A 288,358-nucleotide genomic window follows, 5' to 3' on the forward strand; every position below is an offset into this window, starting at 1 on the left:
CTTGTGACACTCCTCAAAAGCCAAAACTTAAGGTCAGCCTTATTTTTGCTCTTTCTGAAGCAAAAATATTTCTTGACTTGAGTGAGGCTGCTTCTAAGACTAAAGATTACAGAGTTTGTGACAAAACCCAGATACCTGTGGCTAATGGTGCCAGAAGGAGTTTTTGGGATTGAAACATATTCTAAATTTTGTCTTTCTTCAGTGTTCTGAACTTATTATTTAAAATTCCCATTTAGTATAAGCCTTCAGAAAGACTCAGTCTCCAGTAGATACCTAATGTAAGAGATCCAGGCAAACACTGAACATTTACTAACTCCCATTTTCCCTCAGAGTAAGGGCTGAGGTTTTGAAAATCTGTATGCTTCAGGGTACAAATGGCATGTGCTAGATGCAGACATATTTAGAAAAAAAAATGACCTTAATAAATAGCCTGATTGCCTAATCAGCTTTTTACAAACAAGACAAGGGAATGAGGGAGAACTATTTTGCCACTCTCTAAAACTTTGGTGCACCTAAAGCTTGAGTACAGTGTGGGTCTGGGTTCTCTCTAGGTCAAATTAGGATGTGGGATATATGGAGGGCTAATAAAATTATCTAGTGGGTAAAGTAGCAGCTTTACAATGACAGCATAAAAAAGCTGAAACTTAACAATTTAGAGAAAAGGCTGAGGTGACGGTATGATGAAAGCTAATAAACATAAAGGTGGAGGGTAAAGCAAACAAAATTGTTAATCACTCCATGCCATGCTATTAGAACTAGAAATACTCTAGAAAGCTACTAGATCCATTCAAAACAGGTTAAAAAGTGGCCAGGTTCAGGTGCTCTCCCTTAGCAGCACTCCTACAGCTGCCTTTGGAGATGGTCCATCAGCAGGGCGTTTCCCATACCCCCTCACCTTCTCTTGCCTAGTTTTGTTTTATGTAGGCTGGAGGACAGGACAACAGGGAAACAGAAACAGAAGTCAGTCTCTCACAGCTACATTACTCCATGCAATAAATTTAAAAATGAAAAAGACAAAAAAAAAACATTATGTCTTTTTTTTTCTCGTTTGGGTTGCAACAGAAGCCAAGCCATTCAATCTTCAGGCAATAAAATTAATTTATTGGAGCTGCCATTCTGTTCCTTACCAAACATTTGAAGGAGACTTCAAATGAGAAGCAGATCTGATAGGATAATGAAGCTATATAGGATATCAGATAGGATAATCTTAGTCCCGATAATCACAGAATAAATCTGAATGGCTTTTCTTCTAGCCCACTCACAGTAAGGCAAGTCAGTAATCTATCAGGAATTTCAGTGTAGTCCTTTGTATTTGATTGTCACAAATACACGTGTATTTCTTTGGATTTTGGTGGTACTAGTATGTAGAAATTATTTTAAAATGTAATTTGCATACATGAGAAAGGTGAGCATACAGGTATGCTTGAAAAAAGAAAAACAGAACAGCATAGGGAAGAAGTTCAAACACAATTCAGCATTTTCAGCATTCTGTAATTTTAGTATGTTGGCAAATATTGTTAGATGAAGAAATTATTTGTATTCATTAAGATTTTTATTTATTGAAATGTAAAAGGCACTCAGTATTTTGGAATGCATGCCTGTTTCAAAAAATCTTACCAAAGAGAACCCATTTGTACGTGCTTTAGTACTTACTGCATTACTTCAGCTGTCATCTACCTGATATGTGGCACTCATTTGCATAAACTAATTTCTAAATAAAAAGTAGGTGCAAATGGGGAAGAATAAATCGATGTATCTGAACAACGTGTATTGTTCTCAAGAATACCCTTATTACTAGTATTTTTGAAGTGTCACAAATGCTTGGTAGAATTAAGGCAGCTATCCATTAATGATTCTCCATTGTTCAGGATACACCTGTTTGTGGTGTAGATGGGGATGACTCCTATGTGGTAATGATCTTCAATGCATGGAATTCCGATCTCAGAACTTGGAATAATGTTAACATTAAAAATGACTGTTCAAAGACAAAGGCCCTGTTATTCTGGTTCCTGAACACTGCAGAAAGGATCCTATGCAGGCAACAGGTACAGCCCCACTACATGTATAACTTTAAACTGAGTTATAACACCATATGCTCAGCAACTAACAAGACACGTAACTCAATGGACAACTGTTCACATGAGCATTTAAACATCAGCATTCATATTGCTACAGTTTGTAAAACAACCTGGTATTTTAAATTAAGCCATCTGTGACTAAAAACATTCTGTGTGAGCCTACATGCAGAAAAATTCAGTTCACTACTATCACAAACAAGGACAGTTTAAATACAGTCATAGACTAATATGAGATGAAACTATTATTTTGTATTTTAGGTAGATATAAGATGTGCAAAACTTTTGGATCATGTTATGCAAAGAGAGTTCTACAAAGTAGCTATAGAGATACCTATTAGGAAATACAAGATATCTCACAAAAGCAGGGTGCTTCTTTGTGTAAACACGCACTGATTGGGATAATGGCTGTGTGCTCAATTTAAAGTCTCAAAGACCTGTGGAAGAAAATTAAGTAAGAAAAGTTTACTGGCCAGGTACACTTGCTTTGTCTTCCTTGAACTTAAAAGGAACTGCTGTGTATTACATACTGTGCTTGTTTGTACAGAAGTCTACTGGTGCAATTTCCAAGAAAATAAATACCTTATTAAAATACCACAGCTTTCTTCTCCTGACTCTCTACCACCACTATCATGCTGGAAGAAGAATGAAACTGTTCTCCTACCAAATTGCACATATGATAATGATCTCAAATTTACTAGCTACGATTAGACATATTTTTCCTATACAGTTGGATGCTGTTGTTTTAAAACTCTTGATGAACTTCTGCTTCAGGGTATCTGCATTTCCCTGCTGAATTACAGATTTTCATTGTATAACTTGCATCTTAACTTCAAATCCACTGCAATCTGTTTGGATGAAAAGGCCTAAATGAGTAATAGCTATTAAAATTTCCAGACCAAAACAAAAACAAAATCCACATCAAGGCAGAGCTAAGGTTGAAAAGGAGACTCAGTTACTTAAGGTATAAAGCATAATGGCATATTGTATAAAGCATATATTATCGCAAAAGTAAACATTCCAAAACCCCCAGGAAACTCAGGATTAAAGATGAAAACTTAAAAGGAATCCAAACAGCTTGTATTATTGAAATGCAATATGAAAGCCTCCAACACAAACTTAGATCAGCCCTGCAGCAGCACTACATTGTAAGCCGGAAATTATGATTAATGCATTCAGTATCTGAGGCCTGAAATTTGCCTAATGTGTATTTCAAAGGCAATTTTTCATTTTGTTCCTTTGTATGCAACAAGTGACTATGACAAGCAATAGAAGGTGAGCAGGAGAAAAATAATGGTGTATAACCATGTTATGAGTTCCACTGCAGAGCTGCTCAATAGTTGACTATTTAGAAATATAAAATGTCCATCATGAGTGTGAAGCCATAAGCAAAATACTGTTGTACCATGCATAAATGTTTCATTACTGTGAAAGAAGCCATTTCCGGCTGGACCAGTAAACCTCAATCAGGAAAGGCTCCATTAAATTTAATAACTTGTTGAAAGATAAACAAGTGGGATTTCAATTCTTAAAATTAAGCACAGATATTAAAATATGAGAAACAAACTTCTTACACTACATAGGTTACCTATCTCATCTGTGCAGACAGAACTTTTCCACAGAACAATAAGAAAAAGAGTAAGAGAAGATAAACGTTTGCCAAAAATATCAAGGCCCAAAACGCACATTTAGTTTCAAAATTCTTTTATTGTAGTTGGATAGTAGAGATAAATATCTAAGAGCAAAATCCAGTAAGTCACATTTATTTTCCTCTGGAACAATTCTGCAAACTGGTTTTATGATAAAGAACAAAAAGTTGCACTACATTTTGGAACATTTTGTTCTTTAAAACTGGTCAGACAGGTGGGAAATATTAAAGTACTACAAATTAAATGAATCATTTTCCACTTCAGCTTCATTTCCCAAACTGAACAAGTCCAAGCAAAAGAAACGATGGTATTTTCTGCTTTGGAGATACATATCAACTGGTAATGCACTTCAAGCTATATTAATTTGATTAAAAAGTTTATCCTTAATAACCTGAGACATCAATCCATGTATAGCTTCTATGGTGGTCTTGCAGCTGAAAAACAAGCATAAATTCAATGTTGGACAAAAACTGAACTGAACTGTCATTTTATTTGAAGATATCCAGCTGTTTTGGAAGTTCAGGGTGCCCATAACCCCATGAATCTTAAAAACTGTCCAGAAAGGAACAGTCACATACAGCAATTTAGCCATTGTTGCCAATACCTTTTTGTTACTTAAAAAGCAAACTAACTATACACACAAAGACCAATTCCAGAAAACTCTTGTCTTGCAATTTTTGACATTTACATTCAAAATACATTAACAATAGCAAGTGGGCTCTGTGGTCATCTGAACAACAACAACAAAAAATCCTTAAGGGAATGGAGCTAGCAGCTGGTATTATCAATACCTGCAGGCTCTCACTGCTCTCTACCTCATCTCCTCTGCCCAAGCCCAAGACAGTGGTGTACAGTAACCACGGTTTCTCTGAGAAACTTTACATGGAACATTAAAGAAAAGTTTATAGAATAAATCAGTTATTGGTCAACATATGAAATGTGCAAAACCTTCAAAGAGCTGAGAGGATTCCTATTGATCCAAGTTTTCCCCAATGTCTGCCGTAGGGCAATGTAGTGTCAAACTAACAAATAAAAACAGACTGTACAAATGCAAAAGATTAATCAGGACTGAAGGCATGGAGAATAGGGACAAATTACAATTAGACAGATAAAGGAATCCTAGGGAAAGCAAGCTGACTTAGAGCACAATTTGGCTAATGCATATGTCCCCTTAGAAAATGGCTTAGAGATGTGCATGGACAGTAACAGAACTTATACAGGCCAGTGTAAGCACCTTTATGCTAATGCTTTACAGCACTGTTCTTCCCAAAGCAGGTATGTCTAACAATCCTTTAGTGATCTTTGCAGCCTTATTTCTTCAGAGTAATTTAGGTGACACTAAATGAATTGTCCTGCATAGGCAGAACACAATCCTGAAATAATTGTGTCTGCACAGGCCTTCTACTGTCTTTTCTCTTAGGAAAGATCACTAATTGAAGAAAAATGTAACACAGAGTGTTAGACTCTGTTTTGGGAACTATGGTAGCTTCTGTTGCACAGGAAAGCAGAATTTTTGACAAAAACAATTCCTTTCAATCCCTTACAATTTATAAACTAACTACTGATGAAGACTAAATAAAAACAGAAAAAAAAATACCTAGAACTGCTGCAACAAATAATAGAGGAGCATGATCAGAGAAGGAGCTATTTCTTAGAGCAACTGTATTCATGTGAGAGTAAGGGGATAATAAAATGCAGTCAGTATCATGGGACTCCAAACAGCAATGCAAACTTATCAGCAACTCCATCCTCCTCATGTCTTTAAAGCATTACTATTCTATTTCCCTACAGGAACTGGGAGGTATCACTTAACCTGGCTGCTATGAGCTAGCAACAGCATTAACTCCACTGCAAATGTATTCTGCAATTGAAATAGGCTAAATGAGTATAAATTGTTATAAAGTCAACCACCCTCCAACTCAATCGTGTTTGACAGAAAACTTGTAAGAGCTGTTAACTTTTCAGAAAAATAAACAAAGGTGTGTCAAGGTAGAGAATACCAGGAAACTTCTGTTATCAAGATAAAGTGATGGGGAAGAGGGACAGAAAGCCTCAAAATCTGAAAACATGCAAATGCAAACATCCCTGATTTTGTTCAATTTCTGCACTCTGTTCCAAGGGATTCTGCAGAATTGTTTCCTTATTAAATGTAATTACTACATCTCACTCAGAGCACTCCTGTGGTGTGTGCAGTTGAGTTCTGCCTTCTCCACAGATGGACCTGAGTTTATACCACTATATACAGTGCAGTATTTCTTGGTTTTCAAAGTCTGAAATTTGCCAAATACTTGAACAACCCAGCTGTATGAGCTGTTGGATACTATTAACCTCTGTTAAAAGATTTTACTTGGAAAAATGGTGACACTAACATGATATAGTCTAAGCACATATATAATTATTCAGACTCTTGGGAAAGAGATATGAGTATTACTGAGAAGGAATAGGTTTAATAGAGGCAAGATTTTCTTTAACCTTCAAAAAAAACTGGTGACTTCTGGAGTCTTTAATTTCTGTCTGTAACCTAATTCTTATTTCTAATTGTCTCAGGTGACAATTACAGGCATGAGAAAAGTTTAAAACCAAATAATACTTTTTAGATGAAGAACACATGGATGTGTTATCTTACCTGTCTCTTGTTGCTTTTGCAAGTTTGTCTTCTGACTTCTTGTCGTGAGTCTCTAAGCCCAGCATGAAACTGCCCCTTCCAAGTTGAGCTTCTGACTGTTCTAATTTTTCAGACAAATCAAAGACTTGGCCAGTGGTATAGTCAGCATTCTTAGGAGAAAGAAAGTAATAAATATTTCAAATTTAAGCTATAAATTCAAGCATTTATACAGAAAATAAACCAAATCTGAGAAACAGTTTTAAAAGTATAGTCCTGCGTATTTGAATCTATATCTGATATTGAAGTGATATAGAACATGAGTGGTGGTTAAGAGAAGAGAAGCTGAACATCTGACAAATGCTCAATCCCTAAAGCCTGAATTGGGTTTATTACTTTCAATCCATGCCCTAAGTTAAGTAGGAGTAAGTAAAACTCAGTTGGCTCTGACCAAGAGAAAAAAAAAATGGCTTCTGCAGAAGGAAGGTTTTGATGCTCAGTTCTTACACTGAAGGTCTACCTGCACTGTTTCTGTTGTAACCTAGTTTTAATAGTTCCATTATTTATTTATTTTTTCTTAAGTGTTTACTTATTAAACACTGTTATTCGTTGCAGTGCTCTACAGATACAAGGTTAAAAAGTATTTAAGACAAAATCCAAGTGTACAGAGAGAACTCAGTAAAATTAAATGTGTTATTGCCACCTTCTACTTTTACAGAGCAGATATGAGGAACATTTCAGTATTTATGATTAGGAAAACCTTTCCTTCTTGTTTTATCAGACAGATTCTTAATGTGGTGTCTGTATCTATCAGTGTTCTATTAAGCATTTTACAGCAGAGAACCTGGCTTTCAGACTCATGAATGAATCAGTGCACACAACTGTGGTACTTACAGTGAGCAAACTAGAAGAACTGAGAGTGTTCACCCAGTACTTGTTCCACAACAGCTCAAGCAATTTACGATCCAAAGATGATTTAAAATACGAGACTTCTAAAGCATAATACCTTTAAAAACAAACATGCAAACAAAATAAGTGTCCATTTAAACATGTCTTTCTTGACTGTCACATCCAAAGTACACGCAACTCAAAAAATCCTTATCAATAGCAAATATCTTCAAAAATTCAAAGCACTTAAGGTCACTGCCAGTTCCAATTCTCTGTACGATCTTCCAGAAGTAATTTATATATAGATTTAATACATAATCCCCACACAAGCTGCTGAGTTCTGTTAAACGAGATTGCAAGATTTTAAAAAAATATTCTCTTAACAACCTATTCCATGCTTGGGTTCCTCAATACTGTAATAATTTACAGATGATTGCAGTTTTGCGTGTATCAGTTCTAATTTCTTGAGGAATGCTTGGTAGCAGTAAATGTTACAAACAGGCAAACAATCTTACATTCTACAGTACCTATTTTGAAAGCCAGGCTTTAGTGGTGTTACAAATTAACACTCTCAGTATTGCAAGATAAGGAGCTGCACAACACTTGCCCCTACTAAGAAGGGCAGTGGGATCACAGCCTCCCCAGTGCTACTGATTAATCAACATCTGACCCTTTCCTCCCTGCCCCAACAAGGCATCACTACTTAAAAGTGTTCAGAAATCAGCTGCTAAAGCTTTTAACCAGGCTCCTCTTTATCTTTGCAGAGTTCTCCCTTAAAATGTCTCCTGATAAATGCCAGTAACTCTTTTTTCACAAAAACGAAAGTGCTAAAGCAACAGTGAACTTCAAGATTTGAAACACTACAAGAAATTTACTTTTCCATACTGAATCACTAACTTAAACACACACAAATAAAGTTTTCTTGTTACTTACTGTTTACAGTGTACACCAAAGTCTTCTATTTTATTGAGTGGAATAGTCTGGTATTCAGAGGGACCTTCATCTGGAGGTTTATAGCCCTAAAAATTTAAGAAATGGCAAAAATGACACAGTAATTCTGAGGCTTTTCAAAATGCCTAAACTTACAAAGCTTCTAGTTTATGCAATTCTATTTTTTCTTTTTTTTTTTTTTTTTTTTTTTTTTTTTGTCTAGAGAAAATGACATTTCCCCTGGTAGTCTGAAATTTGGAATTTTCTTGGATCTCAGGTTTACATTTGGCTTTACTAGCTCTACTAGTCATTACATTTATCAAAAGCAAATTAGTGGTCATAGCTGAGTTTTTTCAAATGGCAAGCTATGATTAGGTAATTTTTTAGATCAAAGAAAGGGCAAGCTTCTTCTCAGACAGCATTTCTCTACCTGTTCTTGGAAATTTTGAGGGAAGATTTGAGAAGAGGGAAGAAACATCCATGGATATGCCTTAGAGATATCTAAAACTTTCAGTTACTTGTTTAGTCAAGATGGTGCTGTTCACAGCTACTGACTAAGCAAGAACTGCCTGCAGTCCACTGTGAGAGCTCCCTAAAAATATGCTTCTCATGTGCATTTTCCAGATATGATTTGGTTTTCAGGTACAGGATTCTTCTCCTTGTTCAATTTATGAAGTGATTTTGCTCAGAGAAGTGAATATTCTCCTGAATCACAAACTGTTCTAAGATAACTTATGTTTTTGTCAACACAAAAATAATACCTGGATCTCTCACAATCATTTATGTTAATTACAAAATTTAATTTTTATTAAGCAATTAATTTTGGTAATTGTTTTACTGGACGGCTGTCTGAAGTTCTTAATGAGTCACTCATAATTGGGTATTTAAAAGATATACCTGAACTTCATTGGACTGAAATTAAATAGCACAGCCAGAACTATATGAGAGGATGCATCTGGAGACCCAGACCTCCAATACTCTTAGTTTCTTAGTTTTAAGCCTAACCCATATTGTTTACTTAACTTTTTTGTACATTAGTTTGTGAAGATTCATAATATTTATTTGAAAAAGTTAAGTAGGTAGTTTTGAACCTTCCTTTTCTAAAATGAAACGCAAATTACAACATATGAAACATCCTATTAACATTTGGTTTTAGGTCTAAAAAATAAACAAAGAAGAACTAACATAAAACAATTTTGATGCACACTACCTATAACTATATCCATTAAAAAACAGCTATAGGGAGCTACATAATTTTGGGACAGCTCCACAATCTGGACAGTGTAATTGATTTAACACTGCCAAAACTCTATGAAAACCAAACCTGAAGTCAACCTATATAAATGTAATCCAATATCCAAAGGCATGCAGTAACCAATGTATGGGCACATCTTCCTTTGGAATGAACATTCAGTACAGCACAGCAGACCAATCATTTAAATCATTTAAAGACAGTTCAGAATTCACACACTAGATAATTTTAGATAATTTTAACTATTTACCTTAGGATATGTCCTAAAAGCTCCAAGATTTACTTTTCCTGCAGATATTGTTCTTGTTGGATCAATCTGTAGAAATACAGGTAATACTCAGTACATATATTTTATTATTTATTACAGGCTTAAATTAAGTTTATTGTAATTTTATTTCAGTAATTCATGCAAATTGTATTAGTTCTGTCATAAACAGTACTTTTCCTGTTGGTATGAGACTCTCTAAAAAGATGTATCAATAGACTTCAGTGAATTATTTTTTCAAACTAACTTTCCTTATTACCTAGATACTTAAAAACCCCTTATGCTTAAGAACTATAGCATAACTGAAAAAATTAAGTGAAAATGGTCTAGGCAAACAACACTACTGGTTTGGCCAGTATGTGGCCAGCAAAGCAGGAGTGGCACCAGTTTAAAGTGTGGATCTAACACCTCCATCATACAAAGTACACACTCCTAAAATGCTAACAGACAGAAATCCAAAAATTATTCTCCTCAACACGATTTGCTGTGCAGGGTTATCACCCACCAGCCAGTACTTACAACTACTGCTACGAAGGGTTCCTGAAATTGCTGGTTAAGCATCTGGGTACTGACGTCGATCCCCGAGAGCCAGCAGCCGTAGCCGGGGTGACTGTGGTACCAGCCGATGGCATTTTCCAGGCGTCCGACCTAAGAAAAAGTGGGGAAGGGAAACAGCCCCAGCGTCCAGCTCCATTCCCAAAGCACCGCCTGCCCTCCAGCGGCACTTCCAGCACACTGCAAGGCGCGGCAGGACACACAGGAATTTCCACGCGTGATGAAACACTCCCTACAAACCCTACAATGAGTGGTACTGGCATCCTCTGCTACAGCTGCTGCCACAGAACAAAGGCCTTCAAGGAGCCTGGAGCTCCTTCTTCAGTGACAGCTGGAGCACAGAAGAGGTTCCACACAGCTGGATGGTGAGCTGCAGCTGCTCAGCAGGGCTGAGAAATTTCTTAGTGATATAACACAAGTATATATAACCTCATATGATGTAGGGAACATCAGTAGAGAATTAATTATTTAGTGTGGTAACATATCTCACAGGCATATACTATGAGATTAGTGGTAGGTTTAAAAAATTACTTCAAAGGTATGCTTTCAAACACCAGAAGTGACAGAAATTATTGCCTGGAGACAGGTTTAAAAGCCAAAAAGATCAGTTTTGGACAACTTTTTCTCAGATAAAACCTCAAAATAGGAGTTTCCAAATAATACACCTGGCTATCTCTAAAAATACTGGAAGAGAAAGGAGCAAAGCAAAAAAAACCCAGGAGAATAAACACCCATTGAACCTTATTTTTGTAGTCCTCTCTAAGGAACTGTTTACTGGCTGCTCCATTAATGATGAGACAAAACACACGAACTGCCTACTTTATTTTTTAACCCGTGAAGAATATTTATATTTTCTTTACAACTTGCATGAGAGACATCAACAAAACACTAAAGAACGTGTGTTATTTTTCAAAGCTAAATGATACATTTGAAGTACATTAAGGCCAGATCCTGTCCATGGAGAATCAACTAACTGGAACGGCAGCATCTGTAAAGCACTTCTATAGGGGGAGATATTAACTAGCACCTAATGATAAAAGGAGCTATTCCAGGAACAAGCCCTTGCCAAAATCAAATATGAAACAGCCAGCATGAAAACTCTGCCAGAGCACCAGGAAAGTAGAGTTATTTTGTTTGCACACAAGTTCATTTTCAAAATTGTGAAACCAACTACAGACAAAACTGAACAACATAAACAATGGGAAAATAAACATTTCCTATCACATAAGAACTCCTACAGAAACCTGGACTGTTTTAAACATAAGACAAGCTGTTTATAATTTTATGCTATATACTTACCACTTTGAAATTCAGTATTTCTACCTAAGAATGGGATTCTATGAATATATCTTTATTTAAAGATAGTATGACTGTATCTTTAGGCAAAGACATCTCTTCGAGTTACCTACTTTTTGCAACAAGAGTTCCAGAACATAATTATTTCTGCATTATGTTTACTCTTTGCTGATGTTATGATTCAGCCTAATGCACATCCATTGCAATATCTTCAATTCTGTGTAAGGCTACGAACATAAGCCCAACTCTCCAAAAGAACCCAAATACTCCACTGTTATATCCACTTAGTATGTAAGGGGCTTCTAATTTTAGCTGGTTTCAAAATCAGTGGGTCAACTGGGTATCAAAACTCTTTCAGCTTGGAGAGCTGAAGTTATTTCAACTCTTATTTCTAGTATAGAATTGTCCTGTATTGGAAGAAGCACATCAGCAAGTGCTCTGATGTTCTGTGCTGGTTTCTGTATCAGCCACAGAGCAGAGCTGTATTTCTGTTATCTTACTGCACATGAGAACTTCACTGTATAGTCAGCTTTAATATGACATGGCTCTCTGAATAGAAAGTGACAAAAACGGGAAACAGACAAGCGAGTCTGTTTATGTAAATTTCCAAATGATAAATATGAATAATTAAATTGCACTGAAACTGACTTATTCCTTCACTGACATATTCTTCACAAATACGTTTTTTTTTAATGGAAAAGAGCAGCATACTATACACTAAGACCTCAGAAGAAGGTAAGAATAAATGTCATAATTCTGATCTATAAATACTAAGTAGTCCAATGCACACATATATTTAATTCTACATACTGTTTTGAGAAAGAAGTATCAGTTATTTTAGAAACACACTATGTCAAACAGCCAGCAGCCTCAGCCATAAAACACTTCCTCAGCAATGAAAATAATTTACAAAGGGAAGGAGAATGAACTATTTTTCAACGAATCATTAAGTTGGAAAAGACCTCCAAGATCATCGTGTCCAACCTTTGATGACCTACAGTAAGTCAGAGAAACAGGTATGTGAAAATGTTTACAGGCCCCAGCGTTCCGTGCTGCTGGCAGTTCTTACTGTCATGTTTGAGGAGAGACAGGACAATCGGGCAGGCACTTCATCACTGGGGGAGGGAGGAAGCCTGCAAACCCCCAGGTACGTTCCTGAAGCTCACCAGACGCACAGGATCTCCACGGGGTGGGGGGTCAGACACCCCCTGCCACCTCTCCTTACCTGCTTGGCGTTCTCGATGTAGGCAGCCATGTACTCGTAGGCGGCGGCCTGCGCGTTGACGCGGGTCTCGGTGCCCTCCACGGGCAGGGCGAAGCTATCCATGATGATCATGGTCTCCCCGTCCACCTTGCCCAGCATGAGCCCCATCACCTCCAGATTGCCGCCGGACCTGGCGTGCATCACCATCTTCAGCAGCGCCAGCGCAGAGATCTTGCAGTACTTGAAGTAATGGTGGCTGCAACAACGCCGAGGCCGCGGAAGGGAAGGCAGAGCCATCACAGCAGGCCGCTCCTCGCCGCCCAAACCGCCCGCCCGCCCGCTCTGCCGCCCCGCTCCCACTCACTCCTTGGTCCAGGGCTTGGCCGCCAGGATCTCCTGCTGCTGCTTGCGGTCGTACTTGTAGATCTCGTCGATGCTCTGCGCCTCCTGCATGTTGTTCGCCAGCTCCCACGTCTTCTGCGCCATCCCGCTCCCGGAGGCGCCGCTCCCCGCCGCCGCCATCGTCCCGCTCTCGCTCCCGGCCGCGGCCCCGGCCCCGCACCGCCGCACCGGGCCGCCGGCGGAACCAAGCGCGGGGCGGGGGTAGGGACGGAGGGTGGTACGGTCCGCGCAGGCCCGGGCGGGCGGCGCTGCGCCCCCAGCGGCCGCGCTCGGCTCTGCACGCTCGCCCCGTGAAAGCGGCACCGCAAAAACCCGACCCCGAGCGGACCGAGGCCTTTCTCAGCATTTATCCATTTATTTATTGACTTATGCTTTTTAAATTACTGTGACCAGTTCGGGGCAACTCAGTAGGAGAGAGACACGGAACATCTGGAGCGGGTCCAGCGGAGGGTAAACAAAGATGTTTAAGGGACGAGAGCATCTTTTTCGTGAGGAAAGGCTGAGGGAGCTGGGCCTGTTCAGCCTCGAGAAAGAGACGACTGAGAAGCGGCCTTATCAATGTATATAAGTATCGAAAGTGGAAGACGTCAAGAGGATGGAGCCGGGCTCTGCTGGGAGGTGCCAAGCAATAGGACAAGAGGCAAGAAAACTGATGCATAGGAAATTCCCCCTGAAGATGAGGAAGAACTGCTTTCCTGTGCAGGTGACCGGCCATTGGAACAGATTGCCCAGAAAGGTTGTGGAGTCTCCCTCACTGGAGATACTCAAGAACCGTCTGGATGCAATCCTGTCCCATGTGCTCTAGGGTGACCCTGATTGAGCGGGGAGGTTGGACCGGGTGACCCGCTGCAAACCTTTCTAACCTGCCCTACTCCGGGAAGCCCGCCGGCCCCCGCCTCCCCTCCCGCTCCCTTTCCCCGCCCGGGAGGAGGCGGCAGCCGGGTCGCGCCGCCCTCCGGGGCAGCGGGGGGCGCTGCGCGGCGCCGCCCGCCGGGTTCCGGGGCGACAGTAACGCGCGGGGCGCGGACGGGGCCGTGGCTGCCGGTACCGGTGAGCGGGCGGCGGGGGCGGCGCGGCGCCCGGGGACTCTCCTCGCAGCCCCGCCGGGCGGTTCCATCGCCAGCATCGCTCACAGCCCGGAGCGGGCGGCGGCGGGAGTGAGGGGGGTTCGCTGAGCAGCGGGACGGGCTCCGGAGCGGGACGGGGCGGGGGCGCGCCCGGGGCGTACCGCTGGGTCTGGGGGTCCCCGTGGGGGCGGCGGGGCTCGGCTCGGCGGGGCTGGGCTCGGCTGGGCTGGTCCCGGCCCTCCGGTGGGGCCGCTTGTTGTGCGGCCGTTGCCTGACAACGGCGCCGCGATCCGGAAAGGGGCCGAGCCCCGAGTGTCGCATCCCCGCCCCGCAGCTGCTCCCTGGGGCGTTGGAGCCTCCGGGAGTGCCCCAGAGGTGCTGCCGAGGAGAGAAGGAGGCGAGCGCTGCAGGCCGGGGGAGAGGCGCTTGCCCGAGCTGTCGCTCTTGGAGAAATAAACCTGATCTCCTGTGTCTGAAAGTTTTTCGAAATTAGTGTCTTTTGGATCAAATTACGTACTCTGAAAAATAGGTAAGCCCTGTAGTGGAGGGAAGGTAACTCGCGAAACTTGTTGCTTGGTTGTTCAGAGGATAGATTGCCTTCTCAGTTGCAAAAAAGTCGCATTGCTTTAGTCAAGAGTTTATTATTTGTGAGCGGCCAGACCTTTGAATCTGTGATTTTTCAGGAATAAAATTTAAAGAAAAGTACAGGGAGCGCATCTCTGGCATCAGTAGCTTATTCTAAGTGCCATTCACAAGGGTACAGAAGCAGTCAGTATTAATTCCTTAGGAAGTTTGGGTTAAACTTTGAACAATGTTTCTTAGTGACACAATTAGTGGCCCTATAAATTGTAAGTACAATTACTAAACGTGGCACATAGTTGCTCTTTCAAAGCATTTCCCTCCTTGCCACCCGTGCTGCAATTCACGTGGATAGGAGTTGCCATTTTGCCAGTGCTCCTGCTGATATTTCAATATTATGGTGGCATAGAAGAGATTAAATCTGCTTGCACATGCTGATTTTAAATTTTGTGCATTTTCCTGAACAATTAGGAGGGGAAGGGAAAGATTAAAATGGGATACAGTAAACACTGCTTTAAAGTAGTTACACAATATGTAGGTAAATACAGTACATACAATATATATGCACACAGATGCTTTGGATACCTTGAATAAAGAGACGTACATTGTTAACTCTCTTTCGGCATAGATCCAATAAAAATCTCATGTTCAAACGTGACTTATTGTTCTTGAATATCTGCATGCTTTCTATTGCTTGGTTTGTTTGCTTAAGTTGAAGTCTACCTAGGTGACTCTAATTACTCAGAGTTGCTTTTGTGAAAACTCTGAATAAGGAAAAAAGGCTATGAAAATCTAAAATCTTCTTGAAAGAAAAAGTATGTAAAAATGTTTTTATGGGACATTTTCAGACAGTACTTGAATATATAGCAGCAGTATGTTTAATGGAATTTGACTTTGAATAATGCACTATTTTGGGAATACAAATTACCCAAGATTTAAAGTTGCAAGAGCTAAAGAAAGGCTGATAGCTACATCCTGTCAAAATTTTTTTAGAAATACCATTTACAAAATACTCTGTTTTCCAAAAAGCTAGAAAAATATGCTTACACCTTATAATTTTGAGGGCATAGGGATAGGTTTTTAAGTGTTTACAGCATATTCTGACTTTCCCTCTGTGCTCTGTACATGCCCATGGAGTGATATTTCCCAGCTTGGTTTTGAATCTGCTAGTTTAACTAGTAATTGCAAGGATCTAGAAATGCACAAAAAGAATTCAAATGCATTGCTGAACTGAAAAGAAATGATTTTGTTCTGAATTGGTACTATAGTGTCAGGCTTTGCCTCAGTGTCTATGGGAAGCCAGTGTGAAGTTGACAGTTCGCTGTGAGTTCGGTGCTGTCACCTCCAAGATAGTTCACTGCACACTTGGGGGCTGTGGTAGCCCTCGTCTCAGATAGAAATGTGTTCTTTCTTTATTTTTATTGTGATTAGTCATGATCTCTTCACATGGTACAGTAGGTGATAAAATTGATTAATATTCAGTAGGGTATTTACTTACTTGCTGGTATATTTTTGGAACTTAACAGTGTATGCGTCACATTGAAGTTGTCACTCTTTTGCTTAGAATAACTAAGAAATTTTTTCTTTTTTGGTATAATATATTCTTTTTGCTTAGCTCATAAAGTTTGCACTCATGCATATTTTAAGAAGATCAACACAAGTAGAAGGAAGTTAAGACATAAAATGTCTAGATATTTATGAGAAGAATTTGGCTACACTTCCAGGCAATTGTGCTGTATTAAAGGTATGCTGAATCAACAGTGCTGTAGCATTAGTCAGCATAGTACTCTCCAGGGCCTGGACTTGCCAGCTTTCTTCACACCAGTCAAATGCCCTGTGTAGATAAACTATAACTGTTTTGTCTTTGATTTTTAACTTACTATATTGCTCTTTTGAGCAATATGCTAGGAGTGAAGCATGCTGCAATATTAATTGTATTCCTCACGCTAGTTGGAAAATACACTAAAAGACTCCTTTCCTTATGCCAGCTCTCAGAATAAGTTTGGTACCATTCCCATACAGTGATTTGGAAACAGTGCTGGAGTTTACAAATGCTGTTGTAAATAGAGATAGGAAATGTAGATGTTACTGTCAGCAAGCTTTTGGAAAGGCTTCTCTCAGTGCCTCCTACGTGTGGTAATTTTCCTCTTGATGACTGTGTAGCATTGGGTAGGTGATGAGACCATCTTCTCTTAGTATGAGAAGTTGTTTTACCCCTTCAGAACAGTTTTATCATTATTGTTATGTAACCTAATAGGCTAAATAAAATTTACCATGCCTGGGAACTTATCCTCTTTCAGATTTCTTTTATCCTTTATCAGTGTGCAAAACTAATGAGATTAAAGATTTAGGACAAATCAGATGGGGGAGATTTATTTTTGGCATTGATTGTCCTGTATTACCTCTAGGAATTGTAAATGGGTTGGCCTAGTTCTGCCTCCTTTGTAACAATATTATAATTTTATATTATGAATCAAAAAAGAGAAAAAGTTTAAAGGATTACATTCTGAGGAATACATCAAGAAAATGTATTCTGTAAATTAAGTTAGCATGCAGTTACTTCACTTTATCTTACAGAATTTGTGCATTTTTTATTTCCATTTTGCTTCTACTGAGAATTTATCTCAGTCTCTCTGGATACATTATTTTTATATTTACCCGTGTGCTACCTTATTATCTTTGAGGTGGTGGCTTGGTTTTTTTTTTGTTGCTGTTGTTTTTAAGTTCGTCAATCCTCTTCCTGAAACTGTTTTCTAATATACCCTTATCACTGGCCTCTTGTTTACTTCATACAACTTTATAAAGATACTGAATTAGCCTGAAAGAAACCTGCTGTATTAATTTAGATACTGGATGTTATGGGATTTCTCATGAGCCTGCATTAGCAATCCTCTTGCTTAAGCTGCATGGAGTGATTTGAGGGTCATAATTTTCTTAGTTTTGTGCTTCTTTTAAGCATGGAATATAACTTGAGGATTTTTTTTTTTTTATCAGTAAGCTTGATTTTGTAAAACTCCTTCTCCAGTGGAGTTGGTGAAACTGCTGGGTGGAGATTAGGATGAGTAGGCTTGTATGCAGTCATTCTTTCTGATTTCGTCTTTCTTTTTCTATAAGTAGTTGGTATGCTTTGCAGTATTTTTAGTTCTGATAGGACTATTCTAACTCAACTTCAGTACAGTTCCATTGACATGAACTTGATTGACTTTAGTTTTTATTATGAGGTTATTGAAAGCATCAATATACACTAAATTCCACAAACCAGGTGCTAAAATTTCTGCTTGGAAGGACTTCCAGTTAAATAGGCAAGGTGCACACCTAATGGAAGAGAGGTAATTACCTCTTCCTCAGTACATGTTTTCTTACAGATCAGTGTCTGATTCTCAATCAATGCTTCCTCACATCCCTGATTTTAGGATTATTGCAGACTTGTAGTTATTCTTATTGCCTCTGCTATTTTAGTGGTACAGGAGGTGGTACTGTTGGCTCCAATTCCAGAAACACTATGCATGTATTTTGTGAGGTTTTTTTTTTTTAATTTATGTTCTGTTTTGAGTAAGCTTGATTGTTTTTAAGACTTCTCATGATTGTAAGTTAAGCATGGAATTAATAGTGTGATTTGGTCCTTATTTTAGACTGTCCAGGTATTTTTCACTTTTTGTACTTTTTTTCTAATGATTCCTTCATCCTGTTTATTTTCTGTGTTTTCTAATTTTGATTTTATAGTTCACTAGGAGTAAGCTTGTGCTAGTGTGTAGTGAAGGGTCACTGGTAGACTTGCAGTTAAAACAAACAACCCCCAAACACTTCAACCGTGTTAGGAAAAAAGATGAGATAAGTATCTCCAGTGTTGTAATCTGAAATCTTTGAATTTTCTCTCTGGTGAAGCATCAAGTAGTCTCCTCCAAGGGTGGGTTTCCCAAGTCATTTGTTTTGTTGACACAGCAAATATCTTAAGACTTGTAGTTCTGAGGGAGAAATTTGACTGTTTTTAACTGCTGTCTTAAGCAAGAGCAATTGAGCTTTACATTCTTTGAGGTTCTAATGTAAATGCCATGTTCTACATCTTTTCTGTAACCTAGAAATGATGGCGGATGATTTAGAAAAATTTATTGAAGACCAGAAGGCCAAGTTGGCACAAGATAAGGCAGAACTTGAAAATGATCCACCTTACATGGAAATGAGGGTAAGAGTATTGAAAAGGTTTTCTGAATTTAAATACTTCTGTTGCCAAAGTCTTGATTGAAGCTTGTTTTTACTGTGCTCTTAAAATAGTATTTGTTGTTAAAGAATATATTAAAGATTTATCTATTCAAAGTGATTTCGAACTTGAGTGCTTCATATCTTTTTGTAGATTTTTAAAAACCTGTTTGCCTCTAGGCATACACAGTAAGATTTGTGTTTTGCAAATGAGAAAAGTTTTGTACATGGTTTTTATTACTCCTTTACCCCTCCTTAGGGAAGCTGATCAGCAGGGATCTCTCCTCTGCCCACTCCAGAGCTTGGTTGTTGGAGTGGGAATGGAAGATATAAATATCTTCAAAATTTCTGTTCCATAAAAGGCAAATGACAATAAAAATCTGTTCTTATCACAGCTTTCCTATGAGTAATTTTAATGTGTTAATCCAGCATTACTTTCAATCTGTCTGTTCTCCAGTGCTAATAATTATATCACTAATGTTGTTCTTTTATGTGATATTTCCTCTACTTTGTGATGCAGTAAGGCATTTTGTTCTCTTTTCAGAATAAGGAATCAGAGAAGCTTTCTGAAACTAGCAAGATGTTAATCTCCATGGCTAAAGAAAATATACCTCCAAATAGTCAACAGAACTACACTTTAGGTACAGTATATTTTTTTATTATGTCTTCTAGATTTAAGTAGCATTTAATTACCTTTGACAATTTTTGGAAGGGTATTACTGCTTTGTATCATTAATCATTAGGATGATCATTGTAATTCAAGTGCATAATAATTCTTCAGTCTTCCAAAAGTCTTGGCATTATATGAAATTTTTTTTGTAGTTAGGATTTCTTTTTTTATTTTTTGGCAAGAAAATATGCCTAAAGCAGTCTCTTTCTTCTTGCAAGCTAGTGCCATTAAAAATACCCCAGATGAACAAAAAAAAAAAAAAAAAGAACAACCCAAAAAAACTTGCTTGCCAGTCCTTGATAGGTGATGTGTCCTTTCCTGTTGTATTTGGGTGGAGCAAAATCTTTGAAAGTCCATTTTTCATCTGGAGTTTACTGCAAAAGAGTGCATTCCAGGGAAGCAGGGCCTCTTTCTTTCAGCCTCTTAAGAGTCCTAGTCCAACTTGGCTAAGATGCACACAGTTAAACTAATTTTTCTTTTAAATAGTGTCTTTCAGGCAGTTCCTATTGCTTTTGTAATTTTGTTACAATGTAGTTATTCATTGTGCAGGGAAAGAACAAGTACTTAATTTTGATTGAAATCTTAACCAGGTGAAATGGTTAGATTTATTTTGGTTATTTGATTTATTATTGGCTACCAGCCTAATATGTTTTCTTTATATATTGTCCTTTTTCTTCTTTTCTCTGTGTTCTTTGTGACATTTGATTGGAAATGTGTGAGTGTTCTTTTCTTAATTTTTCTTACTTGTCCTTCCATCTCCCTTCTGTAGGCACTACTGTTTTTTCTAGCTACACTTGCATAGCTCAGGTTTGTCCTGAGAGCTTTAGAGCTTTTCTGTGTCCTATTTCTGGTTGATAATTAACTCTTTTCTTTCACTTGTAGACACTTTGGGTTAGTACCTCATTAATTTTCATACTGTGCCTACTGTAATTCTGGTGTAATTCTGCAGCTTCCAGTGGGATGGAGCTTGAGCTTGTGAATCTGTGGGTCTGAACTGGTCTCAGCTGCATAAGTAAAGACATGGTTTTTATAGGGATGTTGTATAAATAGAACTTCCAGCCATCAGCAAGGCAAGCTCCTCAAAGACCTTTAGAGGAGAACTTCATTTAAAGTACTTTAAATGATAATTGAATATTCCTTGCCTCCAAAAGTGATAATGGATAAACTTGGTGAGAGGGCAGCACTTGAATAAATATCTATCACATACTTTTGGCAGTTTTATTTGGTCCAGCAGGTTACTGCTGGTGTTGATAATTATTTTCTTGACTGAGGAAACATAGGATACAGAAAACAGAACACAAGAGGTAGTATCCCACTGGCTGTGGCAGACCATTACCAAACAGTTAAGCTTTATTAATATTAAAATAGTTTTATTTCTTGTTGGAGAGCTGTAATTGCATGTCATGTTGTGTTTGTTACTGTAAATTTGACCTAACTGTTGACACCTGCATATGCTAACACAATGATGAGGGCATTCAGGTGATCTTAAATGAAAAGAAAAAGTAGGGGTTGCCATGGTGTGGTTTAACCCCAGCTGGCAACTGAGCACAGTCACTCACTCACTCTGCACCAGCGGGGTGGAGGCACAGAACTGAAAGAGTGAAAGTGAAAAAACTGATGGGCTGAAATAAAAACTGTTTAATAATTGAAAAAAGAAAGTAATGAAAACGAAAATAACAAAGAGGAAGAAGTAAAACTCAAGAAGGACAAGTGATGCAAATGTAAAGCAATTGCTCACCACCAACTGGTGCCTACGTCCTTGAGCAGCAGATCTCACCAACGTCCCTCCTAGTCTTGCTGCTGAGCATGATGCCATATGGAATGGAATACCCCTATGCTCTGGGGTCAGCTGTCCCAGCCATGTCCCCTCTCAACTCCTTGTGGATCACCAGCCCCCTTGCTGGTGGATGGGGTGAGAAGCAGGAAGTGTGAGTGAGCAGTGACTGAAATATCCCTGTGTTAACAACACTGCTTCCAGCACAAATCCAAAACACAGCCCCATACCAGCTACTATGAGGAAAATTAACTACCCCAGCCAAGCCCAGCACTTTTCATAATAGTCATTTAGGTGCTGAAATGGATGGTTGCTGATATTACTGGCTTGCTCTGCTTTAAAGCACTGTAATTTCCTGTGGATTAAATCAGATGGGACTTGTTCCTTGGTAGCTGCTAAGTATATTCTACAGTTCTAACAATAATGTTGAGGTTCAGACTGAATAAAGTTGCAGTTATTTCTCAACATTACATACGTGGAAATGTTTATGTAAAATTGCATTTAAAATCTTAGCATTTAAAAACAATCATTGTCAGTGTGATTATTTGGGGTTAATGGAATGTGAAATGGCAAATAGATACAACAAATACAAATACAAAAGTAAAATAAAACAGTTAAAAAGAAGGTATATATCTTATTCTGTCAGAAGAATTCAGACAAAGTTTGTATGAAATTAGGTTGAATGTATATTAACTGGAGTGATTTTGCTCTGCTAGGCTCTATAAGAGTAAGTTTTTGAAATTGTTTGTTTTCAAATATCCCCCAGATCACTACGCATAATTTTTATCTGAGTGCTTTTCTGGTCGGAAAAAAAAAGTTCTTTCTAACAAAATTAATTTTAAACCACATTCTGTTTGAACACTTCACATATTTGAATCAAAGCACTGGATTCACACTCCTTGTCTCCTTGTTTTTTGGTACTGAATTTCAGTGGCATCTGTGAAATTACTGAATTAATCTTTTCTCCAACTTATTAGTTGCTTTTTATCTTTTTCTTGGTTTTCTAGAACTAATTCAATGGTAATTAGGCATAAAACAAAAGGCAAGAGCAAGTAGCTGAAACAAACTACTTCTGTATTCTATTCTGCTTTATAACCTCGTTTCTGAAGTTTGAAATGCTACATTTTTTTTAAATGGAACTCACCTTATGTGCAAAATTAGGACAAAAGGAACTTGCAGGTTGGAGAAGTTGTTCCCGTACAGATTTTGGTTAATGGTTGGACTCTGCAGGCTGTTTCAGAATAGCACAGAAAATATTTAATCCAGTATTGGGTTCTTTGGTTCTGTATATCAGGCTGACTCCTGTTTGCCACTTTTTCCCTATTACACTGTTGTCCTGGTTCACGAGGCTAGAACAAGTCAGAATGTATCTTGAGCCAGGCCAAACAAACTACCCTACAATATATTAGGACTGATCTAAGAATAAGTATTGAATTCCCTCTCTTCCCTTTTACTCCTTGCTACTATTTTTGCATAGATCATGAGATGTAGAAATGCTTTTAGAGAAACGATATTAAATAATAATAGTATACACACTCACTCCCAGTTGTAATCCTTGTCATTAGTTGTGTGATTTTGTGGAATTCACTACTCTGTGGAGAGTGGTAAAAGTGACTGCAGAGATGGGCTTCTGGGGTAGAGGATGTTTCTTATAAAGTACTTTGAAATGTATTTTGGGAACAGCAAACCGCTTGCATAGCATTATATTTTACTATATTTTAAGAGTGCAGCTATGAGACCTGAGCTGTTATGAGTAATCTCAGAAAAGTACTTATGTGTTTTGGGTCTACTATGATTAAAAACACTGAGGTGGAAAGAAAAATATGGTCAGATTCCCTCTAGTTGTGTAGGAGCAAACAAATTTTTCACATGCTAAACAAATAGCTTGTTGCTTTCATTTGGGAAGTATGTTTTCTATTGTGTGGTAAACACAGCTTAAAATATCAGGATAATTTATAAGCTCACATGTCAAAGGAGATTTCTTTGGAAACATACATTGACAAAAGAAATATGTACAATATTCAAATAAATTCAGCTTATGTTGCTTTTTTTTTTGTAATGGGAAGAAAAAGTCAAAGGATGACAGGAGAACTATCCAAATACCAGCCTATTTTTCTATGCTTTTCACTCAACTACTCATACAGAGAAGGTGTTTTTTTTCAGCTGTCATGTAATTACTGGTTGTATGGTTAATTTTTTTTTTATTGCTTGTGTCTAATAAAAATCCAGACATAGCTTTTGCTTTGTATTGATGCAGAATAGTAAATAATGATATTTAATGACATTAAACTTCCAGGTGACTATGGCTTGAGTTTGCCTCTTGGAGAAGAATACGAACGAAAAAAGCATAAGCTCAAAGAGGAACTTCGACAGGATTACAGGCGGTATCTTTCTCAGGTAAAGTGTCTTGTCTGGTTGCTGGACTTTAGTGAGTCTCTTAAAATTATTCTCTCATTTAATTGAATGAAAATATCTGTAGAAAAGTTTTTAAGGAGGCATTCATTATGAGCAATGGCTAATTTTGAAGACTTGAGTGAAAGTAATTTCAAAACATTTTGTTTATGTATTTTAGGCTTCTACAGATCTCGTTGCCGTGTGATGACTACATATTATTTAGTACACTTCTTTCTGAATATTTTATTTATTTGTTTTTGCTTCTTTTTTTTTTTTTTTTTTTGTTAAGAATTTAAAAGCTGTTACTTCCTGAAGTACTTATGTATTCTATGGTCTGTAATTGGGGTAAGAATATCCCTGTACATAATGTGACTCCACTTGACAGCTTCTTTTCAATTTTAGAAAGGAATACCTTTGATGTTTTGCTTAACGTGATTTACTAAATGTCACAATAAATTTAAATTTGAAATTATATGTATGAAATGTCATCATCTTGGGAATATTCTGTAGCTGCTCTGCATGAATCAGAAAAAAATAAGGAACCAAATAATTTCTGTTTTATGAAAATACTATTTACCAGTGTCTTTAGTTCTTAAAATGAGTGAATGGATTTGCTTTAAGAAAGGAAGTATCTATTGTTAAGTCAAATTTTTTTGACTCAAAGACTCCTTTTGAATAGTATCTTTTCCCTGATTTTTAGGGAATTTCACAGGCAAAAAGAAAGGTAGGGTGCCTTTAATATTATTTTCTTTTCTTTCAAATTAGTTGCTTTTTGCTTTGTTTGAAAACTTTATGCTCCTGGAATTCAAAAAATCATTACATTTATTTGTGCTCTGTGCATTTATGCATGCTGTGGTGATCAGTTGTGACTAACAGCATTGCTTGCTTTGTGCACAATGATTACTTACATATATTATTTTCCATTCATAAGTTTTTAAAACACTTGTTGATTTACTTTTCCCTATGCAGTTGCCATTGTTGCTGTCTAATGCTGGCTCTACAGTAGTTTTTATTTTATTAGACATTTGCTTCAGGGATTATCAGTTATGTAGATAGTAAGAGTTCAGGATTTTCTTTCTTGGTATACATATTTAATAAAGCTAGAATAAAATAGTAACTTATATAAATATAAAATATATCATTGCAACCAGAGTCAGAGCTTTTTTCTTTTCTGTCTCCACTCATCAGTGGTGCTTAGGGAAGCAGTAAAGGCAGTTATTTAGCACTTACTGGCCAGAATGCAAGAATACAAACAAGCATTATGAGGAAAAAATAACACTTCTGGTGTTATTTTTACAAGCTTTGTTTAACTAATTTTAATGCTTTAAATATTTTTATACTTTTGTGTATCTATAATTTTGAAATTTAATGCTGTCCATCCAAATTGTTCAGATTGAGCAACATCAGTAAAGGACCAGGAGGTAATGCGGTTGAAACACAGTCTGCTGGTTTTTTCTGGGGTTTTGAATAACATGCATATGATACAAATTGTCTGTATTAGCATGCACTAGATTTCTTAAATAGCATCAGCAGAATCAACAGATAAACTGTCTTTTTAACCTCTAACCAAAATCAACCTTATGTAATTTTTGTTTCTTGATTAATTTAAAACTCCAAAAATAATTTTGATTATTTTCAAAGTCAGAATATAATTTTACAACTTCATGTTTCATAATTATCACCAAAGCACCCAAATAATATAATTTTTACATCAACTTCTAATGTTTCATTCTCATCTAGACTTCAAGGTTTACAAGGCCTTTTTATTTGTGTGTTTAGTAGTACATGTTAGCTATATTAAGCTGGTAAGGACTGAGGAAGAACTAAGATAGTAATCTCTAATTTCTTTTTCCCACCTAAAGAAAACTGGTGAAACTTTTTAGCAGTTCTCATAGTGATATTTTTTGTGAATAACTTGCTTAGTCTTGCTTGTGTAGAAAAATGCAGCTTCCTTACCAGGTTCTGATTTTGGAAAAGATGTTTGTAAATTCAGAGGTAATCTCTAGATACATCTTCAAAATGCATGCAAAGAATTACTTAATAATGAGAATTACAATTTATTTACTTTTTCTAATAGAGATAACTTGGTTTTTCATATGAATCTAGTTGTCTTGGTGCTTGAATATCTTTGCATGATATTATATTCCTTAAATCTTTTAATATCTAGTTTGAAATATCATTTATAATGATGTAGGTTTGTACTGGAGCAGGTAGAGCTCTTAGTTCTTGACATTCCTCTAAGCATTTAGGCCACATTGCATCATAGATAACCAAAGGAAACAATGCTTGTGAAATACTGTATTTCACCATTCAGCCCATGACATACAAATAAATGATCTTTTTATTAATAAGATTTATGAAACATATGATTGACTGGAAATTGCTGGGTATGCTTTTAATAAAGGAGTGATGTATGACAAACCCTCTAGACCTGGACTCCTAACAGCCTGCACCAGCACTGGTATTTGGTTTGAAGAGCAGGTACTTTGACTTGCTGCACAGCCCAGGTCCCAAGCTGTGCCCCAGGGATCCATGTGGAGCAACAACCACTGGTTTTGATGGGAAGCCAACTACTGGTTTTGATGGGAAGCTCTGCTCTGAAAGTGGCTGATGGCCCATAAAGAATGACAACATTTGGTGGTGGGTCATTATCCTGGAAAATTTGGGCACTGCTGGTGTGGGAAACACTGTTGAGATAGAGGGGTGCTACTGTTAGCATGAATTCCATCTGTTGAAATAAGAGGTAGACATATGTTTTCTGCTGTTAGAAAAAGCAATTTTTCATCTTGAGTAAGAAAGTATCGTGGAAGATTCCTTTTAGGTTTGTACAGACACTTGTGTTTGTGCTACAGAAGAATTGACTGGGGTTTCTTTGAATAAAAATAGTTTCTTTTTTTAATATGGAGACTAACTTACATAATACTGGAAATAGTTTAACATGGAAGAAATGACACTTTCAAACTCAAGCTTAAAACTTGATAAAGACATTTACTTCCTGCATTCCTTGACTTCACTTCATTTATGTGTTCCAAGAACATCCTACATTTTCAGAATGTAAAGATTGTCTCAGTCTTTATTTCATCAAATTGCTGAAATTACTTGAGAAAATATAATACCTAACACCTCTTTAATGAGTAAAATTTGGTATTTTAAAGTGTATTGAATGGTTTTAAATTTTTTTTAATGTAGAAAAATTATCTGACTACTGATGAAGTAGATCCATATACTCAGGGATTATCTCTTCCTATTGATGAGCGAAGATCTGCCAAGGTAAATATATGAAGGAAATTAATTAAATTGGGTATAACTTGAAAATGTACCTGGGTGTTGAAACTATTACAGAAAAAATATTTCCACTTAAGTTTTTTGTTGTTGTTGGGTTTTTTCTTTTTTTTTTTCCTTACACAAATGAATGTTTTTGGAGGTGATAACTAGTAATAATTCTCAGAAAAGTGTTTTCCTTCCATTTCTTCTTAAATTTTTAATCCTAGGTTACCTGTATTCTTAAGTTTTAGATATTTGGTTTTTATTATGTAGATATAATTCTATACTGATACTAGTTTGAGGTTTGCTACCTCTGAGCCACACTTTTAGAGCACTGATCTGTTCAAAAACTCTAGTGGTTGTGCTTGTTTTGTTCAGCAATCACTATTGATCTGATCGCCTGCCCTCATGCTGCTGGCGTTATAGTCCTAGTTTCTTTCTTATGTTTGCTTTTAAATTGATCATGAAGTTGATTCAGCAGAAACATTGTAATTTAGCAACAATTTATCAGTATTTTTTCTGACAAATACTACTGTTTGGTTCTTAAGATTGGTCATAGAACAGCAGAGGTTCAATGCAATAAGATAACCTAACCTGTGTGGCTGGAGGAGGACCAGACATTTGCACTCTTGGAGGTTTTGTTTGGTTTTTGTTTTTGTTTTTAAACTTTTTTGCCTTCAAGTTGTATTGTTGATCTGTGTTTGGGGCTATGCTGTCACTGGTGCAAGACTTCTGCTGTGGCATGGGTTGGTCTTGCCCTTGTGCTTAAACTTTCTGCCCCTCTTGTGCTCTTGTTTTGGCTGTAGGAAGAGCCAGGTGAGAACTCAAAGTGAAAATTGCTTTTATGAAAAAGCCCTAAACTCCATGTTATACAAGTGTTAAAAGGAGGCAGCAAGAATGAAACACCCAGGAAGGGGGAAAGGACTTCTCAGGGGCAGCATGCACATGTACTGAGTTTATGTTAGCTTCAGGTTCTCATGAACTTTGTATTAACTCTTGCAAGTATGTGTGCTGAAACAGTGAAAAATAAAGTATTTTCGATTAATTTTATGGAAATGAAAGGTGTATTTGTAATAGAAATATGTCTTATCATTGATGGGTTTTATATCATATCAGCTCTGGGCAGGTGTGTTGTATCTTTTTTAGCCATCTATTTGCTGCTCTTGCAGAACCTAAAAGCTGCCAGGAGATGTCACACTGTGCCCTGTTAATCAGTTGGCCTGTGGGCAGAATATCGAGAGGTTAACATTTGCATTTTGGTTTGCTTTATTAGGTCAAATGTGCAGTCACATAGCATATTGAATTTTCTGCTGAGTGTTTTGCCATGTGTTAAAGACAGTGCAACGTTCATGGCTGTCTGCTTCCTTTATATTGTCACTGTTAGAAAACCTATAGAAAACTTTTTTTTCCCTTGGAAAAAAACCCCAAAAATGAAACAATTTTGGAGAGGATTAGTCTAATCTGCAAAAATTTTAGTAATCTGGTATTTATGTTATGATTGAGATATAAATTATTTTTGTTTGAAATTTGTTCATGAGAAAGTAAATTTATGTGTGATGCTCAGATTTTGTAAATACTTTTGCTTTTTTATAGGGAAATGCCACAATGGAAAAGAGCCTAATTCATAATACTGTAGTATAATTCTCTTTTTTCCTTTATATCATTGTTGGAACGAGGTAGATTAAGAGATACCCCATGCTCTAAACGGGAACTAATATCAAGAAATAATACAAATTAGAGTTTGCTTTATCTGGAGACTTTTGTATTTCATATTATATTATCAGGCTGTTGATGTACAATTCATGTATATTTTTAGATCTGAGAAAGCTGATTATAAATGTTAACATGTTGCAAAAGCAGCTAGGACAACAAGCATAGGTCTTGCATTCTTTGCACTTTTGACTGTTTGCAGTCAGTTTAATTGCTTGTTTGAATTTGATAGTTCAAATTGTAATTGATACATCTTGTCTACACTTGTATTTGTTATCCTGTTTTAACTGTGAGGGGGGCAAGTCACAACTAACCTTAACACAAAGAAAGAAATTGTATGTTTGAAAATCAGCTGTAAATACAATCAGAATTAGAAGGTGATTCCTAGTTGTTGGAGTGAGGCTTTGGTAAATTTTGGAATAGGCTTAGCAGGAGGAAACCTACTTGGTTTTAAAGCTGGACCTTGATACACAGTTGTGTCTCTAAGGATTAGAATTCATGCCAAAGAAGCTGATTTATACTTCCAGATTTCAGATTAAGAGAAAATGAATTAAAACCTAAAAGTAATTCAAGCCTTTCTTGTACATCACAAAGAATGTGAAAGGGGGGGGAGGTTGCAAACACACAGTTTGCATTTATTCATTTAGTACTGCAATTCTATGAAGTTAAAAGCTGCTAAAAATGCAAAATTATGATGCCTTTGTCAATGCCTATTTTAGGAGAGATTACGGCTTGAAAGAAACAAGGAATACAATCAATATCTCAGGGATAAAGAAGAATGGAATGAAAGGCTAAGGAAATTAGGGAAGAAAAACAGAGAGGTAATACAATTTTATAGTCTTATCATTGACTCAGACGTACAAAGTAAGACAAAACCCACAAATAATGTTATTTTTATTAATGCATTAAGCAAGTCCTGGTTACAACTCACATAGTGCAGTTCCTGATTCCTGCTTCCATCTGTCTGTCTGGTAGGATTGTTTTGTGTGTCTGAAGCAAATCCTGCATTGTTCTTGATGATAAAAGTGATATCCAAAAAAGCTATCTATTTGAACAAAATATTGAACTCCACACAGTGTTCCTTAGCTTTTGTTTGTGGATGCCTTTTTCCTCTGTCATGTAGAAGGCCAGGCAAGTGTAGCAGCCATACAGAATATGGAGCTGTACATTTGTGAATAAAAATCAAGAAGCCATTACTGCTGAAAGTGTACTAGACATAGTCTAATCCAGTTCTGAGGCCTTGGATTTGTATGGCAGTAAGCAGCTAGGAACACACACACACACACCCCTCTGTTGGAAGGGGGAGAGAATCAGAAGATTGAAAGTGAGAAATAGTGTAGGTTGAGTTAAAGACAGTTTAATAGGTAAATTAAAAGCTGCTCACACAAGCAAAGCAAATCAAGGAATTCATTCACTTCCTCTGGGCAGGTGTTCAGCCATCCTCAGAAAAGTTGGGCTCTGCCATATGTAACTGTGACTTGTCAAGGCAAATGCCATACTCAGAATGTTCCCCTTCTTTCATGTTGAGCATGACCCCCATGAGTGGAATATCCTTGGTCAGCTGGAATAATCTATCCTGGTTGTGTCCCTTCCCAACTTCCCGTGTACCTGAAGCCTCCTTGCTGGTGGAGCAGTGTAAGAAGCAGAAAAGCCCTTGACACTAGTGCTATTCAGTAGGAATTAAATTATCCTTGTCTTGTCAACACTGTTTTCACCACAAATCTAAAACATAGCATAATACAAGCTACTATGAAGAAATTTGTGCAAACCAAAACTAGTGCAATAGCTAGTGGGATTTTTAGGTCTGATTAGCATTGTTGTGAGACTCTTTGTTTTAGTAATCTGGAAGCAATATATTAATCTGTAAAATCTTCTTAACTTTAAAATTTTGTCTAGAATAGGTAAATTTCGTTTTTAAAATATTTTTGCCTGAGTTTAGTGATGGACTGTAATAATTTGGGACTCTCATCTAGTGAACGTTTTTATAAGATTTAGAAGAAAAGTTTAAGAAGTCCTTCTGTAGCCCTGTTCTTTTGAGAGTTTTAAAGTTCTTCTAAAAGTTTTCTATGTCTTCTGATGTTTACATGTTTCTACTGAATCTTCTCACACTGTTCATGTAAATAATTATTGTTTTGCATTCTTCTTTGTGGGTGGAGAAAATTGATAGACTGTTAGTTTGACCAGTGTGGTTGGAGAGGTGGCAATTTCACCCTCCAATCCACTGTCACTTTTGGGTTGCTATATATTGCAGAATCAGAAAATAAAGTTCTCTCTTTTAGTTCTTTTTCTTCCCTCTTTTACATAACATGTGTCTGTGAGTTATTTCGTGTTGTAGTGTGACAGTCCTTCCACTTCTTTTTAATATGAAAATTATAAGGTGTACAGTATTGTGAAAGCTAGGTCATTCTATAAAAGACCTTGTATTTGTATCCAAAACAGCTGGAAGTTTATTGTCTTCCTTACAACAGTTGGCAAGTGCAAATCCCCCTGTATTTGTAATTTCTGTCTTGAAGAATGTTTCTTGTCTATCTCTAGAAAGATTGTTTTCTTATGAGAAACATCTTTTCCTTCAAGTGCACTGGAGTTTCATATAGTTGAAAACTGTTTTAATTTGTGAAGGCAGCATTCAGGCTTCCTTCAGGCTGCCTTTCTAAAAGGTAGCATTCAGGCTTCCTTCAAATGTTGGAACTCAATATCTCATTCTTACTTCCTTCTTCAAGGTTTGAAGTGCTACACAGAAATGATTTTACTGTCAGAAAAGAAGAAACGGAAAAAAAAAAAATTGGTCAGGATTTGTTTGGGTTATGCCATCTCTGAGGGGTATTTAACTTGGAGTGAGAGTCAAGTTATATATGTGATGTCCAAAATTTGATCCAACAGTTTAGATAGTCATAGGATAAATCCTGCTCTGAGAAGTGTTTTCTTGACAGTTTACATTAGGTTGGTCTGACTTTATTTGGTGGAGTTTTGAAAGGATGGAGAATCCACAGTCCTCTGGGCAGCCCATTCCACTGCTTTAACTGCTTGATCCGAACTTCTGTGCCTCTGTATCCCATTGTAATTTTTCTTTGCTGCAACTGTGGCTGTTGGTTCTTTGAAAACCATGAATACTGGTGTCTCTGTAACCACACAGGGACTGCAATTGCTAGTTCCTCCTGCCCTGTACACACTCTCCTTAAACTTTTTCCAGGCTTAATAAGCCCAGCTCTGTCAGCTTCTCCTTGAATAGCTCAAATACCTCAACCATCTCAGTAGCCACACTCTGCACTTTCTCCAGTTCATCAGTATCTCTGGGGAGAGGAGGCAGAGACTGGGCACGCTACACCAGAACCTAAATGCTAGATAAATACTGAGCAGAGAAGGATCACTTGCCTTGACCTGTGCAGATGCTGCTGCCCAGGGTGTGGTTAGCAGTCATCGCTGCAAGCGTGCTCTGCTGCCTCAGTGTTCAGCTCCTTGCCCATGACTAACCCAGGCCTTTTTCTGCAGAGCGTCTCTCTAGGTGCTCAGTGCCCAGCCTGTCCTGGTGCATGGCACTGTTCTGTCTCAGATGCAGAGGTTTGCCATTGCATTTATTGATTTTTATGAGCCTTTTGTCAGCATGTTTCTCCAGTCTGTCAAGACCCTTCTGAGTGGCAGCCATACCCTCTAGTGTATTGATCCTTCTTCCCAGTTTGGTGTTATTTACATCCTTAATTTGTTTTTCATTACATATTATAAAGTATGAGTTACTGTTGTCTTTATTCTATACTGGAAAGATTAGATCAAAGATTAGTACACAGAAATACTACAGGATTTATGCAAAGCCATTGTTTTTGTAAGGACTGTGTATTGAACACTAGTCCAGAGTGTCGTAGGGTCGTTTTTTATCTACTTAACTATCTTTTCTCATAATGACATTTCCTGAGGAGTAGAGAAATAGATTAAGAAATGCTCAGGTTAAAAGGTTGTACTCGTAGGTAAGAAGTATTACAGACTTGCCTGTATCTGGGTAGAATGAAGATACCTAGTCTCTTGATGAAGTAAATTTTGAAGTGTTTTTTTGATTCTTTGCACCTCAAAAATGGAAGGTCAGATTGAAGTTCATAAAGGATCTGTCCAGTATTGATACTCATTCTTCTGAAAGACATTAGATAAAAGGAAGACTACATTTTTTTCCTCCAAGAAAAATGAATAAGAGCCTAGCTTTTAAGCACTTCTTGAATCTAGTATTTTCTTTGCTCACCTCTTGCCTTTCTTCTTGTTTTGGGTTTATTTGAAGAAATACAAAACTAAGGTTTTACTCAATGTGATTTCTTTATATTCAACTCTCAATATTGTTTCCATTAAACAGAATGAGATGCACAGGAATAAAACACCTATTGCTGTTACCAGGCTCCAGCCAGAATTACATACAGAAGTCCAGCCTTGTAACACAGGTGCAGAACCTCCCAAGAAGGATGCTTTTACTTCCACAGAAGGTTGTGAAGAGCTGCTAAATAAGAGATGGCTGGAGGAAGACAGGTACCACAGGTTAGGTGATGAGGTTGAATTGAGAAGTCGACTATTAAATAAAAGATTTGATGAGGATTTGGATGGTCCCAATCAAAGACATCATGGATTTGCTAGCCAATCTGTAATTCCTACTAGGAATCATCGCAGAATTGATGAAGATGGTGATTTTGGTAGAAGATACTACAGAGTGGACTATGATCCTGAGACAAATGCAGAAATGGACCCTAGATTTAGATCTGAAAGCACCTATGACAGAAAAACTCCCCGGGGTTTTTATGCTGAAAGGTATTCTTGATTCTGTTTTCTCCTTTATTTCTGTAGTGCTTGTTGATGGCCATGGTTTACTCACTTTAAATATTAGGGAAGATTCCTGTGTGAGAGCAGGATTGTTGTACTTACTTTTGTACTTACAAAAAGGACCTTTGCAATAATCTATAGAAAAAGTATTGAAGAATTGGATCAATCCCTAAGACTATACATATATTAAGAGGCATTTTATATATCATTGCAAACCAAGGATATTAGAGAAACTACCCCAGAAGCAGCAGTCCACAGTTTGTTTTTATGAAGTGTGGTTTGCCAGAAAACATATTTGAAAGCAAACCCCTGCACTGAGAACCCAATGTTACCTCTGTTTTCTTAGTCTGTAGTAGTTACAACAAGTCAGTTTTCAGTTCAGATTCCAAAATCGGTTTGAGCTTCAATTTTTGGTACGTGTGACTATGCGTAAAAAATGTAAAAGTCAATTTTTTAAAAACTCTCTGTTTTACTCCATGTCTTGCTAAATTACAGGCTTTAAACATCTGTGTAATTGAACCAAATCCTGATGGTTGTAATAGGTGCTAATCTCTGTGAAAACTACACATTTATGAAAGCCCAAACCAAACAAAAGCAGGTGTCTTATATAAATCATTCAGGGAGAAAACTGATATGTACTGTTCAGTATTAAATAGTCTTTACTGTGTTAACTGATACATCAGTTGGGTTACTTTGACATAAATTGTTAATCTTTCTCTTCTAGCTTACTCATTTAAAAGAAGAAAAAAGTAAAGCCTTCTCAGTCATTCAGGGTTTGGCACTCTGGCCACCTTTAGGTATTCCATTGCAAGAACTGGTTGCTTTCAAAACCAGATGGCTTGTTTTCTGAAACAGCACCAAATTTGAAATTTGTTCATACAGCTAAATAAAGCAATAAAGTTTATTGTAAATAAATTTTCAAATTATATTTTAAAAGTGTTAATTTGTTCCCTTTCCAGGTCTTGGGAACATGAGTGTTGTAGTTATTTTTATTTGTGTTAAGCCTGTTGCCAGAATTATTTTCCTGCACTTGCTTCAATGAAGGAGCCACCAGTGTTCTTCCTTTGCAAGGCAAAATAAACACTTTTTCTTTTTGCTAGAATTAACACTTCTAGGAAAAAAAAGGCAAATTTTACCACTCTCAACAGTGTTGAATATTACTATTACGTTTTGTTGTTAGTTGCTGGTGGATGGGTTAAATGGTCTTTTGAGTCATTGTTTACAGGGATAATTTTCTGGATAGTATGTAAGTTAATAACTGAGGGGAGGGGAAAGGCTCCTCTACTAGAAAAGCAATTTCTGAATTCAATGAACTCATATTTCATTTCAAATGCCAAGAGAGTTAGAATAATTTTTCTCCAAAAATAGCTCTTGATATTCTTTCTCAGGCTTTAAAAAAAGTAATCATAAAGGAAGTAAGTCAGTGGAAAAAATGAAATGTCTGGAAGTATTTGGGAGAGGGAGACTCTAGTAAATGTATTATTGCTAATTTTCAGACTGTGTTCTGGTGTGCTTCTAAAAAAAGTGTATTTATTCATACAATGTTTCTGAAAAAGAGTAGCAAATGGAAACAGTGGTTAAATAGATGAGAGGAACAAGATTGTCTGTTTTCTGCTGAGATTCAGAAAAAAGACTGCAAAATTCAAAATTCGTTCCATTCTGTAGTGTATTATTGGTGGAAATGAGCAGATGAGCTTTTGGGATAGAGCGGACTTGTCCTATAGTTTTTCAGAAAGAAAAATAATTAGAAGCTTAACTTGGTGTCTTAACAAAGACAATCAAAATTTTTTGAAACTAACAGCACTGTTTAATTCTCTGTGTTAGTTAATACTCAGAAGGATGTGTCCTCTTTTTATTAGGTAGCTGTTTGCCACTGTCTAATGCAGTTGGACAGAGTCTATTATTTAAATGAAAGTAACCATTTAATAATGCTTTGGGGTTTACTTTGTTTCACAAAGAATTTATAGAGAACTATATAAATAAAATATCAACAAGTATGGTGTTTGAACCAGCAGTAGATATCATGTTGAATATTACTAGATTAGTTTTTAGTTATTCCAGAAATCATGTACGGTGCTTATAAATATCTGTGACTAATATATTACCAGGCAATCCATGAGATACTTGGAGAGACCTCTGAAACTGCTTTATCTCCAGTTTTCTTTTAAAAGAGAATAGAGAAGACAGTCTTATCTTTGCTATAGGCAGACTTGGTGCATCTTCTTTTAAGAAGCTGCTGGACCATTACCTAAATTCCCTGGACTTAATTTTATACAGAAGATTGTTTGGGTTTTTTGGTGTATATTTTCTACTAATGTATTTTTATTCAGTATATTTTCTACTTATGAATTTTTATTTCAGTATTTCTTTATTAAATGTGATTTTTAATCTAGTATTTTTTTCTCCTTTGAAAAAGAGCTCCACTTAACCTCCTATGAAGTAAATTCGGTCTCTTCAAGGAGGAACTTAGGTGACACTCATCTTCTGAAGAGTTAGCATTTTTTTTTCTGCATTTCAGGCAAAGTCAACTTTTCCCAAACACACTTGATTCATGATAGAAACTAAATTCAAAAGGAGGCATATTTTTATTTGCTCTACTGAAGTTCTCAGGTTTTTATATGGGGTTTATTAGTTTGGAGAGGCAGATGTTCATAACAGGACTTTTTAGAAGAGCTTCTGTTTTGATGGAGGCACAAGGTCTGTGGCATATTTCAACAAACAGAAATGGTGACCGGGAAGTGAGAAGAATTGGAAAATGTTTTAAGTTCTTAGAAGTGGAATGCTTTAATCCATCCCTAGCTGTCAGGTCTGTCCTGTAAACAGGAGACAGCAGCTTCTTGATTGAATTGGGCCAACATGGCCTGCTGTGCTAAGCTGGCTACAAAAAAAGTTTGCCTCTTAAATTCCAAGGTTTTTTTTTTTGTTTTTTTTTTTTTTCTTCTTCCTTCCTACATCTTTTCATTACACTGGAGACTTGTCTTTCTATTTCCTGGCTGTGTTTCAGTCTTATGTGACCAGCCTTGTAAGGAGTAGATTGATTGTTGTCATAAAGATCAACTTGATCATGAAAGATCATATTAAGCCAAGAGGGTAAATGTTCTTTCATTTTGTTCTGGTGGGTTGTTAAGATGCCAGATTAATGTTTAATAATCTGCTTGCATCCTTTTGCCTTTTATTATTGGCTTCTATTTAAATTAGAGATTGGCAGAGCTGTGGTTCTTTTTACATAAAAGAATGAGGTTTTTCCCCCATGTTTACCTAGGTTTTGGGTTTCTTTTTGTTTGCTTAATAGGAAGTCCATGGCTGTGTCCAGCTCTGGAAAAAGTATAACTTTGATAGCATTTGCTGGGTACTTTGTTTTTCATTGAATACCTATTTTTGCCCTATTTTGTCGTGTTAATTTGAAGTCTTCATTATAGAGCTGTTATTTTGCAAGTATGGAGAAGTTTATAAATTCTACTTCCCCAGATCTTTTCAGGAACAGCTCTTTTGTGTCTATACCATATTTGGCAACTCTGAAGTTACTTGAAGTTTCAATCATATGATTTCACTTCTTATGTAGATGACTCTAATTTTAACTCCTGAATTTTTGTATTCACGGTGTTGCCAGTCTTTTGCCACGAACAAAAGTCACCTCACTGTTTTAAAGTCTATCACGTGTGTAGTGAAGTGTAGATTGTCATTGAAGAAGCTTTTCATATCTGAAATGGCTGTTCCACCAGACCTACCCTATAGCTGTGTGCCAAAACCTGTTGAAGATTTCATTGGCTCCTGGGGATTAAGAGCAGCAAGATCTGTTTCAATTAATGCAGTGTGAGTGTCAAAAGCCCAAAACACTCACAAAACACTTAACCAGGCTCATTAGAGAAGGGCTGCAGGAAAGTAGGCTTGGGAATTCACATTCCAGACAGAGAGCTGCCCTGACAGTGCTAGCAAAGTGAATTATTTCTAGAATATTTTGTTATATTTTCAGAACTGGTTCTGCTGTCCAATGTGCATTCAGGCAACAAATGCATTTGCACAAAACTGCTGAACCTTCCATTTCAGATTGGCTGTTTCTAGGCAAGCATAGCTGAGTATTTTTTATTTCTTTAAGGCCCTATCTGAATGGAATGGTAAGAGATGTACCTGCAGATTATGAAGATGAATTAAAGGACAGAGCACGTGTGCGGCCGTTCTCAAGAACTGGAGATTCTAGGTGTGGTATACCATGTACTTTTCTGATAATTGCACTGCAAAATCATGGTGAGACAAAAATGTTGACTTCAAGTCCCAAAACATTGTCTGAAATGCCTGATACTTTTTCCTGCAGCTAGAATATAGTTTAACAAGAAAAACATGTTTCCTCTGAAATTGGCCACTGAAGCTTGCATGCCAATTTTCTTTTTGAATTAAAAGAGCACCTATTCTCCAAGTGATGCCTTTTATTGAGTCAAATACTGTGGAATCCTGTTTTGATAGTAGCTTTAAAATTCCTTTTCTTCCTCTTGTCTTGGTTTTGCACATCCTGAAATGATCTAAGTGGGTGAGGCAGAAGCAGAACACTTGTAAAGTCCTTACATAAACTCTTGACTGGCACCATTCAGTCTGTCAAGCATGGGTGAAGTGCTCAACTGAGTCAGTTTTTCTGATGGCTTCAGAAACCACAGGCAAATGGGAATTATGAGAAAGCCTTTTTGCCAGGCAGTTTCTTCTTTTGCTTGGGATATTTCTTTGGATTGTAGGAAAACTGTCACAAATGTGTCACATAGTGATGCAAGTGAGTCTGTTGTGGTTCCCACAGACTGTGTAAGAAATTCTTGAGTTTGATCACTCCATTTTCTTTTTTGTCTTTGCCAGAAATCAGATACAGATTAGTTCTTCAGCTAGTGAAAAGGCCAAGTCTGCAGGTGAAAGGTGGTATGCAACAGGCCTTGTTCTTGGTATGTATAAAAACCTCGCTAATAACGCTGAGTTAGACTTTCTTTGCATAGGTTATTTCTCCATGTGAATAGTTAAAAACTAGAAAAATGAGCATTTGTTTTTCCTTTTTCTAGTTGTCTCCAAGACTGGTAAATAATAGTTATTTACAAAGAGAAACTAAAGCAAAACATATTCCTTTTCACCCTTTATGTAACTTACTAATTAATTTTTGACTTACTAATTAATTTTGAAGAGCCCAAGCTCCTTCTTAGATTTCATTAACATTTTAAGGCCTAGATAAGTGATTAAATTATTTTTACAAAATGAAGTATGGGAGAAATCTTAACCTCTGTATTGGTAAAGACACTGTTTTACAGTGAATTTTAATTGCAGAAATATGAAAAATGGTACTGTGACAAATGATTCTGGTTATCTCTCCTCTAGCTAGAAAGTTTAACAGGAAACACTAGTATGGAGTGTAATAGAGAGAAATACTGGTGAAGACATAGCATTCTTAGCTGAATTCAGGAAACTATAAGGCAGGAATAAAAGAACTCCAGTAGTTCTTTGGATGGGAGCTTTTGAAGGCAAGCTAGCTTTGAATTATGGCAAAATAGATTAACAGTTGTCAGAATAATTTCTGTTAATTTTATCATTTGAGTTTTGTAATTGTTTAGAGGCAGCATTAAACCAGTGGCGTCATAGGGGTCACTCTGGTCTGCCCAGTCATCTCGTTTGAAGTAACTTGAGGACACAGAGGTGTAAATTTGTACTCCTATCAGTCCTGGTTAGAAGAGTATTGTAAGCTATGTTGTGTAAAGATTAAGTAAATTAAAACTGGAATTTTTTGAAAATGGGAAGTTATTTCAGACTCCCCGAAAGTCACAAGCCATGAGGTTATCTTGCACGTTCTGGTCACTTTGTAGTCCCAGCACAACAGTTAAATAAAAATAAATCAGTCAGTCATGCATTGGGTTTTGTTGCTGTTGCTTATTTGGCTTTTGTTTTAGTTTCTTTCCAGCTTCCTTCTCTTTATTATTCAGGTCTGCTTCACCAGAAATCCAGTCAGTTTGTGTACAGAGTATGTTAAGAGTCTTTGTGTCTAATAGGCATAAAATACAGAAGGTGCTGCTGATGTTTTCTGGGGTTTGTTTTTAAAAATAATAGAGGACCTCTGCACTTATTGTGGGGGAAGTTTTTTGTGTTCCTTAAAATCTATTTGAGCTGTTATCACTGTTTCCTTTTACATACACACATCTGTCGGTACTTTGCTAGTTCTTAGTAGTCATGGGAGCCGTCCTAGAAGTGGAGCAATTTACTTTCCTCCCCATGGGTTTGACTCCCTTCAGTTTTAATGTTCAGTTTTATGCAGAGCAGTGCCTCTTAATTTTGGAGTGCTGTAGTGTATCTTCCTTAGGTGAACATTAGATTAAAAAAAAAAAAAAAAGTTACTTTTTTTAGTCACTGTTGTACCAAATAGCTTTGAAATTTATAGTTTCTTGACTATACAAAACCAGGCAAACTAGGAAATAATAATGAACATGTTAGTAGTTTTGATCATCATACTCCAAAAAAAATTGTCTATTAAAACTAGATACCTTTTTTGTTTTAGTCAGTAGAGATACAGTGCTTGTATAGTCTGCTGTGTTTCAGTTTCTAAATTGACTGAAAGGCAATGTTTTTGTCCAGTGCCTTTTGTGTACTTTGTGGAACATTTACACAAATGTGTGGTCATTTCCATTAGGTGGTCAGGACCGAGAACTTCTTCAAAGGAGAAAGGAGAAATACAGGCAAGAACTAATGGAACAGATGGCTGAGCAACAGCGGAATAAGAGACGGTAATGGAAAGTTACTATCTTCTTAAAAGATAATGGCTGAAATTTAAAGGCATTCCATTAATTCAGTGTGGTAAGAAGCAATTTCATAACTAAGGGATTCCAGGCAGCTGAGTAATACTGCATTTAATGAAACTAATTGTCATGAGAGCTTTAGTTTTTAATGAACATATTCACAAGCTTTCAGTGGAATGAAGAAAACCCAGATACTTTTTCATTTTTACAACTGATTTTTTAGTTTCTTATGGGTAAAGAAGCTTTAACTAAAGTTATCTTTTTTTGCTGGTACAGGATTTCCTAAGTAGTTGGCAAAGTTGAAAATGATTTTGGTTTTGCCCTCCAATTTTGGAAAGTGACCTTTCATTTTTAAAGCATTTGATCATCTGGCTTATGCAGAATAAAATATTCATTTCTTCTTTACCTATTAGTCACTATCTACTGAATTATAGTCTGGATACATAAAAACACACAGCAATATTAGAGAAAGATTAAGGAATTAAAAATTGGCTCCTATTTGACAGTCTCATTGTGATAAAAATTGTATATGCAACACAAGCCTGAGCCCAGAAATTTCAAAACCGTATTTATTGCTGCACTTTTAAATCATTCATTTCAATGTCTTTGATATTAACTTCTTAAATGTGAATAAAAACAAATTTTTTAGGAATGTTCTGAAAAGTTGTAGTAAAAAAGAGTTGTGGTGGTTTCTCCTTTTATGGTAGTTGGATTTTTACTAGGTGAAATGGGTGATAGCCAGATACTTCTTCAGAGTTCTCTGTATTTACAAATATTATATAATTTCTTTCCCTGATTCTAGAAGAATTCAAGCAGAATCATTGTCTTCTGTTATCCTGTGCTTTCAGAGTTCTTTTAACTAGAGTTGTGAATTTGTTCTTTGAAAGAATTAATATAGTTGTTATTGCTTTCTGATTAGATTCTTTTTTTTACAAAAACAAAACAGTGAGAAGGAACTTGAGCTCTCAGTTGCTGCCTCTGGAGCTCGAGACCCAGAAAAGAAGGTAAGAAATTTGGATTTTCTTTCATCTATATAGCCTATTCTTTGTTTTCTCACATGCACACTGTGGTTGCTCAGTCACAAAACTCTGTGGAGTTTCTATAAAATGATAAATGTTGGGCTATTTAATAGGGCATCAGTGTACAACAAAATGGAAGCCCAGGATGATGAGGCTGTGTCACGGTTTAACCCCAGCCAGCAGCCAAGCCTCATGAGCAGCTGCTTGCTCACTTCCCCACCAGTGGGATCAGGGAAGGAAAGAATAGGAAGGGTAAAAGCTGGAAAACTCAAGGGTTGAAATGAAGACAGTTTAAGATGGAAAGCAAAAGCTGCACACACCAGCAAAACAAAACAAGGAATTCAGAGCTACCCATGGACAGGCAGGTGTTCAGCCATCACACATCTTGGGAAGACAAACAACATCCCTCCAAACATCCTCCCTTTCCTCCTTCTTCCCCCCACTTTTTGCACTGAGTATAATGTCCTATGGTCTGGAAGTCCTGGTCAGTTGAGGATGCCTTTTTCAGCTGTGTCTCCTCCCAGCCCGCCAGCCACACCCAGGCCCCTCACCAGCATGGCAGCAGAAAAAGCAGAAAAGGCCTTGTCTCTGTGTAAGCCCTGCTCAGCAATAACAAAAACATCTCTATATTATCAACCCTGTGTTCAGCACAAATAAAAACACAGCCCCACACCAGACACTGTGGAGAAAATCAACTCTTCCCTAGCCAAAAACAGCACAGGTTGTGAGTCATTAAACATACTTTAAACATCAGAGGAAAATATTTTCATGGAAATTATTGAGCATTTTATTTTGCTGTGTCCAAATAGAAATTTGTATCAACAGTGGCTATCATGGAAAGAATTACTTAGTGTCCAGTGATAGCCTCTTCAATGCACACAGTAGTAACCTTTCTTTGGGAATGCAAAGTATGCTGCAGAAAGCTTTCTCTCAATTTAAAAAAAAAAAAAAAAGGTTGTTTTACAGATGAGTTGTTCTCATTATAACAGTTTTTAATTTAAAATTTGTAATTTTTTTTAAGTGATCAGTATAGTGTTTAGGATTACAGGCATTTTTATAGGATTTTGTAAAATGCAAGTTATTTGGTATTGTGTTGTGTGTAAGACTTAATGCAGAGTTACTACTGTCTCCACTTCCTTAGTAAGGTGATGATTACATTAAGAATTTTGATTAGCATGCATCCAGGAGTAGGTTGTCAGCACTAGTAACATTTTTAGGAGACTGGTAGTCTTTCAGAGACTGACAGAATTTGTGTGATTTCCATGTACTTGCTATGTGCCCAAAGCCATTGCAGGTTGGTTATGGTGGAGATGTGCTGTTTAGGATGTAGGGTGGTAACTTTCAAGCAAGAATAGACTGGTTATTAAGTTAACTGGTTACTGGTTTAAATCATCACCAGTGCTGTTTTGGGGGAATGCTTTGACACAGATTGAAAGTTGTGTCATTTCTTGAGGGTTCAGTAGAGGGTAAAGAAGTCATCTTTGCTAGAAAATGAAAGTGGATAGCTAGCTGTAAGATGCTATTAGTCAGAACCTTGTGGGTCCCTTCCAACTCTGAATATTCTGTGATACCATTTCTTTCTTTCCGTGAAACTTGGGAGACAGGAGACTGAGAATGCACACAGACAAGCAATGAAGTGGAATCAAAATTCTTACTCCTAAATGGGGAGGAAAAACACCTATCTGGTTGCATGTTCCTGCCTTCCTTCCATGAAGTGTCTGTCATGCCTGTTTGGTCCCTGCTTCAAACTCATTCAGCTCAGTTATCTGGCAAAAATCTGAATCTTTTTTCTGCTTTATTTGGTATAGAAGGGTCAGCTGGCTGATCAGGGATTCACATGGTGAAAGGGAGAGGAATAGAGGGTATAGCGGGAGGCAGGCAGGGGAGGAGGCAGAGCTGAGCAGAGGATGCTGGCTCTTCCGGCTCAGCAGGCTGCAAGGTCAGTGTAAACAGTTCTGTGTAATCAAAGCTGACTGTGCAGAAGCATGCTGTGCTGCAGCACTCAATATACCATACACATCTCAGTCAGAGTCTGCAAAGTGCCTGTTGTAGGAACAAAATTCTATCTAGAGGAAGTAGATGACATGCACAGTGTTTTTAAAAGCACTAATTTATCTGAAAGCCTTCAATTAAGTTGAATTGCTACATTCATTAAACATCAGTCACTGTTAGCTTTAAATTGCCTCTCAGGGAGTGATTCTAATTAGGTGCATTTCTTGATTAATTACAGGTTGGTTAAATAGCAATGCCTGATTAAGAATCTATAAATGTAGACTGTTGTATATGCTGCTTGTTTAAACTGAAACAATCCCCAGGATGAACTGAGTACTGAAGTCACATCTGAAATCAGCTGTAGAGCTGAAATCCTGGGGAATTTTGGGAATGGTTTCAGATTAAAGTTGTTAGTGAGAAGGGCTGTTTTGAATGTTCTGCAGCTCAAGACACTGGATTTGAAAAGACAAATTTATAAAATTCAATTGCTTTAGCTAGTATCTGTTACCTTATTCTGTGTTCACATCTAGAAATTTGAAGTTAAATGCTACAAGCAAATATGCATGTCTAGTAGATTTTGAGAATTTTTATCTAAATGCTGTAGTCCTTGATTGGTGAGTACTAACTGCCTTATATATACTGTCTTGCAGCTAAATGATGAGGAGGTAAAGATTTAATACTTTGTTGAAATATTTCCATATTGTAGGGTATATGGTTTTCTGGTAGATATTTAATATGTAGCTAGTTTCGAGTATTACTTTCTCTGAATGCATGTTAGTTGAAGAACTTCAATATTAGGACCAATAAATTCAGAACAAAATCTCTTTGACTTATACAGTGTATGATATTTTTCCATTCTTCTATTATATTGTCTTATTTAAACAAACATTAGAATAGTTATGCAGAGCAGTTGCTGTAAGGGCTTTCTTGGTGTCATGGGATAGTTCTGAAACTGACTTGCATGCCTTCACATTATTTGCATGTTGCTTTTGACTTTCTTCTGAGGCTGACAGTTATCAATAAACATTTGCTCTTCTGTTTTAAAAAGAACTCCCCCCAAAACTTGTAATTTTTGTTGTTGAAAAAATTAATAAGATAAAAGGAATTTAAAAAATAAAATAATGGTATTGCAAGGAAATGTTTATTGGAAGAAGTCTCAGTGTGTATTTGATTTTAGTTTTTACTGATTACGAGTTATTTGAATCTTGTGGAGGGGAGGGATTTCAGAAACTTTTCTATGCATAATATGAGAATAGTGTCACTGTGGAAAATTGGCAGCTGTAGATAAACTGTTCTACAGACACCTCTGGAAATGTTCTTTTTTCTGGGCATTAACTAGATTTATATACTTCCTGAAACTAATGATAAGATTGCTTTTTGTAAATCTCTGATAAACTTCCTGGATTTCCTAGTAATACTGGATTCCTAGTAGATCATTGGGAGGAAAAAATTCAGTTACTAGAAATTTGAACATTTGAAATTTGAAAGTTGGGATCCAGTGAAGTGTTCAACCCAATGTAAATGGAGGTTCAGAATATTTCCTAGTAATAAGGTAACTGTTCTGTTTTGTTTTTTTCCCTCTCTCTTACTTCTTTTATTTTTTGTTCCTTCAGCCAAATAGATTGAAGCAGTTTGGCTTCACAGCAAGAGCTTTTGAAGAGAAGGTACCTCCTGAAAGGCCCAGAGTGGCTTTCCAAACTCCAATGCCAGCCCGTTCAGCCTCTCCAGTGAATGAAGACTCTCAGAGTGATAAAGACTTTCAGAGGGGTCTAGTCAGCAGTCTTGGGGAAATGGTAGCTCCCAGGTGCTTCACCATCATGTTCATTTTACATGTTAAATAAGATTGTTGTTTAGCATGTTATTACTGCTGAGGTAGAGCTTGGTAGTACTGTTGATCCTCCTCCAAGGAACTGATGAAGGTAGAAATAATATTTTGACAATTTCCTCGTAGTTTATTTGAAAGTATCCATGGAGGCTGGATTATCTCTGAAGGCAGCTCTCTCACAGTGGGTGTTTGTGTAGGATGAGGGTTGAGCTGTAGAAATTATGTTCATGTCTGTAATATAGAGTCATGTTGTGAGAATGCTTGGGCACTTGCCCTGCAGAGTCCATGTTTTCAGAAGGCAGGCATGGCACCAGTTTGGCCTCTATTAATTAAGCAGTCTCCTAGGGCTGAGCTCAGAAATACACTGTAGGCAAGGACAGCTTCCACTAGGTGCTGTGATTGTGACTAAACTGTTCAGGGAGAGAAGGAGCTTCAGGCATGTGGCTGAAGCTGTGCTGTTCACCCTTTGACCAGATCTTGCCTTGTTTTCTTTACTGACATAGCCAGGAAGTACCATTAATTGAGCCACTTAAAGAAGGTGTGCTTGCTTTATGTTCTTTAGATCTCTGGAATAGTCTGGGCTCACGCACTACTCCCTCAGGGAAGGTTTATTCCCTACTGAGACTTATTGCATCTTGTTCCTGCATGCCACTAATGAGGTCTTCAGCTGAACTAAGTCTAGAATTTTTCCACAATCAATTCTCTTTCTATCCCCATCCCTGCTTCATTTTATTTCCCTCCCTCTCCTTCTCTCCTCCCCCCTCTTCTTTTGATGATATCTTTTCAGTTGTACAACAAACCAAGGAATTGTGTCCCTTTTTTCTTTAAGGCTTGCACCGTTGCCACCACCTCCACCACCAGTTTTGACAGACAACTATAAAACACCTTATGATGATGCTTATTACTTTTATGGGGCTAGGAATCCCTTGGATCCTGCTCTTGCATACTGTAAGTTGATGATATTAGGTGGCTTGGTTGTTAAGAGTCATTTATATGACTGCTTTTAATCTAGTTAAATGATGAATAATGTAGAACTTGTAACAGCAAATTAAACCCATTTTTAAGATGTGTATTGAATGAAAAGGGCTTTTTTTCAGTACTGTTTTTGAATGAAGTAATTTTCTCCAGCAACCAAAAGGGCTGTGACTTCCAGAAATCTTGTTCATCACTTGAACAAGCTCTAGCCTCAGATTCTTTGCTGTTACTCTTCCCAGATAATTTTCTTTATTATTTTGCTAATTAAAACATTATTTCCTAAAATCACTTAAAATAATTAATTACATGTTTACGTGTTGTTACAGATATAATTATCAATATTTTAAAGATATTTATTAATACATTAAATATATTAAAATAATGTATGAAGTGGTCTGCTTTTCTATTTTAAGAACTCCTTTTTTGCCTGTCCTTTGCTTCATGCTGATTTCATGATTGAAACTATTGTGATGTGTGTAGGGAGGGACTAGATTATGTGGTGTTTGTTTTTGTCTTTTTTATTTTTTTTTTCTTTAGAGAAAAAAAACAGAAATACTTAATTTTTTTGTGCTATCTTCATAGAAAAGGTAAAATAAAGGAGAAAAAAAACTTAGAAAAATAACTCTTTGACTAGTTGATATGAAAGACATTAGGAAAGAATGGGGATGTGTCACCGTTAAGCGAGTAATTTAATTTTGTTATTTGATGTAGAATATGTTAATGAGGTAATTTGTAAAATCTAAAGGGATTTAGTTGAATTTAAGAAATAGATTTATACCTTGGCATTGTATTTCTTGCTTTAGAGGGCATCATGAGTTAGCTGAGTTTGTTATAGAAGCTGAGAGTTCTGTTTGTTCTATACTCACAGAGTTTGAGTAGTGAACTCTGTTCTTTTAGATAATGACAAATATTTATATCTGAGCATTCAAAATTTAAAATATGTTTTGTTTTGTTTTTTTACTGTGCAGATGGTACAGGAATGATGGGAATGCAACCCACACTGAGTCTGGATCCTCCATTAGGCCAAGCTCCAGCAGAGCAGCCCATGTAAATATTAGCTATAGTCATATTATTTGTGTGTATTTCTCTGTATTGATACTTTTTTTTTGTGTTGGTAATATTTTGCTGAGAACAGATATGCCTTTCAAATAAAATGTGATAAAGACCACTCTTCAAACTTCTAATTGAGGATTTCTATCTAGACAATAAAAAATAATTCCGTGAACTGCTATTCATATGGACCTAAGAAAATGTTTGGGATTATAAACTGCCAGGCTATGAGAAACAACAGCTCTTAAATACTTCAGGAAGGGATTTTTAAAATTTTTTACCTCACTCTGGACCCTGTGATGTTTTCCTTTTATATGTGTGATTTTTCAATTTAGAAGTAACACTGGACAGAGGAATTCAGGAGACAGACAAAGAAGCATAGGAGTGTATTCTGAAGAAAAAACAAAGCCTTCCAAAGAGGCAACATTATCTTATCAGCAAGAATTACAGCAGCAGGTACTGAGTGCTAAACCTTCTAACTCTTCATTCTTTTATTTTTTGACATATAATGGTTTTAACTATAGTACTCTTTCAGGCAGTTTTATGTAGCTTACAAATAAAAAGCTTTTTAACTCTCCTTTCTTCCATCACTTCCTTCCTCTGACCCTGCTTTAGTTCATTTTCACTGTCCACATTCAGGTGGACAGTAAGCTCTTCAAATTTTATGGCAGAGGTGGAGAGAATGTTAAGAATGTCACAGCAAACAGATTAGTTCCAGGCATGTAGCTTTATATAATTGTTTTCATAAACATAAGAACCTGCATCTTAAAAGGAATGGCTTGTATTGCTCTGATATTCCATTATTGCTAGAATTATTAGGAACAGTCTAATTTCTGTAATTTCTTCATGATCATTTGGACACTAATTCAAAGGTTTGGCCTCATGTTTATTTCCAGTTTGTTTGTAGGTGGTGTCTTACTTCTTTTTCGCTTCTCTTTTGATAGACTAGGCAATTTTTTGTGTCTCCTGTTCCAGTAGACATCTGAGTCCTATACTCACTTTAGTGGCTTTTTCCTGCTGCACCTTGTGGGAGCTTATAGTTATAAAATGTATTTGACCATTATGAAACATTTTACTTTTGCAGAAATTTTCCTAGAACCCAGTTCTGGGGCACTTAATATTTTCTTATCTTACTTTTTATATATTTCCTTGGTAGAGGTAAATAATACCTATAAAAATTAGTTCTAATTATATTTGTGCATAAGGAATAAAGGAAAGGCTGCCAACCAAGGTCAAATAAAGAATATAATAACCATTTAGGAATAGTGTCAGATACTGTACATGTGGTTTTCTGAAGGCGTTTTCTCACTATAGTTGTAAGTATTACCTTGCTATATGAGAGGCTGCACAATATGACATAAAAGTCTAATATACATAGCATGATACAATCTTTTGTAGTTGTTATGGTTGAAAGCAATTAGGATAGTCTTCTTTTTGCTACAGATAAACCTGACTGATGATTTTTGTAAACAGTTGAAGGAGCTAGATGGGTCTTTGTTGACTCATTATATCTCTTATGGAATTGTGATTACTTGATAAAGGGAAATTACAGAAACATAGAGCGGCCTAGGTTGGAAGGGAGCTTGAAAATCATCTAGTTCCAATCTCACTGCCATGGACACATTCCACTAGACCAGACTGTGTGACGCCTCATCCAGCCTGACCTTGAACACTTCACAACTTCTCTGGGCAACCTGTTCCGATGTCTCACCACCCTCATAGTGTTTTATCTAATTATATTTATCTAATGAAATGTTTTTCTAATGCACATGAGAAAAAAACTTAAGAAAAATACATTAATATATTTCAAATACATAAATGGTTAGTGTTTTAAAAACTTTGAGTAAAAAATGAACTTTTTAACAGCTGTTCACTTTATAAATTCTACAAATTAGGAGACTTAATTACATAAATGATTTAAAGAAAAAGAAGAACAAAGCATATGAACATTCCCGAGTTACATACATAGATCATAGTGAATTACTACAGAAAACTATTTTATGAATGATTATAGAATTGTGTAACATTCTGTTAGGCATTTACTATTTAGAGTCATCTCCAGTCTAAGTTTTGGTTAAACAAAACATACCAGATTGAGAGAAGCAAGTGTGGTAATACTGTAGAATTTTGCCTTTTTAATTTTCAGCCAGTATAAACATCTCTATCAAAGATCCAAAGATATGGAACTTTTGATCTATTGCAAATGTCACATGTGGACATTTCTGGAACTTGGAAGTATTATAATGTGTAGGATGTTTCTCTGATTATGCACAACTGGCCAAGCACAACACAACGCAATGCACTGTCTGCAGTGTAGACAGTGAACTCTTTGGATTTTCTTGCTGTAGATGAGGCAAATAGATAATGAGAGCATTCAGTTTGCTCTGTTAACTTTTTATTCAACTTCCACTTAATGTGATATTATTGTGGAACTAACTTTGGCTGGTTTGTTTTTAGATAAGAGAAAGAGAAGAGCGACGCAGACAAGAGCGAGAGGAGAAGGAGAAGTTAGAAGCAGAAATGAAGAATTACAATCCCTGGGGAAGAGGTGGTGGTGGTGCTCCTCTCAAAGATGCAGAAGGAAATCTGATAAGTATGTTTGTGAAAATTATGGGTTGTCTTTTCAAGACTGATGTTTTCTTGCTCTCGTAAGGGCTCTATTCAGCCATATTATTCTTTGTTTTGTAACACTGGTAGCCTTTGACAAATAAGACTTGTTTCAAAGAGATGCACTCTAGGAATAATTGAGTTATTATTTTGATTTCTGTAGAATCATTCAAAGAGTACAATCCAAACAAAATGGGAAACACAGGATATGTCAACTATAAGTGAAGACAATGCAGTTGTAAAGGGAGAAGGAGGAAAACAAACTGTCAGAATCATCTGCAATACAAATATGCTAAAGTCTGTTGTGAAGATTTTTATTTAAACATGTCCTAGGAACAGATTTTTAGTTTTTTTTTCTTTTTAAAAATGATTTCTTAGGTTTAGAAATCTCTATTTGCGATATGAAAAATGGAAATGTGTTTATATAAATATACAAAGCTAAGTGGAATATTTATATTTCCCAAAGTAACATTGCTGGTAAATGGTTATATAAAGAGCACTCAGCAGTGATGTTTTATAAGGCTTGCTTTTTTCCAAGTGCTCTTTAATACAAGATGGGAGTAGTGAGCTGGAAGATAGTTATGATGCAGGTTGTTCATCTACCCTTCCAGTAAATCATTAAATATTTACTGGATAACAGTTTATATACAAAAGTAGTTAGTTTTAGTTTTATGACACTTGAGCAACATATGTCAAAATTAATAGTATATTTTGAGGGTAGTGAGTAAAGTTTAAATGCTTTTTAAAGATTTTGTGGCCAAATTAAAATATAGAAGCTTGTATTAAGGATCCAAGCTTGTGTTTATCCTTAGGGCAGGTAGAGGTGTTCATACTGCCTGACTTCAGGCACTGCGTTGATGTGTTTGGCTTCTTCCTCTAGGCTTCGACAGTGGTGTGACTGGAAATGTAAAGGTCTCATACTGGCCTGAGCTCTGCACATAACTGCTGAGAAGTTTGTCTCTGTCTGTAAATGAGAAACCAAGAGAAAGAAGCTTCTTACCCCGTTTTCCTGAATTAAATATGTAAAATACTTTTCCCACTGTAGCTTGGCAGCATGATGGATAAGCTGTGAGTCGAGTGTCACAAAACAGGACATGCTTTATGACATGTCTTTTTTATGTGGTGTGACTTGTCTTTTTATCCTCTTAAAAATGTCTGTAATAGCTTTTGAGACTCTGATATATACAAAGGTTGCTTTAGAGAGAGGCATGGAATTTAAAGCTCTCAGAATGTGTACTTTAATGACTACAGTAATTCATAATTATCAGAAACATTATTTCAAAAGGTAATCTGAAAACTGTGCTGTAGTTTTTTGTTTTGAAATCATCCTTCTAAGTGTAGTATGGTAACACTTCAAAATGAGCTGAAATTAACGTCTTTGATCAGGCACCATGTAAATTTTGATGAAAATGTTGCATAATGTTGCTTTGCTTACATATTGAAATCTGCACCTGGATATTACTGAAGACATTAAGACCAAAATATGCTTCAGTCCTTCAATTGCACTTATTTCCCTCAACAGTAATTAGAGAGATTCAGCACTTGAAATATCAATACTAAACTCAAAAGTATTTTACAGCTTTAAGGAGATAGAAGAAAGGGTGGTTTCTAAATACCTGCTTGTCAACACAGACTTGTCAATCAATTTTGTCTTTGAGTTCTTTATCTTTCCAATTAATAGCATTTTGAGGCAGGGGAGAAGGGAGGTTTGTTTTTTGTCAGGAAAAATCATTCCTAACAATAGAAAAGTAAGAAAATAAATCTTTTAATCTGTTAGTTAATAGTACCTAATTATTACAATCTCACCCTTAGCCTCTGTATTCTTGTCTTTCCCCGAGTTTTTTTGTTCCCATGGCTGATATGCTCGGGAAAAGTGGAATCTGGTCAAAACCCCCTGTATTTTGGAGAATCTACAATGAATATGCCTTTATGAGATTAAGACATTATAAACAGTTATTTCCCCTTCCCTTTAGCGGACTTGACTGTCATGCACAAGCGAAATGAAGAGGCATATCATAATCCAGAGGCAAGACTATATGAAGATAAGAGGGCTATTGTTGACCTAAATTTGGCCTCCTCAAGACCTGAGAACTCAGAAGCATCTACAAATAAAATAGCAGGTTTTTAAGAATACTGTATTACTCCTCTAACTATCCATAAGTCTTAGTGATCAAAATTCCATAGTTCTTTACTTCTTTCTGGTGATCTATGATAGTGTTAGTGCTCTCTACCTGTGAAGTCAGTATCATGTTTCTTTCCCAAATTTCTTCATTGCTGTTACTGTGTAATCTTAAAATCTTACTTGTCTTGCCAGTAATGATAACTAAAGCTGTTTTAGCCCTGAAGAGTCAGGATCAGTATATTAGTTTCCAGATTTGGTGTTTTTTAATCAAATCTTTGTACATGTTTGTCTTATTTTTAAATGACACAGTAAAATACAGCTGTGTAATAGGTGAGACTGGAATAAAAGGAGGTCTTCAGGTGTATGATGTTAGAGGTTAAGATGAAATTGGTACAGTAACTAGGTTAACAAGTTCTAAAAGGTTACAGGTAAATTGGAGCCCTGTGCACTGCCTCCAAGTTCTAGGGATTTTGATTTATTTTCATATTTTGAAACAAATGCATCTTTATCGTCTTATGTTTTTTGAGACATCTAAATGAGAGCACTGTGTTTCTCCAGACCAGTCCCTAGTTTAGCATGGGCAAAGGCCAGGATTGACGATGGTCTTCTCAACTCAGCTTAGATGCTACTTTTCTTTATCTTTTTGAATTGTTGTACTTCTTAATAACGAATAACATGGTATTTGGGGCGTGAATCTATGTTGCACAATTCCAGTTCAGGATCCTTACCACTGACTTTTGTTCCTCCTGTCCCACCTTTCTCTCTTTATCCTCAACAGATGGTATATTTAACCATTTAGTAACAAGTGAAACAGGAAGGCTGATAAAGTAATAATGTAAAACAGCCAAGAGCCCCCAGTTAGATCCCTTATTTTGGGACTGGGAGGTAGTGCAGATCAGTGATGGGAACTTTATAGCCGTGCACCTTGAATTCGATCAGCCATGTAGTAGAGTGGCTTTGTGTATGTTTTGGTGGGTTTGGTTACTTGGGTTTGTGGTTTTTTTTTTTTTTGGTGGGTTTTTTTTTTTTTTTTGTTTTGTTTTGTTTTGGGTTTTTTTTGTTTTTGTTTTTGTTTTTTTTTTTTGTTTTTGTTTTTCTGTTTTTTTTGGCACGCTGCCCTTTTAAAAGAGGAACTTGCAGGATAGTAGGTGGTACACAGCAGGCATTTTCCTTGATACTTTCCATAGTAACTTGTCTGTCTTGTACTCATGCCAAACAGCATATAGAATTTATTCTGCTTTTTTTATATGGAAGTAGCTCCATCATGAAAGAGCCACATGTAAATTTAGTTATATTTTGGAAGGATTCAAGCGTTGCTTCCATGTAAGGAAAAATAATCTCAAAGTTTGGTATGCAAACACATGTCCCTAAGGCTAGGCTGTAGCAGTAAACATGTGCATTCCTATGGGAATACTTTAATGTGTTATTTATGTTTTCATCTGACTTGGGTGTTACCATATAGGGAAATGTAATGTTCGTCTCAGCTCAGTGGCGCTATTGCTCTTGCACATCTTTGTGGCACTATCCTTCAGAGCAGACATGATACGAGTGAAGAACATGCTGTATGAGTTGGAAAGTTAACACAACTTACTCTACTTTTCCTTTACTTCTTTCTTTGTCCTCTGCTTCTTGTAGGGATAGTGTTCTGCAAAACCTGCTCTGTGTGGTATCTGAATTAATCCTCCTATCTAGAGCTTTGGGGTTGGTATGGTTATGTCATGGTCGTAACTCAGGGCTAGAGTAAATCTGACACTTCAAACTTCATACTGGCAGAATTCAAATTTCTGACTGCTTAGAATTTTATTTGCCAGTCTGGGGCTTTGCTTTTTGTAGCATCCTTTGCTATTTTGTGTAAATATTTGTTCTGTTAGGATGCTGTGTTGAATTTCAAGCAGTAAAGTTACAAGGTGTAAAGTATTTGCTATTCTAATTAATTTGCAGGTAATGTTCTTAGAAATAATCTGCAGATTGAACAGTAGAATGGATGACTTTAGTGGGTGTTATTTTGTAGAAATGCAGCTCACTTGGATGGTATTAAACAGTTAAAACCTGGCAATTATTCCAGGCAGAAAATGTAAGAACTTTCAAGCCCAGCTATAGCCTTGAGTTACGACTGCCATAAGCTTCCTTTTGAAACAAGTGTCTTGGATTCCCCCTTCCTCACTCTGGCTTCCTGTCTTAAGTTTGTTTTTTATCTGTAACCTTTCCCCTCCCTTAGGTATTACATTTGCACAGGCCTCTCCTTTTGCTCGAGGTAATGTGTTTGGTGAACCTCCATCTCCAGAGCAGCTTAAGCGACAGGAGTCCTACAAGAACTTCCTGCGTCTACAGGTGAATGCTCATGCCAGATATCATCCAGTGAAATAAATTGTAAAAAGACAGTTTACACTCAGAGTCAATCATCAGTGCCCACCAAAGACCTTACTTGTGTTATCACAGCTAGGTCTCCACACAAGCGGTGTACTTGTTCTAAAAGCTACGTACTATAGAGTTTCTTGGATTTTGGCTTACATAGTATCATCACTTAGACAAGCATTTCTTAATAGTTGGCTTCTTTAATCTAGGCTCTTATTTTTTTTTTTTTAAGTACAGCTCTCTAAATATGGTATTGAGTTCTGAAAGTGTGCATAGAGTACAGGTTTGCATACATAAATGACTAGAGAAACCAAGATGTTTGCCCTTGGAGGTCTATGTGACAAAAATGCATGTGTAGCAAAATGAAATTGTGATCAGTCACAGTGTAGTTATTTATTGATGGGTGTATAAAACCTGTTTTTTCTTCAACCAGCTTATGTCTTCTGTCCGTAATACTTCACATTTAATCTTATGCTGCACGGATTAAATATCAGTGCAGTTAAATACCATTATCAAGGAAATAATAGATGATAATTTAAGAGACTGCTAAAGTCATACAGTAGTTTGATGTGGATCTCTTGAAAAGAAAAGTTCAAGGTTTTTTTTCCATGCATAGGGCTGCTAAATAGACTAAAGAATGGGCAGAACTTTTGCTTCAGTAAGTCAGCACTTTCTGTAATAATACTGCAATTGTGGAATGGATAATTACCATATCTTTTTGGTTTCCCATCCTCCATTATGTAACCAGTGAATAAAAGTGTTACTCCAGCACATCTTGAACAGAGCAAGTGTTAGGAAACACTCTGGTTTGATTAGTAGTGTTTTTAAGTAGTTTTCCTGTAGGGGGGTGGCTCCAATGGCCAAAAAGAAATAGTAAAATAGAATCTTATTTTAAGGGAATTCTGAAGCTGAAATGTAGGACAGGCTCTAGGATTCTTTCAGTTGCACCATATAGCTTTTGATTTTGCAAGTAGGTACTGCAAAAGTCATGGTGGTAAATGTTGTTGATCAGATTATTACTGGCTATTGACAGTTGAACACTTTTTTGTTTTTAAGATTGAAGAAAAGAGACGTAGGCAAGAAGCAGAGCGAGAGAAACTTAGAATGGAAGAAGAAAAAGAGGAAAAACGACTCGCAGAGCAGAGGATGAGAATTCAAAAAGCATATGAAGAGGAACTAGAGGAGAGAAGGAGAAAAGACGAGGAGGTGTAGTATTTTGATGCTTTGACTTCTTTCCATCCTAAACTAACCCTTTGTAGTATTTGTTGTCTAGAAGGTAAGCTGAGAAGTGTCCTGTGAGTTGATCTTTGCTTTTAAATGGGTCTGAATTAGGCAGAGGAGAAGTGGAAGATAGTCAGCATTAACGAGCTCATTCTTCTCACTCTTCATGCTATACTACAAACCTGAAGTATTGTTAATTCTTTCAAGAAAAAACCTGTAGTTTTATAAATGACAGTTGTGTTCTCCTTTCTAAAAGAAATTGGTGATGAGGCCAATAAAAAACTTTAGCAAATTGGTGAATTAAAAAAACATCATCCCAGTTTTTGTCTTAAATCTAGCTCTCATAGAATTATTTGAAAAATGTAACTATGCAGGAATATTTTGTAAAGAGTTTTTGAATTGGCAAGGAGATATCTTTGAGATAAGAATACTGCTTGTTTTGGATGAATGCCGATCTAGTAAATACTTTTCATGGAGGTAAATTCAAACCTAAATCAATACCCATGAATTTAATTCATACCCCAAATTTTTATTTCTTGGGTTTGCATTTTTTAATAAATTTGCATTATTTAGAATATAATAAATAATTGTAGGAAGAGGCCACAAGGCCATCAGAGAAGGAAATTTTGGAAATGACTCCTACAGTTTAGCCTTAGCTGATAGCAGATCTGGGGTCACAAACTGGTGTTTATAGAAGTTATTAGGAATTCTGTTTAATGATGTTAGCAAATCCAGGGCTGCTGCTGTTTGATATTTGCATGAGATATATTTTAATTTGGGTATTTAAAGTCAGACTAATGAAATATGCTTTTTTATTTCATACTAATCACTTTGATGTGTAATTTTAACTTCTCAAAGAGAAAGAAAACAAATTTTTAATTGAGCCTTTTTTTATGTATTAATTATGTTACAGCGAAGATTGAAAAATAAAGAATTAATTCAATTAGATGAAGAAAGGAAAAAAGAGGCAGAAAAACAAGGAAAAGAAAAAGAAGAAAAGCAAGAGGAACAATTGAGACAGTATTTTGAGAAAGAAAAGATGGAAGAGGAAAAGAAGATGGTATGTTAAGTGACTTTTCTTAGAAAACTTTAAAAAATAACTGGATTTTAAGAAAATCACATGATTTCATAGACCTCTACCTGCAGTGTTGTTCCCCTCTCAGTTTATCAAACTGCAGTATACTTAATGCACAGAGAACAGAAAAAATGGAAAAATCAGACATACTGCAGTAGAAACTTATCTTGTTGATCAAATTTGCATTAAAATATAGTAAGAGCAAGATGAATAATCTGCACTCAATAGTTGATTTTTATATCTGCTATGAAATACTGTGAACTGCATTTGCTGAGGTGTAAATATAAATAAAATTGTTTATTAGAGGACTAGTAGGACTGTTCATCTTAAACAGTGGTGGTTTCGGTAATTTTATTATTTTCCTTTGACCTGGATGATGTAAGAAATCCATCACATAGATTTTGTCCATCAGAATCCTAAGTAAATTATAAAACTCCCTCTCTTATAAAATTTGTACTAAATTTCTGTAATTTCTCTAAAATGACAGATACAAAGGAAGTGTCTAGAGGAAAAAAGATATATAACTGAAATATTAAAAAAAAGTATTAAAATTTCTAGAGGTAGGAAAAAAGTATTAAAGTTTCTCTAGGTAGAAAACAAAAATCACATTAAATAATTTTTGCAGTTGTTTTATGCACTTAGGAACATTTCTTTCTGTCAGAGGGAAAACACTAACAAAACTTTGCCTGTCCAAAATAACACTTTATTCAAAAGCTATAGGGATGTAGTTTCAGCCTTGGTTTCCTCCCTGCAGTTGTCACGACAATCTTCACCCGTCATTCCCGCTCTGAAGAACAAATCAGTAAGAAAAGAAGAAAGGATTCCCTCTGCTGAGAGCCATCTGTCTTACTATGCACAAGTATGATTGTTACACCAAACTTCTACTGGTTTATTTAAGAAAGTACTGTGTATGAAATCATGCCAGGTTTTTCAAGTTTGCCAGTTATTACTGGAATGCCATGGATAACAAGACAGTCTTTACATTAATCAGTCTTGGAGCTCTGAAATTTAAGGTTAAATTATATTTCAAGTATTGAAGAATTTTTTTTGGCGGTGTGTTATTTTTTTTTCTGCATGTGCATTTTCTGTAGGAATGAGTACCTCATTTTTGAGAGGACATACGCTGTCCAGACCCTTACCAGGGGTCTGATGATCTCAATATTTAGGATAAGAAGGTTTACATATAATCTAGCAGCTCATCGTTCTCACTCACAGAAGAGCTTTGCTTAGGCATGAAGTTTAATAGTTAATTTGCAGCTACTGACATTCTTGTGTAATCTTTATGTTTTTCAAAGTACAAGAATATTATTACTCCTAATATGCTTTGCCTTCTTCTCTGTATCACAAATGAGTTACAGTAGTGGTTCTGAGACCTCTCGTTTCTTTTACTTGATAGTCTTCTCTGGAGCTTTTTTGGCTTTTAAAAGAAACTTCTAGAAGAGAGTAGATTAAATAATTGTTTATGATATTTGAATCTCAGGCCATAGTTCTGTCTTTCTATTGAGAAAGTGTTTGTTTATTTGTTTTTTACCAACTTTGTCTGAACTGAGCTAAATACTTTATAGTGCAGTTTCAGAGAATATTTTATGTCACACTTTAAACCCTAAATTTCCTAAATATGAAGAATGCTCTGGAAGTAGGTCAGTTTTATTTTTTCAGCAGTACTTGGAATAGATTTGTTTAGAACTCTGAATAGTTCATTATAGGTATTGTCATAGTAATTTGGATTATACATTGAAAGATCAGATTTAAAAAAAACCATAGGCATTCACAACCTGTAAGGTTACTGTTCTGACTTCCACCTGTTAATGTAAATTAGCTGTAAAATAAGGAAATAAAATGTACTGCAATTTCTTCCCTTTACAAATTACATTTCATATTGATGATGATCACTAGGATCCTCCACAGCCCAGAGCTCCTTCTCCACCTGTCCCTGCTAGAAGAAATCAGCTGCGTTCATTAGGTGGGTATTTGTCCTCATTGCAAACTCACTTTCTGTTACAACAAAACCCTTCTCTGTTACAGTTCCTTTTCTTGCCTGCAAAGAAAGAGTCCTTTAAATTTTGCATTTCTGTCTAGGTGTTTTCTCTCTCTTAGTACTATTAATATATTAATATGATATGTCTGAATTTTTAACACAAAAGTGCATTCATTATGTGTCATCATAAGGATATATGTTTTTGTAAAAACTCTGATATTGGAATAGTCTGCATGGGAAGTGCTGGATCTCTTGGAACAGTGGTACCACTGTGACCAGAATATGGCAAAATGGCAAAGTTTTGGATTGGCTGAGTAAGGGATTAGACTTTCAGAGTGTACAGCACTGCAGCTCTAACTCTTAAATTCTACCTATGTTTGTTAGCCTGCTTAATCCTCTCCTCATTCCTCTTAGCTTTCACTGGTTGTTCTAAAATTCAGATGTGCTGGAAGGGTCTCCTTTGGGTTTTTTATATTAGTTATCCTGACAATATGTGGGTGGAAAGCAGTAATTTTTCTGCTGATACTTTTTTTTACAAGTATATACGAAACAACACATGAAATGTACCAGTAAGTGATGTCCTACAAATGCTAGCCTGCAGCAGGAAGTACCTGAGGCCATTCCACAAGTCCTTGTGGATTTTGGAGACACAGTGGTTCTTAATGCAGCCATTGGAAATTGATTGACTCAGACCTTCTGTAATGAGAGAAATAAAGACATACAAAGTGAGTCTCGTGTTTGAGGATTTAAACTAGTAAGACTTACCTGCTAAGTTCTGTACACTAAAGTCTAAAAGTCAGTCAAATATCAAACTATAAGTATGTTATTTGGAAAATGAGGCATTTCTGAAACAGGTTTAACTTGTGGAGGAATGCTATCCTGATAACAAAAACCAGCATAGACTCAAAGCAGGTCTGAAAAGTCAACATAAGCATGTAATAAAAATTGAAGTTAGAACTCTTGACCACTTAAGAGAATCTGCATACACCCAACTTTTTAGTCAAGAAAAAAAAATTATGTGGAGTGTTTGCAGATACCACTGTAGTTCCTGTTATCTGAGGACTGTGTAGGTTTGCATATTTCAAATTAAGGCTATTTACTGGCAACACCCACTTGTATTCCATAGCTTTTCCTTTTTTAAATACAGCGAAACATTTCCAGTGACATTTGTATGTTTTCTGCTGTTTAGGGGTTCTGGTCCTTGTGCTGTCTCAAAATATAAACTCTGATCTTATTTCTAGTGTATGAAATATTGTGATTTTTGCATTTGTACAATCCTTGTTTTAATTAACATTTCCTCATATCTGTTTTTTCCCTTTATTTTTTTACTTATGTTTAAAAGTTGCTCTGACATGCCTTATTTTTAAATTATTTGTGCTAAATTCCAGAGGAAAGGAAGAATGTGATCAACGAATTATCAGAGATGAGGAAACAGCTTCGTAGTGAAGAGAGGCGGCTGCAGGAACAGTTGCTAAATGTGGCCAGTCATGATAATGTACCAATTACACGGTAAGAATTTAATCTTCTGTTTCCAAAGCTAGATTTTTCACAGGAACGTACTGTGTATTACTAGCTAGTATTAGTTGACCAATACACATGAGTAGAATTAAAATATCAAGGTAGAACTTGTATATAATTTTTTTTCATTTTTTTCTAATGTGTTTGGGTTTTTTCCAAGACTTTTCCTAAAATTTATTTTAAGAATGGCTGTACAGGTGAGATAGGAAGTTGCAATGCTCTGTGTTGAAAAGTGGTCTAAAACAGATGTCTAAGGCAGAATTATCCCTCATTACCTTTTTTTTTCTAGGGCATAATTTGTGCCTGTAAACTGCAGTACTACAACTGCTGAATATGCTTATGAATACTGTACTGTTGTGGAAGTCCTTTCTTTCTTACTAAAAAATCGTATTCTCTTTATTTAATACATTTGGTTTGCTTCCAAAATGTATTAGCTAATCATACCAATTAGGTGGAAAAGACACAACTAATTACCAGCCTTAGTTCCACTCTATAAAGTATGAGGGTTTTTTAATGTTAAGCAGGTTATCTCTTATTTATAACACAGTGTGCAGTGTCATTATTTTCAAATTTATTTTCCTCTTTTGATAGCTTTATTTAAAGATAAAAGATCTGAACATTTTCAGTGTTATATTTCCATCCAACTCGTTAATAGTATGGTGTTAAATTGCTTTCTGTTTGTTTTACAAACCTGTCAAGCAGGAGGAGAGAGAAGAATCCAAGGGACATATTTGAGATGGCCAGGCTTCGTCTGCAAGCTCCAGTTCGGCGACCTTCCTTAAAGGAGGCAGAAGATCCTGTCAATATACAGAATATCTGGGAATTTAATGAACTTAAATACAAAGGCAGGTAGATCTTCTTGTTACTGATGAAAAAGGGTAGGGAAACATCTTCCTTCTCCTCTAGCTTCCATTCCACGCAGGATTTAAAGACAAAAATTAGGCTTTTCATGAGCTACTGCCCATGCAATCCACTTCATGGGCATATTTTGTTTGTGTGTGTGTATCTCTCTGTGGGGCTATTCCTGCAATTCCATGGAATTCTTGGCCTCACAATGCTGTGTCATCACTTAGAGCACTGACCTGTCTTCCAGTCCCTGCTGCTTAAACTTCTTGTGCATTTGATACCATGGTGTTACTGAAAATAGACTGAGTTTGACTTTTTTACCAACCAACAAATAATGTTTCTGTGTGATGTTCTGTTTATTCTTTACCTGAAAACGTGTATTTTTAATATAGTAAAATTGTAAAATCATTACTAAGTTGCTCATCCTCTTGGCTGTTAAATTTTTAATATTTTTCATGACAGATATTTCTTTTAAAATGTTTTTCAGAAATGTTAATTTAGGGAATAAACATAAATTTCATATCTTTGCTCTAGATCCTGAAACACGTATGGTCTTGAGGCACATGTATCCTGATCCTCCAAAAGATGACCAGACTCTAGAGATTCAACAGCAGGCACTGTTGAGGGAGCAGCAGAGGAAACTTGACAAAATGAGAATGAGGAGAGAAACAGAAGGTAAGGAATGAATGCTTTGAGATAACCAAAAATCTTTGAAATTATGTGGTTTGTATTTGATAAGAATTAAAACCCACTAGCACTAGTTTCACTTCTTTCAAGTGCACTGTCAGCCCTGTATGAGACAGTAAAACACCAGAGCACTGAAAGTCTATCATAATGTAAACATAAAAATGATAGAGTGTTTGGGGGAGCTTTTGTGGTTTTGTACTTGTTTTTGGGGGTTTTTAATGACTTGTTAATTACATGACTGTTTCTCTTTGGTTCCCTGAAAGTAATTTAACTAGTGCCTCATACTTCAAAAATTTTAAAGGAAAAGTAGTTTTGTTTCTGTTTCTTGGAGAAAACCACAGAAGAGTGAAACTCTTTTGCTGAACTGTGAAAAAAGTGTTAGCAGGTAAGATCCATGGAGCAACTCTTGAGTTCTCATGGAGGAAGTAGGATTGCTTTGAACTGTGAATTGATTAAAACACAGCCAGTGTATCTTCACCTTGATCCCCTTTTAATGGATGAATTTTTTTTTTTATTTCCATTATCTTGGGTTGATTTATTTTAAAGTTTCAGAAACCTGTATCCATAAAAAGCCTTTGCTTTAGAAACCACATGTGAGATACCGTAACTACTTGGAGGTTCTGGAAGGAAAACGTTGCTTGTATCACTAAATAGAGATGATCCTAAGATAGTAAACATCAGCAGCCTAACATAGAAAATATTTTGGCTGCATATTGCAGAAGGAGTGAAAAGTAGATGTATTACCCCTTTTTTTGCACGCTACAATTAATTCCAAATGTAAGGTTCATTCAGGTATCTTTTACAAACAGTCATGAAGGAGCAGTATTTCCAGTTTTAGAGGATATTTAAAATTATAATGAGAGTTGCTTAAAGCTGCACAAATGAACTCAGTTTTGAGTGCAAGATGCAGATTTCTTGGAAAAGTGTTTGCCTCTGTAATTCAGACTGGCCTAACTAAATTTTTGAAGAGAAAGTAACTTTATTTCTGTGGTGGCTTAGCCTGTGCTAGCAGCCAGACTCCCACGTGGCTGCTCTCTTGCTTATGTCTCCTCACTCCTGCCCTTTGGGGAAACAGGAAGAATAAAGCCTGTTGGCCAAGGTGCAGATGGGGAGATTGGTTAGCAGCTGCTGTTGTGGGCAAAACAGACCTGACTTGGGGAAAATTAATCTAATTACTATAAGCCTAAATATTTGATTACTGACTTTGAGTAGCAGAAAAAAAAAACAAAACATGAAGCTTGCACCTTTTCTAGCCCCTTTCCTGTGTCCAATTTCACTCCTTCATTCTCAGTGTCCCTACTCCCCTTCCTTGGTACCAAGTTACTTCTGTGATGCAATGAGTGATGTCAGGCTTGGGAAGGGGCCGTTTTGGTCATTACACAGCAGTTTCTCTCTGCTGCTTCTGTCTTCTTGCACCTTTCAATCTGCTCTACCATAGTGTCCTTCAGGGGCTGCAGGGGAATCTCTGCTCTGGCACCTGAGCACTTTTCCTCCTCCTTCTTCTCTGGCCTTGGTGCCTCCAGGGCTGCTTCTCACAGATTTGTCCTCAGTCCTACTGCCATGGTTTGATTTGCTCTTTCTCACATTTGTTTGCAGAGGCATCACAAACATGACTGATAGGCCCTGCTCTGTCCTGCAGCTGCTCCATTGTGGCAACAGCTGTGCCCAGCACAGGGTATCACCTGGCATCTTCCCACAGCCCCCCACCTTGCCACAGTTACCCATGGAATTGCTCCTTAGACTTTATTAGCCTTAGGTGAACGTTGGGCATTAAATAAAACCAAGCACATGTGGAAAGAAAATATTTACATTTTTGCATACTGCTTTGGAAAAACTGAATGCCTCTTCTGATCACTGGAGCTTTGATGCTTGCACCTGTTAGCTGTTGCCAGATCTGTAAGATTAATTGAATTGATACCAAGATGTGAAGGGTGACAGCTGTGTTTTGTTCAGTATCCTGAGTGTTAAAGATGATTCCTGTTCTATCTTGGACAGATGAGCTAGTGTTCAAGCAATGTGGGCCATATTGCTTATGGATAATAGAACATCACAGTTGTAAATAAGTATATCTGTATCACATTCTGTGTTGATTATATGGTTGTGAGTATCTTTTAATGCCTAAATGGAATGTATAGGCTTGACTTCAGTCTTCCTCTTTATGAGATTGACTGAAATGCTGAAAAATAATTCACTGGCTTCAGCTGAGATCTCTCTGGGGCTTGGTTCTGGTTTTCTGCCATTAGAATATTTTTAATAGGCCAGTCTGAGAAAGCTTTCATTCAATGTTTTCTGCAGAGAAACCTCCACCATCTAGAAAGCAAATTTGCCTTTTCCATTAATTTCAAGCACATGGAGTCATTTAGACTTCTGCTAATGGATAATGTAGGCTTCTATGATGACATCCGAGGAAAGGTCTCTTCAGGTTGGATTCATTGATAGACAGGCAACTGATTTTTATAAGTATTTTCTACTGATGCTTCTGGAGGCTCCTTAAACAGCTTTTTCTCTTTCTCTCTCCTACTGCTTTACAACATCATTTAACTTTATAGTCTGTTACTGAGTACCTAGCAAGAGAATTAGTTGCCATCTCTCTGTTTCCAGTTTATTTTCCTCAGAGACAAATTCATCACCTTCCTCTTGCTGAAAATAGATGAGTGGTTTTATTGTAAGGCAGAAAGAAGGATGAATTAAAGCAGTATGTACTTTTGTACAGTGGGTGAAATAATGTGTTATGGGCTGTTGTGGCAAAGGCATACCTTTTTTCCCACACTATGTGTAAGTGTTCTTTGCCTTACATGTTTTTTATACAGTTTTCCTTCTGATATGTTTGTTTTTCTCTTTGTGTGAAAGAGGAATATGTTGACTGTTAATGAAACTATAAACTGAGAAATCAATGTTTTAAATATGCCAAGTTTTTAAATGCTAGCTGTGGCCCTATAAAGGAGGCAGTCTTTTGCAGACTTCTGGATGATTATTATTCTGGGGGATGTGAGGGAAGGCCCCAAGAGCAGGTTTGATGTTGCTTTGCTGCAGTGCTGGGTGCTGCTTGGTGGGAGCAGTGTGACAGGAATGGGCTGGGAGTCAGGCCAGGAGGACTGACAGCCCATGTACTCTGATGCTGGACAGAAGGTCAGCTACACACTGAGTAAGGTGTTGTTTCTTGCATCTCTGCCTCAAAAACAATCTAATAAAATAATTTATTTGGAAACTAAAACTAAATAAGAAAGTAACTTCAGTTCTGCTTCTTACTTCTGCTGCATTTCCAGCAGGCATTGGGTCATTGTTAGCTTAAATTTCAGGATGGTTGTCTGTGCTCTTCAGAACTGAGGTTTTTATCCCAAGATAAAAGCATATATATTCTTACCACTTTCCTGTGTGAAATGATCTCTGTCTGGTTCAACTTCCCTTTGAAGGCTGGAAGAGTGCTGTGCTTAGCATGTTGAATGTGCATTTACTCTTGGGGCTTTCTGCAGTCCCTGCTGTGGTTGTTATTCCCTGCCAGGAGCCAAAAAACAGAAGTAATAGACTACAGATTTCTGTTTGATTTCTCTGATTCTACTTAAATTTACATAAGGAAACTGGAATAATTGTTGCATTCAAATATCTTAAAAACCCATTCCTTCAGCACAATTTATGTATATTTAAAGATGTAATGCATACTGATCTTCATTTTTGCAATAATAAGCTGATAAAATATGTTTTGTGGTTAGCTATTTTTATGTCAACACTGTTGTTTTGTCTCTTGTCTGTGTAGCTTTTGATGATCAAGAGGATTCTGCTTTGGACAGCTACCCACAAACTATGGGCCTGGTAAGAATAAAAGGTTTTTTATTATATTACTTTTTCAAGTGTGAGAAATATTATGTCTTTCACTGATTTGGAGAAAGGAATGACAGTTAACAAGACAACAAACTAATTTATTTATTTTTCTGGTCCACACAAACGACAGCTTCTTTAAATTTGACATAGAAGTTGCTTATCTTGTATATAGAGATGGCTTAATTCTTTCTTCCTTTTATTCATTGGTACTTATTTTATATTCATATGGTGTTAGATTGCTGCTGGGGGGTGAGAAGTAGTAGCAAAAGCCAAGCCAGAAGCAGTTGCTCTGAATTCGGGTGGTTTAAGTGATGCACTTGGCCAGTCAAGAATTGGATCTGTTCTCAGATGGAAAATTTATTTTCTGACTTGGTGAAAAGAGCAAAATAAAGTGCTATCAAATTAGAATCCTGTACTAACCCAAAATACTGAATAACAGAGTTCAGTTTATTTCATGGGAATATGAAACAATGGAATACAAGTGACTGTGCAACAGCAAAGGCATTAATCTCGAGGATAATACTATAACTAAATGCAGAAATGAAACAGTTTTTATTTTAAAAAATAATCACATTAATGCACTTTATAGTTGTAATTTAATGCCTGAAATTATCATTCAGAGCAATGCTTTGCAGTAAAAGATTTGTTCTCTCTTGTTCTGTTTCCTCTGATAGTTTCTACTGCTTTGATTTTAGAGCGGGTTTCAACATAAATTATTCCTTAGTAGGATTTCTGTAATAAATGGTTGCAGCTATGATGTGAACTATGAGTATTGGTCTTAGTGCTTGATATTATGATGTAGAAATTTGCTATTTTAATGCTTTAATGTCAAAGATTGTATGTGGTGGGATAAGTTAAACATAAGAAATAATTCTTCATTTGATCAGTACTATATACAAACCTTAAGTGCAAAGCTCACTTTGAGCACTGACTATTCTGAACCTTATGCAGCATGACAAAGATCCATTTCTTGATGGAAATGTCTGTGTTACACAAATTACCACAACAGTTGTCATGTGTAAGCAGTTTCAGCAAAAGTAAAAAAAAAACAAACCCTAATGCTTAAAGAGAATATGAGTTCTTTAAAAATGTATTGGGATTTTAGAACCACAAAGTCAGGGATAGTAGAATATTAACAATGTAGAGGTGCTCTTTTCTTTGGAGAAGTTTGGCAATTAATTTACATTAATTATCATTTGGCTCCAGAAATGTACTGAAGCCTCTGAATTTCCATTTTTTCTGTTTCACTTTTGTAGTTCAGGAACAAATCGAACGAATTCCAGAAAAATTCACTGTTGGAATCGGATAGTGCTTTTATTGGTGAGTTTATACCTCCCCTTAACCATGTTGTGAGTGTACAGACATGTGGTTTAGTCTAAAGCTGAGTCTCTAAAATTATTATTACTGTTTTAGAAGTTGCAGTGGTTGTAGCTATGGTGATTGGTTTAAAGTATTAGGAAGTTATGTCTCCAAATTAAAATGCAGAGATTTATGAAATTTTACTGCAGCAAATTTCTGTAGATGACACCTAAATCTAATGATGCTGCTCAGTTACTCTTTACCACCTTACATCTTTCAATGAGAAAGCATCTTTCTCTGCTCTTTGTGCTTTGTCTGGGAGGTTAGTCTTGTCAAGGGACTTTTTTTGACATCTTCCCAGCTTTGAATAAGGAAAAGCTAATATTTATTCAGGAAATGTGTTATAATGGTAGCATTGGCAATGCTTTTCTATTGTTCTGCTGCAAATAATACAATTTATTGACAACCACAGCTTACAATTGCAATCTGTCCACAGTGAAATACTTCAGACAGTCAGCGATTCTTTTCATGGTTATTCTTTTCATTTACAAGCATGCTTGATTTTAAGTATGATTATATGGGTATAAAATAGCAATTCATTCAAAATTAGTCACTTTTCTGCTGTTCACATTTTATTTCATTTCACTTGCAACATTATACTTATAGACATTGTCACTTACTCATCATCTGAAGGAGAAGATTTTTAGTTTTCTAAAGATTTTTGTATAGACGTCTCAAGTAATGTCTCTCTATTCAGCCTTTATATAAGTGGATGTAAAAGTGCTGTTTTATTTCCAGTTACTAGAAAAACCCAACCAGCTCAAGCCTTTACATGTTATTTTCCATTAGCAGGCATTTCAGTATCTTGAAATTTCTTTCAGTCATCTATGAGAAATCATCTTGCAAGGTTTTTATTCTTTGCTGTAGGGGAGATGCAGTAGAGTCCTGTGGGTACTTTTTAATGAAACAGTGTTTCTATAAACTGATGATTATTATCTCTGGCTTTGGTTAAAAACAGATTTTTTTCATTTGAAGTGTTCATTTCAAGCCCATTCTGTTAACGTGCAAGTCCTGGAGTACAGGGTAGAACCTGGCATTGGCAAGAGCACGGAGTGGGGCATTCAGCCTTGTTCAGTGCATTTGGTTCTCTCTGTAGTCTGCAATACCTTCCTTTTCAGATTAAGGATTACTGTGTATTAGTACAGCCCAGGGGTGAAAGGATGCCTCAGGAGAGCCTGTCAGTCTAGGCTGTAGCCAAATATCCCATCTCAGCCAGGACAGGCTCATGGAGAGGAACACAAGATGCAGGGCAGGCATGCAGGGCTCTTCCAGCTTCCAGTGACCTGTAGCTGATTGCATTTCATAAGCCTTGCTAAGCTGGACCATTCACAGGTTGTCTTTCACCAACTGGAATTAGCATTTTTGAATCCCTGTTTACCATCAGCAGAATTGTGTGGATAAATATCCAGCCTGTGCCTTCTATAAACCATGTCCTTTTGTCTGCTGTGAGGCTGCCAGTTCTTTCTTATGGGGTGTTCTTTGTTATTTCCTAAGGTTCATGATATTTATAGTCCTCTCACCCTTTCCCTTCTTCTTCCCATCCACCTGGTACTTGCAGTTTAGTGAGGTGTTTGAGTTAACCTAATATTATTTATTCCCCCCACCCCATTTTTTCCTTTCCCCCCCCAGATCATTTATGGCTGATGAAAACCATGTTTTTCAATAGTGAGCTATATGCATTACCTAAAGATGTGTTATCTTTTGCATTGTTTGGGCTTTATAAATCTCTACTAACATTCTGAATATTAATCTGGTGACTTCCATCTCTGAAATGAAAAATAAAAACTATCATTCTCTGTGTGGGCTGCCTTCTCTGTGAGTTGTGCAGCTCACATTGTCTGAGGGTCTTTGGTGAAATACAGGGGCTGTATTTTAACAGTGTTTGCCATTTCCTAAGAGGAGTGTAACACTACCCTCTGTTTTGCTTGAGGTTTTTTTGACGTGGGTTTAAAATCTAACTCAGTTTTGACATCTATTATGTCAGCATTACATATGAATTTATCTCCTAGGGCTCTGAAATTTGAGGCAGTTAGAAATAAATTAGTTTCTTTTTTCTTTTTTTTTTTTTTGCCTCACTGAAAACCCTAGAATCCATTTGTGTTAATGCAGTGATTTAAAAGCATCTCTGTGCAGTAGGATCTGAATGATGGATGCTTACAGGAATAGGTAGCACCTGATACTGATGATACACTAATGGTACAAATAAATTCTTAAGCTTGTCCTTTGTTGTGACAAATTCACATTGTTAAACCATTTTATATATTCCAAGTAATAGCATTGTTTTGAATATAGCAAAGTTCAGCTGGTCTTGTAGCTGGAATTCTGATACATAATTTGTTAGTATTACACCATTTCAAAATTATGCTTTGATTTTTTTTTATTTGAAACATTTGTGATAAGAGCATGAGTAGTGTTGGTGAAACCGGGGAAGAGAAAAGATGAGAAGAGAATAAAAAATGTATTTTTAGGGAAAAAACCCTGACAATACAAACCTCTTTTTGTTATTCTGAACTTGTTTGGTAGCAATCAAATTTATTTTTCAAACCTAAGTATGTCAATTTTCTACCAAAATAATGGTTTTAATTCTTATGTTTAGAATTTACACACATTTATCCTTTAATTTTTTTTTCTTTATGTGATATACTGGACTAGTCACTTTTCCAAAACATGACTTTGTTGTCACAAAGAGTAGTTGGTGGTAGTGGATTCTGCAGAGGTTTTGTTGAGCAGAATCCTTCCTTTTCCTGGGAGGCTCTGTTCCTGAGGATGCCAGAGGGACTGCAGTAGGAAACAGAGCTCACTGTCTGCACCAAGCAGCAGCAAAGCCATCAGCCAGCCCCAGGCAGGGTTACTGGTCCTGGAGGGAAAACCAAAAGTACTTGTTGGAAACAGTTTGTGCTTGAAACAGTTTCCAGAGTCAGCGAAAGAGGAGGAAATAGACAAGTGTGAAGCAGAGAAATGACCTTAGGGTTCATGTATATTATAAAAAGAGATTAAACTCTTCCCACTGTAATGTGATACAAATATGATCAAAAGGTGTAGTTATTTATTCTTGTATGAACAGCTGCTAACATTTCATTACATGAAAAGGCAGCGATTAGACCAAGGATGTGTGATTAAGGTATAGATTTTGTGATTCCATGTAACACTGTCAGTCCATGTAATGTTATTATATATTTCATGTAACATATTTATTTATGACTCTGATATTCCAAGTGTTCTCTCTTTCAAATAGAGATGCTGTGCTCACTTGAGTACTCATTTACTTTAAAGGTCTGGGTATAAACAAGATTTGCAATGAATACATTCCTATGCTGGAGTCATGTACAAGATATTGGCTTGTTTCAGAACATAAACAGGTTGGAGCACTCTCTGGTATTCCGATTTCTTTGAAAATTATTTCACCTGTTTTTCCAGGTGCTAATGGGGAAATGTTTTCTGCCTTAGAAGAAGTGAATTTATTACCACAGCATCGACTTTCTGCAAGGGAGAGGAGACGGCTGAAGCAGAGAGCTTTGGAGAGCGCTGTACGTGTAAGAACTGACAGATGTAATGTCAGACAGTTCCTTTGCTTCCACAGTGACTCCATGTTATGGCTCCTGAGGGAGTACACGTGTAGTTATTTGCCCTTTTAAAAAGGTTGCTCTTTAACTGAAGGATTTGTGCATTTTTGGATTCCTTGCAGGAGGAAGTTCCACCAGGGCAGACACCGTTGCTGCAGCCTGACAGCGTTTCCTTGCACTCAAACTTCAGCCTGGATGCTGATCAGGTGAAAGGCAAGAACGAGGAACGACTGCACAGACTGACTGAGCTGCAGCAGAAATCTCCTTCCTTGGGTATGCTCCCTGTAGCAGAGACGATGTAGTGAACACTGAGCAATTACAAGAATTAAAGAACAAATAATAATAGGCTTCATGTAGCAGAACAGTGAGCAGTCAGATCAAACACAGGAGTTATTTATAGAGCTCTGTAGCTGGTACAAGGGCAAAGCCCAGCACACCTCAACACAACTTCTTCAGACTAAGTTTAGAGGAGGAGAGTAGAAAAAGATTCTCATATTCCTGTCTGATCAGCCACTCCTACTTGTCCTGTGAGCACCCCTGGAGTGTGAGCAGCAGGGTGGGGATATCCAGCTGCACAGCAGAAACGGCAATAGGAAGAAATAAAACACCCAAGTGATGAATGATGATGAATGATGAGTTTACTGGCATTCCTGGGAGTCAGATGTCTGTGGTCCAACCAGTATGAAGATATGCCAGAGAATTGTGTATGATGAAGTACTTCAGTTTCTAGTTAATTTGATTTTCTAGTGGTTTGTTAATATTAATGATCGTTCAGTATTTGAGTATGGGAGTATTTGATACTGGTACCTCTCACTGCACACACACTTGAATTCATTCCAAGATTCTTACATCAGGTGCTGGGAGTTGTCTTGGAGCATCTCCAGATGCTGGCTGCCTGATCTAGATCCCTTTTGTGTATGAAGTACCAATCATGGCAACCATTAATGGCCTTTAATTTCTCACATGGATTGTGACCCAGTTCATACACTTTGTGCTAATGAATCTTTCATACGAGTCTGAAATCTCCCTTTTTTTGGAGGTAGTTGCTATGCTGTCTAGGCAATTACAGTATCAGTATCCTTTTTATAAACTTAATGAGAGTACAGATGCTGGCAGTATTTTTGATTCTGTTGCTATGGGTACTCTTACAAGCACTTAATCATTTTTTTTTTTTGCTTGTTTTAACCATCTCACTGTGGTTTTAAGTCACTAAAAAAATAAACCCTATTCATATTAATTTTCTTCTATAATCTAAATAAAATCTTTACTAATTTTACTCCACCCAGATATATTTGCTATGTGAACTACTACTACTTCAGTATCTTTGTTGTATTTCACCTCTTTTATAATTTCACCTCATAGTGTATGCACTACACTTTTTATTTTGCTTGCCTTCTGTTTGTCACAGCCTCCAGAGCTTCAGCCTTTAGATATCTATAATTTTGATATGTGTGTGTATATAGATATGTTTTTATATGTCTGTATGTATCTTGCTGTCTGGAGCACATGGGGACCCATCACTCATCCTTAGCATTTGTGTCTCTTGGAAAGGTAGCAATAGATCTCTTGCTAAGCTGTAGTTGTTCAGGCTGCACTGCTGCTTGCCATCCTGTTCCCTCATTGTGCTCAGGGATGTTACAGAAAAAATGAGTGAAGCCAAGTTTTTTTATTCTTTTTCCCTAACAGTCTGGAAGAACCCTTGTGGCATCCTCCTGCTTTCTGAGCAGCCAGGATTGTCATTTCTCCTCTGCCCTCAGAGACACTGCTGAGAGAAAACAAATATATAACTAAGGAACCTGGTTATCTTCCCTTGAAATGACCAGAGATGGCAATTCACAGGCTTTGATAAATTCTAAGAGCTGATCTGGTTCACTAAGGAGGCTCAGTTCACAGCAGTTCACTTTCTCCTATGGGACTGATGTGGAAATCCTAAAGGCATCCTAGTATTGTTTTCTTAATTGGAAAATTAGACAAAAGGAGTCAGGCCTTCTCCTCCATTTTCACCCATCCAGAAAAATTCCCATCAGTGTAGACTTGGTGAATATTTGGGTGATGGAGTCTCTGTCAAGTAAGGTATGTGTGTTCTTAAGGGCATAAACAAGAGCAGGCTCAGATACAGAAGAGGGAATTCTCACAGATTTGGGCACACAAGATGTGCTGCTGTTGGTGTTCTGCAGGAATCCAGGTACCATTCCATTTCTAAACCAGGATTTCATGTTATAGAAAAGCTTTCCTTACCCTCAGCCTCCACATCCAAACTGAATTATCAAGAGTCCCAATGTGTCCCAATTAAGGACAGTTTTTTAGGGAGTGTGCAAAGTGTTGAAATTCATGATGAAGGTTCTGCAGTACAGTTGATCTGCTGGGCTTTCTAAAAGCAGCACCAAGTGAGTCTGATCCAGTGATGTGCACTGTGATCTTACCTCTGGCAGAACAGTTGATCTTGCCTCTGACATCTGCAAGATCTAAAGGCTTTGCTTTAAAGGCAGAAGTAGTTACGTGTGGGGAAATGCAGCCCTCTGGCCTGGACATTCCCAGTTTGTCTCTAAACAACCTTATTTTTATTGTTGCTAGATGTCATCTCTTAAAGCAGCAAACAGAAAATTAATTTTCTTCAGGTATCACTTTTCCTGCTGTGTGCTGTTAACCCCTCTAAACCTACAAATGCAAAAAACTGTGGGTTCCAACCCACAGGAGAGTTGATTTGACCCAGGATTTAGGAGACAAAGAGGTTCACTCTGCCAGCTTCAAGCACAGGAGATGACAGGCCCTAGAGAGAGGGAGGTCTGCTCTCTCTTCTGGTGTTGCAGACAAGTTTTAACCAGACTGGGAGGGCTTGGAGGATGATCAGATCACTGTCTGTGTGATGTGACAGAACTAATGATTCCTGCCAAGTTCTTTTGGAAAAAGAAGTATTTGGCATTTTGTTTTAGAACCTGCAATCCCACCTAACAGACAAAGAGGGAAACTGAGCCCTTGCTCCCAGTGTATGTGGGGTTGTGCAGTTCTGTTCTTCCCTTCATCCCTGCATACCTAACTGCTGCTTCTCCAGGCCTTGGGCTCTCACACCCATGCTTAGACCATCAACTTTCAGTTTTTAATGAGACCCTTCAGAGAAGTTCTGGTTTAAATTCTCATTTTGAAAAAGTCATCATTTTTGCAGAATAAAAATCTGAAATTCGTAAAAATCATCCAAATACATAAATTAATTGACACTTATTAATTGCTTAGGTTAATTATTTAATCACTATAGAATATACAATTTGTTCTGCTTTATTTAGGATGTTTTTGCAAAAATGTTTATTTTCTTTTTGTAATCCAGAGTCTTTAAATTTGTTTCTGCCCAGCTTTTAACACCAAGAAACCAGAACCTCTATACAGATGTGGTTCAGTTTTAAGAGAAAAACATTGCATTTTTCAGTTGTTATAGATAGAGGGCGTTTGTATAATTTTTTTGGTTTAAGTTTGTAAAAAATTAGATGCTGTGAAGCCAAGAAATGAACAGCACAGAGGAACTTACATCTTTATACCCCTTCATATATAGTAAAAGTGTATGTTATTTGATAATCCACACTAAGAACTATTTGTTTAAGGTATTAGATGTATAATTGCTGGCAGAATTGAAACAAGTAATAGTAGAGTTCAGGGTGATAAGGACCCCAAGTTCATAGGCAAGGCAGTTCTGGTTTTTGTTAGGTGGGGCTTGATTTGTAGCTGGAAGATCCCAACTTAGCCAGTTTCAGCATGACATTGCACTGAGGTTGAGCTGTGCTGGGCTGTGATGCATTTGCACTGTTAAGCCAAGTTAAAACAATTCTTCATCAGTAGGAGACTGTCTATACAAGGTTCAGTCAGGCCACTGTGATTGAATGGCCTTATTTTCCCATGCATTTTTATGCACTGACAGATCTGATTCTCCCTAAATAGAAGCTTTTTGGAAAGCAAGAGTCCTCTGCTGAGGACCCACCTCTGCCTGTATCCTTATCCAGTTCCCCAGAGCATCAGCAAAAGTATGCTAAGTAGAAATGTAATTTAAAAGCATTATTATATACATCATTTAAAAGCATTATTGCTGCACTGATTGCAGCCAAGCCTGCCCAGTGTCGTGGTGGGAAGAGCTTCTGTCCCGTCTAACGTGCGTGTTGCTCTCCTCGTAGGTGATGACGTTTCCTTAGGGGACGTGGACGACCTTCTGAAGCGCGCTCAGTCCCAGGCCAGCTCCACGGACACTGTGGCCACAGAGCCCTGGCTGCGACCGGGAACGTCGTCCTCGCTCCGGAGGCTCCTGGCGGAGCAGCCGAGCTCAGCAAAGCTGTCCGCAGAGACCGCGCTCCCGCTGGGCTGGCAGGGCCTCTCCACCGCGCACGGCTGACTCTGCCCGGGGAGCACGGCCGGGGAGGGCGCCTGCCAGGGAATCCCGCAGGGAGAATCCTCTCCCGTGTACAGTGTGTGTAACTGAAAATAGCAATAATAAAGGCTCAGGCACTACAGTAGAACGGAGGTGTAGCACAGGGATGTTTTCTATTCTGTGATGTGGGAAATGGAGGAAAAGCTTGGCAGCTTTTGCACTTTTTATACAACTTAAGTTTCAGCCTCAGAAACAGAGTGTGGTGTGTGTGAATTTGATATTAAATCAAAGATGTTTTTTTAGCTTTATAGTCAAACTCCAAAATTTCTGGCATTAGAGCAGCCCAAGAGCAGAAGGGCATTTTACCCAAAGAGTGAGTAACTTAAACAAGGACACTTAGTTTTCATACAGGATAAAAGCTGTCCTGCATGAAAGCGCAGCTAACACTTTCCTGGGAAAAAATTACTATTAACAATGTGTCTTACATTCCCTAACTTGTTGTGTGCTGAAAATACAGATATTGTTGAATATATTTATGTTTCTGATTGAAGAGTTAATATTTTGTTAAAATTATTTTTGTTATAAAAACTGTGAAAGCCGACTTCGATTTTCTTAATTTATGATTTGCTTCAGCTTTCATTTACTCGTGAACAAACCAGAGTGTTAAGGCTGTCTCCAAAGAAATAAAAACACACAGAAAACCTGTTCATTGAGAGCACAGAGCTTTAGCAAGGAGGACGTGGAGCAAGATTTTAGTTCAGTGAACTACACAACCAAGGTGAAACAGGGGTAATGATGCAACTTTCCTTTTGGTTAGGAAATTCCCATCTAGAGGCCTAAATCTGATCAACAGGGAAAAAAAAAAAAGACCCTTATAAACCACTGATGAAAAACAAGAACTTTTTACAAAGGTCTTTATGTTTACTACATTGCCACCTTCAAGCTTTTGTAAACTGGTCTGAAGGCTACAGCAGTTCCACGATGCTGGCAGGCAATGTTTGCTGACAGATACACTTTCAAACCTGTGTGGAGTTGAGCTTCTTCATGGGTGCTTAGCATGTTCCTTCCCAGAGAGGATTTGCCAGATCAGGGTAATTCTTACCCTGAATTTCTAGCTCAACAGGAAGAAGGTTCATCAGTGTGGGTGTGACAGCAGTGGCCACTCAAGCAGGGGCCTTGGTGCAATCCCTGACCTGGCTGGAGCAGGTACCTCGCACTGCATGGCTGCTTCAGTCTGGACTTCCCAAAGACAGATGAAATAACTTTGTGAAAATGCTTTATAATACACTTACCACCCTCTCATGCCAAAGCCCACCTTATGCTGTTTATACTTTGTCACCTGCTCTGATGGCTGTCTCCAGTTGCCTCCTAAGTTGAAGTCTGAGACACATTCACTGTACCAACTCCAGGCTAGATGCAGAATTTCTCATCTAACTGCCTACAGAGTTTAATTATTAGTGCCTTAATTTTAACCGGAGTTTTTCCCCTGAGAGAAGCATGAAGTGTTCCCCTAAAAAGCCACCCTCATTTCACTGCAGTAAGTTTCATAAATGCCACAGACCAGAAGCTGGCATTCCTTTCCTCCAGTTCGAGGCCAGGATGTGGCACAACCCCTCTGAATTATTTTCTTCACCTGTGCTGTGGCCTGAAACTACTGAAATTACTTTAACCTCACTGTTCAGTAGCCCTTAGTACCATGAAATTTACTCTTCCCTGCAGCTGCCCTCCCTGGGGCACTGCTGAGGACACTGAATCCTTTGCATCTTTCCAGATCATGACAGTCTCACCTGCAAAATAAATGTATCTGCAGTCCCAGCCCTGATGGGATATTGAGATCACTAGAAGAGAACCTATTCTCTGCCCCGACTCCAGATTTTTGAGAATGATCATATATGTGAGTGTTCAGAGAGCTGCAAGTTGAACACAATGCTCAGAGTACACCTGGTGCTGCTCTGACATTGCAAGAGCTAAAGAGAGGCAAAGATTTATGATGACACCAGAGTTCAGCTGCCAATGAACCAAAATTAAACAGGCATTGGGTCTTTTCCACATGAGCAATAAATAAGGCATAAGAAGGTCAGGCTATAAAAGAATAATGTCCTTACTAAAGAGGAGTACACAACAAAACAAAAAAGCAGCAAGGTTTAAAACCAGAAAGAAGCCCAAATGCCCAAGTTTTTAGTAAATTCATTGTACTCACTGCTCTATCTAGAACACAGATGATTAGAAAGCAATTGGGCAGACATGCAAGAACAGTGGCTGTTTAAACAGTGCTCAGGGTAGCAGTGACAGGGGCACCCTGCTTATGGTCTCAGAACAGTTTGCTAAAGCCACGGGGCTATTCATTGGCATGCATGACAATGAATAGGATGGGACACATTATACTCACTGTAAAAATTATTACTGGTCACTGTCAGACAAAGACCTTAGGTCTGGCCTAACACAGCAGTTTAAGATTAAAACACAGCACAACAAACTGAACAAGTAAAATGCAGCCAAGAGGAAAGGCTACAATTAATTCAAATAACCTCAATTCTACCCCTTCTGACTCTGGTAATTGCTATTTGGTTTTGCTCCACCCCAATTAACTTTGTGAGCAAACTCTGAACCACAGGTCATAGCATTTTAATTTCCTTTTCTGGCTTTTCCAATAGCTATTTCACTGAACTGCTTACACTTATTTCTGGAGCCTGCTGTGAATGTCTGTGGCAGATACGTTGCCCTGAAAGAGAGGAGGCTCCCTCACACACCTTGCTCTTCACACTGCTCTCCTGTGCCAGTCAGGAGTTTTTTGGGAACACACTGGGAAACAATCGCATTCCACACTTACTAACAAAATCAAATATGCTGACAAGGCTGAGCTGGCTGATGTATTCCAAGTCAGCAGAACTGTAATCACAGCCCTTCTCTTCCCCCTTTCTCCATCAGCTGTTTTGTGTTTGTGTTTTAATCCCCAGAGAGCAAAGTGCAGCTTTGAGCTTCTATCTGTGCAGCACTACAGGGTCCATCTGACCAGTTCATGTAGTGCTTTTGTTCTCCTCCAGCCTTGCCCACCTTTTTTTTTTTTAAATTTACCACTCCTTTTCCCCCTGTATTTGTCTCTAACAGTGAGAAGAGGCATCCCAGTCAAGCAGAGGGCACTCAGCTTTCTGCTCCCAAGGTCTAGGGTTTGCTCCTTTGAAACAAAAGCATGAGAGGCAAAGCAAACTGTAAAACAAGTAGCTGTGGATTAGACTGGTTTTGATTGCACTGATGAAAGAGTTCAAAAACTTTATTGACCTATAACCTGATTAGAATATGCCAGATGAGAACCAAATATTGTACAGAAAGTTGTACAGAATTTTTTTTTACATAGAAAACTTTACATATCTGTACCATATACATTTTGTCCATCTGAAAAAAATTTCTACATCCATTGTAATACAGAATGCTTGACAATCTCGTCTGTTAACCATCAGAGCACAATTCACAGTATGAATACATTTCCAATAAATTTAACCATCCCCAAAACATGCCAGATTTGTTACTTGAATATATCCAACATTAAATTCTGTACATAAGAGTGAAATCTACATCAAACAAAAAACATTTGACAGCAGACACAACCTAGACTTGTTTGCAGTGATTCAAGTTCCAGTCCTTGAAGGATCATCATTTCAATGGCTCGTTATATTTAAAAGCCCTAAAATAAGTATATTACAGGTAGTTATGTCAGTCGTGATATTTCTACCGCTGTTCTTGACAGAAGTCGGCAACAATAACTTCTGGGCTACAATGAAACAAAACAAAACAAAACAAAAATAACAAAAAAGAAAAAAAAATCACAACCCAAAAAAGAAACCCAAACTTCTAGTGCATTTGATAAACAAGGAAGAGTTATGGGCTTTTAACAAATCAGTATTACAGAAATAAAATAATTTGGGAAGAACTGTATAGTGTTAAAGAGTTTATATTACAGATCTGCATCTCTGTACATTTTCACAGAAAGATGATTACCAATGTCTCAGACAGCCTGAGTGTGCAAAAATCTTAGAATATCAGACATAGTTGCTAAATATTTTTTTCCATGAACAATAATCTCCATTTTCTTTTCACTATAAACATTTTATCCTTCAAAATACAGCTCTCCTGAGTTGTACTTCTCGCAGAAGCTCAAACCTTTACATATATATGTTTCTTTGGGTACATTTTACTTTCACACCCGCCATAAACATCTGTTGCTATGTTGCTGTCTAGGACAGTAAAGGACACTGTAGCCCGTGCTGACAAGGGGACTGTGCTATAAACTGGCTCTGTGCTCAGCAGGAGCCAGGCAAGAGAAACTGATGAGAGAGAATCCGCCAGGAAAGAGAGGGACTGGAGCGTTGCAAGCCTTAATTACAGTCGTAAGCATCTGTACCGTTAACCCTTGGATACACGTTGCCAGAGAAAGAAACCATTTATATGGAGATCCAGACAGAATGGCCCAGCTACCTGGTCCTTTTATTTAGCTGAGGAATATAAACTTGGAACCAGAGCATCACTATCTGCTAGTGCTTGCTTATTCCAGACTCTTGTTCTGGCGGTTGGGATATTTGGAAAACCACACCAATCCGCAGGAAAAACCTTCGCAAAACAGCCCGAAGCTCAGGAATAAGGTCAAACTGCATGATTTCACACAACAAAGGATAGTAGAATGAGGCATGGGCCTTGAACTGAGGAGAAAACAAACAAGAAATGACTCTATTATACATCGGTACACCTCAGAAAGCACACTGCAAAATAAGAATTTTAAATACTCCCCCAAATGAGAGTGAAAAACCCACAAAGTGACAAGCAGAAACACCTTTACAACTGAAATCAGCAATGCTAGAATAAGGCAAAGACAGCTGTGATATACTCTGACAGATGCTCACCAGCTACACAAAGCTCCTTACTAATGCTTATTCTCCAAGAGGAAATATTTTTCTATTACGAGCCTTTTTCTTGCAGTTGGCCTTTTTCATCACTTAATTATTTCAGCCAAGTGATCTTAGAGGGAGTTTAAACAGGGATTTATTTACTGCAGAATTGCTTTGGAGAAGGTCAAGGTGTACATGTACTGCAGCAGTACTGGCAGCAGAAACAAGAGTTAATTCTTTGAATAAAATATCATCACTAATTGCCTTCCTCGGCAGAAGAGGGGTAAAAATGATTTAACACACACTTCTAAAGGATTCCAGCGTCTTTAAACTTCTCTGACACGTTTTATTTTATCACTCACTGCACCTTCACACTGAATTATTAGTGTCAGTATCTGTCAAGTGCAGTTTGAACGTATATTCCCTCAACACAAGAGTGTCTACAGAGCAGCAGGAGCTTTTAAAATCAAGTCTGTAACTGTGTGTGATGAGCCAGTCTGGAACTACTTCTTACCTGTATTTGTAATCTGAAGCATCATTCCAAACAGATACTTACCCTCTCATCACTTATCTTCAAGACTTTAGTCAAAAATAAGAGTAAAAGGTTAGTCCAGGCTTCCCGATGACTTTCTGATGTAAGAGTGAGGAAATAGCTCAGAGCCTCGCTGCAGACACTGGAGACAAAAGACAAAAAAATAACAACTCACATTTCCTTCTGAGCTCTACTGCAGAAAGAGAGCTTTGGCTTTGCAAATCCTGGCAGTGTAGAGCTCTGGTGCAGAACAGCATTGTTTTATGAAAGCTGCTCTAAGCCTGGTTAATGACAGAAAGCAGTGACTTTGTTCAACTCAAACCCAAAGTCCTAGGACTTCAGTAATAAATAAGCTGACAAAAGTGTGCTTATACTGTCTGTGAATGTATTTGAAACATCAAGTGCTCTTTGCCAGATATCTGACAAAACATTAAGTGGGCTTTAGGAATATCTCATGTTGACATAACCAGGCAGTTTTCAGCCCTGCTTCCTAGTCTGTGAACCTTAAAGTCTTAGCCTTAAGTGTTGCTGTTGAGGTTTAAAGCCCTCCCTTATTCCAACAGTTGCTTGAAAACATTATAAACAAAAACCATTCAGATCAATGGCCAAAGAGCCAAAGGCCTCTATATGCTCACAAGGCTGCTTAAACCCAGTGTCCATTTCTGAAAATGAGAATAAACAGTGTCAGCTCCCTGAAATACCTGAGGTTAGTGAAAGAAAAAGCAGGGTTTAGGTGATAGCTGCTTTCCTTTTTAAAGAGAAGCCCCTGCCTACCCACATGATACAAAAAAAGGTGAAAAAAAATCTTTGTTCTCCCTGCAAAACATGTAATGAGAACAAAAAGGAGAGACAGCACTCCCCACAGAACATAAAACTCAGTATTAGCTGTGGCCACCACACACACGTGTTGGCTCTCAAGTTTACTGCAAACAGAGATGGTCTGTCCTTTTAAATAGCCCACCCCCTTTCTTTAACACCAGAAATAACATGAACAGGCTCAGCTCCAGGCTCAGCTCAGGACCTTACTTCAGCAGTCTTTGCTGGACTTCCTCCCAGGCACTGGTGCGGCTCTCGTCCATGTACATGCGGAACAGGATGCGCAGCCCACAGGCCAGGCTGCTCGTCTCCTGCTTCAGCAGGTTGGGCTTGGATTTGCCTTTGAAACCTACAGGAATTCCAAGCATCCATTTAGATTTTTGGTTCAGCTGACATTCTTTCTTACAGTCCCCACCTTCTCTTTCTAAGCATCTTCTGCACACAGACAGAAGAACCACCTCAGGTAATTAACTTCTCATAACATTTAGTAAAATGGAGCACTGCTAAAAATTAACCTATTAATATGTGCCATAATTGTGGCTGGAAACCATTTTTAGTATGAGCTTACAAGTGGCTGTGAAACCTGTGTTTGTGCCTGCAGTTTTCAAGCATGGGACTCACACTTACAGCCAAGAATCAGCCTGACAGCTGTACCTCAGTGAAAACGTAATTTTAGGAAACCAGAAATATTTGTGCCTCCACAGATTAGTCTCCTCCCTTTAGGAATCCTACACTTATAGAGCTAAAGCTTCTACTTTTACATTTGGCATCAAAGTACTTCTGACCTATTTTTGGGTCAATTCCCACTGTCACAAAGTATTTCTTCAAGGGCACTGACTCACCTGCTTTCCAGAGAGCAGTTCTTTGTTCATTGTTTGAATTAAATGCTTTAGCAAATCTGTGAGATTCCAGCAGACAATCGAGAAGTTTGAAAAGCTGTTGTGATGTTAGGAAACGATACATCCCTTGATCCTGTGTATCCACATGGACATCGAAGTCTACTGCATCTCTCTATTGAAAAAAGAGGAAAAGGAAGAAAAAGATTTGAAGTAAAAATTCACAACTGTCTTCAGCAAGCTCCTGTGATAACTCAATCCTACCCTGTAGGATCTGTACTTGTACTTAAACTTAACACTGTATTAAAGGTTGTATCCACATGCCAGCTACATAAATCCCTTTGAACATTACATGTTCTAATCTCCACACTGCTGCCCTGGCACAGCAAATGCAATTTAACAGGAGTTGTAAAAGATCTCAACAGGCCAATGGAAATCCTCAAACGCATGTGAAAATTGTAAATTAGCAGATACTACAGGAGTTATCTGAAAGAAACTTTATCTTAAAACCTTTGTAGGAAAAGGTACAGAGGTACCTATCAGTTCCACTTACTTGTGCTGCTGCTAGATTCTCTGCATCCTCTTTTTTGCTAGTTGCTGGGAAGAACACAATGTTGTCGATAGTCTGAATGAGTTCCAGCTGTACAACACACTTGATCAAAAGAGCAGCAAATAACTTCTGTTCTGGAAATTCTTTAAAGGAAAGAAAATTACTTGTTAACTACAGACCTTTTCTGAGCTGTTTTGAGGGCATGCTGAACTTCAAGCATGTGTGTAAACCAAACCTGGAATCCACCTGTTGGAATTACTAACACCAGGACAGATCACCATGTTACGAACTGTAACTTCTTAAAAAACTGTTTCCTGAAGTTGTCTGTGATACATTGGATCAACCTGGTTCAGTGTTACCTAAAAATCACCAAAATGAGTAACTTGGACCTTCAGTGCAATAGCGTGAGCCAGAGACTGTTCCCAGGCAGGATGCTTAGCACAGCATTGGCATCATGCTTGTTTGCAGCTGTGGCAAATACTAATGTACCACATGACCATTTTAAGCAATGAAACATAACTGCACAAGGATCTTAAATAAGGGTTTGATACACTCTCTTCAAATCACAGACAGAATTCTTCTTCAGCCACAGCTTCTGTTGCATTTTGCATTGGAAAATCCCTGCTCCTAAGAAAAGAAATCTCACACAGCACTGTAAGGAGACTACTATTTTTAATATTTTGCTTTGGGTAAAAGCCTACAAGCTTGCAGTTGAACTCTTAGATTTTTAAAACACAGGCAAAAAATGTGGACCCACAGGAGTCCAAGAGAATTCTGTCATACTACATGAAGACAGTAATTTAAACAATGTGATTTCTTCACATCAGGTTTCTGAAGTCACAGCTGGGGCTCCAACTAATAGATCATACATCTGCTCCATACTACTCTAAACAGATACCAAATGCCAAACCCCTGCAGAGCACGCACTTGCTGCTGGCCTGGCTTTACTCGTTTCTTCCGCTACCGAGGCGCCTGTGCTGGGCTGATATGGGCGTCCATCTGAGGATCGAGGCTGGATGGAATCATGGATATCTACCGACTTCTGGGAGATTGTATCCTGAAAAGAAAGGAAAAAAAAAAAAAAAGTAATTAATTTACAGAAGACTTCTGGTAATTGGTAATAGTGCTGTGCTCTTCAGAGCTCAAGACGTTTGCTGTTTCAACTCTGCACTTTCATTCTCTTTGGTCATACTTGCTTTATAAGCATTCATGAAAGAAGTACCAGAAAGATGAGCTACTAAGAAAGAACTGAAAATTTAACAAGTAACAAATACTTAAGTACAAAGAAAAGGCAATGAGCAGCATTTTTCAGATAGGTTTTTGTACGCCCTCCAAGCATTTCTTCTGTCACCCAAGAGTTACTACAGCTTTTACCAGATCAAGAGTAGGAGGTTTACTGGCAGGTTCCTATAAAGAACACCTCAGCTTCTCATATCAGTAGATAACCAAAGTTTTCATCTCTACTAAGTAAAAATGTATATTTTAATAGGTATCATGTCTACTGACAGCAAAACACTCCATCATATTTGAGCAACCTAAAGAAAAATGAGATGAAAATATCCAAAGCCTGCACAGATTCTATCCTACTAAATGAGACAGCCAAAATATTTTTCCTTTAGTATCATTTATTACACAAGTTCTGTTAATTCTGAAGTTGCAAAATATCCTTTTACACTGAAGACAAAAATAATTTTTAAAAACATTAATGCTAAACTATTTCAAAGGGAAATGATGTTTTAATTTAGTCAAGACTAAGACATTTATTTGCCATTTACACATGCTATAATATTTGACATAAATGGATCAAGAATATAGCAAATATGTTTAGATCAAACCACTATAAATGAGTCATGGTACAGCACAAAGGTACAATACCCATATAATGAGAACTGGCCTTCACAAACATTTACTCTGTTTAAGCAGAATTATGGTAACACTTCATAAAGATAAATGGAGGGAGTCAGTCTCTCTTAGTAAAGCTCTTAGACCATTATCCTTGAGCAACTTGTATCAAGCGCTCCATTAATCTATAAATAACTTTATGCAGCAATCTTGTGAGAATGTCCAAAAGCTAAACTAATTCTCAGCAGCAGCAAAGCAGCTACAGGAGCTGTCACTTGCAGGCAAATCCAGACTTCACATCAGTTTATGCAATCAACACTAAGAAATCTGATGGTTATACAAATTTTCTACTTTAAATAGATATCTAAGGTCTTATTACAAGAGAAAATTTGGAGGCAAAAAAAGTAAATCTGTCAATCTATCCCTCTTCAGCAATTTCTCTTCTTTCCTGTACATCAAAACGAAAGAAAATCATGACCCAAACCACGAAACAACTCAAAGCCCAAATACAGTATTAGAGAAACCTGCCAGACAGGACATTACCTAAAACAAACACAGGTAACTACCTACAGCCAATTTCTGAAAGTCAACTTTGCTGCAAACAAACACATACTTCTTTATCAGTTAATTCCTTGCCATTTTTAAACATTAAATAGCACTTGAGCTGGAAAAAAAAATTCAAGTAAATCAAAACTGAAAAATGTATTTAAACCTATTATATTTCACCTATTCTACATCACAACACATTTCTACTGAGCTCTTGCAATCTTAAATTATTGTTTTATTTCAGCAGCTTACCAGTTTTTCTTTTGCATCAGAGGGAGAGCCACAGCAGAACTCCCCACCGACCGGTCGCCAAGTCAGCAGCCTTGAAAACACAAAACCAGTCCCAGATTTACTAAGTTTGAACTATAAATCAGAACCAACACTCTGAAAAGTCCCCTTCAACATGGTGTGGGTTTTTTGCATTAATTTCAATTCTAAGTGCACTTTATTTTTTCACATGTTTAAAAGTGTAATACTAATACTGTGTTTGTTGAACTTCAACATTTCTGCCAAGTACCTTGGATGGACAAGTGGACTATATCAAGGTGGATTAGCTTTTCTCAGAAATACTGGATTTGTCTTAAGGCAGTGTTTTAGTGCCATTAGTGGGTCCCCTTTTCTCCCACACTGCCTTAAACTTGATCTAGAATAAGGAATGAATCTACTCCAGAAGAAATCACATGAACATTTGGAGATGCTTTGCATTCTCTCTCTGGGGTATATTCCAGGATTATGTTTCCATTTCCACTTAAAAATTCACCACTTCCACTCAGGATTCATTGCTGTTATGAGGTATCAAATCACTGACAATACTTCTGATTGTCTGATTTCCTATAAGACACTGCTGTCTCGAGGATCTTAACCTTAGCACTAAAACATTTCTACACTAATGTTGGGAGTAATGTTACACTAACTTTCTGAGACTGTCTGTGCCTGCCAAGAATCGAGGGAAATTGGATTAAATAACCTAAGTTGTCCCATCGATTTTTGTTCTATCCAATCTACTGCTGCAAAGTAAGATTGGAGTTACTTGTCATTGTCATGATCTCAAACACTTTAGTGTCAATCTGTGTGAGGTAACACATACTGGACATTTGTGTCTGCATTTCCTAAGAGAGAGCTTTTACACCAAGTTAAGCATCCTAAATGAATATATCCCTGATCTCCAGAAAACTGATAACTGAAAAACTAAAAAGACAAATTGGAGATAAGATAAAATCTTGAGGCATGTAATAAGGCAACAAATAAAGTAGAACAGAGAACTAAATTGATTCTTGAAAGCTGCAAGAACATAAATTGAGGCATTGGGACAATGAGCCATTATGAGCCAGTAGAGGCCAGACCATCATAATTTGTGCAAGGAACCAATTCTAACTCTTGAATTTTTTGAAGACGAGAGGATTTCTCAGCAACAGAAAGCCTGTTTCACTCTCATGAAACTTCAGAAAATTTAAATTAACAAAAATTATAAATAGAAGAGAAATGAAACTACAATAAAAATTAAAGAAACTGTTAAAATAAGCAAAAATCGATGGGCTAGATGAGCAAACAGCTAAGCCAAGAGGACGGTGATCAGGTGCACGGACTCTAGTTGGAGGCCAGTGGTACACCCCAGGGGTCAACACTGGGTCCAATCTGTCCATCTTAATGATCTGGGTGATGGGGCAGAGAGGACTCAGGAAGCTGGATGACACAGAAGTAGGAGGAGTGGCTGAGACCAGAGGGTCATGCTGCTATCCACAGGGACCTCCACAGGCTGGAGGAGTGGGCTGATGGGAACCCTAAGCAGTTCAGTGAGGGAAGAACAAGGTTCTTCACCTGGGGAGGAGCAAGCCCATGCCCCAGGATCTGCTGGGGGCTGCCCAGCTGGGAAGCAGCTTGGCCTGCAGAGAAGGCCCTGGAGATCCTGGTGGACACCAGGCTGGACATGAGTGAGCAGGGTGCCCTTGCTGCAGAGAAAGCAAACACGATCCTGGGCTGTCAGCAGGTGGGAAGGGGACCCTGCCCCTCTGCCCAGCACCATGGACAGTCCTGGGCTCCCCAGTTTGAGAGACACGGAGCTACTGGAGAAAGTTCAGCAAAAAGCCACAAAGGTGAAGAAGGAACTAGAGCATCTCTTCCATGAGGAGAGTTGGAGACAACAGGGACTGTCCGGCCTGGAAAAGAAGAGGCTCAGGACATCTCATCAACATACTATAAATACCTGAAATGTGGGGGCAAAGCAGAGCCAGGCTTTTTCCAGTGATTCACAATGCCAGGACCAGAGGCAATGGCACAAACACAGGAAATTCTTTATGAACATTAGGAAACACTTTTTCACTGTGAGGGTGATCAAGCACGAGGCAGAGGTTGCCCAGAAAAGCTGTGGAGCTTCTTTCCTTGAAGATATTTGAAGGTCAGGACACGGTCCTGGGAAAAGTGCTCTGGGGTGGCCATACCTGAGCTCAGTGGTTGGACCACAAAACCTCCAGAGCCCTTTCCAACTTCAGCCATTCTGTATTAGTATCTTCAGCTATCATCAAGTGATCTGTAGAAGCTTGGCAGCAGCATGGTTTGTGGTTTTCTAGTAACTGATCCTTGCAGAAATTGGTAGCTGAGTAAATATTATAGTACATTTTCCAAACAAGGAAATATGATCAACTCTCTTTGCAAAAAATAACTTGCCAAGAATCAGCAGAGGCTGATACTGCAACTAAGAACTCGTGCAGCCAATGTTGCAGCTTTTAAATCAGAGAAGCTGCACAACACCTGGAAGATGTTTCTTATGAATGCTAAAAATGAACAAATGCAACCCCACCTGATCAGACCAATAAAAACTTCTGCCAGAAGATACTTTACACTCCAGAGATTTGCAGCTTCTGACTATTTGAAGACAATTGGCAATAAAGCACTTGCCCATAAAGTTTTCATATATACCACTGTGTGATTTGTCTGTCTTCATTTCAACATTAACTACTGTGTTACTTCCAGGCATGGAAAGACAGAGGTAAACAGTTCATTTGCCTTCTCTAAGCACTGAGGCAGCCACCACAACAAGTGGTATTAAAACTGCATTGTCAAAAAAGAAAATAATAAAAAAACTAAGGATGGGAAGGCAGGAGAAGTTCCATTGCAAAAAAAAAAAAAAAAAAAAAAAAAAAAGGGTAATAGAGGGACTAAGAAATAAAATACGAAATATTAGCCAAACCAGGAGTCTCAGAAAAATAAGCAGATCCCATAAAATGAGAGGCAAAAAAGAAGTATCCTCCTAGGACTCAGAAAGAGAAAGAAAAAAAGGTAAGTACCCTCACATAAAATCAAAGTAAGGCTATGGAAGTTGGGAACCTTCCAGAAATTTAAGAAGGAATAACATAATGAGGTTCTCAAAAGATGGTACAGAAAGATTAAAAGAGAAAGAAAGAGAAAGTTAAAGGAGGAGTTGGATACTCTCCTAAGAAAAAGAACCCATTTGAGAAGCAGAAGGGCCTCAACATCAAAGCGAATAATGCATATATTTCAAATTTGATATAACTAAAGGCAACAGAGTATTTTGAGTATGTCTAAATATTACGATATCCAAAATGCTGCTCTAGAAAGGATTCTCATATTCAACTATAAGAACACCCAGAAATTTAGGTTTTGATCATATGCTGAAACCAAAGCAAATGTTCTGCTAGTAAATATTAACTTCAAAATCTTTCCAAGTACAGGACATAGTAAGTTAGGGTTAATTCAGCTGGACTTCTACATGCAGAGATGTGGCTTCCAGTTTTATTTTTGGCAGTTATCAAAATGCAGAAGGTATCTTGCTAGCTCCCAAGTATTTCAGCTTCATTTTATACTTATTTTTTGATGGAATTAATTTATACCTACTTACTTTAAAAAAATATGTGAGGTAGTGACAGATTTTAGCTTTTAATGGATGAATGAAGCTCTCTCAGTGCTATCTGATATACAACTCTAAAATTGGAGGAATTTTAGAGGAAAAGGAAAGACTGATATGCAGAAGGTTTCTTTTGCTTCAGTTTTCTTCAGGCCTAAAGTAGGTCTCAGAAGCAAAGAATATGAACTGGATGAAACATAGCACTTGGAATGGTGCAGCCTTACTCCAAGAAACCTCACACAGAGTTATATGAATGGAAAGGGTTACCAAATATCCAAGAAAATTTTCACAAAAATATTAAGATTCATATAAACATATGATGGAAATTAACCATCAACCACAGAGACTTAAATCTGTAAGACTGTTGCAGTATTTTAGTATTTTATGGAAAAAGCTCCACATGTAATTATAAACAGCAAAGCCTGCATCTCCTATTACAAAAAAAGAAAATAACAAAAAAATCAGATAGTATTTCTCAAAAAAAAAAATCCAAAACCTTAAAACTGATTCATGTTACATTCTCGGGTTGTTGGGGAGTTTTTTTGCTTATCTCCTATACAGTATTTTAGTTTTTAACATTTCATCATTAACAACACAGAAGAATGCCTATACCTAATTTATCATCACAAGTAAGTCTGTTTCTCTTTAGTCCACACTCAACAGTTTTTTGTTTACCCCACCTATGAGATATCTAAGAGTTCAAAACAGGTAAATAATGTAGTTAAACTATTTTAGAAAGTATAAATATGAACAGTTGTCTTACGCATGAGGGATTGTAGTTTTGAAAATATCCAGCATGCAAGTGCAGGTTTTATCCCAGATTTCTAGGGTAAACTTTTCACCATTAAGGATGACAACATTCTCCAAACAGTTTGTACCAGATCGTGCCAGTTGTTCATTGTCTGTAAGAGACAAACAGTGTATTTGTTCATCCACATTCAACAGAGTAAATGTTAACATTGTTTTAACATAATTTGTACAGTTCCTACCTTGCTGCACACACCAGTACAGCTGTGCAAATATATCATCCAAAAGAACATCACTAAGTACTTCTAAATACTGTGTAAATACATCACAGATTGCATAAAGTGCATGGTTACAAGTAGTTGTCATCCATTCAGCTTTCTAGGAGGCAAAAAAAAACCCAAGAATTACAACCTGAAGGTGAAACTTCTGGATACACATATAGATGAACATTTGTATTTACTCAATTTGCTTTATAGTGACATGAAATTCATTTCTGTACCTCAAAACCTCAAAATTTGGAGCCTCAACTCCTGCTTTGCCAACTAGCAGGTTTAAAAAGAACTACAGGAACAGACAAACAAAAACTGTCTTAGTGTCCAATTCTAGCTCAATGATTTAACACCAAGCTAAAGTTGTGTTTAAGCATTTTCCTGGGGAAAAAAATTAATGAAATGAGACATGTCCTACTACAAATAGCCAGACAGAGACTCCCAAACAGTTTTGATCATTTTGATCTAACTTCTAATAGTAATAATTTACACATTAGTTACATTTTAAAGCCTATTTTAGTTGTTTTTCAGAACAGTACCTGGTTCTGGTTTGGCAGATCAAAACCTGGATGGCTGGCCAAAAGTGTGCAATGACAGCACAGTGCTGTTTTGGGTGGGTTTTGTTTGTGAACTTATTTCTTCTAATTGTGACTTCACTGCTGATTACAAGCCTCACTCAAGTGAGCATATTGTGTGTCAGATTCCAAACATCACATGTAAAAGCTACAGTTCTTCTTACAAACCCTAGATACATTGCATTTTATGCTATTCTTCTGTTGTTCCTAGTGCAAACTAATAGGCCTTTTACACATATGGCTTTCAAAAATGAAAAAAGTGACAACACCTGCCAACAGAATGCCATTAAAACAAAACAAGGCTACCAGAACCACAGGTCCACCATCCAAGTTTTGAGGTTTACCCTACATTACTTGACAAAGTTATAGTACAGTTTTCTACTGTAAATATAGTTCTCATGTAAATTATCTTCCTCCACTTTTATCACCTCAGTCTGCTGTTCTGGCAGTTTCATGTTGTCAAATATCCTGAAGACAATCCGAAACAAATCTTGCCACCAGTGTTTTTCATAAGTATGGCCATATGTCTTCATTATTTCAAACATTACTGTTAAGCCCCTGAAATGAAAAAAGAACAACTTATACCAAGAGTTACAAAAAGACAAGAACGAGACCAAGTACAACTACAGCAGCAAGAACAAACTCAAATACTGTTGAGAACATTATACACACACATGAGTACACAAAATATAAGTAGAAAATCAGCTTGTAAAAAAGCACTTTATAGTCACAGGCAATAGCCAAAAATATTTTTGAGAGCTGTGGTAAATTAAAATTAAAATAGTAAATTAACTCGTTTACCAAGGGCCACAAAAATTAATAAACAAATAATTCCAGTTAAAAAGTACAAAAGTCTAGAAACAATTATTAACCTTCACCAGCTATAAATGGAGTCCAGATGCACAGCTCCCATGCCAATATGTAGATTTAGTTATTTGTGTACAACCCCTCATATTTCACATCAGAACTGTAAATGAATATGTTTTACAAGGGAAAATCATATTCCAGGAAAATAAGCAAGTTTTACATGAGATCAGAGTACAGCTTTGTTTTTTTTAACCATTTCTGCAATCCTCAACACTTAATGAATCATGGTATAAAACCAATTTTAAAATCCCCAAGGTAAGCGGGATGAGCAAGACAGAATGCAATCATAACTACATAACTTTGTTGTTTATTATAACAGAAAATCAAAATTTCAAATGTACAGAACACAGACTTAATTTCTATATTCCAGTGTCTATTTAAAAGGTGTTTGTTGTTTGCACAGTGGTATCATCTGAATTATAGACATAAGTCATTTTACAGTGATTACATTCACCAAGAGTTGTTTTTGTTTTAAAAATATAAAGTAAGCCTTTTAAAATTTGAATTACAAATACTGATTGTTACCTGGTTCTTACATCTAATTTGCATCTATTGATGATACAGGACAACTCAAAGAGAATTGGGAACCATCCTCGCACCCACACTCTGTCTTCAGGAGCTACATTCATATCATCACTTGTGTATTCCTTGAATGCCTTCAGAAGGAAACAGTTACACAGTCACAGAAGTTATACTCTTCAAAACAAAACACAATTTGGACTGTAAACAACAATCTCTCCTGCAAGAGTATTATACCCTGATACCTCAGATGAGTTGGCAATCAAAACAGTTACACTGGGTAAGTGAACTGTTTTTCAAACTAATGCTTAGTATATTATGATGAATAAACTTTAAAAAATAAACAAGATTACACATTCAAGCACCAATGTTTTCTTGCAGTTCAGTGTGAATCTCTTGCTCTCATTTTTATAGAGACAGCTCTGAAAGTGAGGATCTAACCATAACATTTTGAGGATATCAAGCATTTTTGGTTATGCCATAATCCATTTCTTCACATTTCCCTGCTGAGAGCAGATCCTGAGATATGTTGATTTCCAACAGGTCTCAGGAATGCGAGTCACCAGTGGAATTGGGCAGTAGGGATGGGCAAAGGGGAATAAAAAAATAGAAAAATCACTGATACTTTCAAAGCCTGTGGCATTTTACACTCCTATTGTTTCTGAATAAGGTACATTTCTCATTAATCCATGAAACTTGAAGGGAAGCCAGTAGGTTTAGCATAATTATTTTTCCTTTGTAACAGCACTTATAATTCAGTTAACACAGACTATACCTGAGGCCTGTCAGACACATATTTTGCACAGTGGCGAATGAGGCGGATCGCTTCCATACTGGTATCTGGAAATGCTGCATTGCAGGCAAATTCAGACAAGCACTTCACTGCATCCTGGAAAGAATCTATGGTTGCTGGGAAGTGTTTTTCAAACACGATTGCTGAGAGAAAAGTGTGAACAGGAGAAGAAAAAAAGTGTCATGCTTTAAAAGCTATTAATTCTAATATGAACTGTCTGTAACAGAAGTCATGAGAGACTGGTTCATTGACTGGTGCTGTCAAATGCCCGAGTAGTAAGAAAAACTTAAGAAAAAAAAGGAATTAAAAAAAAATACACAGAGGGCATTTCATTTTGATAGCGAGTATTTAAAATAAATTAAGGTAGCATCTGGACTAAAGCAGGGAAATGTAACAGTTAAGCAAGACTACAGCAATAGGTTTAACACTAGTCTCTGTCACCACAGCTTAAGAGGGACACATGAAGCATGGAGTCCCATCTACTAATGGACCTCCTCCCCAGCTACATGTTGCCTTGTTTTAAAATAGCTGCTTTTGAAGGAAAAAAAATGCTTCATCAACAATGAAACAGTTTTATAAACTTGCAGAGGTTCAGACAGAATAAAGAGATCCCTTAAAACCTGGGATCTAGATTAGAATAGAGAGACAGGAAAAAAATTATCACAATGCCCCCTAGCTCAGCACTTTCTCCTTACACAAGCACAATTCAGAAAAACAGAAAAAGAAAAGCAAACAACATAGTAGTAAAATATGTACATCTTTTTTTTTTTTTTTGTAGGGGAAACCCCAGAATACTTCACTTAAATAAAAATGTGCACATTAACTAGAATATCTAAGGCCTGAGTTGCTTTACCTACAAACGACAAGTTTTTTTTTTAAAAGGCATAAAGAAAACCAATTAACTCTCATCTTATTGAAGGAATTTGGTATTTTCTCAGAGGACTGATTGGAAATTGTAAATCATTGTTTCCAAGACATGAAGCAGGGTCTACTATGCAGGCTTTTTGGACTCTGGAGTGACACTCCCTTCCATGATGTCTGAATATCATTCATACTCACTGACAATGTGTCCTGTAGTCTGGAATGCCAGTTCCACTATACTTTCATCCTGATCTGAGGCGGCCAGATGAAACACTGAAAAAATGTTTTTCCAGCCAGAACGAATGTTAGCAGCCTGGGAATTCACCATCTGTGCAATACACCGTACAACCATGTCTCGAATAGTAGGAGACCTAAATTAGGATAATAAACAATAATTCTTTAAACTAAATTACATAATTAATTAAAGTAGTATAATTCTCTAACGACTGATTTTACAAAAGCAATTTGAAATATTAATTGCAAAAGTTGATGCTTGTGATCCAAGGCAATTCAGTTAAATGTATGTTATTACCTGTTTCTCTTCATGATATGTTCAAATGGTCTTAGGAAGTCCTTCTGGAATCGGAAATTAGCAAGTTCTCCTTTTTCCAAGAACTTCATTGACAATTGCCTTAATGAGTCTACTGCAAAAATTGCTACATCTTCATTGGGATTACAGCCAACCTGAGAACGTAGAATAGAAATGCAGAGTAAGCTTGCATTAGAATTCTTATGGATTCAGCACAAGCTGCCTTTACAGTTGGTAACAGAACTAAGCAGTACTGAAAAATTAACAAAATTAAACAGTAGTCAATTCCAGAAACCACACTGTTTATGCAATTCAGTAATCCCTAATTCCAGCTATTTTATACGTTAAATAACCTGACATTTAAAACCTCCTAAAAACAAGCAAGCCATGTAAAAAAGACTTCAACAGCTGTATTAAAAATGCAAGTCAAACATTCATTTGATAAAGAGTCAATTTAGACTTGAAGACAACCTCTTAAACCAAGCATCATGAAACACCCCCAAAAATTACAGCACAAAACTAACAGAAGCCAGTTCTAGACTCAAGTAATGGTAAATAACTTAATGTATACTTCTGTTTTTATATTTATTATACTGTGTACCTCTGTCTTCTCGCAGGTCTTTCCAGCTTTACATTTTTTGTTGGTTTAAGCTTACAGAGAAGGACAGAAAAACCACTATGATTCACATAAGCATGTGATTTTCCAATAAATCTCAAAATAAAATAATCTGCATCAATAACTGAAGGAGTAGGCACTATAAGCATTAACAGGGATACCTTATTAAAATGATCGCCAATAACTTCCCAGATCCTAGACCACTGTAACCTTATCCGGCCCATGTTGTAGTAAGAAATCTCTACTATCTTCTGCAGACTAAACATTCGAGGGTGGGTAGCAGACAGCAGCTCATCCATAGACACAGCACAAAGCCAGCGAACGAAATCCACTGTTGAATGACCACAGATTTTAATGTAATCTTTTTCCAACGTTTAGTTTACAGGGGTGGGGAGGGGTAGGGAAGAGATGAAACCTACCAATAGCATTTCCATCCAACCTTGTAGATCCAGTAAATATTCTGTAAAGTGCAGTTGAAGACATGGTTAAAATTTCTTAAGAAAAGCATCTGTTAAATGTATTCAAGCTTCCTTGTCTTGTTTTTCTTAATAATATATAGACAGTCTCTGATTACCTTTATTTATTAAAAAAACAATTAATTTTTTTACAATTGTAAAGACATAGTGAGAATACTGTCAGCTTTTAACATCCCTGATAGAAATACATAACTCAAACGTCTCCAGAGTACATAATATCCATTTGCCAGAAAAAGTAGGTATTTGAAACACTTGCCATTATGAAGCAGGGAGGGACACTGCAAACCTAAACTGCTATTATGTGTTTGACATCAAGCTTCCAGAGCACTTGATGTGATTTTATTGCAAGACAACCTTTCACTGAACTGACATCAATCTTGCTGCCTGTACTTCAACCATAGAAATGTTTATAAGCCTTCAAAATGGTATCTCTTCATCAATTTTGACAACCAATAAGAAAATTATGTTCTGATTTCTTAGATGCTGATCAAGCAAGATCTATGAACACTTCAGTCTGATCACTACTGCATGATATAAACAGGGAATGTTCATAATATGTATTCTGCCCAGCCAAATCTAGTTAAAATAAATGTGATTCATAGAACGGAAGACTGGAATAATAATTTTGGTCATTTCAGACAACATCTACATAATCTAGAGGAAAGCAAGGGAGTCAGTGATTACATTTAGGAGAAAAAGATTCTGACAATAATGCCCTCAGTACTAAGGCAAAATGAGATTTGAAATCTGTTACTATATACAGCAAATCAAGATTCAGCAGACACTACAACAGACTCCATTCTTTAAGTCTTCTGCAGTAATTTTTTTTATCAGTAAAGAAGTTTCTTGCCTAATCTTTGCCCTGCTCCTTCTTGCACAAACACCCATGATGCAAAAAAAAAAAATCCCCCTGCCCCCCCCCGCCAGCTGAAAAGCACTTCTCTATGGTAGTATTTATGTAGGCTTTTTCCAAATAAATTAATAAATTAGTAAGGTCCTTTTCTTAGCACAGGGTATTCAAATACTGCTTGAAAAACTTCAGGCAACAAGAAATTTAATACAGTACCTGTCTACAGCAACAACAACGCTTTGGGAGCTAGTTTCACCAATGGATTCCTGAATACTTGCTATCTGCTTCCAATCCACATTTCCACCAACTACAGTGAGAAAAAATTGAAAAATGTGTAAAAAAGACTACAGAATGGGTTGGGAAGAAAGAGGAATAAAAGTTGTGCCACTACAAGTATAATGAAATATATTTTTAATTCACAAAAAAGAGAAGCACATTATGAATTTCCCTTACATCAGCTGGCCATCTCAGTGAACAGTTGCATGTTGGTGTAAGTCCTAATTACCCTAATTACCTAATTATTATATCTCTATCTATGTATAAATTGTATTAGTCTCCAAAAATTGTCCACATTTAGAGCAACAGATAGAAGTGAAAAAATAAAACTCACAAGAATTCCCTTTTTTATCCTCCATTTTTCAATGAAACTTTGGTAATCTTGCCACTTAGAACACACAACATATGACTGAGAATTTTTCACACTTAATTAGCATCAAGTGAGTAAATCCATCCCAAAAGATTTTATTTCTTATCATTCAGAAAGAAGAGCTTCCACCAAAATTCCATCTTTAAGCTACATCTCAATTACAGCAAAATTATCACCCAAAAATAGTGAGAAATACCTATAAATAAAACCAGCAATTATTTATTTTGGAGGCTTGAAACTGTAACCCACATCTGGGAAAGCTCATATGAAGAAAGTGCTAACTTTGCAGTGAGAAAAACTCTGAAATTTTTAGCAATCTCCAAACTCCCCTTGAACCACCATTAAAAGAAGAGCAGGAATCTTGTAATCACTTTGGGTAATTCCACATACCCTGTATGCAGGGCTTTTTTTTTTTTTTTAAAAAGCAATACAGTAAAGAACAGAACACTGAAAGAAGGCAAGTAGTTCTGATCTCAGAGGTTTGCTGAGAGAAAAACTTCTCATGTTTCAGCCTGCCTCAGAGTCTTGATGTGTTCCATCCACACTTGGAAGTGGTTGGAGATGACTGACTGTCAAATCTATAAGCTTACCTACCTGAAGTACTTTTCTAGAGCATTTATTTTCTGTACATACATATGTAACCTCATACTAGTATCTCAGCAATGTATAATACCACTGGGTTTGATCAAGACCTCTCTTGTAAGCACACAAGCTACCAGTGTCAGTGAGCTTGAATCTTGGTACTGAGTCAGCAAAGTAACATCAAATGAGCAGCAGAGTGTGAAGAGAATTTGAAGGGCTATTTCCAAGGAGTCAGAACCTTAACCAACTTTACCAGCTTATGTGAGAATTCCTTGTTATCACAGGGTTTGTAATTCAGTGCTTGAAAACCTGAACAGACAGCAGACTTACACTCTAACAGTTGTGAAATCTTTAACAATGCAACACAAGAGTCAGCTAGGTAACTCTGCTTTGCAAAAAAAGAGATTTCTCAGATTCCCCCTGTCCAAAGAGGATTTCTGGTTACCCAGGAGGTACACTTTGGCTATGACCTACTCACAGCAGAAACTGACATAGAAGAAATGTGAATTTCACAATTACAACTCCAAGTAAGGCAATATTCCTACCAAAGGAGCAATAGATGATGCTTATTCATTCACTTTTACAACCCCCATGCTTGTGATGTTTTGAATTTCCAAGTACAGCAAAAAAAAAAAGGGTCACAAGAGGAAGGTAGCACAAGAGATAAAGACATTTGAATGCAGATGCCTGAACAGACACACCTGAATTCCTGCTGAGGCAGCAAATGAGCAAAGGAGCTTTTGGGTCTGGTTTTGTTATCTTTGTTTAAAAAAAAAACACATTATCTTCAGCAAGAAGACTGAGTGCTGCTGCTTATCCATATCTGATTTTGCAAGTAGGTCTGAAAGATGGAGTTTCTCCGTCACCAGACTGCAACTTGACTCACTCTAAACAACTATTTTCCTGTAAAATATGTGTCTGTGTATATGGACATACACACTATGTGTTCTTCACAGGAATTTAGGTTTATAGAAAGCTTGCAAGAAACCCATTGTTACAATGCATACTTTGGAGTAATCATAGAAAATTAAACTATCTGCAAAAAAAAGGATTTGTGCAAAGAAGTAAAATAACTAAAACAGTTGAGAAAACGTTCTAACAGCCCCTTAGTGCATAAAAACCAAGTTAAGCGGTTTCCTATAAGATTGAAGCAACATTATTAAAAAAAAAAAAAAGTCAAGTTTCCATATGTGCACTGTAATAAGCATTCCAAAAATTCAATTCAGAAAAAAAAAAACATTTTATGCATTTGGGCATAAACTGTTTTCCCTAGAAATGTAGCTGACAGCAGCAAAAGGTCTTTATGAACTGGACCTATACTAGTGAGTGGCAAGTATGATTTAGAGACACCTGAATACCACTTGCATTCTTGAGTTATGAGGACTTAAAACCTTTAAAGTCCTGCCACTGCAGCACAGAGAAATTGCCAGCATTTGGAAGCAGCCAAGTTTCACAAGTCATGAGGGAACACTGAACTGAAGGATGCATATTGGAAGGGCAGGAAGAAGCTCAGTGTATGAGACGTTGGCAGATTAATTGATTTCCAAGCCCACATTTTCCCTTCATCAATGCTTGGCAAGGTGAGGGGAGTACAGAGAGGCAGGCCAAAGGGGAGCAGAAGGGAAAGAAAAGGAATGACTACAGAAGAAGAAAACCGGTCTGAGAGTACACAAAGCTGGATGATTAGGACTAGTCTGGGGGCTAAGATCAGGGAAAACAGAAAATTATCGTTACTCAAAAAAAAGTTACATGAAAAACTGAGGGAAGAAAAAGCTTTTGTTTGGCTGTGGGTGAAGTTCAAAAGGCAGGAGCATCACACTATAACTGAAACTTTCTCACAGTCGAAGTGACAATATACACTTTGATGCTTCCAGAGTTTTGTAATACCCTACACCTATAGATCTTTAACTATGTTCCCACTTAAAACAAACAAACAAACAAAACTCCCAATATTCTAAAGATAAATTTAAGGTAAGTCTTATACTCTTCTAGGAAGATAAGAAACAAAATAAGAAACAGTGTACTTTGGCGCTCAAGCCTAAAAAAGGCACTTACTCAGTACCAAAGTAACCAGAAAATGAAAGAAATGGAATTTCAGAATTTAAGCTAAATTAATCTCTCACTTGGTTTGAATTCTGTGTATTTCTCACAAAGCTCCATAACAGATGCTTAACCTACACATACTGACTTGCTTGCTTGGTAAAATACTTGGCACACTAATGTTGCAATATTATTAAACCTGGTCATACCATCTGCAATCCATTTTTAGTTGGAAAGTGATATTTTAATAGAAGTGAATAATATATATAATCTTACATTTTCCACCCTAGCAATAATAACAGAGCAAACGAAATATTCCAGAAATTGGAGTAAGTCTATTCAAAGCGTAAGTTTTACAAGGACTACTTCATGGTCTTTTGTCAGAAATGAACATAAAAACACAGAACAAATTTAAACAGTTCTCTCAACAAAACCAGTTAAATGAAATACTTCATATCTGCATCACTTACCCAGTCCCAGCCCCACAAATTCATCAGGTGCCTGATCTTTTGTTCCAGTAAAAGAACCTTCCCTGCCACGCACTGTCCCTGAGATGTAGCGAGGTTTTACTCCAGTTCCTATTAACTGTGCCAGTTCAAGCTGACTGATGCATTTCAGAATCTATTCCAGAGAATAAAAAAGTTGTTTACCAACAAAAAGCAGTTTGAAATAATAAAAAGCAAGCAAAGATCTTTAGAAGAAAAAATTCCATTACTTGAGGTCAAAAAATTTGGTTTTTTTTTGCCTAAAATGAATATACATTTAAAAGGTACTGGATTAGTCTCTCTCCGTTTTATTTCTCACATGTTTTGCTGCTTTAATAAATATAATACATGCAGCACTTACCTAAACCCCATTGTGTTTATGCACAAACAAGCATACTACTGTGTTGAAAAATCAGTGAACATGCTTTCTCTTACACTTTACGTACAAATGACTTGTACCTCATGCCAGGAATTTCCTAAATAGTTTCCATCTGTATGAGCCACTGTGATGAGAGTTTTAATGGTGTCAATGTTCTTCTGCTTCATTTCAGTAATACCAGAACTCACTGTAAGCAATGTAAATCTTGCTAATGCTTGAACATAGGCATCTCTTTCAAGCTACAAATGGGAGGGAAAGAAACAGAAGTCTCATAAATATTTTTGCCATTTCTTGTTCTTACCACAATCTGTATGATTTCATCAACTATACCATTTACCTTTCTCTTCCTAGAATTCAATTTCCAAAGCATAGTGAAAATATCTCAAGTTCTTCACCAGTAAGAAGTTATCTGTGGGATGAAATCAGGTTCCTTCTATTCAGGAACATGAAGTGTAATCTCTGACAGCATAGAACACATAAGATGTGTTTATGTTTCTGGTTTGGTCTTTTTTTGGGAAAACAGGATGCTATTTCAGAAGAAATGTTGCTACTTAGCTAAGTTTTCCATAGTCTTGTACTATCCTCAGACCTACTCTGAAAATGCTGCGTTGCAGACTCAATGAAACATTGGCATCTTTTTGTCAACAAAATTTTTAAAATGAATCTAAAAGGCAAGTTATGCCAATCCTATGGAATTGCTCAAAACGTATTTGACTTTCTGCACCATCTGGAGCACCCCAGAAGCTTCTGAAGCAACTGTCATGGGTAAACAGCAAGTGACCATAATCTAGACAGATTTCACAAAAGAAAATTCTACCCAGTTACCCAATTTTTATGTGTATGGTATCTGTAAGCAACAAAGAGAACTCCTCAGATCTCACATGAGCCAATTACAATGGCAAAAAGGGGATTACAGTCAAGCCCACAAGTGCATTTTATTCTCCTGTTATGTATAAACTGAAGGCTGTAAAGTGAAATGGTTGTACACCAGATAAACAAATGACAATTATGAAATATATTTAACTGTTTGGATATTTAGGGCTATTTTTAAGTAAAAAATCATTGAGAACAGAAAACAACCAAATATAAAAAAAAACAAACCCAGGAAGAAGGGGATTCTCCAGAGAAAACACTAACACTGTAACAGTGGGCTATGGTAGAAGGGACAGACTGCCACTGAGCCACTGACTGCCACATTCAAACCCAACCATTATTGCAGGGTGCACTGGCAAAGACATAGAAAATGATGTAGAAGCACAGAAAAATGACGTCTCAAAGAAAGAGTGCTAAGCAATGAAGCTTTAGAGTCTACAAACTGCGTATCTTCCGTAAAAACAAAACGTTTTCAGTCCTACTCATTCCTGCAGGTATTCCCCCCTCCCCACTTTTTCTAAGCCAGCACAGCAGAAGACAAACAACTGAACAATGTGACCATCACCCAGAAATTTAAACCTGACAATATAAGCAGATTAAGTACATCCTTTCAATGTGTATCTTTTCTCAGATGCTTAAAGACAAAAGTCAGACTGTGTGACAAGTCTAAGATTAAAAGTATAAATAATTAAAACCAGGATCTGTAATTAAGCTTTTAGAGGTGAACATGCATAACTTAAACTATACTGTGTACTCTGGAAATTTTCTTAAAATTAAAGGAATCCAGGTCCCTCCATTTTCTCTCAAGGTGTATAAATGAATGTTAACTCTTAATAAACACCAATCTTAATTTCTGTACATTTACACAATGAAAATTGTAAAGTTGCCATCACTGATTAAGCACATGAGGAAAAACTTATTCCAACAGGAAAGATCCTTAAATCAGCTCAAGTACACATGTGCCAGTCTCCTTCAAACCATCAGAGCTATCTGGTTTCAGCAGTCAGACAATATCCCAACTAACCAAGACCTTGTGAATTGGAATCATCCTGTAATACTGAAACCACCAACAAACCAGTACTGTTTATATCAACAAAACAGAATTTCCACAGAAAACCAAGAAGTAGTAATGCTTATATTGAAAATGCAAAAGCAATGCTTCCCATTTTCTGACATTTAAAAACTTGTTTTTGGAACACTTCCAGTTCAATAATGTCCCAAGCCAATGGAAGGGTACAACCAAATCATAGGGATCTTAGAGCAAACATGTCCTTGCCCTCCCCAGCAAGGCTGACCACTGCAGGACTGGGAGCTAAACTCTGCAGCTGCTGAAACTGGTATTGGTACCAGTTCCACTTCTGCAGCTTAGAAACAAAAGTATCTGGAGTGTGTTTCACTGAACATCTGCAGGCTCCAGGGAAGGCTTTGTTTATCAAATTTTTAAGTCTGTTCAGCTCAGGGACAGGTGGTTGTGCAGAAATTAGATGGAAAAACAGAGGAAAGAAACCTCACGTGATCTCAAATAGGCTTTTTTAAGCAGCTGTATCACAGATCCTGATGTGCTTTTCCACATTAGTGGTATCTAACTTGCCAAATACAAATACAAAGGGAGAAAGAAGGAAAGCAATTCCCATTGTATCATAGTACCACATCTTCTATTTAGTCTTATACAGATGGTTTTTGGGTTGATGTGTGTTCTCTTGGCAAGCATTTTCAACAGACACATGAAATAACACAATACCAAACATATGGATTTTGTCTGCCCCTCTCTTCAGCTATCTCTGTAACAGACTTATGGCCGACCAGTACTCCATTTATTAACTAATAATCTACAATAACATAATTGTACCTTCCCTACCAATGGTTTCTAAATAGAAAAACAAAAGCCAAAAAAAGCCCAAGTTTAATCACTATTGCCCTCAGGAGCCAGAGAGTCTGGCATTCTTGGCATTACACTTCATGCAAGATCCATTCATTTGTTACATCAGGAATGCCATTTCTAGTGCCATAACTGTTAAAAGGGTATCCATCTATAGACATCTTGGATTAGTATAATCTCTCTGAAGTTGAGAACAGTATTTCAAATACAGTTCACAAAGAAACTATTTTACAGGACAGAGACACTCATTTTATAATAAAACACAACACATCTAAGCACCTTTGTAACAATGCTAGAAATAAAATACTTTGACATAAAAGTAGTAAATTTCTAGGGAAACTAACATTCAGTGCAGAGGCATGGAAGCACTCACCACAAAACACCAGAAAAAATAAAGGCCACTTCATGTACACTTCCAGTCAAATATCAGATGAAATAGTAATGTCAGAAGCAGGCAGCCTCCAGCTATTGCAGTGCACAGCTTCAGCAGCAAGGACACTTAGAATCCCACTAACATCTTGCTAGTACATAAATCAAAGTATTGTCTCAATCTTAAATTTTTTACCTGAATGTTGAAAATGCAAGCAATCCGGATTGCACATCGGATACCCTCCAAACAAAGAGAGGCAACTTCGGTGTCATCACAGTCCTGTAGACCAACACTGAATGCAGCCAGGAAAGGTGTCCATGCCAACTGCAATGTATGCAAAGCAAGTGTTTTATCAGCAATTGTTGGTACTTGAAGGGAATGTTACAGTTTCACCATCTTGCTGAAGTGTAAATTCCATTCTTAACTTACATAATCAACCTTGAAGCTGTCTTTTGACAAAAAGGAAACAGAATACACAGACATGAAACTCATTATAGTAGAAAGTGTGGTTAGAAGAGACATGAGACATAGAATGAGGCAGAAGTAATGCAGAGTGGAGCTCCCCTCAAAAGTATTTGTCCTCTCCCTCAGCAACAAACAGCCATCTTCAGATAATTGTGAAAACCAAGTCCTGAAGTCAGTTAGATGTCTGTTAGAGTTTTAGCATTCTCAGGACGACTTTTACCTTTGCACATTGAAAAATAGAGAAAACAGTTACTGTAATAACCAACACACCATATAACAGATTTATGATGAAAAGTACATACTTAAGTAAGACTAGCTTATCTTGGTAACACCAGAAAAAACAACAAAAAAAGGAGGGTAGTGAAAAGAAGGCAAACTTTATTAATCACACTAAAATTATGGTACGCTAACAACAACAACAAAACCAACAAAATACAGGACACGACTCTTGCCTTATCTCTCTACTACTCGTTTTGTTGCCCTTTCCCCTCCACCTTTTTGTACCTAAGCCACTACTACTATTTCCCATTCTTCTTGCCTTAGGTGGCACTGAATACTGCAAAAGAGACCATATAGTCCTTTCCTTGTGGTCAAGGCTCCCTCTCCCAAAGGCAGAAAAAACAGTGAGAAGATGCAGAGGATCCTGCTGCAACTACACAGAGTTACAGAGAGGGAACACCAGGGAACCCAGAATGATTTTAGAAATAGTTTTACCTGAAGTTACCCCAGATGAAATACAGAATCAATGGGCACAGCAAGGAGCAACAGATTTCACACTTAATTTCATAATAAAATGATGCACCACAGAGCTTTGGTTTCATTTAAGCCAGCAGCTCCAAAAGCACTACCTTCAAAAAGCATTTAATGCTTGCACATACCAAGCTGTAACTGTGGGACAGTATTAAAGGCATTCGATGAATTCACAGATTCAGGATTTAAGGTCCTGTTGTATCACCTTTAAAGGTCCCTTGCAACCCAAACTATTCTATAATTTTTTGTGCAGAAATGTATGTTTTTTTCCCAATGCTTTCCTAATTTTCCCGGCTATTTTAACCAAAACTAATCTTAAAAAATCACAAAACTGTAATATTTCTTTTAAATTATCTAATGGTCTGTATACTGTATACTAGATGTATGCTGTTATTTGTAGGCTGTTTTGTTAATGCAGGTGAAAATCAAGCCTCAAAACCAGACAATCAGTTCTGGGCTGCTTAGATGGGTGTATGAAGTGAATTTTTGCTGTTTTAAATATTCAGCCAATGTAGCTGTAAACAGTTACAATGATCAATTTTATGTGGACATCAATGGGTGAGATATCCAGAAACGTGTAAATTTTTACTGAAAATTTAAGTTTAAATAAAAAAATGTGAAATTAGGTATTCACATTCCACAGTTCTCACTTGTTTTTGAGAAGAGGGCCCTCTGGTCAATACATTACACTACAGTCCTCAGTACTTTAATTAGTTCATGAACATCCTCAAGTAACTTCAAGTAACAACTTCTTATTTTTTGCACCTTCACGAAACATGTTGAGGGTATTAATTTAACCAGGGTGCTTCATATTTTGCTCCTTTGAAAATGAACTTTGAAAATACACTTTTCAGAAAGTAAAGAGTAGGAAGTATTAGGGCTGGTATCTTGAAGAAAATCACACTATGAATTTTACAGATTCCTGCATGTGAATTATTTAATTTCAGCCTTCAGGAAATCAGCAGAGAGAAAGTATAGTACATCTCTGCTATGTGACACCTTGAACCGCCTAAAAGTAAATCTTTAACAAGGTCTGTGCTTAGTGTTCCTCTGTACAAATCAAATACTATGCTAATTTTTTTAAATAAGGTGACAAAGAACTCGCTATTTTGCCTCACAGACAGCAATCCTAGACAGAGATCCTCAGTGTACCCAGGTGGCCAAGAAGGCCAATGGCATCCTGGCTTGTGCCACCAAGTGTGGCCACCAGGACCAGGGCAGTGCTCTGTACTCAGCACTGGTGAGGCCACACTTTGAATCCTGTGTTCAGTTTTGGGCCCTCACTGCAAGAAAGACATGGAGGTGGCTGCAGTGAGTCCAGAGAAGGGCAATGGAGCTGGTAAAAGAGGTGGGAGTTGGTCTCTTCTCCCAAGTAACAAGGGAAAGGATAAGAGCAAGTGGCCTCAAGTTGCACCAGGAGAGGTTTCGATTGAATATTAGGAAAAATTCCTTCACAGGTGCAGTTGACAAAAGTTGGAACAAGCTGCCCAAGGAAACAGTGCAGGCATCAACCCTGGAAGCATTTAACAGACATGTAAATGCAGCACTTCAAGTCATGGTTTAGTGGTGGACTTGGCAGCACTGGGTTAACAGCAGGATTCAAAGTTTTTAAGAGTCCATTTCAAACCAAATGTTTCTGTGATTCTTGGGCCTGGAGCTCCACCTAACCTCACAGCATATCCCTCCAGGGAACCATTTGTTTATTCAGTGGCAGTGGTCTGAGACTATACTTCCCTGGAGCAGCTCACAAAGGGGTCATGTAAGCACCATGACTTGAACAAGGGCACAAACAAGAGTAAGGTAAAGCTGTAACAGTTTATCTCAATGGCAGATGACTGCTGTGAGTGAGGTATTCCAGAGACCACATCCAAGAGCACACTGAGGCATCCTACACTACTGAACACACTCTATCTATGAATCTGAATCACTGCTATAGAAAAGGCATTGGCGATGCAGACAGCTTTGCACTTACACAATAGCAGAGAGGTGCTTAGAATAATAGTTTAATACAGCTCCAGCTTCCTCCCCTAAACTGGACCAGACTCCTAGCTTTCTAAATTATTAATTTGCAACAGACAACATTAGATAAAAGTTTTTCCTGATAATTGCTCCATTGCTTTAAGATGCTTCTTCTATCAGCACAGAAACTTAAATTCCAGGGTAAATGAAACTAGATTAGAAGGCTCAAAATCCTCTTTCCTGTAGCAAGTTAAATAACTCACAAAATGAACAAAGCACAGCATATGCAGATATTTTCAGATATTTTCAATAAATCCTGTCAGTCAGCATTTTATATTAAGAAACTGTGATATTCTATGTGATTATCTAAACATGTATCTCACCTTAAACATGGGTCTCACATGCTCCAGGTGTGTAGCACTGGTAAAAGGGGCCTGAACGTGGCTCACTGCCTCCATAAGAGCTTTAGCTGTTTTAGCCATTTGTTCCATTTCCAAGTTATATAGGAGTCTTCTCTGCTTCTCACTAGCAACACCTGCAAACACATTTTTTCTCTCATTTGTGCATCTTTAGCAATGGTATCTTTAGGAATATAATAATTTTACATTTTTCATTAGGTACAATATTCAGAAGCATTCTTGTATTATCCTTACTTTCTGAAATTATCACACCAGCCTTCTCATATTTCTTTTACAATATAGATAAAATTTAACTTAAGGCAAACTTGTATTTTAAATGCAAACTATTTTTAAAACTTTATAGAATTTTAAGATTTGAACAACAGAGATTTCGTCTCCATCACCTCAACTGACAGCATAAATATCACACCCACTAAGGCAAATTTAAATGAAGAGATATTTCATGGAATCCACCCGCAGAGAAAATAACAGTAAAAATAACTAGACACCCTTTTTCAGTGTGAGAACTACATTAAACTTTTTCATTTCCATAACAGAACCTCCATCTCATGAAGATAGTGAAATCCAAGTAGCATGTAATAATCATCTTTTTAAAAATGACAATAAAACATTGTGTTAAGTGAATGAATATTGAAAACAAGAGTATTTCTTTTTTTCAGATGCAAATTTCCTGCAAGCAATCTGTTCATAAGGCTAACCTAGGACTTAAATTATACAAATATGTCGGGAAAAAGTTAAATCTCTCTTAATGTTCTCTGTAGAAAAACTAGAATCAGTAACATCTCAATCTTCACACTGTGCAAAACACAAAATTTCTTTCTGTTATCTGAGAGAGAAAAAGATAATAAAGTGCACAAATTAGGGCCCTAAGAATCAAATATTGCAAAATATTTGAAGACAAATTGGTTATTGTAGGAAATCACAACAGTTACTTAAGAAAAAGAAGACACACAAAGTGTGTTCTGCTCTGTACCTATTGGCAACCATGTGACTTCATAGAGCCCTCCAATTTCCCTGTGCTGATGCTCAACAGCAAAATCTGCCTCCTTCATGGTCAATGCACTGATTGCTAGGAATTCAGATGCAAAGGGAAGTGAAAATAAGCAGCTGTATTTAATGCAGATATGAGGTTAGCATCATGCATTTATGTTAAAAAGAAAAGGATATGAAATTAGAAGCTAGGACTCACTGTGAGTTAAGTGAGTGGTGCTTGCTTCATTCAACTCTTGTTTTAAAAAGGAGAACTTCATGAAACTGAAGATCCAACCCTTGAAGAAAGCTAGCAATACTACTACTTACTTTGTTTAGTGGATTTTGTGGGTATTGTTAATTCTTTTGTTTCTTTCATTGAAATCTTCTTTCCAGCTATTTCATTATAGATAGCAGACAAATATTCTTCAGGGAGATCTTTACTGTCATTGATACCTCTATTCATTTTAATATACTGTTCTTTTGTCATTTTATTCTTAACCTGAAATGCAGAAAGTAGGTGTAAATATCAACAAATGAGGCAAGCTTATCAGTTACAATGTTCCCTATAAAACTGCCCAGCCCATGAGAAGTTACCATCAAGGATAAACCTGCAGATTCAGAAGACATTTTAAGATATTCAACACATCCAAGACTACACTGTTAAATCTACAATATACCACAAAGCCATGAGTTCATTCCAACAGTCAAACATTTGGTAGGATCCACAGATCAAATGTACATCAAATTAGACATACATTAAAAAAAAAAAAAAAAAAAAAAGCTTTTTCTTGTCATTCAGACCAAACTGTCTATCATGCAGAAATCTACTTTACAGAAAGGCCTAACCAAAAAAACTTCAAAACCTCAGCACCCATGAAACATAATCCTGTTACTTAAAAGATGCACGAATGTGCATTACCTTACTTCTTACACACATGCTGGTACTAAATTTGACATCAAGCTTTTACAACTACATTGTCACAAATCCTGAAAGTTACATGCCTATGAATTACACAGATATTTATTCCAGCAACATACCTGTGGACTGTGAAGATCTGTTGTCAACATGATAATTGAGTAAGCTAAAACATAAGCAGTATCTGCACTAGCAAAAAGAGTTTGCCTGAATGCGAAAAGGAGAGAAAGAATAGCAAATTTAATTATTAGGATTTCTTACTAATTACTCAGCTTTCCAAAGTTCTGAAGAAGAAGTATATCTTACCCTTGGTTACATTCTAAATATCTAGCAGCAAATTTCTCCATTAAGCGATCAATTTTTTGAGCTTCTCCTGGTAGACGAAATCCTTCTAGAAACATGCGCAGAGCTGAAACGAAATCCTTTCCCGAAAAGTCGTGTTGGTCTACATATGCATACATGACTTCTTTGTTAAATTTATCATTGTCTCCCAGGAACTCCCCAACCTGAGTCTAAAATAAGAATAGAAAAGACAAACTAGTGTATTTGTATTTGAAAAATAAGTAACAACAACAGTCAAATGTCGTACATTAAGAGGCGTGTATTGCAGTTAATTGAGATCCATTTCTGCTTCTCCTCTATTGTCTGAAGCAAAGTATTTTGGCCATATATTCCATCATAATGCTCTTACATGCTCACACGTATCTGCCTATATTCTTCCTTCTCTGCTCTTACTCACATGCCATTTTTTTGTTAGATGAATTCCACACGTGTACAAGACAAAGTCAGTATTACTAATGATTGTTCTCTGCTATAATGATGTTTGTAGTTAAGAAACTTATTACAGGAATGAAAAGCTTACTAAACTCAACCTTTTCCCCTGGAGTACTGATCTCAAACAGATGCAAGGGATTCTCAAATAAAAATAGCTGGTACTCAAAATACATCTGAGTTGATCACTGTCAACAAAATACAGTACAAAGAAAAAGAGCATGCATTCAGATAAAGATGCCTGGATATGTAAACTGAGGTTAAAAAAATGTTTTAATGTCTGATTCTAAGCATTAATACTGAAATTTGTGTCTTCAGCCACAGTTGCAAACATGGGCACCAATGGGTGTGGCCTTTATGCATAACACACCTGTTTCAGAAAGTTAGATTTCTCATGACAATGTTAACATCAGATATTCCCACCCAGATATTGCAGGACCCTTCCACGTCCAGCAATAGCTGCTAGCTATAAATAAAATCAAAGAGCTAATCTCAATTAACTAACTTTCCTCTGGGAGCAGAAAAAAATGCTTTTAATGTTGTTGCACTATATTATTATTTTCACTATCTCTGAAGGACAGATACTTTTGCAGTTCCTTACTAAAGTGTTTAGGATTTACAAAGTTGCTTCAAGGTATACTAGTAACTAAGTACAAGTTTTGAGTCAGATCAAGTAGGTCAGTCTCTTGCTTTACACCTTGCTGAACCAAAGGATGCATAGAGCACAGGATAGAGCTCTACTGCACCCTCCAACTCAAATTCCTTGAACTTAAAAATTTTAGAAGAGAGCAAAGTTTCCTTTTCTTCATTCCACAATAATGTGTTACACACTCTGAACACTATCAACTGATTTGCAATTAGTATAAACACATCAGTATAAGCACAAACAACAATCAGGAAAACAATTTCCTTACTGAATCTAATCTTTCCTCTTGATGCAAGAATTGAGCAATATCTTCAGGGGTAGTGCCAAGCATTCCTTGTTCTTGCAGGTACTGAATCCCCCTCTTTGGTTTTTTGTTGAATCTGTACAATGAAGAGTAAGATGAAATGAAAGTTAATCCCTTTACCCATGCAGAAAGCTGTACCAGCCTAAGTAAAGAAATCCAGACATTTCGGATAAGATGCTGAAAAATCTACATATTAAATATTTCTCCTCTATGAAACTGCACATTAGATAGGAATGAGCCACTTCCATTTACTCTGGCACTCATGAAGAAAAAAATATTCCACAAAGACAGCAAAATCTTGAAAAGAACAATTATACTGTTGATTTTTATCTTAATCTGTATGAAACAATCAACAAATCCATTAGTTGCCTGTAAAAATGATAACATACAAAACATAGACCAGGAAACGAAAAGAAACAGAAGACCTAAAGGACTAAGGCATATTCGTGCAGGGTCCCAGAACTATATGACAGGAAACTTTCATTTTTGCATAAAACTGACCTCGTTGAAGAGATTAAGGTGACAAAGATAAAAATCACATGGAAGATTCATGTCAGACTGCACTGAGAAATTATACTATCCTCCAGTTCTAATTATGACAAGTTAATTAATCATAAGGACTAATCAGCATAAGCATACAGGCATTTTCAACAGTAACATATACATTAAAACAGGTCACATTCAAATGATCACGAGTCCAATGTTCTTTTTATCCAAATATAAAAACCTTATTTTTAGACAAGCAGGTCTGGAGAAAAAAGAACAAACATTCAGAGTACTCATCTTCTAGCTGTGAGGAATTAGGTTAACACAAAACACTGTTGACAGGCTCCAAAGGGGACACCATTCAGCACTCTTTCACCAGAGGAAGTGCTGTTACATCCAGAGTTTTTTTCCTAACACAAGGTGAGTATCTATGAGGAGAAGGAAGAAAAACCCAGGAATCTTCATAGCTCCAAAAGAATCCACCCTCCCATGGGGTGATAAAAGGGCACTCACAAGTCAATTCCTTGTTCTATTATTTCCTTTTGCTGCTTTAGGACTTCAAACTGCTCTGGGTTGTCAGTGCCAGACATCTGTGTGCTGTAACTGCCAATTCCTGATGAAGCAGTAGAATCCAAAGAATTTAAGCTTCCATATCTGTTAATTGTCTCAGGGTGTTTGGTTTCACTGCTGTCCTGTTCTGTGGGTTTTTCTTGGCCTATAAATTGGAAAGGATAACATATATCCAAAATACATACAGTGAAAAGAAACAAAAATCACATGTCAAATCCTCAATGCAGGCTTCTAAAACTCAGGGTTATCTTCAATTATGTATTTATTTTATATATATCTATATATGCTGCTTTTATTTTGGTTGGGAAAGTAAATAATTATTCAAAAGTCACTACAAGATATCAAGGAGAATTCTTTCAGTTCATCACATACTGAAATTTAAGTCTTAAATTAAACTATAATTTCCAGCACTTGGGAAAAAAAACCCAACACCTGGGAAAACCACTTATAGCTTTAATATTTTATTTTCAAATCCAGTGTCACTTTTAACCTGGAACAACTATTCTAAGTTTTTGAAACACAGTGTCTAAAAGAATTTAGGCATGCCAAGGAGTTGGTGCTTTTAGTTCACAAAGACAGCCATGATAACTACTCCTAGAAAGTTTACTGCTTCACCTACCAATTTTAAGTGCTTAATCTGAAAATTCTGGCATAACCTTAGGTTGGATGAAAGCAACATTAAAACAAGTAATTATTTAGTTACTTCATGGCTTACAACATTCAAACTTGTACAGCTATAAAGTGTGTAAGTAAATATTCAGTAAATAAGTAAAAAATGTTCTCTATTCAGCTTGCTTTAGCAGTTATTTAATCAATATGAAATTATATAAAAATCAGGGGAGCTTCAAAGAAAGTTTTGAGACATTTTTAAAATCAGAAATACAGAAAATAACAGGATTTAGACATTTTTCAGTCCAGTAGCATTCCAGGAATTCATACAATTCGGAAAAGACAACAAAGCCAACTTGTTTAAATGACACCAAACTTATCAGTATTTCTGCCAAAAGAAAAATAGTCTGGACATTAACAGCATCAAAATACTGGAAAAACACACTGAAGTCCTGTAGCACCTTATTACTAAAGGCAGAAGAAACACATCATATGTCTTACCAAGGGTTGTCTGGGAATTGGGATTTACATATTGATCCTTACTCCACTCCACCATGCATTTCAAGATCGATACTAAGCATTCCAATCCTTTTTTCCTCAAACTTAATTCCTAGAAAAGATTTCATAAACAGTTAGTTAGTGGACTGGAGAGTTTAGTCTCAATCTATCGTGCCAAGAAACATGAAACTTCATGAAGTTTGGTGCAATTTTTACCTGAACATTGGACATGCCAAGTTCTTGGCTACCCCTTCCTTGAGCAATCTTTGATAAGTCATTAACCAGCCTTTCAAATATATTTGCTGCATTTAAATCGCAATCATAGTTCACGTATATGTCCACCACGCTCTGAGCATCTATAAATAAAGTGACATTGTCAACCTTGGAACAAAAACCAGGTAATTTAATGAAAGGCAAGTATAGGTTTATTCTTTGAGATAAAAACCAAAATCTAGAACACAACAGTCCTTCATACCTGCACATATCCGTGTCAGCGTTTGTATAACCATCCACTTATGATCAAATGAGCTAGTAGAAGTTTCCAAGATATACAGGAAAATTTCTTTGAAGAAAACCTAAAAAATATTCCAGGAAGAGGGAGAAAAAAAAAATCTATTACAAAAACAGTCACTAACTTCGATGGTCAAAATTCTGACATACTTCTGAAAGCAGCACTTTAGAAGAACAGGAAAGAATGAAAAGGCAAAAAAAAAAAGGAGGAAAAGAAGAAATACAACTTACAATTGATACATGCAAATTAGGAATTTGAATTATTTACTTATGTGCTTTTGCAGTGCTGCCCCAGTTTATTTTCTGAGCATTCAAAAGCAGAAGAATTTGGAATAATGTCAAATCCTGAAGGACAATTCAGCCTAAGAAGCAGCCTAAACTGCTGTTAAGAGGTCCTTTGGGATTTTGATAGAAGCATATTACCTCATGACAAAAATACTTCATCTATAAGATGATGACATTATGGTACAAATATAACAAACAGCTACGTATGCAAATTTGAAGAATTGGACCTTGATTAGAAAGGAAACATCTTAACACGAACGAAACAATCTACAGTATTAGATGATTACTGGAAGATAGGAACTGGTCAGGCACAGCATGCAGCACCTCCATTAACAGGAAAGCTACTCTTTACTAGAAAACAGGTAAGTTTGCCCTGAAAATATTTTAGTACAGGTGCTGTTGTTTGGAACAGAAACTATTTTATTCCATATTAATTAGTTCCTCACCAGACTCATCAGCACCATAGGCTGACTAATTCAGCCAAGCTTGCTTAGCAGCTAAACTAAAGCTTCTTCTTGCTTCTTTCCTGGGCAGCAGCAACTGCTGTAACAGCACCTGAACTCAAAAGTGAACAGGGCATTACATCATGTTCTGTACTTCTGAGAGCTCAGCTCTTCACAATCACCTGTGGATCCAAATCCACAACACACAGTTTTACTAGAGGACTGCTGAGAGTCTCAAGCCACTCAACTTCTCCAAAAATTTAATATATGTCATGCTGTGAGTAACCTTCAGTTACACATTTGGAGTTTTCTGATTTTTTTACTGAAAGACACTAATGTTATAAATTCTCTAGAACTAGCAAAAGTATTTCTTTTCTGGTAGAAAATTTAAAAAATAAGTCACTGATGGAGCAGAGAAAAAGGTTTCAGGGACAAAAACTAAACCCAAATCTAAGCCAGAAGAGAAAATAGCTGGAAGCACTGCATATTATCAAGGCACTTCAGATCTCTAAGCCTCTGAGACCAAGCTGTCTTCTTGCTTCTGGTGTCACCTTTGGAAAAGCATATCCTGGAATGAACAACTTCCCAAAACCATAGTTATGGTTTACATGTCAGCTACTTAAAAATGCTGTTTATCAGTATATAACTTATGGCAATTCACATCACAGAGTTGAGACTTTGTTCCTAATATACTGGAAAATTAAACCAGAAAATAGTTATTTATTATGTCTGGTCATCTGAAGTATGAGTTTTAAGGTATTCACAGTTATGAAAGGGTGGTAATGGTAAGCATAGCTAAATGACACCCCAACTCCTCTGATATCTAGGATTTGATTTGCTGCAAATATATTCATTAACCCATTCAGAATTACTGTTATAATACAACTAAGGTACAACTCAAACTATTTTACAGTCAGAGGGCAGTGTTAGCTAAATAGTTAAGTCAACAGGCCATGGGAGGGTCACTTTCAACAGAATCTGAAACTTTTCTTTTTAAACATGCCAGAAAATTCTTACACAGATGAAAAATGCAGCCTCAATCCCAAAATATATAGATTTTGCATATTGTAAATCAGAGCATATGGCTCTCCTTACAGCTTCAAGATACAAACTGCATGTGAAGTTATCTACATTTCTACCCACATCTTCAGAATAACCTTTAGGATCAGTAGCTGAAAGAAGAATTCTTAGCTCACAATCAGGAAAAAGAAAGAAGTTTCTAGAAACTGCTGTAACCTGTACTTTGTAATAGATGGGTACTTCAGCAGCATCAAGTTTTTGGGTTTGCTATTCACAAGAAGTAAATGTAGCCCTGATATGTGGTGATGGTCTTTAGCATACTCTACAACCTGCTACATTAGTGCAGGGCATCCTATAACCGTTTGCCTTGCATGTCTTCATTTTCTATTAGGAATTTGTGAAAGGCTGGCAGTGATGGAAATCAAATTTCTGTCAGGAAAGCTGACTGCAATGTGTTCACCACCTACATGCTGACTTGTAAGCTCTCTGAACACAGCAAGTCCAACACTTTCTGGGAGGCAGGCTGTGGGACTGAGAACGGCTCCACCCAGTCTGTCTGATGTGCCAAACCCTGCACACACACTACAGTCTTGCTGAGCATGGCCTTGAAGCTTTTTAAAATACATCATATTTTCAAAGCACATTCAATCATTTCTATCCAATCTATGTTCAACCATATACTGTAAATCTGACTGGTTTTCCCCACAGAAGTATCAAAATAACCTGGTAAGTGATCACAACACAATAATTTTCTGACATGCTACTGTCAAAATGAGGTTCTTCCTCCAAAGCTGCCATAACACATCAACTTGTCCAACGACATTCACAGATGAAGTGAATTCCCTGAACTCAAGGTCCTTATAACAGCAAGATTTATCAACATTTTTAGGCATCTCTTCATATACTTAAGCTCGACATGGATGAGGCAATCTGTCAGCTTCAGTATTCGCACCTGAATCCCCAGACAAAAAATTACTAAAATAAACAGCAGGGACACACTGCACACAGTACTACTTTATTCACCACAAAATTAAGATCTTTAACACACTGGACACCATGAGAGGATATCCATATGGTTGAACAGAGTTGTTCTGAGAAGCTGCTTGTACCTCATGCACAGAGCTGATCTCAAGAACTAACCCACCATATACAGAATTACAGAATATTCCAGCTGGATGGGATCTGCAAGAATCATTGAGTCCAACTCTTAAGTGAATGGCCCATATAGGGATACATCTTCCTTTGCCCTATGACTTAGAACTGACCCACTGAAAATTCACAATGCCTGCCAGGACTCCGAGAATTTATTACAAAGAATATGGACTAATCTCCATTTATAGTCCAAGGAGTTAAATTGTGTGCACACCTTTAGAGGAAATGAGATCTTATTCAGGACATATATTGACAGAGGCCCTGATAAGCAAAGGGAAGTGGCTACAATAATGGAACAGCTGGGACTTCCCCAGAAAAAGAAATCTGTTCAAGTGATCTCAAAGAAAATCCACAATGCCCTTCATGACATTAGTTTCTATTCTAAAAATCTTTTGCAAAACCATATATTGCAAAGTCTTTTCCTGAGGGTATTCATTTTCTTAATTTATAATAAGCAGTACTCGGCTAGGCTTTCTTAATTACAATATTGAAATTGGTTGAACTTAGCCACAAACCTACTCATTTCTGAGTATTCAGCAACACTCTGTGATAGTACCATGCCACAACCAACAGAAAACTTCAAAATAAGGAAAATCTGGGAAGTCTTACACAAAAGCTCTGAGTCACAAAGGAAAACAAATTTATTTAACCAACACCAAGCTACACAAATATAAAAAACTGTTCACTTAACACCTCCCACACATTTAATTAGAAATTAATGTAACATACCTCAATTTGCATCTTTAGATGAGTCTTAAAGTTTGACAGGAGGGTAAGAAATATGGAAAGTGAAAGTTCAAAAACTTCTGGAACTGATGAGACTCCATTTTTTGACAGTGCAACACATAGGTACTGCTTTATAGCATTAATGAACATCTCATTTGTCCTGAAGACTGGTCCTGCATTTTGCAGAATGGACAGAAGCAACTGCAATGAAAGAATCTTTGACCGCAGTTCATGAGATCTAGAACAAAACAGTGCAGCACATAAGCCCAGTGTAAGCCATAAAAAATAAAAAAAACATTCTCTTGAAAAGTCAATACAGCCACAATGATTTTGCAAGTGCAATGTTAATGACAGAAACTCAAATTTGACACAACCAGTTGCAGAAAGTGTCATAAAAAGATGTTGGGTCTTTTTTTGTTAAATTGTTCATTTGTTAATGAAGAATGCAGGGACGACCTTTTCCAGAAAAGGAAAAATTACTGTTGAATCACTCCCTCTTCTGCACCACAGAACAGCAGCAACAACAGGCAATGCTGCCCTTTCAGCCAGAGGATGAAGGACCATTCTTTCCTGTTAACAGAGCTTTGGAAGATCCCATTTAAAATCCAGCCCATCTACCAAACCCTGACTAGTAAAAGGTGGAAATTCCTTCTCCTCCTCTATTTCCACCAGCATGGAAAGAGAGTTGAAGGACTATAAACACAATACTTCCTGCCAACACTGAAATATCTTTTCCCAAATACGGTACTTTTAAGTCACTGGGCTCATCCCACTCCGAGAGCAGATAAGCCACAAAATGTGCCTATTTTAAGCATGGCAATCACCAAGTCAGACAAGGGTAGTGTTGTCAAGTGCTCCACAGTAACATTCTTACAGACTAATGTAAACTAGAATTCATGTCAGAAACAGTGCAACTATTTCTGGCCTACAAACCCCAAAACAACAAACACAATGAAACAGCCAAAAACCCCTGGAACCATACACGAAAAAAGCATGAAGGAAATCTGCACCTATTAAAATTCAATGCAATAAAAAACATTCCAGGTGAAACCATTCTCTCCTGAGACTCTTGATGCTCCTTCCCTTTCCTGATAATTTGAAAAAAAGCTGTATCTCCTCCGAAGAGCAGCTACAGACACAATTGGCTTTCCCAACAGGATAGTCCCCACATTTCATTAAACAGCTACCCCTGACAGAGGACAGTTATGAAACACACGTAACAATGACAGGAAATTTTCATCCAGTACAGCCCAGACACAGTAAGGAGTGCTTCAAGTCAATCTGTGACACAGAGAGTAGCTGGATATTTGCTATATATTGCAAATATAAATGCTTAATTTAAAAAAAAAAAGTAATTCCAGTCTAGCTGAAACCAAAAATGCTAATTAATATCAAGTACGTTGCAAATAAACTCAATGATTTCAGCCCAACAAAGTCAGGGAAATCAATCTGCAAATGTTTCAAACTCAAAATATAATTCCAACAGCAGACTTTTTTTCTGAAGATGCTTTTGAGACGAAAACAGCCAGTCAAATTGAGTGAGGAACTTGTCCCTCATATTTCTCCTAATGGGCCACAGGTCTAAGTAAATCCAAAACTGTTCTCTGTAAGAGTTCTTCAAGAAGCACTTGATGCTGGCACACATGGACACTGACATTAACAATCTCTTTTGATGTGAAAGGCTGGTCATGTGCTGCCTGCACACCTGGTACCATGTGTGCAGACAGCACATGACCAGATCATATTTTGCTATGGAATATAAGAATTTAAATATAAGGATAATTTCAGTCATAAATAAAATATTAAATATTGCCTACTTCCAGCAAGTGCCAGCTCCCACCTGAAATCCTGGACATGCTGACCTTAACAATTTTGTACGATGCGTACAACCCACTTAACTTAGAACAGGTTTAAGGTAAAAACAAAAACCAGCAAGCAAACCTTTGAGTTATATTTCGCCCCCACCTTATTTTATTCCAGAATAAAAGGAAACAAAGACATTAACCGGGCTCCCAGAAAGCAAAATGCTGATCTTAAGTCCCAGACTTGTGATTTTAAGCTAAAGCTTCAGGTCCAGTTACCTAAAATCTAAAACTATTTTCATTACAGACTTCATAACAAATTTCATTGAAAGTAAGATTTTTGAAGAAGCAGATGAGACCCTTGAAATGCCATAGATATCCTACGCCTCCTCTTCCAATTACAGCATGTTTGTAATAGTTCAAAAAGCCATCAATGCCTCAGAACCATTGATAAATTCTAGGCACTTCTCCAAATACGAGATATCTTCAAAATGTATTTGCAGTGAATTTTGGTTGCCCTGAATGTCTTTTTCTCAAATTTGTTTTTGTATGAAGAGTTTCATCAATCTAATATGAATGTCAAGGACTCCATGGATTCAGATGAGATTCTCCAAGTGCCTCAATAGCCATTACTGCTCTTGGAAGGGGAGTTAATCCACTAAAGCCTTTAATAAATGGACAGCTTTAGTCTCAGAGTACTAACTAAAACCACAGGATTTTCAAGTCATTTCCTGGAAGACAATTCTCAGAAGTAGTGAGGAAAAACCCTCACGCCTCAGTCTTCATTCTCTAATGTCCTAACTTTCCAAAGTACATTGATAGATAATTTTAAAAGGCTCCTAGATTAAATCTTCAAACCCTTTTGACAACATCATATCTTTTCAACTTATTAAATCCACATCACACATCACTGATTTAACTGAACTGTCTTAAAGTTACCTGCTTTAAAAGCTAGACTCAGAACAGTAAAGCTGATTTTATTTTGAAGAATACCAGGCCTTTCACTGTCATTTGAAATCATACTATAGCTTCAATTTGACCTCTTAACACTCCTTAGAACAAAAAAAGCACTCCTCTTGAAAATTATTAGCAATTATTCCTACTGTGCAAATCAAATGTATATAAATTGTATGCATATAAATCCAAGATCAGAAAGCAAACGTTTCTGCTGACACTCAAATTTAATACTGGCACCCATCTATAGAGGAGACTCTACATTTGCTTTACAACCAACAGTTCCATAAATGAAACTGAAGACATGGTATCTTGAGTCAGAAGAAATACCCACATAAAATCTTTGTTATCAAACATTTGTGTTTTGATTAAGTAGGCTGATGGAAGCATCCAACCTGAACAAACGAATGAAACACTTCGTCATGAATTTATCATAACCAGTTATCAGCTCCAGGTGAGGTGTTTATATTAAGTAGAGCTGAGGATGTGTACTGGATACAAAGATGTGCTGGTTTCAGCTGGTGTAGAGTTAATTTTCTTCCCAGCACAGAGCTATGTTTTGGATGGAGAGCAATATGCAAGAGATAAAAGAAATTATGGGGCACAACCAGCAGTGCTTACAAACCTAGAAGGTACCAAAAGCAGAGTAACGTGAGCAAGACCAGAAATACCTGATAATCTTCTACACAAACTCTTTTCAAATGCATTATAAACAGGAACCAGAAAGAACATTTGTACTTATAAAAGGATAGGTGTTAAGAAACTTCTGAACAGGTATACAAAAGATGCATTCAAACATAAAAATACTGTTCCAAAGTTTCTACATTCTTTTCACCATACTGTTAGTTTCTTATTAACAGGATTCACAGAAATATTTATATTATTTATTTTTACTGTCATATTAATTAGGAAAACTTTTAAATTCTACTTACTTTGGATCTGGTGGTCCATCTGACAGGGGCTTCATGGAGAGTTTACACAGTGACCTGAATACAAGGAAGGCATCCTTTTGTAAAATGTGGGAAAACTTAGCACCAGGGGTAGGTCCTGAAGAATTTCCAGATTCCTAAGGAAGTTAACATATTTCAGTATTCCATTTTGCATTAGTGGGGTGTGTAGGGAAATCCCCACCTCTGAGCAATAAAAAGTTAATATATTATACAAATATAACCAAGTCACTGAAGCTTTATGGTCTCAAGATTAAAAAAAAAAACATTCTGCAGTCCAGCTGAAATAAAAGTCACTACTAAAAATGGCCTACTAAGTAAGAAGTCAGAATTAACTGAGGAGTGTAATGAAATTAGGTAGGTCAAGTTTAAGTACGGTAATTTACAGTGAATTGCTGCCAGGCACTTTCAGTAGATAACTAGTTTAAAAAGAGCCAAACACCAGACATTTTAATAGAACATGAATAGTTACCTATCTGCTGCCAGATACATTTGATAAAATGTCTATGGTACAATAAACATCCCTATTACTAATTTCTTAAAATTCTGTATTATTGTTCCATACATAAGCAACATGTTTAATGTTAAGTCTTCTATTGGTATGGCCTACATGACTGTAACTTCTTGAATTTAAAATTATCATTCTCAAACCTAATTACTCAGTACACTCTGACAGCAAATACTCTTGGTCAGCTGACAAGTGTATACATGTCTCATACAAGAGAGGGAGTGTATTTTCACATCCATTTTCTTACTGAAAATCAAATCCTCTCAGACATGAAACTCTTGATCTGAAATCACTGCATTAAGATCATGCTATCAGCTTGAAATTTCTATTTATTGTTTGAAAAGAGCACACTGAAATTACACAGGCATGCGTATAATTTGCTATTTGCTTCACTATGTATATTGAATACTAGTTTTACAGTTTCTCAAGAGCACGTCACAAAACATGAAACTGAGTTCTCTTGAACAGTAACCCCATGGGACAACTAAAAACATGCTGGGACAAAAAAAGACATCACATGCAAAATTTATTCAGAAAAATTTCATGTATGTAGTGCATTGAAGTAGAGTAACATGACTTAATTCTTGAAATTCATCTCAGTAACCTATTTTATGGAATTATACTAATCACTCTGCACAAGTGTTGGGCAACATTTAAAACATAATACATTTTTTCAGTATTTCCTAATTATATCTGCCTGTACCTGAGTATCGTTGGAAGAGACAGATAATCTGTCATCGGGTAAAGATGGTGTATAAGCAACAGAAATTGGAGTCCCTGGAATTCCATTTGCCTGAATGTTTTCGCTGTCACTGCCATCCTCTAATGATACAGTTGTGCCATCACCACCTGCAGTGCCTTCCACATCTATCAGAAAAGATGTAAAAATAATTAACAAATGTTATATGAGATTAAAAATTAAAAAGAGTTTTTAAAACCAACATTTCAATACTAAAAAAATAATAAAGATGAGCTTAACACAGAATTTACATGGCACTACAGAACTATAAAAGTTGGAAATATTTAATTTTAATAATATAATAATGTTAATTCCCAATAATGAAAATTACAGTAAGAAATTTAATTATAAGTTCACATTGTCAGGGACACCACTCTACCAAGCTTCCAAGAAGTATTGGTATGGGACATCACTCACTAGTCTGATAAACAATTTACAACAAACTGAAAAGTATAGTGAGACACTGCTACTACAGAGGGACCCATTTCTGAAGAGTGTCCACTTAGAAACAATATAAAATAATAATTTAAAAAAACAAAACCAAAAAAACACCAAGAATTTGTATTTTAGAAGAACATCAGTCTACAATAGAGAGTGTAAATCAATGTATGAAATCCTGTCCATTTTACTGTTAAATAATGCACTGCTAAAGTCTGACAGCACAATTGTCTTCTTTAGCATGCAAGTCATATTTAAATGATGATAAATTTTAGTTAAATAACTGAAAGTGGTGAAATAATTCTGAAGGTCAAGAACCAGACTGCACTCGCTATTGACTAGACAGATATTAATATAATACCTCCAACTACTATGTTCACCATTTCCTGCACAATACTTTCTACAATTTCTTGTGCCTTCTCTTCACACTCATTGCTTTCACCATCATATGTTCCTCCATCAGCTTTAGAAAGATCTTTATAAAGAAAAACAAACACAAACAAGTATTAATGAGAAATGCTGAAATAAAGAAGGTATTTTGCTTGCACTTCAATATTTCAGAATAAATGTTTGGATGCGTCAAAAATAGGTATTTGCGGAATGCAAGAACTCCAGCCGTTAATCTGTAAATGGCAATTAATATACAGGCCTGTGCCAACAAAACACATCCATTTTGTATCTTCACATACATTAAAACACGGAATACTTGAGGGTTTTGAGATGTTGTTCTCAAAAACTCTCACAATATTGCACAGGTGCAAAAAGGAATTTTTGATACAGACTCCCACAGAGTGCAGGACTTAAGTATGCTCTTGAGGGACAGTGACAACAAGGACAAAAAGGCATTTTGCATTACTCAATTACTTGAAAACTTATGCCTTACTGCAGATTTGGGATAGAGAAAAAAGACAATCCTCAAGCCTTTCTTTTCACAGTCCCTTTCCCTCCCTCCATGCAACAGAAATACACACTGATTACTTTCTGCTGCTGTGGCTTGGTCAGCTTCTGTCTGTTCGTTTTCAGCACTAGAAATGTCAGATCCATTTTCTGCCTCAATATCTTCTTGAAGGTTCTTGTCCACATCGTTTGTGCTGTGGTCAAGCTCTCTCTCATGGTCTTTGGACAGCTGATCAGCCTGTGCTGGAATATGTCTCAACTGAGGTGATTCAGGCTCATGATGGCTTACTGGAGACTGCTGGAGATGGTGTTGCTGTCTGTGTCTTTCCTTTTCCATCTGTTTGGCTTCCTGAAGCTACAAAAGCATTGCAAATGCACAAAAAGGTCACTATCAAAATAAAACAATACGATGTATTATTTCATAAAGATTACATCTCTATTGTCTCTGCTTACACAGTAGCAGTTTAAGAAAATGCATCTTTGTTTAATTATAAATAACTTCAGTATCATGAGATAATCCATTGCAAGAGGGCTGCTTCCCAACTATGCACATAGTTCATACCTTCACTATCAACAAAGGGATGACTACACTACATAAACCATAGATCCAAGAGTTGTCTGCCTGCCCTATAAGGAAGCTCAGGGAGTAGATGTGACAATAAACAAGGAGTGTTTGGAAAAACATCAAGGCAAACTTTTTTTTGGTGTTTTGTGCTTTTTGTGGTACCTTGTTCTGGAATTCCCAGAAAAAGAAGAATTCCTGTGACTTCTGTACACCACCCCCACCCCCAAACTCTGTATTTTCCACATACTTCAGAGTGCAAAACACAAGAAGAAAAATATCAGATACCAGATTCTTTTTTTTTTCCCCAAAGTACCCACATTAGAAAAGCCAAAAAGCCTTAATAATGATGAAACAAATGTCTCAAGCTGGTTTGCTTTCAAGAGGTAGTTTCTAGATAAAGATACTCACTGCTTGATTTTCCATACGTGCAAAAATGACATTCAGCATTTGTGTTAGAGTTGCCTTGGCTGTAGTTTGATTTATAAGATTTTTGCTTGCTAGGTAGATATTGTAACATGTTCTTACAGCCTGTAGTACTGTTCCTTCGTGGATTTCTATGTGTTGAGATGTTACTGCAGTGAGCAAAGCCTAAATAAACACACATATATATTTACCAGTCAAAACATTTATCAGTCAAAAAGTTTGCAAATTAATAAATACCAAAACTGGACTACTTCTAAAATATATCTAAATACATATTTTGAACTGCCATTTAATTATGTTTTCCCACATACTCTTGTAGCCATATTGGAAAATCATACCAGTTATATTAAACTGAGTGTTTTTCATCAACATATCTAAGAATCGCATGTTCCATCGCATGTAACAGCAAAGGATCCATCAGAGAGGTAGCTAATAGAAGTAATCCTCAAATTTTCTGACACAAAACAGGAACAGACTACCCATCAAAGTCTGGAAGGGAAGCCAAAGGATCCAAAAGGTGTTTTAGAAATAAATGTAAATGTGATGAACGAAGACTGAGTATGAGGTTAGACAGCTATACTAAGACAACTGCCCTTTATAACAACTTTTTTTGGTAGATGCTAGAAAATTGTGTTGGCCCCTGTGTAGAAATTTGCTTATTTCTTCCTGTTCCCAGCAGTAGCTGTCTCTCTTTAAATAAATAAAACCACATAAGCCTGTGAAAGATCAGATAACACAGAAGTAAGGAACAAATTAGCTTTATGTGAGGCAGAGTCAGGCTGGATTAAAGGGCAAAAATAGAGGCACCTGAGGACAAAGTTTGAAAACATTTTCAGAAATATGTGCAGCAGAGTGGAATGAAAAGGGGAGAGCCTGGTTTGCAACAGTTTGTATTCATCACCGTAATCCAGTAGAAGGAATGAGGGAATTTGAGCATTAAAAACTTTGACAGTTACCATTTAATGGGATGTTTAGGGTAATAAAGAAAGAACTGGAAGCACTGGAAAGCTCCTATTTTTTTTTTTTTTAATTTACCACAGTTGAAAACAAAAGTTATTTCAAGTGTTGGGTAATTTACTTGTCAAACCACACCTCACATCTCTTACTAACATTGTCAGAACTTCTATACACACAAGACACCAAGAAATGGAGAAATAGTACCCATGTCTCACTCAAATTCCTTAAAAAGGGATTCAAGTCACTCTTGAAAACAAGCTGAACAAGTGGAGCCCAGGCATAAACACCTATTTTTCCCAAACCACTACCGTTTGGACCCAACACAGTACATATTTAGATTTAGTTAATACTTCTTTCACTCAGTTACAAATTATACCACTGACACATGTACACACACATACTTAATACACCAGTTTAAGAACCACCTACAGCTTTTTTCACTTGGAAGACAAGGTCTCTTGCAGCCTGGCAGTCATGACACTAATGAAAGGTGCAGGGGCATCCAGCCTCCATCGCTGGTTCTGGTGATGTCATTCATAAAGTAACTCCTTTGTGTCACCTTCTTTCTCCTTCTTAAATTTGGATGAGTAAGAAGCTGCTATTTAAAAAGTCAATTTTAACTTCCAACTCAGTTCAGTGAAATCTTATGATGTTTTTTCACCCAACTTTTAATAACAAAAAGTAGAGCCAGCTAGTAGAGAAAGGCAACAAGGTGACAAGATAGATTATGTGCTCTTTTGTTTTAATTGGCTTAACAGCTTGTATTTCCTAAGTTTTTTTTCAGTATGCTTGTTATGAATAGTAGAGCCTGGCTCTTTTCACACCACCTGATTAGAGGTGTGGAGGCAAAGAAACACTTCAAACACACACTGAGACATACCTAGTTAATATATTAATCCAAGTTCACTGAACAATATTTGCTGCACAGCCTGAGGAATCAGTCTTTCTACAGGGCATCTCCTGCAGATATCAAATATACAAGAGTTGACAGAGCTTTCGATAGTCATTTCTTTGGGTTTACTTTCCTTCCCAGGCACTAGATACGAATCTTAATGACTACCATACACATTTGCAAACTGATAAGCATTTTTAGCTTTGATCTTTTGCTAATATCTTCTATCTTCCTTACAATTTAGAGTAATCCTCAGGCTATTAGTTATTCTAACTTCACATCTCAGTCCCATTTCTCTTCTGCTAGTATGCCAATCCAGTAGAAATACGAGAACAAACAGAAGACAGAAAGTATTTTACAGTTACTTTCTGAACATCCTTCCCTCTTGACGGTTTCCATTTAGGGCTCAATTTGATTATATGCCCTAGACAACATCACCTGATTCTCTATCATAGAAGAGTGTATCATTATCACAATGGCATGACAGCTAACCTGAGAAACCATGTGTTATGATCACAAGTGGTAGTACTGCTCCTCTGAAACCCTTGTGAACTCACCTGTTAGAAAAATAAATCCTTTCTCATTTTAGTACTTTTCTTCATGTTACTCCCCCTTAGTCTGTAACCAAACAACTACTATGTCCAACACAAGGAAGAAGAGACAGGTCATGGATGAGTAGAGGACAATCACCTCAGCCCCAGTGAAACAGGATTACTCAAAATCTGAAACTGCTACACAACACATGTCCTTGAGAGATGGAGTAACAAAAGCTCTGCCTTCCTCCCAACAACACTCTTACTCTTACTTTGCAATAGGTACAGTGCATGAAACTACCTGTGCTACTTTAACAGTAACTCATCAATAAAAGCAAAAATCATACAAAACAAAAAGCACTCTCAGGTGGTCCTCTGGTGTTTAGTTTTGGGCTTTTTTTTTTTTTGTTTGAAAAGTGATTTCAGTAATTGCAGAGTATTAAATGCTTGCTAGGACAATGATGAGTTAAGGGAAATGTCTGGGAGCAAAGCCTGGACAGAAAAATGGCTCTCTGCAGAGGTCAGAATAGCAAGCTATTCCTATGGAGTCACAGCATTATGTTGCTCTTTTCTACCATATGAAGTTTTGCTGCTCAAAGCTTTTTGCAATTGAGTTTCCACTCCTTCTGGTGACACTTAGCTCATCTGTTTCCACAGTATCCTGACTGTGAGCTAATAAATAAAGGAAAGAAAAAAAAAGCCTACTTTATTTACTCTTCCCCTTTACTGCTCTTTACAAACAGAAGGAAACCTTTGTGAAAGGTTAGCACTACCTCATTCTCCTTCAGCCTCTTCCACAGAACCTTTCTTTGTCACAAAGCCTGCAAAAACTACCAACAGCCAACAAGCCCTCCTTGCCCTGAAACTACTGGCTACCACCCTGACTCTGAGTTTGTTTCCTTATGTTTTCCCTCCAGTCCTTCATATTTATTGTTCTGTGTTTGGAAAAGGCCCTACAGTCCTGTGCTGCCACCTACTTACTATAAATAAAGCTTATTCGTTTTTATAAACAACCATTGGGTGGCTTTGGGAAAGGAGAAAAATCTCCAGGATAACTTCCTGAGTTACAGATTATCATATCTTTGTGTGACATCTACAGTATTTTTTCTTTTAGCCTGAAGCACACTTGCCACGTGAGTTTTCTATTAGTTAAAATAAATGCATTGAAACAGTTCAGGAAGTATCATGCTTTGTGAAGCAAAACAAATGTAATTTAAAAAGTAAACTAAATTAACAATAATCCTCTACTAAAAACTTCCAGCATCCATCTATAACTCTAAACTTTTGATTCCTCTCAGACTGCATATTTTTTAAGAACAGCACAGTTACAACAAAATAATGTGACTACAACCAGGATAAAAATTTTCAGGGGTAAGTTTTTTCTTCCTCTCAGCCAACTCTGATCATCTTATCTTTGGAAGATTTATGACACAGTACAGCTGTCATCTGATCAGCACGGGCTTACTTTGTCTTAATTTCGTTTTGCCTGGAAACTCCCGAATACTTGGAACAGCACCTAAAACAGAACAGCCCTAGCTCCTCTCTCTAGTGTGAATTAGCTACTAGAACCACATAATTCTGTTTCCTTTGAGAGGGTCTACAGGATTATTTTCAATATTTTTTTTTTTTTAAGTTAACTTGAAATCCAAACATTTACTTATCACAAAATAATGGACCAACTAGTATGGACTGACTTTTGAAAAACACAGGAAACTGAACTCCTTAAAACACAAAACAACAAATATATCAAATAACCTTCAGAGATAAATAATTTTTGAGTTTAAGTGACACTAAAAGAAGTCACTAAATAACATTCAACTTTTCAGACTACAGCTATCAAGTACACACAAAATATTAATAAGTTAAGCTGTAAAAGTACCTAGATAATAGCATATACCTTCCATATGGCAAACCAAGGAAAGAAAACACATGAATGTAAACAGTTGGTATCATGTTCAATCCTGCCTCATCCCTATTCCTTTTTTACAGATTAAAGAAAAAAAAAAAAAAAAAAGCCATAGTTTTAGTTCTTCAGACACCAAAAGGCCAGAAGAAATGTAAACAGAATTTCAAGTAAGACCTCTGCAACTGTCAGTGCAAGTCTGCATTCACACACCATAAATGCCACAGCAGCTGTAGGAAAGCGAGCCTGGAGGCAGGAAGATTCAATCAAGGGATGTTATTTCACACAATTTGAATAAACCACTTTTAATCGCATCAGCAGTCTAATTACTTGCATTGTGTCTGCCACATCAATCCCCACCACAACAACTACACAAGAAAGTTACATGGCTTCGCATAAGAATTACACCAAATCAAACTAAACTACAAGGGAAAGGAAGGAAAAAGCTAGTTTCCCAGTCTGGTTCATCACAGAGTCTGCAGATTAAGAACAAGGGCATTATAGAAGAGAAGAAAACATGCAAGTGATAGCAGCAGAAAAGTTAAACTGGCCTCCATCAGAACTACTGAAGGACATGACTCTAAAGCTTAGATAGCTAAAAAAAGACAAAATATACTTCTCTGTGTCAGCAAGATTATTTCCTTGGTAGTCAGCAGAAAGGTCTTTTCAGAATGTCTAAGTGGCTCTGGTAGTTGGGAACTGGCTTAAGATGACTCCACCCCTGGAAAGCCACCCCAGAACTAGGAAACCTGCCCTGTATGTTAACTCTTGCCCCATGGCAGCTCACAGATCCCAGAGTGAGGGCAGGATGCTGTGCAAGGGCCACCCATTCTGCATGCAGAACCAAGACAATCCTCCAGAGAGGAAGGTGTCCATGTGATCAAAGTTCTCAGCTTTCACTATGGTGTTGGTGAAGCAGCTGCCCTGTGGGAGTGCTGCTTATGTTGTGGTTAACAGCCTGGGAACACTAGCACAAAAAAGCAGGAGATCCAGGTCTCTCTGCCTTCTATCTCCCTGACGGAATTAAGATTCATCAGACAACATACTAATCACCAGAACCACAGAAGAGTCTAAAAAGATCATCCTTCAAATCATACTGGAGAAGCAGGGTCCACATTCATTCCATCCAAATCATCTCAGAACTGAAGAGAGGCCTAAGAGAGTATGACTGACTTAGAAGTTTCATTATTCTTCCAAAGTCAAAAGTTCTGGTCTTTGCCAAGGTTATTTAAAATTTTCAAGCTTTTTATGGTGTTCAGTGTATTGGACAAAGATGGAGTCAAAGTCAAAAGTCAAGTAAAAGTCAAAACTCTCCACTTTCCCAGTTACTCTAACATGGCAATTAGCTACATGTAAACAGTAAAAAAATTAAGGCAGTAAAAGAGTGTACACACTTAATGCACTTTACAATTGTTGAAGAATTTACTTTCTCGAATCTTCTCCTGAACAGAAGGAGTATTAGCTCTTAAAGCACCTTCAGGCAGGGAGGATTGGAATAAGAAAGCATTCAAAGAGACAGTATTACAACGAGAGAGAGTTATAATACTTTCAGCCACTGAAAGTTTAGATCAATAAAAATTTCCCTCTGCAGGATGGAAAACATCTTAAACGCATGGGCAGAACAACACAACAAATCTAGATAACAGGAGCATGAACCAACATTTGTAACAACTATCTGCAGGAGAAGTGGAGTGCAAAAAAGAACAGGGAACGTTTGAGCTATGAAAAGGAGAATAAAGTACATTCTTTGCATTAATACAAGTAAATACAATCTGCAAGAAATGCCAATGCCTCAGGATACATATACACAAGATTATGAGGTAACAAACACTCCATTTCGCTTAACTAACTTCAAATGTATTCTTCACTGCTGTTCACCATTGCAGCCATTCAAAGACTGCTGTTACAGGAACAGGGTACAGCATTTCCACTAAGCAGCTAAATTCTAGTACTTGGCATAGTAATTTCCTGAAACAAATACCCATAATTAATGGCTGCAATCAGAAAATAGGTTCTCCAGAAACATTCATACAAACTCCACATGCAACATTTATATAAGCTGTGGAAACAAACCCTGGACCTCCTTCAAGCAAAAGTGTATGACACAGCAGTACAAAGCTACCATGGTAATGTCCAACTGCCAGGTCTAATTGTACTTCATCAACAAATTCCAAAATGGATTTTAAAATCTGCTGCTTAATTACCATTTCCCCCACTGGGAGTGCAGGATTGTTTGACAGTAATTCCTCACAATTAGAGGCTCCACAGGTCTGCTGTGAATGAATTTCACCCAGTGGTCTACGTACAAGACTTGAGGCCACAACCATGAGTTCACCCAAAATGCAGTGGAAGAAATTAGGGAAAGGGCAAAGAATAGGAAGTTTCCATCTCCAAGAAACAGAAAATATTTTAACACTACCGTGACATTTACAAATTATGCACTTCTGCTTTTGAACTCTGAGGTCAAGAATGTCTATCTGCTGCCACCACCACTACAAATACAGGACGTATTAAACATGTTACCTTTATTATTTGTAGCTGAACCCCTTCGTCTGTTTGAGGGCCTTGAAAACAGCCACATATTGTCTCGATAATTCTATCAATTAGTTTTTTTCCTGGAGCTGTACTGTCTGGAGCATTCCCTGTCAAGTGCCCATATGCTATAAGTTTCTGGAGAGAGGAAAAAAAAAAAACATGTAAATAAGAGCTTTAAAAAATTAAGCCAGCTTTTTGTTATAATAAAAAAATTCACTTGATAGTTCTAACTTGCACAGAATAAATAAACCAAAGTACCTTTTACCCCATGTATCATAAAACATCACGGACTTTTTACATATCCTCCAGATTTATTCAATTTCCAGTCAGCAACTGCTATGCAAAGTTTGTCAGCAAGTTTAACATTGAAGTTTTGTTCAGCAGTTAATGTTCTAAAACAAACAGAATTCTAAAAACTAACTTATATCACAGAAGTCTTCATATATAGTCAATATACAAATGTTTTTATACCAGATAAACCACCTGCAAATGATTTCTATTTGAGCTACTAGCTAGTGTTCTATTTCTTAGAGTTTCTTCTGGTGTTACATGTTCTAGTATCCTTTGCTTTCCCAAGATGTTCAATACTTAGAAGTGAAATTTATTACAAAATTAGTAAAATCCTTTTCTGAACACTTTAGGCACAAGAGCATTTGTAAATCCCCATGCTACACAGAGTAGCATCATGGTACGAGAGCACACATGTGCCTGTGACTGTAAACTGAGTTCACTGTTGGGCTGCTCTGGAGGAGTGAATGGCTAAATACAACACTGCAGAATTTCTTCTGAAAACATTACAGGAGCATCAAGAGTTTTGAGAGACTAGACATATCGAATTGAAAATATTTTACTGCAATTAGAAATAGCATAAAATGAATTTGCTAATGCTATACCTGCTGAGTTAGCTCAACACACATTTAAATACATTAAAATAGGTTGCTGTACATAATAACCCAGCCAGGAAACTGTAGTAAAACATATATACATAAAGAAACATACACTAAATAATGAATAAAGCATACATTCATCTTTTGTGAGAAACACATTCTATTTGGTTGTGCATGCAATTGAGTAAAATAATAAAAACCATGTGACATTATTTATTACATATAACTGTATTCCCCCTCCAAAGCAACAGGCTTTTACAGTTGATAGTTAAAACTCATCTTCATACAGACCTGTAAACAATCTAGAGATGTACTGACAATCCTGGGGCACTTGGACTGGCATGCCAATTCAAATGGCAGGAAGTATTTGTCCGCTTCAATGAAGCTTGTCTTTGATTTCACAGGTGGAAGAGTGCTTGAACCAGACTTTGCTTCTCCATGAGGGGGACTAAACAGAATGACTGTATTAGAATACTGTAAAGTGACCACACAAATCATTCTCATCACCACAATGCTTATGAATTAAATAATATATTAAGAAAATTAACATTAGGAAACACAAACTTCTAACAATAGTAATACGTAAAGTATTCTTAACACCTTTTATACTTCATGGCTCTTTTGTGGACCAGGCAAATTGACCCACTTGCCCCCTAAGGGGTTATCCAGTGGTACCTGCTAGTTTGGAAGCAGAAAGTCTTGCTTCCTCTGAAATACCTCAGGACTCTCCTTACTAGACTGGCAAAAGCAAAAAACTAACAGAACAAAACTAACCAAACCTTTATCTCATTCTCTGCTTCAGGTAAAACCACTTAATTTAAGAGTTGAGTGGTTACCAACATATCTCACATGGGTAAATTATCTGAAATTATTAACTGTACAAAAGCAAGACAAGTCTGAGCTGTTCAAGTTTTATTGATTACAGCACCTTTAGAAAGGTCATACTCATTAATACCACAAAAGGATATTAAGGAATCGGTCATTTTTCACTAATTTGAGTGCATCAATGCAGTTTCGCTTTGAGTCAAAGCAAGATGAGTTCATCACCTTTATAGAAAGCATTCCCAACCTTTTTCATGCACTCATAGGTATCTTTAGATAAAAGGTAAACTACACTGTCTTACACAGACTTGAAAAGCAGTATTAAAAAAAGTGCAAAATGTCACATTCTGCAGTGAAGGCCTACAGAATTCTTGCAGTAATTCAAATAGATCTTGGTAGAACAACTGCATTCAAATACAGCTCCCATGCATGTTGCTAATTAAAACAGATGCTTCAAGGAATGCACGCAATTTCATGTTCCCTAAGTAGAAGAATGAACTGCTAAGAGTTTGTTATAAATCCAAAGCATGATTGCAGTCCCACGCATTATGGAGTGGGCCTTAAACTAATCAATACAAATTAGTTTCAGCTTTTCAAGGAGCAGGCTGGATTGTCCTTTAGATTATATCTGTCACCACATTCAAACAGATCTTGTTTAGGTTGCTTAAAAAGGGCACCTGAATTCAAGACTTAAGAGTGAGTAATTAGTATTAAGATGGTACTTTTTACTGACTACATCTTTTTTGAAGGTTTAAGAATTTATCCCTACACCGTTTTTTCCTGAAGAAAACCTGAGGTTTCTTTTTTTGTTGTTGTTGGATGCATAACTTTATTTATTGCTCTGTATTGTTCTGCTGAAAGCACAGCTCTTTTGAACAACACCCTAATCATGTAAGTTGCAGAGGAAGTACATGATTCTTCTGTGTTCTTGAATCTCTACAATATTCCTATAAAAACTTTACTCTGAGGAATGAAAGGGCAGTTATCTGTTGCTTGTGTCTTATGACAACACTGTTCCTCATCTAAGTGATTATGTCCATTGAAATCATTAAAATTAAGAAGACCTCTCTGGCAATAAACCCACAATTGCACAAAACAAGGAGCTAGCCATGGTAAGATTCCAAAAATGAAGAACCCATGCTACAGCAAGCTACTAAATAAGCCTCGAGTATTTCTTAATTCTCTTAATTGAAAGCTATTTTAAAATGAGCAGGATATTAAATATGGAGGATGATGCACATTTTTTTCTGGAAAAGCAGCTCAGTAAAGCTCATCACACTGCTGATAATGTAAGGGAAGGGGATAGCAGGGAGAGGAGAGGACAAACTCAAAAGGACTTCTTCATGTCAGTGAATTGCTTCTAAACCCAGAAACTATCCCCAAAACTTTCTTCCACCAAAGCATCTACAAAGCATGGGAATTATGAAATATGCTGATATTTATGTATTAGTCATAGAGAAAGGTTAAGGTATGTATCGAATTTTGGGTTTGGGAAATTATTTTGGCAGCATTTGCTGTGTAATGGTTACATAAGTCAGCTTACACTTTTCTATTCCCTTCCCCTCCACCCCACTGTCAAATACCAGTTCTGTTTAAAAAACAAATAACAGAACAAAAGGAGATGTTTTCCATGCAAAATTTCTGGAAAGGGGAAATGATCTATTCTTCAGTTTATTCCAGGTTAACTGAGATCAGTTACCTTGAACAGGGACTGGAAAAAATTAAAGACTCATCATTAGAAATCCCTTATTATGGTATTAGAATCTCAATTACAGAAGTAAGAACCTGAAAATAATTTCATAGACTAAGACATTCCTCTATTCTAAGACCTAGAAAAACAGTATTTTCTACTGCACCTAAACAATTTGATTCTACAGTAAGAATAGAGAAGTCCACTCACAATTTCCAAGTCCAGCAAAGCCTTCACAGTAGCAAAAGGCTACTGTCAAAATAAAGACAGCACCAAAGAAACCAAAATCTATTTAGAAAATGCCTATAGGAAGATAAGAGATACACTTTCTACCCCTCAAAAAATCACAGCTTCAGATATTCACAGGGCAGAAATTGTGCACTGGAAGTTCAGAAATGGCTCAACCACATTTGTATAAATTGTTTTAATTCTGTGGTCTCATTAGTTTTAGCATGGTATTTAACAACAGGACCGGATATTACTTTTCCTTATTCCGTGCCCAGAACAAATAACTGTCACTGAATATTTAACATAAAGCATTTTTACTTATCATGCTTCACAATGTGGACTTCTGCTTTATTTATACCACTCTAAGAATAACCAATTATAAATTCACATTATTACTTTCTGTCTGAGACAATCTTGTAGTGCTGGATGCAACATTTTCTAAACACTACATAAATATTACATTTATTTTTACAATCTTACTATGAGCTCATTGTTTTGACTTTATTTTGCTGGGGGAAAGCAAAGCACAATCTCAATCAGATGCACTAAGTTTTAAGAGCCCAATTCGATAAACTGCAAGATTAAATTTTTCAGCTTATTTGATATTAAGTTTTCCTTTACATCTTCTGAAACAAAGTTCCCACAGACTTTGTTACAGCTAGAAGTGATTCTATTTTCCAAACCAAAATTGTAGATTTCTGCTCAAATATCCAGATGAAGAAGCAGAAATCATTAACATCCAACTTTGACAGCTGTGGTTGCAATGATTTGCCAAATACTGAAATCCAGTTATAGGGTAGAGTAGAGATCCCCAAGCAGCACCCAGCTGCCTAAGAACACTTTCATCCTCAGTTTCACCCACTGATCCAATTCTCTCAACAGGTGGTAGGAACAGTCTTCACCTCATGGTCATGACTCAGAGTTGGGAACATACACTGGGATGAGGAAGATGATCCTGTGGAACATGTAACAAAATGCCAATAACAGATCCCACAGCGTAGCAATACTTAGAAGTTTGTTGACAGCAAAAGACTGCTGAATGTCAATTTTTGGTTTTACCATCACTTGTACAAGAACTGTCTTCACAAATCTACACCTATTCCCTAACAAGGTCCTTTCCAGACACTATCTTTGCCAGTTACCTTACTTTTCTCTGCTCACTCCCACTTCCTCGCCCTGATCTCCTCCCTCTGATCACTCACTTCAAGTCTTTTACCTGCATTCTTCCCCCCTTCTCTGAATCTACTTCAAGGCTCTTCCAGCAATACACGAAAGGAATTTCTGTGCCATCCACAAAGATATTTTCTAATTTTGATCTGTATTTCCTATGCTCCCTGGTCAGAGAATACCACCCTGCTCCCTCTAAGCTACCTTCTGCTGCTTCTCGCAAACCCTGTGCCTTGCACCAGAACAGCCAGTCACATAAAGCAGCACTATCTGTATGTTTCCAGATACCACCAACCACCCAAAATATGCTGAAAATGCTTTTCAGAGAGAGCCCATACTCCCCGTGCAGAATAAGCATGGTACACATTTTAAGATGTTAAAATCACTATCACTTAATATGATGAACTATCACATACCTTTGCTTTTCTGTTTCAGCCTTTATTTCCTCTGTAAAATGAAACAAAGGCATAGTTATAGAAAAAGTATCATAAGGAAATATATAAAATTAAATAACAGAAAACTACTGGAAAGCAAAACTATTTAGGCAAACATTTGAAACCAGGATTATTATAAAACAGAAAACACATGTTCACCATTTCATAAGTACCTGTACTCTCCACCAGCATTGATTGCAAACTGTATCATAATTACTTTGCAAATCTATATTCAAAACTGGATACTTAAATTTGCATCCAGCCATGCCAGCTAAACACCACACTCCTGGAATGCTTCTGTGAAGACACTGGCCAGCTCTTTTCACAGCTGATATATATAGAAATAATAAGGAAAACACCAATATTATTCAAACTATTAATTTACCCATAAAGGATATAAAATATATACTGCTTGATAAACACGGATTATACAGAAACACAACCAAACAATCCACCACTGCTAGTTCTTACATGAAATCTGAATGACCAATTATCACACTTGGCTTTAAACAGTGTTAGATACCACGGTAATGACTAAGGGAGAGGAAAAAAGTCTGTAGCACTTCTATTTCATACTATTTTAAAATATTTTATAACAGAAGGATGAATAGTTGGCAAACATATTCAGCAATTTTTTAACAATACATTTTCAAAATAATTTTAAATTACTGGAACTAATTTTAGGAAACATCTTTGATTCAAAACTAGTCTTGTCTATTCTCTAGTCATTTTGCATGCTTAAATCGTAGGGAATTTCATAAAGCCTAAGTTTTCCAGTGCTGAAGCAATACATACTTGAAATAAACTGTCCAGGATCAAGAATGAATGTGTGTGTGGTTTTTTTTCAAGAAATCTCAGGAGATATATTTTAGTATCAAGTCCTGCTCAAACGTGCAAAACCATAATCAATTAAACCAAACACTATACTTTGTTTTTTTGAACTAGTGGCATGGATTGATTCTGACAAAAAACACACTAACTTAGTCTTTCTAACCAAGCTCCCATGCAGCAAAAGCACGCTTGGTCTGCATCCTGTCCTTCATTTACCATTTCACATGGTCCTACTGATTCATGCACCTAACACAGGTTCTCATGTTTGGTATTTTATCACAAATCACTAGTAGCAAATATGTTTAAGAATTTACTTTCCCAACATTGAGAAAGCTGAACATATGGAATGCATATCACCTTAAAGTCTGTATCTTACTTCTGGTAAGACTGATGGTCATATTTACTCCTACTAAGCCCCAGAGGTTAGCAGGTCATTGGTTTACCCCAGAAACAGCTACTCCAGAAGTTGATCACATGTGGGCTACGAAGGACTAAAGAAGACATGAAAATAATTCCATATTCTAGACACCAAGCATTCCTCAGTAAATAGCAGTAATAAGACTCATGGTCAGCAATGTCTCAGTAAAGTATACCTTCCTCCCAGATTATGACATTACGACTCTTACTCACTTGAAGACAAATTCCTGACCAACAGAAAGGAGAAGAAACTCTCTTCCTCACTTACAGCATCTTCATACCTTCCATTATTTTACCTCCCACCTCAGCATTCACACCCAGGAACTCTGCTCCCTGAGATACTCTGAAGTCTGTCCATCAAACAACATTATCAACCAACAGACAAAACTGGCTTCCAAGTTTACAGTTTCCAACAAAACTGACCAGAGGTAAAAAGCTAATACAAGTGTCATTCTAATTAAATGTTACTACCATTTCAAGCAGCATTGCCTAAGTCTATTAATATGAAACCACTTATTTTATAACCTTTGTTAAATAAAAAAAAAAAGTTCTTACTGTGGTTGACATAAATTATTTTTACAAGACTAAAATATCTGTAATTGCAGAGAAGCATGATATGATACTAGTAGTATGAATGAGGTAAAACAGCAGACTTGAACTTCACTTTTACCCTTGAGAATAGAGAAAACCTAATTCCTTTCATTGTCTGATTGCTGCCTGTTCTCGACACCAGAACACAAGTTAATCATAGTACAATTTCATGGTCATGTATTAACCACATCCAATAGGAAGCATACAAAAATTCAAGAAGCATAATCAGCAGAAAACCAGATTATAAGAAAGGTAATTAACAATTCTCATGCTAGATAACTAGCATCATCTGTTAAAGATAGATGAACCAGAACACTTACTGATGCATTCTTTTCAATAGGAAAAAGTAATCCCTGCAGAACTAAAAATTAGCTAGAAAAGAAAGATGAAGCCAGGCATGCCAACATTCCTTAATATGCTCTCCCTCTCTCCAAACACACAACCAAAACTGCAACAGAGGATCTCAGAGCTGGGAGGGAAGAAATAAAGAGGATGTAAGACGCTAAAACAAGGGGAAAAAACTGTAAGGAAGGACAACAGCTTCCTCTGTATTTTCTGTGATGTAAACACAGAATTACTATGAAAAACAGCTCAGATTACTCTATGATACTGAAACAATTGCGTGCCCTAAAATAGAACTGATTATAATTATTTAAAAGTGCAGCAGAAATGACAAAATAAACCCTTTCTGAATCTCCCACTCACACACAGTTCCAGAAGATCTCTTTATAGAATTCTGTGACCTCTAAGACAGAATTAATAGAAATACACGAAGCCCTTGCACACCGAAGCTAGAGCTGATCAAAGAGATACATTTATTTTGCAGTTTTACAACGGCATGCATGAACCATTTCACCAAACAGGCAAAATGAGTCATGTACATGAGTTTCAACATAATTTTCCATTTCATCTACACTTCTACAGACCATCATAATTTCAAAGAAATCTCTGAAAACATCTAAGAGCTTTGTTGCTGGTTTTGGCTGGGTTGGAGCTAATTTTCTTCACAGTCGGTTGTATATGGTGCTGTGTTTTGGATTTGTGCTGGAAACACTGTTGATAATTCAGGAATGTTTTAGTTACTGCTGAGCAGTGTTTACAGAGAGTCAAGACTTTTTCCAACTTCTCACTCCACCCCACCAGTGAGTAGGCTGGGGATGCCCAAGGCGCTGGGAGAGGATGCAGGCACAACAGTCAACCCCTACAGAACTCAGGGGTATTCCATTCCCCAGAGTGTCACGCTCAGCAATGAAAAACTGGGGTAAGGGGCAGAGGGTGTGTGCGCAGCTTCCCTGTTGCTGCCTGGGGACTGGCTGATAATTGGTCACCTGATGGTGAGCTACTGCAATTTTTTGCATCACAGGTTTCTTGCGTTGATTTTTGTCGTTATTTCTCCCTATTTTCTTTTTTTTTTAATTAACCTGTCTTTATCCCAACCCAAAGTTTTTGTGCTTTTACCCTTCCAGCTCTCTGATACAAGCCAGTGAGAGGCTGCATAGGGCTTAATTGCTGGCCAGAGATACCACAATAGGCATCCATCATTTCGTTCTCACCTCTCCAGCTTTAATTCACTACTTCTAACATGTCACCTGAACACTTTTCCTCACTCTCTTCAGACTGCTAACAGTTTTTAGTATTAAAAAATCAAACTTGTTTCCAGTTTTCCCTTTCTTCCTTTAACACTTTATAACCAGCTAATCTCGTGAACTATAAAATCAACAAATTTCACTTTTAATGACAGTGAGTAACACCAAACAGCAATATCAAAATGGCCAAGTAGGTCAAGTAGGTGCTGTGAGCTGAGCAATACTGGATTACAATACTGAGCAAAACTCCAGTTTAAGAATAATTCACTGTTTACCTCCTGTATCCAATTCAAAGTATGATTTAAACCTTAAGTACATCAAAGATCATCTCTAATAACCTAAATTTCAAAGGGGTATCTTTAGGTATTATTTCCTTCTGGTTACCTAAATACACTGTCATACTAAGTGAAGAAATATTCTAGAGTGATACTTTGGCAGAAGTCAAGGATAACATTCTCATCAAGTAAGGAATAACTAAAATGTTACCTTCAGGAATGCTACACAGAGCTAAGTTCTATGATATCAACATCAAACTGTACATTAGATTACAGGAAAAAGAATTCTTATGGAACTTGCTATTGTGAAAAATGCAAACTATTTACCACAAAGTGGAAAAAATACTTTACAAATTCATTAAAAAATACAATGGTAGGTAAACCTCAAATATCTGAAACTGTTTAACACATCCCTCATTCTCTTTTTCCATTCTTGCAACAGAATTGTATTCAAGAACAAGTACATATTGCATTCCCATAATACTGTATTCTAAACAACTGATGTTACCTGCCAGAGAAGCACATGCATAATTCTTAATTCCACAAGGATCAGCACATATAAAGCCTAATGCTCATTGTAAGCATCAGAATAAAAGCTTATGTCATGGTTTGACATGGAAGTGAAGTTTCTCAGGAAGTTGGGTCAAACTAATCAGTGGTCAGGTTTGGATATTGGCACTTGGAGTGACCACTGAAGGCATGGGCACGCTTCTGAGAACACAGGGGGTTAAAAGCAAGAGCTCCAAGGGGAGCTCTCTCTTTGGTTATGGTCAGAATGTAGCACAGACCTCCCCTGCCCAGCCATGGCTGGGAGGGGGAGGGGAAGCCATGTGGCCTGGTCGAGGTAGGCCAGGGGCTGAAGGACTGGAACCGGGGGCCCTCTGCGGACAGAAGGGTGGAGAGAAATTGAGATGCCTTTGTTCCCCCCGCCGCAGAGGGAAAGAGACAGAGAGCCTGAGGGCACCTGGAATTTGCTGGCAGAGGAGAAAGAGGGGAGGGAAGGTGCCCAGTGTGGGAGTTGGAGTCTGGGGCAGAGATTTCGGCCGTCTGGGGACGCTGAGACTTTTAACCTTTTCTTGGGAAATGAGAGCATTGTAGAATATTACTCCTCCTCAATTTGAAAGAGAAGAGAGACAGTCTGGGACCTGAGATGTTAGAAGAAGAAATTTTTAGGTGGGAGGAGATGATGGAGAGGTTTGCGGCTGGACTTTTCTTGTTAGCCATAGACTGAACCAATTCCTCCTGCAACAGAGACTGCATTTTTAGAGGGATATAAAAGCCAAGAGACCTGCTTCAGCGACTACCAGAACAGGAATGGAGTAAACAGAGAAGAGTTGAGGAGGGTGTGGTGGTGCCCTCTGTCTTCAGGAACAAGATGATCTCTATTCCTGAGACCCTCGGCCCCAGGGGAGGAGGGAATGGGGGGGACTGTTGTCCCAAAATGAGAAACTGAAATGTTGTTCCTTAGGTACTTGGCAAAGCATCCTTAAAAGAGCCCTATGAGCAGTCTGTCCATGCACAGTGGTGAGAGCACTGTGACATGGAAAGGAGAATGTCACATTGGCAGATTTTCTCCGGGCGGTGCAGTGTGTGACATGGAAACGCAAGAGGTGGCAATTGTGTTTACTGGGTGGGGTCTATGGTACAAAAGAGACTCCTCTCTCCCTTAATGGACTGAGTATTAATTATCTGAAGGGTGATGACTTGATTGAGGGTCCAAGTTTGTGTTTCACTGTGGTTTGTTAGAGTTTGGATGAGGGGAGGAGGAGTGTTTTGGAGGGTTTTCATTCCAGATTTAGTGTGTGTCTTTTATCATAGTAGTAGCTTAATAAAGTTTTTTTTCCTTTATTTCTAAGCTTGAGCCTGCTCTACTCTGTTCCTGATTGCATCTCACAGCACTCATTAGGGAAGGTGCATTTTCATGGGGCTGCTCGCATTGCACCAGCGTCAAACCATGACAGCTTATTAAATACATAATGAATTCAAGACAGAAAGCACTGGCATTTTAAAGAACTGTAGCCATCTTGGGTAATCAGAAAGTAGAACTATCCAATGCAGCACAGGCTGCAATAATTCAAGGAAACGAGTCGATGTTTGGAGTTCTCATAACTTATACCATAGAAAACTACTATGAGAAGGAAGCAATTTGCATTAAATTCTTTCAAGTCAAAGCAGGTGAATAAGATCCAAGGAACAAGCAGTGAAGATGAATTTAAATTACATTGCTATCTATATTAAAAAAAGGTGAAATCAAAACATTAAAGCTTTGCTTGAATTGACTTTGCTTGCATTCTTCCATCCAAGTATTCTAGTGATCGTCTCCAATATCATACAAAATATTGTGGCAACTAAATGATTTAAAGACCCCATATTTTCCCTCATTAACAATACTGAAAATGTCCTTCTCCATTTCAAGGTATACAAAAACTCTGTAATATAAAACTAGAAATTCCATATTTATTTGAGGATAACTTTAATTAACTATACTCCCCACTACGTAATAAGATTATTACACATACAGTAACACCTTAACTTTAAAAAAGTACCAAGTTTGAACTTACCATAGTAAAGCCATATAAATATGACAAGAAAAAAAAACAGTTTCTCCTTCAAAGAGAAGAAATTCCAAACAGATCATGCTGAGTATGTTCTTCCCTGAACTGGCTTATTAGAATATATTTCTTAGGAAATATCTCAAACTTACTTCATTTCTAGATATCTGTTAGCTTCAAGCAGTGTTGAAAAGTCTCTTGTCTATTCAGCTGAAGTACTAATAGGCAAAAGGCACTAACAGACTCCAGGAAAAAACCTAAAATTATTACGTCTAAGGAGTTCAAATTATGGAACTGGAGAGACACACAGCTGTTTTCAACTCAAGCTCCACTATCCTAAAAAAATGATAATCCAGAGATGCACTCTGTGGGCAACTTCTGCTAAATCAGTACATCTAAGAAAAACCAGTAGGTTTGTGTAAAAATACATGCTGCAAATTTAGCACTTGCTTTCACCCAAACATTATCCCCAACATCTAAGCCACTTACAGATCTTCCACAAAGCTTAAGATTTGCCAAGAGACAGTGTCCAGAACATACACACAGACTTTACTGATGCTTCCAGCTGACCCCTCTTCTTGCTCCCATAGAGCCTTTGTGTCACTGCCTCTGAACTACCCCAGTTTCAGTATGTTTCCTTACATACTAGAAAGGAATGTAAGGAAACATACTAAGGATGCATGGAGAACTGTCCAACTCAGATTATGGTATTTTCCTGTCCTATTTCATTTTTAACTGTAGCAGTTAAATTAACTACTAAGTTAGAGGTGTAATTAACTTAATGAACTTTTAATACACCTATCTGCAATGTCAATGGAGTATCGGTGTATGCAACAGCAAACAGACAAAAAAAGAAAGCTTTATAAAAAGCCTCACTGGGATCTCAAACCAGCACAGAATAATTAAACAGTTTAGTTTAACACGCTACTAATCTATTCCTGTAGATTATCAAATTAGGTTGACCTGTCTAAAACCACTAATAGTGTATGCAAATTCATTATAGGAAGACAGTACTGAAACCATCAGTATTTTGGGTTACCTGCAGAACAAACCACTCATTATGAAATCTGAAATTGTTTCTTAAATGGAATTCCCAAGATACATATCACAGTACTATGTCTTCCTCTAAATCCTATAAATAGCTTTTTCCGTCTTACCTTCCAGGGTGGACAGAGATCTCCCCTCCTTTCTCTCAAACCCTCTTCAATACAGTGTCTAGAAGATGGACAAAAGAAGCCTATTTTTGGGAGTCCAAGAAGAGGCTGATAGTGGCACTAGGCCTTTAGGATGCAGCTTTTGTTCTGCTTTAATCCAGCTAACCTAAAGGAAAATGGGATTGGAAGAAATGCAGATGCAAGTGCAAGCCCAATATAGCATCAAAGTGTGAATTTTACCTGTGTACATTCTACCCATTGTGTTCCTTCCCTCTGAAAATTCCTGAGTCCAGACTTTAGCACAGGCCTTCAGTGACAGTTTATTCACACATCTGTACAGCTACTGGTTCTTGCCTGGGTTATTTACATATTTTCATTATACTTAAGTTTCCTCTATCTGTAAAATTATAGCTCACACAGCTATGGCCCAGGGACTGAAAACAGCAAAGTTCTGTACAGATTTAAGAAAATCACTGCTGTGCTCTTCATTTAGCATTTATATAACAAAAAAAATATTATTGTATAGACAAATAAAAGAATCTCAGGAGTATATCTGAACACTTCCACTTGCTTTCCATTCCAACATATTACACTGTTTCAACAGGTTTACAGGTATCCAAGGAGTAACTACGGAAGCAGGTTAATTTAAGAAGCAGCATTCCAAACAAACAAGAGTTATATTTTGAGTCTGATAACTGTTGATGAAATCCTGTAAATCCTCCTCGTTGTGCTCTACAAAATCTTGAAACCCTCCAATCAAATGAAATGCTTCCTTGGTATGAGAAGTCATATCTTATTATCTTTGAAAAACATCAAGGAGTAACCTTTGAATCATGCAGAGAAATATTTACATGTACATACGCACCAAGTCAAAACTCAGAAGTCACAAACACTGACTTTGGTAGTGTGCTTCAACTTTAGATGACACTAACTCCTTTGAAGAGTGCTAATACAGGAAAGGAACAGTTATCTGTTGTTACTTCCCATGCCCTGTTTTCTGATATGCTACAGATTTGCAGCAAATCCTGTCCAAGCGTTTCTCTTCTTTTATATCTGCACTTCAAAAGTCATTATGTCTCATGCTCCTTATTGTTTTATTTTTTTTTTTAATCTTTGAAGCCATCTTCTCCTTTATTCTCTGTTTTCTTTTTAGCCATTTTTAGATGGCACTAATACTAGAACTACAGGTTCCCCACAGCCCTGCTCACAATTTATCATTAAGGAATATGCAACTGGTGTAAATTTAGAAACCTAAATGCACAACCTGTCTTGGTTCAGTCAAACTTAGTACCTGCTCCTTCAGTTTATTAGACATGACATTTTCAAATACAGAATCACTGGTAAATCTATACAAAAGCAGAAACTACTCTAGTGACCTTATTCTGCTTAAAATTAATTCAGAACAATTCAATCCACTGTGGTTTTATAACTGGATTTTCCATAATAATCCTTCTATTTGCTAAACCAAGTTGAGAATACTGTCAAGTTGCTTTACTACTTGAGGACTGGTGATACACATATAGGTCACACATTACCAAGGGTAACTGATCTACAGTCATTCTTAATAGCATTTATTTTCTAACATGTGGCTGAAAAGCTCACTTCCTACAGCAGTAAATCCTCTGCTTCCCCCATTACTATATGGGTCATCCTTTATAAAATCTACAGCAAACTCCCAGCGACTTCCAAATTTGTGTTTTTTCTTAGGTCAGTATCAAAGAAGAGAAACAGACTTTTTATTTGTATCTTTAAACAGTTACAAGAGGATAGCCATGTGTATCTAGTTTAATCAAGCAGAGCATACCTTTCAAAGACCTTGTGCCACCCTTTGGCACCTCCTCCCACAACCTCTGTGAATCGGTTTCATGCTCAGAACTGGTGGTACAAGTTGCTGAAAAGGTCCATTAACATAAAAGCAGCTTGGTTGCTTACCAAATAATCACCTAAGCAGACTAAAAACAGTATCTTGCCTAAAGAGACAGTTTTCCAATGTGCTTTAATCCTGTCTATCTGAAGGTGACCGCCAAAAAAAGTGGTTCCTCCTATTCCACTGTCTGTGCATATCTGCGCTCCTTACACAATAGCTACCAAGGCACTGCATTTAAATAGCCTGACAATTTTAGTTTTCATTAGGTCAGAGCGCTATTTCAACTCACTGTAGATCTACATGACCCTGAGCTGCCATGCCTCATGTGCATTACATGTTTTGGGAAGGAAAAGCTGGAACAGAATTGCCCGTTGCAATGTACACCAAAAAATGCACTGGAATAAATATACTGCAAAAAGTCTATAAAGTCTACCCACTATGTCTCATCAACATTAGTGCTATTTTTGTAATGAAGTAAAGTTTTGACAGGACAATAATATTTCTTTATCACATAAGGGGGAGAAAGCCTGCAGCTGTATATTCTTCTTCATATTCACAATGTGTACAGTTTTTCTAACTCTTCTTTGTCATGTCACGTATTAAAACACTTGTGAGTAGTGTAAATTCTATTTCTATAGGCTACAACCCCAGCAACACAGCAACAACTATTCAAATGGAGACAGACAGCACATTTTGAAAACAGCATAAACTAACTTCACTCGGATATTTTTATTACTTTTTTTAATTCTTACTGCTTTAAGAAAGAAGGTAGTACATGTGTGCTATGCACACAAATGAGTCAACTACTATTCAGAAAAAGGAAAGACTATTCAGCAAGAAAAATTTACTAAGATGTTCAGTGTTCTGAACAGCAAAAAATCAGTTACTACTTAACATCCCTTTCCTCCTGGCTGCATCATCTATCTATATTAAGCCAGTACAACCATCTTGCACACCTGCTACAGAATTGCAGAGGGATTTTACTAGTTAAATGTAACAAAGTAAAACCAGATTAAGAACATAAATATTGATATTTTTAACTTAAAAATCCCACAGCATGGATGAGTTCCTACACCTGGTTTTACCATGTGGTGAAGGGTAGGATGGGGAAGAAAACAAATGCTTTACCCAGTATTACTGCTACTGCTGGGGAAGTACAGGTTGTTAAGTTACAACAGATTGGAATAACAGAACAGAAAATGCAATTCAAGATGGCAACATGAAAATGTGCATTGAGGGAGGTAATTTATTTCTTTAGCAAAGAATATGAGAGGAAAAAATACTGCAGAGAAACACCAAAATAAGACAGACCTCCTACAAGAGTTTGACCAAAGGGCACACTACAATTATTTAGTTCTAAATAACTACAATTTAAAGAAAAAGCCATTTCACCAAGTGCAACAGTATACAGATCAGTATACAAAAAGATTCTTACCAGCATCTCTCATGAAAGTAGCACATACTGGACTAAGAAAAGCATTTCAAGTCTTTGAAGACAGACAAAACAAAACTTAAACAAACCATAAAAAGCAGCTTCTCTGCCTCAGAATTATTTTTCAAGTATTCTTGCAACAAAGCATGACTGCCATTTAAGTAGCAAGTAAGGTAGATGAAACTGACTACCAATGATAAATTCTGTAACACAGTGATTATAATCAACATAATCCTTGTCAGAAGCGAGACTTTATTTACACCACCTCTGTCAATGCAACCCAACATTACAAAGCACTCTGCGTGAATCCCTGCAAACACTTGTAACCCCCCTAAAAAGAGCTGGGAATCTACTAATTGAATTAAGCTTCAAATTTAAGGGAGGGAGGCAAGGTTAAGCCTCAAAGGATAATAGAATTTAATGGTCTGAAGTAATACGTAACTCCACCAGTCTCTATAGAATAGTTCATGCAAGATAAGGGGACTCAACCCAACTCCTGTTTACCTCAGTCAACTGATGGCACACATTATTTTGTCAGCATATTCATCAAAGAGAAAACAGAATGAAAAATCAGGACAGACAGAAATTCTCAATAGTGTATCCTGCAGAGAGACTCAGTACATCCAGTCCTCCTATCAATTTTCTCAAGTATTCATTACTTCACTTGATTGAGTATTTGTTCCAGTCAGAAGAGCTGTAGCTTGCACTGCATGCCAGAGCAGGGCTGCAGACACTCTCTAGGCATGGTGAGTTTATGCTTCCTCCAAGCCACAAGGAAACCAGTAGCTCTGAGATGTGAAACTGTGAAGCATGCTTGCCTATTTCTAGAGAATGGGAGTCATCAATAAGTCAATCAATAATTCTTGATTTGCCACAGCAGATTGATATGTTTCCCTATGAAATTTCAAAAAGTCAAAAGCAAACTTAAACCAATGTAACTGACTACGTATAACATTTCTGGTGAAAGCCATCAGATAGGAAATGTAGTATCACGTCTTACAAAGAAAACAAGCTTGTGGTAATGAACGTTGTTACTTTTCACATCAAGTCTGACTTCCCCTCTTTCCATTCCTTTAACGGAACAGCTTAGTTTCCTTCACTCTTAGAATCAGAAACTCAAGCACTTTCCTCTGCTTGGAAAATTGGAGTTTCTGTCAAAAATAGTAATAATAAAATTAAAAAAAAATAATAATATATATATGTCAGAGATGGAAACAAACTTTGCAGACAGAAGGTTACATTTGAAGTAGGGACAGCATTTTTAATCAATTCATTTTCACCTGCCTGATAAAGCTTATCTGAAATGAAATACATCAAGAACAAAATCTTGTGATTTGTATCTCATCTGAAGGGACACAATGAGCTTCTCTCTGAAGATCATTTTTAAGTTTGACCTTTAAGTTCAAAGCAGGCAAACATGAGCAGTCTAACTCAAAAAAAAAAATCAAAGACCTGATAGCATGAAATAGTCTCACCCCTCTGCAATGTAATTGCTGGATTCTTCTACCATATCCATTCCTGTAAGAGAAATTTCTGCACACTCACTTCAAGCAATGCAATAAACAGAAGGCTTAACAGCAAAATGTCTCTTAAGTATCTGACTAACTCTTAAAATATAATTAGCATTTTAACTGTTTGCATTTACAACTGAAAAAGTATCCCAAACATTCAACAGAACCTACATTTAGAAACACAAAATGTTGCATTCCAGCTAGGATTCTGTTTGATATAGATGATGTTTCTCCCTGCATGTTTTCATGCATGCTGTCTGCCTGACCTCTTGAAAACACAAGTTGTCACTGCAATTACGAGCTGAGGAAGCTGTGGTGCAGATGGACCAGGATGTCTGCTTCAGAATTTGCTCAAGCATTCTCCAAAGCCAGCAGAGCTGAACAATAACCATGGAATACAGGAGATCAGATACATATGAAGGCCTCTACTCTAGGCATCTTAATCTTTAACTGCGTCTTGCTTCAAGCGGTTACACTCTCATGACAGCATGAACAATTTAGTAACAGAAGTAGCAAAAAACATGCATTTAAGTCACAATGTCAGTTTCTCAATTTCTCCTCAGCACCAATACCCTCATATTTTAATGACAGTATAACAGTTGTACACATAAAGTGTTGCAGTTACACAGAAACTCAAAAGAAACAAAAACTATTTTCACTTTCGTACTTGGGCTCTTTGTGAATCAAAATTTTAAGGCCTAACCAAGCCTAACTTGGAAAGATCAAGCTATAGTATATTCTGCAACAGTCGAGTTCTCCTTGTGTTATACAAGCATTCTGTTCTTCCTGCTTCAGATATAACACAGCTTTTTACACCTACATGCAAAGTTTAATTCTAGAATGAGTGTATCTTCAGTTCATGATGCCATTCCCAGAACATCAGTATTTTCAATCATCACTTCATGTCAGTTGTATGCAGTAGATCCAGTCCATTTAATTAAGAAGAATTTCTTTGTAGCTAACCATGCATTTTCATACATAAATAAAAAAAAGAATATAGTTTTGAACTTTCGTACTACACAGCTCAAAAGCTATTTCACCATAAAGTGCAGACATAGTAGAAAAATAAATTTCAAACAAGAGGAATGAAGGCATCTACTAAAGTTTGATGGACAATGAATATTTTATGAAATACATAAGCAAATCAGTGTCCAAAGATGCAAACAAAACCAGATCAACCCTATATCAGGTTTTTAAATAAAGTTCATGAGAGCTTTTAGAACTGGGGAACAAACCCAGAAATTAAATCTAAAAATATCTGACTGTATCGGACAGAAAGATACAAGAACAGTAAGTTTTTCTTAAACCCTTGATATCCAGTCTTCATTTTGCTTCCAGGGATGGCCAACAGCATATGCTCAAGCAAATGCAGATTACAAAAGCAGGGCAGGAACGCTGCAATAGTTCCCTCCTACCAGTATTTAGCCATCTGTGGCTTACACTCTTCCTGTGCAGAGACTGTTCCTGCAGGTTTGACAACCCTTATTAAATTTTCACTTAATCACTTTTCAAATAATTTTAACTTTTGGTATGAATGCAATTACAAGCTGCAGGAAAAAAAAATTTGCTTTACTTAAATAAGCTGGGTTCTTTACAAGACCTCTGTATCTGCATATGAGAAATTACAATGAATTACTCTCTCTTCATGCCTATGCCACTTAAAATTTTACAAACTTCCTTAACGTCCATCTCTTATTTTTTTCCCTTCAGGGAACAAGAAGCACAGTCTGCTTGATCACCTCTGCAAGACATTCCACACTTTCAATCATCTTTGCTTACTTCTGCATCAAGAAGGCAGCAGAAAGCAAAAACTGCACATGGAACATGTGGTATCTTTATAAAGTGGCCTAACAGCTTTCGTTTTTCCTCTATTGTTTTCATATTTATCTTTTTGACAAAGGAATCAATATTTTGACGGAATCAGTCACAGTAATTCAACACCATGCACCCTCTTGACAGATATAAGTCTTACTTAGAGCCCATGTTTGTGCACCCACAGTTTCAACCAGTTTCCTCCTCCATATAGGCCAGCTTGCATTTAGCAGCACCCAAACAGTGCCCTTTGATCAAGGAGTGGGTCAGTATAGCACAACTGCTGCCTTTGGTAGGTTGTTTTCACTCTGTTTTTTCCTTAACTAACCTTTGTAACCTCACCACTCACCCTAAAACACCATAAACCTCTACAGAACTGAAATACCTCTTTGTAGGGAAAACAGGTTATGTAATCCTTGAGAGCTCAGACCCTTCAGGAACCTTGGGCGAGCAACGTGGTTGAAGTTCACTGTAAAACCGTATTACCTTACACTTATCTATACCTCAATGACTCTGCCCTGCAGATCTGGGATGGTAGATTTCCCCTCAGAAAAATCCACACCGATTCTTCCTCACCACATCACACACACCCATTGTGCTCTCCATAAGCTTTATTCTTTGCTACAGTTCAGATTTGCCAGGCTGAAGCTCTCAAGATTTCTTCATCCCTCATATCCTTGGCGCCTTTAAAAAAAAAAAACAAACAACAAACCACTGGCTCTAGTCACATTTAGCACTTCCCATTCCTTTGTTAGCAATTAATGAAATTTAAATCTTACACATTCTATTAAACAATCCAGCAATTTCAGATTTAAGGCCCTTTAAAAACTCCTAATCCTAGCAAGTTAATAGGAGCTTTGGTTTAGACTTCAAATTGAGAATTTTTTTTCTCAAGTCATTCATTTAAATTCCTCTATAGGAAACTTCCTCAGCTTCCACAAACAGCAAAAAGGTAAATAATGTGTTTTCATCTTCTTCAGCATCTTTGTATTCCCCAAATAATTTTGTGATCCCATTATTACTTACAAGCAATATGGATATGGGTGTGTTCCTTTGCTATTAGCTCATACCAGCTTTATCACAAAGCTTTGAGGAGATTTATCAATAGCTGATATGCACTAACTGTTAACAAAACACGGTTAACAATGAGCTCTAAGCATTTTGCTCTCCTTTCTGATCCCTCAATCTTGCGTTAGTCTTTTTGACGTAAAAACCCACGGTCTTTAGTGAGGTTTTCATGACTGCTATAAAGCTGATTTTGAGACTATGTTCGAGCATACAGTGACGGGATTGCTCACTGTTACAGGTGAGCTCTTCAATTGCTACATCTTAAAGTTCTTCCTGGTTTAAGGAAGAACTACTCAAGAAGGACACAACAGCTGCTCAGTACATCTTAACTCAGTGTTACCTGTAAATGCAGTTGAATGTACTTACCTACCATGATTAAGCTTTCTGTCAAGCACAGCAAATTAAACATTCCTGCCTTTATAATTGATGCTATGGAATTAAGAATTTTCCACAAATTATCCCTTTGCATTCCTGACCTAAGACAGCAGCCTCATTTTAAAACCATTTATATTTTCTCAGCTGACTATTTTTAAAGACTTGTGGCATTCATATATGAACAAGCATACATTCCTTTTTGAAAGAGTTACCTATTGATGAAACTATTTCTTGAGACTTCTGTTATTTTCTACTGTGCTCTATTTGACATTTGCTTGGTTGGTGACAAATGAAGACTAAAATAAATGTTTTATTAATGCTCTGTATTTATTCTGGCAAAGACAGGCTGCTGCTGCAGAACAAGACTGTCATTATGTTTCTCAGTCTTGTTTCTGGATCATTTGGCAGTATGAACAAAAGCTACATGTCCCCTCTTCACACAATCCACCTCTTCAGTAGACTTTGTCATGTAACATGATCTTTTGAACATTCCTTTTTCTTTTAATTTTTTTTAGGAGTAAGCACACATGCAAAACAGTGATAATACATCCTTATTCCATACTTTTTTCAAGTATAGCCAGCTACCACAAACTACTATCATATACCAGTTTCACAGACTACCCAAGGCAATAAAAGTAATTACACCTCTGCTGTGCCCTCCATAAACACAAGTATACAACATATTAAATAGTTGTAATATACATAGAGAACAGCCTCATGCAAGAAAAGAAATCCTAGAACAAAATTATTATTCTTCGCCAGTCATGCGAGCATCTTCATCACAAAATACATATTTATTTTGACTGCTAGAATATTTTAAAAATAAAATCCAGATTTAAAGCTGATCAAACTACGGAGAGCAACCCTTCCTGCATCCTGGAAAAAAGGGAACCTTCAGGCTTTTTAATTATCCTCCTGACAACACGGACAATCATTTGCTGTAACATTTTCAATGTGTATGAGGTCTATTGCTGTTCTGTGAAATGACCAGAACCATGATTTGTCAAAACAAGATACAACCAAGGACAGTAAGGTCTTCTGCAGTGTCAAGGTTTAAGAATCAAATTAAAAGATACCTTCATAATATGAAGAAAACCTATATTTTATTTTTAACCTTGCTGTAGATATTTCAGTGCAAATATATTTTCCCCTTTTGGAAATGGGTAGTTTAAACGGTAATTTAAAAATTGAAGATTACTAATCTTTATTTCAGACTTAAATAGAAGGTAATTTTAAGTCCAAGATACCAAGAGAAATTGCAACAAAAAAACCCCAAAACAAACCCCCAATATACTCCCAATAAGTAGCCTGCTCACTACAGTAACTTCAAAAACAACAAAACACATGATACTGCAAGACTCTTATTCATTTCAGACACTAAAACTTTAAAGGTCACATGTAAGTCTGTATATGAATACAGACTACTGGTAACTTTCTAATTAAAAGAGCACTAAGCCATTTTCCCTCCTACTGTAGCTCTGAATTATAAGAAAATCATTATCTTTTCCAGCTACAAGATGATGGCTAGAAGACTACAATTCAATGATCGTTTACAAAATGCACAACTCATATTTGACAGAAGAAATAAAAAAGGATAACAATAAAGTATGAACTTCAGTTTATTTTTATGTCTGTGGTATGGCCCCCAAAAAGGTTACAACCATATCAAGTTGGTAATTTTCACCCAAACAAAAATCTGAATTTGTATTAGAAAGCTCAAACTTTAAATCAGAAGTCCTGATGATTTAGGAAGCAGGTCAGACTAAGATATTTAAAAGAATATAGGAAGTAAGAATGTGAGTATTTTTGAAAGCTCCAGCATGATTGCCTTCAGTACAGCACATATACATTCATTATCAATACAAAGAAATTTTCATTTTCCATGTTTACATTTATTTACAATTTATTTTTCATCCAATAATGTTTTTTAGAAGTTCAGACCACATAAATTAAGACAATTACTCATATGACAACTATTCTTCCTTTTCTCAGATGCCTATAGGGCAGCAAGTGGAAGGCTGTTTAAAAGGCCACCACTACACAGTATTATTAACTCTACTCAAGTATTATTAACCCTAACTCATGTTGCCAACTATGCCACAAGAAAGTCCTCCTTTTACCACTGCTTACCAAACTGTGAGGAATTTCAGGCATTCAGTTCCATATTTACTGGTTCCACTGCATCCATAATTCTAAATACAGTATTATGAAAAAATGTACTTGCATTGACTATGTAAATTCTTTTTATTTAACAATATAGTTAAATTTACAGTTTTTTAACCACATGTCCTAAAGTGCTCCTAAATAACAAGTAGGACAGACACAAGAACAGTGAAGGAGAAAGTATAAGTAATTACTGTTAAATAAAAACTGTTACAAACTACAACAGTCAGTCAAAGAAATTGCCACCTGCCTCAAGCTCATCACTGAAAGGCCAGACAGCAATCAAGCAGAGACCACCTTCAGCTTTCATGTGATAAGAAGGTGAACAAGGAAAGAATGGTCCAAGTACTGCCTTTCCTTCAATATAAAAGGATGTTAATAATTTGAACATGGATTCTGTTTTGAGCAAGACTCAGGGATGGAGATCAAACTTAGGCGCAGAGAGGAAGAGAAAAGGACCTAAGATACAAACCTGAAGCTTCTCCAAACATCACTAACTACCACAGACTATATATCCCACAGTGTTAGGTACAATTTTAAAGAAGCAAACTATTTCTCTCTACAGCAAAATTTCTAAGCTTTAAACACCTATTTATATGCATAATCACAAAAAATCAGTTTTCATGTCTTAAATCTCAAGTGGAGAACATCCAAGCGTCTCATTTTGATGCAGGTGAAGAAAATTGTGATCTCATTTTGATGCAGGTGAAGAAAATTCTTCACCTTCCAGATGAAGAAAATTTTGATCACACTTCTCAGACACTTAGTTTTTATCTAGCTTTCAAACTTCCATGCACATACAGCTGTTCTATTCTAGCAATTTTACTTAAGGTTATAAAGCTGTTTCCATTTCAGAATAATGAAAACAAAGATTAATTTATTCCTATCCACTTTCCTACACTCCACATAAGACCCATGCCAGCTATCTTGCACACATCACAGTCCATCAGCCATATTAAGCAAGCCAAGTTAAGACTCTGCCTTTTCCAGCTTTCCTGAGTTGCAGAAAGAACTCTGTGACTATATGTTGGCTGCTGCTCTCTGTCCAAGTAACAGTACCACCCAGACAGACCTTTATACACACCGTTAACACCTGCAAGGTCACTTCCCAGGCATGCGGCAGTGTGTCAGTTTTACACACAACAGAACCACACCTTTGCAAAAATACCTTCACTTGGAAGGGCATTCCCCTTATTCTTACAACCTGCATTAAAAGTACATCACTCTGAGCAAGTATATCTGCATCAATTTTTAGCACAGTTTGAAAACTAAAATATGATGGGAAGCTACCAAAGAAATCATACCAGTGGCACACTACTTAATTTTAATTTACAGATTTGAAACTCTGAAAGTCTACCTCATACTATTCAACTGGACAGCTTAGACTGTAGTATAAAATGCTGCCTAATATCTTCAGTAAACCTCAATAGTTTTATCTCAATTTCAAGTCTAAAAATATCTCCTCCCTCATTTCTCTCAAACTGCAAAGCTGCACATTGCAATGTTGAAGGATGCTGGTCATTCAAACCAACTGCAGTGCAAATTGACACCCGGGAGTCACTTCAAGTGACTTCAAGTGGAAAAAAAAAAAAAAGAGTAAAACACTCCTGGATCCAGCATTGGCTAAAATATCTGCATGTAAAATATTTACAAACCTAACTACACTTTTATTTTCAACTGCAAAGTAGGAATAACATTACAAAACCTGTTGAGATTATTAGAACAGCAAGTGCTAACGGCAGTGTGTGCAGAATTGCTGTTACTAATGGATCATTTTCTTGAAATTTATTTCCCTCTGTGTTTGAGTAGACAAAAAAGAGAGCTTGAATAAACCCATTTATCTCAAGGGCAAGTAACTTCAATTATCTTTAAAATCTAATTTTTCTAACATAAGAAATACATGAAATGGAAAAAAACCTGAAGAGCAGACATAAACCATTTGAACAAAAAGAAGTAATAAACAGCATAACATCAATAACTATGCAATCTTGTAACATGTGAATATATGTGATACAGTACCAGAAACAGAGGGAAAGGAAAAAAAAATAAAATAATCAAACCTTCTGAAAGTAATTAAAAAAAAAAAAGTCCAAAGCAATCATGCCCTAAATGTCTTATTAAAAGATATCTTTGATTTTGGAAAAATGTAGTTATGCAATTAAACTGCTTATACAATTCTAAAATTAAAAAAATGGACTTAAGACAAAAAAAAAAAATCCATGCATGACAAAACAGCTCTAAGGTACAGTGTTAGTACAACCAGTTTTCTACCAGTTTGGCAATTTTTACTTCTAATCATTTGAAGTTATAAACTGAAGAACATAAGAGTTACAGAAGTCTAATAAGTGGTGCAAATGCCTTATAATCTACCCCCAAACTTTAAAACTGGTAGAGGACCTGCCTTTTTTGAAAACTATTTTTAAATGTATCAGTCACTCTACTACTTTGCTGGGATCAACATTAAGCCAATATACCAGTAATTCCCTAGGTCATCCTTGGAACAATGCTGGCACAGTAGCAGATGGTTTCCAGTCCTTTGGAATTTTCTCAGTGCCCCAAGATTGATTAGAAATCAATATGGGAATTGTGCCAGGTATTGCAAACTCTTGGGGCTTGACAGACCTATTTTTAGTGTCTCTCTACATTTATACTGAAAATGGAAAGCATCAAACAACAAGTATCATCTACTTTATCCCTCGAAACACATTTTTTAAGCACTCCCCTGCATTCCATTACAGTATCTATAAATTATATAAGCTGTGTGGTGGTGTTTGGCAGTGTCGTGGTTTGACATGGAAGTCAGGTTTAGGTTTTTACGTTTTCTTCTTCGTTTTAGGTTACCAGATTAAGTGCTTTTCATAGAAACAGCAGTTACTATTTGTTCAATTAGCCTTGTTCAATATTATCTTTCTGTAAAATCTCACAGAAGCACTTTATGTTCTCCCTGGCTGTTTGGAGATCTCTTGTAGGTGATTTTTCTTAAAGGTCTGCTTTGCCTAGGTATAGCCTATTGTTTCTTCTACTGGTTACTTATGGGAAAGAACTACAGGCTAACTGAACTGTGCACAGAATACTTCCTGGTCTGTATGTATCTGACTAGCACAGCTACTACACATTATTTTTGTCTTTTTAACACACACAGTAAAGGTCTGCCTCCTTTACAGATAAAAATTATCAGACTTCTTACTCAGCTGTATTTCCACGATATCTCCCTTCTTCCTTGAAATCTGCAGAGCTGTTTCCCAAGTCCCTTCTATAAAGCTCAACTGACAGTAGCTGTTTTTCACAGACCAGAATATTTTCTCCCTGCAAACCACCAATTTACACATCACACAGGAAACCTTTCCAGCTGGATATAGAAAATCCAAAACTCTTCTCCCCTGCCTATTGAAGTTACTGATCTACCACTAGCTGTTGCAGAATAGAGAAAGAGTCATAGGCAAGTTTGCAGGTCTTGCTTCCCAAGCTCCTGGCAGCATTCATTTAAAGTACAAACTATTCAGCAATCTGATATAAGTATCAACACCAATAAAACCCCCCAAACTGACAGCTAGGTGCCCCCCCCCTCCAAAGCCTTACTCATCTTTGTAAGCCCGTGATTTTACCTAGAATGTTTGCCAAGAACAGGAGAAACTGACTAGAACACCAATGGTTGATGCCTCCCTCTTCATAAAGACCCATAAACACCAAAATCCTTCCTGACAACTGCACAAGTTTATATATTTAGAAAATCTTATCAAAATGCTATCTCAATACTGACTGCTCTCTGAAGGATTCTAGAAAAAGTCTGGAATGTACAACTGATGTCGACAGTCAAGCTAATTTTTTTCATTTGCATATGAAGACACATAAGAAGAGACACAGTTGTCATCCTGAATGAATGGCACAGTGGTTAGCTGGAAACAAGAACCAAGAAAAGAAGAAAAGATTACAATCACAGCAGTTATACACTAGAAAAGAGTATAGGAAGAAAAATCAACTAGACCAAAGCCCCACAAGACAGTAAAGATAGTTCTTACAAGAAACAGATGCATTCTGGTCACAAGGCAACAACTTCTCATTTTAAGCTTCAAAATTCTAATTAAGGCTCTAAAATACGCAGCGGAGCACGGGTATTTAAAAGCTGTCCTGTCTTTCAAGATTAAATTTTTTAAAATAGTGAAAATCAATGTTCAAACTTTTGAAATATTAAAGGCTTTAACTGAACACATATTTCAGGATAAAATCAAAGCTACCTAAAAGAAATACCATTTTTAACTTCCAAGACAAAACCCAAGTATTTGATATTCATTCCCCATTAACATTTTTCTGACCCAGATACAATCCACCATTTTCGAGAAAAGTGTTTTTACATATATCCTGCCAACCACCCCTTTCTCAAAAGAGATTAAATCTCACCAGCACTGCCATGCTGCACAGCCAAGATCTGATTACATCTAAAAAAACAAATTATCTAAATACACACAACTTTCCTTAAATTAGCCCCATAAACTCTACATAAACAGCACCTTACATATCAAATGCTGAAGGCAACCAGCAAAAGAGTTTATAAGGCCAACCAAACCTTACTGTTACCACGCCAGGTTTTAAATCTTTGCAAAAGTAGACCAGATTTTAACCACACTGAAAGCCTGCTAGTTAAAGCACAAGCTCAGTAAAGCAAGCAAAAGGAGGGAAGGGCAGTTGCAATTTTCAGGGGCTTTGGTTTTTAAAAAACACACATACATCTTGGTTTTTACTAGCATGAAATCTCCATTTATTCTCCTTGCTTACAAGCAAGTGTTTCAGAAGGACAATTGCAACCAGAAAAAAAAAAATTATGGATAATAGTGACTTGTAGAGTGTGAAAATAATTGCCTGTAGCACATGAAGACAACACACAATATTGCAACACCAATCTCTTTGTATCCAGCAAAGAAAATACTCAAAAAAATTATGACTTTCAGTTTCTAAAAAAGGACAACTAGTTTTCATGAAAAATACAAGGTAGCCTACCAAGAACAGCACTATCCAAAATACAGACAGGAATTTAGTTCATCCACAACTTCTCCAGTAAAATTAATTTTAGTGCAGTAACACAATTAGGGTCTTCAAAATGCACTTTTAACTGTTCATTATAGTGTAGGAAGGTATTTTCCAATGCACCTGGAGTTTCCAACACATACACACATTTCTGTATTAAATATCTATTAACCACACTCATTCTCGTGTATCACGATTGCTTGTATATGCAAAGGATGCAAGATGAAACTAGGAAAGGTAAAAAGGGAGACAGAAAAACTTAAGTAAGTGAGAGGTCATTTGCAGACCAGCACAGATAAGGACAGATGAACCTTCACACCTCTGGGTTAGTTCTACTCCAAGCACTACCTGCTTCCAGAGAAACAAAGTGCTTAACTATAGCCCACTGCTCCATCATCCTACACACACACATAAAGGCAGCACAAACTGAACAGAGATGCCACTTTCAGACTGCTTGAGACCTACATCATTCAGCGGGATACTTGCATGACAAGACTAAAATAAACAACACAAGGAGCACTAAAGAACCTTTTATAAATAAGTTTTGGCCCTCTTCAGTCGGTAGCTCCAGAACTCCAGGCAGCACATGCATACTTTTCTTTTAAGTACATACTAGGGACATATCCATATCATTTCGTATCACTTGTGGCTTGGAGTTTTATGGAAGAGTTGTTTGACTCCTGATTTGCAGTTGACCTAGCAGACTTTATACAAGCAGGGTATTCTGGTTTGCCCAGCTTAGTGCTCTGAAACCACCTTTTCAGGCAGACAAATCCATGCTCCAGATTTTGACACAAAGCACTAACAGTTTTTGTTCAGTCTATTAAAAACTTTATGTTCAGATGAGGATTTTTTTCCTCCCCCAAGACCTTTCTTTCATTGTTTATGCAAACACAGTATTTTTACAGTAAGGTTTCCTAGACTGTAGCATGGCTGAAAAGCAATACAGAAACAGCAGTGGAGGCAACTCACTGGAAAAGGAGCTTCTAAATCCAATAATCCTTCTGACAGCTTGCTGCCTCATGCTTTCTGCAAGTGGACAATTTCAAGGATAAACTCATTCCTTACACAGACTAAGAGTTGTTGCTATGAAAGTAAACAATACAAAGTTCTAAATTAACTGTACTTCATTAGGTGACAAGAAATCTTATGTTTTCCACATAGAGAGAAAACCTCTCAGAAAGGACAAAGTTTAATTAAACTCAACTGTTCTGTATAAACCCAGACACAAACTGGCAAATCATCAAATAAAAGGATGCTACAAATATGAGGCTTAATTTCATTCCTGTTAAAAAGATAAAAAGCATCTATAATTCAGGTTGTATTACTTAATTAATATTTTGCTTTCTTATCTTCTAATCACAAGAAAAATGGTCATACTAGAAGGACCTCATCTTAATACCTGTTCAGAGGTCAAACTGCCACATTCTGGAATGTTGCAAGGTTTTTCTCACAAATCAAGAATAGATGATGTATAATCTTAATGGAATGCTACAGATTTATAAGAAAATATATGGGGATTAAAAATGACAACGGGAGAGCATTAAAGATTCTTAAAATACTGCTTGTTAAATTCAATCTAAAAAGCAGAGGTAATATTAGTTTGCCTGTTGTACAAGGATACTGTATTTCTGATCACATCACAAATACTTAAATAGCAGATAATTTTATACAAACAATATAGAACAATGTAAATAGTGGCTTTAGAGAATGAAACAAAAAAAGCCTGAAGTAGTAACAACTACTAGTTAAAATATCTGATCTGTTATTAGCAGTAAATAAAAAGCAACATTTTACTACAGTCATGCAGTTGGAAAAAAAGATCTTAATAGAGCACACTGATAACTTCAGTGAAGACTAATCAAATATTCACACTAAAAAAAAAAAAGATGTTGATTTGGAAGATATGGATTTGGAGATAGGGAAGTACTGCCATGATTTTTAAAAGCTACTTTTTATTTAACTACCATTTAAAAAAAATCCAAAACCATAAAGTTAGACTTTGCCAGATTTAGCACCAAATTAAATTAATCTCTAAATTACAATTTTACTAATGTTTTATCATTAATGTTGCTGCTCTTCAAAACAAAGCAGTAAGAAGTCCATACCCCTTGCTTAAGGTGGAAAAGAAGTGCCCAGATGTAGTCTCAAACAGATGAGGAGCTAAAGGGACAGAGCACAACACATGCATCCTACTTCAAATACTGCTACAAAAATCATAGCTCCGCTTTAACAGCCACTGTACTCTATGTGAAACAGGCATGATATGTACTTTTTTCCAAAAATTTTCTTATAGATAGACATGAGCACCCATCTACTCAGGAGTTGCATATTGCCACTTCCAATCACGCACAAAACCAGACAATGGAACGTGCTAAATTTACAATCACCAACTGTATTTTGTTGCGCTGTAACAAAAAAAAAAAAAAAATTCAATAAGCCTCTACAGTAGTTAGAGGCTTTTCTACAGAAAAACACCATGTCTGATATTTTTCAAGCTCATGAAGCCCCTCTATATACGTAAGGTAGTACATACAACCTTGCATTTCTTCTTTCCTGCCTTAATAGTTTTTATACCCACATCACACTATTTTCCTATTTAAGCCCCAATCAGATCCACAGGAGAAGGATTCAATGAAGCTGTAGGATAGAAACCACTGGGATGTGTGCTTAAGGGTCTCCTCAAACAAATTAGTTTTCATGACACAAGAGGCAGACTGTACAATCTAGAGGGCTTGCTTTATAATCTGCAGAACACAATGGAGCCATGCTTAGAGGGATCTGGATGATACTTAAGACAGATCAAGCTACTGAAATAAAGTATGGCAGAAACACAAGATTAATACCACTGTCTATTTCTAGGGATGACATACAGACTGGGTAGAAATTTAGTTTAACTATAAAGAAACATTTCTCTGGTTTATTTCTAACTTGAATGCACAGTCTAAAGTCAACAGAAGGGCCAAAGGGTTATCAATTTAATCTCATTTGCATAAATTATAAGATTATTGTTAACCACTCTAGTAATATATGAAAAATGTAATAAAAAACCCGTTTCTCATCAATTTTAATTACGAAGAAATAAATAGCTGAAGTATGGTCATTTCTGCCCCTCCCTTTGTCAGGATCTTTCACAGACAAAGAAATCAAGAACAGGACAGGTTTTTTTTTTAAAAAAAAAAATAAGCACTAACATATGAATTAACAGAATGACAAAAGAACAACTTCGAATTACTTATACTTATTTTTAAAACAAGCAAATTTCAATTTAACGTTATCTCATCAAACAAATCCATTTAATCAGACATTACTGTACAAAATCAAGATAATTATCTCCAAAACAGAAACAGTTACACTAGAAAGGGAGGGACGTAATCCATTTACATATTACTTAAATGAAGCAGGTTTTTCTCTAGAAGTCTGTCAGTAAGTATGTCAGTATTTTGTCACACAGGGTCAAGGCCCGCCTGTACTCGTCATGTCAGAATCGTGAAGCCCAAGTTGTCCTTTTAAGCTGCCCGTAATTGGATGCCTACATGTGCTTTGTACTATCCAGCACCGGCACTTCCCGCACGCTTCCAGATGAGGTGGCGCTGACACAGCTGCACTACAAACCCAACACCCCTCCTTCGGCCCGAAGCAGGCAAACGTTCCCACATCTTGGGAATCCAACAACATAGGGGCTTGACTGATGATCTCCAGAAGTCCCTTTCAACCCTAACACCTCTGTGATTCTGTTATCATCCGTGGCCGCTCCAGCTCTGCCATGCATGAAGGAAGCTCTCTTCCCATCAGCTGTTTCTCCACCAGGAACGACTCGCCTAAGGCTCTCCCTCGCACATCTCCCGGGCCATCCTCTCCCTCTCCAGCCCTCTCCCGGCTCCCAAGAGCCACCAGCTCCAGACATGGCCCGATGTCATTGTCTCTCGCTCTCCGCCACCCCCTCTTCCTCACCCGTCCCTCCGCCCTCACCGCTGCCTGTCACCTGCTCCCTCCCCGCCGGCCGTCTGCTTCCAGGTCAGCTCAGCTCAGCTCCGTGTCTGCCTATTCATCCTGCGAGTGGGGAGGAGGAGGAGGGAAGGAGGAGGAGAAGAGCCCGGCGGGCGCCGCAGCGCCCTCGTCGCTGCTGTCAGCACGGGGCCGCTCCCGGCGAGGGGCGATGCTCGCCCGCAGCCCAGGGCGCGCACACCTCCGGGGGGCTGTGCCGCACGACCCAAACCTGTGCCACTGCTCAGCCCACATCCGCACCGCCCCCGACCCTGCCCTGCCGGGCAGTCCCTCTGCCTCATTCCCTGAGAAGCCCCACAGCCCCCCCGCAACACAAACACACACAGGCAAAGCGGGCCCTGAAGCGCACCCCGACCTCTGGCCGCCCCTTCCCTGCCCGCCCGAGCTGCGCCTCACCTAGTGCCACCTCGCAGGCTTTGCGCAGCTGGGAGTGATGCGCCTTCTTCACCTCCTTGTCGGCCAGGATCTTCTCCAGGGCCCGGGTCAGAAACATGTTTTTCGTCTTCTTCCCTTCATACATGGGCGCAATCGAGCCGTGAGAGGAGGAGGGTGGAGCGGGGAAGTGAGAGCGGGGCACCGGCCTCTCCCACCGGGAGCGCTGCCAGGGGCCGCGGCGGCCGTGGGGGAAGGGCTCCCTCGCAGGGCGTCCCGACACCCGCTCGGCGGCTCCCCGGGGGAGGCTGGGGTGGGCCCGGGCGGCGCCGACAGCCAACCCCCGCGGCTGAGGGAAGACGAAGCGTTCTCTTCCCTTCTCCTCCCGCCCCCGATGCGTGTGTGCGCGGACGGCGCCCGTCAGTCCCCGAGCCGCCCCCGGCCCGCGCCCGCCTCCATCAGCACCGGCGGCGGCGGCCGCAGCAACAACCTGCCCTCGCCATGTTGGAAGGAAGCGACGTCAGGGCCGCAGCCGGAGCGGGAGGAAGCAGCGGCCGTGTCCCGGGAGGCAGGGCGGGCGGAGGGAAGCGGGAGGGCGGGGGGCAGTCGCCTTCTGCCCGCCCCGCGGCCGCGCTACAGGTGAAGCGGAGCCGCGGGAGGCAGCGAAGAGGGACCCACGGAGATGGCCGCTGCCACCTGGGAGCTGGATGAAGAGGAGGGGCAGGGCTTCCCTTCCGGGCCACCAGCGCTAGGACGTGAAGGAGGAGGAGGAGATGGAGGAGGAGGAAGGCTCCCCCAGGATGTGCCACCTGCTCCTAAAGGGCGTGCTTCGCTGGGGCTGGGGCCTCCTTGGGAGAGGAGCTGCCCTCCTTTCGCAGCCACGGCCTTCCCTGACGAGAAACGCTCCGGCTCCGGGAGCGAGCGGAGAGCAGCCCCGGCCCCCAGGGAGGGAGAAAGGCGGGTGGGAGGTGTCCGGGCTCCCCGGGGCAGTCCCTCAGCCTTCCTCACTCCCCGCCCGGTCCTGTAGCCCTGCCCGCACCTCCCCTCGGGCGTGGAGGAGCGCTGCACCTGCCAGTTCGCGTGGCACCCTTCCTCTATCGCCTGCATCCTCTAACTAAAGCACTGTCATCCCGCGTTTCTTCTTGCATCACGTGCACTAGGAGAATAGAGCATTGAAAAAAATAATAAAAATAAATAATAATAATAAAAATAATAAAAAGCTCAGGTCGACGCTAACTGGTAAGCGGCAAAAACATAACAGGACCACCTTTTGCATTCAGGAGTACTAGTAGACCAGTATCTAAAAGTTGAATTTGGCGCTAACTGAAGGCAGGTCTGGTTTAGAAAATTTTTACCTGGTTAAAAAAAAAAGAAAAAAATCTTAGAAAAGAGCAGAAGTTCTAGATGTACCTTTCAAGCAGAGTGGGACAAGGCTATAGCATCAGTGTGCAGAAAGCAGGGATGGTTGTGGAAACCAGGGGCCATCTCTGACCTCTGGGGACGGAGCCAGCACACCACAAAGAGGTTATCCCCAGCAAACCTTTTCAGCCTGTTCTCTGTTCCTGTGGTTCTGATGTATCAGTCAGGAACACAAGCTTTGGAAGTTAATCCTGACACTTTCCTCATGGAACCTTTGAGAGAGTTTGCCCAGGCTGTCATGCCACTCTGCTAAGGCCTTGTAAGGAGTTTGAGCACCTGTTTCCTTATGTACAACGGAGCCATTGTAGCTGCATTAGTAAAGGTACAGTGATATCAGCTCCCCAATGCAGACACAGCTAATGCTGCCCAGAGTTGCTTAACCCAGTTTCCCAAATGAGAAATTATGTGTGCCAAAGTGACTTGATGCCTTACAGGTACCTCTATTTGACTTTTTAAGGAACACACTGGACAGGCAATTCTGCTAAAGCTAGAGGTGAATGCAAGACTTAACTGTTTGAGAAAAACAGTTGTTCTGCTGAAACGACTGTATTTGTTCCAGTGGCTTTTTCTGGTTCCTGGCTATTTTTCCACCCAACTGATAAACAATACAGAAAATATTAAGAGGGTGCATCTGATTTTAGCATTATGACAGCTTTATGAGAGAGTTAGAAGTCATATCACCAAGCACATTGATTCCTGAAAAATTGACCATATTCAGATTATGTTGATTTATTCAAAAGACTTCAGCAGCAAAATTGCTAAGCATACTTGAATTATTTCTAGTAATTTATTTAGGGAAAACCACTGCCTGTTGGCTAATTTTTTTTTTTTTTTAATGCATAGGTACAAGTTCAAATATGCAGATGTCAAAATCACTTTGGTCTTTCAAAGCTGCTTGCCAGTGACCACATGGCAAAAATTAAGAATTTCCATGGAGTTCTTGCTGGTAGATATGCACAAATCATTTGAGTCCAGATTCCCTTAGCCAAGTCAGAGCTTACAAGTGTTATTTAGCAAATGGAGTTTGCTATTGATTTTCACAGTCCATTTAGCAGAAATAGACTTGCAATATGAAGTATTGGGTATTTTTTAATGTGGTTTGAATCTTCAAATTCTGTTCTCAGTTTCAAACAACTGCTCTGTTGACTCAATTTCTAACTTGGCACAGCTGATAATCAACATTCTAGTCACAAGAAAACACTACCTAAGCTCTGCAACAGTGTAGAGCTTGCTTCTGAAGTTGCACAGGGAGATATTATTGTAAATCCCCTGTCCAGTAGGTTAACATTCAGTTTCCTTCCCAAAGCTGAGTCAATAAGGATAGAAATCCCAGGGGGAATATTATATATATATTGGAGACAAAAAGTCCCATGCCCTCATTTAGGGAGAAGATATCAGTGGTGATCACCTCGTGTGCTGGGTCCCAGTGCTTTGAATAAAGTTAGTTGTTATAACAGCTTAATGCAGTAGGTGAGCCAGCTACTAAAATAATGTTTTGTCAATTATAAAAAAAAGTTATGGAGCTTGAGGAAGCATTTTGAGGGAAAATTTTGTTACAGAGACTACAGGAATGTGTCAACTCTTTGCTGATTACTTTAAAAGCTAGTGGTTTATCTCTAGTGAAAGAAGAACGAGAAAACTCATAAGAATGAAAAGGTGAAGATTTAGAGTATTTGTCTTACATGGATCCCTAACTAGAATCATTAAAATTGGGAAAGACCTTTAAGGTCATTGAACCTAACTGTAAAGCCAGCACTACTAAGTCCACTACTATACCGTGTCCTTAAGTGCCACATCTACATGCCTTTTAAATACCTTCAGGAATGGTGACTTAACAACTTCCCTGGGAGGCCTGTTCCAAAGCTTGACAACCTTTTTGGTGAAGAAATTTCTATTAATATCCAATCTAGACCTCCCTTGGTGCAACTTGGGGACATTTCCTCTTGTCCTATCACTTGTAACTTGGGGGAAAAGGCTGACACCCACCTGGCTACAACTTCCTTTCAGGTAGTTGTAGAGAGTGATAAAGGCCTTGCTGAGCCTCCTTTTCTCCAGCTGAACAGTCCCAGCTCTTTCAGCTGCTCCTCATGAGACTTGTGCTCCAGACCCTTCACCAGCTCTCTTGCCCTTGTCTGGACATGCTCCAGCACCCCAATGCCTTTCTCTCTACTGAGGGGCCCAGAACTGAACACACAGGGTTCAAGGTGTGGCCTCACCACTGCTGAGTACAGGGGAACAATCACTGCCTGGTTCTGCTGGCCACACTATGCCATCGACCTTCCTGGCCAGCAGGCAGATGCTGGCTCAAGTTCAGCTGCTGTGAACCAGCTCACCCAGGTCCTTTTCCAATGGGCATCATTCTGGCCATGCTTCCCCAGACCTGTAGCACTGCATGGGACCTGCAAGGGCAGAACCTGGCAATTTGCCTTGTTGCCTTGTTAAACCTCATAAAGTTCACTTTGGCCCATGGATTCAGAACTGCAGAGCCTTCCTGCCCTCCAGATGTTCAGTGCTCCCACCCAGCTTGGTGTCATCTGCAAACTGACTGAGGGTACACTCAATCCCCTTGTCCAGAGTGTTGATAAAGTTATTAAACAGGACTGGGCCCAGTACAGAACCCTGAGGAGCAGATTGTGCCATACCACAGCAATGCCTGGCAAAGAAATCCAAAATGCTTGTTGTATACAGTGATTATAATGCCAGAATTGTTTTGGTTTCAGCATGCATATCTTTGCTTTACTAGTAATTTGTTCTACTAGTAAATGTCTGACCAAAGAACAGTAATCCTCATAGCTGTAGAGATTCCTACTAGAGATTCCTATTTGGTTGCTAAAGTCCTGAAGATGTGGAAAAGGACTGTTTATTGTTTTTTCTGCTCAAACTGCTAAGCCTGCTGGCAACATGGTGTATGAAATATTATAGTTCTCCAGTCAAATCTGAGAATTGTTTTCTGTCCAGCCTAAAAGAAGCATGTAGTATATATTCCCTAAAGCACAAAACCATCACTGCTTTATTGGAGCCTTAACATTTAAACATAGAGCAGCACAAAAGGAAAAAAGTGAATTTGAGAAACACTGCAAAAATTACTGTCTAGTACATTTTTATTTACCAGTTACTTGGAATATACCAGAAGCTATTTATATTGTTTCATATATTTAAACTGTTTTGAGTGAGAGTTAGATACTTGTTTAGTAAAAAACTGTAGAGAACTTTCCATGTGAGAGGGAAAAATTTGCACCTGCTTCTGCTGGCTTTATGTACCACAGTTGTATGTAGTGCTTGTTTAAAAATGCTGATAAGCTAGGACTAGAAGCCTTTGCTTAAAAGTCAGATGAGCAGTAAAAGGGAATAGTAGAAGTGCAGTTTCATGCTTAGAAAAAGCAGACGATTTTCAGCTGTTCTGTCTCCCAAAGGGAACTCTTTCACCTGTCTGAGCTTCCATCCACTTTCTTGTGTTGGTCCAGCTGTGTAAGTGTGCCATCGGTTAGTTCACCTGTGGTTCAGCCAAAAATCAGTTTTACAAGAAAGTTAGTTTTCAGCGGGATCAGTGAATTCATCAGACTTACCTGCATATTCAGTAAATCTTGCACAAGGAAGGGAATGGGGAATGTGAGTGATGAGGAGGACTGCTACTCATGGTGGCACTGTCTTCTTAAATCATCTTGATGAGCTTTGAAACAGTACAATGATAATTAGACTGTGATTACTTCAAGCTAGAATAAGAAAGAACTACTACAAGAAGAGGCAATCCTTCCTGCTCATACCTGAAATGTTTCTTACTTTCTTTGTCAGTGTAAGCATTTGCATTGCTGTGTGGTGAATTATGTGCTGAATTATATTCAGAATTTAATTAGATTGAAATTAACCTGACAAGGAATAGACTATTTTGAATCCACATATATTTCATATCCCAATTTAGCAGGCAACCTGACAGATGTTTGTGTTAGGTCAGGGGAGTGGATAACACAAGAACAGGAACACGAAAATAGGTAAGAAGAGGTCAGGCTTGATTATTTGGTTTTGTGGGGTTTTTTGTGTAATCTATTTGTTGTTGTTGTTGTTTCGGTGTGGTTTTTTGTTGTTGTTGTTTTGTTTTTTTTTTAACTGCCAGTATTAACCAGTATTGGTGTATGCCAACTAAAAGTATGGTTTAAACTACTACTTTTAATATAAATTTTCTTGATTGTTTCCATGGTGCAAGAGAGCACTCAGTCCTGTCTCTGTATGTAACCCCATATAGAGGATAGGTGGGTCCATAGATAGGACTACTGAATTCCTGCCACTGTGAACCTTTAATATGAACCTTTAATATGAACCTTTAATTGTGGTGGCTCACTTGCCACCTTCTTTAGCTCCAGTATAGTGCTTTGCATCTGTTCCCACCCTGTTTTCAAGTACCAGATGCAGATAATCAGTGCGTAATGGATCAGAGTGCAGATGGATCTGACAGATGGGAACCTGGAACAGGAGAGAAGCTGTGATTATGTTCTCAGCTGCAGGCACCTTGGTGGAGAAGTTTCCAAGATTTTTACTGAATGCATAAGATTTAACAAGTCTGCTGGTGGTGCTTAGTCCTGTAATACTGAGGTACAAACCAAGCATTCCTCTTGGTCCCTTTATGCACTCATAGGGCTGCCACCCTTTTAAAATTAGGTGAAGCATAATCCAGAATGTTCAGTGTATCCCTTATGCAAAAGATCACAGTCTGTCAATCAAACTGCAAGAGATACACTCACCATAAATGTACTTTAATATTTTAAGAGTTTTTTTGTTGAGTTGGCTTTCTTTTTACATAAATTCTGTAACTGAAGAGGTCAATTTGTTCATTGAGTGAGTATGTTGCAGTATATCCACGGTTGCACTGAATGAGAAAAAAATCAAGTGTTAGCAGAAGGAATATGCACCAGTAGGTAGTTTTTTCCAAATATTTGTACAAAAGCATATAAACCCTTGCGTGACCAGTAAGGAAATAAACATCCAGCAGTGTGAGGAGGCTCTTTTAAGGTGACAAATTCATACTTTAAAGCTAAAAAATACGGACTCTTGCTGTATTGAAATACATTCCTGATGCTACAGTTAAGTGAGGAAACATACTCCTAACAAAGCATGCCATTTGTCAGTTTGTGACCTGTAGGAAAAATGTTGGAGAGCAGTAAAGAAAAAAATCCCACCTCTTGTGGTTGATGGAATAAAGTTTTGAATTGTGGCTGAAAACTGTGAGAAGATATCAAAGGCCCCTGGCTGTAGCTTGACTTTATGTACTGGAAGTTATACCAATGTGTTTGATGGAATATGATTCCTTTTTCTAGTTGTATTTCTGTAGGAATACCTTTTCTTCTAGCCTACCTATAGGAGTTTTCAACTTGCTCTTCTGCATGTTGCTCCTGCTAACAGATGAATAATTCAGTTCCCAGCTTCCATGGCACCTCAACATATTGTTCCCTAATACTGTGAATGAAGGAATAGAAGTATCTATCTTACAGGCAGAAGGAAATGCATTTTTAAAAAAATGATCATACAGGGTTTTTAAAAAGTTTCTTCAGTAGTTTTTCCTAACTTAAGGGCCTGATTATGTATGTACAGCCCTAACTATTTGAAAAGGTGATTTTCTACGACACTGTTTAAGAGGGTGTTTTTTGGGGAACATAGTAATGAACAGCACATAATCACCCTGAACTATGAAGTTACTATACAGTTATTGTTGTATGTGAGACTATGCAAATGTAAAGGTAAATTCAAGCCAATATAGTGACTCCTTCATGATGGCAAATATTTCTGTCTCTAAATGGCAAGAATATAAAGCTCTGGCAATTTCCTGAGAGCCTTTGCACTTTAAAAGAAGATATTCGGAGAATGTATGGAAAATCTAGCAATAAGATCCCCTGATTTATTGCTTCTCCCAGCCAGCTCCAGAAGATAAAATTGCTAAGGAACTATTATTTTATTCTAAGGAGAAACTGTTGAAGAGGAGGAAGCCACATCATGATTGCCCTTTTTCCTGGGAGATGCTGTCACCTTCCATTATGGATTTCCTGGATTACTCTGTGGGTGAGCCTGGTTAATTAGTTACCACCTCAAACACCTGTAATAGGAAGGACTACTGTAGTATATAGCTTGTCCCACGTTCTTAATCTTCAGTGTCAGTTGAAAAATTGGGAATAATCTGACAAATGAGAAAAGTAACAAATTTACTGATAATGATAACTGTTCCACCTTCATATCCAAGCTTCAGTCTCCTGAAGGTCTTTGTGACTGATGTGACATGATCAGTGTAAAGCATGCTGAGTTTTCCTACAGATTAGTAATTAAATAGCCTAGATATAGGGTATATGAAGTATTAGTCCGAATCTAATTTTTATATGGTGGATGCCTCTTTTCCCCTTGATCTATGGTGAATTTTCACTGTAGCACTTTAGAACTTGTGTTTTCAAAGGTTTATGCAGACATCTTTCAATGAGCTATTAATAAGGAAAAGTTGAAAATGGACGTTGAAAAGAAGGTTGAAAATGAAAATCAACTGAGAAAAGTTGAATGGAATTTAGCTGGAGAAACATATCCCTTAAATCTCTGTACAGGGTAAATCAAATGAATAACAAGGGTGGTTTCTGAGTATTTTAATATCTGTGTTGAAACACTTAGAGAGGTCATAAAAGTTATGTGAATTAAGGTGCAAAACAATGAGACTGAAGCAATAACCACTTTTAAATGCCATGAAATGAGCTTTGAATCTGCCTGTTTCCTCCAGCAACTGCAGTGGGTCATTGCCTGTCAAAAATGCAATAACTGATGTTTGAGCATATACTCTGTAAATTATGGTCTTCATGACATGAATCAAAGAATTTTAATATTGATAACTTGAAAGATAAAATTGAATGGAAGTTATAGATACTTTTTGCCTAAAAGAAAGATATTAAAGAAGCACTGCAGTGATACATTCTAATATGCCAGTTAGCTGTTTGCTAGGCGTGTTCTCAAATATTTTTACAAGACATTTTGAAACACCTGCAACAATTTTGATTAGACTCCCATTATGTTTCTAGTTTCAAGTCAAATGTCACAGCTACTGTGCAATCTGGATAATGAAAAACTGAAGTGGCTGCTTCACAGTATGTACGATGGATGGGTTTTCATGACATTGAAAGCTGCTGCTGTCTAGGTTTTGAGCCACGCAGACCTGGAGTGTTAAGTTTTAATATTTGGAGGTTTATATTGTGTTCTGTTTATTTGTTTTATAATTTTAAGTGTTTCCTTACAGATGTATGGACAGTGGCTATCAGAGAATTTTGCTGTGCCACTGGTACTGTTGAAATTCAGTTTATAATTTTTTAGCTGAGAAAGTCAAACAAACATTGTTGGGCGGGTACAAATCTCATTTATCATAGTTTGTGAGACAGGCAGCAGACAGGTCTACAGGGCCCTTGTAATAGATACATAACAATACAAATCAATGCTAATGATAGTACTTAGAGTGTTTTATACATACCTGTACCACACTTACTTGGCTAGCTCTGGGACTAGATACATTTAGCAATAAAAGTTGCTTTATTTAATAGCAGGTTATAGCATGGAGCTTGAATGGGTCTACTTGGTCTACATGGGATGAGGGTCATGCCTCTGAATTACTGCAGGTGTCATCCTTAAAATCCTCCCTTGACAAGCCCCTTCTGTTCATCAGTTTCTCCTTCCTTTTCCTGGTTTAACTCTTGTCAGCACATTGTTTTATGCGCACCATTCTAGAAGAGAAATAATGTATTACTGTGCAGAAGGATATAATAACAAGGATATAAATGCACAAATGGCATGAAAACAGATCTAAGAAGGATGCAATATGGTACAGTTTTTCAAAATGAGGCGTGCTGGCAGTGAGCTCTCTCACATGCATTAGGTCAGTCCCAGTGTGGACACTTAGAAACCAGAACATTCAGCATGGGCACCTGAAATTTCTGTCTTTTTTGTTGCAGCAGTATGTATGGCACCTTCAAGATAGCTGCCTTAATCCTAAGACATAATAGTTCATGGAGAAATATTTAAAGAAGGGTACACAATCATGCATTACTTTATAATAGCATTTTAAGGTATTTGTATCACATAATATGAAACCCCATCAGAATTTTCACCAAGTTTGTGGAGGGTTAAGTTCCCATTTTCACTTTTTGCTGTGGTGCTGTATCAGAGGTAGAAGATTAAAATGCAAATTTGCTTTAAATTCGTAGTGTACTGTATAAGAATGAGGTTGTGTCCTTTGAAATAGGTGTGAGCCCTCTATGGAAGCTGACTGTGATCTGGTTTAAAAATCCAAGAGATAACAGCAATGTTTTATAGGCAAGCTTTGCAAATCTGAGCATATTTGATAAATGTGGTCACTCTGTGAAATGTAGTGTTAAACCAGTCTGGTGCATTTGCAAACATAAATTTTATTGCAATAATTGCAAAAACATTAATTTAAAAAAATCCCAATACAAAAATCTGTAGTCACTAGTTCTGTGCATAAATTTTGAGGTCGCTTTAACTACATCATTTACTAGAAAGTATCTATTTCACACATACAATTCTGATAAATGTTTTACCATCAACCTGTGACTGCATTTTATTTTACTTGCTCAGAAAAAAACTCAGAGTGAGTTTTTCTAATGAAGGTATTGACTTTTATAAGAAAAAGATTGGTTTTGCGGTGGGAAGCTGAAAAGGTTATAGCTTGCTTTGAATATTTGTTTATTAGTCCCAATTGCTGATAATTTGCATCAAACATGGAGTTCTTATACATTCTTACAAAATTAAGATAACATTTTCACTTTAAACTCAGTATCCTTAAAATATCAGAAACAAGAAAAAGAGATAATTAACAGAGGAGACTGACTGTTTACAGGAGCATTTACTATGGATTCAGCAGGCAGCTGACAGCTAGGCAGCTATTGGGGTAAAATCCACAAGGACTGAACAACTCTGGAAATTGCTGTTTTCAGTGACAGATTTGGAACTGGCCTCGGACAGAATCTGAATACTCTGCATTGCTTGATTATTCATGTACTGGTATACTATGTGACTTTGGTATTTTCTGTATTCTGTATAGTAGCATTTGTTTGACTTCTAAAAAATCTGTCCAGGAAAAAAAAGAAGAAAAGTTCACCAAACCGATAACTCATTTAATTAGTATTAAATAGCTAATTGTTATTTATGGGGGCTCTTACATTTTTGGCTCTCTCTCCAGCAAAATAAAAGGAAGAAACGAAATGTGAATGTAGAGTAACAAAAATAGCAGGTGGGATTAAAAGAGACATGAGAGATAGAAAAGAAGAAGCATTCATGGTCCACAGCACCTAAAAGATGCCAGACTTCACTTGTGGTGACTGAGTAAATTAGGCCTGCATGAGTTAAAAGTTGTGTGACAGAAATGCATATAGACAGTTTGCTGATTTCATGGACATTGTTTTCTGTTAGACAAATATTTATGGCTAAAGTAAATAACATTTATTTTTAAGACTCATAGGCTGACTCTTGCTATGCAAAAAGACTGACATCTAATGATTAACTCAAGCAGTACCAATAGCACCAAGTCTAAGGTAGATGTGACCTGTCATCCACTACATCCTTTATTTTTCTCTACGAACTACAGAGGGAAGCAAGTCAATTTAGTTTAGATAAATAGCTTTGACACAGAAGTCAGATGAGTTAAATCCCACCTTCAGAGCATAAAGACCATTAAATTTTTCTCCCAGACAGGTGAAAGTTGAGGCCTGCCACCCCAGAGAATGAATACAGAAAAACAGAAGGTGAATGGCAGCATTGGTAAGCCTATAACTCTAACTTATCTAAACTAAACTGTTGTTTAGTATCCTACATTACTGTGCCCCAGCAGGTGGTACAAGGATACCTGTTCTTTTTTATTCAACATGTAAGAATAGGTAGATTCACTAGGATATCTCAAAAATCTGAAGTAAAGCTTTTGGCCGTAGGATTATTACCAGTTTTTGTCAATATGCTGAACTATACTGACTACTGTTAAAGGTTTGGATCTTTCTTATGGTGCTGTATGTAATGGTCAGGGGACACCTAATGTGAAGTATAGAGAGAATTCATTATTTAAGTGTGTGAGCCTTGATATGTTATATTCTTTTGTATAGCAAATTTACAGAGTTTAAGGATTATTTATTGATTGTACCTTTTTAAAAGAGGTATATGTTAGGCAAATAGACTGACTCTGGCTGTGTTAAAATAATTTCCCACACTGCATGGCAAGTAAAATGATACATATCCAATAGTTTTCACGTTCCTTGCAGCCTTGACTTCTGTACTCCAGTGAACCTGAGCATGAAGTGTGATTTAAATAGATACACATTGTCGAGATTTAGAGAAGCCTAAGAAAGGCTTCCTTAGAAACATTCCTGTGTAAATCTCATCTCCTGGGTTGCAGTGCTGTTTTTTGCTTGGAATTTATTATGTCTTTAGTTTCATACTGTATATTGGTTGTGCTGCAACTTTATCCTATTCAGCTATGGTATCGATCTGTTCTTGAAAAGCTGTGCACTTATGAAAGTACATTGAAATGCAGGAGAATTGAGAAGAATCATTGTTGCATGGCATTATGGGTGCTTAAAGAAAAGTGGAAGAAGAAGTGCACTTCTACTGTGCAGTGGGGTCAATATTTTCATTAATTCTATGGCAAGCAAGGCTTTCCATAGAGGAAGCTAATCTTAACTCTCTTTTAGTTTCTAGTGCCTTATAGGAGCTACATGGTTCTTTTAATAGTTATGCACGTTCTCTTGTGGAAATACCCCCTGAATATAATGCAGACAACTTCTGCTACTTATGCATGGAATCCACTGCTCTGCTTCTTCACACAGCAGCTACCAATCTGGCTTGGTTGTGTTAGGCTTTATCCACATGTACTGCTGGAGAGGTAAAGTGCAAACTTGCATAGAGGGAGAAACACTGGTATTGCCACGTAAGGTAGTAAGCAATACTAGATAGATACCTTTTACCTCTTTCTAATATCCACATACACCAAAAATTAGTAAGTCACAAGGTCACTGAATATTAATCAACATTGTCCTCATGGGTGTACTCCAAAGGCAAGTAATTTTTTAGGTAAAAGAAGCTTGATGATGGGCTTTGACACCATCAGATGAACAGAGAAGTGATTCTCTTCATTTTAGTGTCCTCATCTTCTGTGCTTGTTACTTTTAGAAATAATCCTGGCAGTATCTGTTTACTTAATCAGGATGAAGTTATTTTTATCCTCCTCTCAGAGTGTCATTCAATCTAAAATGATTAATCTTTTCTTGTTTGCCAAATTTTTTCTAAGTTTTGTTATTTCACCTGTCTGTTTGGTCACTGATAGCTGTTCACTCTCCCAGTGTGTTGTCTGACCCAGCAGATCTGGAGTTTTCAAACAAAAGCATTATTCAACATTATTTTCTTTTATCTTTCCAAAATATTGGTGCTTTGGTGATTTTATTCCTGGTTAAAAATAAAAATGCCTTTTTATACTAATTAATCTCTGCTGCTCTTAGTGCATAGTCTTGCTACTTAATTTGGACTTTTCCTCTATTCCATGTTATAGACTTTTGTCCTTTGCCCTTATTTTTAGTCCTGATTCCAAGTGAAAATAGAAAACATACTCCAAATGTCCCATCTTTCCTCTGTACATTCAGAATTAGGCCATGAAGATGATACATACTGTACTTGGTATAGTTTTGGATAAAACTTTCCATTAATCATTTGTCTTCAGGGATTATTTTTTTCCTCATGTACATAAAAACTGTTAGTTTTCAACAGAATGGAAATTGCTGAATACAAAAAGGAATTTTCAAGAAATTACCTTTTTTGTGTGACCTTCAACAGACACCTAAATGGGAGAGAGTTATCTTGTGCATATTCAGGCTTTAGCATCACAGGGTTGTTTATGTTTTTCATAAAGGCTAAAGAAAAACAAGACAGCGATTCCATCAGTTTCAAACAACCCTGTTTCTGATGGGCATCGTGCCAGTGGATCTGCAGCCAGGCACAGCAGCAAAGGAGCCCTTCCCTGGTGCTGTGCAGAGGAGTGTGAAATGAATGGGGACCTTCCTTTCTCTGCTAAAACTCTGACACTGACTATTTTTTTTGAAAAGTGCAGTCCTGACAGCTGTGATGTTCTACTCTCAGCTCCAGAGAAGAGTGCTGTAGAAGAGCTTCCCAACATTCATTAGCCAGTCTGCATCAAAACTGCTGTCTGAGGAATATCCTGGTCTTCAGACATGTTTGCGGCGAGGTCTCTGCTCAGGCCTCTGCTGAAGGTTGCACTTATTATCTGCAGTGTTGGGAAGTGTGTATTTGACAGGTAGTGGGCAGCATCCATTGGTTCTCTAAACAGCCTTCAGCATGACAGCAACTTCATATTATTTCTACCTCAGCTTCTCTCAAGACAATTTCTCAAAAATTAAATTAAAAAGAAACCTCATTAAAAGAAATACAAAAACTTCAAAAGAAAATCTTTAATGTGGGTAAGATAAGGGTTTTTTTTGGTCTTAAGTTACTATTTTTAAAATGTATTCCTGCAAATGGTCCATGTATAGAAGAATTGTTCATGGGCTGAAGCAGTTTCAAAAATCCCGGTGGCAGTTAGTACAGGCCTGTAGGCTCTCCAGTGTTTTGCTTAACACTTCCAGGCTTTGCAGGCACAATCTCAACACCCCTTGGTTCACTCTGGGCAATGCTATAGGACCTTCTTCATTACACACAAGGTAACAAAAGCTTTCTGGGATGGGATCTACATTTGGAGTAGGGAGCCACAGTCTCACAGCCTCTGCCCTAATGTTCGTAATAGCAAAACCCAACCTCTGAGCTCTGTAGGGTGCAGCACACAAAGTGTGTCATGAGGGGAGCTTGTAAATGTCAGCAGTGTGGCAGGAGTGGCAGGTAACCCACAGAGACACACTGCAGCAGAAGTGAGAATTTCCTGTGTTGCAGCAGTGAGATAGTGTCAAAGGGCTTTTAGGGAACTGGCCAGACGAGCTGAACTTACGTGTGCTTCCAGCAGGCAGAGGAGACATGCTGAACACATGCTACCTGCCATCAGCAGCCCTGTGCTTGCCAAGAATTGCAGCTACCCCATTACATAAACCATCACACAGTACACATTGTGCAGCCAGACAGTGTTTGTGTGTGAATGGCTCTGCGTAGGTGTGTGGGGAAGTTTACACATATTAACAGGTTCATGTTTTAAATTTAGTACCAAAAGTTAGGGTCTTTTATAGCCTGAAGTCATCACCAGCAAACAGTATTCAAAATAGTAACTTAAGATCAAAAAAAAACCCCTTATCTTACCCACATTAAAGATTCCTTTTTTGAAATGGAGAGAGAAAAGTGGAAGTGCATGTAGCATGATAGAGCAAATTTGTCCTTGTTAGAGAAGGCTCAAGTACAGATTCTGTGCCATCAAAACCAAAGAGCAGCTCTGGTTCTCCTACAACAATATTAGGCATGTCACTATTTTAACTCTTAGAAAACTGGCTGGCTCACAACAAAATAACAATAGGTCTTCCCAAACCATCTCTGTGAACGTGATAATTTAAATTAAACAGCATAAAGCAATTAGTCTGTGTAAAGAACTTAAAATAGACAAAGCTACTTTTGTATATAGCTACTTTCTTTTTTTTAAGCAGCTATTTCTAGCTCATTAGGCACAGAAAAATCCTTTACACTCGGCTTTTTGACTGCACTCCATCAATTCAGCCCAATCAACAGATTTTCTCAATCTAGAAAGAACGCAAAATGAAACAAGGGAAATTAAACAGTGAGTAGATCAGTCATCTCTGCTCAGATTTCAAGGCTACTAGAAATGTTTTTTATTAGTTATGACATGCTGAAAACAATAAGCCACCTGAAAACTATGGCTGTGATTTTAACAGCTGCATTATTTTCAAGAAAATTGAAAATCCTGTTTTTAAAATATAACTTTATCCAACTCTTTGTGTGTATATGTATTTTCAGGCCTAACTTGCTATTCTGCTCAGAATTGGAAAAAAAAAGTTTCATTAAGTGGTTAAAAAATAGACACTCCTCCCAGTATTGATCTGTCCTGGTATGCAGAGGAATAGCCTAGCACATCACAGTCAGCAAAAAAGACTAAAACACCTGCTCCCAGTCATACCACAATATTTATTTCAGAAGATGTTATCTATTGTATTATATAAAGTATATGCTCCTACAGGCCTGGGGGTAGTTTGAAATATTTCTTTGTTATGGATATTCTGCCACATGTCTTTTTCAAAAAGGCCAAGCAGTGTTAAAGTGGCTGGACTTTCAGGGCAGGCAGGACTGATGGAATATATTACCCCACATTTTTATTGCAATGGATGGATTTTCCTTGTCACAGGCAAAGTATGCATGGCTGGGGACAGTGGCAGATTTTTTTAATTAACATTTGAATCTATTATTTATGAGTGCATTCCCTGATGTTTGAATCTGAGGGCAAGCCCTGCTGTGCTTGACGTGGTCTCTCACAAGAGGGCTTGAAAGGACCTCCACCTTGTGAGTGGAAAGACCTGAGACTTTCTGCATGACTGACTGCTCCTGCCTGTCAGGCAAGCACAAGCATTCAGGGACTAAAGATTTCCCAGTTCTCAATGTCCTTACCCCAAACACCATTTTCTAAGGAAAACCTGCTAGTTCCCAAACTTGCAGAGGTTAATAGAAGACCTTGTTGTTAAGGCAGGACCTTTTGACACCAGGAGCAGCCCAAGGCTATGAATTTCTGACAAGCTGCTCAACCAGCACATCATGCTTGGGGTGACAGGCACGTTCAGCCAAGAAAAGTGAAAACCACTCTGGAGTTGTTCCACTTCCTCCAAGACAGACCCACTAAGAGTGTCAATACTTGGTGGTGCTGACAGAGCTGGAAAATCTGTCCATGCAGTCACTCAGAAGGCAGCTCTCTTTTATCCTGAATAATTATGAGAGTCAGGCATACATTAAGCACATGGCAAATAATCTACATTTTTCTGTGGACAGAAGACTTTTAAATTTCCAACAAATTTATAAATTATTTTGTGTTGTGAGCATTTAAAAGTATTTTCTTAGGAAGCATGGAAGTATACCTAATCCCACAGGGTTTATATTTTAAAAGTTTTTCTGTAATTTATTTAAATTTCTGTTCTCATTGTGATTTCTACAGCAGAGCAATAGTTGTATGTCTGTGCATCTGAGATACTGTTCTGGTGTTTTACCATCACTGAAGAACTGCTTGAAGATGGTAATACATGGCTTTTAGGCACAGAATTCAAAAACACAAACACATGTGTGAGACTGAATGTGACTGCTACAAAACAGTGAACTGTGGAAATGATGTAGTAGTTTTGCACAACCAGAGGAAAGGTCAAAGTGCTTACAAAAGTATTTATTACCCTACCCATGCTACCAAGTATCTTATTCTTTAATTACCATTAAAATGAATATAAATATAAAAAGTGAAGGATTGTTTAACAGAAAGAAACTGGAGCAGTTGAATATTAACTTATTTTTCATAGGAAATACAAAGCTTTCTTCCCAACCTTAAGAATTAGACACAGTCTTGTCCATCAATGGATACTTTTTGCAGTCCTTGAGTAGGCAGCTCAATCTGCACAATGCTGTTTCCTATAGACCAGCAGACTGGCTCTGCATATAAATGCATGTTGGCATTCAAGATCATTTGGACTCTTCCAGTTCATCTTTCCAAATTCTGAAATTCAGAATTTCAGAAAGTGTATTGCTGTTCTCAGAAAGGAATTGCAGTTTTCCATAGGCTTTATATGTTATGAGTGACCAGATACACTGACCTTTCTGAAGAAACTTCTGGAAAATACACAAGGAGCTTCACCCATCAGCAGTGGTCTTTAGTCAAGGTTTGCAACAAAGCTCAATACTTTTTTTACCTCTAAAGGCATTTTTTTTAATCAGCTTATGAATGATGGTTTAATGTAATTTTGTGATGCTTCTTTTTGGGAAGGGTGACTTGAAGAGGCATGGACCTGTTTCCTTCCTATTAATTAATCTCAGAGGTTTGTTTATAAAAATTAAAAGCTATTTTAAAAAATGAACAATGTTGTTTTCCAAGTTATAGAAGTGGTTGTAATTATTCTATCAATGATCGATGGAAGTGTAACTTCTGGATTTCACATAATCACTCTATATGTGATTTTGACTGCTGGGTTACTAAACAGTGTTTTGCTGTTCATGTAGTTTTTATTGTGTTGAATGATAAACTGTACCTCTGATCATAAAATAAATTCACTTTTCTCTAAACTAGCTTTCAATTCTGTTGTCCTGTAGTCAATAAAAATTGCTGAAAAGTACAAAGGGAAGAGAAGAAAGCAATTATAGAGATAAAGAAGAGCTGTTCTTGAGAAGTAATATTTATAAGTCACAAAAGCTGTATGATTTCATATCGAAATAGCTGGTTGCTATTAGTTCTCTCCTTAGGGTAAACTACTCCATTTAGAATCACTCTTTTGCTGAAAAATTATTTTACAAAATTTTAATTCAGGAAACAGAGTTTGTTCTTTCCTAGTGACTCTTTCCACCACCTTTAATGACCCTATAGTTAAAGGGCTCAGAGACTATTTACACTTCTATTCAGCTATGGGGCATTAAATTACCCTGCACAGGTCTTAAAAACTCAGCTCAGAGTTCTCAGTTGCATGTCATACATAGTATTCAAGCAGAGTCCATCCATATACTAGTGTGTGGCTTTATTCATGGAAGAGGTTTGATATCAAGTACTTCTAAATGTCAAAGCTTCATAAGAATAAGAATTAATAAATCTAAGAATATTTGCAGTTATTCCTGTCCAAGAAAGTCAACTAGGTCTAAAATGTTAGGTCCTTTTGGTACCTAAAGGAGAATATTTGTTTGTTTCCCTTTCTTGTTCCAAGAGTTCAATTACTTTTCATTACCAGTGGAGTTGTAATGGTATGAAGATAAAGAAAGCTGAAATATTTCACATGGTGAACTTCAAACCATCACATAAGAATTTGACTGCTTCTGGTCCATGCTTGTAGTGTAGCAATTCAGAGGTAAATTTGCCTCATGCTAATTAGACATCCCTCATTCATTCTCTTCTTCAGTCTCTTATGTCTTTGTATTAAGTTCAATCTTGTCACCTAAATTCAGAATAACACACAATGATTGGTGCTAATCATTTATACCACTATCAAGGCCATTGTCCAGAAATCTGTGCATAGCAAAAGACAGTTATTGCTGTCTTCAAAATATTTTAATGGTTATGGTCATAAGCAATTGGAAATTACTATTTTGTGGGCTTCTGTCCCGTAGACATTTAATAAACCAGAATAGAAACTTACATTACTCAAACAAGACTGAATTAAACAAATCTGAACAAGCCTTCAGAAACTTGTGTAAAATAAACAAATTTATTAACAAAATATTAGACAAATAGAAAGCAATTCTGTCATCTTTGTTCACTGATTGCCTTTTGCAGTCCTGAAAACAATGATATTATTAATTAAATACAGTACTTCCCTTATAAGACTTATAAAGATTGCCCATTTGCTAAGTTCAAGTGCTTATTTAGAGAGGACTTAGGTTTTTTTAAAATTCCCCATCCTTAGCATCATGAATGTTTTACAGATATGTAAAATTGTTACATCCTTGACCTAAAGTTTTAACACTTAAGTAAAATATGAAGAATACTTCAAAAGTCTTTGTCCATTTTATTAACAAATATGTTTTAGTTAATATGTAGTAGCATAAGATTAAATTCAAAAATCATTAAGTAAAATATATGCTTCTGCAGATATAATAAGATAAAAACCATAGTATTTTAAAAGTACTAAAAACCCCTCAATATGTTATCTTCTCTGTGCTTTCATTATTCTTTCAAACATGGTGCTTATTCACTTTATTTCAGCTGTAAGGCTTCTACCTTCACCTCTCTCACGTAAGAATCCATTAAAAATTTATTAATTCCTTTAAAACATGCAAAGCAATACAGCTTCCAGGAAGAAGAGCCACATAGCCAAAGAGCCACAGAACTCACTGCAAGAATATCGATAAATAAAACATCGGTTAATTACAGTTTAAAGCTAAATCCTTGGCTGGTGGAAACGGGCAGTCACTGTCTACAGCAGAGCCCAGATGCACTGCCAGCTTCAAGTTCCAAGTCATGGCAAGTTGCTTTGTCTCTCCATAAAGCAGAACATTGTCTTTCTCAATAGTATTTCATTATAATTGTTACACATCACTAGGAAAGTTACATTTTCAAAGACAATATGTTGATTTTGAGTCCACTCCAATTATATACATTTGAAAGCAGATTTCTCTGAACAGTTAAATGAAAGCTTGGTTCAAATTATTGCATAATATGAATTAAAAAAAAATCACAAAAGTGCATATATGTATGTATGTACGTATACATGCAGAAGGAAGCCACACTGCCACTTGCAGTGCAGCTAACTACCACTATAAGGCATTTATTGCTGTAGATACAGGCCTGTGTTGGGTCACAGGGTATATTTACATGAATGTAAACTTTATCCCTTGGTTCAAGAGACCCCCTGGGAGGTCTTCATATTAGGGAAAGGCGTAAGGCCCGGAGCTGCCTGGAAGTGGCACTTTATTTTAGGACCAGCCTCATTGAAATTGCAGAATTAAAATTTTATTGCAAAAAAAGAAACTATTCTGCATCAAACTGGTAACTAAGTTAGTACAACAACTTTATGGACTTGGACTTTAGAAGAGCAGATATTAAATGATTTTTTTTCCATTTTCCACTAAGTTAATTTGGCAGAAACAATATCACATTTCCCATTAGCTTCTAGAATTCTGAAGCGCCCAAACTTAGAATGGCAACTGAACACACTGAAAGGCATCAGCAGTAGGAGTAAAATGTTTACTTCCACCTCCTAGAAATCCATCTTAATGGCATTTCTTCAGCAAGTGAAGAGTTATATTTTTAACTGCAAGCATGGTCTCTGTGCAGGTTGGTTTGATCAGCATTTCGGGAAGCAAAAATCCAAAATGGCCAGTGTCACGCAGCTCGAATGCAAATGCATACGGGATGCCATTTTTGTAGGCCCAGTCCATAGAGCTGCCAGAACTCACATCTGAAAGAGGAAAATTAGAGAAAGCATTAAAAAATGTTAAATGCAGGTCATGCTGAAATCACCAGAGGATTCTTGTGGCGTTTTGTCTCTGGTACTCAGTGAGTATTCTTGCAGCTCCTGCTGTTGCTTGCCCTGATCCTGAACACCCTTCAGAGAATAGCATGAACACTCAGCACCTGGTGAAATGTGCTCAGCACAATATGGATTAGTCTCTTCATTTTCATAGGAAAAAATATTATAACTGTTTTGTGTAAAGCAAAACTTTAATTAAAGTGAATATCTAGAATAAAGCCTCAAACTGTTCCTGTCTCCATGTGAACACAGTCTGAAGCTTTCTTTCCACAAAGATCTCCCAACTGGACTGGAGAGCTCTGCATGCTCCTAGCTTTAAATTGGGTTTTTTAGGCAATTCATTTGCAGTGAGAAGAGGGAAAGCTGATAAAGTAATCTGCCATCTTCTTTTAAAAATGCTTTTAAAATTATTTTCATTTGTCTTACTTTCTCACCATTTCCCCACAGCATGAGAGCATTTGCATAGGTGATGTCTAATATTAACAGACCTTCCTGAGGAAGTGTGCTGCTTATGTTTTTGTTATCTCCATGTGTTGATTATCTAAGACAAACTTTTTTACACAGATAAATCTCTCATGTAGCCTGCTGTAATCTGTGCAATTCTGGCATCAATTCACACTGCTTTTCCTTTGACACTGTGAGTGACTGCAGTGTAATGAGCACAAGATGATGACTATGCTGTGAGATAGAGGCCCATGATAATTTGCAAGGCTGAAACACAGCCATGGCAGAGGAGATGCAGGAGGTTACTTGTGAAAAGTCTTTAGCTTTTCACTTTTTTTTAATGTCTGTTATTGTTAACCACAGCATGCAGACCTCAAGGTTTCAGTAAAGAAAAAAAAGTGTCTTGTTAAAACCTGTTGAACTTCTTTCTTTTACCTCTTTACAGAGAGCTTGCCTGACAAATGTGGTTACAACTTAGTAGTGCATTTGCAGGATCTGATAAAGATATTATTTATAAGACCTTAGTTTTTCTTTTTTAAAAAAAACCCACAGTTTTATATAAATATGTTATTTGCTGGATTTTGAGTCTCAAGTGCGTTGCATTTTAATCTCTTTTATTGCATCAGTTGCGTTAATCTTACTGCAATCAACTGACTGAATCAGTTGCAAAACTTTCTTCTGCCTTCCTCACAACCCAAAACTGGAACAAAGTTAATTTTAAATAGTGTTTGCATTCTTTGTTATAATAAGGCTTTTCTCCTTCTTACTGTAGGAAACCTACACAAACCTACAGAGGGAAACTTACACAAAGTGCTGGATGCAGGGCCATATCTGTATCTTACACCATAGGCTGACTGAAGAGCATTAACAGCATTATAGGCTGCTGATTCCTGGGGAGGAGAAAAAAAATCAAATACATAAATTAGACTTTGAATTAAATACTGTATTCTGATTGGAACCTGAGTCAATGGATCATTGACCTCTGGCACAATGCTGTGTTCCATGATTCCATGACAGCTAAGTTAAAATGATTGTAAAGGATAAATGCATTATTTATTTTTAATGACAGCAATTCCATGAAAAACTTGGTTTGGTATTTTCATGGCACAGAAGAGCTCACTGCACCGTGAATGATCAGACATTAAGTATTTGTAATTATAGGTATATATGTCAATTTATATATGTCTATGCCCTATAGACCATGAGATGAAATAATCTCTTTTTTATGCAGTTTAAAAGCCATGCATGCATTTTCTGAACCTGAATTTCCCAGTTCAATAAACCTTGTCTCTGCTGGGCTTGTGAGGGAGAAATTATGTCTTGTTGACACTCACAGTGATTCAGTGAGCAGAGTGAGAAGAAGGAAGGAGACAAGTTCCACTCCTGAATCTCTGCTAAGCAGGTAGATGTTCACTGCTGGTCTAACTTTCTCTGGGGCCTGATTATGTAGTCTTGGAGAGCTCTTTCCACTATTTCAGAAATGGGATTTCAGTGCTGTAGATGGAAAATCAGTGCCTACATTGCAACAGCTTGGGGCTGAAAGACTGTTTAGGAGTTCACGGTTCATCCTGTAAAACTGTGTGCAAAAGGCCTGGCCCATGGAAAATTCTGAGTCACATATGGATAGTGCATTGAAACACCCAGAAAGGATGCACATATTCAAAAGGAAAAGGAAAATTCCCCCAAAGAGAAGGATGTTGGCAAATATACAATAAAGGCTGGGAAAACACAAGTCATCTCTCTAAAGAAAACAGGAAATTATTATCTTTAGAGCTAGAAACTCTGGACTTTGAACCACTGCATGAAGCTGCAATGGTTGTTTTAGTTGTTTTATTTCCTTGAACAGAAGGTTTGTTTGGTTTATGCAAGCTTTCATGGACTCAGTCCTTACCTTGTTATTTATCAGGCACTAAATTAATACACTGTGGAAGGATTACCCTCTACTTGCCTTTCTATTTATATGTTTTTCCTAACCTTCCACTTGTTTGCCCTTGTCAGGAGTTGGGATTCTGACTTAATCCTTGGTCTGACCCATGCAGGCTTTGTCTGTTTAAGTAGAGAGGCCAGAGAAAACTGCTTTAAATGTCATTCCAGAAACAGAAATAAGTTCATTTTCAATTCCTGGTGTGCAGGTAGGTCTTTGGAGACTTTATTTTACTCAGTAACTCCTCTTAGCAAATGAAAGAGCACATTTTTACTCCATTACAAAAATTTGTTAGGCACAACCAGAAATTTAGTTTGTTTAGCAGAAGGATGATGGTGCTGGAGACTCTGCCTTTTTCAGTTTGACCTCTTGCCACCTCCGCTGGAGAGTGTGTGGAGGTAAGGACCACTTAAGTCAGTGTTGCTGGAACTTCTGCAGGGCTGGGACGTGGTTGCCAGCCAGCGTAAGGGGCAACCTCTGATTCACCCTAACAGCAAAGATGAGAAGGGCCTGTCCTGTGGCAGAAGGGAGAAGTGCTGTCACTTGGCACTCTTGCTCCAGATTCCTTGACTTCTGAGTCGTGACATGCAAGACCCATGATGGGGTTGGAGTTGCTGGACGCTGTGAGGGTGGCAGGGTGGCAGTGTGAGGTCACTGTGGTGGCTGTGGCTGCACAGGGCCCGGGAAGGGGGAACTCCAGCTGCAGCCAGGAGCTGTTGTGGGCTGCCTGCAACTGTCCCAAGTGCGAGACTCTGTTGCTCAACCAAAATTTGCAAGCAGCTGTGTTTACCATCCCAGGGTCTTGGTGAAGATCTGGGATGGCCTGACAAGAGTCCTGGTGCCAAAGGAACAGGAGACTCTCAGCTGGGAGAGCTGAGAAGGCTGGAGAACAAAGTCCTGATAAAAGCACCATGGCAAGTAGAACAGCCACAAACGAGAAGACTCCCTGTGCATGAGTTATGCACTGTACAACAATGGGACAACAGATAATCCTGCTGAAATCTTTTGAAGAAATAGTTTGGCAATGCCCATTTAAAATCAGCACAACAGTAATGGGTTCTGTGCAGAGGCAGAAACTATCTAGAGGTCAGACCAGGAGCACCCCAAGTCCATGTTCACCACTTGGGCATGCATCCCTGGACTTTGTGATTTTGAAGCTCTTAGCCTTGAGGAATGTAGCTGGCTTCCACTGTTAGACCCATGTGCCCCAAAAAGGGACAGTTCTCAACTGCATCATACTGTGCAGGCTGAATCCTGAATAAATCCAGGCAACCAATCTTCAAACACCCTCAAGGAGAAAATGCCACATAAAATTACCAGGTTTTTGCAAAGATGTACACAAACTCAGTCATGCAATATAAATTCACTGCAAACACTAAGGCAAATGACAGTACAGGAAGAAAAAGGGTGAAAATCAGATGAAATTTAAAACTCTCGAGATGGATGTGTGTTTCTGCTGGTGTTTTTTTCAACCTAAAAGAGTACTTTCATTTTAAGCATCTTAAAAGAACAGAATTTCAGGAGAGTGTTAATAAGAGAGTTGTGCCTAAATTAGAACAGAATATGCATGTTGTGATCAGTACACAGCTCTCCAGTTTCAAAGCAGCCCTGAATAATTGAACGCTTTAATTGAAATGGTAACTGACAGCTCACTAGAATGATCTGACCCAGACAGAAACAGCCTTTCTTCTGCTCAAAATTAATCATAGCCCACTGTTAGCACCAAAAGCTATTTATCTGCTATGCATGTAGGGTCTTACTGTTTTCCACTGCACACCGCCCACGTAGACCAACAATGCTTGTTCCATCAGTGTCAGGAAACAGAGATCTATCACTTTACAGCTCACTACAATTTCCAAGAGAACTGGAGAATATGAAACCTCAGCCTAAGTCATCATTTTTGGGACTTGAAATTTTAAAAAATATACATTTATGAGCCACCAGGTGATTGAGCCTTTGGCTGTAGGCAAGTATTAAAATGCACAAATAAATAACTAACAAGTATTCCCTTAATTTTCACTATGATCCCTATAATGAGTTTTATAAATAACAGGAAATTACTTCAGTTTCCTATTTCAACCTCTCTCTTGTTTTTGACCAACCACAATGAAAAGAAGGATAAAGTTCAAATACTGACAAGATATTTAGAATTGGTATTTGGCTTTCATTTGTTCATGGGAGCTGTTTAAAATAGTGTCTTTTTTTTTGTTCCTTTAGGTCTGTGCTCCACTCCCTCTCATGAGAAGCCTTGGAAATTTGAGGAACACCTTCTAAACATCAAAAATTTGGATCCTTTGGTCTAAAAGCAATGGGTGGAAAGGCAGAATGTGTACGAGCTGAGGGGCAGTTACACCCCATCTCAGAATGGAATTATCCCTTAAGCAACAAGAACAACAAAATATACTGGTATATATGTGAAAACTCTCAGATAAATCTTCCTTCTCCTTACAATGAATTTCCCATCTATAGCATCTGCTATTGCCTTGTATTACTCTGGAAATTATAGTCCAGAGTAATATACTTGCAGAGAAGTTGCTGATTCTTCTTATACTTGCAGAGAAGTTGCTGATTCTTCTTAACACTACATCTTTACCTTCTCTGTTGTTTGTTCTTAAAAAAAATATACTTGCACCCACTGATCTTCAAAGGAATGAGAACCTCTGATTTTAAATTCCCAGTCTGTTTTTTTGCTAACTAAATAGTCATCAGTTCACTTGGGGAACTCCTTTCTCCTTCTCATTCCCCAAAAGAATGTGAAGGTAGAATAAAAAAAAAAAAAAAAAAAAAAAAAGAAAAAAATCATTAAATTTACCCACAGTCATTACCGGGTTTGGTGGTTAGTCCCCACAAGTCTCATATTTTTAGCTCCTCTGGCTGCTTAGTTAACTTCTAATTTGCTCTGTTTCACAGGAATGGCATCAGACAGAAGAATGTTTAATAGCTACTGAAATTAAGTGTCTCAACAGAAATAAACCTACAAAGAGAGTTTAGTTTGTGGAGTCCTGGCTGCTCAGCCTTCTGAGGGAACAGCTGAGTGAAATTTCAGTGAAGCCCCAGGGACTGACAGCATCATTTATTCTGCACAGGATAAATCTATGGTGCAGTTAAGCTCCTTTGGAGAAAACTAGCTTAAACCAGCAAGTTAAAAGTCACTGCAACTTTCAAGGTCAAAATGGGACATAAATGGAAAATGTAATTTTACTCAGGACTGAGGGTGAAAGAAAGAGGCTTGCAACTGGTTGATGGAATGTGGGTCTTTGAGCAGGAGCAAACAGAGAGCAAAGCTCAGCCATGTGTCCCTCAGAGAATAAGCCATAAAGGGGGATTTTATGAACAGGAGTCTGGCTAAAACAGACCTTAGACTGCAAACAGAGGGAATAGCTCTGCATTTACATGAGTGTGGAATAAATGAAATGTACTCATCTGTGAATCAATAGGCTTACATCAAAAAGTGTACTATTTAAAATTTATTTTTCTAAGAGAAGCTCCTGGTTTTAATTACCTGCTTGTCTGAAAGGGTTAAAAACACTATGTCTGACCTGAATGATAGATAGTGCAATTGAAGCTTTGATTTTGGTGAAATCCAAGAGATTCCTCCTTGAACTGATAAACATAAACAGTTTCAATTTTATTTTGTTCATAACATTGAAGGTGATCTTCTGTGTGCTCCTAGTGTTTAAGTTCTGAGCATGGAGAGACTGAATTTCAGCTAGATGCCCAAGGACCTAACTACATAATTCCCATTGCAGTTAATTAAATAAAATGATAATAACTATAATTAAAATTAGGGATTTATCATATAAAGTAATTTAAAGGGACTGATGGATGAAAGGCATGATACCATTTTAATCAAATTATCACTGTCTCATGGTGAGTGAAGGTTATATAAGCAGAAATGTGATTGCAAGTGGATCCAGAATAAATACTGCTCAATATTATGTATGTGCAAAGTATTGAAGAAACAAGTCTCCTCTCAAGACAAAATGTACCAAAAATATACAGAGGAGCACATTCTCCAAGTTTTAATGTACTTACCACACAATTGAAGTTTGGAATGGTTGCATATTTGTAGGAGTAAGGGTACAGCAGCATCTGTGCATATGCATGGAAGGACAAATAGGCTTTTATTTGTTTCCGGTGTTTGCGAAGAAAGTGAGCAACAGCCTTTACTTCAGGCTCAGACTCAGGAAAAGGACCACAGTAAGTGTCATCACATGGGTGTAGTGAAGCACCTTCATCTAGAGGTTGAAAGAGAAAGTTGGTGGTGAACAATCACAGAGAAATTCCAAGGGTCAGCTTCTGGCTCAACCTCTTTTGGCCCATGTGCAAAAGCCTGAGAAGCAATAAACAAATTCAATTGCTTTCTTGTGCCCAATGGGCATGAGCCTGGGGGACCTCAGTGCAGCAATCTGCTTTTCATCTCATAGACACACCAAGCTCCCAATTGGCCAGCTACATGGGATTCTCCCCAGAGGATACGATCTTTCCAACTGAAAAAAGAGAATCTGAATTCATTGTATTTTCTCCCTGGCTTTTAGCATCAGCATTGCAGTATTAAAACTATTGATGGGTCTCAGTTGGTCTATTTGAAATCAGAGAGCTATACCTCTTTCATTAGTCACTCCCAGGACAAATCTAGCCTTTTTCAGCTTTTAATGTATTACCTATGACAGTGGTGGTTACAATAGTAGGTAGACAACCTCAACAAGGATTATCTTAAAAAACATGATTATAGTTTCTGACTACTGCCTATTTTCACCCCTGCAAACCTCATGGGAAAAAAAAGAAAAACAAACAAAAGCCATAGGGATGACTGCTCAGTCAACTAAAATAGAAATCACCTCCGTTTGCACAGGGCCTAACTTTGCTTCAAGTTTGGGGCAGGGGTTCAGTTTTGAGGATATCTTTGTGTCAGCCTGCTCAGGTGGCAGCAAGCTGCACAAGAGTAGCCTACATATAATATGCCATGAGGTACTGAAAGATGAAACTTAGAAAAGGAGATGTGGTCATTTCTCCTTTATAATTTAGCAATTCTGGATTTAAGCCATCATCTCATTTACCGCTTAGGGCCTGGGTCTAAAAGAACAATATTTATGCAAATCTACTCTGCTCTTTTATCTGCTGCAATTTCAAAATACCACACGTTTTACATCGATGTGCAGAATAAAAATAGTTTGTTTGCAAACTTCCCTGGAGCCATCAGGGACTTACAACAACAGTGCTCTATTAGCTTTCCTTTGTATAGTAAGTACTGCCATCTTCAATTAATAAGAAAAGAGCTGTGTATGAGAAGGCATATTGATATCAACTAAAACAGGGTTATCAGGGTTATGCAATCAACTTAATGCCAAAAAAAAAAAAAAAAAAAAAAGTGGAAGAATTTCATGCTGCAGTTTCATCTGTAAGATGAAAATTGAGGCTACCATTCAATAGCCATAGGTGGGGATTTCAAAGGTATTAGTGCTTGGATCGCAGTGAATATGGAAGGGTTATAGAGAGGGCAGATGGTCTTCTCCATGCAGAACAGATGGTCACCAAGCCATCCAAATCCCAAGAGCACTCTGCCTCAATTTCTTATCAGATAATATAGATGCAGGAGAGATATTGAACAGTCCCCAGAGCATTTGCCTTTTTTTTTTTGTTTTTTTTTTTTTTTTAATGGATACTTCATCTCCTGTTTCAGTGTTGTATACTGAATCATGGCAATGGATAACACTGTTAATAAACAGTGGATCCCTACAAGCTAATGGTAAAATGACCCAATGGTAAAACATGGCTCAGTTTAGAGACTTACAGGGAAGGAAAAAAACTCTCTAAACTGTTCAGCTTATTATGATGAGCCATGTACCATCCCAGATGTAGTTAATGCTTTACCTTAAGTGAAGCTGGCTGGTGATAAAAAGAAGGTTTCCATGGTGGCCCTGGATAATGTAAGGGTATGCTCAATTTTTATACTGGAAGTTTTTTTAAAGTAACTCAAGAATGAAAAAAGACTTGATACAGTATGTATAAACTCCTGTGACATTTCTAAGTTACAGTCATGAGAAGCAAATGGAATTGTGTCAAATGTTACCATGCTGCCTTGTTTTTGTACCTGATAACATACTGGGGGAGAACAAGTATCCTCTAACATCCATCATGAGACCCGATGAACAAAGGAAATGTGTGCCAAGACTGATGAAACCAGTGCTCTGGTACAGAAGGAAGACTGAGAGGATGAATGAGCTGGAGCATGATTTTCAAACTTCCTGCAGCCACTTCTGCCAGTATGGGATACTGTCCTCTGTGAGCACTGGGGTGCACTGAAAATTGGGATGTGCTGGAAATTTTAACTCCTACTGTTGCTCTCCTGGGGATTTGGATGCAACCACTTTAACTAGATTTGCCCAAGGACTTAAATTAATTCTAAGTACCTGATTATTTGCTTAAAAGTTGCTATTATTTCATTATCATTAAACCATTGTACTAGTTATTGCACATGTATGTGCATTGCAAGGAGCATTTCCACCCAGAGTTCTTGCTGCCAGTATTCACGTGGGTCTCTGTGCAATTTGTGTGCACTGTTTTGAGTACAGGTTGCTGCAACATGAAACCTAGCAGTGATATGGCCCCTGGCTTGGTCCCTAGACAGTCATAAAGCTTACATCAAAGTCCTACACTAGAAAGGAAGAGGAAAGCAGATGGGATGCTGTGTTATCAGCACTGACTAGCTCACTGCTGATAGCATTTGGTGGCTTTGCTGAGGCCAGAGTCTGCCACTGCACACCTGCCTGGAAGTTCAAGCCTGTCTGAAAACTCTTAAGTGCAACTGAACTGAATGAAAAGGTTTTTACAAGCACATGTAAAAGCACAAGTTTTAAATGTTAAACACACCATGATTATACAAGCCTCAAAGTGTGATATGATCCAGATTCTTCTCTGACTCATCTAATACCAGATATTAATGAGAACACCAGGTGACTGGTTAGGGTCATATGAGTACCAGTCAGCCCAGTTCATGAAAGACCTTTTTATTCTCCATTAAAATAGACAATCAGACAGACTTTGGGGTCCAAAGCAGGAAGCTGAGCATGTGCTTTTTAGGATGAGAAGCAGACTTGAAAGAATTTTTATTTTTTAAACTTGGGGTGGGGACCTGTCTTTCATGTCAGTGCAGGGGAGAAATGCAACAAGTAGGGGATTACAACACACAACACGTGAGTATTGTTACAGTTTCACTAAGCCTAGAAAAATAGTTTTTTGAATGAAAACTAAGCAAACATTTATAGGATTGAATAAAAAAATGTGTTTTAATATAGCGGCTAGGGAGCAGGAACCCAAGAAAAATTAATTAGAATTAGAAAGAAAATGCACTGAGTATTAATTTTGCACTGATAGGTACCTAACATACATCTCTCAACACACTATAAGAGAACTTATTCCAGTTATGCCAATGGCTATTTTCTGAACAGTAAATGGGTGTCCCCCAAAAATACCTGCAGTTTTGGCTTAAGTAAACAGTGATAACACTGATGCAGGACTGGTTCATTTTTACATTATTTTTGCAGCATAAAATTGCCTTAAAGATTGTGATAGCAGCCCTGGGCCTGTCTTCTGTAAAGAAGGTTTCTCAACTAACACAGGCTTTCTGTAAATGCTTCCGTCTCAGTCCTCTGCTTACAGCGGGTAGAGTTGAAAACAATTTGAAACAAATTTCACAGGTCCATACTGGATTGAATGTATGCATCTGTCCATATTCACTTTAATCCTCACAATTCTCAAAGCCCTACTTAAAGAATCCAGCTGTTTCAAGCCAGACTGTACAGTGCTCACCCCTACTGCACGCAATCAGAGTATTGTGGAAATATCTAGAGACTTCCAGCGGAAGAGGGATGGGCTGAAGGCAGGGCCCTTGCACTACACAAACACAATTTCTTGTCTTTACAAGCTTGTAATGTAAATAAGGAAGGTGGACTAATGCTGCCTGAGACATTAGCTGCACAGAGAGCTGAAGGAAGTTCCCTAAGATGGGAGAGCAGGTCAGCAGGAATATATATTGCTGTATTTAAGTGTTCTTACTTCCCTACACTAGAGCCTTTAGAGGCTGCTTACCCCTGTGTGAATTGCATTATCTTTAGGTAAGATTTAAGAAAATAACATTTTTTTCTTGGTGTATCCATTCCAAATCTTCTGGCAGTTATTTCATTACCGCTGTGTTCTCTATGCAAAATTCAGGCCAATTTTTATGAAGTACTTAAAGAAGTGCTGGGAGTTTAAAATTGTATCTCCATGCATTTAGAAGCACTTTCTTTCTTTATTAACTCACTGATAATAATGGCCTTAAGGACACTGAGGCCAGGAAAGTAAGTTTGACATTTCCAAAGCTAAAATAATTTCAGAGAAATGGCAAATTGAATAAAATGAAGCTTGAAATGTTTCTTGATTCTGCAGTTAGGTAAATCTTGAAAAGTCATGGTTGATTCTCAATGTTATGCTTCAAATTATTTATATGATTGCCAAAATACAGAATAGCTGTATGTGTGATTTAAAAAAATTTGCCACATTCTCCATGACAAGTTTTTACTTATGATAAGGTCTGTTTTTCCAAGGTTGAGAACTTCTATTTTTTTAGAAGTTAGTAGGAAGATTTGAGCCTTTGCTTATGGCTTTATGGGAAAAAATCTTCAACTACAGAAAAGAGAACACTTCACAACAGATGTGATCTAAGCTACTTGGAGAATTACCTCTATTGGATAATTAAATACAGGGTAATCTGAACTGGGGGACCGAAGTATCTCCATACTTACCACACCATTTCACTTTCCAGTTGCGATTAGCATCAACACCATGACAATGAAACCTCATGTTCTTTGATCTCGTTTTTCTCCAAAATCGATCCTAGCATAAGTTACAAAATATTTAAATAGCAATATTAGTCTATTTTGGCAAAAATCTGTTTGTACACATAAGTAATCAACCCTGGTAAACATATTCAGTATTCTAAGTGGAATAATTTAATTCCAAGGCACAGTGATGGACCAGATTTATACAGAGTCACCTTTGAATCATGTAATAACCATTTGAGATCTTTCCTTTCTGAATAATTTTTTGAATAATACTACTGCCATTACTTACATTTGTCCAGCTGAAATGATATCCATCCACATTAAATACAGGCATGATATAGAAATACAGTTGAGTTAGCATCTTTCTCATGTCAGGATCAGTCTGGTATGTCTGAAGAGCCTAAAGCAGAAAAGCCAAAGAAAATAATTTCCATAATAAAAATAATTTCCCAATTAAGTATTGTGATGGACTATGACAGTCACAAGGCATTTGGCAGTACAGAGATCTGCTCTCATGGCAGCACAGACATCTTTCTAGCTGTGCCTGAAAGGCAGACATCTTCCTGTAAATGTGATTCAGTGTGTGAACATGTGAAAAAGGTGTTCTAAAGACCCTATTGTCTCTGCTTCTCAGTTGCTTTCAATACTCAAGAAAATACAACTCATATTACAGAGAAGAAAATGCATGCAAAGTTTTTCTTGAAGAGCTGAAAATCAGTGGAATAGATTCTTAATTGAAGAAATGAGTTTAGCTCCTGTAAGACAGTGGAGCCCTGTTGTTTCCACTAGGTGATTTGATAAGGTCTTGAAGCATTTAAGGCTCACATTAACAACACAGCTCTTGTTTGTATTCAATTATCAATACAGGCAGTTTATTCCTTTACAATTTAGACACCTCTCTATTTTTTGAGAACCTTTAGTATATAGGTTAGTAAAAGAAGTCTAGGTAGGGAAAGTTTTTTGGTTTGTATCCATTCTGCATCTTAGAAAAATGCAGCAAAACCAGAGGCTCCTCAGCAGTTCTATTTGCTAGTGCCACAGATGCTCCTTTACCGGTTCCAGGAAGCTTATACTCCACATTCTCTTGCAAATACTGTCCCTTGACATAGCTGGGCATCAAATTAACATCCTTCAAAATTTAAGTCTTGATTTTATAAGGAATCCAGTGCTTCATGTGGCAGGTGGAAAGCATATCAAACTGATGCTGGGTTCAGAGGGATGCCTGAGCCTGGCTCCTCTCTTCCTGCTACTGTGATTACAGCCTTCTGCTCTGCAGTATTTCTGGCCCTTCAGATCTGAAGAGTAGCATGTGTTTGGGGAGCAAAGGGAAACATTTGCTCTGAAATAAACTAAGCTAAATGCTTTTCAATTGACAAATGCTTGGGAGCAGTGTGAAGTACAGGAATTCAATACTTCTGGGCTCCTGATGATGCAGCTGTTTGAATTACTGAAGCTGCCATGGGAGCTGATGAATGCTTTGTGTGGAATATCTGTAAGAAATAACCATACATTTGGACATGTCTGGGGCTGAAATTTACTCATGGAGGAGTATGACATCTTTTTTCTTTACTGAGGGGATTAGTGGGACTTCTAAATACTTCTTCTGTGTGGTTCATTAACCGTCCCTCTGTTGTGCAGCACTTTCTCCTTATCCAGCTTCATCTCATCCTCCTGAAGTGCTCTGCACGTGCAAGTCCTTCAGCCTCACTGTCAGATCCAAAGCAGCACATGATCCTTATGAAAAGCCAAGTCACCCAGTGCTACTCCACACTGAGCTCCTCTGCTCCAGTCAGGCAAGAGGAGGGGACAGTGAGAATTAGAAGGCAAGGCAAAGCACAGAATGAAATGGGACAGGGTGGTGTGGTGATTGCACCTTAGGATGAGATCCCAAAAGAGGTGTTCAGAGGGGAGAAGAGAATGATAGTGTGCTTTTGAGGGGAATCTTGATGGACTTCCCAGGAGAAAGCCCCAGCCAGTGAGGAGGTCATGGGTTCTCTGGTCCATTTGCCAGAAATTCCCCAAAAATTCATAGCTGGTCTTGCATTTAAGTTTGATTTACTTGTATTAAAAAGCCATATCAAGTTTTCAAATAGATTTGGATAAATAATTGGTGTTTAGGGAACTGCAAAAAAATTAGTTTTGTCAAAACATTGATTTCTCAAATCAGTGGTTACTCAAAAACAATGACCATGAAAATAAGGACTGTGTGTTATTGCTATGTCACATGCAGATGACACATATTGAACTAAACAGGGCTACTGTGTGCATTAGGCTGGCCCTGCACTTAAATCTGGACAGGATTAAGAGTCTATGTGGCAAGTATGAATGTTAAACTGGTAAAACTGTTCTTACAACTGGAAACAGAACCAACCCATGCTCCAAAATGTGAGTTAAAGAAAATGAACATTTTATCTTGCTTATTTCAGTAGTAGTAGGGAAAAGTAGTTTAGCTGAGGAGGAACTAAAACACCACACACCACTTCCTTGATTTTTCACTGCTTTTCTATTTTTAGACAGTATTAACAAATTAAGCTCAGGTTGTGTACCCATGGTGGGTATTTATATACCAGTGACAATGAAATTGGCATATGTGTTTGTATCTGTATTTTTTATGCCATTCTTTTGCTGTCAGTTACATAGATAATTATGCATTTTGTTATACTGGGCTATATACTATGTTTTAAACTGCAATGCTGTAAGACTAAACTCTTTAAAACACTTTTAAAATAATCTCCTTAAAATAACTACAGATAATTAATTAATGTAAGGTAATACACTGCTTAAAATTGCATGAATGAATTTTGTATATTTTTCAGAACCTTTCAAAATTTGCAAAAAGTGGCATAATGAAAATATTTGAAGTAAGACTTTTTAAGATACAATATGTTTTAAATCCTGTGAAGAATATATTTTCCTTGCTAGGTGAAAGCACCACCACTTAAAAACCTAAACAAAATATAGGCAGCAAAATGCCAAGTTTTATAGTGACTCTATGTTATTTTAATGCCTGTTGTCATTGACAAAATACTAGAAGAGACTTTGGAAAGCATTATAGTCCCCAGTAATAATCCTCAAAATTGCAAATCTTAATGTTGGTTTAGAGCCAAATACATCATTCAATTCTGTTCTTTAAAGAATATATGGGGTTTTTAAATAACTTTGTTACCCTTTTAGAGTAGTATTTCATTAAAAATATAGTGGATCTAGAGTGGCTTTCTTCTTTGAAAGCAAGCAGATAGTGTGAGATCATATTCACTCGTTCTGCTGAAAATACTTCGTCTTTTGTACTGCTTTTATCTGGTATTTTTATTTGATGTAGGTAATCAGGCAACACAGACAGTATAATATTTGGCAGTGAGCCTTACAGTTACCAAGGTGTGTCCTTGCTGGAGCAAAGCCCACAACTTGCTTTTAGTGACGTGACTCTCGAGTCCTCCCGACAGCGGTCATGTGAACCACCTCCCCCACCCGGCCCGGCAGTGCCGAAAGCTTTTCTCTCTGCTGTGACAGGAGCAAGGCGAATAGAAACCATTAGTGAATTAACTGCATTGTAGTTTGCGGAGAGCTCTCAGAATATGGGTTGATTCTGCTTCGCCATCATGCAGTCAATAGCAGCTTTGCTGCTGAATGTGCAGAGAGCCAGACCGGCCCAATAAACGCTGAATCGTGTTGTTAGTGAGCGAACAGATGACAGAGGAACGCTGCCAACACCGTGCAGGCAATCTGCCGGGGGTGGGGAGAGCACCAGTGATGAATAGGATGGGGCTCGATCATCTGGATCAGCTGAGTGATGGTTGCTGATAGAGCTACACCGGCTTAGGCTGGCTCAGGATACGGTCCGTAGGAAATTTAATTTAGGGGATGAGGTAAACAAAAGAGCTATATTGTAAACTGCCAAGGCAATAAAGGCAAGAGTGTAAAATGGATTTAGGATGCAGTTAGGCTTTTTATAAAATCAGGGCACTGAGTGAGAAGGACAAAGCAAGGAGACAGGATTGGGAGAAACTCTGAAATCCCAATCAAGATTAATAAGGATTTGTTATCCCACAATTAATTATTATTAAATTTAAGGTAACAATCAGCTTTTGCTCTTTCTGATTTTGAATTAAACAATCATGCTGAATTAACAGTTACTATTTTAGCCCAAAGAACTGACTCCATTTACTGCTCCCCCAGAAATTGCACAAAACTGCTTCTGGCAAAAAAGGATTAACTCTTCCGTGCCATTATTAAGATAACTGTTAAAACATCTTTTCTGACAGTAATACACAATATTTTACTTTTAGCTGCACATGTTACACTTTAGCAGGCTGACACTATGATCTGCCATTCAGGCCTTCATTGCCACGTTATCAGTTTGGCAAATTAGTAATTAGCTCTGTCTCTGCTCTTGGAAACAGTACAGCTTTTTACCTCTGGTTTCCCTTTTACTGCTAGTGTCCTGCTTTGGCATTCAAATCACAAGCAGAGTAGTAAACCCATTATTAAGGCTAAGATACAGCCAAGTATTTAAAAACAAATGGCTTAAAACAAAAGGTCAAATTTTCAAGGCTGAAGCTTGAACTGTGTCTGATTTATCTTTTTTTGTTTAATACAAAGCAAAACCTTCCTTCCTCTTTAAAGGCATTTACCACAGGAGAAACTCAGAAACAACTTAGAAAGAGGCGTGTGCTGCAACTACTCCTCAACACCCATAAAAAGAGTCTGACAAGAAGGATCTGCAGAATTCCAAAGACTTGACTGTGTAGCCCTTTAAGGATGCAAATGGAAAAGATGCTGAAGCAGAGAAGATGGGATGGGATGATGATGGGATTGACATATTAGGGAAGCAAACAGCCATTCCAGGAATCTTGTGCAAGACTGGGACCACTCAAGCAAGGGCAGGATCTTGTGGGAAAGAAGATGCCTAATTACATAGATCTTAGTTGAAACTGGAGAGACAACTTCTTGGTTCCACTCAGAGAGGTGGTACAAAAGGAAAAAAGAAAAACCTCTTAGATGCCAAACAATAAAGGACTGCCTATCTGGGAAAAAAAAAGGCCTGAGTTATTCTGGACCACTGTGAATGCTTTGAAAGGAGCAACACAGATTTCTTTACTAGTGATTGTATGAAATTAGTGCCCGTCAAGGTATAGGCCTCTGAAAAATGTAATTATTGAATTTTACGTCCTAATTGTGTTGCTCCCGGGTAGTACATATTGAGGAAAACTCAAGAGAACTCACTTGGATACAAGGTTTAATTAAATTTTTGAGACCCAATTAAATACTTAAGACAACAAACAATTGCTTGTAATTCCATTTCTGGAACAAATAAATTGTCCAACATATGGAATTTTCTTTCACAGTCCTATTTCATGCTCAGTAGTGTTTCTGCATATCAGCAGTTTTACTGAGGCCCTCATTACTCAGTATCATCATAGAGGAGTGGACTGCTAAAATAGAGAGCAGAATTTCTTCCTTAGGGCAACTAATGTGTTGGAACAACAATGTGAATTCTTTTCATGTCTCGAAGAAGAACATACCCAACAGCCTAAAAGCCTTCAGGGGGTAGAATCTGAATGTCCTAGTGATGAATACTTCAATAGGAATTTACAGGAGCAAGAGTCATTGAGGAATTCCTATTACAGGCACAACACAGCTGCAGTGTTACTTTTCTTTTATCAAGATCTACTTACATTGTCAAAAATTAATAGCTGCAAGCAAAATTAAAGCACTTTTTACCTTCTTAAGGTCATGGATAGGCAGAAAGATGCAGCTGAGTAGCTGAAAGTGCACACAAAAAATAACACAGTTTTCTTTTGGAAAACTGGAATCAGTTTTGACTGGGTTTTGTTGTTGTTGTTGTTGTCGTGAAGGTGTAACAATAAAGGAAAGAACCTTCCCTAAACTACCATACTGTTGAATAAAACCTGGGAAATTCCACCACGGATCAAAAGAGACAGAGATACTTCACAGCATAAAAATGGTTTGCCACAGTTGCCTTTAAAACAATGCATCACATGCCTCGTTGTGGTGATAGCGTGGTACTGCACTCCATATTTTTGGCATTGACTTAGATTTTATCCATTAAAAAAAACAAAACAAAACAAAACAAACAAACAAAAAAAAAACACCAAAAAAACCCCAAAAAACATCACAACTGAGGCCCCAGATCAGGAAACACTTGTTGACAGTGTTCACTGCTACTTTAGTTTCCTTCCCCTCAGAATTGGTGCAGATTTTCAGTTGCAAGCATGTGCTAGAGAGATGCAGATACTCAGAGAGAAGTGGTGTATAGGATGGCTGCCAAAAAAAGGGAACACATTCAGAACTGAAACAGCTGTGGAATGGAAGGGAGACGTTGAGTAGAAGCAGAAACTACTACACGTAGGTGTGAGTACTGCACATGAACTTCAAAAGGCAGGAACTGCATTTGCAGGATGGAAAAAAAAAATCATGAGGATAAAACAAATTCTGCATTGGTACCAGTGTCTCTTGCTGCTGAAAGGCTGATGAATGAAGTGCTGAGTGAAGAGGCTGGAAGAGGTGATCTCTCTTGATGGAGAAAAAACTGTGTTTCAGGCAGAAGCTCCTGACAGAGAAGCATGAATTAGCTAAAGACAAGGCTGAGTGTTTCAAATATAGATATGGCAGGATGAAACAGATGGATTTTTTCCTCCAGATAATGAATACATATAGGGAGCACTCAGAGAAGTCTTTTTTTTTTTTTTTTTTTTTTTTTTTTTTTTTTTTTTTTTTAATTAGGCAGCTAAAAAGACAGCTGGGAAGACTAGAATCTGTAAACAATAAAAATTAAGCTCCAAGGATTGTATTGTGTTTACTGAAAGAGCTGCAGGCATTCGTGGAGAGATTGTCACCAGATGACTGGTCCTGCAAGGTGAAAAAAGCCCAGTTTTTGTGGTGTTGTCACCATTGGCACCTGTGAAGGAGGCTGCAGAGGAGTAAAACCACCCTGGGAAGCTTCTGACTCTCCTAAACAAAGGGTAAACTAAAAATTGATCAACTGGAGGAAAACCTAGATAGGAAGATTCCACAGAGTAAGAAGATGCAATTTTATAAAGAGCAACAAATATTTCATTTCAAGCTAACATCAGCTAAAGAGCTTTAGCTGAAGGGAACAGACTTTGGAAAGAAAGAACATCCAGCTAAAGGGTAAAAGGAAAAAGCTACAGGTACAATATTTGTTTTGGCCTTGCATGCCTCTCATTCACTTTGGAATATTTCAACTTTTTTCAAAAGCTCTTCAGATTTTTGAGGGCCATCAGTCAAGGGTACTTTAGGAACAGTAGCATACCTGTACCCACGAAAGGACTAGCACAAATGTCTGATTTATATGGAGAGACAGTCAGGTCCTTGCTTTCTTTCCTCTATGGTTCAAAATTTCCACTTGGAGAACTCCAAAAAATGGAGATGGAAAGCCTATCACAGCAGGTGGAACACATTGTCTCAAAGAATAACTAAATTTAGGTGTAATGAGCATCCTTTGAATTAATCTTAGTCTGAAACCCTGGGATGTGGGAACACAGCATTTCAGTTGTACCTGTTCAAAAGACTTGAGTCGGCTGACAAGTGATAGATCAAGTGTATAATCTTTAGGAAACATGATTGTGTTGCTTCACATAACTATCTTGCACGCCCCCAAGATCAGGCTATTTCTGAAGCGGGTGAAAAAACTGGTATCTGAATTTGATAATTAGGCAGTATTTCAAGGCTCTGGTAGTTACGGATAACACAGGGAAAGAAATTTTCTAAATCCTGAAGGACTCCTGGTTTTGATGGAGCTCAGCAAGACCCAGCAATGATCCAGAATGTGAAGCTGTTTTCCTGACAGTGTGGGCTTCAGCACTGGAATGAATGGCTGAGTGCTGCTCTGACCGTCGATGCAGGATATTGCAGATGTTTTGTCCATCAGGACACGCACTGTGGAATTTTGTAGAATGAGTATAACTGCTACACTGGCTTTCAGCAGATCTTAAAGTAAGAATACTTATAGCTTTATTGACTTCTGACCACATGGCCTGAGTGGTGCAGAGAGCCAACCCTTTTTAACACTGTCTGTGTCTCCTGCTTGGCCCTGCATCTGAGTGCACTGCTGTCCTGACTGAGCTCTGGGTATGTGCTGCTCCTTTAGCTGGCTGCACTCAAACACTTCATAAACATTCTTGAGGAAGAATCTGAGGTCTTGAATGCTGTAAAATTCCTGGTAAAGACTGCTCTCTGGGGCCTGGTCCACAAGCCTAATGGCTGGCTAATTGGCAGTATGCATCCCATATGCATCCCACGAGGTGACTCATAAATCAATCTCAAGCTGAGAATAGTGGGGGCAGATGTTGCCACTTTGCTTCTTAGACAGTCTGTGTGTCTCTCTCGGCTCATTATTATGGAGTGAAAAGATGAGTTTCTAGCCTGGTTTTGGAATAAATCAATACCAATGTCAGCATGAAAAAAAAAAAAAGCAACAAACAACAAAATACCTCTGAGAACTGCCCTCAGCCTTTAATTTCTTTTTCTGGGGCTACATGTTTGCTCGGTGGGAGCATGATGAAGTCCAAACGCATAATCTTGAGTAATTTGGGAACTCAAATAATTGTGATAATTGTTGAGGATGGGAGAAGAAGGTGGTGAAGGTCACTGCATTTCCAAAGTGTGAGACTATTTTCACCTTCATTTGAGGCCCTGATGAGGTGACTCCTTTAGGGAGATGCATTTGATTGTAATAGACATTACAGGTGACATTGGATTCTTAAAACATTTTGTCAAGAACAATCAATGCATGCTTTTGGAAGATTTTAAATTACATTTTTTGAATTTTCTCATCTTGAAATACAAATTCCTGCATCAGAAATAAAGAATAACACAACTCAAAGTCACATCTCAACTATGCTGTTTTCTGAAATTATTGTATGCAAGACATCTCAAGGTTATACATCATTGAAATGGATCAAATGGCACCATTTATTAGAGGGAAGAAAGTCAAACCAGATGTAATGGGAATCCTCATCTGCTTTCACTAAAACTGAAACAGAATCTAGTTTTGATGTTAATTTGAATAGCAGCCTGTGAACCATATTTCAGATTTTTTAAGAAATGGTGAAATCCTAAATTTGAGGTCAGGATAATTTGATAGCTGAATTCTACTTCTCCTCTCTCAATGAATAGGAGTTAAATGTTCTTACTTAACATATGTACATATATAATTGTATTTTTGCAAAATGGCTATAGGTATTATATCTTTGAGAGCTATTTAATTTTTGATAAATACATGATACATCTGAATTTTGTTTCTAAAGTCTACTGCTTTCTACAAAGTAGTTACACATAACAGAGTCTCTTTCAGTTCATAATATTTACTAACACATATTAATGTATTAGATCCCATCTACCCTTTTTAAAATTGTAGGCTAGCAAACCTTTCTTCTTTTTTTTTTTTTGTCTCTATATCGCTTGCTGTGGACAGTAGTTCTGGGTTCATTTATCTTTGCAGGTTGCCTTCAAAGTAGCCCACATGTAATCAGTTCTGTTTCCTTTTACAGTTTGTCTTGCTTCCCTTCTCCACCACAGGTCTTGTAATGTTTCCACTTTCAGAGAACTTTTTCCGTCTCTTTCCAGCTGAGTAAGGCTTGAATTGGGTGGGATTCTACTGTAACCTCACTGCTATTTCACTACAGTACAGGTGCAGACACTTCTCTGTGGCTCATTAGCAGGTACCTAAAACTCTGGTCCTGTGTGCAGGGTGTCCCCTTTCTTGTCTTGAAATTCAATGACAATGAGGTGGGGTTTGCCAGAGGCCAGCAGTACAGCTACTCCTGACAGAACATCTGATTATCTTTAGCTGAGAGACTACAGACTTTTAGGGGCGCCTTCCACAGAAACAAACAGTGATGTTGTTATTAACATCAGACCTATGGAACACAGAGCCAAGGCTAGAGCTCATTCTGGAGTAGATTATAAGGAAAAAAAAAAAAAAATCAAAACAACACACAGAAAACTAAACAAAACCCACAACTCCCCAAACCATAGTATTTGCTCTCCTTTTGTTTGTTTCAAAATGTGAGTGGGCTGTTTTTGTACTTTGAAATATATTATCACATAATATCCTGTGCATTCTCTTTCTCTTTTAAATATATAACTTCTCTATATTTTTTCTCTAGTTATTATTTTCTTTTTCCCTAACTATTGTAATTGCCCAAATACAGAACAAGTCTGCACAGCCTTCCCATGCTCCAGCCTTACCTCCTAACTTCCCAAGTCTGATCTACTTTAGTCTGTTTTGCATTTCTAAGTAGGTGAGAGCCAGGTCCAGTTTAGCTGAACAATTCCAGATTCTCTGTAGAAAGCGGGCAGCTGCTGCCATGCCCAGGAAAAACCCATGAGCAGCTGCTCAGTGGCACCTCCACTCTTTGGAGGTGCTCTTCCACTGCTTGCAGCAAATCCACTTCACGCAGAATCTGCCACTTCTAGAGGTGCAAACCAGATACTGAGGGTTCCCAAACTGAATAGGAGTATTTAGTCAAGTGTCATGCTGATTATCAAGAGTTTTCTAAAGCCTTCTGAGTTTACATTCTTGTAGAGAACTTTCCCACACAACTTTCTGTAAACAACCTATTGTTTTGCATTCTTTCATAGAGGCTGAGAAATTTGATGTACAGGTAGTTTGTCCAGTGTCGTTGGAGAGGTGGCACGTTCACCCTCCAATCCACTGGCACCTTTTGAGAACTATAAAAGATTGGAGTCAGAGAAAATAAATTAGTCTCTTCATTGTGACCAAAGCTGTGGTGCGTCGTTTTTGCTTGTGTCATCTGGTGACAGTCAAGTTTGAGGCATCCAGTCTGAGGCTTGAATGTTAAGTGAAATTTATGTGTAGAGGGTTTTCTTCCTAAGCTAAATTGCCTGAAAAGCCTTCTTGTACACAGGAACATGGATATACTTCAATAAAAATAAGTGTCAGAGATCACAGGGTGCAGTGAAAGCTTGCTAAGACATTTCAGGCTGCCTGCAGAGTAAAGGAATGCATGTATGGTGTTCCTGTTAGAAAAGAAGCCAACATCATGTAAATCCAGCATTACTTCTTGCTTGCCTTAAATCAATGGACTTGTGGTGCTATTCCTTAGAGTCAACAAACATGCCAGGAAAAATCTGTTTCCAAGCTGACAGCCCTTTCTCAGAACTGCCCGTAAGTACCAGGGAGGATGGAAAACTGGGCTGCCAGGCTGCAGAGGTGCTTAAGGGAGGAGTTTGCCAGCAAAAGAGAATTGCAGAGTTTGAAGCACAGAAAGACCTTCAGTTTTCCCAGAGTTCTTACTAAAAAATTCTAATTCTTACAGTGAGAAAAGTAATGTCCTAAACCAAGCAATCTAATAATCTTGTCTCTCCATAGCCAGTTGATTTTAATATGATGGTGGAGACTATGAGCATAATGTATTCTCTTCCTGATGCTTTTTGCTTTAATGCTGGATTGAAATACTGTTCTGAGAAAGGATGAGCAGACAAAGGTGGTACATTCTTGTAGTCTGAAGGAGCTCTGTGGAGACTACTTTTAATCCAGGAAAATGTTTTTGCATAATTAGAGAATCAGCCTTATAAGGCTCTCTGAAGATCTCAAATAACAACCAGAAGGTTTTTATATACACACCCACAGTCTATATTGTGCTATAAAGTCTACAGAGAAGTCTTGTGGTTTTTACCCTACTGCCACATTGTACTGCTTTATGGGAAAACTTTGGTAAGAAAGAGGAATTTAAACAATAGGCTTCCCACCAGTGCCTTTCTGCCCCAGCTTCCCTCCTTATTGCAGCCTGGGTAGGAAAGCTGCTCAGAAATTGCAAGTTAGTTCATCTTCACATTAACAGGAGTCTTAATAAGATGACACATAATTCCTGCACACCAAAATTTAGAGACCAGCTCCTATTTAGCCTATTTGTGGTGACAGGCTCATCCAAACTGTAGTGGCCTCATTATTTCTGTACTTTTCCTATACACTGGTGTGATTCCTGAGGAAAGGCCACACATGTTTATATGATCATCTCAGCATGAGGGTGTTGATGATGCAGAAGTTTACTCTCATGAAATCAGAGGAGGTATTAATACATTGCAGAATTACACAGTGATGGGTGGGGAGAAAAGTGAGAAAATAGGGTGTTTGTAGGAAGAAGCTTGTAAAAGTGTATTGCAACTCTTATTTTGTGCAAAAAATGGCATGCAAAATACACAAAGCACATCTGTGGGGGTATTTTTAAGTCACTTTTTACTTCTGTCAATTACATTGCAAGGTAGTCTCCATTGTGCAGCTGTCTCATTTTGAACAAAAGTTTGTTGGCTATGGGAAATGGCAAAACCCTGTAAACATATAATGCATCTGTAATGAATCCCAAATTAGAAGAGTTTAAGTGCTAATATTAAAAAAAAAAAAACAAAAACAAAAACAAACAAATTAAAAACAAAATAAAAACCTCCCCCCCCAAAAAAAAAACCCAAAACCAACAAATCAAGACCAAAACAGAACCAGACAATTTAGAAGCAAAATTCCAATTCCATTTGATTTCACCTCTCATTTGAAAACTACAAATGAGTAAGTATGGAGACTAAACACTAGACATCAAAAGTAAAGGGAGAATAAACCAAATAAGATAGAATCAAAGAGACATTGGAATCACTTGCTTTTCAGATAATATGAAATTCATCATTTCAGGTGAAATCCATCTATAAAGAACAGCCAGCAGATCAATCCCTGGCTCTGAGACTGGTGTCACTGGCAGAATTTTGGTGTTTTGATCATGGGGTGGTTTACACAACAGCAGGCTTCCCAGTGAGATAGGGTGTACCTGTCTCAAAGGGGGAAAACAATCTTTGATCATAAGTTAAGAGGTCTCATTGAAAGAGCTTTAAATTGGATTTGAAGATGGAAGAGGATAAAACCAGGCTTGATAAACTTGGGGGCACCACACAGATGTTTGAGGGATGTTGCTCGAGACAGGTCCTTCAGTCTGCCATCCCAGTAGAGGCTGGGGATGGAGATCCATTTGGCAGCAAAGACAGAAGAGTATTGATGTGTTAGAAACTACAGAAGTGCCTAAAACCGGTCATGTAGGAATTAGGGCTTCTTCCCTCCAGAAGGCAGTCAGATCAGTAGCCCAACTGAAGCACATCTATACCAATACACGCAGGATGAGTAACAAACAGGAGCTGGAAGCCATTGCACAGCAGAAAACTATGACAGTTGCCATCATGGAACCATGGTAGATGAATTCTTGACAGATTGAGACCAACTGTTCAGAAAAGCCAAGTGCCAGATCCTGCACTTGAGTCACAGAGACCCCATGCAGTGCTACTGGCTGAGGGAAGAGTGGTTGGGAAGATGCCTGTTGGAAAAAGACCTGGGGGTGCTGGTTGACAGCAGCTGAACATGAGCCAGTGTGTGCCCAGGTGGCCAAGGCCAATGACACCTGGCCTGTATCAGCAATAGTGTGGCCAGCAGGACTAGGGCAGTGATTATCCCCCTGAACTCGGCAGTGGTGAGGCCACACCTTGAATCCTGTGTTCAGTTTTGGGCCCCTCACTACAAAAAAGACATTGAGGTTATGGAGTGAGTCCAGAGAAGGGAATTGAGACTGGTGAAGGTCTGGAGAACAAATGTGATGAGGAGCAGCTGAGGGATCTGAGGGTCTTTAGAGAAAAGGAGGCTCAGGAGGGTCCTTATTGATCTCTACAACTGCCTGAGAGGAGCTGTAGCCAGGTGGAAGCCAGCCTCTCATCTCAAGTAACAAGTGCTAGGACAAGAGGAAATGGCCTTAAGGCTTGGATACTGGGTTGGAGGCTTGGATACTGACAGGGTTGTCAAATATTGGAACAGGCTGTCCAGTGAAATGCTTGTCACCATCCCTGGAGGTATTTAAAAGATGTATAGATGTGGCACTTGGAGTGAGCTTAGTGGTGGACTTGGCAGTGTTAGGTTAACAGCTGGACTTGATGATCTTTAAGGTCTTTTCAAACCTAGACAACTCTGTGATTTTATTTCACGATTCTGTGACTTTAGCTTTCTATTCCTATGGAATTACACAAAAGAGAAATGTCTCTTTTAAACTAAGTCCTTAAAACAAAGATACTGCTTAACTGATCTGAAGTGGTACACACTGGCATTGATTTACCTGGGCAATTACCAAAATTACTGAAAATCTTCACACTTTTGGGTCTTGGAATAAAATCCTACTTCACATCTCTGCCAGTACGTGTCTGGCATATTTTTGTCCTGTGCCTAGCTATGTCTGGCTGTCACTAACAGCTTTGTTTATTAAGCACTTAAGTATTCCACAAATAATTTTAAAAAAGAGAGGTATAATAGCTAGTTACTTTCCATATTAGTAGTGTGTGGCAAGTACATTTCTCTCTCTCTCAGGATTTTTCATAAAGGTGTATAGAGAGAAATGAAAGAGAAAACAATTTCTATCTCTGCTCTTTGTTTTTCTCTTGTGGAATGTGTTTGGAGAATTGTTTACTTAGGTAAACAATTGCTTAGGTAGATCATAGTGGATTGTTTGGGCCTGATGGCCAATCAGATCCACTTGTGTTTAGACTCTCGAGAGAAGGTCACAAGTAGTGTATTAGAGATGATCATTAGAACAAGTAGGTTTTGTAGTTTTAGTATCTTCCTTTATATAGTATATTAATGTATTTTAATGTCATTATAATAAAGAAATCATTCAGCCTTCTGAATTGAGTCAAACATCCTCATTTCTTCTCACTGGGTTCGCCAGCATGTACAAGAGTATTGTGTTAGATCTGGTACAGCAAAAATGCAAAGTTTGCTTAACAGAAAGAACTGTATGACTGTAAATTTTAAACACTTACTTCTTTCACGAACCACTGGCAAAAGGCTGGGCCAATCCACTCTCTGGCATGAATCCCACAGTCTATCCAGACAGCTTTCTTGTAGGGCCGTGATCTTTTACCTAACTTGAAATGTGAATATTCACAAAATACCAATAGATTGCATCACATTAGTGAAAACACAATAATGAGAAAATAATAGAATATGAGAGAGGCTAAACCATTTTGAATTTCCTCATATAAAGGAACACAAATTTACTGTTTTAAAAGGTATGGCCAAGATAATGTTAGGCAGGTATGCCACGATAATGAGGCTGACTTATGGGAAAAAACTGTAGCAGAAGTGAGATCTGTAAGTTCCTCTTTTATGAGGAATGATTATCACATGGAGTAGGGTGAGGAAAAATGACATTACATGAATTGCATGATAGTGAATCAAATTTTCAGAACTCTTCAATAGGAAATGAAAGGAAAATACATTGAAAGTAAGATTTTTTGCATATTGCTGACACACTCTAATTTGTGGTCCTAATCATATTAGAGAGTTGAGAGCACACAGCCCTGAAATCTTGTCAGTAGGTAAAGAAGCAGCATTTCTGGCACATGCTGAGAAGGGATCCACAGAGGGATCTCACTCCAGCATAACTGCTCTCCTAGTTGTCTATAAATAAAAAGCTTTCCAATCCACTTAAATGCAAATCCTGCTAATTGAACTTGTCCTGTTATCTTTCTCCATACATATGCAATCCAGGTAAATAGGATTTGGCTATTAGTTTTCCAGCTTTTCCCTGCCTTTTTTCATTAAAGATGACATTCAGAGAGATACTTAGATTTTAGCAATTCATCCTCAGGAAACACTGTTAAGCTGTGTCTCTGGTGTATATGCTGTAACATAAATAACAGTGTCTGTCCCTGATGCCAGATTTTAGTCACATTAATGACTATTTTATCTTTACCTTGAGTACATACAGTGGTCTCCCTTCATAGGATTTTCCAACAGAGAACATGTGAACAAGGTCTGAATAAGTTCTATTCAGATAATGCATCCAGTCCTCGATCTGCAAACACAAAAATAAAATCATTGCTTCAATCTTCACATTTAATGGGAAGAAACTGCAATACATTTATTTGGCTCAGATCTCAGCCCTCTCTCTATTTTTTGATTTTCCTATAGTTTTTATTTTTGTCTTGTTTTTGTTTTCACACTTTAACTATTATTTGGCACTCATAACTCTATAGCCAGAGGCTGGATGCAGCCTTCACATGGGATTTTTTTTTTCCATTTCATTGTTGGGTAATACTGGAATGCATAAGCTGTCCATTAAAAATATGGGGATGCAGCTAATCCACCATTGCCACTAAATATTAATGGAATGAAGAAAGAAGATCCATGTTTCTGCCTGCCAGAACACAATAGCAAACAGATTGACATGCAGAACTCAATGCTACCTGTAATATTTGTTTCATGGGCAGCAGATCTTGTGGTGCAGCACTCTCCATGCTCAGCCTAGTGACTTTGTTTTGGTGCAGACTGAAACTGTATACGTGAGCACACTAAAATCAACAGGAATTATTTACCCGACCATCATCCAGGATAGTATTCCTCAGAAATGAGTTTGTATCTAAGTGTTTTTACGTGTTTGTACCTCCTGTGCAAATACTTAAGCATTTATTTACTCGTATTGCTTAATTAAATGACTTAGTGTGACCAATCAGTCATTGAAATCTCTTATTCAACCAGAGTAAAAGACATACTTTAAAAACAAAACTCAGATGCTCTGAAAGATGTAAAGATAATGTAAAGATAAGCCTTGAATACAAATATTAAATACTTTTTTTTTTTTCAAGGAAGTGCCTGTTTTTAAAGAAGAAACACTTAGAACACTCCTGAAGATGGACAGGTAACCAGAACTTGTAGAGAGAATGAAACCTTAGCCTTACTAAATACAACATTATAGTAGATAAGAGGAACAATATGAATTTTAATGCACCTCTTCCAGGGAGTGGTAAACTTCATAGTTATACCCAGAGAGGGACCTTCGATTCCTATGGGACCTCCCTCCAGTTTGGTTTTCTATTGCTTGCTGTAAGTCTGATATGAGAATCCTAAGTAAAAAAAAGATAGTGGTATTATTGAAAAACTAAAAGAACACACAAGCTAAATCAGAACAACATCATTTTTAGAAGAAATATAGCAGAAGTTAAACTATCCTGACTTTACTTCATCTGTTACATTTGACAATAGGTGCTTCAGGCTCACTTGAATAAAAGCTGCCAAATAAATACTCCAGCTGCTTTGAAATGTAACAGTGCCTTCAAAAACACAATAAGCTTGTTAAATGACTGAAACAGAATGATGTAAATAATGTAGCCAATGTGAAGAAGCACCCACTTTCATTTGTTTATGGAGCAACATTTACTGTCTTCTTTCATAATCCAGTGATACGATGTGATCATGGATCTTCAAAAACTGATTTCAAACAATTTCAAAAATCTTTGTAAGCTTAGGAAAACATTGACACACTTTCTTTTGGGAGTGGCATGGAATATTACATATAGTTACAAGTTGTAGAGGCAAAACTAAAAAAATAAGAACTTGGTAGCATAGCATAGCATTATCATTCTGTCTGAAACAAGAAAAACTGCAAACAAAAAATCTAAAGTGGGCTTTGTTGTTTACATTATCTACTCTGCTGTAGCTGTTTGCCAGTTTTATTAAAATAACTCAGGAAAAATATGAAAAATGTTAAGTAAAATTTAAATATACTTGCATAAAAAGTGAGAGGTTCTTTGCATTAAGAGTAAAATGCAGGAAGAGTTGCGTAAGCTGAAACTTTCCTGTTTTATGGCAAAAATAAAAAATGGCACAAATACAAAATTATAATATAGAAAACATCTAAAAATAATTATAATGAAGAAGTTGAAGCATCCACCAGACAGTAGCAGAAGCTGGGAATATTGTCACGGATATCTGTAACAACATTACTGTAAAACTGAGAGTCATTCTTGTATGCACTCTTCTCCTAAAGCATGGCAATGTAATCACCATGCCACTAATTCACCATTCCCAAAAAAAGACAGTCACATTCAACCTTTTACATTTTTATAGGCATTAACTTCTGTGATTGGAAAAAGATGGAAAGAAATGGAATTTACTCTGCTCCTAACTCAGCTGCGCAGCAGATGCCTCAAAGGTAATAGGTCTATCTGCACATAGAATCAAAGTAAAGGTTATTCTCATCTTCCAATCCATGAGTGAAGTAGTTGTATAATTAGGAATTACATTGTTCTACATCACCAACATTCATTAAGTAAACTAAATGATTATAGTCTTGACTTGAGGGGTGGTATATATACAATAAGACTAGTACTGTAAAGCTGATTAAATGAGTGATTTTATTCAAGTCATTAGGGCATCTAATAGTTTAAAAAAATGCTGGACTGCTTTGCAGAATTCTGATCAGTATAAGCACCTACCAAAATCAAGCTCACTCTGCTAACTTATGCATCTGTACTCTAAATGAGATTTGATAATATTTCTTTACTTGTAAATGACAATGTACTGGGTGTGCTTATAACACAAAGGCTCTTAAGTCCCTCAGGACTGAGTGCAATGTAAGCGGCTTCTTTACCAAAAAACTTACAGCTGAGGCAACTTGGTGCAGAGAGTTTACCTGATGCCTGGCTTGTTTTCATGGCCATCTTGTCAGGAAGTCAAACGCTAAGAGAGATAAGCCTATTTTACAGGAAAGTGCTGGTTATTATTCGGGAAGCTGAAATGTTTCCTGATTTTGTAAATATGTTGCAATTCAGGTAAGCATCACTGCATCAAGCTGAAATTTTACCTGGAGTTTGGCTCAGACTTTCCCAGTTCCAAAAGGGAGGTAGAAATTTGATTCCATTGAGTGTGTGGGGAAAAATATTTTTAAAAAATCGTGAAAATCAGCCATGTGAAAAGGAGCTGCACAAAATCTTAGTTGTGGCGCTGCACTTCAGCTCAGGGCTGTGGTCCCCACCCCATCTGTGCTGTGGGCATGATTGTGCTTGGCCAGCCTGCTCCTGCTGCTCCCTGACTCTGGCTGTTATTGCTCTCATGGTGTATCCTCCTGGCTTTTGTGGAGTTACAGATCTCAGGAGGCTTGTCAGGACAAGCACATGCTTTGCAGGGTTTTGCTCTTAATGGCTGGGACCATCCAAAACAGGCAGCAAGAATAAGAGGGAGAGCAAAGGACAAGTCTGGATCTGGTAAAATGCTGCTCAGTTTCCTTCCAAGTGCACATCACTTGTGTGCCAAAAGTCAGAGAGATTTTCTCTGTGGAAGATTAATCCAATGTTTGTAGCATGTTTTTTGAGGTAAACTGCAGAGACCTTTTGCTCTCGCAGATCTTGCGCTTGCACATTGCTTTGCAACCCAAGCAGAGGTCTTCAAGTACAGAGAGTGTTTATAACACATATAAAATGTCCTTCTGTCATTTCATTGAAGGTGATTACTGTGAGCAGGAACAGCAGCAGACGTGAATACAACTGCTGGGTCACAGTAATTAGGGAACATTTTTTTTATAAGCACAGGAAAACAATTAGAAAAAGCCCCATCTCAGTTTTAAACATAAACAAAACCAAAGCAGTGCTGAACCCACATGAAAGTCACTCTGAACTGCAGCCATGGAGCTTGTGTACTTAATTTCCTTATGTTTGTTTCTGTATTTTTAGAACAATTAATTAAGAAGAGAGCACTGTTATAATAAAAATGGGATTCTGATGAGTACTATACATATGTATACATAAATACATCTACATTATGATTTACACCATCCTTTTATCACTGAGAAATAAGTATAAATAACCTCATGTAGGTCTTTATTCAGCAAATGTTTGAGAACTCATGAGCTGATTATTCAGATGAATATGCATGCCAATGAGAAGGCTTTAAAGACAAGATCATTACTCTTGTCCAGTACATCATACGGATAAATATGAAAGGATCAATATACTCCAAAATTGCCTTGAATTTTTTTAAGGAGCACTATAATAATATGTGAAGCCAAATGTACTGCATTTGTACTGTATGACTTGCACTGGTCACCAGGAATGGAGAATAATAGAAGTAGTTCCTGTATAATTGATGCAGAAGTTTTGCCTCTGCATTTGCAGCTCACTTGTAAATAAACTTTGCTTATGCTAAATAAAGAAAGAGGCAAAGCAGGCTGCAGAATTAGTAATTACCAACCCTCTCTTAACAGATGTGATTTCACATACATTGAAAACACTTCAGCTTGACTCCAAAGGAGGACATTTAATTAAAGCTGCCTGCCTGTGGGAGATTTGCTGCTCTGCCATTAAAGCGGCCGTTTTCTTGGCAATGGTAAGCTGTCTGCCAGCCTAATTGCTGTGATGTGGAACGTATTCTTGAGCACACTTGGCGTGGTAGGTGCAGAGCTGCCCTGAAGGCCAGCTCTCTGGAGTGAGGCAGGGGAAGTGGAGCATGGGCTTACGTGTACTGGATGTTTGCTTGCTGGAGGTAGGGCAGCAGGCTCCGCGTCGTGTTCTGCGGTACTCGCACGTCAGCGACCGCACCTTCGACGATGTGGATGGGGCTGCTGGGCTGCCACAGGTCCACCTGTAGTGCAGGAACCAACCTGTAATTCACATGCATTCAGTGTAGGTGGGGAAGTCCAGGAGAAGGCATGCTTGAAGGTAGGGCAAACCCTCTAGGCATGGTAGAGACAATAGAACTGCATCGGCTGGTCCTGGTCCACACCTATGCTAACGGAGCAGATTTTGAGGCTTGATTGTGTCCAGCTTACCGCAACTCTCCTGGGAGATTTGCCAATGGGAACAGAGAAGTCTTCAGAATATGCCTCCTCAAACAGATCGAAACAAAAGCTACTTCCAGCTTCATGCACCTCCTCAGACTACTATACATTCCCAAAGTATTAACTCCTGTGCAGTCCATGAGTCTTTTTTATTTTGCAAGGCATTTTCTGCGTTGACTAAAGCAGCAAAAAATGTGCTAAAGAGGTATAGAAAGCATAGCACAAACCAGTGTTTTTTGCAAAATATACTCGAGCTTTATTCTTGATAATAAGCTGATCAGGGGTCAATAACAGGCCACCAAGACAATGAATACACAATAATTTTATATGAAATGTCAAAATAATAGGATTAAGATAATCAGGTTATTACAATCTTGTAAAAAATGATAGCTACTGAACCACTATTGTTATTGTGCTATCTGTATCTGCACATACGTAAGGGATGTTTCTTGTCCATTTTTACTTCCTTTTGTTGCCAAATCTGAAATACACTTGGAAATTTTAGACCAGGACATGAATTTTCAAGAAAGCAAGAAAATTTGCAAATCCCTTTTTCAAAGGGATTTGAAACTCAGTGTTCTGCAACCTGTAGTCAAATGGTGTACCAGCACATACTCTTCAACAGAGGTGAGCACAGTTCTTCCTTAGCCAGTGTGAGGACAGTGGAAAGAACACAAGTCAACAAAACTCTTTCCAGAGCTTCTGGATATTCATAGGAGATTAAAAATGGGAGTTTCAACAACAATCTCTGTATCAACATGACAAAGAGGCATGCCAAGATCCACAGGCCTTAAAAATACATTTGTGAGCTGAATACAAGGAAGGAAGTTGATACTGACTACACATCCACACATTTCTTAAAGAAAATCTAAAAAGGATTAATGCTTGATAAATGTCTTTTGCTTTTTTGTCTTGTCTTTTCTGTTTTGTTGCAATCAGCTGTGCCAGGTTGCCCTGATGAAGCTGTTGATACAGCTCATGAGTGTCCACTGCTTTCCAGGTATCTAAAAAGATTTTTATAATTTATACTTTAAAATCTTCTGGCTTCTTTTATGCCATAGAAGCTATTTGAAAACATCAAATGCATTTACCTGGACTTGCTGTGGACCTCATTTGCAAGAGGAGTACAGTCTTGCAACTGGGAGATTACAGGGAGACAGGTTTAGTTCTCACCATTTCTCAAATGACCCTGAATAAGAGTATTCTAAGAGGGCATCTGATGCTGAACCTGGTGCTACCTCTTCCACCAAAGGTGACCTCAGCTCAGTTAATCCAATTAAATGCCTGCTACTTTGGAAGGAGCAGAACTGAAACACAGGGCCAGCCTCTTCTTGTTGCCAAAACCGCTCTTTGTTTCATGCTGTCACAATATGCTCTCTGGATCCAAGTCATACTGGTGGGTGGGTGCAGCATCTTTTGAAGTCTAACACCAGGACTGGCAAAGTTCACAAGGCTTGTGAAGCTGACAGCAGCTATGACAGATGGTCAGTAGAAACCAAAGTCATGAATTAAATGGTGCTAAATGCTGCTTACAAATAAAGATCATCTCATTGCACTAACACCCTGTGTTTATTAGTTTATCTGTCTTTCATATTTTGATAAATTATAGGCACCCAGTGAAATGCCCCCCTAATTCAACAGGGGTAATTTCACACATGGTTAATATGTATGTTTGACATTTAAAGATACACATGCCATATGTGTATTTGACTTTTAAGATTCATTCCTAAAAAATATACAACAGAAAGGGTAATTTTGTTGCTCTTAGAGTAACAGTCTATCAATCAGCTCAGCTTGAGCCATCATCATAAAAATAAAAACAAATTGTTACATACAAGCTAAGAACAACTGAAGTGAAGTGGCTCCTGGCCAACTGTAATATCTAAGCACACAAAACTGAAACAGAAAAACTCCTCAACAAATCACAACTGATATACACCTAATATGTCTTTGTTTTTGACAGTTACTCAGGATTTATTTTGGTGAAACTCTCCATCACCATGGAGGGAATAAACCAACCAATATTCACACTATTAGTTATAACATCACCAGACTCTTTAAGTTCTGAGGTAGTCTAGTTGTTCCTCACATTACTGCCTATAAGTGAATATCAAAAGCTGAAGCAATCTTCTTTTAACTAATGAAATCTGTGGCATATTGCCACTATCCTCTTTCAGTGAAAATGCAATACTTCACTCCTGGCATTGTCCTGGAAGTGAGACAAATAAATCCCATATTTAGCATGCAAATCATTCCACTTCATCTCAGTTCCCTGTTTGGATAATCTGGTTTCCTTTGACTCCCACTTCTCATCCTTTCCAGTGTAAACAAAGCAATCAGCGCTTCTCTGGGAGACATTACCTGTGCTGTCCAGAATACCACTTCAGTCACTGGCTGGATTTTGCCTTACAAAGCATTTAACAAGCAACACATTTCTCCAACAGACATCTTATATATATTGCAGCTGTCAGCTTGCCCTTGGTGTGACAAGTACATAAAAACTGACAAACAGAAGATGGATTTCAGAGCAAGCATGTTCGGCCTGAGCAAGTCCAACTATCTTATACTCACTGTCATCTTCAGGACACTTCATCATTTCATCTCCCACGGATGCTGAGGATCTTAATGAAGTCATCACTCTTATTTCAACATCATTCCTCTCACAAATATGCCTTGGATTTCCATGCTGAGCTCTGTTGGCTAGTGAGTGGCAGTGAATTGTTGTACTACCCTCTTCACTCTCTGTGATGGGGCATTGTTCCCCCCACACATTACACATGAGCCTTTATTCAGTATTATGGAGTACCAGTCAGTGCCAAAAGATTTCTACTTGCTTTATGGGTGGTATGATTTGCTAGGTGGGAGGAAGATTCTCCAGCTACAAAACAAACTGATACAGAAATCCTACAAAACTCCCTGAGTGTACAGCCAAATACTTGAACCTCAAAATTCACCTGGTATCTTGAGGCTAGAGGAAAAGCAATATGCTTTAGAACATGCCTGCAACCTAAATATTCTCATGTCCTTTGCAGAACTCTCTTATTTGGACACCTTTTCTTGTCTTTCAAGCTGCAGGTTGCCTTTTAAAGGTGTTGGGATGTTTAAAGCCTCTGGATAATAAGCAGAGCCCAGGCAAGATTTTTCAGCAAGTTCAGCCTTGGGACCAGGAGACCAATTACTCAGCACCTGCCACTCAAGTGTGACCATGAATATCTCTTCTCAGGGACAGTGGTGGCTCCCCAGATGCCCAGTGAATGCTCTTTCTCAGAATCTCACTGGAGGCATGAGCATCCTGACTTACTTTCTATGAGGAAAAAAATGGTATGTAAGAGCACACAGGCAGATCTCTTTTTCCAAAGTATTTAAACACATTATTGCTTTATTTGACAAAGAAAGTGTTAGAGATTTATTAATTGTAACCACATAAAAAGTAGTCTTTTTTAACTGCCTGTTCTTTTTTCAACCTCACTTGTCCCATTAAAGTCCCTGTAGTTCAATTTTTTCTTAGGAAAGCCAGGTTTCTTTGTAGACAGTTTACCTTTAAACTGAGGTTTTAAAGACAACTCAAATAAATCTATCAGCTCTTACCTGGAGACCTTCCAAGGTATAGCAACCCTGAACTCATTAGTCATGTCTCTAGGTTTTCGTCAGTACAGTGATGAAAAGTCAGCTCAAAGCAAAAGGACAAATATTTTAAATAGATTTGGGTGCTTAAATTCAGAATTTCTTCCAAAGTTCAAATTATGCAAATAATTTTCCAAGAATACAAACACTTTGTTAGTATAATCCTACATATCACAAATGGTGTACAGAAAATTCTTTTGCTCTGCCAAGAGAGAAAACAGAACAGGAAGATTTTTATTCACTAGTTCAGTTTTCCTCCAGCTCATTCCATGCCATGGAAAGGAAGCCTGGGAAGAAAAGAGTCTCACTGTTTTTCCCCACAAACACTCTCATGGCTGCATAAATCCTACAGTCTTTTTTTTTTTTTATACTCAAGTCACTGAAATAAATCCCCAGCTTCTTTAACCCGTGGGGTTTAGGTTGGTCTTTTAAATTAAAGCCATTTTCTTGGGCAGTAGCCTCCAGTTGTCCCTCACTACCTTTTCATAAGCTGATGTTTAATTTCTTCTTCCATTTAGCCTGAAAGGAAGATGCTTAGTGCTCTCATCAGGTCTGCAATTATGTATCAATCAAAAGAGATGACTGATGTATGTCTTGAAAATAACTAGAATAACTTTGCCGTAACTTACATTTAGTAACTGGAGAAAACAGCTTACGATTTATCTGTGTTATTCCCCATGAAGAGAGTAATTTTGTTATATATTTTATTACCTAGCAATTCCAGTTTTTTATTCCTACTGAGTTGTGTCCAGCAATACATGTGCTAAAGCTGGCTTTGTCCTTAACACCACCATGAATGGATTTCTTTGAGAAATGCTGTCAACTGTAAAGTTCAGAATATAATTATTGTTATGATGCCATTGCTTGGCATTTCTGAATCTCTTGTAAAAGGGAATGTGCAGTCAATAATGAAAGGAGGGGTGCTCTTTTCTCATGGGCTCTTGGATATAAATGGGAAATGTACTCATGTATAGATGCATAAAAACCATAAGCAGTCATGCAAGTCATTAGATAAGTTTTCAATTATAAATCCAATAGAAATTGGATACATTTTCAAATATAAATCCAGTAGAAAGCAGAGAGTAGAAGTAGAAATCGCTTTAGTCTTACTGATATCAGCAGAGGTCTGACCACCTGAGTTTTTATCCCATAATACATGGGAAATGCAGTCACTTACATGTTTGCACACAAACACCCCTTGCACGCACGTGTACAGTGTGCAACAGAATTTCAGACTTCTGTTGGTACATCTGAAAGGAAAGAAGCATGCAAGAATGACTCTTGTTCACTCTGACACTGCTGCATAATTACAGCAGTGCTGTGGTTTACCTGGAAAGTGCAGAACTGCTCCTTTTGAATGTCTTCAACCTTGCAAATGTTTTCAGGACCAGGACTGATTTCATCCTCACTTGCTTCTGCCAATTAAGGAACTTAATTGACAGTTCTGATTGCTAATCAGCTTCAGCTACCCTTTATGTGCTGCAAAATTGTCCAGTGGCAATCCAGTGTGGAATTCCCTGTGCTTTCTAAAACTACTTACAAGGCAGTCTCAGTGCAAAGTAATTTAGGTTTCTGATTGAGTGCACTAGACATTTTACTGGCTCTAACTTTTCAGTATTTATTTGCTTTTCAGTGAGGCTGGTAAGAGTAATTGTGCCAATAAATCGGGAATGATTCATGGGATTGCAACAGCCATAACACTAGCAGGAACAGAACATGAACAATGCACGGCTTGAAGTCTTGAGTTTTGCAAATCTTTGTGGAACTATAATGAAGTTATGGTCTTCCCATTCTATTTACACTGGTATAATTTTACACAGGGCTCTACATTGAAAAGAACCTGTAGGCTATTCCTCAAGAGAGTCACTGAGATAAAATTCATACCTAATTATATAATAACTGAATATCTGTTCTTACAAGTACAGATGCCACTGGGCTAAGTATATTTGAAAGATGTGAAAAAGTCTTTAACAGACTCATTAAAAAAAATGGCCAAACCTTTCTTTTGTTTATTATTAAGCTATTTATAGCTTGGTTCAAATTGCAGTTGTTGCTGCGCTGCATGGGAAATAGAATAGTAAGCCCTGGATTTGATTCTGCTTCCACTGGGGCTGTGCTGATGACTTTGTTGAGCTCAGGCTGAGGCTTCCTCGGAGGAAGCAGATTCCTTCCATCTCAGAAGTCCATGCTTTCTGTGTCTTGTGAGAACAATACTTTCACTACCTGGGCTATTCTGCTCTATCTTGTATTTTCCCACAAAAGTTTTCTGCAACAGCATTTTCCTTCTGAGCCTGGCAAGTGATTTCCAAACATGTATTTTGATATATTGATGAATACCCTCTGTTGTCACCTGATGTTCCTTGTGTATATGAAATATTCTAATATCTGACTGGAACCCTAACCATGAGCTAGGGTAAAATCTAGACTGAAAACTAAAGCATCTAATGCATCATTTGCTGTAGGTGCAAAGTAAAATGCAGGCAACCCTGGCTACTGAGCTAGTTCTTTCCTTCTGCAAATAAGAATAGCTCCACTTGGGCTGACAGGCTTTCTTACTGCATTTTCAAACAGGCTTTTGTCCTCTGAAGCCTTTTTAAGCATTTTCCTGTAGAGGTGTAAACTATCAGATTTATAGCCAAGTGATCCTTTTCCCCTATGAGACATTTTTTTCTGATTCCCTGAACTGCAATGACAGGATCAATTCAGGGATTACAATGGATAAGCAGCTGCTGTAAGGGCTAGAAAACAAACAAAAGGGAATGGAGTTCTGGCTTCAAGGACTGCTAGGCTGGCTCCTCCCAAAGCTGAAGAAGTGCCTGGCTGTGCCCAGGAATTTCTTTTATAAAAACTACTGAAGAATGAGTGGTCTAACTCTATTATGCCAGGAATGTTCACAGAACAGTTGGTTTTTTTCTACCTATACAAACCGTCCTGATGCCAGTCAGGCGTTATGTGATAAAAAGTGCTTGTAGACCACTGATGGAATAGAAGTTATCACTCAAGACTTAAATGAAGTGCTACTTCAAAAATAATGCTTACAAAGGAAAATTCCAGAGCAGATAAACAGAATCTGCTGCATCTGAGGACCTAAGAAAATCCCCGTTTCTTTGCAAAGCACTTGGGAATGTGACATTTGTTTCTGTCAGTCAGGTCCAACAGAATTAAAACCATGAAATGGCTCATAAATCAGCAACAGGCTCCTCAAATTGTCTTCAGAACAAGAAAGAGCAGGAGAAAATAGGCAGTCATTGGAGAGATGTACAAAGCAGAGGGACAGCAGATGGACTAGAGGAGGCCTGGGGGACAGAGAATGGGCAGTAATATTCGTGTTACTGTGGTACTATCATCCTATGTTATTTCTCTTTCATTTGTTGATTACTCTAATAATTTGAAAATTATTAGAGTGGAACAGTGAACTTGAAAAAAGATATTTCTAGTATTAAACACTAAGTCAGGATTAAAGATTTTTAGCATACATATAAAAAGAGAAATTATTTATAACAGTGAAAACCGCAACAGAAAATGTAAAATTCAAGACTGGCACCTGTGATGGCATTACAGCAGCAGCAGCCAATCTAAAAACTGGACAGCAATCTCTAGTTAGGAAAATAAATAATTCCCTGAGTTTGCACTTGAATTGTCAAAGTATTTGCTGCATTGTAGTCGATCGCAATCCTATGAAAATGTTCTTCAGCACTGCTATGCAATATACTTGTCATACATGTATAGTATACTTGCAGACTATACATCTTTCATGGAAGTCAAGGCAGGAGCTCCACCATCATTTATCCCTGCCATACTCACTGTCACATCTACCCCAGTGGGCTTTGGCACAAGGTCTGTGTCTAAGGATGTGGGGTGGTGCTGCTGGTAGGAAGCACAATTACCAGGGTCTTATTTTTCTTCTCCACAGAGACTGATAGGAATGATGTAGGAACATGCTGGAGACCAGAGATACTGCTGTACACATACTGATGGCATCTGCCAGCTGCTATTACCTCTGCCACTCAGTAAAAACCAGAAACTGCTATCTCCTGCCTCAAAAAAGAGCATGGCTCTCTGTTCCCCACTCATCTCATTTCTTCTGACCTCAGACACATATTGCCCTAAGAAACCATTGCATACACAGCAGTGCATGATGCACAAGAGTTTCCTGAGAACTTGTTCTGGAGAGCTGTAGTCCTTCAGTGAAGGGCTGGTGGGGAGGCACAGGAACTCTGCTCAGCCTGGCTGAGACAAGAGCGGTCTCTTGCTTTGAGCTGGAATGCAGCTGATCTGACTCATTATATTTAGGCTTCTATATTTCTTCTTTACTGTAGCTGAGGATATTGGTTAAATACGTGCACATTCAGGCAATTTTACAGAACTCACAGCAGAAAAAATTTTATCTCTAGGGCTGGCTATTTTTACTGGCAGTGCAGATCTACATGCTATGTTCACCCAACCAGGAAAAAAAAGCAATATTCTGTTACCTCAAAGTTAACAGAACCAGCCTATGAAGGAATCAATTTATAATAATGATTAATAACAAAATACTGTGGGCAATGGAGCTACAGACCAAAACTAATTTGTAGAAATTACTCAGCAAGTGATTATGACTAATGTGATTTGCCACTGGGCAATTCATGAACAAAAGTAAAATGTGCGGAATGAAACATTCATTATCCATTATTCACTCAGTATAGGCAATGGCATTCATACGGTAGCAGAGCCTGGAGAATTCGGGTAGAATTCAGGGATTTGTTACACCAAGCATTATATGGACTCTTTTTGTTTTTTCCCTTAAAAAAGTGGGGACAAATATCCTTCCTAAGGAGCTCCAGATGCTAGGTTTCAGAGGTTCTTAGAGACTACACCTTCTGTAAAAGTGTGTGAATTAAACTTACAGCTCAGGTATTGGTAGAAGAGCAGTCCTGTTTGACATCAAGAGGTTTCCATGTGGACAAAAAACTCTCAGTAGTCCTTTAAATTCTTATATTAATTTTGTGGGTTATGTTTTGGTTCAACTGTCACTGTCCAAGTTAATCACTGGGGACACATTCTAAGATACTTCAAATACATCAAGACATATAGCCAGTTCCAGGATGATCCTTCAAGGATGTCTCAGTGTAGTTTTCTGTAAAGGCACATTTGTGAAAGTATTCCTTTGGTATCTGGCGCTTTTCCCAAAATGGAGGGACCTTGCTGACCTCTATGGCATTGCCTTCAGCATGGCAAAAAGCAGAGCTCTCACCACTTCCTTCCCCACTGCCCTGGTGTTAGAGCAGACTGTAAATGACAAAATCTACTCAGGAAAAATCAGTGGTAAGGATAGTAATTAAGAAGCTGGTAGATAAAACAAAACGAGTGAAATTACGCATTGCTGTTCTTTCACTGCTGGTTTATTTTCTTCTTGCTTCTTTTCCCTTTGTCCAAATCAGAAGACAATAAGGAGGGGTATCTTTGCGTTTGCTTTATTCTCTGACACCAAAATACATTGCCTTTGCAATAGGATCATCAGGATTATTTTTTGAAGCTTCTTTGTGATAATGCCCTTCAGAAGGATAGGGTCATTTGAACTGAACAGAGAGGAGTTTTTTTATAATTCTTTGAATTATGAGACATACATTAGAAGAAAAGGCTAAGTCACTCTGCCTTACAAGTGTAAATTTAAAGGCAAAGGGAAATGGCTGGAATGAGCACAGAACACCACAAGTCTACAGAAAACCTCCCTCAATCAGACACAGCGAGGAGGAAGCCTGGGATGGGAAGGATTATGTTCCCTTTGCCTTATTACCACAGATAGTGTGTTCTGTGCAAGGAAATCCTGCAACAGGCATACAATCCATTTGTGCAGAATCTATTCTGTGCTTGCACTGTCCTGGGAATTTATTCAAAATATTTATGTTGTGCATGGATCTCACCAGGGGTAAACTGGGCTCCCCAAATGACTTTTGCACCACAGTTCCTGTTTGACTAATAGAGACTAATCCTGACATTCCTAGAAAGTGTAACTTTTGGTCCTCTGAAATAGACCTCATCTCTAATAGACCAACTTTCCAGGGTAGAGAAACACACCTGAATTGAAACCCAAGTGCATGCATTCTTCTCAATTCAACAACAAGTTTTATTTCTATTGAGTTTTCTTGTTCTTATAATACTGACAATGGTGGAGAATACTATCAGGCCATATCATAACCCAGTTTGAAAACTGAAAAATTTTGCACAACCCTGAATAACATAACAAAACTGTAATGTCTTGAAAGGATCCTGGTTCCATCTTTATTTCCCCCTTGAGGAACAGAATGTGTAAGTAATGTTACAGGTTGGTATTAATTTACTGGTCAAACCGAAATAGATTCAAAGGAGATGTGTCTTTAAACTAGTTCTGATTGTCTGACTTAAAAATGAAAATATCCAAAGTGCAGTCTTTGTAATTACATCTCTGTTGACTCTCCTGCTCATATTTCTGTTGTTTGTCAGGCATATTGTCTTAAGATGGCAACAGGACTGTATCTGGTGTTTGTTTGCAGCTTATTTTGCACTATTGAGGGTTTTGGGATTTTTTTTTGTGCACTGTCTTCCATTTTCTCCAGAGCATATAATCAACATTGTGCTTAAAGGCTCGTATTTAAAAAATAGAACATAAATCCACTGTCCATTGAATTTCAACTCTGGAAGTCTGGTGGGGAGAGAAGGACAGGGGAGAATCGACATGGTGACTTAAAAATTGCACAACTCCAAATACATGGTTCTCCAGTGGGGCTGATGACTTGCAGCCACAACTGACTTCTGCTGGTACTGTAAGGACTGGGCATTTCTGAGGAGTGTCATTATTGATCCACTTCTTCATGAGGGAATAACTTGAGATCTTTTTTGCGGGATGGAAATATGATAAATTAATGTTGAACATATTTATTACTTGTTATCCACTCGGGTGTCTCTTCCACCCCATGCAGATGGGCAGTGAAGCAGTTGCAGTTGGAAGAGCCCTAAGACCTGACATGCAGCCAAACCCAGCCTGTGTTCATGAAACTGGGTGTCACTACAGTCTCTCTTTTTTGAGTCTTCCTTTCAACCTCCTCAGCTTAGTTTCTCATCAGAATCAATCATTTTCTAATTAACTAGTCAGAGTCTGCTGAAGTTTGCCAAAATTTTATTATCCTGCTCTGAGAGTTACAGTATGTCATTATTTATTCAAGTTTCTACTGCTCCCACTTTGATTTGAAGGAATCTCTTTCTGGGAGCCTAAGGGAGCCCTGTAATGAGAAACAGTTACAGGAAGGTGAGTAACCCCTTTGCTTCGCAGGGTTTACAATATGAGGAGAAAGGAAAAACCACATGTGCTCCCTCTTTATGTTCCAACATCCAGGGGGGAGAAATTAATGCAAAAAACAGCTTCCACATGTATTGCTCAGGTTTATGGTTATGTATTTTCCTAATTGGGAGTAAAACAAGTATCCTTTTTGGAGTGTTGCAGTAACATTCTCAGGTGAAGGTCAGGTCCTTAATAAGCAGTGCAGAAACAAATATGAGATAATATTCTTTAGGAGAGGTGGGCATTGCAGTGCAAAGTGTGGTAATCCATGGCATCATGACACTGCCTCTGTTGAACACTGAAATTTTTCATGCAACATGTGCACAGGCTGGATGTCTTGAGAATGAGGGTTACAAAGTACAGCATCTTGAATGGGGAACTAACCAAACACAGCGTTAAGAAATGCAGATGTGATGAAGACAGCCTCAGCTTTCCTCCTTAAAGCTAGTAAGGTGTCAATGTCTTGACTGCTGGTGTATTCACAGCAGTAAGCCTTCTCCTGGGCTAAGGTAGCTTAGGTAGCTTAGGTAGCTAGTGTTTAAAAAACACTAGCAAGAAAGCTTCATCATAATTGAAAGTTGGAAGGGTGTAAGAGCTCTTCTAACACCTTAGTTTTGTTTTATGTAGTATGCAGACAGAGACTTGATTTACTTGTATCCCAGATGTTAACTATGGGACTAGAAAATTATATGCACCTTCATTTGCTCCTCACTGAGAGCACAGTCATTTATGTAAGGTTTCAACAATAGAGGCAGAATTATATCACAGACTGCCTCATAGTTTGCTGGAGTTCAAGGCAGTGAGCAGCCCAAAGATTTTGCGCATGCTCTAAATGCTGTGGCACTCAACATATTGATTAAGCTGTTACTTCCCTGATTCTGCTCGGGTTAGGCTGTTTTGGTGACTATTAATGAAGCTTATTGTTGGAACCCTGGGTGCTGAGAATTTTAAACTTTCTGTGCTGAAAGGCAAAGACGCGCAGAGATCACTGCATTTGACCTGAGGCTGTGGAGAAGGCTTCCAAAATTGATTGATACCACTGGGATTACAGTTGTGCAGTTGGTTAGAAGGGTGTAATATCACAGGGTGGAAAACTTAGAGTTTGGGGTTTTACAATACAGTAATAAATATGAAGCAAGATGGGGCTTTTAGGGTGGAAACAGGTTGTTCTTCTTTACCTTCTTCCTTCTTCTTCATGGGTTTGGTGGTATTTTATAACTGGACAGAAAAGTCCACATTGTGGACTTTGAGTGATCAGTTATTGGGTTAAAAGGGAAAATAATTTTGGTTTCATTTCTTAATTGGATAGTTTAGCCTTAAAACCCTTGTAGCCTTGTAACAAGAGATAGTTGGCCATTTTGTGCCTTGCTAATGAAAGACTGCAGAACTCACACCTGTGAGGCTGCAACACTGATAAGAAACAATAAACACCTGAGTCTGAACACGAACTATCATCTCAAGTGCCTTCAATCCTGACCCCGACAGAGGAAGAAAAAGGAAGCAGAGAACCCACAGCTTATCCCTTTTCCACAGTGCCTGGGGGCAGTGCATGTGCATGGCACAGTCCTTTTTTTTGGTACTATAGACCTGGCCTACAGGTAGTCGCCATCCTCTGAGACAGTGGGCCAGACTGCTGTGGAACGACTGCCTCTGCAAGCTGTGCCAGCAAAGCAGCATGCTGCAGAGTGCTCCTGTGCTGCACTGCTGCAGTGGCACTGTTGCTTTTCATTTATATCTGCAGGGAAAGGCCAGAGAAGAAAGATTTTTGCTTACTATCCTAGACACTCTGTCATCTGCCTCTAGAAAATGATTCTGACCGAGAGATTCTTAAATGGAAGTATTTTTCATATTCCTCTTTGTGTTCACACCTTGAACTAACTCAGTGTTTTAAATTACACCATCGAGCAGATAATGAAGCAGCTATGTATGCTAGCAAGAAGTGTAAGAGCAAAGAAAGCAAATTTACAAGTATGGCACCTGCATCACTTTAATGAATTAAGTGTTGTTAAATTTGTCAGGCACGATGAATCTAATACCTATGCTATTTTATTGGTAAATTAGGAATTTAATGGGCAAAGACTTCTTTCCAGATAATAAAATAATTTGAAGTGCCAAATGAAAGGCAAGTCAGTGAATCCGCTACATTCTTCAAAAAAGATCAGAAAAAGAAGATGAAAATAATCAAACTCACCTTAAGCCTGTTGAATGCAGCCCTCAGGATCTGTGTTTCCCTCTTGCTCTCAGGAACAACTCGTATGACTTTATCACTGCCAATAACAGAAAATTGAATTGGCACTTTAAGACTCCTTGCAGCAATACAAAGGGACAGTAATTAGGTCCAGATAGCTACTGTAATTGTGCTCTTTTTCAGCACCTGCAAAATGTTGGGTTAGCTGGAGCTCTGCTTCTAAACTTGCTGCTGGATTATGCACTTCCATATAAATGATTTGCTCTTTACAGATCAGTATCAGCTTGAACTTCCATTTACATGCAAATGTTTTGTTCATTCCTTCTAAGTTAAACCATTCAGGCTGACATCTTCCATACTGGACATCTGCCTCAGAACAAAAAAAAAAATATTTTTTTTCCAAAATGATTGATCTGTTTCCGAGGGCGAGATAAAGTAAAATACATTATTTTTTTCATGTTGAAACCTTTAATGGACTTTGAAAAGTTCATTGTTTTATGCATTCAAGGGGGGAGTTGAGTTGAGAAAAGTGGTGATCTTCATATTGGGTCATGCCTTTTGCTTTACCCATTAAAACTTACACAAATTTTGTGAAGTAAATGGCTAGTCATACATGCTCAGAAGGTTCTAGATAACAATAGCTGATTTTATTCACTTTCTTTAACAGAAACCAAAATAGAGTATGTTTAGGTAAGATGCAAGCAAGAAATTCTTTGCTGTAGGAGCACAAGAACTGATTGCCCAGAGAAGCTTTGGATGCCTCATCCCTGGAAGTGTTCAAGGCCACGTTGGATGAGGCTCTGAACAGCCTGTTCAGGTGAAAGGTGTCCCTGCCCATGGCAGGGGTGGCTGGAACTAGATGACTTTTAAGGTCCCTTCCAACTCAAGCCATTCTATGATTCTATGATATCTATGGACATAATTTTGCAAACAGTAAACAAGAAACTGAATGACCCTCCAATGACCACCATCTGTCATGACCGATGGGATGCTGGACACCACAGAAAATAGAAGGGATAATCACGTAACCAAAATATCAGCCACACACAAGAAGGATGAAATAACTTTAAGTGGCCAATGTGAATTCTGGCATTTTCCTACATTCTGAGTTTTTAATTTATATTGTTGATAATCAGTACTTCTCTTCCAAGAGACCTTGGCGGTCATGCAGGTCTTTATTTCTACAGTTACATCCAGTAGCCAGAATGCCTTTTAAACAATTTCTTTATCTACAGTTTCTATATTATCTGGGAATTTTAAACAGTAGAATTTCCCTTGACATTGAGAATTTAGACCCTTAAGTATCTCATGAGCTCTCCTCCTTTGCTGAAGTTTCTGAGTCTGGTGAGAAGGTATTTGGCCAACTAGAAATAGCACTGCTGAGTGTGCCCTTGCTGGCTCACTGTTCTAGGAAGGCTCCCAAGCTGCTGCTGTTCTCAGGCACTAGGTCTTGCCTTTAGTGAACTGCAGCCACAGCTCTGGTAGGACTCACCTTTGTTGCAAGAATCCTTAATGCATACATAGGTAAGCATTAAATACTGCCAGTTCAGAAGAAAGCACTACTAATAAGTTCTGAGTTCTGAAGTGTATTACCTGTTTCTGGAAATAATTTCCCCTTACCCCCTATCCTTTTTAGTCTTTTCTCTACAGGCGACATTTGGTCCCCTTGGTTAGCCACTGATCCTTCTTTCTGTCTCAGCTCTCCAGTTTTGGTTCTCACCCCTGCTGTCAGGTCCCAAGCCTTCCAACTCCTACATGGCATTAAAGTTTTTGGTCCAGTTAGACTCCAGGCTACTGCTGCAATAACACTGATGTACCCACAGGTGTGGACCTTAGTTTGTTTGCCTTGCCTGCTGTTGACCTTACTGGACAATTGGTTTATGCCTAAGGAAAAAAAAAAAAGATTTCTGAAAGCTCTCTTGTTATAATTTGGCAGCCCAAAAAATTTAGGAGAAATTACTATGCTTCCAAGCCAAGTTTAACCTCCTGTTTTGGAGCTTGCACAGAGAAGAATAAATCTCTTACAGTACTACAACTGCTGCATCTTTTAAAGGAAAATAGATGCTTTTAATGTATCATACATACAACAGTAATATTCTTTTCCATTACTCATGTCTTTCTAAGTACTAAATTGCTGTTAAGAAGAAAATAATGAAAAGGTAATAAAGAAGTAATGATTGCCCAGGAAGTTGACGTAGCTAATAAAGATTCATCAGACATTTCTGGAAGGATTGGTACAACCAACATAAAAAAACAGATTTTAATGAAATAAGTAGCTAAGCATGTGTTACACAGCTGTAATGGAATTTTGAAGGAGCGGATATCACTTAGGTATGGTCTTGAATTAATACTGTAAACTGTCTTCGATTAGCTCAGCAACTCTGTCATTTCCAATGTGATGAAAAACCTGCCCTAGAGAGGAAAGTATTGGTGCTGTGACAGATTGATCACTTGACACATTGTTGGGAAATGCTTCAAGCTGTGGCTGAGTCTGCTGCTAGAGAACTCACAGCAAGCAGTTTAGCAGTTTAGCATGGTAATTTCAGTATTTTATTAAAAGATGGTTAAGCTATTATGGCAAAGTCCTTTCAATTTTTGTGCATGCAAGATGTGGGAACACACTGGATTCCTGAGAACTATCTGCTAACACCCACTTCTGTAGGCTGGCTAGTCAGTGGATGATCATTATGCATTCTTCAACAAAGCACAGATAGGAAATCTACCTTTACTTCAGATATTTACAGTCCTAAAGTAATTTTTTAGCTTTATAGTTTTTCTGGTTACATTTCACATTAAAGAAATTCAATGATTACCTTAAATGCTATGCAATACCCACTGAATTTAGGGTAAAAATTTAGTAACCTACCCACTATTTAAAAGCCAACAAAATCTATCAGATCATGTGTTAATGTGGTTGATAAATGGCAACTGCACCCCAAATTCTCAGGACCATCCCCTGGTGAAGTCCCTTGCTATCCTTTATGTTGAGCTGTTGAGGAGAAAGAAACAAGTAATCATATATATATCTGTCTAGGGAAAGTTTTGCTGCCTGCAGACACATGTCAGCAGTCTGCTGATTTATGCAGGTAAGGTTATTTTTCTAACCATGATGCCTCTAAATCTTTTTTTTTAACTCTATTTTAAAAAAATTCTAAACAAACAGCAAGATGGGATATATTTTGTATAAATTAGTGTAGAAATTTATGTCCACGATGACAAACTTTCAATTTACCCCTAGCAATTAGGATAATGGAATTTAAAGCTAGGACTTAGTGAGATCTTTTGAATTTTGTGTAAATACAAAATTGTGTTGAAAGCTTTTGCCCAGAGCAGAACACAAGCTTTAGTAAATGAACTGGCTCAATGAGTGTGGTAAGCAGAGTAGAAGCCAGACGGCTGATGTCCCCAGGGACAGCCTTATGTCTGAGCAAAGTGGGTGACCAGCTGTTGGCCAGCACCGACATGCAATGACAACTTTTTTTCCCTTCATCACCCCCTTACATTTTTCAGGAACAGAATGAGAAATGACACACCTGCTTTTGAAACACAGAATATGCTACGTGGCCCTGGGAAGGGTGATACTCCCTGATGCCAATGGGGACTAAAACTTCTTGGTTTATTTCTTTGGCTTTTTCTTTTACTTTTTTTTCCCATTTACTTCATAGTTTTACTCATCTATGAACAGACCAGATGGATCCAAAGAAACTATTCTGCAGCACATCTACAACTTCTTTACTGATGGAATTAGCAGTTCTCTCTCATGAAACTTTCCTGATGAAGTCACATGGCATGAACTGCATTTATATAAATTCCTCATTTCCTTCAGGAAAATCCTTTTTATTGCTTTATTCTCCTGACTAATGTGAACCTTAATCAGATTTCTGCTCTCCCATGGAATTTAATAAAAGTATGTTTACAAAGGCTCTACAAGTATTTTAAACACAGTTTAAGAAGTGATATGCTATAAATCAAATACCTATAGAAAAATAGGAAAGAAAAGAAATCCTCACTTACAGGCATCCATTCCTAATAGTAGAGGAGGGATTACAGTTCTTGAGAAAAAACTGCCATTGTTGCTGCACTTTAGAGGTTCATTAAGGCTGAATGACACATCTGAAAAGATCTACAGTATTAAAGCCTCTTGTCAACTCCCAATATGCCACCAGATATCGTTTATGATGAAAGATCAATCGCTTCATTCCCTTTCCTCCACTAAATTCTGATAGTCAAAAGGCTAAGAAATAAACATTAATGCTTTTCTCTCTCTCTGTTACTGCGATGAAGAGTTTTAACTGTGATTCAATACTGTTACAAAATCAAGATAGACAAATAAGACTGGGCTTCTTCCTGAGACCTGGTGGGTACATTCTGGAAAGGGAACTTTACAAAACTTCCTGAGCCCTTCATTATGGTTTTCTGTATTACAGCAGGTGCTAATCCAAACAGAAGGGAACACCATTTGTATTGTCTAGATAGCAGTGTATATATTTTCTGCTTTTAGCTATTAAGGCAGGAAGACTGAGACCATTCCTAGTATAAGAAAGTATAAGAAAGAGCTAGCTAATTTATAATTTTGAACGAAAAACAGGTGCTTGGGTAATGTAGGCAGAAATGCTGAGGAGGCAAAGTATGTTATTGAGTTATATTTATCAGCATAGCACAGATGACTTCTTGGGGAGCTGAACTTACATGCTAATTCCCAAGCATGGAATATCTGAGTTTCATAGTTGTTTTTCAGGTGCAAAAAGGGTTTCTTTACCCAGCAGGAAACTTTACAGACTAAAGCAATGCTATATTACTAGCAGTCTTCCTCTGCACAGCTTCGTTTCAGAGACATATGGTAGGGGAATGTTAGTATCTGCAAAAATTTCAGTTTTCATTTCAACTAAAGAACAAAGATTTCCCAATAAATCCCGGCCTCCCATGTCTCATAAACACTGGCTATAGGGCCACCTAGTTTAAACACAAGAAGTGGGACCCAATTGCTTCAGTACATGTCTCTGTCTCAAAAAAGAAAATTGAACTGTGTATGGTAATGAATGCTGTCTTGCTTTCATCAGCTGTCATTCAATCATGTTCAAAAGAAGAGAGAAAGAAGGCAGTGATTCAGGGCAGAAAATAAGAAGTAACAAGACCAATAAACACTTAAACAAACAGACCAAATCAAGAAACCAGATGACAAGGAAATATTGTGCTAACTGTGCAGGATTAAGATCCAGGGGGGAGGCTGCAGTAATCTGCTTAAATGAAACAGCATGTATACTCATTCATATTAATTTCCTAAGAAACATATTGTAATAACATATTTGCATGAAACAGCTGATGATTGTTTAACTTGGATACAATCCTTCCAATGACATATTATTTGAACTACTGCTACTTTTAAAGAAAGATCATCATTCTGGTAACATATTATTGAAAGGAGCTTCTGCTATAACCTCATCTACTTCTTTACTGCCATGGCTTATGGCAATAAAGTGAGCTGCTCTTTGTAAGGAAGCAAGGAGTAGATGGTGATGTTGTCAGGGCTAGGATAAGCCTGGCATAGGCCTGACAGGACCAGAAAATTTATCTGTCCATCTGGGTACTCCTCTGCCCAAAGAGGAAAGCTTCCCCTTATCCTCCCTATTTATCCTGCAGAAGCATGTTGAACTTGTGTGGTGGGGCCAGACAAGCTTGATTTAATACCCTGCTTAGGCTGTAGCAAACAATTACTCCCCTGCCAGTGTCCTGAACAGATCTGATTACATCAGCTGCATACATTTTTTCCTGTTCTTCATCCTCCCTTTCACCACACTTCTACCTTGCTTTTGCTACCTCCTTTTAAATAAACAACCCATCCCTAATTACTTTTCCCCAGCTGGTGCCAGCTTTGCTATATCGGTACCCAAATCTGGCATTTCTAGGTAATCTCAGCTTCATGTGGTATCACTGATAGGGTTACACAGGTATTCCTGCCCAAAAAACATCCCCATTACTCCCTTTCAATTACCTGTGAAATTCAACCTTTTCTCAAATACCTCCTGTGGGAGGATGGATTGTGAGAGAATAGAGATAGTGCTGAAGGCAATCTCACCCCTGAGGAGTTGCAGCTGTGCTAATTACCAAAGAGTAGGAACAGCCTTGCCTTTAATAGGGCACAGCTGTGTCCAACAGGGATGGTCCAATAAGGATGGGTGTTATAAAAGAGGGGGCTCAGCTAGCTGAGAGGAGAGTTAGAGGGTTGGAGTTGGTGGGCTGTGCTGAAGTGAGGTGTAAGGGTCTGGTGCTTGTGCTAGGGACAGAAAGGGTCAGGTGTTCATGTTAGGGACAGTAAGGGTCAGTATGTGCTACTAGGGACAGATAGGGTCAGGCAGTTGTGATAGGGACAGGAAGAAGTCAGCCAGCCATGCAGAAGAAAGAGAAAAGGAGTCAGTGTTGTAAGGAGCTGCCCATGATAACTCACAGAGAGAAGGTATGAAAGTCTTACAGTAAGATAATAAACTAATGATGACAGTCAGTTCCCATCTACTGTTGATTAGTGCCAAGCACCAATGCCAACAATTGGTGGCCTGTACAGGGATGAGTTCTGACAACCTCCTCCTTTACCTTCTGCAAGATCTAGCTGTACTTGACAGTGCTCCCTGAATTTTTTGTCAGCTTCTCATGTTGTCATATTCAGCAATTTCTCATGTCATGTCCCATAATTTATCCATGTCTTGATCACTTAGCTTAAGCTCAGGCCAGAGTCCAGTCCATGACCTGCGCATTCCTGCAGCTGCCATCATTCTGAAGTCCACACAGAAGCTCAATGGCTTTTTCTGAGCTTCAGAGTTGCTTCAGCTCATTTTAAGCCCTGTGTACATTTTGAGACAACTGCAGGAACTATTTCCAAATTAAGTATCTCAGGCCTCTGTGCAGCAGATTTGCTCTTGGCCTCAGTGAAAGAAAGAACACCAGATCTGTCAGAAGGTTGTTACAGAATTTAGATACCAAGAGCAGAAGGGTGAAGAGAGAAATGGTTCAGTGGTAGAGGACTGCATTAAACTTTTTCTACCCAGACTTCCTTTAAGACCTTGAACAAACAACCACAGGTCACTTCAGTGAGGTTCAGTGCCAGTTTGGCAGAAGGTTCCTTATACTGACTCCATATGCTTTGTATCCATTCATGTGTAAAAACCACAGACTCTGTGGTTAGAGACATTTGATGGTGGATTGTTTTGTCTGCAGCAAGACTCTGGGCTCTGTCATGGTGGGTGTGTTTGAAGCACAGGTACTTGCCAAAGCCTGACTCTGAGACCAGGTGCACACCTGCCTGCAAAGCCTGATGGACAGGCTGGGGTGCAGAGCTATGCTCAGCTGGCAGTGTAGGCATGGTTCAGCTCCCCACCCCTATAAGCAGGGATGATCTCATCCTTTAAACTTGTGTGAGAATGGAGACACAAATAAACTCATGGCTTTTAAGCTTCCTGATGGCCATGGTAAAGGGAGCAAGGTGGGGATGATAGGTGGAAAGCACTGTGTACAGCTTTCACAGAACAAAATTTTACAGCTCTTCCTAAGTCTTGAAACATTCTGAATTTACTCCACAGTCCTCAATAATGTTGAAAAAAACCCCTTTTCTTTTTTAAAAAAATAGTCTTTTCCATATCTTCAATTTTTTTTGTTGTATTGATATTTGTAGAATAACAGCCAAGAATCCAAACAAGAGATGTCCATGCTCTCTTGTTTTGGAGACAGCTGTGGAATTTTGAAATATGCTCAAAGATTGGAAATAACCCCCACTTTTGGTTGCTCAAGCAAGCTACAAACCTGGAAAATATAAAATATCTTTTCAATGAAAGCAGTCTTCTACAGTCATTAATGAAAATTTTAAACTGGTGGTATTTTGATAAAATTACTTAAGTTCAGTATGCACTACCACAAACAAAACACGCTAAAATTGGTATTTTTTTTAAAGTGTGCTTGTATTAAAAATCCCATATAACCAGAAGTAAAATAGCTATTTTTCTGATTCTAATAAATAGCTTAGCACACACAAGTATAAGGTTTAAACCTTTTCTTTTGTATGTTTGAAGTTCATAGAAAATCCTTAATTTATAGAACATAAACTATCTCAACTCCGCTTTTTATAAGTTATGGTTTTACTTGACCTTTACTTGCCACTGCAGTCAAATACTTGCACATTGCCAACTGTGTGAAAACCACTGAATGGGGCATGTCATTTATCTGTCTTGATGACTTCTTTTCAAGGATCAGATAATACTTCTATCTTTAAAAAACAGAAGAAGAAATCTTACTTTAATTTCATAAGTCATGTTCTTCACTTAAATTTGTGTTTATTTCAAATTTATTTTTTTCTCACCTCTAATTTAAACAGAATGTCTATAGGTTGCCCATAAAAAAACACTTGTCATATGTATTACATGGTTTCCTTTAACAGCGAAGAGAAATATCTTATGACCAGCAGGTCTTTTCTAATAGTACTCTGTTCCTCTCATTATCATACATGTAATGCTTATAATAATATATTCAATCCAAAATGATTTCCATCTTTGGAGAAATAATTTAATAGAGTAAGAGAATAATTTTGGTTGATGAGATATCTGGAGATCATTTCATCTGATGTCCCTGTAGCTCACCTCTGCACCTGTTCCTGGTTTCTGCTTCTGAACATGGACCAAAAGCACTGTGTAAGCTTTGTTACTCCTTTGAAAATTCTCATACAAACTCACTTTTATGGTCCTAACACACTGAAAATCACAGTCATCCTTTGGCTGAATTGCTGTTATTTTTCTCCTTGATCCAGCCAAAGGATTTGCAGTAATAAGGGGAAATTCCTGTATGTATGATTTTAAACTTGAGATATTGCATTTCACCCTAGTTCTTTTAATTCAGTCATTAAGTCCATCAAGTTTTCCTAACATGTCTTGAATCTTTCTTAAATAAATAGCTTCAGAAAATAACTGGAAATAAAGAAAAAACTCTTTTTTGTAGGTAACGATCATTCAAAGCATAGAGAATGAGGGTTAAGGGGATGTAGCAATTCCTGCTGCTGAATGGGACTAAGTTTGGAAGGATTTGGTTATTCCTGATAGGCAGTCTCTTGAGTTCAATTTAAAAGCTTGATCCTCAAGCCCTCACGACTGTACAAAGTCTTTCAGCAATAGGAGGAGGAAGCCTTTACTCATTACTGTACTTGGCCCTGAAACGCAAATAACTTGTAAGCATGTGCTTGTAAGTGTATAAAAAAAAGATCAGAGGAATTGCCTCATATATATTTTAAAAAGCAAATGTCAAGATGGTGAGCTTAGATTTAATTTAGGGCTTATCATTAGTGTTTTCTATGCATTTATTCATTTATGCAAGTTACAGCAAGAAAGATGAAAATATTTATGGAGTAAAAAATGTTATGGTGTGAAATACTGCTGCATGAGATGTCTGTAGCATGCTAAGTTTCCCCAAACTATTCTATCATCACTTCTTGCCTAGTCCTCTTCCACATAATGATAAATGTATTTTAATTCATGGAAACTACACTTTTAGTGTCACTAATCAAATGAAGGACAATGACTCTCCACAATTTTGCAAAAGGACAGGATCTGTAGGTTTCAAAGCTGGGGAATACAGTAAATTTACTGAAAAAAAGTGAGGAAAATCCTGTAAGGAAATTCTCTTTTTCCTGGTGTTACTGCAATAGGCTGGCATAATTCCATTGATTTCCATGGAGTCTTGCTAGGCTAAGAAAGAGAAAAAACAGCAGGCTTTTTTTTTTTTTTTCTTTTTTTTTTTTTTTTTTTTTTTTTTTTTTTTTTTTTCCATTACAGGACAATTATTCCTGTGTCTCAGATAAGCATAAAAGAGGTCTGGGTGCTGAACTGTTCATCAATTTAAGATGCTATTTTGAAGAAGAAATTATAAATCTGCATGCACTAAGCCCAGAAACAATTACATGTGATACTACCTGCTAAATACTGCCACAGCTGAGTCTCACAGGGAGCTCACTTATTTTCCCCCTAGGGACATGAGCAAGGTGACAGTACTGACTTGAGATGCAATACTTTGTGTCCAGGTAGAGTCTCTGAGGACAGGAATGTGGAGAGTCCCTCAGCAAAGGGACATCTTGCACACCTAGACTGGGGACAAATGGTATTTGCAAATTTCTCTTCAAACAGGAGATCTTCCCAGGAGAAATGATACTGCAGGGAAGGAACAGATTAAATATATATAAAGCAGAGATGTATGGTAGAGTCTTTGAATTAAAAATGCTGGATGGTTGGTCTCCATGACCCCTGGTACAGTGTGTCATTTTTGTTTTCTACCATCTGCCTTGAATAAAGAGACCAATGAGACAAACCTAGCAGTAAGTCTGCAAAGGTACAGCTGCACCGGGGAGTTTTTCCCAGTTTAATACACAACCTGGATGTATTTTGGCTTCCAACTGAATCCTGTGTGACTCTACTGCCCTGTGTTCAACCATCTTTCCCTGAGAAAGGCTGCAAGGTGCAAACTGCAGTGCCCTGGAAGCAACCTACACTGTTGGATAGCAAATATAAACAAATACTTTGCTTTTACTGTCAAGTGTTGTACAGTAACTTGTTTCGGAAAAATTGGAGGTGTTTTTGGATGATTAGTTATGCAATGAGTTTTCTTTAAATCAACTTTCAAAAAGTTTTTTTGAATAAATCTGAAAATAGAACTGTGTAATTACATTTTCAGTGAACATGGGAACCAAATGTGTGAAGCAGAAGGAGAGAAAAGTAATTTCCATGAAAAATTTTTTGTTTCACTTTAAAGAATTAGGCACTGAAAAGTGCAGCTACAATTCTACATTACATACAATTCAAATTGCAGTGTATTTACTGACCCATCTTTCCTTACAGATATCAATCCAGTTTCCTGTTAGGTATAAACAAATTAAGTGTGCATGTGCCTGCAACAAGAAGGGTTATTTTGCTAAGTATAACAGATTTTTAGTGTTCACATTTTTATGATTTTCAGATAAAGGCTAGTTGTTTTTTTGTTTTAATATGAGAGTTCAAAACAACCCTTTGGAACTAGATGTAGTACTACAACAAGAAAGCTTATGATGACTCACAGAATGTTCTCTCCTAAGGACCACTTTTCCATGGTGATGAATTTATAGACAAGGTTTAGAAACCTTCTGTGGTGGGACAATTTTAGCACACAAAAAGGAAAACACTTAACCAGCTGCTCCAAGCAGCCTTATGAATGCTATTTATAATCTTTTTGCTTATAGATACATTTAAACTGTTTTCAGGCTCTGTAACTTTTTTTTTTTTATTTAGCTTTTTGTTTGGAAATACAGAGGTTACATCCATTTGTTTCTCGTACCATACGAGTTCCTTGATAATCTGCCCAAAGGGAGGAACCAGCCCCTCTGGAGAGCCCATGCTGCCAGTTTGGGTGTGTGCTCCCAGCCCTCCCTGGCACACTCTCTGCTCACAGACCAGCAGCTCCTCAGATGATTGCCTGCAGCACTGCTATCAATATTTTGTCAAAAGCACAGATAAGATAGATAAGAATCAAAACAGAAAGTATGTGTGGAACCACATCTAGGACCTGCATGTGAATATACAAGTCACCTTACATGCCAGTAAAATTAACAGTACACTAATTGCCTGCAGGATCTGGACATGGGGAGCCATTTGTATAGATCAGGAAACTGAAAAAAAACAGCCAAAATTTTTTTGATGTGATCACCACAATGATCTTCTTCATTACTGATTTTAAATGCTGGGAACATTAGCACAATAGGTATGTAGAAGTGTTTTGCTTTGATAATCTCCATCTTGAACACATTGAATTTTGTTCAGTTATTTTTTAGGGAAGAGAAAAAGTGGAGGGTTTGTTGTTGTTGTTGTTTTTTTCCCATTATTTTAAAAGTGAAGTGGCTTTATGTATTATCAGGGGCCTCTCAGATACACCCGTGGTCAACTGTATTTAGGAGCTGGGGTATCAAAGCCAACCAAACTCAGTTTGCTGGATATGGGGCTCCCTTTATAAAGGCTGTGCAAGACTCCCAACGCCTTTGCATTTGTGTCAGAACTCATCCCCATACAGGCATCCAATTGTCAGCGTTGGTGCTTGGCACCAACCGATGGTGGATGGGAACCGACTGTCACCATTAGTTTATTATCTTACTGTAAGACTTTCATACCTTCTCTCTGTGAGTTCTCATGGGCAGCTCTCACAGCACTGACTCCTTTTCTCTTTCTTCTGCACGGCTGGTTGACCTCTTCCTGTCCCTATCACAACTGCCTGACCCTATCTGTCCCTAGCAGCACATACTGACCCTTACTGTCCCTAACATGAACACCTGACCCTTTCTGTCCCTAGCACGACTGCCTGACCCTTGCTCCTCACAGCAACACAGCCAACTGACTCTAACTCCCCTCTCAACCAGCTAACCCACTCTTTTATAACACCCATCCTTATTGGACCATCCTTACTGGACATAGCTGTGACCTATTAAGTGCAGGGCTGTTCCTACTCTTTGGTAATTGTGGGAGGGGACAGCTACGACTCCACAGGGGCAAGATTCCTTCTGCACTATCTCTATTCTCCTACAGTCCATCCTCCCACACATTTGTCTAGTCCATCAGGATATTACATTTTATCCTGCTGCATTTTTATAGCCATAACTTTAGGTTCTGACCTGGCACAAAGTTTCTCAGGGGCAGATTAAGGACAGCCTTAATCCCTAATGATGGTGTAATACATATACCACAGTTCTTGCACTCACTCAGCTACATATGATAAAAAATGTCAGGATACTACATTTAAATATGTTTATACTAGCTGGCAAGTTTGCAGTCTCACTTAACAGCCAGGAACGGATGAGAAGGAAGAGTATAACACATCCACATGTACAAACTAGATAGCTGTGCATAATTTGATGGATCTGAATCTTTGAACTTAGTCGTGATGCGCACATATGCAACCTGACTCTCCTTTGACCTGGATTTTCTAAAACAAATTCTTTACGTCTTGTTCTTCAAACCAGTCCTGAGTCTCTTACACAAAATTGACCTGCTATCATATAATTGAAAAATGATACCTATAGTGCTGAAGAAAACAAAAGCACACCAAATGCAGAATACTATTTGAAAAACAAAATCAAACCAAAGGCTTGGAGAGGGATATAAATATTTTAGTGGCAATGAAATTATTTATTCTCTGAAGACAGCTCCTGTAATGCAGCTGCACCAGCCATTAAGGCAATTATATTTTCCCATTTTTATAAGCTGCTTGAGAAATAATTTTTTTCCACTAGATTAAAGCTGTGTCAGTTCTCTACAAAATCACTTCTGACTTCAGGGATGCTGGAGATACATGTTGAGTAAATCTGGAAGTGCAAGCTTGTGATTTACTTCTTTATTGTGGTAATAGTTATTTTTGTGGGACAACTTGGAATTCTACAGAAACTTCTGTGCCTCTTAGTTTGCTAATACCCTACCTTGCAGCATGCAAGAATTGCAGTAAGAATTCTCTAACCAAAAAAATGGAAATTCTGCTTTTGATCAAGAGAATGTTTAGTTTAACTGCACATATCGAGCTTGTCACTATTTCAACACAATTGAAAAAGAGGCCAATTCCACAGGTCTTCCCTGAGCAGTGCTGCAACCCTCCCACACCTTCTACCAGGGTGCTGTGAATAGACAGAATGATTTTTGTATTATGGCAGTCTGAAGACACATGGGAGATGATGTTTGTAGGCACGCAAGAAAACATTGCCCTTTCTACCAGCATGAGTTCATTAATAGATCAGGCACAAAACCAAATTCTGAACTGCTGAGAGGAGCTCTTTGTAAACATGACGACCACACGTGTCTTGGCAAAGCATGTTGTGAGTAGCTGTTTTCTAGCAGGTGCTTGCATCACCTGTGTTATAGGCACAGCTGTGTTCCACATCGTGCCAGGCCACATGACCTTACACAGCCCATGGTGAGAGATGGGCATCTCAAGACTATTCAGACTGATAAAGGCACAAATCACCTTCTAGAAACCCTCTCTTCATCATCTATACAGTGAAATATTTCTGTAAGGACCAATACAGTATAGAGCACAACACAGTTAAGCTATTTTACATTCTCTCTATATATACACTATATATTCTATTTTAAATTCTATTCCATTTTATATTCTATTATTTATATTTTATATGAATACCTTATATATATTAAGGCTCTCTGTTTTCTTGCCTTTTTCCTCTTTTTTTCCTCCCAAACTTGCTGTTCTCTGATTCCAGGGCTATGACTGCTTTGAGCACTTTATTTTGAGCTTTGCACACTAACCTAACCACTCTGCACATTCTGACGCTTCCTTGAATCAGCTGAGAATGACTTTTATTCCTGTTTCTCATTAGCAGAAGATAAATGTATATTTTTAAAATAAGGGTGACAAATAAGGATTAACAGGCAATGAATAAATTAACAGGTCTTGGAGAGGTTATTTATGTAACTAAAGAGAGGTAAAATACTTCACCAGGGAATAAATGCTGTCCATAAATTATAGCCGTGTTGAGAGGCTGATATTTAACTTCAAGGCAATCTGTGTTTACGACTGGAAGGAGAAAGATTTATATTAAATATTTAAATAATAAACTATTCTTTAAAATACCTTTCAAAAGCATTTGGCATTCTTTTCTTTTTTTTTGTTGGTGTTAATACACTTTGTTTTATTCAAGTCAATGGAATTGCACCTGCTTGCATAAACTGATCATGAATTTTCTTATCTGCTGACATTTGTGCTCTGCAGATGTTGGGGCAAAATGTTCATTGCAGGATATTTATTACCCAGAAATCCAAAGATCATTATTTGTATGTGTTTAAAATATACCTACCTTGCATGGGCACATGGACAAATAAATCTTTCTGCAGTACAATCCTCACAACAACATTTTCAATCCTGATGGCTTTATTTTTATTTATTTTTTTTGTTCTATTTAAAAATATCCTGATTGTAGGGTGAGTTGGTGTAGTACTGCCAATGTCTAAGTTCTCTCCATTGTACCAGAAGGCTTGCTGAGATGGAGCATTTTGCAATAAAAGTCTATGCCTGAAACACAGCTTGACAACGACAATAATGTACGTAGACAAGTGAGAAATTATGTGACATTCTGAAAACTTTCCCATTTTCCATGGAGAGAAAAGTAAAACTTTTCTGGTCAGAGTTAGATGATGCTTAAGGTCCCTTTCAATGCAAGTGGCAAATCCAACAGAAAGAGTCAGTAGCCGAAATTAGCATGGAGATAACTCAGGCAGCATGTGAAATCTCTGGTCTGAGCTTATTTTAAGGATTCTTTTTTGTTTTCACAGTTCTGTTCTGTGGCAGAAAGGGGCTCTAGGATTGGAATCAACCACACTAATGTGGTCTGCATGAAATGAGTTATGGTATTCTGACTTCTCATAAAAGAGGCTGTAGCAAGATCAGTGATGGTTAGCAATTATTAGGTTATACTCTGAATGTTGGAATAATACAATTTTGTAGCCCATTCCTAGCAGATTCACGTTGCTGTGCTTCACATGGTAATTACGTATTTTACGTAGTCTGTTGATACAGTCATAAACTGCTTGTAGTGAGTGCTACAATTAAAGCTGCTCAGATCTGCCTGATAGCTGGAGAAAAAAACAAGGCCACTTTCAGATCTCACCATTCACATTTAGCTCATCTATCACATTTTGATTTTGGAAAAATGGTGGAAGTTAAGCTAGTCTTTTCTAAATCTTTGCCTGCTGTACAGAAAAATAAATTACATAGGTATGCTAGATCATCTGCTCTTCATATTTTTTTACAGAAGCAGCAAAGATTGTATTAATAAATCTTACTAATATTGTAATCAGAGACAATGTAAATATAAAATAAATAATAATGAAATATTTCTTTAGTAGTAGATTTTCAAACTTTTTTTCCAAACTACTACTCAGCTGGGAAACAGCACAGTAAAATTCAACAATGCATCCAAGTAGCAGATTAAAATATTCACACTAAAATGATGTCAAGTAGAAGCTTGGGTAAGGCAGTTCCAGCGCAACAAGGAACTACTGAACAATGTGAAAGAAAAAGGAGAAAAACAGTGCATTTTTTGCTTATTTTTGTAAACAGAAAAGTCAGAGGTAGCATTTTAGCTCAAGGAGTACAGTCTTGAGCAGTAAGAAACACATAGTACAAATGAGTATTAAGTTAATGACTGCATTACAGAGTTAGCAAAGTGTCCAGTGGTGCTGTATGAAGGGCTGTACTGCAGGAGCCTCACATATCTGCAGTAATCCCACTTGCCCTGACCAGAGACAGTTTCCTGCCTCCAGCAACTGTTTTTGTCCTGATGCCTAGAGCAAGACAATTCCCTTTGCCTTTACTTCATGCCTCAAGCACTTAAAATTCCTTAGATACCTATTGATGTGCTTCCAGAAAGCATATGCAATATAAAATTGCTTTAGGACTCTCTGACTGTTAGTATGGGTCAAAAGGTGGTTATCTTAATCAAAGCATCTTTATCAGAGCATTTTTATTTTGGAACAGTTTTCTCACCCAGAGTTAGCTGGACATACCTGTAGTAGGTGACAGCCAGCTGAATACTTGGCTGGACAATGCCACCTGCACGAGGAAGAGCAGTGTGCTGCTGAAACATTTTAAACTGTCCTCACTGATTCTGTTCACCTTTTTTCAGTAAACCAAAAATCCAAGGTAGTGTGGAGATTAACACGGTGTGGTGTGTAAGGGGATGTTTTCCCCTCTGCCCTTCAGCAAGAAGCTGTGACAGCTGTGCTCAGTTTACTACAAGGGAAGCTGCCACAGGCAGACAAGCAGGTGCCTCCTCTTAAATCTTCAGCCCAATCTCAGAAATCTCTCCAGGGCTGCTGGGACTTGCCCTACATTTCTTAAACCCACTCATCATAATATGATTCCATTTATAGAAATTTCATAAGTGAAAGCCTGGTATTAACCACTCTTGTTATTGGAGAATTTGTATTTCTTTTTATTGATGTCTTGGTTTCCATAAAGTAAGGGTTCAAAAGACACCTTTGCAAATGAATTGAAGGAAGAAATGGATACTGAGAGCTCCTGCTTTTCTATTTTTTTGTTGAGTGTGGTATAATTACTTCATTTTTAGGCAATACAAATCTGATTACAATGTGAAAGTATTCTTCTGAAAAAGGAGCCAGTGGCTGAGTAAAACTTTTAAAAAATGTACAAAAAAGGAATCATGGATTGCTCTGGATGGAACTACTCCCTGTTTTACCCACAGATTACAAAAACAAGACATCACAAATACAGCAGTTCCATATTGTCTTCCAAGACACCTCAGAGATCTCAGTATCTTTATCAATGATAAATGATGGAGATTAGGAAGAAACCTGTGCTGCAGACATGCTGTTTAACAGCTGCAGTATTTCAGACACCTTATTCTTTAGGTGCTAGTGTTGGGAGAAGGATAGAAGCTACATAAACCTTTTAATTCAGATCAGAAGTGCACTTCTGAAGTGAACCTGAGTGTCCCTTCCCACGCACATGAGGTTCTCACTGCGACACAGCCTCTGGGTTTGTGACACACATAGGGCCAGTCTGAGGGTGCATGAACTTGATTGAACATAAACTGAGGGATGGTCTTGGGGTACATGCAATGCACCCCAAACACAAACCAGCTTTTAGTCTCTGGGATGAGATCAGCCAGTCCAAAGCAAAACCCAACCAGATCCATGTAATGTAGAGAATGTCTGGTCCTCAGCACCAGGTGGTCGAGTCGGATCAGAATGTTTGCACAGCACAACCTGCTCACACAGAACCTGGAAGGGTGGTGATTTTGGTGCTTATTTTGACTCAAAATGCCAAGACTTATAAGTAGGCCTCTGCTTAGATTTCAATTTAACCAAAAGTACTTTCAATTTACCAAAGGTAGGGTAACTCCTGGAGGGCCATTTTTCCTACAGAAGACCACATGTTTGAGAGGGTGGAGGTGTATCCTCCACCACTGCTTGTGGAAAATATTTTTCCCCACTCAAATCCATGTCATGAACACATGAGCTACAAGTCATCCTGTCTTCTGGAGAGAGAAAGTTCATCCTCAAACTTTTGTCATTACTGAGGTAAATTCTAATTTGTCAATAGATACTCATGAAATTAATTTATTCCCACAGAAACAATAAGAAAAAAGTTAATCTATTTAGCTTCCTGAAAAAATTATTAAAATATATTTTAAATATCTCGACTGCCTCTTTTTTTTTTTTGCATCAGCACAAGCATGAAAAAAGCTTCACAGAAATTTCTATTCTGTTAAAGGCCAATTTAATAAAAAAACACGCAGAGTAATTTTTGGTTTTACCAGCTCTATTTGACACATGTTTTCTGCCTACAAGGGGACTACATTACACAGGCATTGATATCTGATTGCTATCAAAGTCAGTAGACACTTAAATGTGTAAAACAATCTTTCTCAGCTCCACATTAGACTCTTATGTGAAATATTACAGTTTTAAGCAAGTGTCAGTAACACCAAAGCACTCTTCTGCAAAACCTCTCCATAAAATATTTTAACAATTCATTTATAATTGTACATATCTTTCTAAAGGTCTTTTGCAAACCCATAAATCCCCTGTTCTTACAGATTTTAGAACCTCATGCCATTAACCTAACTTTCAAAATCAAGTGATGTAAAAGTTTAACTACTAATTCTGATGTTTCTAGCTTCTTTTTTCTCTTCAGTATTCATGTTTAGCTATTTTAGAGTAACATATAAATGTCAGCCTTAAATTAGGAAGCATTCTGTCTGAGGCAATAGTGATGCATTTTACTAAGTGATTTGATAGATTTTAGGGGTTCATTTTCCTGTTCTGAGGTTTGCATTTCACATTTATTCTGAAGGTCAATTGCCAAGAGAACGAACTGTGTAACAAAGAAACTGTCAGATAAAGTTAACAGATGCCTAATTCCCTGGGTAGATGAGTATTTTGGGTGCTATTTGCCTACAGGAAGCCTGTTAATCTGCTAGAGTTTGTTACAGCTGCCACAGCAGTAAGTGGCATCCTGGTGCATGTTGTCGCTGTTGTAAATGACCATGCTATCACACATGACCAGGTAAATACAGTATAATACAGAAATACAGCAGATCTGTGGCTGGTTTAGGGAGCAGAGCAGGGTGGCTGCTAGCTTGCCATTTGCTATCACTTTGAATGTGAAAGTGAAGATTCCTGATTCTATAATTCTCCTTCATGCTCACACTTAATGAGTAACACACAAAACTTGCCTTTGGGAATCCTCTGAAGAGCAGAGTAGCTGCTGAATTCCCTTGCCATGTTACTATTCAGAGAGGAAAAAAGGGAAGAAGCAGAACTCTTTTTTTTTTTATTATTTTCTCTGATACAAATGTCATAAGTAAAACTATTTTATTAAACTTCAAATTAGTTTAACAGCATACTTAGTAAGACCACGCTACAATGTCTTTTTATATTAGATTATGAAAGATTGATAATCCTTTCTGTGGCCCATTGCTGGTCTGAGCTTTGATGGCAGTAACAATTTTTAAATAAGCACTAAACTGGAAGAGAAGTGGGAGCACCATTATCATAAGAACAGGGAGTGCAATGAAGAAGATGGAGGCAGTGAGGGGAAAGGCTGCTTAGAAGACATTTGTATGAAAACACTTGACTGTCACTCAGCATAACACACTGGTGCAGTCAGTGGCACCTGTGACAAGTAGCACACAGAGTCAGTGAGGGGTGACATCTGCAATCCTCTGTTTTCCCAGTCACTGCTGACTTTGAGTGTTCAGTTTGAGTGTTTGAAGTTTCTAAACTTCTAAGAGAAGTTTAAGAAATTATGGATACCAAAAAACAAAAGCATTAGTCTATTCACCTGCTGGCTTTGAGTATACAGGTTCACAGTGGAAACTTATTTTCCATAATATTTCTGTTTCTTTGACTACATGGTCTGAGCAGAAAAAAAAAAAGGTAATTCTTAAGATTAACATGAATATAATTGACTGCATAACTTCAGAAGTATGTTATATAGAGACTGAAGTGTCAGATGTAGGGGCAAGTGTACCAGGAGGCTGTAACCAGTCCAGAAAGGGAAAAGACTAAGAGCGAGCTATTGAAATTCCTCTATTTCCTATATCATCTAATTTGGAAACTACTGATAACTCCTTTTAAACAATTTTATGTTTTATTAGGGCTGAACATCCAGGAGATAATCAGGGTTCTTTTTTTCCCTAATAGCAGATTCCATCTACTTCTAAAAGCAGCAAGGTGCTTCTCTGCAGAACATATTAAATCAAGATATACACAAATGGGCCCATTTACAATCTGTGATGACATATCCAGTTGAATTTTCATTACTGAAAAATACAGTTTACTGCTGACTTCCTCTAGTACTAGATTTTTGGTAATAGATCCTTAGTTTAGTAAATAAAGAAATTGAGAAGTTTCTGGCCAGTCAATGGATTCATCAAGAGTCTTGTACAGATGGAAATCTTTTAATGGCTGCTTTTGAATGTCTTTGAGTGTAAAACTGTTGGTGATGGAGGATTACAATTCTTGTAGTACTGTATATTTGTAGTACAAATATACATAAATACTGTATAAATGTAGTCTTGTAGTACTGTCCCAGTCCTGGTCAGAAATGCATATTTAGAGGTTTAGAAGAGCAAAGCCATAAACCCTAAACACGAGGATTGGGTATGAAGCTTTCCTGCACGGAGATCATTTGAAGAGGGAGAAGGGAGGGGAATAGACCTAAATATTAAATGTTAAAGCTGCTGCAACCAGGACCACATGGCAGTCCAGACAGCCCATCATCAGATAAAGCATGTGGCAAATTCAAAGGCCCAATTTAAAGCTGGCAATATAAAGTCTGTTTAGGCTGCCAAAGAACCAGATGTGTCATGCCTGGAAGACTCTCTTTCCTTCCCTGACTCTTTGCTTATGGGTCCTGTGATTGATATCCCAAGAACATAAAACATTTACAATTTAATGGGAGTTATTGTGATCACCAATATACCTAAATTATTCTTTTTCTTTTTCTTTTTTTTTCTTTTTCTTTTTCTTTTTCTTTTTCTTTTTCTTTTTTTTCTTTTTCTTTTTCTTTTTCTTTTTTAACAAAAGGCTGAAGTTACTTCTTGCCAATTTAAAACACACAAAAAAGTGACACTTAAATAGTTTATCTTACTATTTCTAGTGCTTTGGACTTAGCTGGACTCAAAATCTGCTACCAATATGATTTAACTTACAGAGAAATGTTTGTAAAATGGAGCACAGAGTGTCTTACTTCATTTAATAAACTCAGTTTATGGCTAAATAATACAAATATTTGTGTAGAAATGTGGAGTGAGGTTGGGAAATTCTCATCACAACATGAATTAAGCTGAATTGACATGCATTACAGTTTCATTCACTTTGGAGAATTTAGTAACTTCTGGAGAAAACATTTTATTTACTATCATCTGTTCAACACATGATGTTTCTTAGCCAATACTGCCCAGAATTATGCAGGTTCCTGAATCAATGTTTGTGTTTTTACCTAGAAATTCAATAGGTAAATTAAAAAAAAAAAAACCAAAAAAACCAGAAAATCAGATGGCAGTATTATTTATTTTATCTAAAGGGACAATAAAGCTATAAGTTTGAAGGAAAAGTATGACTTGAAAAATATTCTTTAAGCAGAGATATAAGGCAGTAGGGTTTTGGAATCCCTTATGCTACCAAGAGGATAAACATAATCTACTTTTGGGGTGCTCTGCTAAACAAAAAAGCCAGACCCATTATTAGTAAGGCTTTTACTTCCACAGAGATAAAAAAAAAGGCTTAATGCTCTGAACTGAAACTTAAGAAAATTTCACCTATTTGCCCAGTAATCACCTTTCCCTCAAATTAAGGAGCATTCATGTTTGGCTGGATTCTGATTTCGTTGTTGTAATTCTATCAAAACCTCCTTGCAGTATCTTGGCTGCTCTCCCAAAACTCTTGACTGGCACAGCAGTGACTCTGTGTTTTCAAAGTTCAAGGTGTGGCTACAACTGAGTCATGGCTCAGAATAGTCACTGAACAGTCACTGAATGTGACATGATGATTTTGGCTCTTCTACTGGAAGAAGGCAGGGTGGTGAAGGGGCTGCTAGAAAGACTCAGGGCACTGACAACACACAGCAAGTTCCACTTGTGCCACTCTCCATCCTGGAGATCTGCAGTAATAAGCAGATGTTTTATGCATTGTTAAAACAACTTGCAATTGATTTCTTAAGACATGCTATTACATTTGTTCATTACTTGATTGTTAAAAAGTATTACTGCAGAGATTATTTGTTTAACATCAATCTGGAACCTAATTTGCTAAACTATGACAAACCACAAATGCAGAGATCTCCTTTAAGTATTGTGCCTTTGTCACTGAAATACCAAACTTGCCCTTTGAGGTTTTACATCATTCATTTTGTTTAGAAAATTCACTGCTGCGCTCTCAGAATAAACCACTCCATGCTGCAGAAGTTGGATTTATGAAACATGGTGTAAACATGTTCTGCCTAAGAGCAGGCAGACAGAAAATGCCTAGGGCATTCTGTAATTGTCCTGGGAACACAGTTTCTAAATCATGTCAGATTTATTACTGCAATTTTCATCACATACCTGATATGGTAAATGTTTCTTAAGGTTTTATAGTTTTTATCTGAAAAAGACAGATTGTTTAGTCTACCTGACTGCATGACATCATTCTGTTCATACTTTCTGTATGAAAGACAGTTACCTTTGTGTGTGTTGCTTTGGCTCACCAGGTTTGGAGGTATCATGGATAATGGTGCATGTATTTGTGTGAAGGTATAAAAATATACTTGCAATCTTTAGTGAAAAGAGACATGGCTATCAACTTCATCCAGGATGTGTTACACCGGGCTGAAATGACCAGGGTAGAGCATGTCTCTCAGAGCTATTGTTTATGACCTCTTGCTTACTCCTCTTTTTTGATCCCTATTTCCAACTCCCACACAGAGAAAACTACTAAACCCAAGGAAAGACACCAACAAGACCCAAAGGGATCCAGCAGAACAGGATACCAAGTTCAGAGGGTGTCAGTGGAGTCTGGTGCTCAGGTATCACTTATTTCTCAGCATGGCTCACATCTACTCAACATATTACAAAACAGAGCTTTGTCTGTTGAAATTTGATGAAAATTTACTAAGTATGATTTAAGATCTCCCTTGATAAAATAACTCACAAAAATTAATGAAATGCTGAAAAGAGCTGCTAGCTCCTTAAAGAAATCATCCCCATCAGCATTTCTTCCCTTCTGTCCAACTGAAACCAATACCCTAAATAGGAAACATTCGTAATAGCAAAAAATTGTTGAGCTTCTTTTCTCCTGATAAGATTGCTATTTATCATACTGTCTGGGCCCACTGTCCAAAAGACCTGTTTCAGAGCTGAAACTGCTATTGCCTAATTATACTGCAGTCAGAGAACAGCAAATATCAGGAATTATGTGCTGAGCCAGCAGGTAGTAAAATGCCTCAATCCCTGCCCAGAATGGTTCTGCAGGCTGTTTACGAGGAAAGATGAGGACAATGAAGTACAAGAGGGGTGAGAACTGAGAGGCAGGTATGAAGAAAAGGGGCAGGTTTTTACACAGCAGGTTGTAATCTCAGCTCAGCACCTGCACAGCCAGCAAAAGGAAAGGTTCTTTGAAAAAAGACAGCTGAGAAACTATGTGCATAGGCCTTCTGGGAGAGAACTTTTGATGCCAAATGCTATTTCCATCAGGGAGCTGCTGCTTGCCAAGATATGTGCCCCAAGCAGCATTTTCACTAAAAATCTCCTGCTGCTGCTGTAGCACCCAGTGTTTTTATGAGACAGAGCTTCTATGTACTTGCTCCCATCTAAAGGTGAAATGCTGAGCTAGGGAAGGTCGGTTGGTCTATTTGATTTTGCTGAGTTTTTGGCAGGTAAATAGGATGTATCTCAATTTGACTGAAATGGTCTCAAAGAGCAAGAAATGAGATGAAATTTCAGATTAAAAAAATATATAATGTTTGTATTGTTTTATGCTATCTTGAACGCATAAATTATGAAACCTGTAATATATATTAAACCTCTGCTTTGCTCTACATTTTCTCCTAGAAAAGGACAGCTTTGATGGGATTTATCAAAAATGCAAACAAAAGGGTATTTTTTAAATCAGCAGCACCAGTACATGTCCATTAAACACTAAATACGGAACCCAGATGGAGAGTTGTGTTTATTTTTTATTTTATTTTTTTAAATCCAGCTATTATCACATTCTCTGCTTTTATACACTTTCAATTTGAATTGTATTTTTTACATTGTACACTGGGATAAATTCATAGGGCGAATTAATTTCCATTTGCAATTATTGTAGTCTGTAAAGCTGCAATGGGCAAAATATTTGCATTTTGATCTACACTTGATACGCTATGTCAATTAATACCACACAAATGTAGAGCTTTAAAAAGCCCTTAAATTGTTGGCTCCATGTTTCTGCAGCTTCTTTCTTATTATACTCTTTTTTTTTGTGACCAGCTATTATTACATCAAGTTTAATGGAAAATGGAGTTGGCATGCTCCATGGCTAAGAACAAGCTGCCAAACACTGTATTATGCAAGAAGCAGCACAATATATGAGGTGATACTTTGTGTTTATGGTGGAATTTTGTTTTTTTCTGTCTCAAATGAAAAACATATCTCTTCGTTGTGCTTCCATTTTTGCTTTTGTAAAATAGAGAGGAGTGACCTAAGCCATACATCAGGATAATGTGTGGCCAAAACAGCAGAGGCCTCTTTGGCTGCCAAGCTCAACCAAGAGGCAACATTTCCTTCAGTTAATCCTTAACCTAACATAAGAAAACTCTTACCTCTCTCTTCATAAACTGTAATTTAAAACTCTCCCTTCCTAGTTTCACATGAGTAATGATTAATCTTGAGACAACAAAATCCCACATGCAATGGGGACACAAGTTTTGAATGCGGTGAGGAGTGTTTGGTGTTCCTGGTTTATGAGCAAGACGTCACTGCTAAAAGCAAGCATCTGTGTGCTCCTCACAGACAACAGATTCCAGCCTTGTTCTGAGATTACTGCATTGTATGGCATCTGGTGTTTTATAGCCATGCAGTTTAGAAATAAATACCCTCCCTGCAATTGTATAATTTTAGAAATATTACCTTAAATTCACCCATTTATTTAGCCTTGTAAGAAGCAAAGTTCTTTATATAACAACTAATTTAAAAATTCCTCCTTTGTTTGCTCAAAATTTGTGCTATTTTTTTCTCATGAAAAAAAAAAAAGTGTAATATTTTCCAGTGAGCCAGAGGGACTTCTGTTGCTACATCCACCCTAATAGTTAATTTTTCCATTAGGCGCTGTAAAACTGGTCCTCCCAGTAAGATCCCTGCATTTCCCTTCTGCATAGTATTTTTTTGTTTGTTCAAATTATTTTCTATTTCAGCAGAATTATTATTTTGCATTTTTATTGGCCATTTATTAGCTACTCCATTAAGATTGTATTTCATTAGTTCTAACAAGATAACTGAAATCTGGTAGATCCATTACTTGTGGCATAAATATTATGTCTCTTCCCTCAGCTAATGTCACTTCACAGTAAAAACACCTGAGTATTAGGAAGCTCTTTCCTCAGTTTTCACAGCCCTGTCTCCTTTAACCACCCAGGAGAAGGCTTTTCCTCTCCTGCATGCTTCTTTTTTCCTGATATAACTGTGCAGGCTGCAGTGGCGTGACTTGCTACAGACTCTGTGACCAAATGCCTTCTAATTCAAAGACCACCCCGAGTGCAGTTGTCACACATAAAAGCTCACATGTATTTTTTCAGTAGAGATAATGGTCGCTGGATTAAAGGCAAACAATGCAGAAAGATCAGATTTCACAGAGGAAAGTGTTCATCCATCAGTCTCTGCTATTCTGTATCCTAAACTATTTCATGGCACTGTCTCGCTGTCCACAAATTGTTAGGAGTGATCTCATGTGACAAGGTAAAATCTGTGGGTTTTGCCCTCACTCTTACAGTTTTGGTCAGCAGAAGCAAAAAAATCAGGATTTCCTGGTCCATGGAGCCCTTGACTTACCATTTCTCTGTGGACCTTTCATAGGATTTGGAGACGTTGCCCTTCTTAAAAGAGAGGCGTAAGGCTTAACTCATCTTGGGCACTACTCTGTACTGACTCCTTAACATGTAGGACAATGACTTTACTCCACTTTTCCATCCTCTCCCAGAGGCTTAAGATAACCAATTTTTTAATGGTTCTATACTGTTTTCTCATGTCTGTGGGTGATACATGCTAATCATTGCAAACTGTCCTGCACCTTGGTCAGGCAGGGGCAGCCTGGGCTGACTACCAGATTTTTGAGGTGCCTTTTTGTCCATCATTTATCATATAGCAAGAAAACCACCAGTTATCTTATGAAAAAGGGGTGATAGGTCCAATGAAAAGTGATGAACATAGGAAAAATAACACACTGGTGGGTGGCATGCCATCCACTGGCTAAGAACTAAGAATAGAGGGAGTGGATACTAGCAGGGGCACTGATGGTCTTGTAGTCTCCAGGTCTGTGTCACCTCTTAAGTTGCTTCTGAACTGCAAAAGCACCTGAACTCACTGGACACCTACTTTCTGATTTGACAGAGATTTTTTGGCATGTAAGGCTAGATGGAAGGCCTTGAAAGATATAACTACTTCATGCAGCAAACAACATATGCTGTAGACAGGAGGAAAGGCTGAGACCCCAAGTCCTCCCTCACCCAGTTTGAGCCTGAAATACCCACATTTCTGTCTCTGTGTTGGCCCAGGATCACCTGGCAAGAGTAGATTGGCAACTTTGTCACGTCTGTCTGACAGAGACTGATAAAAAACTTCACTGAGAGAGTTATCAAGCATTGGAGGCTGTCCACAGACATGGTTGAATCACCAGTCTCAGCCATTCCTGGGGGTCTTTAAAAGACATATGGATGTGGTGCTTAGGAACATGGTTCAGTAGTGGACTCTGCTGTGTTACGCTACCAGTTGGACTCAGCAATCTTCCAGGTCTTTTATAAACGAAACAATTCTATGGTTCCATGATTCTATGAGCAGATGATGTCCCCTTGCCTGGGGCCTCTGAGAGATACGATACACCAAATGTGCTCAGCCACTGCACAGCCCATGGCAAGCAGACAGGGTTCCTCCCAAGACCTGGTCTGGGCACAAGAGCCCTCTGTTCCTGTGTTCCCCGCTCCTCACAGCTGCTTCAGAGGGAGAATCACCACTCTCTCCAGGACAACTTAGAGTTGAACAGAAAAATCCCTTCCAGTAGTGATCAAAACCTGCATAATTAAATACTTCACTGCAGTTTATATTCTAGGCTAGGCCTTGGAAAATACATCAGGAATTATTTTTATGCTGCTGGATAGCAGATACAAGAGATTTTATCCTTTATACACAAATGCTTTGATTTCTTCTTTTTTGGTCATATCAAAACATGACTTCATGTTTGACTATTTCAAAACTAAGAGAGCTGTTTCTGGTAAAATCAAAATAAAAGAACCTCAGCTGAACAAACTGAAGGTGAAACTATTTGATTTTTCACATGGAAAAGCAAATTACTTAGATTTTATATTCTATTAATGATCTCCATTTACATTTTTTACCATTGTTGCTACGACAGGCAGATGAATCAGGGATCCAGACTGTTGATAAGGGAGCAGGATGAGGACATGCTGTGCTGCCTTTGTGCCGCTGGGTACGTTTACACTGAGTGTTACTGGCAAGGACACAAGCTCATTCTGCAGAGAGATGTGAGTTACCAGCCCAGACTTGGCATTGTGCTTGCACAGTGACTCCTGTTATTTGGTGTAAATTTTAGGCAGAGCGTGTTTTTAACTGCCTGGGCTATACAGTTCAAGTGTTATTTCCCTGAAAGGTGAACAAGTCCAAGGTTTATTTTCCTGAAAATGTGAAACTGTGCTGTGACAAAAAAGACAGAGCTATTAATAAAATGTACTTAATTAAATGTCTTCCCTGCTTTCTTTCCAGGTAATAGCTATTGTTTGCCTAACACCAACCTATTTAATAAATAGATGCTAGTTTTTCTGTAGACCCTATCACACCAGTCTTGTTCATTAGGTAAAGAGGGATTTACAGCTTCTTCAGACATTAAGCATAATGAAATCCCTTTGCTTAAAAAACCCACAGGATGATGGTTAGTACCAGGGTTGAATTTTTCTTTGGTTTTGCAATTTCAGGAAAGTACTTATTTGAAAATAAGCATCATACTATTCTCTCTTTGAGTATGAAATACTCATTTGCAATTGTTTCACTGACATAGGTCTGGAGAGGAATCTGGCAGTCGGGACTGATCAAGACGCCAAATTCTGCTGAGGTAAACCCACGGTGTGCTCCTTGGGATACACACCTGGAATAAACTGGTTTCAGACAACTGCTCCCAGTGCACAGGGAGACTAACAGACTCAAGGTACACAGGCAGGTGCCAAAAACCCAGCCATTCCTTCCCCTTCCCTGTGCTGCAGAGGCTCTGCAGCAGCCACAACCTGATAAGCTGTCAATTAGTTCCGGGGGGAAAAAATGAAGAAGTGGGGTTTTTTCCCCCTCTGTGCTCCTGGCAGAGACGTGCCAGTCCCTGAGCAGAGGCTGCACATCTGGATGAGCAGAAGCACAACTGACTGCAGAGGCACCAAGTGGCCACTAGTGTGGGTTAGCAGGGTTTGGCTGTATGACTGCACCGCAGCCTCAGAGTAGCATCTGGTGGTAATCTTGGTAGGAGTACAGTGGAATAAATTGAAGAGTTTTTCATTAGGCCTGCTAAAATAATTTAGAATAGTTTGGGTTGGAAGGAAACTTTAAAAGCCATTTACTTCAATGCCCCCGGAGAGACATCTTTCACTAGTTCAGGTTGCCCAGAGAGGTGGTAGATGATCCCTCCCTGGAATCAAGGTCAGTTTAGATGGAGTTCTGGGCAACCAGAGCAGTTCCAGTACCTTTTTTCAGTGTTTCAGTATTGTCATTGTAGAAGATTGCTTTCATCTCATCTAAATCAACTCTCTTTTCGTTTAAAACCATTACCCATTGTCCTATCACTACAAGCCCTGCTAAGAAGTTTGTCCCCATCTTTCTTATAAGCTCTCTGTAAGTACTGAGAGGTTGCAATGGGGTGTCCCTGGAGTCTTCTCTTCTCCAGGCTGAACAACCCCAACTCTCACAGCTTTTCCTCACAGGAGAGGTGCTCCAGTCCTCTGACCATTTTCATGACCCTTCTCTGGACTTGTTCCAACAGGTCTATGTCCTTCTTATGTTGGGGTCCCCAGGTGGGGTCTCATGAGACAGGAGTAGATGGGCAGAATCACCTCCCTTGACCTGCTTGGCCATACTTCTGTTTGTGCAGCCCAGGATATGATTGGCTTTCTGGGCTGTGAATGCCCAGAATTTATTTTAAATCTCTACTAAAAAGAGCTTCTTTTTTTAATCTCTGAGTTGACCATGAGATGCTGCTAACTGTATCATTACTATTCTGAAGGTATTTGAAATACAGTATGATAAAGAAACAGTAATTTTTTTCTTACAGTAATTTTACTAAAATAAACCCCCTACAAACTCATTTTCAAGGTCCTGCTGTGGTAGTCTCCCCCATATCACATCCTTAACTGAGCTGCAGAACATAAAGGAAAAAAAACTGTTTTGATTTGGTAGGATACATCTGTTATTTCCATGGCTGTATTTAAGCAATCTAGAACATCTTCTCTTTGGAAAATGCAGTTTGGTGTATTGTTTTGTTAGGTAACTTTATGATGTGGATTCCCTTTAAATAAATAGACTGTAAGTCCCATTGTTCCCCAGAGGAAGAGGAGGCTCCACAGAGCATTGTTCTCCAGAGCATTCAGTCTGCACAGGCAGACACAGAAAGAAAGAGTTCATACTCCCTGTCCACTGCTGGATTACAGATGCCATCCCATCCTCTTAATTTGGCAAGTTCAAGGTACAAAATAATTTTAAAAATTGACTTTATTTTCCCCATCTATTTGTTGGTCTGAGTATATTTTCAATTCAGAGTACTTTGGCTTATCTAACCTCAGGTCCCTTCCATAAAATGCAGTTTTGGAGTTTTCTTTGCAGATATCTTCCCGAAAATCACTGTCTGCTTAAGGCCTAATTCTGATCTGATATACTGAGGTGCAAAATAGTAGCACCCTTGACATTCATGCACATTTTGCTGTAATACCAACATCAAATGAGAACCATAACTTTGTACCCATATGTACAGTCATGTGAACAAAGATTTTAAATCAGAATCATAATTAACTGAAAAAAAATAGAATTAGGCTTAATTGTCTCAAGAATTTTGCTGACTGTGAGTTTGTTCTTGCAAATCTGAGACAGCAAAAACTATGGGTGTTTTACCCACAGTAGAGTAGAGAGAGGTCTAATGTACAACTGTAATTATTGGTTCTTATTTTCCAACTAAACCTGCTTATTGTAAATAGGATGGAGAGCATGAGTTTCACTTGTTTTCTGCATGAAAAACAATACTGATAACATAAACATGTAAGTTAGGTGGACAGGGGGCAGTAACAATGCTGTTTCTTTTAAATTATTTTCTATTTTTATTTTATATTGAGAAAAATTCTTTTAATCTCCTGCCTGAGAGCAAAACAAGTCGTATTGCCTGAGCAATAAAAATACTGACTGTTGACCTCCACTGCTGTTCTCAGTTTTTAGTGCTATATGCATGACCGAAGAGATGCCTGATACATGATCAGTATAACTGCTTATTTCTTGACTTTTGCATGAATGTTATGCACACTCTTAAATACTATATTCTACCACAGAAGAGTGAGTACAGTTTCTGTTATGCATTCAGAAGTAAAATTAAGGAGGAAATATAAGTGAAGAGTCATTCTGCAAAACAGATGACAGAGTTTACCTCCAGGAGATAGTGAGAGATGATTGATGGTGTCTATTCACCTTCAACTCAATACAACAATAAATGTTTCCTACAGCATTTTGACCATGTAAGGCCATTTCAGATGTTTGGATGACATTTTTACAGATACTAGAATTTCAGGAGATGAGACTTTGGGACCCTGTTTATCATGCAGTATGGGATACAGTCCTGTGTAGTGTATGAAGCTAAGGGCTCCCTACGAAATATCAGCAGTGTTTTCAAGAAAAGCAGATCTTTAATTTCTCCTTTTTTCAAATTCACTCCTTTCAGAACCGTGAGTTTCCTTCTGGACTAAAAGTAGGTTCCACTGTCTTTTATGTGCACTGCTCAAATATTTTAGAATCCTCTTTTTTTTTGATAATGAAAAAATCAATATATATGTAATTTATAGTGTCTGTCCCCTGTTAAGCGCTTACTAAGTCCTGTACAAAACATTTAGATTTGAGAATTTCATTTTAAGGAGCCTATGAGTGTAAACTCACAGGAGCAGCATCTGCAAGTGAGTATAGTATAGAAGCTTTGGAGATCACTGCAACTACTACCAGAAGCTCTGGGAAAATCTGTATTTCTTTTCCTGCTTAGTTTCATGAGACAGTGAAGCTGGTGTATCCAAAGGGGATGTTTCAGACTGAGGGTCTAGGCAGATTCTATATGTGAATTCATTATTTTTTAAAAGTATCTTTTTCTAAGCATCTCTTAGATGTACCCCAGTTGGTCTTTTTTTCAGAACATAATTGTTGGATGCAACCCTGAACATGAATTTTCTTTAATAATAGACTACATTACCATTTGTAACATACACGCTTCTAAAAATGAGGAAAGTGTGTTTACTGGAATTTCTTTTACACTTCCAAAAGAATAATTCTTACTGAAAGGCCATAGGTTGCATATAAGGTAGAAAACCTGGGGCAGGTTCAAAGCTTCTTAGTATGGGTGCAAGCTTTGCCCATGTCTTGATATTTTATATCTTACCTTACTTTCCATGCTTTCCCCCCCTCCCCATCTTCTCCAGCTGCAAAGGTCAGAAGCCACAGCACCAGGCAATGGTGTCCCAGTTCGGATAAGCATGGGAACCAGGCTCACATGGTGACATGTACCTGTCTATCAGTTTAGACACAGCCAACTGGGAGCCTCCTTGCCTGGCATGCACTTCACCTAGGTAGTGAGGATGTGCATACTGTTCCAATTATTTTGAAAAAGAAATTGGAAGAGGGAAAGAAAGAGCAACTGAAACACTTTGTGTTTTTCACTTATAATGAGGAGGGCAGAAAAACTTTAAAAGGTAAATTTATCATGCTTGGACATAAAGGAGAAAAATAATCAAAAATTGATTTTTTCCTATAGGACAACATAAATATTACTGTGCAGGGGAATATCAGGTAATGAGAAAGCACATCATTAGAGCTGAGGTGTTGGGACAAGAATAGGTAAGTGGTCCCAAAACTGTTGTGGATTTCACTGATCTGTGCTGGTTTTAGGAATCAGCAGTGTTTGATTACAAAATTATTGGTAATTTTAAGAAAAGGATACTTAAACTATTTTTGCTAGAGAGCTCACACTTTTTCACCTCTTAGAAGCTCCCTGACACTATCCAGAGAAGCACTAAGTTTGGTTTTCATCTGAATAAATATAATTACTTTCCCTCTCATGCTGTTGGTGTGCTTTCCAAATGCTTTTTTTTGCCAGTTGTGTACATGACATTTTACTTTTACTTGGGGGTGGGGAGGGAGAGCTGAGCAGCAGGGAGAAATAACTTATTTTAAATAGCAGAGCTTTAGTCCCTGATTAAAACATTTGGAAAAAATCTGCAGAGGGAATAGCACAGGAGGAGTTCCTTTCCACTTCTCTATTCCCTCAGCAACTCATTTTTCTCACACTCCCGTGTGTTTTTTCCATGAGACAGAACAATTGCCAGCCATTGTGTGTAAGGTACTGTGGGATCAGAGGTACTTAGTTATGGTATGTAGGGGTATTAATGGGCATTAAAATACCTGAAATTTGCTGAATGCTCTCAGATTTGATATCTGTCCATCCCTATATGAACAATTGGTTTATGCAATTTTCTGGAGGTCATGTCCCAGTAGTTACAGCACATTATATCTTGGATTACAGAACACTTCTTTACTGTTCTCTGTTTCCTTGCTATCCACCTCCACATGATTCCCAGGTTATTTTATGTGGTTGTTACACAATAATCATGCATCTATAGTCTTCATTTGACCAAGAGAAATTATAATTATCTGCAGTACTGGGTCTTCAGTGGGTCTGAAGGATAACATTTTGGAGGAGTTATTGTCTTGATCCAATATTTAAAAAGACCCAAATCTTAGAACAAAAACCTTAGAGAAAAACTGGACAAGTTATTTCAGCCTTTGCCTGCACTTGGTAATTTGCAAGTCAGAGAAAAGGCCAGATGAGGAACACTTCTGAAAAGGCTTTGGAAGAACAAAAAGTGGGGGAGAAATCGGAGGCAACATGCTGAGCCACCATGTACAGGTGGAGTTAGATGAACTGAAGTAAAAAGATCATAGTAGTGATTTTTAAAGAACAAATGACTGAGATTTTTTTCTACTCTAAGAAATCTTGACCTGATAATGGGAAGCTATCTCCTTATTCATCTGATTCCCAAGAGTAGGGAGATTGGTGCATTTGGTAAAAAACCCTCACAAAACTCCATCTGCTCCAGCAGACTTCTCTGTAAAGTTATCAAAAGGTTCCTACTAGATTAATTTTATGTCTCCTGCTTCCTGTAACTGGAAGAAACAGTGAATAACTGATCTCTGTCTACTAGGTCCATATGACTCAAAGTTTGTAGACATCTCTTAAGGCCTAAATTGTTTCCACTGGAGACCAAAGAGTTCTAATTTGCTTGGTTATTTCAGGAACTTAAACCATTCCCATGTATTTGGTTATCCTTGCTGCTCCTGTGTGAACTTCTTGTAATTGCCTCCTGAAAAATCTCCTTGAATATTCCACATCTAATCTATCCAAACCCTGATGTGTGTGTTTGTCTCCCACTTATCCACTTCCCCTGGAGCCTTTGGACAGAATATACAAATGCAGGAAGGAAAAAAAGTATAGTGTGAGTACAGTTTTGAATTTGCTGTTGGGTGGCTGATTAGCAGTGTCTTCTAGAGAGCTCCTCTTGAGTTCCTTCAAGCTGAACTCCTGTGTATTGTGTGAGGCAGAAGGCAAATACAACTGTCCCTCAGTCTTTCCAAGAGCTCTGAGTGCTTCTTCCTCTTTGCTGAGACTCCCCAAATATTTGCTGACTTCCCAAAGGTATCTAGAACACATTTTCATAAAGATGTGCCCATATGGCATACCTGGCCTGCTTGCCATAGTTTGGAGAAACATGTGCACTTCCAGTTAGTTCATTGTCTTGGGCCAGAGTCCTCAACTAAAGTTACAATTACGTGTGCCTCCAAGTGCTGACCTAAGTTTATGAGAAATGTTTCCATTGCTTTTTTTTTTTTTTCCCTCTCATTCTTTTGCCCTAATTATACTAATGCCTTTTCCCTTTATGGTACAACTTCTGACACAATAGAAATTACTAGGATTCACAGATGTTTCTTGGCACAAAAAGAAGACAATTTTTTGGGACACCCCTTTTCATGGTGAACATTAGCAAATTATTAATCTCCTAATTGGCTTTCTCAAAAAACCCTACCAAATTTTTTCCCCTTGAGTGACAGTCAGGTTCAGTAGTAATGACAATACTTGCTCAACTGTTTCTAATCAATGGGACACACAGAAGAATTTAAATGACCCTGCCCAGGACACTGTGATGATGACAGATGGACAAGATATATTTGTAATTCTGTAGAAACCTCCATGTCATTTCAAATTAACTTTCCATCATCTTTTATTGAGACAAATAATGCCAGGATAGTAGAAATGGAAAATATTAGTAGAGGGGGAAAATATTAGTAAAGTAGGAAAAATATTAGCTTGTTTTTCCAGTTTGTGTTACACATGTGGTACACATTCTGGTTTCTGTTTCAAATATTGACCACATTTTCAGCAAGGCTTGTAAATGTATCTTGGCCCCCTACTACAATTGCCTATTGACTAAGAGTTCTTATAATTAACTCTAGCTTTTTTTTTTAGGGGTTTTTTTTGGTTGTTTTTTTTTTTTTTTGGGCAGTGATTTTCTTGTCCAACTTTTGTAAGTCGATGAGAAGTCTTGTTTTTTTGGACTAGAGTCTGTGCAAAAGCTTCTAAAACAGAGATCAACTAAGGAGAACTTGGACGGGTCTTTCACATGTCACCTTGGGAATATGAAATCCTGAAACAAGAAAATTGTTTTTAAAACTTTGAACAAAATTGTTGAGTTACATTAATGAGCAGAGGTACAATACTTGAATTTATATGCATGTTATTCTATTTGAACCAACTTGATTATAATTGATGATGTCACTTAAACCTAGAGGATAGTAAAATGTGTGTTTTGACATTTAGTCAAAATTAGTAGATAACTTATGTGATTAATATTCAGAAAAATTTAAGCACCAGCACCAGCACTGACAATGTGTTATTCATCTCCATGTCATCTGGAAACAAACTGAATGCTATCTTGAATTTAAATTCAAGACCATGGAGACCATGCCTGTGCTATGGGCTCCAGACAGAGAGAACAGAGCTGTTGCACAAAACTTACAGTGGGACCCTGGCTTTAAAGAACAGTTTAGTTTTTCTGTCCTGCTGCTTTTTGGCACTGTCAGGAGCATTCCTGACTGTGGTGGCCTGTTTGATTTCACAGGGCAGACAGATACTGGAGCATGAGGGACTGAACAGAGATGGCAAGACAGCTGTCAAGTGTTTAACTATTTTCTATCACTAATAGTGACTCAGGGGTGAATGGCTTCATATCACATTACCAAATCCTTGAAGCTTAAGGAATGTTTTTTTAAACTTCATTTTAGAAGGGGAATTTCTATGCTTGGCTTGGCTACTCCAAAAAAAATAAAAAGAATAATACAGCTCTTACTTCCACAGAGAGGTGTGCTTATCCTGATGAATTTGCTGGTCACTTTGAAAGAATTTTATATTGTATATTGACACCTGCCACGGGTTTCTAATGTTCTTATATTTGCCTGCCTTTTCATTTGCATCATAAACTTATTGTGTTAAACACTTACTAAAAACAAAGTCTCTAGTGGGGCAAAGAACATACACTTTGGAGGCAAGTTCACTTTTTTACTACTGCTTAGTTCAATCTTTCCCTTTGTAACACAAATTTGAACTGCCGCTGGAACAAAAAGAAAAGTCTAGTTTGAAATGCACGTGAAAGTTTTAGTCCCCTCTTGCTTACAGTAGAGTTCCCTAATTGCTTGAACTTCTTATGCATTCCCTAATATGAGCGTACAGTGTACAACTTTTTAGAAACAATTTTAGATTCCCATATAATTGTATCCTAAAGGAAATACAGATCTTAATTCATTTCAGAGCACGGTAGAACCTCAAAACCCTGTATTTCCCCGCTGTATAATCGCAATTCTCTTTTCCACACGGACACTCAAACTTTGTTTTCTTTTCCCCCAGCGTAGCATCCTTCCTTTAGCTAGCAGAGACTCGCGGCACCTTTTTCACGAACTACATGCTACAACTGCCAGCAAACAAACTCACGAGCAGGTCGGCGGCGGGAGGGGCGCCCGAACACGCAGACACCAGCCGGCTCTGGCCAGCGGTGCGGAGGGAGCGCGGCCGCGGAGCTGCGCCGCGGGCGGAGCGGGGCGCGGGCGGACTTACCCGGCGTAGCGGCCGCGGTGGCCGCGGAGCGGTAGCGCAGCCTGGAGGCAGAGCAGACAAAGGGGCAGGAGCCCGCGGAGCGGCATCGTGCGGGGCCGCGCCGTCACCGCCGGCACCGCCATCGCCGGCACCGCCACCCTCCGCACTGCCGCCGCCGCCGCGCCCGCCCCAGGTGGCGGCTGGTGCCGCGCACACAAAGCCGGGGCCGGAGCGGGGAGGAGCGGGGCGCTCGGAGGTGCCGCTGGTCGCCAGCGGCGAGGGCAGAAAGCCGGGGGAGGACGCCCGTCGGCCGCCGCCCCGCCGCGCCTGGGCACGGGGATGGGGATGGGGACGGGACGGGGACGGGACTGGGCGGGGAGGCGCCCGCCCGCCGGGGAGGGCCGGGGGTGCGGGGGGTGCGCGGCCCCGCCGCCGCCCTGCCCGGGGGGAGCCCGGGGGGAGCCCGGGGGCCGGCAAGGGCCGGGCGGTGGCGAGCAGCCCCCCGCGGGCACCGCGGCTCCGTCGGGGCCGGCGGGACGAGGGATGGGCGGGGTGGGCTTCGGCTGCAGGTGCGGCGAGACGGCCGGGCAAGGGCTGCTTAACGCACAGTCAGTGGCATCGGGGGATTATGGATGAAGTTTCCCCGGCTGGGCAAGAGCTGAGGCTGACGAGAGGGCAGAGACACACTTCTATGAAACAAAGAGTGCTAGAGAGTCCATTAGGAACCATAAAGTGGGATTGCAGTTTACTGGTGTGGTCAAAATCTCTTGTCTGAGTAGTGAGAATGGAAGAGACACTGATACAATAGAATGAATTAAAAGCCCAGCATGTTTTTAAAACTGGACTTTTGCTGTCTCTTCCACACTGGTGAGGATGAAAGATCCATGTAAAGATAAACCATTGGATCTCTGAGAATGATAAGGGAAATGGAGAAATTTTGCTGCAGATAATTGTAGTTTATACAAAACACATGGAGTACCCGTTCAAAGAAAATATGGGTAAAAAATACAATGCCAACGTGGAATGGATAGCCACTTTGATACCTTTATGTTGAATTTACTAAAAAGGAGCAAAACGTGTTTCAAACCCAACTGATTCTCAGCCTCTGAGAGCAAAATGAACGTGTGGGCTATAGACAAATAAAACCAGCTGACATTTGAATGTGTGAGAACTACTCTAAATCCCTGTTAATGTTTCAGAAACACAGGGAGCCTTTTGAAAAAGGACTGTATTAAACCACACACACTTTGTATTCTCTGGCTGAAAGGCAAACAAGCATTTTCCTTTGTGTCTTTTTCATACTGGCAGCAAATCTGACAGTAGTTGTGTGATAGAGTCTGGAGGTGGAAAAGACTTTGTCCAAGGCAGGATTGTTCTCTTTGGTCTGGTTATTGGTGTTCTTGTGCTTGAGCTTCCCATCCCCCAATAACATGCCCCACTTAAAATTTCAAATTTATTTCTGGTGAAAATACACAGAGGTGAATGTGTGTGTGTGCTTATATGCTGTACATCTCTTGTTGAAAACACTTTCCATTAAGTACAGGCAAGCCCCCAAATCTGTTCTGTGAATCTTCAGTCTTATAATAAATGCAGCTTCAACTTTACAAACATCTATTTAATAAAGGCTCTGCTCTCTGTTCAGAGCTGACTTCAAAGGTAAAGTTGAGCAATTGACTTTTAGAGGGCATGAGTATGATATTAAAGGAAAACCCACTGCTTTATTACACATCTACTTTTCTTACTGTGTATCCTTGTTACACCTGAAGTGCATCAGTAATACACTAATTTATTTTAAAGTTTAAAAATTGTGGTTTGGTTATTATTCTAAAGTATTTGCTTTCCAGATGAAAACCTGCCTCTATTGGAGCTAGTAAGAATTTTACTTTTGGCATCTGATTGTAGAATAGTTTGGCTATTATTCTAAAAATTTTGCTTTCAAGAGAAAACTTGGCTCCATTTGTATTAGGGAGAATGCAATTATGGGCTTCTGTGGCTCTAGGTTTCAGTCTTAAATCCTGCCTTCCTGCAACATTCCCTGAAAATAAAATGCAAGAAGGTATGAGATGGAAAGGGAATTAAAGCACCAAAACCAAAGAGTGGAGGAAAGTAACACAATGGGAAATAAAGACTCAAAAAAAAGTTGTCGCTACCTTTGTTAATATGTACTACTTCTGGCAGTTTAAAATACATTTTAATATAATTTTAAAGTACACTTTTAGAGCTGTGGAGAAGCTGGAGATGGAAATAGCTCGAAAATACTGAAAAGGGCTTTAAGGGAGGTAGGGATAGTGAGGTGAATACAGTTCCATTGGTGTCTCTTTGATCCATTCAATTTAAATTGTACTATGTTACAAGGCATACTGGAGGGAGGGCTGGAATTCTGTCATGCTGGCACCTAGGGAAGGATTCAAACACTGTAGTCGAGCCTGGAAGTTACACATGTGGTAAGTCTACTTTCCTGACAAGATGGAGCTATCAAACATGCACCCAGCTAAGCAAAGGATTTGAGACAAAGAAAATCAGTGTTTCTTTTCCTTCTCTTCTTGAAACAGAAAAGAGAAATTGCCAACACCAAGGGCAGCTTGGTAGTGATAACAGCTTTGGATGGAACAGAAGAGAGCAAACTGAGATATGGTTTCCCTCTTAATGAATCAAGTTGTGGGATTTATCACAGTGTCCTACGCTTTGGAAGGAACACAGGCTGCCGAAACAGAGGCAATTCTACACAGTGTGGAAACAAGAAAGGCTTCGTTTAAAGTGAGTGGGCAGGCAGCCTACATTTGGTACCTAGGCTTTAGAATATGCCACTTATTGGGAAGAACAGAAAAAGGGCATTAGCTTCTTATAGGCATGTTTTATACCTTTGAGTTGTCCCAGTTTTCACCTTCACTAGAAGGTTGCATTGGCTTGAATAAACAATCCTTACTGCACATTTGTTAGAGACATAACAGTTCAAAAACAGGAGTTTAAAAGAGGCTTACATTTTCTAGTTTAAATCATACCCATTAATGATAAACTACACTAAGAGTGTTCATGCTGGCATTTTCTCTGTTATAACTCATTAAAAAATATTGAAGTTGATTGAGTGCAATGTCCTTTTCAACATCTGGTCTCCATTTCTTTTAACTCCACAGAGAACTTGTCAGATGAAGGACAGTGAAAGTGGCCCTGCTGATTATCTTCTAGATTAGGTTTGTGGTCTAAAAGAATGAACATGATATAATCCATGCATGAGTGCCATGGGTGGTTAGCCTTAACTAACCACTCTATGTAGTCAGGAGTGTTACAGTAGCAACAGAGAGCTGATAACCTGAGAATTTCCCACTCCAAGGGGTTGGTTATTCAGGTTGTGCTGGGCTTTGCACTATGAGAGAGAGGCTGCTGTTGATACCTGAGACAGTTTTGTTACAATGAACTGGTGTTTGGCTTTACTGTGGAGGGTATTCAGATGTAATTTTCTTACTGAAATGAAGTACAAGTATCTTTAGAAGGGATGAACTTGCAATTAAGAATCTTGACATTCTATCTTCAACTTACTTGGGGATGCTGCATTACCATAACTGAAAAATTTTATTTGAATCTGTGTCAAAATGGCGCTGAACTTTTAAAAAATGGTTAAATTAAGTGAAAGAATGGAACAATTGCACTTAGAGAATTTCTGTCTTCTGCTATTATTCTGTTATTCTGCAGGAGCACAGGTTAAATATTCTTTTTTGTTTTGTAGAATTAAGGGACACTTAAACATGAGTTTGCTTTAGAAGCAGCTTAAGGAAAATAGGTGTATAATAGACTATTCATCAACAGATCAACCCTCCATAGAAGCCTTTAGGAACCATACTGATAAATAATATCAGACCACAGAATTACAAACCTGGTAAGTCCATTCCTTATTATAGTTTTAGTGTTGGAAAGACTGCTGTACTTTTGTTCATAGGTTTCTTTATATGTATGGAGTTCTTAGAGCTAACCATCGGAGAAAATCTTTAAAGGCTCTTCAGCAGGCATCCTTGTAAGGAAAAGCTTGTTCTGTCTTGAGGTTCTGCCTTAAGACACATGTGGCAACATGGTTTCAAACTTTTTGGCCAAGCGTTCTGGAAAAAAAAAAAAAAAAAAAAAAAAAAAGCATTGCTCAGGACAAATAAGAAGTGTATATAACTGGATAAAGAAATTCCAGTGTCTAGACTTTATCTCAGATGTCTCTACCCCTGCTAACACACATAAGGAAACAATATAAAAATATTCCCTATATTGAACTTACAGGATTTTTATTTGAGTGAAAATACAGCCTTTTATTAGGCAAGAGATTCGTCTGTCTTTTCTGTTCTGATAAAAACTTCATACTGGGGAAATATGAGAATGGCAATTTAAAAATTTCTTGTGCCTCCTACAAAAATCTTATGTATTTACTTTCTGTACAAATGATTTGTGTGTAGTAACACATTGCACATTTCTCCATCCTTCTCTGAACTTCTGTATTTTACAGAAGTTGAAGACCTCAGTTGAAGAACTCAGCCTTCCTCTAACTTCATGTAACCAGTATTTTGGAGTGGTTTTGCAGGTGGGCATGCTAAGACATGAGGAGGCTGGATAATTTGTCCCAAGAGTAAGAGCAAGTCTTTAGCAACTCTAAGTCTAGCATATGGATTTCATGACTATAACCACTCAAACATATGGAATTTGTGAACTTGTATTTGATTGTATTTCTAATTTAAAAGGCAAACATTTTAGTTCCCAGAGTCTCAAACTCATCTTAGTGTACTTGGGCTTAGATACAGTTTCATTTCTTTTGCTCCATGGATAGCTGACATATTCCCAATGAAATATTTTATGTCATAAAATCATAGTATCATAGAATCATCGAGGTTGGAAAAGACCATTGAGGTTGGAAAAGATCAACAAGTCCAACCATTAACTGAGAACTTCCAACTCCATTGTAGGTTCAATATCTAGTTTTAAAATACACATTATTTACAATAAATGGAGACCCAGTAATTAGTTTTTACAATGCTGAGAAGAAAGAAAAATTATAGCACTGTTTATTTTGAAACACTGCTAGAAATCTTCCAAATTAGCACTGCTCTATAGCAGCTACTGCCCACGAAAGATGGCAGGTGCCCAATATTTATTTATAACAATTGGCATTTGCCATATATACACATGTGAAAATTAAGAAGGAAAGGGTACTTCTGACTACCCAGGCAACTCCTGGCTGCAGACATTCTGCAGCGAACTATTATTACATCTTCTGGGAGGAAAGGGAGCATTATGTAGAGTATCGTACTGGAGGTAGGTGAAGCAGAGACTATGCAGTTGTTAATTTATCTGTCAGCTGCACTGGCATGAAAAGTGGCTTTCCTCCTCCTCTCTTTTTCACCCTTAACATCACGTCATAATTATCAGGTCATTTTGCCATCTGTGCCTGGAATGATATTTTGATTGTCCTCCTTCAAATCTGGATGCCTCAATAGCTTGAAACTATATAATTAGGTAGTATGTACTTCAGAGCTTTATGCAACTTGAATGCTGAAAAATGCTGAAAAGACTGAAAAATATGAATGGTGAAATATACTGGCATTACAGAATTCTGTCAGTCCTGAAACATTACAATGCCAAGGAATAAAATCTAGGTCTGGTGAAATATGTCAGAAGAGAAAAACAAGGGGAACTCCAAAAGCATATTTAATGCAAACATCCTTGGGTCTTACAAGCAGACACTACTACAGCGAGATCATACCACCTGTCTGTCAACAACTCCTAAAAAAAGTGGATGCATGTGAGCTGGGCTATGAGAGGGAATTGTTTCAGCTGGGAAATAGAGAATTGTCAGAGCTCTGAAGGATCTGCTGGCCCTGCCTGCACCTGCCCAGGGCTCCTCAGCTCTGCCCACAGTCCAGGGCCCCATGTCAGCCCCTGCCCCAGTGGTGCCACAGCAGAGCTCCAGCTCCCCACAGCCCTGCCTGGCCATGGGCCCCTACAAACCAGGCTCACATCCTGGGGCTGGGGCTACCCTAATGCTCCCAGCCCACAGGGCACTGCCTTTTTCTGCTCCCTGACATTACAGATCTCTTTATCCTCTCCAGCTTGGTTATCCTCTTCACTTGGCTGACACAGTGAAAGCACACACAGCCTGGCAGCTCAAAGCAGAGGTAAGTGGCTACAAAGCAAGAAGAGGCAGAGTGGCAGGAGCTTACAAGTACCAGAAGTTGCATTGTAGCCATAAATATGGAAATACAATGCCATAAAGTAATCTGAACTCAAACCCTCATATTTGTGATTAACACCTCACTTGAGTTTTACAGCCACTGAGTTATTTTGACCAATATTATACTGACTTAACAAGAGTTTACATAATTTTGATTCAGGAAAGAACTTCATCATGAGAATTTCATAATTTCATTATTTCATCATTTGATGGAAGTTGTGGGGATCCATATATTTTTGCTGAAAGGTCATGTCTTGTTATGTTCTGTTGGGGGGGTCCTTCCTTTAAATGTGATCCTTTAAACATACTCATTTAATTTAAACATTTTAAAGAGCAACCTGTAAAACTCTCTGTGAAGAGGAAGTATGGAAAATAGTTTTTTTAAAGAAAGAAAATATTGCTGAAGATGGCCATTAATGTTTTCATCCAGGGCACACCAAGCATTGTTTTCACCTGATATCCATGTTGGTAATGCCGTTTCACAGAGCATGACAGTGCAGGAAGGACACATGAATCAGTTAAAGAACATTTTAGATTACACTTTAGCTTTTTCTCTTTGTCATTGGCAGGCCAAGTTATCTGAATGTGATGTCTAAGCTAGTCCTTAAAGTACATGATCTGAATGTAGTATCTCTTTTTTCCTTTTAGAACAAGTACCCAGTGTTTTATAACTTAGGTAGCAAATAGTCTTCACTCATTGCTCTCTTAAATGTGATGATTTCAGGCATGACAGCAGTAGCTGAGACAAAGATGTGCAATTTTCTTTTGCTTTATTTTTCCTTGGACTGATTAGAATTCCCTTCATAAGCAAATTACACACCCCACTCACACCCTGCCAGTGTAAAAAATGTCCTTATCTCTTGATAGGCTATTCCACTGTTGGAGAAACAAAAAAAAAAAAAAAAAAAAAAAAACCACCAAAAAACAACCTGGAAGCAATATATTAGGAAGAAAAAAAGGGGTTTCAGCTGCTATGTTACTGTCCAAAGAGGTTAGCACATGAAAGCAGAGCAGGAGCAGACAAACAGAAAATACCTTTACCCCTTAGGAGCCTGTTAAACTGTTTTTCTTCCCTGAGTAGTCAGTCAGCAGATGTCAACTTGTTAACCAAGTGATGACTTTCTCTGTTGTTTCTTAACACTATTAAAAGTGTTTCACATATCATCCTCCAATCTCTGTGTGACTGTAGAAGGGAGATAATCCTTTGTGGTAACATTTAGCTCAGCTGTATGTGCAGCTGAAGTATAGTAGGTAAGTTCTCCAGGTAAAAAAAAACTCAATTCAGATTCATTATCAGCTCAATTATTCTATTATCAGTTATTAATTATCTTGCTAAACTCTAAATGTTTGTGGTTTGTTAGTTTTTCCAGCCCCAATAGTCTCCTGCTTTCCTGCCCACAACTTGTACCTGACATACCAGACAAGCAATAAACGTTTTTGAATCTGGGCTCCATAAAGCGAAAACTTTCCTTATTCTAAGACACCAAAAAAAGAGCTTTGGAACCTTTTCCCTGGAAATGAATTACAATTTTCTGGCCTCTTTTAATGCAAAACAGTAGTGAAGTTCCATATGAACTGTCAAGTATACTTTTTCTAAGTAACATCTTCATTAATGTGGAAGTATTTTGGTGTAATACCATTCTGTCATGTAGCTATCACTGGATATAAACAAGTGACTGAATCCAAGAATATTGTTTTTTCAAAGAAAATATAAAATTAATCTTCATATACTTTGGTCAAATTTTGTCAAGTTGGTTGATATATCTGATAGAAATAGACACCCCATGCACCATGGAAACTGTTTCCATAGCAAAAAATCTCTTAGCTCAGAGACTGTTCTCCTGGATTAAATCCAAGGATTAAAATTTATAATCTAGAGTTTTCTCTAGCAGCTAGAAAGGTCAATACGTATGAGGAAATGGCCACACAGCAGCCTGAAGGTTGTATCGTCCCACCGCTGGAATATATCATTCGCTTCAAGAACAAGAGAAGTGCCACAATGTTTCCTTTCATTTCACACATCTTTGACGTCCCAAATGCCAACAGGTGTTTAAAGGCAGTGGCGTATTCTGCCAGTATCTTCAGCCACCTGCCAGAAATACAGATAATTGATGTCATAATTGTCTTCCTCTGTAATGCCTCAAAAAAACCCAGTTACTTTTCTGTAGAGAAGCTACTTTTAACCCCTCTAGTGAGGGTGGAGAGAGTAAAAAGTATAAATCAACAAGATCTTTCACAATAGACACACCATTACCTGTTTGAAAGCTGCTTAAGAAAGAATCATGGAGTCTTGAATATCTGTGGATCAGTATATTAATAAAGCACACTGATTAGGATTTGTTAAGGGTCAAATGAAAAATATATGTTATTTCCTAAATACCTCTCTAATAGAAGAAAATAAAAACTGTATTGGATTGAATAACCTTGGAGAATAATTTATTTTATGTCCTGAAGACATCATTCAGTGATTTCTATTTCCCAGGAAATAGGACAGTACTGCATAAAACTTCATCCTGGTTCAGCAGTGAAATAGATGCAGTGATTAAAAAGAAAAAAAATAATACGTAACAAGGAAAAAAGGCAAATATATACGAGTGGATACATATATTATATATTCCATAAATTCTGAGTTGTTAAGAGGATTTAAAAACATCAGGAAGAAATTAATGACTGGCAAGTCTAAGAACAAAAGGATTTAAATATATTGAGTACAGTGTAAATCCTAGCTGTGTCAAAGAGGCACTGCTTGATGTGGTTAAATTATTAATAATAATGCAGAATTGACGTAAGTATTCAATAACAAAATCTGTTCTGTATTTGTAAGGAGCAACATTATAACCTAATACCTCAATAGAACTGGGAATCATTTGAGCAATGATCAAGGAGGACTATGAACAATATCTAACAAGGAATAAAGAAAATATTAATCATTATTCCCAGGGAAGATGTATCCTGACCTTTAATGATTTTAGGTAAATAATGGATCTCTTCAAAGTTTATGGAAAAGTCAAATACTGTTCCATATTTTGTATTACAGAGGCAGACTTGCTGATCCAGATAAGGTTGTTGGTCTGACAAGTTCTAGGGAAGACAGAGGAGTAATTTACACAGAGTACAATTAGAAAAAAAAAATCTGAGGATTGGAGTGGAAGTAAAAAGAATGGATGTGAGTATGAATGGGGAAAAAAGGTACATCAAAAGATTTAAATCCATTACATTTGACACTTGTTCACAAGCATAAGCTACACCTCTAGCTGGGTTAATTGCCATGTAGGTGCAATATATTCCAACTTTTTGTTCTTCCAACGTTTTAGAAGTACAATACAGAATTTCATATTGCTCAATGTTCTGAACAGCATAAAACAAGAATAGTTGTATGGAATATCACTAAAGTGCAAACTCACAGGTTGAGAGTCTACTTAACAGGTGAACAAAGGAAATTTGGATTATTAGGGAATTGATATTAATGGGAACCATCTAAGCAAGGCTCCATAGACATGTGTAATAAGTCTGATCTACTAAACTGAACCAGTGCAAAAAGCACAGGAGCAATGAATTAAAGAGAATCATTTGGATACATAAAGTTCAATATGATGCCTGTAAATGGATAATTTATAACATCTAGAACAAGTGTCCTCTATTTGCTAGGATCCATAATAAATGTGGAAGGAACCATCAACTGAAGTGGTTTAGTAGGAGATTGGGATTAGTTCCCATTATCAGAGGCTGCTTGAATTCCCAATCTTAGAATCAGGAACTGAAGTGGATCTTAGAGATCACCTAGTCCCAACCACTCTGGCCATAAGCAGGGACACCTCCCACTAGACCAAGCTGCTCAAAGCCTTATCCAACCTGACTTTGAAGACCGCCAGGGTTTGGGTATCCAACACCTTCCTGGCCAATCTGTTCCTGTGTAACCACACTCACAGTAAAAAAATTCTTCCTAGTTAACCTAAATTTCCTGTCTTTCAATTTGCACTCATTGTTCCTTGTCCCATCACCACAGTGCCTGATGAAGAGTCCCTCTCTGGCTTTCCTGTAGGCTCCCTTTAGATACTGGAAACTTGTGATATAAAATATAAACAATTTCTTATAAAATATCAATATATAAAATATATAAAATATCAATATGACAGAAAAATCACTAGATGACAAAAGATGCCAGAATATTTTTTCCAGCTATGCTGTTGGAAGGCTGTAGCTAGAACCTGAGGCCAAGAATCTGGAGGATTTTGACTGGACCTTGCACAATGATTCTTCTGCACAAATTACATCATCTTCCTCAGCCTAAGTTTCATGTCTAGAAAAGAGGTATAATCATAGTCACCATTTTCAAAAGGCATTTAATGAATAGTGAAAAGTGCCAGCTTGTCTTACTGGCTCTGAATTGTCTTAACTACAGCCCTGTGTGATGGCTGCAGCTGGGAACTGCTCTAAAATGTAATTATGATAAAGAAACAGACCAACCAAACACTTGATGAATGTAAAAGTGAGATTCAACCAGATTCTAAGCACACCTGGAAGAAATTCATTGGGGTAAGAAATTTGTAAAATCAGTTCCACCATTTTTTTAACCCTTTGTGAACTCAGTTTAATTACTGAGCTTACACGTGTGTTTGAAAAGTCATTCTCTGAGAAACATTTTAGCTTTAAAAACTTAAAAATCTGTTCTGCTTTATTTCAGAATCCTCTCTGTATCTCTCGATTTGATTTGATCACCTGATAAACAAAATGTCAGGCATTTATTTTTTCAACTGATTTATAAGAAGGCTGTTCTTGACCCACAGAAACTATTTACTTCAATCTCCTGCCATCTAGTGTCAGAAATAAACACTTGCACTTCCAACAGCTGATGCGAGCTCTGACAGCTTTAAACTGCACATTGCAAAAACTATAAAATCTCCTGAGTATTTTTTGTCAGTGTTTAGCATGTTAACATGATTATATATATATATATATATATATATATATATATATATATATATATATATATATATATATATATATATATATATATATGAAAAGAAATATTCTCTGTATTTATTGATTCCAAAGCATGCACTAAACCCATGCTTCAATTTTTGGGATCTGTTTGGCATTGAAACTAGGTGCAGGTTTGTGCCTCAGCAAAACATAGTTTAAGAATACCTCTACGGTCAATAAAGACAGCATGCATATTTTTGTGTATATTTTGGGGGTTAACCTGAAACATATTAACCAGTGCTCAGTAAAACATATTTTGCTAGCTTCTTCACTGTCTTACTGGTGTCTTGAGACACTCTGTTGTTGCAGCAGCCTGGATGAAGGTTTTGAAAGGCTTCCACATCAGCTCCTAGCAGACTGGCTTCCTCACTGAAAGACTGGCTTGCCAGAAAGAGGGGGAGGCAGGCAGGAAACTCCTGAAGCACTTCAGTGTGGCCAGCGCTTCCGTTTAGAGCATCCTGTTAGAATTTCCCACCCCTCAGTGGATTCATTCACTCGAATTGTCCATTAGTTCTCAGGTCCACTAGTTATCTGTGTCTTTATCCTCATTTTTACAGGGAGTGAATCCTTTGCAGATTCCTTTCAAGTTCCCCTCTCTTTTATCCTAGCTGGCTTTTCCAATTGCCTCCTGAACTCTCAACCTCAGGTGATTACATTCCATTCAACAGAGCAATTTCCAATGTCTCAGTGTTAAATGGCAATTCAACTGTCTTACTCCTTTTCTTGGAGAGGAGGGGTTTGTTCAGTTTAAGGCTCCATCCAAACTCATTAATGCCTGTGCAAGGAAGTTATTAACTGGGAATGTGTGAGGGGGTGTTCAACATAAGATTGTGGAATGGAAAATGATGTGAAGATAATAATATAAGAATGATAATGTTTTCCACTCTTTTCCTTCCCTAGACTTCTTTATTTTAACATTTGTTGATACAGTTGCTAGTGTGATGGGTATTCCTCAGGTCTGGGACCATTTGTGAAAGTAATGCATTAAGTACAGTAAAGTGAGTAAGATGGAACACTGATTATAAGAATTTATAATTTTAATAGTATGAAAATGTACAGGTTACATTAAGAAAGTTGTTGGGAAAAAAGTTATCCATGGAGCTGTCTGAATTATCTCCACTATATTTAAAGTTACTATGTAAAGTTACTGTCTTGCTATCATCTTCTTTTCAAACCTAATGTTTTCAAAACTCCTTATTTCCACTGCCAGCCCTGGCAGTTACAGGTTTGAGCCAGAGTGTGACTATTACCTGAAACAGTTGATTTAAATTACTGGTAGTATGTCTGTACAGCACTAAAACTCTACTGTATGATCATTGCAGTTGTACCTGTGATAACATGTCCATATCCCTCAGTAAGGAAACTGATTAATGACATGAAATTTAGCAGCAAAAAATTGATGTCCTGATAAGAGCACACAGAGAATACTCAACTAGATTAATCTCCCATCTCTTACAAGTGTTGGATTTCAGGAGGTTCCTAATGTAATCTTCTGCTCAAAAGAGGCATATATATGACCAGGGCTTTATCCAGTCGTATCTTGAAAACATTTAAGAACAGATACTGTGCTTCCTCTCTGGGCAACCTCTTTCACTGTCACTGTTCTGATAGTGAGAAAGATTTAACTTGTATATTTGAACTTCTCTTGTGTCCATCTATCTGTTGTTTCTTGTGTTCCCACCATGCACTGCTGTATTAGCCTGTCTCTGTCTTTTCATTAATCTCCTCATAGTTACTGGCAGGGGATTATTCACTCTCCTCCAAATCTGTCCTTCTCTAGGCTGATGGCCCAGATTTCTCAGTCTCTTCTCATGGGAATGTTCCAGCCCATCAGCATTGTGCTGGCCCTCACTGGATATGCACTGGTTTAATTATTGTATTTTCTGTATCAGGGCCCTAAGACTGGACACAATATTCAAGATAGCGAGTGCCAAGGGGAATAATGACTGCCCTCAATCTATGACTACATGTCTGTTAACATAGTCCAGGATGCTCCTTCCTTGTGTACTTACTAAACTTTGGATTGACAGCCCTTCAAAGTTTGTTGCCACTGTTTCACTCTTATTTCAGGTCAGAGAGTCCGAGGTCAAAACATGAAATAATATTGAAGAATATATTTTAATTCTGGGGCAAGGTGATCTGGCATAGTGGTGAGACAAACTCCCATGAAGTTTTGACAGACTCCCATTGACACAGTGTTATTGCACTGACAACCTCCTCTAACCCTAGATATTTGGATAACATATAAATTACTTCCCTTAAAAATTTATCTCCCTTTGAACTTTACAGGTTTATATGTACAAACAGATATATATCTATATTAAGACTAGGTTGTAACACTTATGCCAGTCATTAGGACTCTTGTGAAGCACATGTCAATGTGCTTTTGTGTCAAGGAGGTTTGTGGGAAGGAAATTAGAGAATTAATAGAGTCACGAATCTTCCCAACACTTCTGATGGAAGGAACATATAACAGGCAAAGATCACCCACAACTTATTCCTTCCCCTTCAGCGAGAGGAAATTGGAAGAAGTTTATGTCTAGACTGAGACACAGAGTCATTTCCAGACTGCAGTTGGACAATGTATTTCACAATCATCTCATTTCTCAAGCCTGTCTAAAGACTGACTAGGAGCAGCACTGAAGAAAAAACCAAGATCACTGCTGAGTGATATTTCTAGCCTGTGACTTTTTAAACAGCTCTTTGTTTTCCACTTGTTGCATGGATTTACTTTGAACTGAGATGCAAAATGGATAAATGTTTGTGTTCAAACTAAACTTCAAAATCACAAAGTGCATTGAAAATGGACTCTTTGTTTTCCACTTGTTGCATAGATTTACTTTGAACTGAGATGCAAAATGTATAAATGTTTGTGTTCAAACTAAACTTCAAAATCACAAAGTGCATTGAAAATGGAGGTGGGATGAGCTCTCCATTAGTACATTCCCTCAGTCTAGTAGCAGTCAGACTGATACCTTTTGCATGTTCTGCCCATCTTGTTTACTTGAATTAAAACTCACAGTGCCTATTAGTTATGTAAATAATGTTTGGCATTCAGAAACAGGATATGCCTCTTGGGTTCCATGGAAAAGGTATAGTGAGCTTTTGACAAGGCAACACAGAATCTTTGGTTTATTTCCAAGCACATGCAGATAAACCTATTTCCCTTAAATTAAAATGATGGCAAATGAGAGTACTTAGCACCTCATTTAGCCTGGATATAAATAAGTCCCTGGTTAATTTTAAGAAGACTGTTTTCAGTTCTATATATGTATACATGCAATTTATTTGTAACATTAACATTTTAGCACAGGAGAAATAAGTTGGTAAAAAGTTTTTCTGGAACTGCAATAATTGTCACTGGCAACCATTTTTTTATTCAAGAGTATTTAGAAGTCCTGTGACACTTGAAGGAAAGTCTTCAGAACCAAAAGAAGCATAATATCAAAACTGCTTTGGAGACCACATTGTCAGCTGCTGTAGGAACCTAGAATTATGTGCTGAGGAGAGAACAACATCATGCTGCTTTTATACCTCACTGATATCTGTGAAATTAATTTTTTATCTTAAAAAGCTTTGCCAAAGAATGGTTGCATTAATCCCAAATCTTTGGTTTATCTTTTTTAATGGGAAATATAATTTATGATAACTAAACAGGCTATTTGGGTTACTCAAGTAAGACTTCTACAGGAATTGTGGACCTTGAAATTCTAACTTAAGAAATACCAGTGATATTTGAACAGGACCTACCAGATGCTTTTGAAATGGCATAGTGTTTCTCAGAATCACTTTAGTCTGTATAATTGGTTGGTTTTTTTTTTTCAGAAGAAATGGCACTAGCACTGAAGTTAAGGGGTTTGTAGAGAAATGTAATAGCAGAGAAAGTAGAAATGATAAGAGATTTTTTCAGGGGTCACTAATGTGTTGACTCCTTTGTAATCTTATCTTCTTTGGTTGAAAGTGATGGAGCAGGTTTCAGCTTTGAACATGATGAAAAGTCAGTTTGCTAAGCTGCTTAATCAGTTTGAGGGACCTTAAAAAGAGAACAAGGTAACAAACAGGCAGATGTTATCACATGCTGAAAGCTTGTCAGAAAGAAAAAAAATTAGCAATCAATGTATTAAGAGATCTTAGGAATCCGCTTATTGCCTGAATAACAGAAGTAGGAACCCAAATGAGAAAAATTTGTCAGAGGTGTGCCATTTGTTTTGCATTCTGGTATGGCTATGGAGAACACTGCACTGATATTAGAGATTCTAAGCATCATGGAAATATTTTAAGGCAATCCCATGAATGTAGGTATTCTTGCAACTACCTCTGCTATTACCATAAAACCACTCAGACCACATCTAAAAATTCTCACATTCCATGGAGAACTGGAATTTGTATACATTTGATGTATACAAATGTACACTGCTTACTTTGCAATAAGAGCTATTTTGATTCTCTATCACATCAAATTCCTTCATGGGAAGTGTTTAAGGTACTTTAGGATGCAAGTGAATGGTTTGGAGCATAAGGATTTGCTAGCATGCCATTTGGGCTTGTATGGGTCAGCTCCTGTGGATGATATATGTGGGATCAGGAGCTGGTCTGCTAGATTTTATCCAATGATTAAACAGATGACTCTGTTTCCATCCAGTTTTGTCACTTATCCATCAGGAGTCCCTGTGTTTCAAAATCAATATATTCATTTTGTGTTCTTCAAGCTGCTTAATTTTTTTACCTATGGTCACTTGCAGTAGAAAAATACAGTTTTATAATATTTTAAAAATAATGTAAGGTTTGGGGAATGTATCTTGGGACTTACCATAATGAAAACATTATGAATAATATATGCACCCAATCATGAAATGGCCATGGAGAGGTTTAATGAGCACATTTCACTTTAGTAGGGTAAAGCACTTTATTAAAAATTTTTATAGATCATACAGTTTCTTTACCATCATGATATCAAGCTGATAATTTCTAAATTATTTTTCTCCTCAAAACATATGGGATTTTCTATGTTATGACCATGAATATGCCTAAGAATATTAATTCTACTGGTAGCATTTTGTTATACTACTTGAGTCAAAATACGGTAATGACTAAGCTATTGCAGTTTAATAGGAGTTTCATTGTGGCTGTGGCAGAGTGGAACAGTGCAAACCAGTAAGCTGCTACAAAGCAAAGGTAGCGGGGAATGAGTTCTGCAACAGGGCATCCCATAACTCTGGGGTTAGTGGATGCAGATAGGTGGTGCTTTTCCTTCCTCCTTTCCTTTGTTCCCCACAGTAGACTTAAATTTATCTAGTTATATACCTCATATGCCCAGAACAGACATCTGACCTTTTTTTTTTTTTTTTTTTTTTTTCCCCTCTTGTGATTTCTCTCTGCAGGTGTGTTGAGCTATCAGGCTGAAAAGGCAGCTGCGAGGTCTGGGAAAGTAACAAATTCACAGAAGTCACAGAGACATCATACCCTGAGGTACATCCAATAAAAAATAACAACTTCACTTACAAGTCTCTGCTGTAAGCAATTTGACACTGTTCTTCATTGAGAATTAAATGCATAACTAAAGAATATTTTTGTTCAGTCAAAAATAAAGTAAAAAAACAAACAAAAATATCCCACAAGTTCCTGTTATTCTTCTTACTGTACAGAGTGCCTCATAAAGGGTCTTTTGCATCCTGTTAACTTCAGCCTCACAAAACATATAACCCTAGGCTTCCTGTGGGACTTTTCTAGAGGAGGATGCTGGGTGACTCAAGGTGGTTTAAGTTTCTGTGCCCAAGAAAACTTTCTTTCACTGCTGAGAAGTGAGGGAGCTTGGAAAGCATAGTCTTCACAGGATAATTTTAGTTTTAGGCATTCCCTTTGGATTTCTTCCTGCAGTTTGCAAAGTTTTGATTACATTATGAAATAATTTACCTACTGATCATCTTGCTAGGAATAAGTTCCCAAGTTGTCTTTAAAAATATGCTAATATATATGCAAATAAACATCATTATGGACATAAAAATCAGTTAATAACACATCCCAGGTTGGATAGATAGTGACCAACATTTTCCATCTACATGCTCTTTGTATAACTATGTGAAATGTGGTGGTGATCTTGGTTCAGTTGGCCTGAACCAAGGTCTGAACAGAGCTGCCAGCATTGCAAACCTTTTCCACGAGGGAGACTTCTGTCTAAAGTGGGTTTGAATGAAGCTCACTGCTGGAAGAGGTCACTGGAGGCCAGGGCTGATGGATCTTGATAAGATATTGCTGGGAGGTTGGTGTCAGTTCTGCTCAAGCTGAACACTTTTGTGATTTTACAAAAGAATACAGTCACACCAGGGCTGTCATTCACACACTTTTGTGTAGCTCTAACTTGACTAAAGATGAAGAGAGAGGAAAAAAAAACTCCAACAGACAGAGTGTCAATGCTCTTGTTTCATAACCTTATGGCAACAAGGTGACTTGTCCCAAGGGAGGCTTCTGGCAATGTAGCCAAATCATTGACCTCGTAGACCTAAGTGCCTGGAGTGTATGTATTGAAGTGCAGTGATCTTTGTAACACATATATATTTGTTTTGGGTAAAGTCCTATTTTTAATTCACACTGTGTGCTGAGTCACTGGTATCTCTGGTTGTATAGGATCTAAATCCCCCACAGAATATGTGCAAAAATCATGCTGTTTTTTAATTTGAATTTCCTTATCTCACTAGGTTTCACTTGTGCTCCCAGCTCAAAATGTCAAAAGAATAAAAATATTTGTAATCATAATTTTTTCTTTTCTCAACTGATGCTGAACTACAAAGCTAACTTTTTACGTAGTTTTTTTGCTCGTTCTCTCCCCCTAATTTTGCCAAGATTTAGAAATGAATTATCAACACTAGGAAGAAACTTAAAGTATTAGCTGTCTTATACTCAGCTACCTCAATCATTCTGTGACTTTGCATCTGTGGCAGCTGTCTTTAGCAGTAGTCCCTGTGGGGTGCAGACCAGCATGACTGAACTAGGTTTGGATGAATAACATGCAGCATGGCTGGGCAAATCTGGGGATGCAGGCTGCTTCACAGCAAAGCTGTAGCAGCAGGCAGGGAGACATGGGGCTCTCTTGAGCCAAGAGACAATGGAGATGTTGGCCTGGGACTGGGGAGGCCTGGTTCCAGTTCTGGGCTCCAAAGAAATAGAGAGAGACATGGATGTACTGGAGAGAGTGAAGGGCCACAAAGAGGATGAAGGGACTGCAGCGTCTTTCCTGTGAGGACAGGCTAGGAGGAATGGGACTGTTCAGCTTGGACAAGAGAAGGCTCAGGGGAAAACTGAAGTATTAAAATACCTCAAGGGAAGGTGCAATGAGGACAGAACCCAGAAGTCAGCGGTGCCCAGTGCCACAACCAGAGGCAATGGGCACAAGCCGAAACACAAGGAACACTTTCTGAACAGCAGGAAACACTTTTTCACTGTGATGGTGACCAAGGACTGGCAAGGTTGCCCAGGGAGGTTGTGGGTCTTCATCCTTGGACATATTCAAAAGCTTCCTGGACATGGTCTTGGGCACTATGGGATGCTGCTTGAGCAGGGAGGTTGGACACAATGCCCTCCAGAGGTCCCTCCAAAGTCAACCATCCTGTGATTCTATGAACCTGTCAGCAGATGACTTAGATGGTTTACCTGGCTTTCAAAAGCCATCAGTATGATATAATAATTTAGCAATGCTGCTAAATAACCTTCCAGCTGACATTGCAGAGTGAACAGAACTGCCTATTACATGAAACAGGATCAGCAATGCAGAGAGCCTCAGTGAATCTGTTCATCTCATTTCTCCTTTACATTTTTTTTTTCTTTTCATATAAAATAACTCGGTGACTGTTTTCCATATTTTGGTTGTCACTTTTCAAATTGCTTGGAGCTCTCATCTGTACAAAGCACTCAAGATTTTTGTCACAGCCTGCTTTTCCCAAAAGTCCTGGGAACACCACATGCTATTCTCATTAGTATTCCACCACTTTTGTGGAATATCCCCTTTGAACACCTTTCACTTCCCAGATTATCATTTATAGGTACTGATTTACTGGCACTCATGAAGTTATTTTTGCTCTGCCATATTTTCACCTTGGTGGGACTTAGAGTTTCAAAAGGATGAAAAAGCCACATTTTTGATACAGTGCTTGCTTGGCATTCCCTGCTTCCCATCCTTGGGCACCTGAAATTCAAGTTCCTACTTCGAAAACCAAATTGCTAGAATTTCAGCAAAGTAAGATTACATTTTTTTAAAACATAGGCAAACAAGATTCAACCAATTCTGACTACACAGCTGAAGTACTTTAATTGAAATATGTTCCCTTCCTTCTCTTGTCCCCACTCATCGCCAGATTTCAAGCTGACATGATACTTAGCCTGGAAAAAAAATCTAAAGATTTCAAGCTGACATGATACTTAGCCTGGAAAAAAAATCTAAGGGCAAACTACTGGTACTTGGCAAAACTCTACATAATAAAAATCAAAATTTTAGGTGAAAAGTGGTAAACTTGATAATAAGTACTGTTAGTGCCATCTACCATAGGAACAAAGCAATGCACCACTAAAGAAAATTGAATAAGGCCAATCTTGTTTGCTGCTACTGCCATGGAAATCACTGGAATTCACAAGTCTCTAAGGCTCTTTATGGACTCTTTCTTCTCCTGAATCCTGCTTTTGCTCTGATTTTACTACTGCAAGAGACATCAAACAAAACCACCAGTATTCTTGAGCCTGGGTCCTCTTGTATTAATAGAATAGCAGAGAACAGGAACAAACCAGAATATCACATCAATGCACAAATAAGCGTCTCAAAGGGAAATAGAAGAACACTTCCCTTTCTAAAGCTGACCTACTCAATTTGATTGGATGACTAGAGAGGGAAAACTTCCCTGTGCTCATTCTGTAGCGTTCCCGTTTGGCTCTAAAAGCTGCCCAGATAAAGGAACTGAACACTCAAATAGACTTCTATTGAATTTAAAATTCCCTGAAGTGCATTCCTCTTCTATCCATTTAAAAATCTATAGCTATTTACTTCTAGCTGCTTCAGAAAGTGAGCTGCAGTGTCTGATGCTGGTAAAAGGTATAAAAACGTTCTTGTAAACCAGAAATACTGAAATCTGGCAGCTTGTTCCATAAGGAATTACATTGCATAGACATGCAAAATTTGTCATTCTACCCATCTGTTCCCCAACATGTATTTAAAGATGGGTGATACCACAGAAGCTAAATCCTGAATGAAGCAAGGGAAAAGCACTGCATATTCTGGTTCCTGGGAGTCAGGAGAAATGAGCACAGACTCAGTTGGGCAGCAGAAGGGCTGTGGTGGAGGCTTTTCCATGCTGTTGGCATGGAGAAATCTATATCCTTGATCTGCCCCTACATGCCAGCAATGAATTCAGATTGTGAGCTGAATCTTCAGCTTCACTACAGGATTGAATTTAGAACTGTGCTTTTCCTCATTATGTCTGGAGGTGGTCATGCATTGTAACAGTTCATCTCCAATACTTTTATTTCCTGTCAAAGTTGTGGTCCAAGACACCTTGATTTGAGTGATAACAGAGTTGACAACAAGGATTAGAATCCTAGATTATCAGGATTTGATTATCCTGTCAAATGTCCATCTGCTTTTTGTGAAAGCATTCTGAAATGCACACTCTTTTGGATACAGAGGAAATAAAGTACAATTTACCCCGTTCTGAAGTCTTAATTTAAAATATAATGGAAACAATGGATATATTATGTTCCTTGATCAGTGGCAGAGCTTGTTTCATCACGCTGTAGTAAACCATGGCAATCGAAGGCTTCTGATCTTTTTCTCTCAAAATCAGTTGAAATCAATTAATTGGGGAAGGAGGTAGAAGGGAATGTGGGTTTTTTGGACTGGGTTGAATCAGGTTATTGACACAGACTTTTAGCTATACACTGTACAGACTAAAGCACCCTTCCTGTGGCATGCCTTTGAATTAATCCAGTTTTACCATTAAAAAAAGCAGCAGACTATCCCACATTCAGAGATAATTTATATACCCAGCTTTGAAGAGTAAAAAAATATCCAGGAATTTGTGAATTTCAGGACCAGACTGAATTGCAGAGAAACTCATATTTTCACAGAGAGCAAACAACAGTGTTGATGCTCTAAAGATTTTTTTTGAGAATACTTGCAGATCTGTCTTGCTCAATGTGCCAGCTGTATTGAAGTGTTTCTCTTTTCTGCAGCTTGCATAAAATATTCCTTCTGGTAGTCAAAATCTGGGTGTTTTACCAGTCTTGACCTGAAAATATGTGTAACATAAATTTACATGAGTTCTAAACTATTTACATTAGTTGTAAATGCCTATTAAAAGTGTTGTAGACTTTGGCTTCATTTAAAAACACTTGGCTTGATTCTAAAACAGCTTAAGGCTTTCATTAATTAAAGCGTTTTTCAATTATCTTTGATATAAAAAGACAATTTTGTAGCTAAAGCTATCAAATACCAATCTGTAAGTTATTTTCATATAAAAACCATAAATAGGTTTTTTGAAGACATGAGGAGCTGTAATTTGAACTCAAAGTGTTTTTAATATATTTATTCCCTGATTAGACATCAGTTGTGTAAATGCTCATGTATATTTCTGGGTGTGAATTCCTGTGGACCCACTTCTGTGACCAAAGTCAGGCATGTACAGAGGATTTACAGGGCTTGGGAAAACGATCCCCTGGGTGTCTCTATATTCTTAATCTTATTCCTTTTTCTGGGTTTCTTCTCTGATGAATCCACGAGAGGGCAGTGAACAGTAAGAGTAATGCAAACGCATTTTACTGCAGCTTTCTGAAAAACAGCACCCAAATAGGTTGGTACCCAGCATCATTCACTTTTGATATTTAAAAAATAATTTGTAGTTAATTCGGGAAAAAATATTATATTTACTGTAATTTTCGGTGAACTTTGTCTTCTGATGTTGAAATCCATTGTTATATTTGTTTCCTATTTTCACAAGTTCTGTATAAATATTGAAATACAAAGCAAACTGGATTTAGAAAGAAATCATGATACTAAAGGTGCTGTGGCCATAATGACATAAACCTCAGATAAATACAGTTAATTAAAACCTGTGAAAATTAATGATAAGATATTATCAAAACAAACCTAATGGCTGCTTCAAGACTTAAGACAGAATTAGGCAACTACTGATAAGTGCCTACAGTACAAGCACTTTTGTACTTGGGTAACAGCATTTTTGACATGGATTGTCTCAAACTATTAAAAAAACATGAATACAAAGATCATTGCAATAACTGGAACAACTGAACTATTTAAATCTGGTTTTAATTTCTCATTTAGACCCAAAGGCTTGCTGTGCTGTATTTCTGATTGCAGCATTTCATTAATTAGTGATTAAATCACCTGTGCTTGTGACAATTGTACACTGGCCGTGCAAGCAGTGGTGATGAAAAGGATGCACCTGATGAAGGATAAAAATTCAGCATATCTTTCTGATTGAATTATTTTAATTCTGCATATTAATTGAAATTTTTCTCTCCTAATAAAAGTTGATGTTCCAAATACTACATAGCTAGTGAACTAATGAAACTAAGGATTTAAGCCAAAGTGGCAAGTGGTCATTTAAGCATTTCACAGATGTAATATGTATTTTTGTGTGATCCTGTCACTTTTCTTTCCCATGGTAGATGACGTCGCACCTCGTTTGTCACATGTTAGGCTTGAAGTCTACCTTCAGTTAGAACAAGCATGGAAACATTTCTATAGATGCCTGCCAGTGGTTCCTAACATTAGCCTTTGCAACAACATCAGTGTGTGCACTGGCCATGATCTGCGCTGTGCAGTGGCCAGTTTAACCTGTGTGCTGGGCTCCTGCCTGTGAATGCCACACTAGGCATGATGACAGCATGGCTTGACCCTCGTAGAGCAAGCTGCCATGTGGCCCCATGTTTATATGTGCTCTGCATAGAGGTGAACAGTGTTTATCTTCTATGTCTACTTCTGGTGCACCACAATTTGAATATTATTAAAGAAAGCAGTGACTTGTAGAGGCAGGATATCAAATTCATGCTCTCCAGGAATCAAGTACAGCGAGTTCTGGGTGCAGGGCTTTAGCCTTATTTTCAGAGTTTGATTATACTGTTTGAAGGTATAATTTATCCTTGAATTTGAGCTCTGCTCAGTCCTGAGAGCAGCAGTAATAAAGATCCTACATGCCACTGCTTGCAGATAGAGAAATAACTCTGTTTCTTT

The 288,358-nt window shown here is 37.9% G+C and overlaps 4 protein-coding genes across 6 annotated transcripts; 1 reads left to right on the forward strand and 3 right to left on the reverse strand.

The window, feature by feature from the left end:
- Positions 1-3,762: 3,762 nt before the first annotated feature.
- On the reverse strand, positions 3,763-13,312 carry COPS5 (COP9 signalosome subunit 5). Its single transcript, XM_053953197.1, has 8 exons — positions 13,081-13,312; positions 12,738-12,972; positions 10,181-10,309; positions 9,647-9,712; positions 8,148-8,233; positions 7,221-7,332; positions 6,351-6,499; positions 3,763-4,158 (listed from the first exon to the last, which is right to left on the reverse strand). The coding sequence occupies exons 1-8, from the start codon at positions 13,236-13,238 to the stop codon at positions 4,074-4,076; spliced, it is 1,020 nt and encodes a 339-aa protein (XP_053809172.1). The 5' UTR covers positions 13,239-13,312; the 3' UTR covers positions 3,763-4,073.
- Positions 13,313-13,404: 92 nt separating this feature from the next.
- On the forward strand, positions 13,405-75,276 carry CSPP1 (centrosome and spindle pole associated protein 1). 3 transcript variants are annotated; one of them, XM_053965815.1, is made up of 32 exons: positions 13,405-13,758; positions 18,844-18,947; positions 19,506-19,602; positions 23,702-23,802; positions 24,500-24,523; positions 26,989-27,069; positions 29,493-29,594; positions 33,107-33,552; positions 37,661-37,762; positions 38,404-38,486; positions 40,211-40,304; positions 41,263-41,320; positions 43,978-43,992; positions 44,941-45,131; positions 45,982-46,100; positions 47,096-47,174; positions 47,513-47,633; positions 49,635-49,770; positions 51,758-51,904; positions 54,125-54,237; positions 55,318-55,467; positions 56,396-56,542; positions 57,312-57,416; positions 58,454-58,520; positions 59,924-60,044; positions 60,756-60,898; positions 61,434-61,574; positions 65,341-65,396; positions 66,662-66,725; positions 70,182-70,291; positions 70,450-70,600; positions 74,485-75,276. In XM_053965815.1, the coding sequence occupies exons 1-32, from the start codon at positions 13,677-13,679 to the stop codon at positions 74,697-74,699; spliced, it is 3,765 nt and encodes a 1,254-aa protein (XP_053821790.1). In that variant the 5' UTR covers positions 13,405-13,676; the 3' UTR covers positions 74,700-75,276. The 3 variants fall into 3 exon arrangements, with proteins under 3 accessions (XP_053821790.1, XP_053821799.1, XP_053821808.1); XM_053965824.1 differs by lacking the exon at positions 24,500-24,523 and having other exon boundaries at positions 60,753-60,898; XM_053965833.1 differs by lacking the exons at positions 24,500-24,523; positions 43,978-43,992 and having other exon boundaries at positions 60,753-60,898.
- Positions 75,277-77,928: 2,652 nt separating this feature from the next.
- Positions 77,929-162,901, reverse strand: ARFGEF1 (ADP ribosylation factor guanine nucleotide exchange factor 1). The gene is made up of 39 exons (XM_053965802.1): positions 162,778-162,901; positions 135,700-135,730; positions 131,668-131,824; positions 130,478-130,624; positions 123,655-123,834; positions 122,763-123,036; positions 122,146-122,259; positions 121,311-121,474; positions 120,085-120,218; positions 116,400-116,634; positions 112,736-112,835; positions 112,477-112,616; positions 112,264-112,372; positions 111,097-111,298; positions 110,062-110,173; positions 108,683-108,888; positions 108,499-108,583; positions 107,788-107,959; positions 106,453-106,604; positions 103,091-103,219; positions 99,854-100,012; positions 99,380-99,530; positions 95,858-95,948; positions 94,735-94,775; positions 94,477-94,646; positions 93,703-93,854; positions 93,369-93,541; positions 92,292-92,452; positions 91,523-91,653; positions 90,559-90,688; positions 89,529-89,664; positions 89,303-89,441; positions 84,930-84,999; positions 83,217-83,346; positions 82,293-82,432; positions 81,746-81,914; positions 81,114-81,252; positions 80,112-80,229; positions 77,929-79,369 (listed from the first exon to the last, which is right to left on the reverse strand). The coding sequence occupies exons 1-39, from the start codon at positions 162,899-162,901 to the stop codon at positions 79,205-79,207; spliced, it is 5,532 nt and encodes a 1,843-aa protein (XP_053821777.1). The 3' UTR covers positions 77,929-79,204.
- An 18,642-nt stretch (positions 162,902-181,543) lies between these two features.
- CPA6 (carboxypeptidase A6) lies at positions 181,544-265,116 on the reverse strand. The gene is made up of 11 exons (XM_053965845.1): positions 264,963-265,116; positions 228,268-228,343; positions 214,835-214,959; positions 211,334-211,448; positions 210,299-210,400; positions 209,364-209,468; positions 194,809-194,919; positions 194,481-194,571; positions 189,730-189,932; positions 184,576-184,660; positions 181,544-183,254 (listed from the first exon to the last, which is right to left on the reverse strand). The coding sequence occupies exons 1-11, from the start codon at positions 265,082-265,084 to the stop codon at positions 183,067-183,069; spliced, it is 1,323 nt and encodes a 440-aa protein (XP_053821820.1). The 5' UTR covers positions 265,085-265,116; the 3' UTR covers positions 181,544-183,066.
- Between the last annotated feature and the right edge of the window lie 23,242 nt (positions 265,117-288,358).

The sequence above is a fragment of the Vidua chalybeata genome, chromosome 1 (assembly GCF_026979565.1).
Source record: "Vidua chalybeata isolate OUT-0048 chromosome 1, bVidCha1 merged haplotype, whole genome shotgun sequence".
In the NCBI taxonomy this organism is placed as follows: Eukaryota; Metazoa; Chordata; class Aves; order Passeriformes; family Viduidae; genus Vidua; species Vidua chalybeata.

Bases quoted from the DNA above. Each gene is read 5' to 3' on its own strand.
- COPS5 (XM_053953197.1), bottom strand. From the start codon at position 13,238: ATGGCGGCGGCGGGGAGCGGCGCCTCCGGGAGCGGGATGGCGCAGAAG. The intron at 10,310-12,737 runs GTAAGGAGAGGT...ACTTTTTCTTAG, and splicing joins ACATCGAGAACGCCAAGCAG to GTCGGACGCCTGGAAAATGC. The intron at 4,159-6,350 runs GTAAGATAACAC...CTTGTTTTTCAG, and splicing joins GCAAAAGCAACAAGAGACAG to CTGCAAGACCACCATAGAAG.
- CSPP1 (XM_053965815.1), top strand. From the start codon at position 13,677: ATGTATATAAGTATCGAAAGTGGAAGACGTCAAGAGGATGGAGCCGGG. The intron at 55,468-56,395 runs GTGTAGTATTTT...ATTATGTTACAG, and splicing joins GAAGGAGAAAAGACGAGGAG to CGAAGATTGAAAAATAAAGA. The intron at 58,521-59,923 runs GTGGGTATTTGT...GCTAAATTCCAG, and splicing joins AAATCAGCTGCGTTCATTAG to AGGAAAGGAAGAATGTGATC.
- ARFGEF1 (XM_053965802.1), bottom strand. From the start codon at position 162,901: ATGTATGAAGGGAAGAAGACGAAAAACATGTTTCTGACCCGGGCCCTG. The intron at 122,260-122,762 runs GTAATCAGTGTG...TTCTTTATAAAG, and splicing joins CCAAGCCACAGCAGCAGAAA to ATCTTTCTAAAGCTGATGGA. The intron at 89,665-90,558 runs GTGATAAAAGTG...TTTGCCTCCTAG, and splicing joins TGCCAGAACAGCAGACTGAG to AAAGCTGAATGGATGACAAC.
- CPA6 (XM_053965845.1), bottom strand. From the start codon at position 265,084: ATGGCGGTGCCGGCGGTGACGGCGCGGCCCCGCACGATGCCGCTCCGC. The intron at 228,344-264,962 runs GTAAGTCCGCCC...TGTTATTGGCAG, and splicing joins CACCGCGGCCGCTACGCCGG to TGATAAAGTCATACGAGTTG. The intron at 189,933-194,480 runs GTAAGTATGGAG...TTCAACCTCTAG, and splicing joins CTGGAAAGTGAAATGGTGTG to ATGAAGGTGCTTCACTACAC.